Raw genomic sequence first — 288,358 nt, 5'->3', positions numbered from 1 at the left:
ACAAAAAAAAACATAAGTGCCCCCTTTTTGAGGGGCACAACTGATACAGAACTAAACCATAAAACAAAGGAAACTTATTAACCTAAATAATAATATTATCACCCGTGTCCAGTACACACTCCAGTCTCAGTGGTGCCTACAGGTCGGGGAAGGCCTCAAGCGTACCGACAGACACCATGTGCTCCTTCTTCAGGGCCCCCGGGAGCGGACAAGACTTTTTTAAAAATTCGTTCATGGGATGTGGGCGTCGCTGGCGAGGCCAGCATTTATTGCCCACCCCTAATTGCCCTTGAGAAGGTGGTGGTGAGCTGCCTTCTTGAACCGCTGCAGTCCGTGTGGTGACGGTTCTCCCACAGTGTTGTTAGGAAGGGAGTTCCAGGATTTTGACCCAGTGACGATGAAGGAACGGCGATATATTTCCAAGTCTGGACGGTGTGTGACTTGGAGGGGAACGTGCAGGTGGTGGTGTTCCCGTGTGCCTGCTGCCCTTGTCCTTCTAGGTGGTAGAGGTTGCGGGTTTGGGAGGTGCTGCAGTGCATCCTGTGGATGGTACACACTGCAGCTACGGTGCGCTGGTGGTGAAGGGAGTGAATGTTTAGGGTGTTGGATGGGGTGCCAATCAAGCGGGCTGCTTGGCCACCTTGGCCACGCCCAGGAGGAGGTCCTACGATTTGCCCACCCCCCCACCCCTGCACTGGGTATTCATTCAGCTCTTATGTCATATCTGAGCTGTTTCTTGCAACACTATCTTGTCACCAAGGCTTCGCTCTACTATTAAAAAAATGGGCCAGTAGGTCTGCCAGTGTCCTGGCCAACATTTATCTCTTAACCAATACCACCAGAAGAGATTAACTGGCCCTTTATATCATTTGCTATTTGAGGGATCTTGCTGTATGCAAATTGGCTGCTGCATTTTCCAACGTAACAGTGATTACACTTTGAAACTAATTAATTGGCTGTCAAATTCTGGAATTTATACAGTGTGTTCACCTTGCCCATTTAAAATATGCATTGAAGGCCAGTCATGTTCTATCTTGTGGAGAAAGGATTTCTTAAAACAGGTGGATGTAAAAGATCCCATGGCACTATTTTTGAAGGGGAGCAGTGGAGTTTTCCCCAGTGTCCTGGCCAGTATTAATCCATCAACCAACATCACTAAAAAGCAGATTGTCTGATCATTGTCACATTGCTGTTTGTGGGAGTTTGCTGTGAGCAAATTGGCTGCCACGTTTCCTACATTATAACACTGACTACACCTCAAAATTACTTCATTGGCTGTAAAGCGCTTTGGAACATCCTGAGGTGGTGAAAAGCCTCTTTTTAAATGCAAGTTCTTTCCTTCTTCTTTACAAGGAAGGACTCTCTTTTTACTTAAACCTTTTAACTGTTAAACCCAATGTGGATAGACTGAACAGTCCCAGATTCCATAGGGACCTCTGTTCTTAATGTCAACTGTATGATTTTGGCCATGGGACTGCAAAAAAAAAAGTGTATATCTAAATCAAATCATCTAGAGAGAAAGGTGTTCATTTGTAATATGCAAATTGGCTGTAGCAATTGATTCCCCTGCTGCTGCTTTGTCCCTTGATTGAGAGGAATGAACTGTTCTAGACCTGTATTATCCATGGCATATTCACCTGAGCTGCAATAGATCCGAGTAGAACAATGAGACAAATAAACAGTAGAATTGGATAGGGAATTGCTGCTCATCGGGGATTGTGAAGGTATCTGGATTAATGTGTCTTCTATCTGCTGATGTAAGATGCATGTTATATCTCTAACCCCATTTCATATTTGTAAACAATTTTACAACACCAAGTTATAGGCTACCTCCGAAAGCTTGTGAATTTAAAATAAAATTGCTGGACTATAACTTGGTGTTGTAAAATTGTTTACAATTGTCAACCCCAGTCCATCACCGGCATCTCCACCCCATTTCATATGCTAGTGATTCCACAGAGTTCAGTAAATTGGGCTGCTGGATCCTGCTCGAGTAATTTCATCCCCGTTCACCTTGTTGATCAGCGCTCTTAATTTCTCTTTTGTTTACATGAAAATGCAAATAATAGTTGTTAATTAACCCAAAAAAAAACCAAAGGATTTAGATGCATACACAGAAGAATGTGAAGGATTTACAAGCAGAATTTGTAATGAGGCCTCTTGTTTAACCCTGCAGGTTCTTCATTTCTGTTTAACAACACTGTTATGCTCTCTCTCTCTGGCTGGGAGCCGATTTGCACTATTTATGAACTCAGACTAATCTATGCTGTGACCTTTTGAACTCCAGCAGTGACGAGCATTTACATTACCTCTGATGTTCTTGTTTCCAATTGCAGCCTCTGCTCTTCTAATTAAATGCCATTGCAGAGTTTTGGCATCAGTATGGCTCACTACATAATTCTGACTCTGCCTGTGCACTCAAACGGAGTCTACAGCTGTTCATGCTCCTTCGTTTGTTATTTAGTAGATGTCTTATCCCAATAGTGTATGTGACTGAGTTGTACCTTGCTCCTAACCTGTGGCTTACCCAACTTGGAAGCGTCCAGCAACGCCTCGATTTTAAAATTCTCATCCTTGCTTTCAAATCCCTCCGTGGCCTCACCCCTCCCTATCCCTGTAATCTCCTGCAGCCCTGCAGCCCTCCGAGATCTCTGCACTCCTCCAATTCTGTCCTCTTGCGCATTCTCGATTTTAAGATTCCACCATTGGGGGCCGTGCCTTCAGGTGTCTAGGCCCTAAACTCTGGAATTCCCTCCCTAATCCTCTTCGCCTCTCTACCTCTCTCCCTTCTCCTTTAAGACGCTCCTTAAAACCTGCCTCTTTGACCAAGCTTTTGGTCACCTGTTCTAATATCTCCTCATGTGGCTCGGTATCAAATTTTGTTTGATAATCACTCCTTGAAATGCCTTGGGACGTTTTACTACATTAAAGGTGCTATATAAATGCAAGTTGTTGTTGTTTGATGGGGCAGTATAGGGGAGTTGTATTTTGTATCTAACTCATGCCACCTAGGGGTACTTGATAGACTACTGCATAAGAAGCTGTACTTTGCATCTAATGTCATCCCTGACTCAGAAGTGCTCAATAGAACAGTATAGAGGGACTTATATCTAATCTTTGACAAGAAAAGAAAAAAAGGCCTCACTGAGAGTTACACTACTGTAGCACAAACCTTTATTGCAGATTTTTGGCTAAGTTTTTAGAACAAGATATAACTTGCTGTTCCAGGAACCAAGATTGCCTACAAACTCCCAAGTCAGGGACAGTGCTCCTTTACTTATATCGAGCAGCCAGGTTGTATGGCTGAGTTGAAGTATTTTCTTCACATTCCAATGGTCACGGTTATAAGTCACCAGGCTGTGTGGCACTGAAACTCATCAGCCTATTAGGGAAGAAGTTTTGCCAGTTCTTGGCCCCACTGCTAGTCATTGCGTCTTCTGCAGGATGCATTCCTCACATTGAGATAGGAGAAAAGATGAATATCTCAGAATGAATATTGAACATGGGTTATACACTGTGAACTTTCTAATACCCACTACTGACACTTATAGTGAGGGACTTGTTATAACTCAAAGTGGAGGGGGGCAGAGAAAATCCTCTGTGTGGATACAGTAGGGTGGATTTTCCTGGGTTTAACTCCCAAACCGCCTGAAAAACAGGTGCTATGCTCAAGAAAATTGGGCGCGAATCCTTTGCACCTGTTCTGTGCCCGAATAGCACTGCTTTGAATTTCCTGTATCTCTATTCTGATAACTGCATTTGAAGAGGACACGGTAATGTAAATTACATGTAAATGAGCGGCAGATTCATTCATCCACACGTAATTTACATGACTGTGTCCTCTTCATGTGCAGTCACCAATAAAGTAATACAGGAAATTTGGGGCAATGCTATTCCTTGCAAACAACTGCCCCATCTTCAACCTCCCTTTCCTCTTCACAATCCTTGAACGTGTTGTCATCTCCCAAGTTCATGCCCATCTTTCCCGCAACTTCATGTTTGAATCTCTCCAATCAAGTTTCGGCCCCTGCCTCAGTCCATCTGCTGCTGAAACCCTCATCCATGCTTTGTTAACTCCAGACTAGACTATTCCAATACTCTCCGGGCCGGCTTTCCATCTTACACCCTCCATAAACTTCAGCTAACGCAAAACTCTGTTGCCCCTATCCTAACCTGCACCAAGTCAGAATTAACATCTTTCATATCAGCCTCTGGCTGCATTCCAGCGTGGAATTTAATGTGACTTTGGCTGTGAGCTCACAAACTGATTGATCCTTGTCATGTCTCATGCTACTGCCAGGGAGGATTCTGTGGCAAAACAAGTTGATGCTATTGATAATTTTACTGCTAGCGGCAGTGCAGCACTGCTGTTGCTTCTTGGCAGCATGTCTGATTCTCGAAGATGGTACAATTTATTATGAATTCCTTGATGGGGTGTCGCTTCCTCAGGCAATGCCCCTCAGTGAAGACGAGGTATCTTATTGCCTGCTTTAGATACTGCCTGTTGTTCTTTTTATGGCTTTGGACCTCCCTGATCCTCCTTTGCTGCTGTTTCCGCTCCTGCTCTTCTTCCTCCTCCAACATGTCCAGTAAACCAAGACTTGTTGGCGTCCCAAGCTGCTACGTGAAATAAAACAGCTGAGTGGCTCCTTCCAATATCTCCTGGTCTGTTTCATGCTGGACTATTGCTAACTCTCTCTGCTGTCTTAAATGCCCCACTTATATCGAGCATCATTAACACAATGGAGATGAAATTTGACTTTGGCAGGAGCACAAAGCGAGCAGTGGCGAATCGACTGCTCGTTTTACACACTGCCTTATTTTCTTTTCCATTGCAGAGCCAATGCTACGCCATGTTCCACATTTATTTGTGGGTAGTCTTCTGCCCTTTTGAATACTTGATTCCAACTATACCCATTTGTATACTTCCCCGGATTTTCAGTGGGTTGGGGGGGAAATGTGTTTTTCCAGCTTGCGACTATATACTTAAATATATTTTTAAAATTCCGTAGTGCTAGGAAGTGTCAATGGCCCTCCCTTTCCAATTGGAACGTCATCTAAAAGAAAGAAAGGCTCGCATTTATAAAGCGCCTTCAGGACGTCCCAAAGCACTTTACAGCCAATGAAGTACTTTGGGAAGTGTAGTCACTGTTGTAATGTAGGGAAACGTAGCAGTCAATTTGCGCACAGCAAGCTCCCACAAACAGCAATGTGATAATGACCAGATAATCTGTTTTTAGTGATGTTGGTTGAGGGATAAATATTGGTCAGGACACGGGGAGAAGTCTCCAGCTCTTCTTCGAAACAGTGCGGTGGGATCTTTTACGTCCACCTGAGAGGGCAGACAGGGCCTCGATTTAACGTCTCATCTGAAAGGCGGCACCCCCCAACAGTGCAGTGCTCCCTCAGCGCTGCACTGGAGTGTCAGCTTATCCGGAAGATATACACACACACACAAAAAAAAAGAGCAGATGGCAGAAGAAACAAATATTTTTCTTCACACCCTTAATGAAAGTGCGATCAGCAGCAGGGATTTGGAACAGTTCAGGCCTTTGTATTTACAGAACAGTGACTGTGGTATACAAGTTTGTTTTTGAATGTCAGGCATCCTGCAAGCTGTCCGTCAGCCTGTCACTCCCCCCTCTTTGAATGTTGGGAAGCTGCGAGGTAATGAGGCAGTTTCTTCCGTTTGTGTAAAGTTTGGCTAAAATGGCCTGTGTGAAAATGGCCTTTCCAATTGGAAAGGGAGGGCCATTGACACTTCCTAGCACTACGGAATTTAAAAAATATATTTAAATATATAGTCGCAAGCTGGAAAAATACATTCCGCACCCCCCCTCCCAACCCACTGAGAATCTGGGGGAGTATACAAATGGGTATATTAGACTTATTTAAAAAATAATTAAATGATTGATTCTATGGCAATCACTTCGCTGCTGCGAAATACAGATCAGACTGAAGGTCTAAAGATGATGCCATCTGTATATATGGGCCTAGTAGCACTAACATAAATAGATTCTATATTACTGCGGTGCCATTGACTCCTAGGTCAATGTACGGGTCTTGTGCAGTTGATGCTACGCCCCCAGTGAACTCAACCAAGTGTAGCCGCTCAATGGGGGTAATTTTATCTTTGAGTGATAGTGTAAAATGGGTGATATTGAATATTGAAGTCAATGGAAGGAAAACTCGGGCAGGGTGTAAATTGGGTAACCAATTCGATATCGCCCATTTTACACTGTCGCGTAAAGTTAAAATAACCCTCAGTGTCCAGGGGGACGCTTACATGTGAATCATAGCAAGAGGCCATAGTCTGTGCTTGTTACTGCATTCCCATCCCTACAAGGAATTTCTTTATTTTATGACAGGAAAATTGACCTGCGCAAGCATTTGAGCGGGAAAATAAGGAAAGCTGGTGATGTATTGGGGTGGGGAGAGGAAGAGAAGTTGAGAGATACTCTTAGTTTCTTTGTTTAAAAGCTCATTAAATATCATTAGATGGACATATGCGCAGGTCCTTCATTGTCACTGGGTCAATATCCTGGAATTCTCTAATTGGGAACACCATTACCATGAGGACTGCAGCGGCTCACAGAGAAGGCCAACCAGCACCTTCTCAGGGCAAGTAAGAAAGAAAGAACTTACATTTACGTAGCTCCTTTCATGTCTTCAGAACATCCCAAAGTGCTTCACAGCCAATGAAATACTTTTGAAGTGTTGACATTGTTGTAATGTAGGCAAATGTAGCGGCCAATTTGCGCACAGCAAGGTCCCACAAACAGTAACAATGACCAGATCTGTTTTTAGTGATGTTGGTTGATGGATAAACGTTGGCCAGGACACCAGGAGAACTCTCCCCCCCGCTCTTCTTTGAATAGTGTTATGGGAGCTTTTATATCGTTGAAAACATAAAATTACAAAGCGATATTGATAGATTAGGTGAATGGGCAAAACTGTGGCAGATGGAATTCAATGTAGACAAATGTGAGGTCATCCACTTTGGATCAAAAAAGGATAGAACAGGGTACTTTCTAAATGGTAAAAAGTTAAAAACAGTGGATGTCCAAAGGGACTTAGGGGTTCAGGTACATAGATCATTGAAGTGTCATGAACAGGTGCAGAAAATAATCAATAAGGCTAATGGAATGTTGGCCTTTATATCTAGAGGACTAGAGTACAAGGGGGCAGAAGTTATGCTGCAGCTATACAAAACCCTGGTTAGACCGCACCTGGAGTACTGAGAGCAGTTCTGGGCACCGCACCTTCGGAAGGACATATTGGCCTTGGAGGGAGTGCAGCGTAGGTTTACTAGAATGATACCCGGACTTCAAGGATTAAGTTACGAGGAGAGATTGCACAAATTGGGGTTGTATTCTCTAGAGTTTCGAAGGTTAAGGGGTGATCTGATCGAAGTTTATAAGATATTAAGGGGAACGGATAGGGTGGATAGAGAGAAACTATTTCCACTTGTTGGGATTCTAGGAGTAGGGGGCACTGTCTAAAAATTGGAGCCAGACCTTTCAGGAGTGAGACTAGAAAACATTTCTACACACAAAGGGTGGTAGAAGTTTGGAACTCTCTTCCGCAAATGTGAGATGGATAGCTTTTTAGCAACCAAAGGTAATAAGGGATATGGGCCAAAGGCAGGTATATGGAGCTAGATCACAGATCAGCCATGATCTTATCAAATGGTGGAGCAGGCACGAGGGGCTGAATGGCCTACTCCTGTTCCTATGTTCCTATATCCACCTTAGAGGGCAGACAGGACCTCAGGCTAACAGCTCATCCAAATGATGGCACCTCCAACAGTGCAGCACTCCCTCAGTATTGCACCAGGCTAAGTGTCAGCCTAGATTATGCAGTCAAGCCTCTAGAGTGGGGCTTGGACCCTCGACCACTCCTGCTCCTTCTGGCCCAAAAGGAAACAGAAAAAAAAATGTACTCACCTTTCCGGGTGTCTCCTGGCCCCGGCTTCTTTTGCCACCAGGTCGGCCTGGTTGGGAAACCACAACGGCTTCCCCGCGCAGGTCTCGGGGTAAAATTGCAGTTGGGCGCCGATGACACCATCGGAGTCCGATCTGCATATTTAATGAAGGACCCCGCTGCCTTTGGGTGGGTGTTCTCGCCTGCTTAAAAGTGCGGGTTAAAATTCCAATGCATGGGAAGGCAGCAGTGGGGGGGTTGGCGGTGGGGGGGGGGGGACATATTGCTGTGGCCATTTTGACCGCCAACCCGCCCGGTTTGCTGCCGAGTCCTGCCCCTAACTCGTCTGTTTCCTCCACAGATGCTGCCAAACCCGAGGAGTGTTTACAGCATTTTCTGTTGTTGTTTTTGAATTATTCATTCATTTAAATTAAGCGTCTTTGAATTAAGATTAGTAGACTATACATGTCTCCTCCATGGGGCTGTAACCCAGCTACCAATTTTCACTGCATGGGGCCCATCGCAGAATGTTAGTTGCGATATTGGTTAATAAGAAATGTCAGTCTCAGTGATGTGAAATTATTGTGTTTCTTTGTGATTTACGTAGAATGTACAGCTCAGAAACAGGCCATTTGGCCCATCGGGACTTTGCTGGTGTTTATGCTCAACTTGAGACTCCTCTCATCCTACTTCATCCAACCCTTCTATTCCTTTCTCCCCCATGTACTTATCTGGCTTTCCTTTAAATGCATCTATGCTATTCGCCTCAACTACTATATGTTGTAGCGAGTTCCACATTCTAACCACAAGTGGAGATATCTTCTCTACATTTACCTTATCAAACCCCTTCATAATTTTAAAGACCGCCATTAGATCACCCCACCCCTCAGTCTTCTCTTTTCTAGAGAAAAGAGCCCCTGCCTGTTCAGTCTTTCCTGATAGTTATAAATATAACAAGAAATTAGAAAAAAACGTGAATGAATTACCCTACCATGGTGTGGGTGCACTGCAGTGCTGGGTGCTGCCTTCTGGTTTTTTTCCCCATTAAAACACCTTTAATAAGTGAGTCTGTATGGATATCAGGTGAGGTCAGAACTAGGCTCTGCTGTAATACCTCCCGTGGTCAAATAGCCAACCGATACTCAATGTCACGAAGAATGTCCACTTGAGGCAAAGCTTCTGGTGCCTGCGGGATTGTACCTCCAGCATGAGTCACTAGCAGCTGGAGAGGAGAGGGATCAAAGAGGAGGTTCCATTACATCCTTTACATCTTTGTGCCACACCGCAGGTTTCAGTAGACTGCACCCATTTCTAGAAACCAAGCCATTTCATTTGATCCAGCAGCCATTTCACCATTCTTATGCAATTCCTCACATGGCTACAATGCAGCCAATTTACTCATTGCACAACACTATGCTTTGATCAGCGCACTGAGACAGTGACGCCGGCTAAGCCCAAGGCTGAAACCTACGGACGGCTTTGTTACGCTGTGAGTATTCCATGCGGAATTACTAGAGAGAAAATATGTAAACTAAAGCATTGTAGTTGCTTCCAGTGCAGCTTAATTTCTGCTGCACTTAATAGAATTTTATAGCATGGAAGGAGGCCATCATGCCAGTGCCTTTATAACAAACCAACAAAGAATTTAATTATAAAACAAAGACACAGGGATATTATACTTTCCCCAGGTGATTTGGAATGCAACTTGCTGGATACTTGAAAATTTGTAGGGCTATGGGAAAAGAGCGGGGGAGTGGGACTCCAAGATCTCTGCACTCCTCCAGTTCTGGCCTCTTGCACATCCCTTATTTTAATCGCTCCACCGTTGGCGGCCGTGCCTTCAGCTGCCTAGGCCCTAAGTTCTGGAATTCCCTCCCCAAATCTCTCCTCCTCTCTACCTCTCTCTCTTCTTTAAGACTCTCCTTAAGATCTACCTCTTTGACCAAGCTTTTGGTCACCTGTCCTAATATCTCACTATGTGGCTCGCTGTCAAATTTTGTTTGATAATCGCTCCTGTGAAACGCCTCAGGACGTTTTACTACTTTAAAGGAGCTATGGAAATGCAAGTTGTTGTTGTTGGCTAATTGGATAGCTCTTGCAAAGAGCTAGTGCAGGCACGATGGGCCAAATGGCTTCCTTCTGTGCCATATGATGCTATGATTGCTAAGGACTGACATAGAATTGGGAGAGGGGATTCCCCATTCTCATGCACCAGCTACAATATGCTCCCCCACCAATTATCCCATTGCCAAACTGGCTCTGGAGATGTTTGCAGCCATTTGCCACTCAAAGATATCAGATTTATTTACCTGGCGAGGTTGTTGATGAAAACAACATCATTAGCCACAAAGACCATCAACTTTTCCCAGTGACACATCTTAAGGCAACTCTACCAGTGGCTCAAAGTGTTTATCCAGTGACTACCTGAACCATACAGACCAGGAAGGTCCAGATTTTAACCCTGGTCTGTGCTAATCTCAGCCAGGATGGCATTGGGTGTTATAAGCTGGATAGCCCGGTGGTGAAGAATAGAGTACAAGAGCCTAATCTTCAGTTGCTTCCAAGCCTTTATTCACAGGGCTCCACGTTATACACACCACACCCGAGATCAGCTCTCATATATGGATACAAGACAGCCCCAATTGATACCCACCACCTGAATACAATTAACACTAATTGATATAAATCACATGGATACAATTAACATTGGGGATGCTACAAGGACTTCAGCCACCTGAGTTAGAAAAGGGAAAGTCAGCCAGGATTCCTTTACCTGTTTGTTATCAAGCTGGAAATACGCATGTGGACAGGTGTATAATAATGGGAAAGGGACCAAGAAACCTCATGAAAATTTCTTGGGATATTTTTGTACATACACAGCAGGTGATTGAACAGGCAACTGCAGCTAGTTAACCTCCAGTCTCAGCTTCTCATTGGCTGCTCATTTAGCAAATGCATCACAATATCATTAAAGGGCGAGTCAGGAATGGGCTCATCTGTGATGCCCCCAACAGTTGAATACCCTGGCAATACTCACTGTCAAGAATCATGTGTGTGTAGTAGCCACTTGGGTGACGTACAGGAGGGGCTCCCAGGGAAGAACTCAAAGATACCTGGAGACAAAGAGAGTGGTGAAAATGGCCGAGAATGTTTTAATTAAATAGGTGCACATTTTAAAGTCTTAAAGTATCAGGGAACGGATTGTCCTGTGTGTGGCCAATGGTTTCTGGCAGAGAACACAGCTAGCATGCACCTTTATTTACTTTTGATGGCAAGTTAAATTTTCCAATATTGGAGGAAATACTTTTCAACAGACTGACATTATACACACACAAAGAAGTGACATATTTATGATGCAATGGCGGTTTCTGATAAGGAAACTTCATTGCTTTCCACAGCTACAAACATGTTGGGTGAAGCTGTCCATTGTAACTTTGGTCCCTTGTTAAAAATTGAACAAGTCACAAAGAATAATTATCGATGAACAAAGATGTTGGAAAGTGTCGACAATCTGTAAAGGTGATGGAGATTCTATCTAGATTCATTAGTCTGTTTAGGTACACTGCTCCTCTTATTCCAACTGTGTACATCTCCTATATCAGATTGATACCAGTATTGTACACTGTCCCGATTTAGTTACAAAGGTCTTTGTATGCAATAAATCAGAGTCACTGAGTTAAATTCCTGAATAGTTGAAAGAAAGACGTGCATTTATATAGCACCTTTCATGACCTCAGGACATCCCAAAGCACTTTACAACCAATGAAGTACTTTTGAAGTGTAGTCTCCGTTGTAATATAGGAAACGCGGCAGCCAATTTGCGCACAGCAAGCTCCCACCAACAGCAATGTGATAATGATCAGATAATCTGTTTTAGTGATGTTGGTTGAGGGATAAATATTGGTCAGGATACCGTGGAGAACTCTCCTGCTCTTCTTCGAATAATGCCATGGGATCGTTTATGCCCACCTGCTAGGGCGGACGGGGCCTCGGTTTGACGTCTCATCCGAAAGACGGCACCTCCAACATTGCAGCACTCCCTCAGTACTGCACTGAAGTGTCAGCCTGGATTATGTGCTCAAGTGTCTGGAGTGGGACTTAAACCCACAACCTTCTGACTCAGAAGCGAGACTGCTATTCACTGAGCCACGGCTGACACTGTAGTTGGATCCTAACCAGTAACTCAATGTCGACAGTACACATCAACACAGCATTCAGCTGTGGTTTAGCCCCATTCTGTTCTCAACCAGTGTCCACACACACAAACTTCCATTGGGGGTCACCCGATAGTGATCAGGAGTGAGAATCCTGACAGATTTTACTGTTTCTGATCCAGCTCTGATGAGGCCAACCATACTGTCCCTTCCCCTTCCCACTGCGGCCATGACTGAAATCAACTAACTCAAAGAAGGGATTAAATGTGGGGCCCTTTATGGTCTGTATGCCTGAGTTCCACAGCACTCAGTACATTTACTCAGTTAGCCATCAAGAGAGATGTTACTCTCAGCCTTAACAATACAATATAACAGTGATTCAGCACATTACTATTCCAAGGTGTAACCCAGGTTAATTCAGAAAATTGACAGTAGGTAACCCTTAATTACTGAGAAACATGATCCAAGAGGGGCCTCTTGCATACTTGTCTGTCAGGTTTGAGTAATGACACATTTACACAGACATGTGTTTAATGGTAATTAATTAATTAATTTGTGTCACGTTTAACACCCATGTCAGACATGTTCTTGTGAGAGCTTGATATCCCTCTCATCTTTCAATAGCTGCCAATTTTGCCTGTGTTTGTAATGTTGACTAATGACAGGAAGATTTGCATTTATACAGCATCTTTCATGACCTCTGTACATCCCAAAGTGCTTTACAGCCAATGAAGTACTTTTGAAGTGTAGTCACTGTTGTAATGTAGGAAACGCAGCAACCAATTTGTGCACAGCAAGCTCCCACAAACAGCAATGTGATAATGACCAGATAATCTGTTTTAGTGATGGTGGTTGAGGGATAAATATTGGCCCGGACACCGGGGAGAACTCCCCTGCTCTTCTTCGAATGGTGCCATGGGATCTTTTATGTCCACCTGCGAGGGCAGACAGGGCCTCAGTTTAATGTCTCATCCGAAAGATGGCACCTCCGACAGTGCAGCACTCCCTCAGTACTGCACTGGAGTGTATCCTGGATTTTGTGCTCAAGTCTCTGGAGTGGGATTCTCAACCCACAACCTTCTGACTCAGAGGTGAGAGAGCTACCAACTGAGTCACGGCTGACAATGGGCTATTTAAGCACATACAACTATGTGAAAGAGCTAAGGATATTATCTTCACTCAATCAGCAGAGTTCTCTGATCAGACAGCACCTAAGGTCACCAAGACAGAATGGAAACATTGAACACGCAGAAAAGAACCACAGGGCTGATCTCAGAAATCAGAAGAATGAGCTATGGGAGAAGTCTAGATAGAGAAAGGGGACTCTTTAGCTTTTAAAGAAGGTAACTGAGAGATTGCCTTGTGGAAATATTTCAAATATTAAACAATATATAGAAAAGTTTAATCCAGAGCAGTACTTCAAGGTAAGCTATGTCAGTGAGAGAGGGGGACTTGGGTTCAAACTGGTGAAAGGTGAATTTAGAACTGATGCCAAGAAGGATTTTCCCACATAAAGAGTGATCAGCACTTGGAATAGATTTCTGATTCGGGTAGTGGAGGCAAAAACCTTTGAGTCGTCCAGAAGCCAGCTGGATGCTCTAGTGGGAAGACTAGGTTTTTCCATTTGGATAGAATAGCCAAGATGGGCCAAATGGTCTTCCTTGTCTGTATTTTTCATGTGATCTTTTGAGTTGTGTTCAAAAAATACTGAAAGAAGCAACCTTCTTAATGGCAAAACCTACTCTCTCTCTTTCCCTCTCTCTCGCTGTTTCACACGAAAACTAGAACGCTAATCAACCCCAAATCACTTCATTGGAGCAATTACGTTGCTGTATTGAGTATTTTGGTGCAGAGGGATGAATGCAGTCCTCAAAGGGTTAATATGTTTATGTACCTTTGGTGTCACCTTGTACGTCAAAATAAATGCACATCCTGTGATTCACCAGTCACCACATCCCTGTGGAGCATTCTGTAATCACGCCATCAACCACAAGCCTGGAATACCAGAAACGTGACGTATGAAAACCATCCACCCTCTGTTTATAGCTCGAACCCTTGGCAGTTATTCAGCTCAATATGTTGATAGTCTAATTTGGAAAAGCAACGCTATTAATTCAACCTCATCTATTTAAAGCAGCATTCACTCCAAAACATAATCTCGAATCCACAGGCTACTAAGAACTACTATTTATAGGAGGATAGTTCAAGCACTGCAGTGGACAGGGTGGTACCACAGTGGGCTATGCCAATGCTTTGGTTGGGCATTGGTCCACACCTACTACTTGGCAAATTCTGAGCCTCTGCCATCTTACTGCTTGACCTGAGGCTAGGCACCCTCCCAGAGAGAGAGATAAGGGAAAATGTCAGGGCGGGTTATTCTGGGTTGCTCTTTAACATCCTCTAGTGAGGATTTTAAAAATTGCAATCGCTACAGTTCTGAAGCAACTTTATGATGAAGTACCAATACCTGTATAATGTTTTAATCACTGCTTATTATTAGTATGGTGAGGGCATGATTTTGCATGATCTCCTAAAGATAATGCCTAGTTAGCATTAGATTGAAGACACACCTTTGTGTGGGACTGGATCAGGTTACACTAACCCTATCACTCCCATTTTTTTGGATATTGGATTGGATTACTGTATCATTGTCCTGTTAGTCCAGTTTGTGTGGGGATGGTTTGGATTACCATTGCCCTGTCATTCCCAGTTTGCTTGGAGGGTGGAACTATTGGAAAGTCAATATTAAGACAATCAGGGGAGGGTTGGTTACTCTGCTCTGTGTGCAAAGTTAAGTAAAAGTTTAAATTGTTATCTATTAAATTGTAATCAGTAAGGTGCAACGGTGTACCTGAGCAGTCCAGTATCTGTTCCCATGTGGGTTCTTACTAGAGTCTGTCCCAGTGCAGTGATAGCCTGATCTAGTTCATTCCATGTGCATTTGATCATAGGACCATAGGGACAATTTCCCCTCCCTCACCCCTACCCCCCATTACTGTGGGTTCAGATCATTAGCCTAGGCCCAATGTACCCCAGGTGTGGGGTTGCCATGCCAGGCCCTTGCAGCTGGAAATGGGGCCTGCAGCATCCATTAGCTGCAGGGTCACCTGGCTGCTGGAAGGCCTCCCGCTCCAGAAGCCTTCCTGCCCACCCTGGGGAAAAAGGTGACACTTATCTTCCTCAGCCGCCAAGGCCTCGCTGCTCCTCTCAGATCCTCTAGTTTGAGTGCAGCTGGGCACTTCTTCTGGGCACCCACCTAGTGTTGGGGGAGCAAAATGAAGTGAGAGGCAGCGTTACTCCGCACCCTCCTCATTGGAATGCTTGCGTCCCCTCCAGCAGAGGGAAATTGGCCCTTTATAGTTTGCTTTCTGTAGTTCCTCATCCCTGCAACGCTAGCAGTAACCACCAGGAGTCACTGTGAGCTCAGATTGTAGAACCTGCTCAAAAGTCACACACAGTTTCAGCCGGTTTTCAATTTTAAAAGACGGATATAATGCCACTGATACCATCGATAACCGGGACAATCAGCAATAATGGGGAGAGAAAAAAGGGTGATAATTCAGGATAATTCAGCCTTATCTGTACTCTGAAGGGAAATCCCCATGCCTGATACCACTCCACCACATCTAAACCCTGGCAGTGCCATTAACTAGAATGGTTACAGCACAAAAGGAGGCCATTAGGCCCCTCAAGCCCGTGCCGGCTCTTGGTAAGAGCAATCCAGTTAGTCCCATTCCCCCGCCCTTTCTCTGTAGCCCTGCCAATTGTTTCCCCTTCAAGTATTTATCCAATTCCTTTTTGAAAGCCACAATTGAATCTGCTTCCACCACCCTTTCAGGCAGCGCATTCCAGATCATAACCACTCGCTGCGTAAAAAAGTCTTCATTCATGTCGCCTTTGGTTATTTTGCCAATCACCTTAAGTCTGTGTCCTCCGGTTCTCGAACCTTCCGCCAATGGGAACAACAATCACTCATTTTTAAAAAACGTCGACCATTTTTACACCTGTCATTCTGGAAAATAAACAGGGCTGCATGTTTTAAAACAGGATTGCAATCTCTCTCATTCCCACCTAGAGTTGCCAACCCTCCAGGATTGTCCTGGAACCTCCAGGATTGAAAGATCAATCTCCTGGACACAGCTGCGAGCAACAACCGGGAGAAAAATCATAGGGGCGTTTAAAAAAAAACCTGTTTTGTTTTCATTTTCTTTGAACACTTTTGTTTATTAGTTATAAAAATATTGGAGATGGGAGAAAAGGGCTGTTTTGTCGGAGCGAGGCGATTGGGGGCAGGGGACACCTCCAACCAGAGTTGACAACCCTACTCCTGCCAGTCATCAATATTATCCCTGATGGTTCCCCAATGTCACCAGCACACACTGCGGCAGTAGTTGGCTCCATGTAAAAAAAAAAGATAATTCAATGAGGGAATGATCCTTAATCCCGGACGGGAACGTGGCCTCACGAGGGGCGGCTCGCATGGGATGTGGTAGTGAGGAGGCTCGGCCAATCTTAACGTCCGGGCCTGGCTGCAAAGCCGCTTGCCTAACAAAAACGGCCGGGAGGTCGACAGGAAGCGGCTGCCCGGTCATTTAAATCGGGCAGCTCGGAGGCCAGCCGCGGGAGTGGTCCCCGGTAAGAGGATCGAAGGGGTTCGGCAGGGGAATCACGGTCGGGGTGGGGGTGGGGGATAGAGGTGGAAGCCCGGGGGGGCAGGGGAGGCCCAAGGTTTCCTTCTGGGGCCCAGAGGAGCACTCCTCCTGGCCCAGAAGGAAACCTCAAATAATTTTTTTAAAATGACACTACTGGGCCTCTTCTGGCCTCCGTTGCAGCTCCCGGCAGCTTTGGCCTGGGTGGGGGAATTACTACCGCTCCCCCGCTCAGGCCTCAGGTCAAAATAGTAGTCAGGCCCCGATGACGTCATCGGAACCCAATCTGCATATTTAAAGAAGAACCCCCAATGGCTTCTAGTAGGTGTCCTTGCCACCTGCAATTTAAAATTGCAGTCGGCCAAATCGGGGCAGAAATGGAGTGAGTAATGTCCCCCACTGCATCCTACCTATGTCATTGGTTCCAACATGGACCACGACTTCTGGCTGTTCCCTGAAAAATGTTCTTCACCCGTTGAGTGAAGTCCTTTACCCTGGCACCAGGGAGGCAACACACCATGTGAGACTCACATTGCTGGTTGCAGAAATGCCTGTCTATCCCCCTGACTATCGAACCCCCTACGACCACTGCATTCTACACTTGGCTGCGCCTCCCCTGTGGTGCCATGGATGTGCTCTAGACCGTCACCGGCGTTCAGCACTGGAAACCAGTTTGAGAGTTGCCTCTCCATCGGAGGATTCCTGCACTGCTTGCCTCTTCCTACCCTGCTCCCGGATGGCCACCCACTTACTATCCTCCTGAACTCTCTGTAGCTGCGGGGTGACCACCTCCTGGAACGTGCGCTCCAGGAAATTCTCAGCTTCCCGTATGCCCTGCAGTGACTCCAGCCACTCTGCAAGCTCAGAAACCCTGAGTTCGAGCAACTGGATGCACTACCTGCACACATGGTTATCCAGGATACGTGAAGCATCCTGGAGTTCCCACATGACATAGGAATTACAGGCAACGGGTCTCAGCTGCTTAAAAGTCTATCTATTTACATTATATATATATATATGTCCTTTATGTTATATATATGTTTTCAGTTTAGTATCCCTTTATTTCCTCCTCATACACATTTTACACAGCAGAACATCAGTGGAGTTTTGACATTAGATGGAAGGATCAATAAAGTGAGGAAGGTGTCTGTTACTTCATCTGGGCACTGAATTCCTCCAGACAGTCTGCTCCCTTCGAGGAAGACACTTCAGCTCCGCTTAAGATTCTCAGTTTTTCGATTTAGCTAGAGGGGAAGTAAAAAGATTATTCTATCATGAAATGCCCAGACAAATTTATTTTTATATCCGTTATGCAGAGATAATGAGTGAGCCTTTGGCTTTAGTGGTAGCATTCCTGCAACCAATAGGTGAAGTGTTCGTAGCCCCACTCCAGACAGCTCCGGCAAGCAGAGACTAGAATGTGGTCTCTGAATACTGGGTTGACGTCCAGCGGAGGTCCTTGTGTCTGGCGGCTCCCCCATTGTAAAGGGTAGGTGGGCCTCTATTAGCTTTGGTTGCAGCGCATCTAGGAGATGGTAAAAGGTAAAAACCATGAGGAAGGCAACGGGAAATCACTTAAGCTACTTTTCCTTAGTAAGTGACTCAAGTACCTCATGTGTGAGACTTGAGTGAGGACCTTTCCCTTTGGGGCAGAACACAACCGATGGGGAGGTAACCCTCCAGGTGCTGGGAGTGGGAGTGCCGTCTCACTGGGAGTCTGTTAGTTTGCACAGCTCCTGGAACAGTCTCAGCTCCAAAAATAAACTCAACCAGCATTACATTGGCTCAAAGGTAAATCAACGCCTTGTAGAACCAAGGCAGCTTTTCCACTGTTTTTATATAAAATTTAGATAATCTTTTTAGGCATCCTTCCCTTCCAAAGTTGTCCTCTATAATTAAAGGGGAAGTTCTGCCTTCTTTTTTCAGCACCAACCATGCAAGCCGGTTCTCTTAAAAGTAACCATGATGTGGAGATGCCGGTGATGGACTGGGGTGGACAAATGTAAGGAATCTTACAACACCAGGTTATAGTCCAACAGTTTTATTTGAAAATCACAAGCTTTCGGAGATTATCTCCTTCGTCAGGTGAGTGAGTGAAAGGAGATAATCTCCGAAAGCTTGTGATTTTCAAATAAAACTGTTGGACTATAACCTGGTGTTGTAAGATTTCTTACTCTTAAAAGTAAGTTCTCCAACAAGACACAATTGGTGAGGGAACAACGCATCTAACATAAAGCTGTCTTCACACCTACAAATCCTGTGCCTCCTTCAGAATACGCACTGGGACCAGAGACTTATACAATTAAATAATATCCGTTGAAATAAACAGACACTCAAACGTCACACCCCATTTAGTACAAACATTTTAATTTCATTGCCTTGATCTACACATCGCCAATCACAGCTCCTCTGTTTGTATGGTGGGACCTCTCCTTTAATTACAGAGGACAATTTTGGAAAGGAAGGAAGCCTTTAAGAGCAATTCTGACATCAGCAAGCGCATGGGAGTGAGTAGGACTGCACAAAGTATTGAGCCAGTCTGTGTCCTACGGTGGGAAGGTATGCAGCACAACTCAGCAGGGACAGGTTCAAAAATAAGGTACCACGGGGCTGCTGGTGACCATGATGCATTAGCTCAGCCCGTCCTCTCCTGAAGGCACTGATTCTAGCTGAGCTAATAGTCACCCAGCAACTCCCCCCCCCCCCCCCCACTTTGATCCCTCTTCTGCAACAATGAGGTTATTGTACCATAAAGAGTGACACCACCAACCCAGCTACAGCCCTCACCCCCAACATGTGGAGGTCACTAAATAATGATATCAGAGTGCATTTGCCACCCCCTGCTAGTTGAGATCCACAATCTCAGCACAGACTGTGGCCTCCGCTGCATACCCTAGTGCCATTTACGAACCAAGCCATTGGGGCAACTGTTTTTTCTCCCCCCTTTTTCTTTACTCCTCTCCTCAGGGGGAACTCTCTCCCCTCAAAAAGCTGTGGATGCTGGGGGACAATTGGAGCTTTCAGGACTGAGATCGAAAGACTTTTCTTGGGTATGTGTATCAAGGGATACAGCGCTAAGGCGGGTAAATGGAGTTGAGATACTGATCAGCCATGATCTAATTGAACGGCGGAGCAGGCTCGAGGGGCCTGCTTCTGTTCCTAATCCGTCTGGTAATATAAAGATATCCACATCGCATTAGTTGCTGTCCCTGCTTGTCATTCTAAAGAGGCTCCAGCAGTGTTTTCTGATGTACGGGTCAATAAGAGAAGGATTTCTTCCATCTCTTCAGTTGCAGCTGTGAAATAATTGTGTCCTTGGAAACTGTTTTTATCTAAGATTTCTTCAACTGTGCTTTTTAATCCAATAACACATCTGGTTTTTAAAAGCATTGAGTTCTGCACATTTTCCCTCATAATGGCTAGCCAGAAACAGTAATAATAGCCCGTGAAATAGACTTTTCAATGTCAGCTGCATCACCTGAAATCCTGTTTCAAAATTCCATTCATTTCAACAGCAGGAAGAAAATGTTTTTAACACTGTAATTTTCCTCAGCACTTTAAGTAAAGGTATTGATTCAGAGTTCCAGTACTGAATGGATTGTGTGCGCACACCAGCTGCACTGGTATATCGATTGAGAGGCTAATCCTTCACAAACTGCAGCGTTCAGAATGAATCCGAAAACTAAGAGACACTAAAATGTTTCATAACTCTTATCAGTGAAAGAAAGAAAGACTTGCATTTGTATAGCATAAAGCCCCTTTCACAACTTCAGGACATCCCAAAGCACTTTACAGTCAATTAAATACTTTTAAAGTGTAGTCACTGTTGTAATGTAGGAAACGCAGTCACCAATTTGCGCACAGCAAGCTCCCACAAACAGCAATGAGATAAATGACCATATAATCTGTTTCAGGTGCTGATTGAGGGATAAATATTGGTCAGGACACCTGGTGAAACCCCCTGCTCTTCTTCAAATACTGCCCTGAGATTTTTTTTAATCCACCTGAGAGGGCAGACAGGGCCTCAGTTCAACATCTCACCCAAAAGACAGCACCGCTGGCAGAATCGCACTCCCTCAGTACTGCACTGAAGTGTTAACCTGGATTATGTGCTCAAGTCTCTGGAATGAGACTTGAACGTACAACCTTGTGAGTTCAGAGGTGAGAGTTCTACCCACTGAACCAAGACACGCAATGGGTAAAAAGCACTCGGTATAGTACGAAGCCACACAGGAAGTCCCGCGTTCAATTCCTGGTTTGTTCTGAGTTAACTGAGGCCAAATGTACAGCAGATGAAGCTGTACATTTGGCCTTTGCCCCCACCCCCCCGCCCCCGGATTAGAGAGGAAGAAAGTCAGTTAGGATTTCCACTCCTGATCTCTATCCAGCAGTTGCTGCTAGAAAATTTGTCTGTGTGGGCCTCAGGTGAGGGCAGGATTGGGCTTAGCTATGATGCCTTCCACAGTGGAATAACCCACCACCATTTACTGTCTTTCTTCACATATGAAGAATGGCCACTCGGGTGAGGTACAGCATGACGGCCAGTGCCCGTGAAATCAGACCCAATAAGGACAAGAAGGAGGGGAAACGGGAGGAGAGAATGTTTTTAAAATCACACATAAGGCAAACAAACCAATAATGGCTTTGTGGACTGGGACAGTAACACACTGTGCTAAAGAATAAGGTGCAAGTTAACCCAACTGTGGTACACCCTTGGCTGACCAAGACTGCCTACTTCCACCTTCGTAACATCGCCCCTGCCTCAGCTCATCTGCTGCTGAAACCCTCATCCATGCCTTTGTTACTTCTACACTCGACTATTCCAATGCTCTCCTGGCCGGCTTCCCATCTTCCACCCTCCATAAACTTGAGCTCATCCAAAACTCTGCTGCCCCCTGTATCCTAACTCGCACCCAAGTCCCGTTCGCCCATGACCCCTGTGCTCACTGACCTACGTTGGCTCCCGGTCCGGGAACGCCTTGATTTTAAGATTCTCCGCCTTGTTTTCAAATCCCTCCATGGCCTCGCCCCTCCCTATCTCTGTAACCTCCTCCAGCCCTGCAACCCTCCGAGATCTCTGCGCTCCTCCAATTCTTGTCTCCTGCGCATCCCCAATTTTAATTGCTCCACCATTGGTGGCCATGCCATTAACTGCCTAGGTCCCCAGCTCTGGAATTCCCTCCCTAAACCTCTCCACCTCTCTCCTCCTTTAAGACGCTCCTTAAAACCTACCTCTTTGACCAAGCTTTTGGTCACCTATCCTAATATCTCCTTATGTGGCTCGATGTCAAATTTTGTTTGAAAACGCTCCTGTGAAGCGCCTTGGGACGTTTTGCTACATTAAAGGCGTTACAGAAGTGCACGTTGTTGTTGTTGTTGTTGTTGTTGTTGAAGGGCATGGAAAGGGGCAAGAAATGTATTTACAAAAATACGTTCCCTGGTGGAATCTCCTGATGGGAAGCAGGCTCCCATTCATTTAACAGGGAAATATCTTGATGGGAGGTATGCTCCCATTCATTTAACAGGGATATTTGTTTTGGGAAGCATGCTGCTGTTTTATTTGGGAATCTCACAACCCATCGGGATCTGAGATGTTGCAGGGCGAGTTCCCCTTTTCCTTCACAAAGTCAAAGAATTAATTCTCCTTTCAGCAGCAGCCTGCTTTGTCTTCGATGTGATGTCTCTATTCTTGGGCATCCTTTTCAGGGCTTAATGATGGGTCACATGCTGCCTTTTCAAGGGGTACTCAGCACTCCTCCCTCATCCTGCATAATCCTAGTCCCTGCTCTGTAACCTTTAACCCCCGCTTCTGTTACCTGTGGCAATGATGTCCAACCGTTTGGAGCTGGGAGCCGGACCCACTTGTCAGAACAGTCAAGCAGGCTACGTTTGATCACACGATATCTGGTGATCCAGTAACTCGGCACAGACCAGCGGTCAGTTAGCTCTGCACAGACCAGCGGTCAGTTAGCTCTGCTCAGACCAGCGGTCAGTTAGCTCTGCACAGACCAGCGGTCAGTTAGCTCTGCTCAGACCAGCGATCAGTTATCTCTGCACAGACCAGCGGTCAGTTAGCTCTGCTCAGACCAGCGATCAGTTATCTCTGCACAGACCAGCGATCAGTTAGCTCTGCACAGACCAGCGGTCAGTTAGCTCTGCACAGACCAGCGGTCAGTTAGCTCTGCTCAGACCAGCGGTCAGTTAGCTCTGCTCAGACCAGCTATCAGTTAGCTCTGCTCAGACCAGCGGTCAGTTAGCTCTGCACAGACCAGCGGTCAGTTAGCTCTGCACAGACCAGCGGTCAGTTAGCTCTGCACAGACCAGCGGTCAGTTAGCTCTGCTCAGACCAGCGGTCAGTTAGCTCTGCACAGACCAGCGGTCAGTTAGCTCTGCACAGACCAGCGGTCAGTTAGCTCTGCTCAGACCAGCGGTCAATTAGCTCTGCTCAGACCAGCGATCAGTTAGCTCTGCACAGACCAGCGATCAGTTAGCTCTGCACAGACCAGCGATCAGTTAGCTCTGCTCAGACCAGCGATCAGTTAGCTCTGCACAGACCAGCGATCAGTTAGCTCTGCTCAGACCAGTGATTGTACTAGGAGCTTTCCTGGTCTGTAATGCTCTACTCTACACTGATAAATATCATTTGTGTGTTTATAGCTCTCACAGCTCTTTCTAAAGCCCACAGGATGACTCAACCCTTGCAATGCATCAGTGTTATTTGATTGTTAAGTGAGGAAGACAGAGGATTGGGAACTGAATTCAAATCCTATGATTTTTTTAAATTCAAAGTAGATGGCTCTGCTTGGTAAGTGCAAAAAAATTAGACTTAGGAGAGGACCAAAGGTGATTTAGGATGTGAGCCAGCATATCTGGAGATTAAAGAAACATGTCAATAGTGAAGGGATTTGAGATGGATTGGCTTAGAAAGGATATGATCTGCCTTTTAAAACATATAAGGAAGGCTGGTGGTAGTAAGAATAATTGTAAAAGAAAGAAAGACTTGCATTTATATAACTCTTTATTACATCTCTCAGAAACATCCCAAAGCACTTCAAATACAATGAATTACTTTGAAGTGGAGTGAATTTTGTTATGTAAGCAAATGTGACAATAATTTTGTATATAGCAAGATCTGTCTTTGTGGTAAGTGTTGCAGAAAGAATGTTGGCCTGGACACCAGGAGAACTCCCTGCTCTTCTTTGAATAGTGCCACGGGGACTATTCACGATATTTTATTGACTTCAATGAAAAGGAAAATCAGCCAGGGTGTATAATGGGCAACCAATTTGCTGCCGCCAGTTTTCTGCCATTACCAGAAGTGAAAATTGCCTCTTTGAGGCAGAGGTTGTTGGTTCAAAGCCCCTTCTGGGACTTGAGCACCTAATCTTCAGTGCCATTCTGAGGGAGAGCATAGTTCAAGGTGCTGTCTTTGGAATGACATGTGAAAATTAGACCCTGTCTGCCTGTTTCGGGGAATGATGTGGCGATGCTGGTGATGGACTGGGGTGGACAAATGTAAGGGGTCTTACAACACCAGGTTATAGTCCAACAGTTTTATTTGAAAATCACAAGCTTTCGGAGCTTACCTCCTTCGTCAGGTGAGACGAAGGAGGTAAGCTCCGAAAGCTTGTGATTTTCAAATAAAACTGTTGGAGTATAACCTGGTGTTGTAAGATCCCTTACATTTGTTTCGGGGAATGTAAAAGCTCCCATGGACCCAGTTGAAGAATAGTGCCTATTTAGTGTTCTGGTAAACAAAAATTCCCTCAAATACTCCAATGTGCTGGCTATGCATCTTAGATACTGTTTGTGGGGGCCTTATTGTTGCCTACATGACAACAGTGACTGCACTTCAAAAATTGGTTGTGAAGCGCTTTGGGAAATCTTGAAAATACATCAAGGGACTAACATCAATTCTAGTGCTTTTATTAGTCTGAGCTGAACTCACACCCACAGACCAGAGATGAAAGGACAGTGTTCAATGAGGGTGAACATTGCATTTTGAGATGATGTCCTAGTTTTAATTTTTACTGCACTCGGTGCAAATGTCCATCAGAAAGCCTGCACTATCTCCAGTGATGAATACAAATCCGTTTTCAACCTGTCAACAAGTCTAATGCTGAATGTTCAAATTGGCATAAATAAATGTTTGCTTTTGTGAGCCTTCAATGGAGTATTCCTTGGACTCTTTAGAACTGACAGAAGGATTATTTTTTCCCTCAAGGACGAAGAGACACATTTTGGGTTTCAATACAACAATCCCACATATGAGGGATATTTAACAGCATCATTATAATTCATCTGGTGGGCTGCATTTGCTGACAGCTGTTACTATTCCTATACTGCGTAATCAAAATAACAAGCTAACTATTAGAGTGGTGATAAATGTCAGTTTCAGACTCAAGGGCATGTATGAACATGGCTTTACTGTATATGGGGCAGGGGGGTAGAAATGTTGTGATATTATAGACGTCTTCATGACGATCTCCTCCAGTCACCGGGCAGATTTTCCACTTATTGCACTTGGGCATAAAGAGAGATAAAAGAAAGAACGTGCATTTATATAGCAATCTTTCACGACCTCAGGACGTCCCCAAGCATTTTACAGCCAATAAAGTACTTTCGAGGTATAGTCACTGTTGTAATGAAGGAAATACGTAAATCTGCGCACAGCAAGGTCCCACAAAAAATGTGAAAATGACCAGGCCATCTGTTTAGTGATGTTGATTGAATGATAAATATCAGTCAAGATAGCCTGCTCTTCTTCGAATGGGATCCTTTCCGTCCATCTTAGAGGGCAGATGGGGCCTTGTTGTAACGTCTCATCTGAAACTCGGCAGCTCCAACAGTGCAGCACTCCCTCTGATCTGCACTGGAGTGTCAGCCGAGATTTTGTGCTCAAGTCTCTGGAGTGGGACTTAAACCCACAACCTTCTGACTCTGAGGCTAGAGTGTTACCACTGAGACACAGCTGACACTAAAGGCTCGCCTGGATGCAGCACACGGAAGAAAATCAGATGGGCTCCATTACGTGACAAGGCTTTATATAAATCCAAGCGCTTTTATTAGTCCCCAACCAATTTTCCACTATCTGGTAGGCCCAGGTGAGCTTTAATCTAATCGAGACGTTCAGATAGGTGTTAGGCCCCTCATTAACATATGCAAGGGGCCTATCGCCTGTTTTGCCGCCTGAAAAATGGCCCAACCCAATAGGGGATCGGATGTATCTTATGCGTCTTTGGGGCGTGGGACATAGCCCTGTGAAATTGTTACTTTTTGCCTCCGTTTTCCGTCCAACAAGGAACAATCTCTACCCCTCTTGCATATGTAATCTAAGGTTATCCCGTGTCCACCTACATGTGCAAAATAGCTTTAGCACAGAGCCCCCTTCTATTCAGCTCTTCTGTAGTCAAGGCAATAAGATCACAATTGGCTTTAGATCCATTTAAAGCTGACTGAATTTTATCCTCCTCAGAACCATTTGACTTTAATATCAAATGGACATTACCCAGTGGTGATGCGCCTTTTTGCACACAGTTGGAATTTGTAAATTAAACTGCTTTAAATTTAATTCGCTCTCCACTTGAAAATAAGGAAGTCTGAGTTACTTCTGATTGCCTTTTATGCCGGGGCTAAGTGCACATTGCCGTGCTCACTGGCACACAAATTGTTGCACATCACTGCATTGTATTCGTTTCTCGGTCTGCACAATTGCATGTTTTTGTGGCATTGAAAGAATCTCTTTTGCAACGTATTCTATGCCACAGATTTATTGTCCAGTTAAAAGGCATTAATAGAAATTACTGCACCACATTACTAACATGCTTTTCAGTGAGGTATTCAGCAGAGCAGGAGATAAAGAGTAAAGAAAGCAATCACAAAATCTCTCAGATACCTACAGCAATGAAAGAGAATAAGCCTTAGCATGGAGGCAGGTGGTGGGGGATGTGCTGGTGCAGTGGATTTACTTCTGGTACCTGGGTTTGCTCTCAGTCTCTACTGATGTTTTGAAACTTTTTTTGTCTTTCTGCCAGCTGTAATGGCCAGAGTTTTGGGGCGGCAATGGTGAGTGGACGACAACCACGGCAGAAGAATTCCTCCACGTGCCGGGGTGCGGCAACTTCCTCGGAGCAGCTTCGGCGTTAATGAGGTTTGCGTCGCACTCCCGGCGGAATTACAGCGGTGGAGCGAGAGCAACTCCGAGAGAAATCACGGCCATTTTCCCTATCTGGTTGGGGAGACAATCCTGCATATAAAGGGGTGGTTTCACCAATAGAAGGTAATGCCTTCAAATACCGGGAAAGAAAGAAAGATAGATTGACTTATTTTTCATTTTCCACGCATCATCCGCCATGCTGGCTTTCATTGCTGGGACACTGTCAAAGACAAAAGTGCATTACTCCAGCTGTTAGCCACACTCAGCAATGTAAACAGCCTGACCACCACAGACCAAACAGCATCAGAATCCTACATTTTTATGGGTCTTTAGAGTTGCGCTCGGCTCTCTAGTTAAACCTAAAAGCATGGAGCTGGATTCTCACCCTTTTAGAGGTCTGCAATCTTATTTTGGAACAATGGCAAAGAGAAAAGTAAGCGAGAAACAGCGACGCATACTGGGCGCAGGTTCCCATTTGAATATCATTTCCTCTAAGCTACTTTTATATTTTTCTTCTCCCTCCCTTCTCAAGGACTGTTCATATCTGCAAGATGCATATCCAACAATTTCTCTTTAATGTAGTACAAGTAAACTCGACTTTGTTATCATTCAAGTACAAATACATTTGTTTTAATTATAAATGAACAATTAGTTCTGTGTGGTGCTGGAGGATAGGCATTGTATTTTCATATTGTGTAATTGAATACCAGCAGGCCCCCTGATGAGAGCAAGCATATTGTAGCAATTAGACTCCAAGGTCTCCTCTCATATTGAATGCTCCACAGAATCGGAAATAAAGCAGCGATTGCATTACCACACCCATTTGAGTGTTTACCGGACGTTGCACTGGAGTAAATAAACAACAGCAGGTTCAAACAACACATGGCACTCATAATTCGCTATTAGTAAGAAGATCTATATTCAGTGGTTAAGTTAACTATTGAGTTGTGCTAGTTGCACTCATTCTTTAACATGCACTGACACTCTCAGTAAGATTAGTGTTAAAAAAAAAATTCTATTAATAACAATGTATTCACTTGCTGCCTCCCTGGAGGTTGACCAGATGAGAGGGGAGTGTCATGCACTTTAATGTAAGCTGATTCAAAATTAATTTGGCATTGGTGTTTGTAAAGAATTGTATTCACTTACTACTTTATATCAGTGATCAACACATCATTACATGTCCAGATTCATGCTACAGTCCAGACTGAATCATTCCAATGCTTTGAAATAGCGCAGAGTTGACATGGCATTCAAGACTGCACAATGGACCCATCTTGTCTTCAACATGATCAAAGCCACCAGTTTGCATAACTTATTTTCTTTGGTGAATTTTGTTCTGGGGAAGGTGAGGCATGTTAGTGCTGCAACACTCATTATCGCGACAGCCAGCAAATGCCCAGATAGAGCGCAATTAGGTACAGAATAAACTTCTGTCCCAACCTCAGAAGAGTGCCCCCTTACAGCAACACTTTTCAATATTCGACAACAAGCCATCCAGTGGGCTATCTGAATGAGACTTTGGGGTAACTGTGTTGGTCTTAACCGCACGGACGGAGCTGGTCACTGAAATGAAAATCAGACGGGTCCTATGATGGGCGGGGAATCCACTCCACTGGATTACCACCCATGCGATGAAGGCCTGTAAATTTAATGCACTTTGGTGTAGAGTTAGTGGAAGTTTTAGGCCGTGGACTATACTGTGAACTCATGCCCACTAGGAATTAGGTTGAGGTTATCCAAATTCATTTTGCATAGGAACCTTACAGCTAACAAATAAAGGAGGCTTAGCGTACATCCCATTAGTTTAACTCGATTTGAACTCAGGGGAGTAATTTTGACTGTGCGATAGTATAAAATGGGTGACAGCGAATCGGCAACCCTTCTTACATCTCTCTCCATTTTTATTTCCATTGACAAAGTCCATTGACACAAAGTCAAAATTACCCCCAAGGTCTATATTTTTTGTTACGTTGAGACTCGTTCTTCTTTTATTTAATAAAAGTATATTTATCCCTCTGCTCCTTTTTGGCCTGCCTGTATCATGCACCATTTGTACCAGAAAGGGGCAGGCAGACAACATACTCCAAAGTTTGCCACTCTGAAACTAGACACTGGCTGGCACATAAGAGCAGTTGGAGATATTTCCCTCCCTCCCTGTGGAGGAGCACCTGCCCTCTACTGAGCACCTCCACATGGCTAAGATCGGGAACTTAGTGTGTTGGGAAATTGCCGGCTTCACCCAATACCCCACCACTCCTGGGTTGGTGCTCCATGCATTGCACCATCGTTTTCTTGAGAACTAGGATACGTTTTCTTGTCTCAGGCTGATGTATTGTGTATTTCTATACACAAGCTCACATTGTTATTCTGTGGTCAGTTCATGGCCACTCAATTAAAAACTCATTATTAGGTGGCCATTTGTATTTTCAAAATGTTTTGGTTAGTGCCAGTACTGAATTTGTGTCATATCTTTACATTATGCAGGAGAATCCAGAGAGCTGCTGGCAAAGGATGTTAGAACCGAGATGAAAGCTTCACTCACAAAGCTTAGGATTAAGCTTCTGAGTTTCACACTATGCAGCAAAAGGCAAGGAGCACAGATCAAGGCAACAGAGGATCACATTGGCAAACGCAATACATATGACTGCCCTCACAGTTCCACTCTTACCTATTGGATGGTCGCCACAGCATTTGCGGCAATGGCTTGACTTTCCATCCCGCACCATTACCTGTAGAATCCCCCAAAGATCTATCTTTAGAGCCTTCATCTACATGCTGTCCCTTGGTGATATCATCCCAGACTCACCAGCTTTTGAACTAGCTAATTTCGCTCCCTCTCCATAACCGGCAAGCTGCCTATGGGGCCGTGACTCGTGCCACCAGCTTGCTGGTATCTTAATGAGGCCAGCAGATCAATTTGCTGTGGTCCTGTCTCATTAGGCGTACACAGTGTGCACTGCATTGGAATCATGCCTCGATTTGGGCCCGATACAATTTCTAGACTATTATCTGGTCATTTATCTCATGGTTGTTTGTAGGACCTTGCTGTGCCCAATTGACTGCCCCAATATTTGCCTACATTACACAAGTGACTAAACTTCTTAAATTTTTCAGTGCCTGTGAAGAGCTTTGGGTATCCTAAGAACATGAAAGGTACAATATAAATTAATTAATTCTTTCTTTCTTCCTTCTTTCTTTCTTTCTTCATTCCTTTCACTCTTTCTCGTCTAAGTTTGAATCTACGTCCCTTGGAGCTTGTGTTAATGTAATAAAATCATCATTGTGGAATCCAGTTTATCTATTCTCTTGAGGATCTTAAATATCTCAATATGTCCACCTGTAATCCATCCTCTTTCCAATGTAAACATCCTTAGTCTTGCCTCATGCTCAGGAGCCCAATCTCATTTATCAACATAGTTTCTCTTCTTTGTGCTCCCTTCGAGGCAAGATTTCACCGCAAGTACACGTATTGTAGGAGCATATCCCATTTGTGACCTCAATCACAACTACGTGCACAGATTACAACTAGAAATCTTTGACTTCAGCAACATGTAGCAAATGACACTTCGTTCTGTGATTTTCATGAGGGGAATTTTGAGTTGAACAGTGTACCTGGGCTTTACACTGAATCAAACTGATGTCAAGCTAGCATCAATTTCATCCCTGTCTCCAGGTCGAACTGTAGATTAGCTAGTCTCTTTTTGCTGAAATCAGTATTGAGTTCGTGGAATTGTAGAATGATGATTTTTTAAAATCTAAGCACAATTTGAGAAGATTTCTGTACAAAAAAAAATTACTGATTGGTTATATATCATGAAACAGAGCTCTTGAGAACTGATTAAGCAGCACGGGGCCCAGAGCACTGATTATTGCCAGCCAATTCTTTCAAACATATAGCGCTCAGGAACACTATGTCAGTGTGAAACATTGATAGTTGGCATGTATGCTAGCATCCAGATATACTTTGAAAACCCTGGTGTTTTTTTTTAAATCTCTATTGCCTGGCACACCAATGATTTCTGAGGGAAGGAGTTCTCCCCAATATCTTTTTTTGACACTTTTTTGCACTAACTTAGATTTATATCCTCTGTTCCTACTTCCCTAGCTTTTTGTGGAAAAAAAAAACATTTTCGGTTGAATTTACCTTATGTGTTTATCATTTAATAATTTATATATTTTGAATTTTTTTGGATGATTCAGATGTCTAACTTGCGGAAACCCACCATCCCATTTAAGGTTTAGAATAAGCAATATCAATTTTCAGTCAATCGGGGATTAAACCTGGGATCCACGGAGTAAACAATTGAGGGTCGTCAAAGAAAAGAAAGAAACAAACATTTGCATTTATACAAGCGCCTTTCACAACCTCAGGATGACCCAAAGCACTTTACAACCAATGAAGTACTTTTGAAGTGTAGTCATGTTGTAATGTAGGAAATGCGGCAGCCAATTTGTGGTCCTGCCACCAGTCTCATTAGGAGTATGCAGCTTGTGGTGCCCGATTCAGGTGCAATCCAATTTCTAGGCCGTTATCTGGTCATTTATTTAATTGCTGTTTGTGGGACCTTGCTGTGCACAAATTGGCCGCCTCAAAGTTTGCCTACATTACACAAATGACTACACTTCATAAGTACTTCACTGGCTGTGATGTTCTTTGGGACATCCTGAGGAAATGGAGGGCCCTATATAAAGGCTCTTCTATCAAAATGGTGCTATGGGATCTTTTATGTCCACCTCCTCAGTTTAATGTCTCATCCGAAAGACTGCACCTATAACAGTGCAGCACTCCCTCATTACTGCGCTCAAGTCTCTGGAATAAGACTTGAACCCACACCCTTCTGACTTGGAGGCGAGAGTTTTACCAACTGAGCCACATATGACACCTAATTGCTAGCCAGTGATGCCCTACTGGAAAGCATGCATGTATGGATGTGTGCCTGTCAATGACTGAATCACACCTGAAGAATGGCCAAATGGGTGAGGTACAGGAGGGCAGTTATGGAGCCATATTCAGCATAAGTCAGTTTCATTAGAAGGGGGGAAGAAAAGGGGGGCGAGGAAATAAACTTAGGGAAAGTGCCTTACCGGGTAATATTGGGACATATTAATCCTTTTGAAGATAAACACACTCGTCTAGGCTCCTGGGCTTTATAAATAGAGGCACAGAGTACAAGAGCAAAAAAGTTATGTTGAACCTTTATAAAACACTGGTTCGGCCACAACTGGAGTACTGTGTCCAAATCTGGGCACCGCACTTGAGGAAGGATGTGAAGGCCTTAGAGATGGTGCAGAAAAGATTTACTAGAATGGTTCCAGGGATGAGGGACTTCAGTTACGTGGATAGACTGGCGAAGCTGGGGTTGTTCTCCTTAGAGCAGGGAAGGTTGAGAGAAGATTGGATAGAGGTGCTCAAAATCATGAAGGGTTTAGATAAAGTAAATGAAGAGAAACTGATCCCATTGTAGAAAGGGTCGAGAACCAGAGGATACAGATTTAGGATGATTGGCAAAAGAACCAAAGGCGACATGAGGAAAAACTTTTTTACACGGCGAGTAGTTATGATCTGGAATGTGCTGCCTGAAAGGGTGGTGGAAGCAGATTCAATTGTGGCTTTCAAAAAAGAATTGGATAAATACTTGAAGGGAAAAAATTTGCAAGGCTACGGGGAAAGAACGGGGGAGTGGGACTAACTGGATCGCTCTTACAAAGAGCCAGCACGGGCTCGATGGGCCTTCTGTGCTGCAACCATTCTATGACTCTATGACTCTATCTAACTGCCAACTCTGCACATCTCACAGAGTGAATGTGTAGTAATGATTGGGACAGAATAACAGGATCCTGAGGTACATAAAATAATCAATAAGGTTAATGGAATGCTGGCCTTTATATCTAGAGGACTAGAGTACAAGGGGGCAGAGGTTATGCTGATACTGTACAAAACCCTGGTTAGACCGCACCTGGAGTACTGTGAGCAGTTCTGGGCACCGCACCTTCAGAAGGACATATTGGAGGGAGTGCAGCGTAGGTTTAGTAGAATGATACCCGGACTTCAAGGTTCAAGTTACAAGGATAGATTACACAAATTGGGGTTGTATTCTCTACAGTTTCGAAGGTTAAGGGGTGATCTGATCGAAGTTTATAAGATATTAAGGGGAACAGATAGGGTGGATAGAGAGAAACTATTTCCGCTGGTTGGGGATTCTAGGAGTAGGGGGCACAGTCTAAAAATTGGAGCCAGACCTTTCAGGAGTGAGATTAGAAAACATTTCTACACACAAAGGGTGGTAGAAGTTTGGAACTCTCTTCCGCAAACGGCAATTGATACTAGCTCAATTGCTAAATTTAAATCTGAGATAGATAGCTTTTTAGCAACCAAAGGTATTAAGGGATATGGGCCAAAGGCAGGTATATGGAGTTAGATCACAGATCAGCCATGATCTTATCGAGTGGTGGAGCAGGCACGAGGGGCTGAATGGCCTACCCCTGTTCTTATGTTTCTATAACAGATACATGTGTGAGACCAGTGTTTGCATCACTGACTACTTATGTGGTCATGGAACACAATCCAAGCCCATTGTGAAATATGATTGCTTTCTGTGGCAGGAGACCTATTCGACAACACATGCAATTTTACCTTTCATGACCTGGTGAAGTAAGCTGGCCCGAAAATCCACCTGTACTTTATTTTGCTCGCCATGAGTGGGGGTGGCAAATTGCAATAGAAATGAGGAGAGAAAAGCAACCTGATTCTTTTGAAATGTTGCTAAAGCAATGTATAGCTAGATCCTGCAGAATAAGCAATGCCAACCTTCACAGTCAATCAAAGACTGTCCATTAATAGAGGTGCAGCAAAGTATAAATGTAGCTTTGTGAAAGAAAAGGTAACTGAATCAGTGGAAAAGGACACATTTACGTGCAGCCTGGTAAAGGTCATTCTTTCAATAGCAAGATTGTTTTTGCTTGCTTTATTCTGTAGAGTCATTGTATTCAGATGTTTAATTAACTAGGTCATTCATCTGGTTTAATTGATTAACCCTTTATTTCAGAGCACCTAGTTGTGCCCATGAAGAAAGTCTCAATATTGCAGTACATAAGCAATAAGTTTCCATGATGGATTATGGAAACAGTGGGAAATCGCTATTGAAGCTCGTGGCATCACATCAATCAGAAGATGAGGTTGGAGAGTGGTGGCTGGGGACAATGGTCTTGGCATCCTTATCCCAGCTGTGCACATACACTCCAGCTGAGAGTTCAATGGCCAAAGCAAGCAATACTGGGGCTACTGACACTTACTTTTTCTGTCTGTACTGATAGATAATATATACCACTTCAGATACTTGAACACATAATCTAGGCTGACACTTCAGTGTAGCACGGAGGGAGTGCTGCACTATTGGAGGTGTCGCCTTTCGGATGAGACATTAAACCGTCTGTTCTCTAAAGTGAACGTAAAAGATCCCATGGCACCATTACGAAGAAAAGCAGGGGCGTTCTTCCCGGTGTTCTGACCAATATTTATCTCTCAAGCAACATCACTAAAACAGATTACATGGTCACTATCATATTGCTGTTTGTGGGACCATGGGCTGTGCGCAAATTGCTTTCTGTGCCACGTTTCCTACATTACAACAGTGACTACACTTCAAAAAGTACTTCATTGCCTATAAAGCACTTTGGGACATCCTGAGGTCATGAAAGGCGCTATATAAATGAAAGTTCTTCTTTTTTTCTAGGGGCAAGAACTCTGGCTGATTTTTTTTCTCCCTTTCCTAGCCCTGAGTACTGAGGTCTATTGTAGCACCTCTAATACCGTCTTAGAATCATAGAATCTTACAGCACAGAAGGAGTCCATTCAGCCCTTCATGCCTGTGCTGGCTCTTTGAAAGAGCTGTTCAACACTTCGTTTTTTTCCCCATAACCCTGCGAATTAGTTGTCTGCAAGTATAGGTCCAATTGCCTTTTGAAAGTTCCTTTCAGGGAGTGCATTCCAAATCTTGACAACCCTCTGTGTGAAAAAATGTCTCCTCATTTTCCCTCTAGTTCTTTTGCCATTTATTTCAAATCTATGACCTTTGGTTACCGACCCACTTGCCAGAGGAAACATTTTCTCCCTATTTGCTCTATCAAAGTCCCATGTAATTTTGAATACCTCTATTAGGTCTCTCCTTAACCTTCTCTGCTCTAAGGAGAACAATCCCAGCTTCTCCAATCTCTCCACATAACTGAAGTCCCTCTTCCCTAGTATCATCCTGGTAAACCTCCTCTGTTCCCTCTCCAAGGCCTTGGCATCCTTCCTAAACTGTGGAACCCAGAATTGGTCACAATACTCCAGCTGAGGCCTAACCAATGATTTGTAAAGGTTTAGCATGACTGACTTGTTTTTGTATTCAAGCCCCTATTTACAAAGCCAAGTGTCCCATACGCTTTCTTAACCGCCTTATCAAGTTGCCCTGCCATCTTCAAAGATTTGTGAACATGCACCCCCGGTCTCTCTGCTCTCGAACACCCCCTCCCCAAATAGTACCATTTAGATTACACTGCCCCTCCACGTTGTTCCTCCCAAAGTGTATCACTGCACGCTTATCCACATTAAATTGCATTTGCCATGTGTCTGCCTGCTCATTTCACTAGCCTATCTATGTCCTTTGAAGTCTGCTACTATCCTCCTCATTATTTACTACATTACCAAGTTTTCTATCATCGGCAAACTTTGAAATTATACTCCCTATACCCAAGTCCAGGTTATTTATATATAACAAGAAAGGCAATGGTCCTAATACCCCTAGGGGACCCCACTACATATTTTTCTCCAGTCAGAAAAACATCCGTTCACCACTACTCTCTGCCTCCTACCCCTTAACCAATTACGTACCCAAGTTACCACCATCCCCTTAATCCCATGTGCTTCTCTTTTCCAAATAAGTCTGTTATGTGGTACTTTATCAAATGCCTTTTGAAAGTCCATATAAACAACATCTACTGCATTACCTTCTTCAACCTTCTCTGTTACTTCATCAAAGAACTCAGTAAGGTTAGTCAGACAAAATTTTCTTTTAACAAATCGATGCTGACTGTCCCTTATTAACCCATGCTTCTCCAAGTGAGAATTAATCTTGTCTTTGACAATGCTCTCTAGTAGTTTCCCCACCACTGATTGGCCCGTAGTTACCAAGTTTATCCCTCTCCCCTTTTTTTTGATCAGGGATGTAACATTTGCAATCCTCCAGTCCTCTAGCACCACTCCCATATCCAAGGAGGATTGAAAGATTATGGTCAGAGCTTCTGCTATCTCCACCATAGCTTCCCTCAACAACCTGGGGTGTATCCCATCTGGACCGGGTGACTTGTTAACTTTGAGTGATGCTAACCTATTAAGTACCTCCTTTCTATCTATTTATATCCTATCCAATATCCCCACTCCCTCCTCCTCCACTGCAACATTAACTTCATCCTCTTCTTTTGTGAAGACAGATGCAAAGTACTCATTCTTGGTTGAGACCAACTAACTCAGTACAAATTTATTTCAAACCTCCGTTAATTACAGATCTATGGAGCTTAGTCACATGTAACCTTTACCTATCAGGGGAACTCTAAACTTATTTTCTTTTGGCTTTTTTCCCCATTTACCAATAGTTATGGAGTAGACCCCAATTGAGTTATATGATTTTAACCTTTCACCCCTTATATCTTTTAGGTCTCTTCCTCTCACCACTGCAAAACTCTCCCCCTCTGCCCCCCCACCCCCCCTCCCCACCCCAGCACCCCACACCTAACCTCATGGACCATTCCCCAGATTGAGAAATTCTAGGCCTCTCTCAATGCTGCTCCATAAGCAATCATTGGGAGGATTTTAAAACAAACTGGATGGATATCTGAGGCAAAAAGAATAAGCTACAAATGCTAACATTCTGAAAAAAGAGAAACTCAGAGCAGTTCCATCACCACCTGAAAAGAGAACAAAAAAACAAGTTAATATCCTTGTCAGAACTGGTTTGAAAAGTAGAGGGGACTGTACCCAAAGGGTTAAACAATCCTTTCTCTTTTTAGATACTGATGGACCTGATGTCTATTTTTAGCATTTTCTGGATGAATATCTTAACTAAAATTGGGACTTTTTTTATTATTCGTTCATAGGATGTGGGCATCGCTGGCAAGGCCAGCATTTATTGCCCATCCCTAATTGCCCTTGAGAAGGTGGTGGTGAGCCGCCTTCTTGAACCGCTGCAGTCCGTATGGTGACGGTTCTCCCACAGTGCTGTTAGGAAGGGAGTTCCAGGATTTCGACCCAGCGACGATGAAGGAACGGCGATATATTTCCAAGTTGGGATGGTATGTGACTTGGAGGGGAACGTGCAGGTGGTGTTGTTCCCATGTACCTGCTGCTCTTGTCCTTCTAGGTGGTAGAGGTCGCGGGTTTGGGAGGTGCTGTCGAAGAAGCCTTGATGAGTTGCTGCAGTGCATCCTGTGGATGGTACACACTGCAGAAACTGTGCGCTGGTGGTGAAGGGAGTGAATGTTTAGGGTGGTGGATGGGGTGCCAATCAAGCGGGCTGCTTTATCTTGGATGGTGTTGAGCTTCTTGAGTGTTGTTGGAACTGCACTCATCCAAGCAAGTGGAGAGTATTCCATCACACTCCTGACTTGTGCCTTGTAGATGGTGGAAAGGCTTTGGGGAGTCAGGAGGTGAGTCACTCGCCGCAGAATACCCAGCCTCTGACCTGCTCTCATAGCCACAGTATTTATATGGCTGGTCCAGTTAAGTTTCTGGTCAATGGTGACCCCAGGATGTTGATGGTGGGGGTTTCAGCAATGGTAATGCTGTTGAATGTCAAGGGGAGGTGGTTAGATTCTCTTATCTGGCGTGAATGTTACTTGCCACTTATGAGCCCAAGCCTGATAGTTATAATAAAAAGTAGAAAGAAAGAATGAACTTGCATTTATATAGCACCTTTCACATCTTCAGAATGCCTCAAAATGTTTCACAGCCAATGAAGCACTATTGAAGTGTAGTCAGAGTTGTAATGTAGGGAAACATACCAGTGTATTTGCGCACAGCAAGGTCCCACAAATGGCAATTGGATAAATGACCAGATAATCTATTTTAATGGTGTTGGTTGAGGAATAAATGTTGGCCAGGACACCAGGAGAACTCCCCTGCTCTTCTAATATTGCCATAGGATCTTTTACATCAATCTGTGAGGTCAGACGGGGCCTCGATTTAACATCCCATCCGAAAGAGGGCACCTGCGACAATGCAGCACTCCCTCCATACTGCACTGAAGTGTCCGCCTAGATTATGTGCTCAAAAATAACTAAAGATGGAGATCAACAAATGCATGTAAGATATGATAGTCTAGTGATTATGGTGTTGGACTAACAGCTCAGAGGTTATGAGCTCCTAATCCCACTGTTTCAAATTGTGAAAATTAATTCAATTAACCTGGTAGTTTGTGGACTAGCATTAGAAAATATCCACCAAATCTGCTGGATTGTCATAAAAACACAAGTGGTTCACTACTGTCTTTCAGGGAAGGCAACCTGCCACCCCTACCTCTTCTGACCTACAGGTAACTCCAGCCTCAACCTACATGGTTGATTCTCAATGCTGTCAGGACAACTAGGCGTGAACAGTAAATGAGGTGTTGCCCACATCCCAAGAATATTTTTTTTAATGGTTGCGGAGCTATCGGGAGGGGGTGGGAAGTGTTTGGTCATAATGCTCCAGCCATCATGAGTATGGGGCTGGCTTGATGGACCAGCTGGTCATGTTCTGCCAGACATTGTCGTATGTTCGCATCAGGATGGAGACTGTGGTCATCTGCCACTGGACTGACTTCGGTGCCTTCAATCTACCGCCTTGCGCAAATGATGCTAACTATTGCCCCACTCCAAAATGTATTACCCGTAATAGTACATTAGTCCAAAACAAAGTTTATTTACATTGACGAGGTCATGGCGTGGAATTTACTGATCGATCATCAAACGAATATTATTCAAGATCCCGTTTTTGGTATTTGACGCGGTGTTTTTATGTTGTAATATTATATATCTTTAAATATCATTAAACAGGTGTTTGCTTGGGAATCTTCTCTCCTGGCTATTGGTGGAAGTGTGTGGGCTGTTATTTTACAGTTATTCTAATGATCTAATCTTTCAACCCGCTCTTCTATGTTAACAAGACTGTCAGTGAATGCATCGTGACTTCAGACCCTGGCGAAGGGCATTGGAAATCGACAGGCTCTCCGGGACTGACTTACCCCGATCTTTGTTCACGACGAACATCCTTCCCTTCAAACAGACTCTTGTACTCCAGACACATTTTTTTCTTAAAAGACCCACCCTCAGAGCAAAAAAAAAGAATGATTTCTAAAAGCTGCTGCCATTTAACGAAAAAATAATAATCGAAAATCGATTTTCTGTGATCAGGTGAGTTCGTTGGTTTTGATTAATTTCCATAACTTTGTTGCTACAAGAATCTTATTTTTAATTGAGACTGTTTCCCCCACCCCCCCAACCCCCCCGTGCTATTCTTTTCGTTTTTAATTACTTGAGATCGTGTTTTGGGGCAATGCTCATTCTCCTAGTGATGATGTGGAGATGCCAACAAACGTTTTCCAACAAACGTTCACCTGAGGAAAGCTTGTGAATTTAAAATAAAATTGCTGGACTATAACTTGGTGTTGTAAAATTGTTTACAACCATTCTCCTAGTAGTATTGGGATAGGCACCATGGTGGAATACACCTGGATTCGGATAGCTAGAAACGAACAACACTGTCCTGTTGGAATGTTCCTGACAGTGTGGAGGGAGGAGAAGGATGTGCAGGATTAAATCGCCTGAAATTTGCAGAAATGGTTATTGGCAACGTTAGCACAGAGCTATCGGGGCTTCAGAAAGGGACTGTTTTGCACTAGGGTTACAGTTAGTATAAATTATTCGTTAGGATAAACAGTAGTTATTTTAGAAATAGGGTTGGGCTAGGATTAAGGTTAGCAGGAAACAACTGGCTAGCGTCTCTCCAAATAACACTCTTGCTTAATTAATTTAGGAAATAAATTATTTAGGACACAAACATTTCCAAATATGAAACAGTAACTGCTCTGGGTGGAATTTGTTCTAACATTGCTAATTAATAACCGTGGTTAGAATGTGGAACTTGCTACCACAAGGAGTAGCTGAGGCGAATAGCATAGATGCATTTAAGGGGAGGATAGATAGACACATGAGGGAGAAAGGAATAGAAGGATATGTTGATGGGGTTAGATGAAGAGGGGTAGGAGGAGCTTCGTGTGGAGCATAAACGCCCATATGGACCAGTTGGGCCGAATGGCCTGTTTCTGTGCTGTACATTCTGTGTCATTCTGTGTAACTGTTGTTGCTGCCCACATTACATTGACTGTAATGCTGATGAGGATGCGAACATAGAAGTGGGCAGCCGACCCCTTTATTCAGACTGTGGGTAATAATGTTCCAGGTGTAACAGATTCGGAGGTGACACCAATTAGTAATCAATGTCTCACTCATTGATAGTCAAATCAGATATGTAAAGGGGTCAAATATTTAGACAACAAAGATCAAAACAATATTACCTCATTTGATCGCTGGGTAGAGGTTGGTGACGTGGTTGTTTCGAGTTTGCCGACAGTGAGGTAGTCTTCAGACAGCCAGGTGTTCTTCTGACAGCTGGCCGGTCTTCGCTGATTCTTCTGCCCTGATCTCAAAAGACGTTGGGTTTTTATGTCCCCCTTGGCAGGAAACTCCCACCATATATGGAACAATATTCATAAGATCCTTAAAGATTAACAAAGTTGTTTTTCAAAGAATTCCAGATGGGGTCAGCTTGTTTTAACATTACTCATTTAGCCACAAGTCCCTTTTCAAGGTAGCTTTCTCTAGCTATCCAGCTGTGGTCCTGGTCTTATCGCTATCTTTGGATTATTGTTCCACTTTTTTGGGTCATTGTTCATCTTTTATCATGTAGCTGCCTTGTCCATCAAGTAGGGGGCAAGGGTCAGTCACTAGTCAAAGGTTAACAGTTTATAGTTCAGCAAAATAAGCCGCACACTCGGCAAAATACGCAGCACAACCTGCAGAACACGACGGTTAGTAGCATTAAGAAAAAGATGTCAATTTTTCCCTATTTCCAATATTCTTACACCGGGTCCCTCAGAAAGTTTTAATGAGTCCGACCCCACTGGCATTGGATTGGCCCGGCTCCCCTTTCACCGTGTAATGTTTTATTTTGATGAGTGGGTTGATTTTATCTCTGCTTTATTACTCTCAGCCACTTGACCGGTTTTTTCATCTTTTCAGCGCATGTGATGTGAGAAACCCTGCAAGAATTCTCAACCCGCCTCTCACCAGTTCAACTCCTCTACACAAGGAAACAAAAAGGGACTGGACTGATTGAACCTAAATAAAAAAACACAATCAAAATCTAATTATACAGAGATACGATCTAATACAAGGAACGTAATGTCGGCAACATCTAACCAGAGTGACCCAGATGGTTGCAGTAAAAATACAGTAGGAGATACAATCACCATCTCCTTCATGATCCTACTGATTCTCGCTATAATAGTCGGCAATGTTCTGAGTCTGGTTGTGTTCCTGGGCTCCAAGAGTTTCCGAACTCCTCAAGGTTACCTCAAAGCATCCTTGGCCCTGGCCGATCTCAGCGTGGGTGTCCTGGTCGTTCCTTACTCCGTCTACAGCGAGATTACCCTGGCTGTAAGAGGGAGCACCGACGGGACGGGGTCCCGGCCCGGAGACCCCGTGCCCCTTTTGCAGCCCTGTCTGCTGACGGGACCCGTGTTCGCCGGCTGCACCTTCGTCTCCATCAGCACCATCTTCCTGCTGTCCATCGAGAGGAGCATCGCGGTGCTGAAACCCTTGCACAAGAAGATTGTCATCACCAAGAGGAGGACCTGCGCTCTGATCGCCCTCTCTTGGGGTCTCAGCTTCTTCCTGGCCGTGGTGCCCATGATTTCCAGGGACGGCATGACCCTGCAGTACAGCCCCTGTACTAAGATGTGCATCTACACCTTCACTGGCCAGCCCCAGACCTCGGGTTGGAAGATTATGCTCCTCTTCCCCGCCTTCGATTTCTCCCTCTTGGGTGGCACGGTGGTCATCAACATCCTGACCTTCTCGGCCGTCCGCCAGTACTGCAAAGTGAGGCAGAAGCTGGCCCAATCCAAGCCCCCCCCACCGCGCAGCTTCGCCCAGCAACACCTCAGCTGTTCGGACATCACCGCCGCCAAGACCATTGGCATCGTGACCGTCGCCTTCTTCGCCTCGTTCGGCCCCGTCGCCGTGTTGGTGGTGGGCAACGTCCTGGGTTACCAGTGGTGCCACTTCTCCTACTACGCCTTCTGGATCCTGACCTCCAACAGTTGCTGGAATGTCATCATCTTCAGCGTCCGCGACCGCAGGTTCCGCCTCAGGGTCCAGGAGCTGTTCACCGGGAAGGTGCTGAACGCCACCAGCCGTCGAGAGAACTCGGCCAGAGAGTCGACCAGCGTCGGGCAAGGAGGACCATGTGCCTTGGTCCTGAACGAGGTCACCTTTCCTCCTCATACATAGAATGGGCTACATTCCTTAACCAGAAATTACCCTTTTTAAGTAAAATGATACCGGCCTCCTCAGAACACCCCAAACTAATGGATTACCCTTGAAGTGTAGTCACTGTTGTTTTGTAGGCAAACAGGGGGCGATCAATTTTCATACAAGGTCCTACAAACAGCAATGAGACTAATCACCAATGAATCTGTTTTAGTTGGCATTGGCTGAGGGTTGAGTGTTGGCCAGGATACCTACAGATCTTTCTATTCTTACTTGGGAAAAAGTGCCATGAGACCTTTTGCACCCACGTGAATAGGCAGACAGGACCCTAGGTTTAACATCTCATCCAAAATATAGCACCTCCAACAATGCAGCACACCTTTGCAACCTTGCTCCAATATCAGCCTAGATTACGTGCTCAAGTCTTGGACTGGGGCTTGAACCCACAACCTCCTTGCAAGAGCTCTATCACTGAGCCAAGGGGACACTTGACGAGGAATTGACAACAGCCATGGTGAACACCATCTGCCAGAAACTGTGAAGCTTTGTAGCTGGTGAAGAGTCTTGCTAAACACAAGCACAATAGCACAGGATTGGGATTACAATGTAAAATTCTGATCTAGTGAGGCTCAAGGTAGCCACTCAACTTTTGCCCTCATGTGTAATGACATTGCATTGTAACAATGAAGTGATGCTTTTCAACATGAATTATGTGCATTGTTTGTTTACAAAAAGAAAGCATTGCTAACTAAACTTCACAGCTGACCACATCCCTCTAATGTAATTCAATTGGAAGAAAATCAAAGCCTTATTAAAATCTACTCTTTTACTTAACGTACTGGAGTGTAATTCATAACAGAGTTTACCACCATCTGCAATCATCATAAAACGAAACATACAATACAATAGAATTAATGTAATGTAAAATTGTATCTTTTTGTGTAATGATTGAAAGCTCTTTCAAGGTATATTGGTTCCACGATATTTATTCTTTTCATTCTGTTCATTCTGTTAGAACTTAATCTCTGTGCTGATTATTGCTACGCAGAGCAGAATAGTTGCACATGATTGCATATGTCACACACGTTAATTAGTGACATATGCAATCATTTTTTTTCTATGTGGCGAAAAAAATCTAATTTCTAGAAGGGTGACCTCTTATATAAGAAAATGATAAACTTGCATTTCAATTAACTGACATTTAAAAAATCCCATTAATATCTCTGCCAGAATGAAAATTCCTCACCCATTAGGATTTCCTCACCCAGTAGGTCACTCTGGTAATGTCAATTGCAGGGAAGCATTCTATATGTCCTGAAGTGGTTCCATTAATTCCAACAGTGAATCTGAATTCTAACCAACCTGAAAGAAGGCAAGAGCTTGCATTTATGTAGCTCCTTTTCAATTCCTCAGTATGTCCCAAAGTGCTTCACAGCCAGTGCTTCTAGTAAGAAAACCTTGGGGTCGAGTTTCCCGCTTGTTTCCACTGGTTATAACAGCGGAATCAACCAAACCAGCGCAAAAGATCGGAGAATTTTAAACATAAGTGAGTTACGCACAAAACCACTCACCACAATCTTTTACGCTGGTTCAAGATTCAATTTGCACGAATCAGACCCCGCCCACAATTCTGGCCACAACCCCAGGTCGAAATTGCGAGATTCCACCGAGTAGGCACCCAGTAGGCACGTTTTTAAAAATCTTTTCATACCAAAAAAATATCAGGGCGGGATTTTGCTCTGAGCGGCAAACGAACGGCGTCTACTGCTCGTTAAACTTGGACTTACCCGTAGACTTTTCATGGGCTTTGCCTCTTATCGGATCTTCAATCCAGCACGGCGCCCTCTCCTGGGCATCTGGGCCCTGTGTGAACGGGGCAAGCTGCTGTGTATCCCCTTAGCCAATCAGAATGAAGCATGTTAATAAGCCACATTGACACAGAAGCAGGAAGTGTAAGTTTGAATAGTGAATTCAATGTCAAATCATTTACAGATAGCAAAATAAAGAGAGGGTAAGAAAGATTGAATTAAAAGACAGAGATAAAAGAGACAGAAAGAAAAAGTAAAGAAATAAAAATTTAAATTTTTTTAAAAAATGTCCAACAACAATAAAATCTGAAGGAATGAGACTCCACACTTGTAAAAGTAAATTTTCAGTGCCAGAGAGGTTGTTTGGCAGTCATTAAGTCTTCCCACGCTGTTAAAAGTCTGCTTAGACTTAAAAAAACTTGACGTCCCTTTTTCTGGCGAGATTGCTTTGTTTCCATCAGGGCAGTGCAGGAACTTCACGCTGTTGCATTCATTTTAATGGTGAGCCAGCCGGTGAGATGCAGTTCTCATGCAGCTTATGGGGGAGCAAAGCAACTGGTACAACAATTTCCGGATTTCCGCGTTTAACTGCGCTTGTGCGGTCACCGGAAGTTGCTGTACCAGAGCTGAGGGCCGAGGCAGGTGAAAGAACGGCCGCCAATGGTGGAGCGATTAAAATCGGGGATGTGCGAGAGGCCAGAATTGGAGGAGCGCAGAGATCTCGGAGGGTTGTAGGGCTGGAGGAGGTTACAGAGAATGGGAGGGGTGAGGCCATGGAGGGATTTAAAAACAAGGATGAGAATTTTAAAATCGAGGTGTTGCCGGACCGGGAGCCGATGTAGGTCAGCGAATGCAGGGGGTGATGGGTGAACAGGACTTGATGCGAGTTAGGGTACGGGCAGCAGAGTTTTGGATGAGCTCAAGTTTATGGAGGGTGGAAGATGGGAGGCCGGCCAGGTGAGCATTGGAATAATCGAGTCTAGAGGTAACAAAGGTACGGATGAGTGTTTCAGCAGCAGATGAGCTGAGGCAGGAGCAGTGTCAATTTTTGTCTTGTTACGCTCCTGTGAAGCGCCTTGGAACATTTTCCTATGTTAAAGGGGCTATATAAATGCAAGGTGATTGTTGTTGTTGTTGAGTCCATCCTCAATCTATGCACTATGCTCATAGGGTCTCTGACTTCAACGCAAATCACAGAGCCTCACCATAGTGAGTGCTGATGCAGTGCATCATCAGAGATGTACCCAGAAAATAGACTGACCACACTTTATCCATTAAGGACAGTCCATTTTTACTTAAGTGCCTGCAATGCTTGCACAGCGCTGGTGCTGCTGATGCAGCATGCAGGTTGTATCATCGGTCTTACAATAAGAAGTAAGTTCACATCATTAGAGATAGAGCCATTAGCCCAGATTTGGCAAGATAAGGTTTCAAAGAATGTGCTATTTCACCTTTGCATGTTAATCAAACTCATTACCTAGTCTTTACAACAAAAGGCAGTTTCTATAATTAGACCCACATCTCCTATAATTCAAACCTTTATATATACCATGAATGGTACCACAAGATTAGCAATAACCCTTTATCCCAATAATTTAACTGCAAGAATTATAATTACACAGAAGCAAAAGAGTACAGCAAGTAACTAATGATGCTAATAGTTATAAAACCACAGAGATGGAATCAGTACACAAGAGTTTAAAAGGGTCATTTTATGTCTCTGCTTTAAATTTAATGGGCAGGAAATTGTATGCAGCACTTGCCTAGATTGCTAACACACACTCCTGGTAAACTAGGTTCCCTGGGAATGCAATGTCTAAAAGTTACCCCTTAACTACCTTCTTCAAACATATTCACATGCAGTGCTATAATCTGCAAAATTTATGTAGACTTCCTGATGTTTCTGCTGCCCATAAACTAACTCGCACCAAATCCTGTTCACCCATTACCCCTGTGCTCACTGACCTAGTTTGGATGCCGGTCCGGCAATGGCTCGTATTTAAAATTCTCATTCTTATTTCCAAATCCCTCCATGGCCTTGCCCCTCCCTGTCTCTGTAACCTCCTCCAGCCCTACAACCTTTCAAGATCTCTGCGCTCCATGAATTCTGGCCCCTTGCACATCCTTGATTTTCATCGCTCATTGGCGGCCGTGCCTTCAGCTGCCCAGGCCCTAAGCTCTGGAATTCCCTCCCTAAACCTCTCCGACTCTCCACCTCTCCTCCTTTAAGTCACTCCTTAAAATTTGCCTCTTTGACGGAGCTTTTGGTCACCTGTCCTAATATCTCTTTATGTGGCATGGTGTCAAATTTACTCTGACAATGCTCCTGTGAAGTGCCTTGGGACATTTTTACTACGGTGAAGGCGTTATATAAATGCAAGTTTTTGTTATGTTTGGACGTGAATATAGCAAAGATCCTGTCCTTGTTCCTTGGAGTACTGCTACCACCATATAACACCACTGAAAATTGAACTGATCAAACAGAGAAAATCCACAACTTTTATACCATCCCCCTGGGACTCCTAGGCAGAACACAAAACACAGGCTCAAAGGAGTTATCTCCAATTAAGAAAGACCTTTTTGCTATTAATTAATTTCACAATTCTGGCTGAAGAGTGTAAAACAGTGGCCCCTTAGCTGTCTGTTGCTTTTGTTTTACTTTTGAGACAACTTGCATATCAAGTTGCTTGGTTTTGAGAACAAACCTACTGCCATCTGCAAGTTTTACATGTATTTAAACATTTCAAGAACATGGGGGAATTGCATATGTAATTAATTTATAAGTAATGGCAATCACTGTCAGAAATCAACTGGCTGCCTCACCCCAGAGCCGATAGCTATATCAAGACAAGTTTGTACATTGTCTTACTTTCCCACAAAATCCAAAAGAAGTCTATTTAATGCAATTACAATAAACTTTAAAGCAGATTCTTATATTGCTTACACATAGAAATAAATATAATAGGGATCTTTCAATTTGAAGCAAGATAAAGCTTTGTTGTTCATCACACTAATGTACGATATCGGTGATTGTTAGCCACATTTCTCCATCGTTCTGGAGGATGGATTTCTACCATGGAGTAGCTCATCATGATCTGGTCCACTTACATACTTTATACTATGCAGAGTTCAGAAGCAAGTGATGGGCTTTCTCTGCAGTTATCAATTAATACAATGGCACTGGGTAGATTTAGTTTCTGTAGAAGACCGAAGTTGACAACTGTATCAGGTGGGAAAAAAGCTTTCTTGATAATTGTCATTCTTCTATCAATTGTTAGGCGACCCTTCGCTACTCATTTACCACTGTGTAGTTTGGATAAGATTATGAAACCAACGAGATGAGTGTTTGTAACTGAGGTTAGGTTGGTTGCCTTATGAAAGAGAGGTGGATAGTCAATATTATGGTCAAGTTTCCTCAACAGAGTTGCTGACCTTTTTTGGCAGCAACGTTATCACAGTATATAGCGCTAAATTTTCCATCCATTCATAATCAATCTATGGAAAATTTCACCCACATTAAAGGAATTGTGCTCCTAGTGGGAAGCTTTAACCACCAGGAATACATATATATATATATATATATCGGGAATTTGGACTTGTGCTCCCCGTAATTTTCCAATCATTGAAATTAATGGATGGGCAATCGGGGCAGCGTGCTGAATTTGGCATGTGAGCTCTTGATGAGTGAGGCACGAGTTTGTAAAGTTTGCCCTTATATGTCCACCTAATGCCCACTTCTGAAAGCTGCTGTGCAGTTTAGCGCACAGATAAAGTCCTGCGGAGAGCAATGTGATACAGAAATTGTGGAAGAGCAACAAGGTACAAAGACTTTGTGGTGAGAGAAAAAAAGAGAAAGAAAAATAAAGATCAAAATGAATAAAACAAAGTTGCATGGTGGAGTCCTCGAGATTGAGCAATGAGGGGAGAAGCAGGAGACCGCTTAACGGTTGTACAAAAGCCAGATAAAGGAATGGGAGGTATTCAGACACACCTGTGTGCTGTTACTATTTAACAAACTATCAGTGCAGTTATTTTGTTTCCATATTTTCTCTTGCATTTTTTAACAGCTGTATATCATAAAACATGCAGGAAAATGATTTCCAATTTAGAGGAACTTAGGCCTGGGGCTTCTGCCCCCTTATTGTCTATTTCTGGACGCAACTGGGGTGGGTGGGGTTGGATAATTGGATGGGGGAAGATCTGCGTCCCATCCCTGTCCATTCAATTTCCCTCCAGCAACCTTCAATGTGTGTCCACCCATATATAGGCAGGCATATTGAAATGATATTCAAATGGCAGAAATACATCATTCAAGGTATCTTTTACATCATTTGACCCATAGCAACACTGAACATGAAAGGATATCTGTTGGTCCTTAGCATCTAATGTTGCCGTGGCCAGCGCAAGGGCCATTTACAATTTGAAATTTATATTTTTTGAATTAATTCTGGCAGCCTGAGGCGGCCGAAACTGCTACATTGCAACAGGCCCTCCGACGCCGGCCGTAAACATTCTGTGACCCCATTATGGCAGGCCTCTGAGGCCTGGCACAGCCATTCTGTGCCCCCAATCCAGGCGGGACACCCTGATGGAGGCCGGGGGAGCCTACCAAAATTCCTTAAATGATCCCAAAACCGGGAAATCAACTTTCCCAGAGGGTACATCCTTGAGGCGGAAGTCCCACCCCACCAAAGATGCATCTCAATTTTGCAATAAAAGGAATATTTAGCCCACGATCTTGGGCAGGTACTGCTGACACATTTCTATAAACAAAGGGTTCACCTAGAAGAAGCCATAGGATGGGGGTGCTGCCCCTTCACAAGGTGAATTTGAAAGCTTATTTATCCAGACAACCCAAATGAAAACAAGAAAGAACTTGCATTTATTTAGTGCCTTTCAAGACCTCAGGATGTCCCAAAGCACTTTACAGCCAATTAAGTACGTTTGAAGTGCAGTCACTGTCATAATGTAGGAAACGCGGCAGCCAATTTGCACACAGCAAGGCAAGGATAATGATAATCTGTTTTAGTCATATTAGTTGAGGGATAAATATTAGCCAGGACACCGGGGAGAACTCCCCTGCTCTTCTTCGAAATAGTGCCGTGGGATCTTTTACATCCGCCTGAGAGGACAAGTGGGGCCTTGGCTTGACATCTCATTTGAAAGACGGCACCTCCGACATGCCTAGATCAAGGTCTCTTGAAATACCTAATGTAAAGGAAATGTAAGGAATCTTACAACACCAGGTTATAGTCCAACGGTTCTATTTGAAAATCACAAGCTTTCGGAGGCTTTCTCCTTCATCAGGTGAAGTATGAAGTCACCTGACGAAGGAGAAAGCCTCCGAAAGCTTGTGATTTTCAAATAAAACAGTTGGACTATAACCTGGTGTTGTAAGATTCCTTACATTTGTCAACCCCAGTCCATCACCGGCATCTCCACATAAGGTAAAGGAAGCAGAAAATGGGTGATTTAAGGAAAGGGATTGGAAAGCACAGTTAAGTGGGGGGAGGGGTTCTGTCATGCAAATAAAAGTAGCTTCACTAGCAGACAGGAAAGTGGTTGTACCTGAGCAGTAAGGGTGAGAGAACAAAAGCCTCCAATACAGGCGATTTACATTATCGTGACGATGTTGGCCTGGACTTTGCTGCTTCAATTCTCCTGGCACATGTTGGGAATTTCTGTCCCCCACACCGCACCACACTTGCATTTATGTAATTCCTTATAATGTCATTAAGCAATTAATTAATTTTGGACATGCAAAATAGTGACATGCAACGACTGTGGTTACTCAGGCAAACACGGCAGCAATTCTGCATCACCAACATCCCACAAACGGCAGTGAGATAAATGAACAGTTACTTTTTTTTGGTGGTGTTGGTTAATGGAGGAATGTTGGCCAGGTTTCCGGGAAAACCTCATTCAAATGGTATCAATTAGCATCCACTTGAACCACTGGGCCAGGCAGATGGTATGTACCTCAATTTAATGTTTCATGTGAAGGATAGCATCCCCAACAATGCAGCACTCCCCTCAGTCCTGTACTGGAGCCTCAGCCGAGATTATATGCTGCAATCCTGGTGTGGTACTCAAACCCAACACTTTCTGATCCAGAAATGACAGCATTACTAAATTGAATTTCTAGCGTGCCCCTCAGAGGAAGATTACAGACCACTTGCTAGAAGAGGTAGAGGACACCAGGAAGAAGATGAGAAAGATTAAGAGGGCGAAACAAACGCTCAAGTTAAAGAGGGATAGGTTTTTGAAGGAAAGGAGAGAGATAACAGAGCAGCGAGGTTTAGAGGGAGAGTTTCAAAGTGTGGGGATGTAGTGACTGAAAGAATAGCCACCAATGGTGGAATGGAGGGAGGCGGGAATGAGCAGTAAACCACAGTAGCGATTGCAGCATGGACAAGGTCGATCAGCTGAGGTAGGTTGAGACCATGCCGGCATTTGAAAACTAGGAGGAAGACCTTGAGGGTGACACGCTGGGAACAGGAAGCCAGCAGGGGTTGGCAAGGACAGGGCTGATATGAGTGATTGGTTTTATATAAGAGCAGACTCAGCTTGGGTTAACTGGACTCCATGAGCTGGAGTGTGTCACATACAGGGTGACACATGGGCTGGAGTGTGTCACGTACAGGGTGACACGAGGGTTGGAGTGTGTCACACATGGTGACACAAGGGTTGGAGTGTGTCACATTTTGGGTGACACATGAGCTGGAGTGTGTCACACACAGGGTGACACAAGGGTTGGAGTGTGTCACATATAGGGTGACACAAGGGCTGGAGTATGTCACACACAGGGTGACACAAGGGCTGGAGTGTGTCACATATAGGGTGACACATGGGCTGGAGTGTGTCACATATAGGGTGACACAAGGGCTGGAGTATGTCACACACAGGGTGACACAAGGGCTGGAGTGTGTCACATACAGGGTGACACATGGGCTGGAGTATGTCACACACAGGGTGACACAAGGACTGGAGTGTGTCACACGCAGGGTGACACATGAGCTGGAGTGTGTCACACGGAGGGTGACACATGGGCTGGAGTGTGTCACATGCAGGGTGACACATGGGCTGGAGTGTGTCACATGCAGGGTGACACATGAGCTGGAGTGTGTCACACGCAGGGTGACACATGGGCTGGAGTGTGTCACACGCAGGGTGACACAAGGGTTGGAGTGTGTCACATGCAGGGTGACACAAGGGTTGGAGTGTGTCACACGCAGGGTGACACAAGGGTTGGAGTGTGTCACACGCAGGGTGACACATGGGCTGGAGTATGTCACACGCAGGTTGACACAAGGGTTGGAGTGTGTCACACACAGGGTGACACAAGGGTTGGAATGTGTCACACACAGGGTGACACAAGGGTTGGAGTGTGTCACACACAGGGTGACACAAGGGTTGGAGTGTGTCACATGCAGGGTGACACAAGGGCTGGAATGTGTCACACACAGGGTGACACACGCGCTCAAGTGTATCACATACTGGATGGCACAAGGGCTGGAGCCCATCATATACAGGGCAACATCTAAAGGACTGTAAGAGATTACTGTAATGAAGGAGTTATGTAATTGCTATTTTTTACCTTTCTAAAGTGCAGTGTAAATACTGGGAATGTATTGAGAAGAGTGATATCACTGCTGGGGATTAATTCTTTAATTTTCTTCTTTAAAAACAAAGAATTTATTTGGGCATTGCGCCAATAATTATATCAGACAAATTAAGCAAAACCAGAATTTATTCTACCTGATCTAAAAGGCCAATGAGCATGAGTAGAGCAAATCCATTTTGACATCTCTGAAGCTTTTTATTAATCAAAATTATATTACAGTCACTTCTGGTCCTCTTCAGTGCTGAACATTCATGACAGGGGCTATTTGTATAACAGCAAAGACAGAGCAGCAGATAAAACAATCTGCACAGAAACAATTACAATTCCAGATGACTGCAGCCCAATTTTATCTCCAAATCCTTTAAAAACCCACTTTCCTTCAACTGAAAGCAGTGGGGATTCAAGGTAAAAGGTGGAATGTGAATGAAGAGTTGGCTAAAGGAATGAGAAGCAGTTGGGGGAAGTGATTAATGGTGGGCAGGAAAGTACAGAATGGAGTACCCCAAGGATTGGTGTTGGGGACCTTACTAATCCTGCTCTGCGCCAGAAACACTTAAGACATAATTTTGGCCTGAAATGTGCTTTCTTGCACACAATGCGCAGCCAGACAGAAAACTGTAGGCAGAAAAAAAATCGAGTGTAAAAATTGACCTGCTTGCCCAATTTTCCAATCCTGTTGTGCTTGCATACTCGGCACTGCTGATCAGAAAATCTGCCCTAAGGTGAATAAACATACACAGGCTGAAAATCGGTGACCCTGCCCCGCTGCTGTACCAATGGAGGAGTGAGACTTCCGGTAGGCCGCACATTTTCTCCTGACTCCATCGGTATTCCCAAAAGGCAGGCTACTTAATTAACTTGAGAAGACACCCATGCCAGCATTAGCGCAGCTAGGGATATCACTGCTGGGTGGGAGGGGCCAGAGGATGCAGTGTTAGTGTAAGGAATTTGTTTACGGTTCAGTCTTTAATCAAAAAAGTCTAGCAGTATGTCTTGTTCCAAGGCATAAGAGGTTTTATTAAGAAGTTACAATAAGTAGAAAAGATGTTAAAATACAATAGTACAAGTTATGAGTACAATTATAAGATGTTGGGATACAACCTGGCAAAGGTTTACACCGACAAGGTTCCAAGGTGCACTTCTCGAAGGTCCTTGAAATCACTTGTGTCCAGTCTTCACTCCAATAACATTCTAACTAGTATGTTTTACGCTCTTACTTATACACCCACAATCATCAATCTGCTGCACCCCAAGCCAGCCCCAGTGTCCGCATGCCAATCAACCTCTCTGCAAGCCACACTTCACCTGCTGACTTCTGCACATTCCACAAGATAGTAATGCCTCCCATGCCATCATGCTTATAGAGATGAGATAGTAATGGAGACCTGACGCACTATTATTACAAGATTTAAGCAACTTTAGCTGAAGGTTGACAATTACGTGGACACAGTTTTGTTGATGCTCTTAACAATCTTTAACAGAAATCCTGTAAACATGCTGTTTCTTACAGTTAGCCAGATGCTGGAGCAAGTGCCAGCAGAACTGGCAGAAGATCAAAAGGTTAAGGACAAATGGGCCGCTTTCCTGGAAGGTCAGTTCTGGAAGGAACCAGCTGCTGTAAGGAAACCAGGGCATTCCCCACTTTGCTGGACCACATTTCTACAGGCCTGGACCAGTGCACCCCTGTTTCAGGCAGGCATACACCACACTAGGGGTTCCAGAGGCAGGACTGGTGTGAGTGGTGTTGTTCCGCGAGTCATGCTTCTTTTTTCTACATCACCTGGAAAGGAGATAGTTGCAAGAAGCACCTGCCTCCTTGGCCTAAGGAAGCCCCCTGTGCAGGGCAAATGGGGCGGAGACCCAGCGTAATCGGGTCCTGCTTCAATTCCCACCCTCAGCCCACTGTTATTGCACCCCAGGATACCTCAAAGGAAATCACAGGTTTTCAGGACCACAAACTACAAGCAGCTAAAAGTCCGTAAATGTCAGGTTGCAATAAATATAGAACTATATAGAATTTACGGCACAGAAACAGGCCATTCGGCCCAACTGGTCTGTGCTGGTGTTTATGCTCCACGTGAGCCTCCTCTCACCCTGGTTCATCTAACCATATCAGCATACCCTTCTAAACCTTTCTCCCTCATGTACTTATTTGGTTTCCCCTCATGCCCTCTCCGAGCTCATCTTGGCCATGAGACCTACCTCCTGCTCCCTCAACCCTATTCCCACTAAACTGCTGACCACCCAACTTCCCTTCCTGGCCCCTATGTTAGCTGATATTGTTAATGGTTCCCTCTCCTCAGGTACTGTCCCCCACCCCTTCAAATCTTCCGTCATCTCGCCCCTCCTCAAAAAACCCACCCTTGACCACCCCCCCCCCCACCCCGTCCTTGCAAACTACCATCCCATCTCCAACCTCCCTTTCCTCTTCAAAGTCCTTGAATGTGTTCTGGCCTCCCAAATCCGTGCCCATCATTCCAGCAATGTCATGTTTGAATCCCTCCAATCAGGTTTCTGCCCCTGCCACAGTATTGAAACGGCCCTGATCAAAGTCACAAATGACACCCTATGTGACTGCGACCGTGGTAAACTATCCCTCCTTCTCTACCTGCCTGCAGCCTTTGACATGGTTGATCACACCATCCTCCTCCAATGTCTCTCCTCCGTTGTCCAGCTGGGTGGGACTGCGCTCGCCTGGTTTGATCCTTATCTATCCAGTCATAGCCAGAGAATCGCCTGAAATGGCTTCTTTTCCCACTCCCGCAACGTTACCTCTGGAGTCTCTCGGCGACATCATCCGAAAACATGACATCAGATTCCACATGTACGTGGATGACACCCAGCCCTACCTCACAACCACCTCCCTCAACCCTTCCATTGTCTCTCATTTGTCTCATTGCTTGTCCGATGAGCAAAAATTTCCTCCAACTAAATATTGGGAAGACCGAAGCCATTGTCTTTGGTCCCCGCTGCAAACTCCACCCTTCCATCAACCACTGACTCCATCCCTCTCCCTGGCCATTGTTTGAGGCTGAACCAGACTGTTCGCAACCTTGGCATCCTATTTGACCCTGAGATGAGCTTCCAAACACATATCCGATCCATCACCAAGACCACCTACTTCCACCTCCATAACATCGCCCGTCTCCGCTCCTGCCTCAGCTCGTCTGCTGCAGAAACCCTGATCCATGACTTTGTTTCCTTCAGACTGGACTATTCCAATGCTCTCCTGGCTGGCCTCCCATCTTCCACCCTTCATAATCTTGAACTCATCCAAAACTCTGCTGCCCGTATCCTAACTCACACCAAGTCCATTCTCCCATCACCCCTATGCTCGCTGACCTACATTGGCTCCCGGTCCGGGAACGCCTTAATTTTAAAATTCCCTCATCCTTGTTTTCAAACCCCTCCATGGCCTCGCCCCTCCCTATCTCTGCAACCCTTATATTTATGGCCCCTAGTTTTGGTCTCCCCCACAAGTGGAAACATCTTTTCTACGTCTACCTTATCAAACCCCTTCATAATCTTAAAGACTATCTTAAAGATTATCTTCATAATCAGGTCACCCCTCAGCCCTGTTCAGTCTTTCCTGATAGTTATAAAACTCCCAGTTCTGGTATCAGCAATGATTCCACCTGAGGAAACATTTATTGGAAAACGCTTTCTCTAGGAGATAATCTCTCAGGACCCAGTAAGTAATTCCGCCTGCAATTTGACCAAGCAAACAATTTCTATTACAGCACTTCCCATCCTCATAGAAACATAAATACTTGTTGCTGCTGAGTGCTTATTTTCCAGAAATTGAACAAGAGCATTTTGGATGACTCCTGCACTTTGGGAAACGAGGGTAATCATGGGTATAATCTCACCTCCTAATACTCCAGCATATTGTGCCAGCGCTCCAAGTCATACAAGTGGTTCTAAAAAATTTAAGGGGTCGTTGTTGGACTGTCAGATGGGTAGACAGGTGTAGTTGGTGCATGCACTAACTACCCATCCTGGAACACTGCATATTCCAATACACAGCATTTTAACTTACTGATGGCAGTAAGCTAAAACACCCATCAGATGGCAGAAAGATACAAGAAGGTAGGACTGTGATTGCGGTTAAATCAAAATTAAAATGATGTGAAATGCACACATAAAAACACATATTGCTGCTGACTGATTACAAATAGTTTAATAAGTGAGAAACAGTGGCATTACGATCGCCTAATCCCACTCTATCAACATCCTGGGGGTCACCATTGGCCAGAAACTGAATTGGACCAGCCACATAAATGCTGTGGCTACTACAGTAGCTCACCTCCTGACTCCCCAAAGCATCTCCACCACCTACAAGGCACCAGTCAGGAGTGTGATGGAATACTCTCCACTTGCTTGGATGAGTGCAGCTGCAACAACACTCAAGAAGCTCGGCACCATGCAGGACAAAGCAGTCCGCTTGATCGGCACCCATCCACCAGGTTAAACTTCCACATCCTCCACCACCAGTGCACCGTGGCTGCAGCGTGTGCTATCCACAGGATGTACTGCAGCAATCCGCCAAGGCTGATTCAGTAGCACCTCCCAAACCCGCGACCTCCACCACCTAGAAGGACGAGGGCAGCAGGTGCATGGGAACACCATCACCTCCAAGTTCCCCTTCAAGTCACACACCATCCTGACTTGGGCAAATATCGCTGTTCCTTCATCGTCGCTGGGTCAAAATCCTGGAACTCCCTACCTAACAGCACTGTGGGAGAACCTTCACCACAAGGACTGCAGCGGTTCAAGAAGAAGGCCCACCACCACCTTCTCAAGGGCAACAAGGGATGGGCAATAAATACTAGCTTTGCCACGATGCCCATATCCCAAGAATGAATATTAAAAAGTTTCAACAATTGTCCCAAAACGTAGAAGGGTGGAAGCACTGCTCATAATGTCTCCAAGCTGCTTGCTAATTATCAGTTTGCAAAATCATGAAATCGACTGAAGAAAGTGCAATGTCCCTATTTCTCTGCTGTACTTGAACTCAATAAATGGCTCTGTGCCCCTTGAAGCCCTCAGCAACCTTTCCGCATCTCTAGAGCATGTTTAATCAAAAGAACTTAATGGAACAATGTTCTTCTGGTCTTCACATATGAGTCATCTTCATCCTGATCTGTTCGATTGAACCCTAAAGCAATTACTGTCATGGAGGAGGATATTACATCGAGTTACGTCGAAACTACAGCACAGAAACAGGCCATTCGGCCCAACTGGTCTATGCCAGTATTTATGCTCCACGTGAGCCTCCTCCCTCCCTATTTCATCTAACCCTATCAGGATACCCTTCTATTCCATGTTCAAGCCTGTTAGAAAATATTAAAATACCTTTCACAGATAAAAAACCTTTCATCATCATCTTACAATATTGGATTTTCTGAAAATGTTACAAATTTACAGGTTTTACATCAGATAGTCCCTTGGATTCAACGTTACTGGTCACTCCCATAAGTGGAATGTCAATCCCCTACGATAAGGAGTGCACCGTTTCCCAATACATAGTTAAATGATGGTGTGAGCCTGTGATTGTTACATCGAGTTCATAGCACAGAAACAGGCCATTTGGCCCAAGTGGTCTATGCAGGTGTTTATGCTCCGCACGAGGTTCCGCCCACCCCTATCAGGACACCCTCCTATTCCTTTCTCCCTCATGTGCTTATCTAGCTTCCCCTTAAATGTATCTATGCTATTTGCCTCAACTACTCCTCGTGGTAGCACGTTCCACAATCTTACCACTCTTTGGGTAGAGAAGTTTCTCCTGAATTCCCTATTGGATTTATTAGTGACTATCTTATTTTTATGACCTCTAGTTTTTGACTCCCCCACAAATGGAAACATTTTCTTTATGTCTACCCTATCAAACCCTATCATATCTAGAGAACAGAGTCCCAGCCTATTCAACCTCCCCTCAGAAGGATATCTTCTCAGTTCTGGTTTCATCCTTGTGAATCTTTTTTTTGCACCCTCTCCTATGCCTTTATACCCATTTATAATATGGAGAGCAGAATTGTGCACAATACTCCAAGTATGGTCTAACCAAGGTTCCATACAAGTTTAACATAACTTCTTTGCTTTTCAATTCTATCCCTCTAGAAATGAACCCCAGTGCTTGATTTGCCTTTTTTATGGCCTTATCAACCTGCGTCGCTACTTTGAGTGATTTGTGTATCTGTTGTAAAAAGTCAGATAGCCAAGTGGTGAATAATGGAATTCTAGAGCCTCGTCTTCGGTTGCTTCCAAGCCTTTATTCACAGAGATCATCCTTACACATCGTGCACCCCCTAGATAAGCTCCGTCCTATAAATGGATACAAGAGAGTCCCCAATTGATACGCACCACCTGAATACAATCGACATTGATATAAATCACATGGATACAATTAACATCTGTAACCCTAGATCCCTTTGTTCCTCTATCCCTTTTAATCCAAGCAGTATGTGGCCTCCTTAGTCTTCCTACCAAAATGCACCACCTCACACTTATCTATATTGAAATTCATTTGCCAATTACACGCCCATTCTGCAAGTTTATTAATTTCCTCTTGCATTTTGATGCATTCTTCCTTTGGATTAACTACACCCCCCAATTTGGTGTGTTCGTAAATTTTGAAATTGTACTTCCGATTCTCGAATCCAAATCGTTAATGTAAATTGTGAACAATAGTGAAGAAAAAAAATCAACTTTTCTGGAGAGACAGATCTAGCACTCATTACTGGAGACATGCCACCCATGGACCAGATTCCATATTGTACAGCAAAAAGCAGTGGGGTCCTACACATTGTTAAAATTGTTTAGCCATGCGGTGAAGGATAGAATACTAGAGCCTGGTCTTTAGTTGCTTCCAAAATCAAAGCTGGCACTTTAATGCAATACTGAGGGAGTGCTGCATTGTCACAGATACCATCCTTTGGATGATACATTAAGCCAACGTCCTGACTGTATGTTCATGTGGATGTAAAAGATCCTATGAAATCATTCAAAGAAGAGCAGAGAGTTCACTTCTTGTCCTCGCCAACATTCATCACTCAACCATCACCACCAAAAGCAAATTATCTGGTCATTTATCTCATTTACTGTTTGTGGGACCTTGCTGTATGCAAAGCACAGCTGATAAGAGCAGACGGGCTCTCTGACCATTATACTCATTACACTGGTATAAAACAAGCAACCCCCTTCCATGCAACTACAGGATGTTACCATTCAGGTAGCTCTTTGGAGTCCTCTGAAGATCTTCCTACAGGGATTTTGATAAGATCTTCTGCGGCTGAGCTGCTACCGGTTATGGTGGCATAGTGGTTATGTTGGGTACCAATCCATGGGCTTCATCGGGACCAACTGGTCGTCCAGTCAGCAGGTTCCTGCTCCTCCGCTGTCACCTCCATTTGCTTCTCCTCACTTGTATATTGAGGTACACCTGCTGCTGTCTTAAGAATCTCACTACCTGAATCCCACACCGTTCACCTGAGGAAGGAGGAAGCCTCCGAAAGCTTGTGGAATTTAAAATAGATTTGCTGGACTATAACTTGGTGTTGTAAAATTGTTTACAATTGTCAACCCCAGTCCATCACCGGCATCTCCACATCATACCTGAATCCCCTGAGTGACTGACACTGTGCTTATGCTTGTGACATGGTGTATTAATTGACGCTTGGGTACGATGAGATGCTTGGTTGTTCACCATCTGTCGATTTGGTTTTTGGCTCTTTGGGGACATCTGTTGAAACACAAAAGGAACATATGTTACAACAAACCCCTTCTAAGAGAGTTGACTTGTCAATATATTATGTGTCAAGCCGCTGAGGTGCATGAAATGTTTGGGATGACAGACCAACTGAGCTTTTGGGTGAATAGGGGGAGGAAGAATAATTAACAATGATTGTTACTAGCCTGGAGCTTTGCGAAATCCTTCTACAGTACACATTCCAGTTTCTTTTGTGCACTCAGAGCCCACAATCACAAGGGTTAGAATCTTCGTTCAGCTTAAGGTTTTAATATTCAGAAATCCTTCACTTGGTTCTGCATTGCTGCCTTCTGTTATGAGCTGCCTATCCCTGCAAACCAATACAAATTGATGAGCTGTTGGAAAATTGAAGAGCACAGACATTCTCATGCAAGTGATCACTGTACATCTCAGCTTATGTATGGGTTAGTAAGTACGGGTTAGCCGTTGGCAAAAACTACATTAGTGGGGCTGACTAGTGAGCGATTAAGCTGGTTTCCTTGGTAGCGGCAAGGTGTGCCAGGCACCAGTGTGAGCTGGCACGTGAGCCTAAAGAGTTCACAAGTGATGAGCATACATTTGCATTTAAAATGCAGCCAGTTATGCCCATGTGCATTTTTTAAATTCATTCTCAGGATCTGGGCATCATTGGCATTTATTGCACATCTCTAATTGTCATGAGAAGGCGCTGGTGGAACTGAGTAGCTTGCTAGGCCACTTCAGAGGGCAGTTAAGAGGCAATCACATTGATGCGGGACTGGAGTCACATATAAGCCAAACCGGGAAAGGACGGCAGGTCTCCTTCCCTCAAGGGCATTAAAAAGAAAGACTTGTATTTATATAGCTCCTTTCACGACCTTAGGACGTCCCAAAGCTCTTTACAGCCAATGAAGTACTTTTTAAGTGTAGTCACTGTTGTAATATTAGTCAACAAATTGGGGTTTTACAACAATCTGATAACTTCATGGTAAGTTTTACTGATACCAGGTTCTTTTCAGTTCCAATTTTTTTTTTAACTGAATTCAAATTATAAAACTGCCACGGTGGGATTTGAACTCACGTTCTCTAGATTATTAGTCCAGGCCCCTGGATTACCCTTCTTTACTGCACCTCCTCCAGAATACAGGCAAATGCAAGGGGACATTTACCTTGACGAACTTCCTTAAGAAGTTTGATAGCAAACCTCTGGATTGTAAGACAGCATTAACGTCAAATGTAGATTTGACAGCTGACCTTTGACACGGGCGCCGCTCGACCCCAAAAAGGGCAAACCGTCAAATAATGAAGCAGTCCGAGCCTGCATGCAGCAAGACCTGGACGACATCCAGGCTTGGGCTGATAAGTGGCAAGTAACATTCGCGCCAGACAAGTGCCAGGCAATGACCATCTCCAACAAGAGAGAGTCTAACCACCTTCCCTTGACATTCAACAGCATTACCATCGCCGAATCCCCCATCATCAACATCCTGGGGGTCACCATTGACCAGAAACTTAACTGGACCAGCCACATAAATACTGTGGCTACAAGAGCAGGTCAGAGGCTGGATATTCTGCGGCGAGTGACTCACCTCCTGACTCCCAAAAGCCTTTCCATCATCTACAAGGCACAAGTCAGGAGTGTGATTGAATACTCTCCACTTGCTTGGATGAGTGCAGCTCCAACAACACTCAAGAAGCTCGACACCATCCAGGACAAAGCAGCCCGCTTGATTGGCATCCCATCCACCACCCTAAACATTCACTCCCTTCACCACTGGCGCACTGTGGCTGCAGTGTGTACCATCCACAGGATGCACTGCAGCAACTCGCCAAGGCTTCTTCGACAGCACCTCCCAAACCCGCGATCTCTACCACCTAGAAGGACAAGGGCAGCAGGCACATGGGAACAACACCACCTGCACGTTCCCCTCCAAGTCACACACCATCCTGACTTGGAAATATATCACCGTTCCTTCATCGTCGCTGGGTCAAAATCCTGGAACTCCCTTCCTAACAGCACTGTTGGAGAACCTTCACCAGACGGACTGTAGCGGTTCAAGAAGGCGGCTCACCACCACCTTCTCAAGGGCAATTATGGATGGGCAATAAATGCCGGCCTCCCCAGTGACGCCCACATCCCATGAACAAATTTTTAAAAAACCCTCCTTTGCTGCACCTCCTCCAGGGGAACCTGTAAGATATAATCTTTAAAAAAGGGATGGGGAGGGCATCCTATTTCTTTCTCTGGACCTTGCCTCAGCCACTTCAAGAACCCATAATGATTTGGCAGCAAAATATTGTGCTCTGCTAAAATCAAGACAGGTTGCCATTAAATAGCAGCAGAGGCTCTTTAAAAACAACTCCTGAGCTGGATATCCCACCTTCAAAAACGGACTGAAAATCGGACGGGTCCTATAAAGAGCGTTAATCTGCGCCGCCAGATAACCACCCAGGCTGTGAAGGTGAAAATCTATCCCCACTTGTCATGTCATTCTGTGCAGTGCTAAGAGGGGTTCACACTCAGGAATGGACGAAGCTGTTTGGCTGAATGTTCCATTCTGATTTTATCATTTAAATTTGTCATTTGGAAAAACAATTTATCACTTCTTTTTATTCCTTCCTTTTAAATTCTGGTGAAGAAACATGGCTGTGACCCTCAAAGAGTTAAATACTTTCGTTATAGGATCTGAGCGTAACAAGAAAAATAAAGGGCGAATTAGAATAAAAAAAGTTTCATTGGTTCTGACAGCCAGTGTTATTATATCCTTCATCTCACAGCTCTTGTCAATAGGATATGCTTAACATAGGTGCGGAAAAGTACAGGCTTCCCGCTGGGAATGTCAAGTCCGAAAATTTTGCGGTTGAGACCCAAGAAAACAACTGTTTTCAACTCCCACCCGCCCCCAACTCCCACTCGTCACCCCCCATGGAGAGGGGATTAGGAATAGGTAAAGCGAGAGAGAAAAAGGGTAAGGGAGAAACTGGCCAAAAGACAGTCAGAATCAGAGTCGGCGAACAAGAGAAGGGGTAGAGTGATGGGCAAAAACAGAGAGAGGCAGAGAGAGAGAGAGAGAACATAAGAACATAAGAAATAGGAGCAGGAATAGGCCAGATGGCCCCTCGAGCCTACTCTGCCATTTAATAAGATCATGGCTGATCTTCAACCTCAACTCCACTTTCCTGCCCGATTCCCATATCCCTTGATTCCCCTAGAGTCCAAAAGCCTATCGCTCTCAGCCTTGAACATATTCAACGACTCAGCACCCACAGCCCTCTGGAGTAGAGAATTTCAAAGATTCACAGCCCTCTGAGTGAAGAAATTCCTCCTCACCTCAGTCTTAAATGGCCGACCCCTTATCCTGTGACTATGGCCCCTAGTTCTAGACTCTCTAGCCAGGGGAAACATCCTCTCAGCCTCTACCCTGTCAAGCTCCTTCAGAATCTTATATGTTTCAATAAGATCACCTCTCATTCTTCTAAACTCCAGAGAATGTAGGCCCATTCTACTTAACCTCTCCTCATCGGACAACCCTCTCATCCCAGGAATCAATCTAGTGAACCTTTGTTGCACCACCTCTAAGGCAAGAATATCCTTCCTTAGATAAGGAGACCAAAACTGTACGCAGTACTCCAGGTGTGGTCTCACCAAAGCCCTGTACATTTGCAGCAAGACTTCCCTACTCTTGAACTCCAATCCCCTTGCATTATAGGCCAACATGCCATTTGCCTTCCTAATTGCTTGCTGTACTTGCATGCTAACTTTTTGTGTTTCTTGTGCCAGGACACCCAAGTCTCTCTGGACACCAACATTTGATAGTTTCTCACCATTTAAAAAAATATTCTGTTTTTCTATTCTTCCTACCAAAGTGAATAACCTCACATTTTCCCACATTATACTCTATCTGCTACCTTCTTGCCCACTCACCTAACCTGTCTATATCCCTTTGCAGACTCTTTGTGTCCTCCTCATAGCTTGCTTTCTCATCTAGCTTTGTATCATCAGCAAACTTGGATACATTACACTCGGTCCCTTCATCTAAGTCATTGATATAGATTGTGAATAGCTGAGGCCCAAGCACCGAACCTTGCGGCACCCCATTAGTTGCAGCCTGCCAACCGTTTATTCCTACTTTCTGTTTTCTGTCCATTAACCAATCCTCAATCCATGTTACCCCCAACCCTATGAGCCCTTATCTTGTGCAACAACCTTTTATGTTGCACTTTATCGAATGCCTTTTGAAAATCCAAATGTACTACATCCACTGGTTCCCCTTTATCTACCCTGCTAGTTACATCCTCAAAAAACTCTAATAAATTTATCAAGCATGATTTCCCTTTCATAAAACCATGTTGACTCTGTCTAATCATGTTATGATTTTCTAAGTGCCCTGTTACCACTTCCTTAATAATGGATTCCAGCATTTTCCCCACGACTGATGTCAGGCTAACTGGCCTGTAATTCTCTGTTTTCTCTCTCCCTCCTTTCTTGAATAGCAGGGTTACATTTGCTACCTTCCAATCAGCTGGGAACATTCTAGAATCTAGGGAATTTTGGTATCCACTATCTCTGCACCCACCTCTTTTAGAACCCTCGGATGTAGGCCATCAGCTCCAGGGAATTTATCGGCTTTTAGGCCCATTAGTTTCTCAAGTACTTTATCTCTAATAATAATAATTACATTATTCCTCTTAAATGTCCGAAGGTGCTTCAGAGGAGCGTAATCAAACAAAATTTGGCACTGAGCCACATGAGATATTAGGACAGGTTACCAAAAGCTTGGTCAAAGAGGTAGGCTTTAAGGAGTGTCTTACAGAAGGAGGGTGAGGTAGAGAGCAGGAGGGGTTTAGGGAGGGAATTCCAGAGCTTACGGCCTAGGCTGCTGAAGGCACAGCCGCCAATGGTGGAACGATTAAAATCGGATAAGCTCAAGTTTACGAAGGGTGGAAGATGGGAGGCCGGCCAGGAGAGCATTGGAATACTTGAGTCTAGAGGTAACAAAGGTATGTATGAGGGTTTCTGCAGCAGATGAGCTGAGGCAGGGGTGGAGACGGGCGACGTTACGGAGGTGTAAGTAGGCGGTCTTGGTGATGGAGAGGATATGGGATCGGAAGCTCATGTCAAGGTCAAATAGGACGCCAAGGTTGCGAACGATCTGGTTCAGCCTCAGACAATGGCCAGGGAGAGGGATGGAGTTGGTGGCTAGGGAACGGAACTTGTGGCAGGGACCAAAGACAATGGCTTCGGTCTTCCCAATATTTAGTTGGAGGAAATTTTTGCTCATCCAGTACTGGATGTCGGACAAGCAGTGTGACAAATGACAGATAGTGGAGGGGTCATGAGAGGTGGCGGTGAGGTAGAGCTCTGTGTCGTCAGCACACAAGTGGAACCTGACTTTGTGCTTTTGAATGATGTTGCCGAGAGGCAGCATGTAGAAGAGAATTAGGAGGGGGCCAAGGGGGACTTTTAAAGTGTAGTCACTAATGTAGGAAACCTAAGTTTTAATTTTAGAGAATGCAACTATTAACCCCCAGATTATAGCTGGTTTTGATATTGTAATGGGGACTCGAGTTTAACCATTTTCTAAATTGTTCTAGCTGTGCTTTCTGAGCTGACCCAATTTGGCTGCTCAGCAAAGTACACCAAATTAAAATGTTGTAAATAACCAAATCCCGAAATATTGTGGAATTTTTAGAGGTGTAAAGTGTAAGAGATAATCTATTCTCTTAATACTAGGACAACTGTAATTGCGGAAATTAAGATTTGCAAACAAGGTGCGAGAGTGCCTTCAAATACCACACAAAAGTCTGACTGAAACAATTACTCTTGTTGTCAGTCTTCAGAGTGTGGTGCTGAGGCCACCTTCAGTTTGCAGGAAGCATTGCTGGCACTGAAAATACAAGGGCCCAAATTCAGATGGTCCTGCTCTGCTAGTGGAAGGGTGGCAGGGCAGGGTCTAAGTCTGCCAACTCCAAGGGATGCGGACTAGGCCTCATCCCAAATTTTGGGAACAGGGTCATCAGTATGTTCAGGGTGCACGCATTGTGCCTGCAAGGTTTCATCAGTGGTACCAGCTCCGATGGAGCCTTGGGATATCAGAGCAGCACCACGTTGCTTCGGCGCAGCAGAGGAGGCCCGGGAAATTCCCAACAGGAAAAGAGTTGCACAACTGTTCAGCTTCCAAAGGAGCTATTAGACCATCCCAACAAGGTAATTGATTCCCTCTAGGATCAATTGCCTTTTCCTTCAGGCATTCTGGAGTATTAGGAAAGCCCATAATGGAACCCACATCTGCTCTCAGCAGGCATGAGTTCCATTGGACTTAACAGGTGGTGCACTGGGTGGAATTTCCTAGGGAAGCCTGGAGTCTTCAGTTCTCCATTCAAGCCTCTATTCTTTTGCCCCTTTTCCCGTGCTTAGTGACCTCCATATCTGCTTTCTCCTTAATGGAGAGACGTTTTAGTCCATTTGAGGAATGCAGTACAAATGCAAGTTGATAACGGCAATTGATACTAGCTCAATTGCTAAATTTAAATCTGAGATAGATAGCTTTTTGGCAACCAAAGGTATTAAGGGATATGGGCCAGAGGCAGGTATATGGAGTTAGATCACAGATCAGCCATGATCTTATCAAATGGCGGAACAGGCACGAGGGGCTGAATGGCCTACTCCTGTTCCTATGTTCCTAATACAAATGCAAGTTGTTCTGAGACTAGAAGGGATGTAGACATGTCACTGATGTTGCAAAAATGTAATTGTGTCACTAACTCCATACCATGGCATTGCTTGAATGCAACACATGACAAAAATGAGACCAAATGCTTGATAATTCCTTGCCCAAAACGTTTTCCCTTTAAAAATGCCAATTGGCATTTATAAACCAGTATCACAATTATTTTATAATTTAATTCAGCTGGGTTTTATTTATTTTTTTAGTGAAAGAAACAAACTGTCTCTGTTAATAACTCAGGATACAATTGCTATTAAAATATTTCTCCCAAAGGTCTGCACAAAAAAAAAACACATGCAAACTTTGACAGTCCCTTTATGGTCACTGTAGCTGCAGCTGGCGGGCGCCGGGATGCATTATGGTCCTTGTAGTCCCGACGGTGGGAGGAGCGGCCGCGGCGGGCGGCGCGCGACTACAACTCCCGCGGTGCGTCGCGCGCCGACGTCACTTCCGTCGTCCCACCCCCACCACCACCCCACCACCCCCCCCCCCCCTTCCCCTCCCCCTCCCACCGGGCTGGTGGTTGGGACAATGGCCGCCTCCATGGTGTTGGTGGTGATTGTGGCAGTGACCGTCAGGGCTGTGCTGTTCCGCTCTTCGCTGGTGGAGTTCATCTCGGAGCGAGTGGAAGTGGTGTCGCCTCTCAATTCTTGGAAACGAGGTATTTTAATCCGGCCGTAAACTCCCCCCTCCCCCTCCCCCTCCCCTCCCCCCACCCTGTGCAGCTCCTCTTCCTGTCAGTGTGGATGGGAGACAGCCCTGGGCTCAGGGGGGGGGGGGGGTGGGGTTTGATTCTCACTCCTTATTGAGGGGGCAAAAATCCCACTCACTCACTCACTAATGACAAGCAGCACTCAAATCATTTTTATGTATTTAATGTCACATAACATTAAATATATGTAAAATGTATGCATTCCAATGCTGTTGCTAGGATTTCTGTAAAAGTGTAACTGGGAGTGTGAAATTTACTACTAAAAAGACTTGCTCCTCGTCACACCTTTCAGAAACTTACCATAGTCTTACTATATGAAGTGATTGATTGCCTCTGAAATGCAGTGGCAGCTATGCAGACAAATTCTGCAGCTATTTTTTTTTGCATGCAACAAGATCCCACAGCCGACAATGAGATGAATGGCCGGTTAATCTATTTTTGTGGTGTTGGTTGAGGGAGGCGTAGCGGTCAGGACACCACCTTTTAACACCGCTGGAACAGGCAAATCATTTAACGGCTCAACAACCTGCATTTATATAGTGCCTTTAACGTAGTAAATCGTCCCAAGGTGCTTCACAGGAGCGTTTTCAAACAAAATTTGACACCGAGCCACGCAAGGAGATATTAGGACAAGTGACCAAAACTTGGTCACAGAGGTAGGTCTTAAGGAGCGTCTTAAAGGAGGAGAGATGGAGAGATTTAGGGAGGGAATGAAGGATAACTCGTATGAAGGATAACTGTCAACTCAGTGCTTCATGAGTACTATACTAGAATACAAGTCTGGATTATATGCTCAATTTCTGGAATACTCGTGGCTTGAGCCCACAGATTTTACTCCAAGGCAAGAGTGCTGTCGTCCAGCTCAAGCTGACACCGTGTCCACTTTTTGGACACTTGCAAAGCACCCAACAGTAGAATTATGGATCCTGCCCTTCTGGAGAGGGCATTTTAATCTGTGTAACACTTGGATGAAGTACCTATGGTTGTTGGTATTGATGGAAGCAGTTTGAGATGTTGAATTAAGTAATCACTAGGGCTGTCAAGTAATTAAAAAAAATTGTGATTAATCTTGTAATTAAAAATTTTAATCTGTTAATATTGTATCAATTAAATATGTGATAGTAACGTCAGCAAACGGTTTCAAAGTATTTACATGCCAACTTTACATTTGTGGTATCTGGCGGCCATGTCGGTTATATTGGTGTTTTGTTTTGGCTTGTGTACCAATATGTCAGCCTTGACATTACTGTTACCGGGGTGATTTGTCTGCCAAAACAAAGAATGATTATAAACTGGATAAATTAGCAAATTGGTGGTTATACAAGTTAGAATTAGCAGCATAAAGATGCAGAGACAGTCAGAGGTAACGAAAAGCCTCTTACCTGAAAACTAAAGGAAAAGTAATGGAAAGTCACTTTTAAGTCATTCCCAGCCTTTGGTAAAGTTAATAAGTGTATCGTGACCCCACGATCCCTTTCCTGATCTATCTTGGTCGATATTTTCCCATCAAGCTTGTAATCCCTCTGCTTGGTCCTTGTCACTCAGTGCATTACTTTACATTTATCCACATTGAAGTGCATCTGTCAATTGTCTGCACATTTTTCAAAACAATTAGATCCCCTTGTAGCGTTCCTCATCCTCCTTCATTTTGATTACACCTAATTTGGTGTCATCTGTAAATTTTGAGATAAACGCAACAATTTTTTTTAAGGATGTACGGTATTTAGCTATTTACTCTGATATGATGCAATTCTTGCATTGATCACAAGTTTTCTTTAAATGGCCGATTTAGGAAATGGAACTCTTGGATGAATATTGTATCTGATAACAATGAGGAGTAGTGAGGTTGTGCGTGCATTAAGATGTGGGGTCTCCCTTTTCGATATTCAGTATCCAGTGTATTATGTACCATCCACAACAGAAATTACGAATTTTATCTAGGGGAGAAAAAGTAAGAAAATATTAGTAAAGCTGAAGGTTGACTTGTCGATGTAGACCATGTGGTGAGTAGTGATTTAGAAGACTTCAAGAAACTTGTATGTATTGTGGCTGTGATCTCTGACTGGTTTGGTGAGGTCTCTTTTTTTCATTGAAGGTAACTGGTTGCTAAAAGTCTACTTACCAAGCAATAAAGCATGGATGATAGAGAAGTGAACTATTTTCAGTTAAACACTGTGTGTTCAGGGATTTTTGTGTACAAGCAAAAAGTAACTGCAAGGTTACGTATTCATTCTCTTATGAACGTTTGTAAAATACATTACAGCTGCGCTTGACATCCCCACTGATGCACTTCCAGCAGGGGTAGCTGCGCTGTGATCAGAAATGTGGCTGTGGGCCAATTTTCTTTACACTTGCTAACCCAGTGTGATAAAGCCGACTCTGTTCCTGGCAGATATAAACTAGCCCATTACCTTCCTGGCCTGTATGACTCAAAGGCTTGCATTTATATAGCACCTTTAATGTAGTAAAATGTCCCATGGCGATTCACAGGAGCATAATCAAACAAAATTTCACACCAAGCCACATGAGATATTAAGACAGGTGACCAAAAGCTTGGTCAAAGAGGTAGGTAGCTGGAAGGAAATTCAAGGGATGGACACTGACTATTAAAGAGGTGTTCTGTATCACATTTTTTACATTTCACCTTTATCCATCTGAAGCATATACTCTTTTAGTTGCAAATTTCTTTAAAACAAATTTTAGTATCAGCCTTTGTGCTAAAATTGAGCTCAGCTACTGTCGAGTGATGAGGGTTAAAACCAGCCGTGGTTCCAGTTCCAGATTGCTATGCAGGGACTTGCTACAAGCTGCACTTGGATAGAGATTGGGTGAAAACGAAAGAGGGGTTGCTTGTGATGCCGTCTGCAGTTGAATAGTTTGCCAGCTTTTGCAGTGTAGGCTCCCACAACGGAATGGTCACTTGGGCATGGTGCCCGAAGGCTGGCAGTGCCGGGGAACCATCTCTCAGCACAAGTCGAGGCTTTCAGGAGAGGAAGGGAGAAAATTGGAAAAGCAATGCAAAAAAAATAAATCTTAACACACCAGGTAAGTTGGAGTGATGAGCACTGTAGTGAGCTTCAGGCAGGGCTGCTCAGCTATGGTCTGTTCAACCCTTCTGCTTTGAAAATGGTAGCCATGGCAGGAGCACCTCTCTGCCGGAATTTTATTTTTTTAATTCTATGGAAATTAATGGATAGTTCAGATTAATTACATACCAACAGTTTCACTCAGGCAATAATTTATAGAATCATAGAGTCATGCAGCACAGAAGCAGGCCATTTGGCCCACCGTGTCTGTGCCGGCTCTCTGTTAAAGCTACCAATTAGTCCCACTCCCTCAGCTCTTTCCCAATAGCCCTGCAAATTTTTCCTTTTCAAGTATTTCCTTTTTGAAATTCCCTTTTGAAAGTTACTATTGAATCTGCTTCCACCACCCTTTCAGGCAGCGCATTCTAGAGCATAACAGCTTACTGCGTTATGATCTCTTCTCCCCTCTGGTTCTTTTGCCAATTATTTTAAATCTGTGTCCTGGTTCACGGACCCTCCTGCCAGTGGAAACAGTTTCTCCTTATTTACTGTATCAAAACCCCTCATAATTTTGAACACCTATTAAATCTCCCCTTAATCACCTTTTCTCTAAGGAGAACAATCCCAGCTTCTCTAGTCTCTCCACATAACTGAATTCTCTCATCCCTGGTACCATCCTTGAAAATCTCCTCTGCACCATCTCCAAGGCCTTGACATCCTTTCTAACGTTTAATTTTTAAAAAATTAGAAAATGAGCAAAGTTCCCATTCAAGCTGAAATTGTGTGTTTGCATTGAAATTTTTAATGACCTTACCCGGGAGAGTCTCTTCAAGATTACTGAAGACCAAATGTTTCCATGTCCGTTTCTGTATTTTGCGGCTGAGTTAAGTAATGTTTGTTTCCTTCGTTTCAGTTGTGGAAGGACTTTCTTTGCTGGATCTAGGAGTGTCCCCATATTCTGGAAATGTGTTCCATGAAGTAAGTACGATATCGTCAGCTATGTACTGCTGGTCACCCTTGGGTGATGGTGTGACATAGGACTCAACATGAATCTATTGATGGCTAAGCCAGTAACTAGGAGTAGGACAGTGGGAGTGTGGCTCTGCGGTGAGCTAGTGAATGTGTTCTGATGCCCCAGTGTGCACATCATGCTGTGCTTCCTGCTCATAGGGTATTTTCTGTGCAGGCTTCCTACAAATTTGGAAAAAAACTGATGTGTGGACGTAATGTATTGGAAAGTTCATTTTTAGTGTTCAGTGGAGCAATGTATTTTACTATGGACCAAAGATAGAGCTCACATTTATATAATGCCTTTCACGACCTCAGGACGTCCCAAAATGCCTTACAGCCAATGAAGTACTTTTGAAGTGTAGACACTTGGAAAGTAGGAAACCTGGCGGCCAATTTGCACACAAACAGCAATGAAATAAATGACCAGATCATCCGTTACAGGTGTTGGTTTAAGGATAAGTGTTGACCAAGACACTGGGAAAACTCCCCTGCTCCTCTTTGAATAGTGCCATGGGATCTTTCACGTTCACCTGAGAGAGCAGACAGGGCCTAGGTTTCACCCCTCATATGAAAGACGGCATCTCCGACAGTGCAGCACTCCCTCGGTACTGTGCTGGAGTGTCAGCCTAGGTTATGTGCTCAGCTCTCTGGAGTGGGACTTGAACCCACAAGCTTGTGACTCAGAGGTGAGAATGCTACCACTGAGCCACCAATGGCCGTTGTAGCGCTCTTGTGGGTTTATTTTTGAGCACTGATTTTTATGACAAGTGAACCAGACCGTGTATCACATTAATTGTCCTGTTACCCATTGTATGAATATTGTGTTGCACAGGTACTGGGATGGGGTGGTCATTGTACTGAGAGTGCAACGAAATGTTGGTGCTTTCATTTGGACAAAATAACCTTTATGGAGCTCCCCTAGTCGTTCAGTTCACTGATAAGTACACTGGCCAGTGTGGAACTAAGCCATGTAGACACGGAAAGTATCCAGTTCAATGCCAGTTTGTGCTGAGTTATCTGATCTCAGCCAAGGTAGCAATGGAGGTTGCAAATAACTTCCACATCCTTGGGCTGAGGGGAGAGGGACAGTCCTGGTCCTGATTGCTATCCGGTGACCCCTGCTGGAAAGAGTGTGTTTGCAGATATTGGTTGAGGATATAGGATTGATCCCTGTGGTCAAATAACCACTGACACTCGGTGTGGAGGCGCACAAGTTAATAGTGGCCGCTTGGATGAGGTGTCAGAGATAAACGGGCATCTGTGGAGCCACATGTCTTTTTTAAAAAGTTAATCGTGGGAGCTCACTGCTTTGGAGGCAGAACAGTGTCTGACAAAGTTTGGCAATGCATTCAATTGCTAACTAGTTTTACACTGATACTTGTTCAGTTCTGTTCACAGCGCGTGTGCACCAGTACACTACAAAATCCACCTCTCTCATCCTGCTGACTTTTTTCAGGTGTCTATAGTCCTGCCACTGGGATGAGAGAGACAGATTTAACAGTGTAAGCGCGGGGAGCAGGTGCTGGGCTGCTTGTCTCCCATAATCCAAACTAAATAGGTGTCAATGTAAAAGCGCCTTTAGAGTCATGGGCTTTAGAGATGTGGGCCTTTTATGTTGTTTCAACTGTAGTAGGAATTGGTTCGAGAAGGACCTAAAGTGCTGCTTCTTAGCCAAGTCAGATAATTCATTCTGTTACCCTAGTGAAAAGAACGCTAGGAAATTGGGGCCCAATGTTCTGCTGAAATACTCCAATAAATGTCGCTGTCTTTGTTGCTGCCGTCTGTTTATTTGGTGAAAATTTATCTTGTATGTTAACTAGTATTTTTATTATTTGTTTTATTTTGCAGACACCTCTTATTATATACCTCTTTCATTTCCTTATTGATTATGCGGAGTTTGTCTTCATGGTAAGTATAATATTATTGATTGTTGCCCGTTTATGTCCCTTTTAAGTACTTGCGTGTGGATTTTTGACGCCAAGTGAATTTTGTTTCTACAGACAATGGATGTTATAACTGCAGTTGCACTGTATATTGTTGCTGAGGATTTCAACAGAGTTGTGGTAAGAATATTGTATGTAACTGTTGACACTCCAGTATTACTTGTATTGCTTATAGATGGTCTCTTTAGAGACCAAATCCCTTCCCATTCACTGCCGTTGCATAGATTTCCCCACAGAACAAACCCATCACTATTTACATTATAGCATAGATTCCTAATCCAAGCTCAAAGTAGCTCATCATTAACCAGTTTTTAATGCTCAAAAGCTTTGAAAAGACCAGCTATACTTTTTAGAAATCTAAATCACTTTTTGTACCTCTTTTCCCTCTTTTTGGTGCATAGATTATTAAAAGATTATGACACCAAGATGTGCAAATTAGCAGTTTCTAGCTTCAGTTTATAGAAATGCTGATCCAAGCAGGAGCACTTGCTGGCAAGATAGTGATCTGTCATAACAGAGATGCTTGTCCCAGTCAGGGGGTGAGAATGAGTACTAGGTTGCTTGAATTTATTTTGTGAATTGGTAGTACTTAGACAACCAGATTTTTTTTTTTGTCAGAGGGATTTGAAAACAGTTTACATTACTATTTAAGCAAATGTAAAAATCTCCACAGCCACCAATGGTTTACTGGATAAATGCAATATGCAGCATGACACTAAATCATACAGATCAGTAAGGTTCCAAGTTAAACCCCATGGTCTATGCTGGTTTCAACTGGGAGATGGTGCCATGTGCACTATAAGTGTTCTCGGCCATTTTGAGCTCGGGAGGAGAATTCGACCAGTTCCCGATCGCTGTCTAGTGACTGCCGCTGGGAGGTGCATGTGGATGTGTATATTGAACGAGAATAGGATTGGGCTGAGCTGTGATGCCTTATACGGTTAAATCGCTTGGCAATGCACACGACCAAGGCGAACACATGAAGAATAGTCACTTTGGCAAGGTACCAGAGGGCTGTTGACTTCTGCAGCATGAACCAGTACTATCAGGAGAAGAGATGGGGAAGTTGGGGAGGGAGAGAAGTGAAAATCCATCCATTCTTTGGTGTCTTAGAGGTGCAACTGTCATAATATTTGACAGTCCCACAAATCAGAAGGAGAGGAGATTTAAGCCTCACTGCACATTGCTCGGGAGAGAATAGAATTTAAAGACATTCTAAATTAAATGTGTACAATGTGTACATAAATTTGGCATTGCATTTTTTCAATTTAATTTTTATTTCTCAGTTTAGAAAACAGCGGATTGCTTTTGAACTCCAGAGATATGCTCCTGATGTCATCACGCTGGTCAGGACTCCTAAAGAAATGTATCATATTCCTCTTAAGGTAGCACTGTTGTAAGTAAGAAAACACATTGTCATTATCAGTTCTATGATATCTGTGCCCAGGTGTGGTCACTAGGATGGCCATGTGGTACAGTGTGTTTGTACAGCAAGGCACAGGTTGGGGTTGACTCGGGTTCTGACCCAGCTGGCTTTGGCACCCTACTTAGCACCAGATGGTGAGTCAGGACCCTTGGTAACACTGAAACGGAAGGGAAGCACTCAGGGGAGAGAGAGAATGGAAAGTGAGCCTGATTGCTGGTGGAGAATGGAGATTTTTCCATATTGGAAAGACTTAAAACTGTGGTGGTTGTGTGTGTGTGTGTTTGTTTTTAAGTAGAAGTGTGGAACTGAGCCACAAAGACCAGGAAGGCCCCAAAGTCGATCCCTTCTTTCTGCAGAGTTGATCCTCAGCCAGCATGGCAGTAGGGACACTGCAGTTGCTATTGGGTCCTCTCTGTTCTTGCTCCTAATCACCAACCAATAACCCCCTGCAGGAAAGTATATGTGTGAAGCGAGGCCAGGATTTAGCTTGCCAAAGTGGTTGAATGGCTTCACTGTTTCACCTCGCACATGAAGAATGGCCATATGTGTGAAGGATGGCGGGAGCTTGTGGGACCCTATCCTGGCACGTTTCAGTGGCTTCTGGAGAGAAAGGAGAAAATTGTTAGGGGAAAAAGTTCCAACACTCGTTTGTTCATATCACGCTGAATTGATGCAAGCAATTTAAATTGGAACAGGCCTTTCTGTAACCAGTGGGTTAACAGAACTGTGCAAGGCCTGACTGTCTTCCTGTACACAACCCCTCACCCACATACCCAAAAAAAAACCCATCCAAAGAATGCCAGATCGAAAACATTGAGTTAGTCAGATTAATGGGTCTAAGAGATTTTTTTCCCAAACCATCTGGTGTTTTTTTTAAACTCTTGTTGAAAGTAGGTCAAATGGGATAGTGAAATATAAGTCTTTGTTAGATAGAGTGTACAACCATAATAGGAATGAAACATTCTGCTTAGCACAGTGGATAGCTGACTTGTTGGAGTTCATGGTAAATTTAGTGAGCTACAGTATTGCTCCAAAATAGAAATCTTACTATGTGACATTAATTATGAATATGTTATTAGTGCTCTATCAACAAAGGGGTTAAGCCGTTTGACATAACCTGTTACTAATCATGCTCAGTGTGACATCAAGGCACATAGTTTATATGAATAATTCTTTAGTGTGTCCATCAGACATTTGAAGAATGACACACATGCCAAGTGTCTGTCACACTTGCACCTGATTGACTCAAATATCGTATATTCAATTTAAAAAAAGGCAACAAAAAAAATCACAACTGAACAGGAAAGGAGCCTGTTACGTTTTTGTGGTTTCATTTACCTTTTTCTTAACTCTTAATTATTTTTGGCTTCTGGGTTTCAAACTGCTGTTGTAGGGGAACCTTAGCTCCCCAAGTCCCAGAGAATGCCTTCGTGGGGCCTTCAGAAGATGAGCACCTTGACTTGGACTTAAACCGTCAAACAGGTGTATTGAGCAGTAAAAGTACAAGCAAGTAGTAGCAGTGTCAAAACATATTTTTCCTCCTATGGTAAAAATAATAAATAGTTTGCAACCTTAAACTAAGGTAAAAGTATTTTCTTCACATAGCGATTCCTTTCTTTTTCTCGCAATATCCAAGGAATATATGGAGCCTGACTAATTCTCTTCAAAGGTTCCAGATAAACTCACTGATGGGAAAAGGACAGGCTGATAAGTTCCTTCAAAACATTGTCTGGGAACCCAGTGAATTTAAGTAATTGTTAAATTTGAAAAACATATATTTGAACAAATTGTTACAAAATGAGATGTATAAAGAGAGCTTTCTGTTCTGTTCCAGCTATCTGCTGAATCCATTCACTGTGCTCACCTGTGTGGCAAAATCTACTTGTGCCATCAACAATGCAATTATTGCAATTTTTATTTTGGCCACTGTGAAAGGTGAGGCATGCTTATTTGTTTGTTGCCAAGCACGTAATATGTTGTGTCCATTTCATGTGGCAAGTGTCAGCCTGTCCTCAGTGATTGCTCTGCCGCACAACCCTGTTGAATGAGGTTTGTCTGTCACTGTGCACGTGCACACAAGAAAAATCAGAGATTGGGGCCCAACCTGGGATGCCCTCATATATCATTAACATCCCAGTAAGAAAGAAAGATTTGCATTTATATATTGCCTTTCACGACCTCACGATATCCCAAAGTGCTTTACAACCAATGAAGTACTTTTAAAGTGTAGTTACTGTTGTAATGCAGGAAACGCAGCAGTCAATTTACGCACAGCAAGCTCCCACAAACAGCGATGAGATAATGACCAGATAATCTCTTTTAGTGATGTTAGTTGAGGGATAAACATTGACCAGGACACCGGGGATATCTCCACTGCTCTTCAAAATAGTGCCATGGGATCTTTTACATCCACCTGAGAGGCAGGCGGGGCCTCGGTTTAACGTCTCGTGCGGAAGAAGGTAGAGGCTTGGGGTCAGGTCGCTGGTGCACCCTTGGCTGTGGACCGTGCATGTCTCAGTGAGGAGGAACAAGAACAGAGGAGGAAAATAAGAACAAACACTTGCGATAATTTGTTTTAATTTGTGAACGGAAGTTGCACAGATGGAGGAAGAAGTCACATTTGATTGTGTTTTAATTTGCTGCAGAAAAAGACTTGTCTCAGCTTACTCGTGAAATACAGGAAGAGAGCCACTCCTGAGGGGATGGTGGGTAAAGGCGCTACCCGGTGTAGCTACACGATGCAGAGAGTTCCTGGTTCAATTCCTAGTCCCTGCTGAGTTACCTCATCTCTGCTTGTGCAACAATTGCTTCTGTGTTCAGGAAGGGAAAATCAACCAGGGCTCCCGCTCTAGCACATCTGCACGTGGACACCAGATGACGCGGGGCCGAGCTCAACTGTGATGCCCTCCACGGTCAAATAATCTGCCAGCACTTGCTGCTTCGGCTCATACGTGAAGATGGCCAGTTGAGTGAGCTGAAGGGCAAAAATTGGCATGAGATAAATATTTGAAGATAACTGTAATACTTTGATATAAAAAGTCCCATCACTAAGACACTTTTATCAATGAAAAAATAGAAATCTGAAACAAAAACAGAAAATGCTGCAACTGCGTAGCAGATCAGTTAGCAACTTGCGTAGATAATGTTTCAGGTGTCACCTTTTGCTCAGATCCCTTTGAAAGGTTGCATCCAAATCGTTGACTTGTCTTTTCTCTTTGCACGTTATGTCTTGTTCCTTAAGGTGGCTTTGTAAGGATTGTCTGGTGTGTTTAATATTCCTGAGTTAAAAATACATGATTTGAATTGACATGTTCTCTGTTTGCCTGTTTTCAGGAAGTGCCTTTATTAGTGCAATATTCTTGGCCTTGGCTACATACCAATCCTTGTATCCTATCGCACTGTTTGCCCCAGGGTTACTGTACCTTGCACAGGTGATTATTTTTAATTACAGCTATATGTTATTTGATAGGGGAATTCAATTCTGACACCTTACGAATCCTTTACTAAAGGATGATGTTAAACAACCCCTCCTCCTGATGGCATAGTGGGCAATTGCACTGTGCAGTGTGGTTCTACACCATGCAGATCAGGAAGGTCGCAAGTTTAATGTCTCAGTTGTGCCAAGGACAGGATTGGACCTAACTGTGATGTCCACCCATTGGTCAAATAGCCTGCCAGCGCGCACTCTCAAGGCTCAAGCATGAAGACTGGCCACTTGTGCAAGTAGCAGAGAGCTGCCACTGTCTGTGGAGCCATACCACAACCTGCGTCAATGCTTTAGGGAGGGGGCATTGAACCATGGATATTTACCCTAGAAGGTTTTGGTAAATTGATGCCCCCTTATTTTTAAACAAATTATTCTAATGGGTGTCATAAATTGAGCCAGTAATGAGGAGCTTGGCTAAGAATGACCCTATGACAGCAGTCAGTGGAACAGTCTATTGAAAGTGGGGAGAGGAACATACCTTTGATAATAAAACTGAGTGTTAAGTATTGTAGGCTTGAAATCCTAATATGTTATTTTTGGTGCATTATTTATCAGAAATGTATTTCTTTAAAACTGTCGGTGTAAAAAGACTGTGTGGTGTGGTACTGAACTACACAGATCAGGGAGGTCTTGGGTTTGATCTAAGTTAGCTAATCGCAGCCATCATCACTGATAGATGTGGTGCAATTGGCTCCCGTTTCTGGACAAGGATAAAACAGCCAGGATTCCTACTCCAGATTAGGCTCTCTGAGAGACAGATAACACTAGAATAAGAAATAGTACAGTATTAGATGGGATCAGACTAAGAACGAATACAAGAAGGTCTGAGATAGGTTTACAGTGCATGTGTGTAAATGCATGAAGCGTAGTAAACAATGTTGGTGAGCTGCAGGCGCAATTAGCCACATGGGAATATGATGTGGCTCAAAAAAGGGCAGGATTGGGTACTAAATATTCCTGGATACAAGGTGTTCAGGAAAGAAAGAAAGGAGGGGGAGTGGAAGTATTGATTAAGGAGAATATTACACTGCTGGAGAGAGAGGATGCCCTGGAGGGGTCAAGGACAGAATCTATTTGGTTAGAGTTAAGAAACAATAGAAGTCAAATTACACTACTGGGGGTATTCTATAGGCCACCAACTAGTGGAAAGGCTATAGAGGAGCAAATGTGCAGGGAAATTACAGAGATGTGCAAGAACCATAAAGTAGTGATAATGGGGGACATCAACTATCCAAATTTAGACTGGGATAGTAATAGTGTAAGGGGCAAAGAGGGGGAGGAATTTTTGAAGTGTGTTCAAGAGAATTTTCTTGACCAGTACATTTCCGGCCCAACGAGGAAGGAGGCATTGCTGGATCTGATTCTGGGAAATGAGGTGGGCCAAGTGGAGCAAGTGTCAGTGGGGGAACATTTAGGGAACAGCGATCATAGTATCATAAGGTTTAGATTAGCTATAGAAAAGGACAAGGACCACTCTAAAGCAAAAATACTCAATTGGAGGAGGGCCAATTTCAATAGGATGAGAACTGATCTGGCCTGGGTAAATTGGAATCAAAGATTGGCAGGCAAAACTGTAATTAAACAATGGGCAGCCTTTAAAGAGAAGATGGATCAGGTACAGTCTAGATACATTCCCACGAGGGAGAAAGGTAGGGCAACTAAAACCAGAGCTCCCTGGATGACAAAAAAGATAGTAAGATGAAGCAGAAAAAAGGGGTGTATGACAGATGTCAGATTGATAATACAAGTGAGAACCAGGCTGAATATAGAAAGTTCAGAGGGGAAGCGAAAAAGGAAATAAGAGGGACAAAGAGAGAGTATGAGAATAGACTGGCGGCCAACATAAAAAGGAATCCAGAAGTCTTCCATAGGCACGTAAACAGTAAACGGATAGTAAGAGGAGGGGTGGGACCAAAAAGCAGATCTACCCATGAAGGCAGAGGGCATGGCATTACTGGATGGGCCAAAAATTGACAGAGGAGGTACTGGAAAGGCTCGCTGTACTTAAAGTAGATAAGTCACCTGGTCCAGATGGGATGCATCCTAGGTAATTGAGGGAAGTAAGGGTGGAAATTGCAGAGGTACTGGCCATAATCTTCCAATCATCCTTAGATACGGGGTGGTGCCAGAGTACTGGAGAATTGCTATTGTTACACCCTTGTTCAAAAAAGCGTGTAAGGATAAACCCAGCAACTATAGGCCAGTCAGTTTAACCTTGGTATTGGGAAAACTTGTAGAAACAATAATCCAGGACAAAATTAACAATCACTTGGACAAGTGTGGATTGATTACGGAAAGCCAGCACGGATTTGTTAAAGGCAAATCGTGTTTAACCAACTTGATTGAGTTTTTTGATGAGGTAACAGAGAGGGTCGATGAGGGCATTGCGGTTGACACTGTGTATATGGACTTCTAAAAGGTGTTTAATAAATGCCGCATAATAGACTTGTCATCAAAGTTGAAGCCCATGGAGTAAAGGGGGCAGCGGCAGCAGGGATACGAAAATGGCTAAGAAATAGGAAACAGAGAGTAGTGGTGAACGGTTGGGGGAGGTGTACAGTGGTGTTCCCCAGGGGTCGACACTAGGACTACTGCTTTTTTTGATACATATTAATGACTTGGACTTGGGTGTACAGGGCACAATTTCAAAATTTGAAGATGACACAAAACTTGGAATGGTAGTGAACAGTGAGGAGGATAGTGATGGACTTCAAGAGGATATAGACAGGCTGGTGGAATGGGCGGACACATGGCAGATTAAATTCAATGCAGAAAAGTGTGAAGTGATACATTTCGTTAGGAAGAACGAGGAGAGGCAATATAAACTAAAGGGTACAATTTTAAAAGGGGTGCAGGAACCGAGAGATCTGGGGATATATGCGCACAAATCGTTGAAGGTGACAGGGCAGGTTGAGAAAGCGGTTAAGAAAGCATATGGGATCGTGTTCTTTATAAATAGAGGTATAGAGTACAAAAGCAAGGAAGTTATAATGAACCTTTATAAAACACTGGTTCAGCCACAACTGGAGTGTTGTGTCCAGTTCTGGGCACCGCACTTTAGGAAAGATGTGAAGGCCTTAGACGGTGCAGAAGAGATTTACTAGAATGATTCCAGGGATGAGGGATAGACTGGAGAAGCTGGGGTTGAGAGGAGATCTGATCGAGGTATTCAAAATCATGAAGGGGCTAGACAAAGAAAAACTGTTCCTATTGGCGGAAGGGTCAAGAACCAGAGGACGTAGATTTAAGGTAATTGGCAAAAGAACCAAAGGCGACATGAGAAACTTTTTTACACAGCGAATGGTTATGATCTGGAATGCACTGCCTGAGGTTGTGGTGGAGGCTTTCAAGAGGGAATTGGATAAGTACTTGAAAGGAAAAAATTTACAGGGCTGCAGGGATAGGGCTGGGGAGTGGGAATAGCTGGATTGCTCTTGTAGAGAGCCAGTATGGACTTGACAGGCCGAATGGCCTCCTTCCATGTTGTAACCATTCTATGAGATTACTATTCAGTGACTCCTAGGAAGTGTGCATGTCTGGGCATTGGCTGAAGACAGCATCAGACTAGGCTGTGACGTGACATTTTCCCCTCTTTTTTTTTCTCTTTCCCCCCCCCCCCCCCCCCCCCCCACCGCCCATGGTCAAACAACCTGCTGAGATCTGCTGACATTGCCAAAGCTCATACATAAGCAATGACCGATTTGGCAAGCTACCAGTATCTGGGGCTGATAAAGCTGTACTTTGGCATTTTCAGGCGAAGAGAAAAATTGAAACAAAAATCTTCAGTTGTGTGGGCTGGGAATTTATACCTGAAGCATAAATTAACCCTGTAACATGAGGTCTCTCGGGCATTCGTTGAAAAGCGATACACATAAAGAGAGCTTTCTTTTCTGTTCCAGCCACAGTTCCTGAATCTGTTCACTGTGCTCACCTGCTTGATTCACTTGTGACTGGATTCCAGCCTAAGAGCTCGTTCCCCACATGGTCTATTCCCTGAATTTGGTCTCATCTGGACAGTTAAACATTAGCTCTCCTCTTATCTTCCGGGAGGGCACCACATCTTGCTGTAGTTGGGAAGTAAGAACAAGCACTAAATGGTATTGTTAACTTACTGAAGAACAGAAGAAAGTGAATTGTTTTTTTTTAACAGTGACCATAAAGCTAATGCTTGGTACTGGCTGTCAAACTAAAATTCCTCTGAGTAGGCTGAAAGTGGAATATTTGCTTTGGTGTTTGGGAGGGATGGGAACTCAGCCCATCTTGGCTTCATGGCTGAAGCACAACATGGGAACGCAATGAGCTTTAGTGGACAAATTAAAGATTCCATAGGAGACTGAATACAGTTGATGCTAGTCTTTAAGCAAATGTTCCAGTGGGTGATGACACTGAAGCTTCCTATGCATTGAAATGGATGTCTTGACTGCAGAGAATAAGAGACCTTTTAAATGCAGGTTTCTGTGGAAATAACGAGGAGCGAGTGCTTTGCATTGAAAATACTTGCCCCTAAGTAGCACAGTTACACTGCCTTTGTGCTCCATTGTGTTGGACCACTGAGTTTCCAGGATGTAAGGGGAGTGGGGGGGGCGTGGTTTGGGGAAATCACATCTAGTGGTTCCCCACATGGTGTATTCCCCATCTGCCTGCTAAATTGGTAGTCTGGTGGTTGGTGTAACTGTCACACTGGTATACTGTTAGTTGGTGCATTGGGAGTTACTCTCCTGAGGTTGAGGTTAAGCCATGTTTCTGGGCAGATTGAAGGAAGCTTTGCTCTGTATCTAACTGCTACACCTGACCTAGGAGTCCAGCGGGTGCTCACTAGTAGGAAATTGCTTTGTCTAATTGTCCATCACCTTGAAGAGCAACAACGTTCTTTCTTATTAATAGTTTAGAGAAAAAGGGCAAATAAGGAACGGTTTGAAATGCATCAAAGTATATATGTTCATATATTTTTTTTAATCTTACCACAGAAACACTATGTAATGGTGAACCTGCACAGTCCTGCTTTCTTGGCGTATCTGCTCAAGTATGCAGTCATGTTTTTGGGTTGCCTCCTGGTCAGCTTATGCTTGTCGTTTTTCTTGCTGAGTTCGTGGAGTTTCATTCCCTCTACCTATGGCTTCATGTGAGTTTTTAATCAAAGCATACATCTAAAAAAAAAATGTCAGTTGCTGTCCAAACTTGGGGCTTTTTTTTAAAAAAGAGGAGGGTGTCATGCTGTGGGAGCTGCTGTCTAAAGGTGAAAAGGAAACGGAACAGAATGAAATTTTGTTTCAGATTAATGCTTTTAAGAATCAAAATCTCTTTGCACATTTCTATGTCCATGCACTTTTACTGTTGGGTAACCTGTGCAAAGATAATTGGAATAAAGTGGCACTTCTCCAAACCCCCCCCCCACCCAAATTCTCCCTTTGAAATTCTCTCTCTGATAGCCTCACCCAAATGGCTATTTTTCATAGCTGAGCCTGGACAGTACAGTGAATGTCAGCAGGCTATTTAACGAAGGACACCAACGTATCCTCACCTGAGATAGGCAAGGAAATTATACGCACCCACACCCACCCACCCCCCCCCCCCCCCCTTCATTATATATTCCAATGCTTCGGGCAAGGAAAGAACTTGCATTTATATGGCGCTTTTTGCATCCTCAGGATGTCCCAACACACATCACAGCCAATGAATTATTTTTGAAGTGTAGTCACTGTTGTTATATTGGTAAACAAGGCAGCCAATTTGTGCAGGACCAGGTTCCACAAACAGCGTATGAATAAATAACCAAATAATCTGTTTTTGATGGTGTTGGCTGAGGGAGAAATGTTGACCAGGACAAGAAGGGATCTCCCTGCTTCTCCTTGAATAGGGCCATGGGATCTTTCATGTTCCACTTGAACAAGCAGCCGTATCTAATCTCATCTGAACTAAGCACCTCTGTCAATACGGCATTCCCTTAATACTGCACTGAAGTGTTAGTCTAGATTATGAGCTCAAGCTCAATTAAATGTGCAATTGTAGACTTAGCTAAGCAATTTCATTGATAAACTAATACTAAAAACTCAGCCGCATGCTGATTGAAGTGACAGGGTACGTGAGGTCTAGACAATTAGGAAACCCTACACATTGTGAGAAAAAATGATCTAAATGGGTCCTGTATGTGGCATTATGCTAAGGTGAGCTAAACAGGCCAAAGAGCTATTCCTCATTACAGTCTTCCTATAATCTACTCCCGTTAAGCGAAACTCGAAAGACTCCCAAATGTGTACTGCATGGTATAGATTTTGTGAAGAAATTTCAAACCCGATTTTTTTTTTTGCTAAATCCTTTCCTTTGTTCCAGTCTTTCTGTTCCAGATCTTACGCCAAACATAGGTCTTTTCTGGTACTTCTTTGCTGAGATGTTCGAGCACTTCCGCCTGTTTTTTGTGTGCGTGTTTCAAATCAACGTGTTCTTCTACACTCTTCCATTGTCCGTGAAATTAAGGTGAGAATTTTTTTTAGCGCCTTTTACAATGTGTTCTCTATTTTTATGTTTCTTTATTTAATTTTCTCCCCGCTCCATGAGCTGTTGCCGGGGTAATGTTCTGTAGTTGTTAGCATCCCTCTGGTATCTCACCCAAGCTGCCGTTAGCCTAGGACCATGACTGTCGGCAAGCTATTCAGCTGTGGGAGCATTAGAGCTGAGCCCAGTCCTTTCCTTGCCCAATATCCCCACATGCACTTTCCATTAGGTTACTGCATAGCCATTAGGAGCAGACAACCAGTCCTTCTCCCTACCCTGGGACCTGAGGTCAATTGCATGCCACTGCCCCAGCCTCAGCTGAGATCAGCTAACTCACCATTGACCAGGGGTCGAATCTAAGACCTTCCTGGTCATTGTGACTTAGCTACTCGTTGGTAAATCCTGCCGAGTCATTGACGGGGCCTAATTTAAGATTCAGGAGCGTTTAAGCCTTGTGTTTTCTACCTGTTGATTTTACACTAGCATGGATAGCATGTTTACTTAGAATATATTTGCTCCTGAACATTGTAAAGTGCAACATGGAAAATGCAGGCGGAAAAGCTTATTGGTGTGCACTTGTGTTCTGCCATGCCTGGGTGGGTGCAGGCGCACTCCTCCTGCACGTTCCCATATCAATGAGTTCCTGGCCCAATAAAGCTCACTATCCAGTGGAAGCACTTACCCGGTGGACAAATAGGAGGCTGAGGCAACCCTGTCGCACTGGCACATAACTCCTAATGGCACTGATCGATGCTGTGAGTGTATGTGAGTACAGATAGTCTTTTGCATGAGTGGAAGAATACAGAGCAGCATTGGCAGAGGTCCAGGTGCGAGTTGTTTGCCTTCTGTCTGAACTGAGTCGTGGTGAATGTGGTACAGGGAGAACCTAAAAATGATTTACATTAAATATAAAAAGCAAATGGCTCACATCCAGTTCACATCTGTTGTGCATAGTTTTGGGTGAGTAATAATACTGACGAGCAGAATTGTAGAAGTATTTGGAGTATTATTTATCTTGGATCACCAAGCCAGGGGATCTGGCCCAGGGAGAGTACAATATAAAGCGTTTTCTTTTTTAAAAAAAATAGTTTTGGTGTTTAAAATTCTAAAATTATATCTCTTATATTGCATTTACACTGGAACATAGGAGCAGGAGTAGGCCATTCAGCCCTTCGTGCCTGCTCTGCCATTTGATAAGATCATGGCTGATCTGTGATCTAACTCCATATACCTGCCTTTGGCTCATATCCCTTAATACCTTTGGTTGCCAAAAAAGCTGCCTATCTCAGATTTAAATTTAGCAAAACTTACAATGAATGGTTCTGCTGATGGCCTAAATCTCCATGTTCCTCATATTATTTGTTCTGTTGATGAAAGAAATACTTAATATGAAAGGCAGAGAACAGCCTAGTAAAAACCCTTGTTGTAAATTAAGGGTTCTTTATAGTATACAGCATTAAATTTTAATAATGGATCAATTAGCTTCCAGATTTGTGAAGTATGCTATTAGCAATTGAGCAGTTTATATTCAGTATTGACTGTACAGTGTGCGAGTTGTTAGCTTGGTTATTTGTTGGCCTATATGCAGTTTTCCTTCTTAATAACTTGGTTGCGATTGATATGATGCTACTCTTTATTCCTTTTGCAGAGATCATCCCATGTTTTTCATGTTCATTCAGATTGCAATCATTGCAATTTTTAAGTCTTACCCTACCGTAGGGGATGTAGCGCTGTATATGGCATTCCTGCCCATGTGGAATCACCTTTACAGATGTAAGTACAAAATCGATGGAGCATATCTGGCACTAACAACATGATTTTAGATTTTTCTTCAATGTTCTCTTTTCCTCTGCTGAAGGAGCAGACCTCTGCTGGGAAATAGTAGCAGCCCTGCCAATACCTCACCCTTATAACCATTTTTCCTGCACGAGAGTTGATGGTGAATTGAGGGGCTGTTTGACCTTGGGAAGCATCACAGCGGAGTCTGAGCCTCTCCCCACCCCGACGTCCACACACTTGCACCTTCCAGCAGAGATCACTCATAGCAATCAGGAGAAGGAATCCTGGGTCATTTTTGCCATCCCTCACCCATGGGCACTCTGAGCAACTGTTAAATGAATGGGGATACGGGAGTGTAGTAGTTATGTTACTGGACTAGTTGTCCAGAGGTCTGGAATTAATAGTCCAGAGCTGTCCTTACCCGGTCTAGCCTATATGTGACTCCAGTCCCACACCAACATGGTTGACTCTTAACTGAAGTGGCCTAGCAAGCCACTCAGTTGGCCCACTACCGCCTTCTCAGGGCAACTAGGGATGGGCTAAAAATGCCAATCTTGCCAGCAACTTTTAAGTCCCAAGAATGAATCCTTTCTTTAAATCTATGCCCCCTGGTTATTGACCCCCTGGTTATTGACCTCTCTGCTAAGGGAAATAGGTCCTTCCTATCCAATCTATCTAGGCCCCTCATAATTTTAAATCACCCTCAGCCTCCTCCATTCCAAAGAGAACAACCCCAGCCTATCCAATCTTTCCTCATAGCTAAAATTCTCCAGTCCAGGTAACATCCTTGTAAATCTCCTCTGTACCCTCTCTAGTGCAATTACATCCTTCCTGTAATTTGGTGACCAGGACTGTACACCGTACTCAAGCTGTGGCCAAACCAGTATTTTATACAGTTCCGGCATAACCTCCCTGCTCTTATATTCTATGTCTCGGCTAATAAAGGAAAGTATTCCATATGCCATCTTAACCACCTTTTCTACCTGTCCTGCTACCTTCAGGATCTGTGGACATGCAATCCAAGGTCCCTCACTTCCTCTACACCTTTCAGTATCACAGTATCCTCCCATTTATTGTGTGCTCCCTTGCCTTGTTTGCCCTCCCCAAATGCATTACCTCACACTTCTCCGGATTGAATTCCATTTGCCACTTTTCTGCCCATCTGACCAGTCTGTTGATATCTTCCTGCAATCCACAGCTTTCCTCCTCACTATCAACCACACGGCCAATTTTTGTATCATCTGCAAACTTCTTAATCATGTCCCCTACATTTAAGTCCAAATCATTAATATATATCACAAAAAGCAAGGGACCTATTACTGAGCCCTGCAGAACCCCACAGAATCTGCTGTGAAGAGCAATAATAGTTTTGCTATCTTCTCTGCCTGAACCAAACCTCTTGGGTGCTCAGCACTCCTTGAACATAAGAAAAAGTAACAGAAGTAGGCCAAACGGCACCTCGAGCCTGCTCCAGCATTCAATAAGATCATGGCTGATCTTCTACCTCAACTCCACTTTCCCGCCCTATCCCCATATCCTTTGATTGATTCCTTTAGTGTCCAAATATCCATTTTAGGAAGGATGTCAAGGCCTTAGAGAGGGTGTAGAAGAGATTTACTAGAATGGTGCCAGGGATGAGGGACTGCAGTTATCTGGAGAAGCTGGGGTTGTTCTCCTTAGAACTGAGAAGGTTATGGGGAGATTTGATAGAGGTATTCAAAATCATGAATGGTTTTGATGAGAGTAAATAAGGAGGAACTGTTTCCAGTGGCAGAAGGGTCGGTACCAGAGGACACAGATTTAAGGTGATCAGCAAAAGAGCCGGAGGTGACATGAGGAAACATTTTTTTACGCATTGAGTTGTTATGATCTGGAATACACTGCCTGAAAGGGCGGTGGAAGCAGATTCAATAGTAACTTTCAAAAGGGAATTGGATAAATACTTGAAGGAAAAAAATTTGAAGGACTATGGAGAAAGAGCAGGGGAATGGGACTAATTGGATAGCTCTTTCAAAGAGCCGGCACAGGCACGATGGGCCGAATGACCTCGTGCTGTACCGACTATACATTGATCTCAGTCTTGAATATTCTCAACGACTGAGCATCCACAGCCCTCTGGGATAGAGAATTCCAAAGATTCACAACCCTCTGAGTGAAAAATGTTTTCCTCATCTCGGTCCTAAATGGCCAACCCCTTATCTTGAGACTATGGCCCCTAGATCTAGACTTCAGCATGGGGAAAGCGCCTCTCAGCATCTACCCTGTCAAGCCCTCTAAGAATTTTATACCTGGAAACCCTCTAGCGATCTACTGCATCAAGCCAGAGTCTTATCTACTAAGCCACTAGGGGAAAACAGGTGGTTTTCCTGATCAATAAATGTGGCATACTGCTCTCTCAGTGCTCCAACAGGCTTGTGTAACAGAGTTCGGACATCTGATAACGTTCCTGAACTCATCTGAAGTCTGGTGAAAGCATTGAGTAGCGGCCTACCAAATCCTCTTTTACTTCCCACAATGGTTGCAAAAGAAAAATCGAAATGAGGCTATGCCTCTCTTACTGGCAGTTACAGAGCAGCAGAGGCTGGGTGAAGATCGTCCTACCTGACCCCTTGCACCAATGCATGGGCTCAGAATTTACCAAAAATGTGCCGGATTAAGGTGGCCAAATTAATTTGTGTTTGTATTTTTCAGTCCTTCGGAACATCTTTGTGGTGTCCTGCATGTTGATCTCTTCATCGGTGCTGTTCCCCGTTCTGTGGCATCTTTGGATTTATGCTGGGAGTGCAAATTCTAACTTCTACTATGCCATTACCTTGGCTTTCAATGTTGGACAGGTTTGTGTAATTAAACTATCAAGAGTGTCTGGAGATGACACTCCAGCTACGTGGACTACTGTTGGAGCAGAAGACCTGACTGGATGAATGGGGGCAGTAGGTTGTTATGGACAATCGCCCATTAGTGATGCCACTAGATGGAATTTCATAAGGTCAAAGGAGGGGAAGTTGTATACACAATGTCCATTAGTTTGCCTCTAATCAGCAATTCTAAACCATAAAATGGGGCAAGAGGTGACTGTGCAAAGCCACTAAGTGTACATGTACCTTCTTTTAGCATTTGACATTGTGGGGTATTTCAGTAGAATAAATTTCCCCTTTTTAAAAGAATTTACTCCTTAAACCAAGGGTCTGTGCTTGTGTATCTCTGTACAGACGTGGTCACGATTTTAGTCTGCTTAACAGTGGCTAAGCAATCTTTCCCTTCCTCCCCCATCCCTCAGGAGGAAAAATTGGAGGCCTGCAAGTGCACCTAAAATGGTACGCCAGTATATTAGTGGAGTTCCCATGGTATAGGAACATAGGAACAGGAGTAGGCCATTCAGCCTCTCGTGCCTGCTCCGCCATTTGATAAGATCATGGCTGATCTGTGATCTAGCTCCATATACCTGCCTTTGGCCCATATCCCTTAATACCTTCGGTTGCCAAAAAGCTATCTATCTCACATTTAAATTTAGCAATTGAGCTAGCATCAATTGCCGTTTGCGGAAGAGAGTTCCAAACTTCTACCACCCTTTGTGTGTAGAAATGTTTTCTAATCTCACTCCTGAAAGGTCTGGCTCTAATTTTTAGACTGTGCCCCCTACTTCTAAAATCCCCAATCAGCGGAAATAGTTTCTCTCTATCCACCCTATCTGTTCCCCTTAATATCTTATAAACTTCGATCATATCACCCCTTAACCTTCTAAACTCTAGAGAATACAACCCCAATTTGTGTAATCTCTCCTCGTAACTTAACCCTTGAAGTCCGGGTATCATTCTAGTAAACCTACGCTGCACTCCGTCCAAGGCCAATATGTCCTTCCAAAGGTGCGGTGCCCAGAACTGCTCACAGTACTCCAGATGCAGTCTAACCAGGGTTTTGTATAGCTGCAGCATAACTTCTGCCCCCTTGTACTCTAGTCCACTAGATATAAAGGCCAGCATTCCATTAGCCTTATTGATTATTTTCTGCACCTGTTCATGACACTTCAATGATCTATGTACCTGAACCCCTAAGTCCCTTTGGACATCCACTGTTTTTAACTTTTTACCATTTAGAAAGTACCCTGTTCTATCCTTTTTTGATCCAAAGTGGATGACCTCACATTTGTCTACATTGAATTCCATTTGCCAGTTTTGCCCATTCACCTAATCTATCAATATCGCTTTGTAATTTTATGTTTTCATCTACACTGCTTACAATGCCACCAATCTTTGTGTCATCGGCAAACTTAGATATGAGACTTTCTGTGCCTTCATCTAAGTCGTTAGTAAATATTGTGAATAATTGAGGCCCCAAGACACATCCCTGCGGGACTCCACTAGTCACATCCTGCCAATGTGAGTACTTAGCCATTATCCCTACTCTCTGTTGCCTTTCGCTCAGCCAATTTCCTAACCAAGTCCGTACTTTTCCCTCGATTCCATGGGCTTCTATCTTAGCTAACAGTCTCTTAAGTTGCTGACCAAGTCGGATGATTCGTTACTTTATTCGGGCCAAGTTATATAGAATGTAGTATTCTGCTGTTAAGGTGAAGCTGCACCTCTTTAAGGCCACAAAGTATAATAGAAAGAAAGACCATGCATTTCTATAGCACCTTTCACATCTCGGGCTGTCCCAAAACACTTTACCACCAATGAATTACTTTTGAAGTGTAGCCATCATTATAATGCAGGAAACGCAGCAGCCAATTTGTGCACAGCCAGGTCCCACAAACAGCAATGTGATAAATGACCAGATAATCTATTTTAGTGGTGTTGGTTGAGAGATAAATATTGGCCAGGACACCGGGGAGATCTCCTGTATCCTCTAATTGATCTGAGGAGGACACAGCAATTACAACTTTTAAGATACAGCTGCACTTTAGCATATTGTGCATTGCGTGGTATAATGCTCCTGACCTTATAAAACAGTGTATCCCCTTAACCTGACATGTGCAGCACCCCAGGACATATCATCTGTTTTAAAAATCAACAGGTAATGGTCACAGACTTTGAGTAGTAAGGCACGATTTGAATCACTTATATAATCATAAGGGCAATAGATTGTTGCAGGAGTTCTTGACTAGTCCATATGTGCATGCTACATCACCTATTTTCATTTGTTAGCAACATAGTTTGAGTCATCCTTATCTAACATTGGTGTATGTGTTGTGATGACTGGTAATGTCTACTATCCCTCCACAGATCCTGTTGGTTTCTGATTACTTCTATGCCTACATTCGGAGAGAGTACCATCTCGTCGAGGGACTTCATTTGAAATCCCAGGATGGGAGAGAGGCCCACATCGTTCTTAAATAAGGGACCAATTACTGCCGTGTATTAACATTAAAATCCCAACACGATCCTGTTTTATTTTGTAGGAAAAGTACTGTTGCTAAGGACATCTTTAACTGATATGCAGTGTCTCTTATTGTGGTACACCAATGGATTGCAGGATTCAATCACTTAAATGTATTTCTTTTTATGGAGCTCGAAGCACCAGGAGGACAAGAGTTTAAGTTCAAAGTGCTGTCAACTTAAAAAGTTTTAGAACTCAGTAAATTTTTTTTTAAAAAAGTTAGTCCTTAATTTTCTTTTCTGGTTTCTAGCTGGTAAGAGTCATATTGCACTGGAGCTGTACTAGCCTGGGAATTCAGGTGCTCATGGCTCAATGTTCATATTTATATATGCCTCCTGTTTCTCTCTTCCCTCTGCAGCCCTTAGCTGGGTGGTGGGTGACTAAAGACGAGGGCTCCTATGGAATACTGGTTAAGGCCAGATGGGTTTCTCTTCCCCGCTGTATTCTAATACGAGGTATATTATAGTGGCTCCCACTACCATGGGGGCTCAGCAGTACCTGTCTTAACGGCTACGTTACATAAGTGTCGGACTAAAGGCTGTCCTTTCTGATGGGTTCACGTGGTGTGTGTCAGCTATTCATCTTACTCGGGAGACTTGACCTCACTTCTGAGAAGTGGAGTGGTCTTGCTGCCTGAAATCTAAAAATAGGTGGGGGAGTATGTGATAAATGGGCTAAAATATTATTGTCAAGTCTAAATCATTAACTGAATGTACAATACATCCTTTTCCTTATAAACTTCTGTTATAACACTCTCTGCTATACACCCCAAAATGATTGTAAGATTCTGTTTATAAAGCTAATCAAAGCCTTTGGCTTCTGAAATTTTCAGTTTACATTTTATCCTGTGTTATGGAATATTTCCCACTGTATCTGCGCACCTCATTCTAATGAACAAAATGCTTTGGTCATGAGGACGATATAATGAGCGTGGAGGGCATTGCACTCGTTCTCAAAGATTAAGTTCAAAAAGATATGGATTGTATTATACACTTTATTGGGGACTGTTTATAAAGAGTGTAGTGTATGCTTTCTCTCACTTCCCACACCCATGTTATAAGAAAAGTTTTTCTCTTCACCCAAGGCATATGATGAGGAGAGATCAATTATAAGGAATGTAATACGGAGTGGGTGTACACCAAAACCACATATTTGCTTTCCTTGTATAAGTAAATTCCTGACATTGGCACATTCACCAGTAGCTCCTTCCTTCAATTGACTCTTGCATTTGATTTTATGTGTAATGAATAATTGTTTATCATAAACGGGATTGGGTGGTGTAGGGGGGCTTAGGATACTGCTCTTTCACCTCAACACCTGGATTTGAATCAAGGATACTACCCTTTGCATTTGAATCTAGCCCACATTAATAGGATAAAATTAATCTTTCTCTGGGTGTAAGAGCTCCAAGTGAAATGATGATGGGGACATCTCAATTCAGTTCTTCAACAAGAACTTGCATTTATATAGCGCCTTTAACGTAATAAAACGTCCCACGGCACTTACGGGAGTTTAATCAGACAAAAATTGACACCGAGCCAAAGGAGGAAACACTAGGACAGGTGAACAAACGCTTAGTCAAAGAGGTAGGTTTTAAGCAGTGTCAGTAATTCATTCCTTCACTTCCCATTCATTTGAAAGATCTTCTTGAGATAAGTTACAAAATGGAAGGGAGTAAATGTTTTAATTTGCATTATTCAAGATGAAGCAACAGAAGATTGTGTCTGTGGCAACTGCTGATGTGGTAAATCTTAGTCGCCCTTAACCAAGATGAGAGCGGAATAATGTTACTGTTGAAAACGCACAGGTTTGAAGAACAGATTTCCTGGGATGGGTGCCCCAGTGGCCCAGTGAATTAATGCACCACCTGGTGGTGGTGTGAGCTTTACAGTTCAGGAGGATCCCAAGTCCAGTCCTTAGTCTGCGCTGAGTTAACCTATCTCAGCTGGGACTGTGATAGAGATGCTAGTATAGCCCTCAATAACCATGGGCGGGAGAGGAGGAGGAGGAGGGGGGGGGGGGGGTGCGGGGGAAAAATCTGCCAGGGTTCCCACTCCTGACCTCTACCCAGTGATCCCTGCTGGAAGGGGGATGTGGGTGTGTGTCAGGATCAGGCATCTTTGAATAGCCTGCCAACGCTGTTAAATGCAAAGAATGGGCATCTGTACAAGATACCCACAGTCTTATGGTGCCTGAGGATTCTTTCCTTTGCAGGGGTCAATGCCGTCAGGAGAGAAAGGGAGAACAAATTGGGGGAGGGGGCGGGATATATTTTCTGGATAGAAAAAAATTAAAAGCATGCTGCCTGTATCTCAAGTACTAGTGATTTGCAGTTGATGGAAACATAGTGAGGCTTTAAATATGCCGCTGATCATCAAGGCACTTTTATATTGATAGTATGCAATCAGCAGCAGGAGATTTGGTACTCTTTCTGCTGACAGCACATCATAACAAAGGAAATTAACTCTGCTTTCAATGGCGTCTGGGGCAGGGGGCTCTGACTTCTGGGTCTGGAGAGTGGCATTTGGAGGCAGTGCAAAGTGTGGGATATTCTGTTGGTCCTTTAATAGGGGCTAACAGCATGCTGGTACAATTTTTTTTAAAAAGGGGTTGAGAGCGTTCAGAAGGGGCTACTCTTAGTTGTGCTATCATCAATGTAAAAATAGTCATTAGTTGCAGGTAGAGCACCCAGAGGACTGAGCTCCACTTAAAGGAACGGTGAATTTTACTGTTGTATGCTCGTTCTTCAAGGGTAATTTTTTTTAATATACTGGATCCTGTTGCTCCCTCTAGACCCTCTGGAATGACCACGGTGATAGTGAACCACTGTTCTACAAACTTACAACTGTAGTCTGTTTAATAATAAAAACAGAAAACGCTGGAAACGTTCAGCAGGTCAGGCTGCATCTGTGGAGAGAGAAACACAGATGTAGCCTGTTCATTTCTACCCAGATTCAAAACAGCAATACTGCTTGGCTTGAAATTAAAATTTTTGAAGAAAACAATATTTGGTACATTGATCATAGTATTGGTGGTACTGCCACCAACACTAATTAAGGACAGCAGGTCCTATTAAGGTTTAGTCGCAGTAATTTTTACACAAACAATAGAGAAAGCAGTGGGTCGTAAATAATTGTGCTGAATAGATCACCTACTTTGTGTCTGCAGATCATTTTATTTGTCACATTTCAAGTGAAGTTCTTCATATAAATGTTGAAATGGTTTTGTGCCTAACTTTACGAAATTTGTGAATTCCGTCACTGCTGTACATTTACTGCAGTTCTTCATAACTACTGAAAATTAAGCTCAATGACAGCAAAAATTATTTGTTTTTTGTAACACTTTTTTATGACTTTTCATAACATTTTATCTTGGTTCGACGCACTGTATAAATGTAGATGTGCAAAATTTGTTGGGTTGAATTGATGGTTTCAGCTTATGTTGGGGAGGGAGGAAGACACGAGAGAGTTTTCAGTAGTTTTTTCTTTCTGTATGGTCAGTGCCCCCTGTGGCCAAGGAGTCAGAACAGTTATCTCGGAGTGCCAAGAGTCACTTTCAGATTTCAAAATGTTTAACAAACAAAAGAATGGTCATAGAATCTTACAGCACAGGAGGAGGCCATTCGGCCCATCATGCCTGTGCCAGCTCTTTGAAAGAGCTATCCAATTAGTCCTACTCCCCTCTTCCCATAGCCCTGCAATTTTCTTCCCTTCAAGTATTTATCCAATTCCCTTTTGAAAGTTACTATTGAATCTACTTCCACCATCCTTTCAGGCAGCGTGTTCCAGATCATAATAACTTACTGAGTAAAAAAAATTTCTCCTCATCTCACCTCTGGCTCTTTCACCAATTACCTTAAATCTATGTCCTCTGGTTACTGACCCTTCTGCCACTGGGAACAGTTCTCAATAAATATGAGCTTACCTCGACGCCAAAATACACTAAGTCAAAGGATCGGGGTGTAAAAGTGCTGTTTTACTCATTGCTGCATGGGGGAGGAATGTGGGTGACAGACAGATACTTGCTGTTGGCCCATCCTCCAAAAATGGACAGGGATCAAGATTTTTTTTGTTAAACTTATGAATTGCTCCCTTCCCTAAACAATGCATTAGTGACGCAAGCTGTTGGAGTGGCTGCAATATTACGTGGTTGAGATTTAACAGGCATTCATAAAGGGATAAAGCAGTTGAAAAAGTTTGAACGCACTAGAGCAAATTGTTACTTTTTGGTAACACAACTGGAAGTTACACAGGTAATAAATAATCTGTCTGTTGTATAAATAAAGCTGTGTTAATGGAACCTCTTGAGTGTTGCTTACTGGGCTGTTGGATATTGGCTTCTGTTTATGTGCATTTTCAACTCCAACTTAATTTGGACAGTTTTCTGAGTCCACACCACAAAACTGACCTTAATCTAGCCTTAATTGGCTCTAAATTGTCTGCTATAGTCAGGCTTTACGGTTAGTATTTTGATTTTGTCAAGGAAATGCAGTTTTAAGCAAACTTCATTCTAACCTACGCCAGACCTTGTATGTGATACTAATACTGGGTTCACAAAGTGGGCAAATGTTCCATTCATTAGTTTCTATGTTCAAATAAGATAATTGCATTTATGGGGGAGTCACTTGGGAATGCTGACCTTTTGAAGAACTTCTTTCAAACCAGTGACCTCACCCTCCTGCCCCAAGCTTCAGAAAGTTGTATATGTAATATAGCCTCCATCTGGACACAGCTCCCCCACCGCCCTCCCAATGACCAGCAGCAACGACCAATCAGTGCATTGAAAATCTAAGTTCCATTGTAGTTTAACTGTCTTTAAACATGCACTGTACTTCCAAACTCCCAAACAAAGTTAACAAGTTTAGTGTGGATTTGAGATGTATCTCAAATGTCATATATACATTGCAGAGAAATATTACAGGAAGGCTCCTTGTAACTGCTTTCTTGAAAAGGTATCTTGATAGCAAGAATGGACAAGCTCAGTTACTCCGGCTTAAGGACACCAAGTACAATGCCTTCAATGAAGCATTCTTCCAGCTCTGGTTTAGGTGAGGAATTGGTTGGAAACAGGGATTGCTTGCAGAGATACCCCTTCAAAGATACACCAGCTATGCAATGATTTGCACTGACTTGGGGTTTGGGGAAATGGGCTCAATCCACCTTTTTCACCATCTCGGGGTCATATGTAGATCTGGGGGTAGATTGACACTGACGTGTCGGTGACTGACCACACTGAATTTAGGTTATTGCACCTGATGAAGCAGATGTCTCTTGTGCTCACTTTGGCAGCACATATTCATGGAATGATGCAGAGAAAGCAGCTACCTCTGAAGTGGCCTGGATCACAGACTTGATTGTGAGCAGAGGAATTAGGAAAGTACAGCTTCGCGCAGCGATACCCTACTTTGATCAGTGCAGAAGCAGAAGAACGATGTATTAGGAATCTCCTGAAGGAGTCCACTGGGCCAATGGTTTCAGTCAATACTGCCTTCTACTAGTGGATATCTCGCTTTGTCGGGTTTGCCATATTTACAGCTCCTGTATTACAGCTATTTGCTTTGATAATAGAATAATTGTGTGGTGCTTCAAAGGCTGTTGAAGAGGATTGAAAATGCATGGAAGATGATGTTAGATGGGTGCAAGGACAAGAATAACCAGGCAGGCCTGGTGAGGTGATGACCAACTCCCCTACTGGCTGACCCCCTTCTCAGGTTGAACAATAGCTTTGTAAGTCCCAAAATTGTAACAATTGCTGGTAGCACCTGATTGTCGACATGGTGGAAGAAGCTGATTGTGCGACAGCTGAGAAAATTGGCCTGGGTTCACACTTCTATTCACTATCCAGTTCTAAGTGTGTGAGTGGAGACACCGGGGGAGAAGATCAGGCTTGCCTGTTATGCCCCCATCAGTTGAATTGGGTGCCAACACTCACTGTCTTAGCTCAGACATTAAAATGGTTATTTGGATGTAGTACTTCATGGTGTCTAATTCCAGTGCAACCCAACAAGGAATCGTGGCCTTCAGGAGAAAAAAAAGACTGGTTGGAAAAAATTGAAAAGGTGGCTTCGATTCTGAGGGTCTTGTATCACGAATGCATGATCACGATGCTCCTAACTAATGTTTGTAAACAATTTTACAACACCAAGTTATAGTCCAGCAATTTTATTTTAAATTCACAAGCTTTCGGAGGCTTCCTCCTTCGTCAGGTAAATGTTCAGGAGCTCCTTGAAGCCTACGCATTTATACTTCACAGAACAATACATGGTGTTTACAGACTGCCCCTGCAACTGCCCGTTGCCAAGGCAATCACCGTGTTCAGACGGAGAGGTGTCACCTGCAGAATCCCCGAATACACATTCAACAAAAAAACAAACAGGAAAAAAAAAGAGAGAGAGGCAGAAACATCCGGAAGGCAGAGAAAGCCAGCAAATGACCCATTATATTAAAAACAGATAACATTTGTTCGCTGGTGGGGTAACGTGTAGCGTGACATGCACCCAAGATCCCGGTTGAGGCCGTCCTCATGGGTGCGGAACTTGGCTATCAATTTCTGCTCGACGATTTTGCGTTGTCGTGTGTCTCGAAGGCCGCCTTGGAGTACGCTTACCCGAAGGTCGGTGGATGAATGTCCATGACTGCTGAAGTGTTCCCCGACTGGGAGGGAACCCTCCTGTTTGGCGATTGTTGCGCGGTGTCCGTTCATCCGTTGTCGCAGCGTCTGCATGGTCTCGCCAATGTACCATGCTCTGGGGCATCCTTTCCTGCAACGTATGAGGTAGACAACGTTGGCCGAGTCACAGGAGTATGAACCATGCACCTGGTGGGTGGTGTCCTCTCGTGTGATGGTGGTATCTGTGTCGATGATCTGGCATGTCTTGCAGAGGTTTCTGCCTCTCTCTGTTTTTTTTTCCTGTTTGTTTTTTTGTTGAATGTGTATTCGGGGGTTCTGCAGGTGACACCTCTCCGTCTGAACACGGTGATTGCCTTGGCAACGGGCAGTTGCAGGGGCAGTCTGTAAACACCATGCATTGTTCTGTGAAGTATAAATGCGTAGGCTTCAAGGAGCTCCTGAACATTTACCTGACGAAGGAGGAAGCCTCCGAAAGCTTGTGAATTTAAAATAAAATTGCTGGACTATAACTTGGTGTTGTAAAATTGTTTACAATTGTCAACCCCAGTCCATCACCGGCATCTCCACATCCTAACTAATGTAGCATCCATTTCAGTCTTTAGAATACAATCTTAATGTACTATGTTTGAGGTATCTCCACTCAGTCTCAATAAAAGTGTTTTTATCATTACACCTTCATTAAATGCTCTTTAGACTGATTCCTTTTTTTAAAAAAAAGTTTCTAACAATTTTAAGATATTTATCTCTCCACTGAGTGATTTCACTCAAACCCACCCTGTCAAAATCATTTGGCTAACGTCTCCCTTTTATAATTGGAAAAGGAAAGCAGGGGACACTCAATGCAGGTGTAGGTAGTGCAACTCCAAGTGCAATTACATTAAAAGTCTGTGCAGACATTTATCCCCATGATTTTCCACTTGCATTTTGACCTGTTCAAAAAGACCAGTGCTAAATATTCCATCCAGTCATCGTGAGTTGGTGGAAAACCAATGTTCCAGTTTTGATATACCTGTTCTTGTGACCTCAAACAAAATCAGGTCCACCAATGATTCTCTCTCTGCCAATGTATAGCTATGGTTTCTGCTCTCAGTTCTTCTGACATGCAATTTTCTGTGATTCTCCCTCTCTATTTCTGTCCCTCTGACTTGATTCCCCCCTCCCCCCTGTCTCAATGTATATTTCTGGTTCCCTCTCGCTGTCCCTGTGTGTATCTGTCAGGTGTCTGCTTTGGCTCAGTGGTAGTACTCGACTCTAAGTGTTGGTTCAAGCCCACTCCAGAGACTTCAGCATATAATCTAAGATGACACTTCAGTGCAGTACTGAGGGAGTCCTGCACAGTTGGAGGTGGACTCTTTCGGATGAGACGCTATGCCGAGGTCCCATATGCCCTCTCAGTTGGATCCCGTGGCATTATTTGAAGAGCGAGTGAGTGTTGCTGGTGTCCTGGCCAATATTGATTCCTCAACCAATATCACTAAAACTGATTAACTGGTCATTTATCTCATTGCTGTTTGTAGGCTCTTACTGAGAACAAAATTGGCTGCCGCGTAACAATGACTGCATTTCAAAACAACAACTTGCGTTTATATAATGTCCCAAGGCATTTCACGGCAGCATAATCAGACAAAAATTGACATTGAGCCAAAAAAGGAGTCATTAGGACAGGTGACCAAATGCTTTGTCAAAGAGGGAGGTTTTAAGCAGCGTCTTAAAAAAGCAGAGGTGGAGAAGCAAAGACGTGAGGGGAGAGAATTACAGATCTTCGGACCTAGACAGCTGATGGCACGGCCGCTAACGGGTAGGTCAAAGGAAGTGGGGGATGCACAAGAGGCCAGAGTTGGAGGAACGCAGAGTTCTCGGAGGGCTGTAGGGCTGGAGGAGGTTCCAGAGATAGGATTTGAACACGAGGGTGAGAATTTTAAAACCGAGGGACTGGGAGCCAATGTAAGTCAGCAAGCACAGGGGTGATGGGTGAACAGGACTTGATATGAGTTAAAATACGGGCAGCAGAGTTTTGGATGAGCTCAAGTTTATGGAGGTCGGAAGATGGGAGGCCAGCTAAGAGAGCGTTAGAATAGTTGAGCCTGGAGGTGACAAAAGCACGGACGAGAGTTTCAGCAGCAGACAGGCTGAGGCAGGGGCGGAGATGGGCGATATTATGGAGGTGGAAGTAGGCTGCATTCATTGGCTGTAAAGTGCTTTGGGAAGTCCTGAGGTCATGAAAGGTACTATATAAATACAAGTTCTTTCTACCTGTGGTTCTGCCTTGTGTATCTCAGTGGTTCCACGTGTATTACTGATTCTCTGCTCATGTGTATTGATAGTTTCTCTTTTGTCCCTGTGTTTTCTTTATCACTATTCCTGTGTGTGTTTTCTTTCTGTCCCTGTGTTTATATTTTCTCTCTCTATCAGTGTATGTTTTCTTTCTCTGTCCTGTGTATCTCAGGTTTTCTTTCTCTATCAATAGTTCACTCTCTTGTCTATATGTATCTGTGATACTTTCCTTATTTCTGTGTCTGCATTCTCCATCTATCCAATAGATTGTAAGGTTTTTTAAATTGAATCCCCACAAAAGCAAAAAGCTTTGTGTATAGCATCTCTGCACAGCACAACTGACAGGAACAGAATAACGCAAGGTTGACTTAAGCAATTAGTGCCATTGGTACTTTGGAAGGCAAAAAGGTCAGTGTCAGGTCAAGCTGTGCAAGGATTTGCTTGGCTCAGTTGGTAGCACTCTTGCCTCTGAGTGAGAAGGTTGTTGGTTCAAGTCCCATGCCAGACTGACACTACAGTGCAATTTGGAGAGCATGCTCTTTTTCTGACAAGATGTTAAACTGTTTCAGGTGGATGTAAAAGATCCTCTCTGTAAGCACTAGTCAAAGAACAATAAAAAAAAATTCTCCTGCCCAATGTGCCTCCTGAAAGCCATCAACAACTTGCCTTTTATCTCATTACTGTTCATGGGTTCTTGCTGTGTGCAAATTTGACTGCTGTGACTATACTTCAAAAGTGTCTAATTAGATGTGAAGCACTGTGGGACATTTTGATGCAGGTTCTTTCTTTAAAGATGAGGTTCCATACATTGGGGTAGATTACACTGCTGAGCAGTTTGTAATTAACAGACTAGCATAGACGGCTCAATGAGATAAACTTCATCCAATTTAAACCAGGAGCAATACTAATACTATAATCTGATAGACCGAAGTGATTAAACTGTGGATGAGGTTATCTTTGAGAGAGTGCATCAACACTTTGAAAACTCCTTTCTTCATTTACCAGCATTTAAAATGTTCTTGTTATTTCTCATTTGCAAATTGTTGATATCAGACAATATTTTCATCCGCTGACAACCAACCTAAAAGACCTTCCCTTTTGTTCTTTCCTTCCCCCCCTTTTCCCCCATTCCCTTTTTCCCCCCGTGGCTCTGTACTTGTTTATACACTGTTAAATCGCTAACTTTGTCCAGTTCTGAGGAAAGATCATCGACCTGAAACATGAACTTTCTTTCACTCTCCACAGATGCTGACTGACCTGCTGAGTGTTTCCAGCATTTTCTGTTTTAATTTCAGATTTCCAGCATCCGCAGTATTTTGCTTTTGTAACCTATTAAGGTGGCGGCACGAAGGAATGAGCATGCCTTGCATATACCCAGGAGCCGCTGAACCTAACCAAAAATGTTGCAACATGAATCCTCCTCCCACCACCTCCACCCTTAAATTGATCAGCTTGATTTGGCAATCTCAATCCTATCATGTTCCTTGCAAATTACTAGCTAAGTGCAGAGATGGCAGCAGAACCCTAGAAACTTTCAATGGCTCACAGTCAGCACCACTTCTAACCCACTGGCTAGCAGTGGAGCGTCTTTTAAGCTCGGCAATGCCTCTCTGCTCTGCACACAAGGGTAAAACTGCTTCTGTTGCCCATTTATGGAGCTGGGTTTCAACCTAGAGAGGATTCGCAGGTGAGCAACAAAGATAATTCCAGGGATCAGGAATTTAAAATATTTGGAAAAGGTTAAGGAAGTTGGGCTTGTTTTCTTTGGAAGAGAAATTTTAAGGCATCCTATTTGAGGTTTTCAAGAGCATGAAGCAAATTGGCAAATTTTTCACTGTAGTGAAGTTAGAAATTTGGAAGCAAGAAGGGAAGTCTGATGGAATATTTTCACCAAAAACACAAGACACTGGTAATAAATTACCAGGAAAGGCCATTGAAATGGATGCAGTAAATAGACTCAAAAGCCAATTCAGGTCCATTTCTAAATAGAGAAGGGATTGGAGTTGAGAAGAGTGATTCCACAATCCAGCATTTCCAGTGGGGTGAGGTGTACACAGAGCACACAACCTGATTTCCTGAGCTGCACTCCCTGCAAGCAATGAATCACTCCTATAGTGAGAACGCAGGTAGGTGGGGTTGATTACTGTATGTACAAGAGATGCTTTTGCATGAAACGGGCTTTTCTTGTTCCTAAAACTTTTAATCGAAGAAAAATATGTCAATTGTTCTGTTAATTTGCTCCTCATGCTACCTCCTCCTCTCCTGAAGATCCTTACAGTTCTATAGACATCAACTGCCCTCAAGTATCTTGGCTTAAGAGCCATGCTTCATGAGCTAACCTCAATGGTAAACGTTGAGAGGAACTTTGACGACATGGGTCACGCGAGTTGAGCACAATTCACCCTCTCCTGAGCTCTTCCAGCATGAGTCGGTAGATACAAATCAGGAGCAGGAACCCTGGCCGATTTTCCCCTCCTTAACCAACAATAGCCAACCCCCACCAGAGATCATCTAACTGGGCAGCGACTGGAGGTCAAACTTGGGTCCTTACTGGACGGTATGGTTCAGCTACTCACTCTCTTACCCAGCTGAACCATCGGGGGGAAGCCCAGTTCTCAAAGGTTGGCCTGGGTTTTATAGTTCACAAATCTAGAAAAGTTAGTTCAAGACAAACCAAATGTTCAAAATACAAATGGATTAAGGAGACGTGGGCCTGTTTAAATCATAATTTTTTTGTATTGGACTTTTTTTTTTGTAAATTATGTAGTTTTGTTCAAAAAGAAGAAATAAAAATCAACAATTATGAGAATTTCCATGAATGCCATTCCCTTTTATCACACATTAACAGGCGCCGTAACTACACATAACTGACGACTAAAAATAAAATAAAATCCAACGCAATCAGAAAGCAACACACAAATAATATAAAGAATTATAATAGTGTCACAAAACAGAAACTGACCACCTACATTAAAAATCTACTTCTGTATATGCTACAATGTGACAGTACTTGGGTTTCCTAAACACCCGTGATATTTATAAAGTGCATTGAAAGCAAATTCTACATAAAATAGCTGATCATGAAAACTAGGAAAGAGCATTATGCACAGTCCTAAGTCGCATTTTTCTTCCACTTGCTCCTCCCCCCCCTCCACCTATGCCTGTAGCACCGATATTCGATATGCACTTAAGATCAATTTTAAAGTCATTGGTACTTTTTATATATATATATTTTTTTCATATATATATTATAATATATATCTCACCCTCTCCAAACAAGGCCGTCTGCATAATTCAATATCGGCCATCTTAAGGCCCTTAAATTTCCTCATCGCTCTGGCAGGTGGACCATGCATTAATCACATTTTTTTTTTAATTACAAAAAGAAAAAAAAAACACAGGGAAAAAAGACTAATAACTAGCAAATAAACAATTGCCAATCATATAGATACAAGTGAGAGAAGGCTATTGTTCAACGTTTTACATGACCTGGTACACTATGCATTCGTAGTACGTGTGAGTGACAGAATGCAGGATCAAAATCCTGGTGTTTTGGTTTTTTTTTGTTTTGTTTTTTAAAAACACAGTGAAATTCTCTCTTCTCTCCTCCTTGGCCAGTTAATGAAGTGCAGGGATCTTCACTGTCTCGCTGCCGCCTTCAGCACCCAAAGGTTTCTTGAGAGGCGTAAACCATGTAGAGGAAGCCATCCTCGTCCTTCTCCTGCTCGTAGATCTCTGAGATGGAGGTCGAGACGCTGACCATACTCCGTTGGTTGACCAGCAGGAAGAAGGCTTGGTTTGGGTTCAGCTGGAGTCTGCGCCTGTGGAAGGAGAGACAGCTATCAATCTCTGGGACACCTTTTAGAAATTGACTGGTGGTAAACCCGGCAAATTCGGTTTGCTCTGGGAAAAGAAAACTGATGCAATAAATAAGCAGCTTCTTTCACCTCTGGGGCCTGGATTTGAATCCAACCAGGCTGATGGAATTCGAGTTTCCCTTCTCTGCTAGGTATAAAGAGCTTAACTAGGGTTACCACCTGGAGTCTCCAGGAAATAAAGATTAATCTCCAGGACACTGACCCAGGAGAAAAAATCATAGGGGGGGGGGCATTAAAAAAAATTGTGTGTTGTCTTCATTTCTTTGAGCTGGTGTTGTTTCTTAGTTAAAAACGTATTGGAGATTTGGGGGGGGGGGGGGGGGGTAGGGCTGTTTGACTGGGTGAGGCGGTTGAAGGTGTGAAGTCATGTGATGAAACCTCCAGGAATGTGTCCAACTAGAGTTGGCAACCCTAAGCCTACGTGAAATGCATTTGGCCTGCCTCAACCTGTGGGCCCACCGCATAAAAACTGCTCCTGGTTTGACACTAAGTTGTCGATTTGACTCAAAGATCATGAAGATGACTGGTGTGGGAAATGGAAAGTCCATGATGTTGCTGCAGGGGTTCTCGTTTGAGACTGGGGCTAAAGCACATTGTGGAGAAGGCTTTACTCTATGCCTCGCTGTGCTATAATTGATTAGTGAGTGCTGGATGCTGAAATAGAAAAGTGTTCAATTCCTCGGCACTAAAATTAACACTAATATTATTAATTTTAAAGGGAAAATGTTCATGGTTTTTTAATTTACTACTGAAAGTTGAAACAGATATGCATATATATATATATATAAAAAAAGGACTTGCATTTACATAGCACCTTTCATGACCTCAGGACGTCCCAAAGCACCTTACAGCCAATGAAGTGTAGTCAGTGTTGTGATGTAGGAAGCATGGCAGCCAATTTGCACACAGCAAGGTCCCACAATCAGAAATGTGATAATGACCAGATTATCTGTTTTAATGATGTTGGTCGAGGGATAAATATTGACCAGGACACTGGGAAGAATACTCCTGATCTTCATCGAAATAGTGCCATGGGATCTTTTACGTCCGCTTGGGAGGGCAGACAGGGCCTTGGTTTAACGTATCTATAAACATTAGATACGTTCACTGGTAATCACAACAGAAAGAAAAGAAAATGATACTCAGGATCTCTTATTGTTGCTTAAGCCGAAAATAGCAGATGTTGATTGTTGTTAAATTTTTGATCAAGGTTTTCTTTTGTTAGTATGAAAAATAATATTGGGGAAAGCCAATTTGAGAATGATAGAAGGGTGCTCGGGCTCAGTGGATAGCATTGCTGTCTGTTAGCCCTCACTGAAACCTGGGCCTTTCCTGCTCGACACCAGATATCTCTCTGATAATTTAAAAAAAAATTTGTTCATGGGATGTGGGTGTCGCTGGCGAGGCCGGCATTTATTGCCCATCCCTAATTGCCCTCGAGAAGGTGGTGGTGAGCCGCCTTCTTGAACCGCTGCAGTCCGTGTGGTGAAGGTTCTCCCACAGTGCTGTTAGGAAGGGAGTTCCAGGATTTTGACCCAGCGACGATGAAGGAACAGCGATATATTTCCAAGTCGGGATGGTGTGTGACTTGGAGGGGAACGTGCAGGTGGTGTTGTTCCCACGCGCCTGCTGCCCTTGTCCTTCTAGGTGGGAGTTGCTGTCGAAGAAGCCTTGGCGAGTTGCTGCAGTGCATCCTGTGGATGGTACACACCGCAGTCACGGTGCGCCGCTGGTGAAGGGAGTGAATGTTTAGGGTGGTGGATGGGGTGCCAATCAAGCGGGCTGCTTTGTCCTGGATGGTGTCGAGCTTCTTGAGTGTTGTTGGAGCTGCACTCATCCAGGCAAGTGGAGAGTATTCCATCACACTCCTGACTAAGGAATGAAAGGTATGCAGTGGGGAACTAATAAGCGAGAGAGCAAAATTAAAAGATTTACATTTATATAGCACTTCATCACATCTGTCAGAAACGTTTCTAAGTTCATGACTCAACAAATTACTTTGCAAATGAAGTAACTATTATGTTGGCAGACACAGTCTTTTTGTACAAAGCAAGATCCTGCAAAAAGACTACGAGAGGAATAACCAGCTGTTTTTGGCGGAGGTTATTGAGGGAAAAATGTTGGCCAGGACACTGGGGAGAACTCCCCTGCTCTTCTTTGGAATAGTGCCATGGGATCTTTTACATCCACCCGAGAGGGCCTCGGTTTAATGTTTGATGATGGAAGACGGTGAAGAAAACCTTCTTCATTTTATTTCAGCTTACTGGTTTTATTAAATGACCTCATGTTGATCCTCAGACTTCAAAAGGCAGCAGAATAACACCTCACTAGACTCCAATTTAGGCTGTAACTGCCAAACTTATTGGTATAAAGAATACAAGAACATTAGCAACGACACACTATAGATTTTAGGGTAATATAAACAGAAAATGCTGGAAATACTCAGCAGGTCAGGCAGCATCTGTAGAGAAAGAAACAGTTAACGTCTCAGGTCGTTGACCCTTCATCGGAACTGGAAGATGTTGAAGATTAAATAGTTTTTAAGCAAGTACAGAGCCAGGGAAAAATAGGGAGGAAGAAGAGGGGAGGAAAGAACAAAAGGGAAGGTCTGTGATAGGGTGGAGGGCAAAGTGATTAAACGACAAAAGGGATGATGGTGCAAGGCAAGGAGGGTGGGAATGGGACAAGTAAAGAAACAAAAGATGGGTCTAGAGGAGCTGTAAATGGCAACATCAGCACATTACTGGTAATGGTTACCAGTATGGTTAATGGTTACAAACCTGAAACGTTAATTCTGTTTCTTTCTCCACAGGTGCTGCCTGACTTGCTGAGTATTTCCAGCATTTTCTGTTCTTATTTCAGATTTCCAGCCTCCGTAGTATTTTGCTATAGATTTTACAGTCGCTGTCAAGCTGAACCATCTCAAGTAGGTAGAAAATGACAAATAGTTGTGACTGCTGTACTAAGCTATGGTGCGCACAATATTGGAGAGAAGAATTCTGGATGAACGTGTTAAACTCTGATATCTGAGTACCCCACAATCTGATTTCAGGGCCTTGATTTGACACACGATCCCAACAAGGAGGGAGGGCTTACTAACGGAACCGAGCAAAAACAGAGTGAGTGGAAACAGTCCGGAATTCCTTGCAGTTCTACTTCACTGGATACCATACGGTCCCGTCGCATCTCGGTCAACACTGCCACTGGAAGGCAGCAGAGCCTCGATCGAGATCTGCCAGCCAGCAACAGCAGCATTTCCGCAGAGTAGCCAGTCGTGCCGGATTATCTGCAGTTCATTTTAACTGAAGAAGAAGCCGGTGTAGGGGCTTTACGGTTCATCTTCTTTTTGCCCCGCGTCCCGAGGAGCAGCCTGCTCGGGACCTACCGCTTAAACCTCAGATCTCCGCCCCCCCGTCGGCTCAGTTACGATGCTGCGCGCTGCGGCCTCCCGGGTCCAGGTGCGGCCCGGCTGTGGGGTCAACCCCCCGAACCACGCACAAGGGAACTGCGAAAGAGTAACTTAAAAGGGATGGGTTATTTTAAAGCTCGGTATGTATTCGTAGAATCGCGTTCTATTCCTTGGGCTCTTGAGTTGATCATTCTTGAAACCAAGGCTCACCTGAAAGAAACCTCTCCATTTCAGCCTATTCGGTTATTTTGGATGGAACACAAAGGCCGATCTCTGATCTAGTTTTAAAACTGGCTTCCAAATCCAGAGGTTTTTAAGAAGAAAGAAGTTGTATTTATACAAGCCCTTTCACGACCTCAGGACGTCCCAAAGCGCTTTGCAGCCAATGAAGTACTTTCTGAAGTCTAGTCACTGTTGTAATGGAAGAAAGGCGGCAGCCAATTTGTGCACAGCAAGATCCCACAAACAGCAATGTGGAAAAAAACTCCATTGAGCACGGCTCGTTTATCGCACTGACCTGCTGCTCTTCAGAAACAGAATAATTGTTGCATTTTGGTGTTATTCTAGGATTTTGCTTCTGCAGTTTTAATTTGTTGCCCTTGGCTCAACAGATAAGCCACATCATTCCAGAGCACGGGACTTCCTAACACTTTCTTTGGTGCGATTTTCCGGCATTTGAGCAGATTTTTAAAAAATATGTGTCAGTATTTTGTGATGTGTGCAGCAGTTCAAGTCGTTATTTTTAGCCGAAATGTTCAGCTATTAATGATCACAAACATCTTCCTTCATGTCTATCTGACACCATATTCCATTCTCTGATTACAATCATTGGCTTATTTCACAGATGGACTTAACTATTACTGTACAGAACAATTTGGAAAATGGTTACATTTGACTCCCCTTAAGGAAATCAGCTTTAATCTTAAGCGTTCATTAAAATGTTTCTCAGTTAAAGAAAAAGGCTAAATGGAGAAGGGTGACTTGAAGGCAATCTGAAGTGAGATCATGCTACAAGAAGCTATCAAGTACAGAAGGGTATTTTATTTTTGCGCAGCTTTGAATGGAAGCAAATTAAAAATTTTAGTTATAATAACTACTTTAATTTTTTAAAAAGCACATTAGTAATGATCACAATATACTTTGTAGCAACTTATTACAAAAGTTTTTTTTATATGATTTGACAGGATAACATTTTCAACAAAATCATTTTCCCTATACAATTTGTTTTGGGAGAATTAATACAGAATGGTTCTGAAATACCAAAGATCGACATAATTATCTATAATGTGCAATTTAGGTGAATAAATCCCTCATAGTACAGTAACAGTTAAGTTCAGTGAAGTAAACTGGTCATTGCAATGAGAGATTGGAACACAATATTGGATCGACAGGAATGAAGATGCTTGTGATAATTAGTCGTTGGATGATTTGGCTAAAAATATTTGTGCAGAATCACATAGAAATTATAACACGGAAAGAGGCCGTTCAGCCTAACTAGTCTGTGTTGTTTACACTCCACACGAGCAGTAATCCTAATTCCATGTGCCTGCCCTGCTCCCACATCCCTTTATTCCTCCTTTCTTTCAAACACCTATTTTTAGATGTTGACATGGTCTCTGCATTGATCACTAACTCTGGTAGCACATTCCACAGCCTCACAACCCTCTGTGTAAAGAAGTTTCTCCTGCTCTCCGTCATAAATCTTTTAGATTTAATCTTGTATCCATGTCCCCTTGTTCTAGACTTCACCAAACACCATTCCCCCATCCCATTCCTTCATAATTTTAAACTTTTCTATCAAATCACCCTGTAGTCTCTTCTTGTTTTAATAAAACCAGCCCCAATTTTCAATTCCTTTTCTATATTTGTATTTCCTCATACCAGACAGCATCCTCGTGAATCTGCACTGTACACTCTCTATTGCCTCAACTTCCTTCCCATAGTGTGGAGCCCAAAACTACACACAGTACTACAACTGTGGTCTTACTAAGGTTTTATGTCGATTTACCATTGCATCTCGACTTTTATATTCTATAGTTTTATCGTAAAACTCAGTATCCCATTTGCTTTTACAAAAAAGCAGAAAAATGGCCTATATATATCTTAAAAATCTGCTCACAAAAATGCTGGAAAGTGCATCAACATGAGTATCAAAAATCTAAATTTGTTTGCTGGTGCACAGGGGCAGGGGAATGTACCTCCAGACACTCTTAGGAAATAGATTTTAATAGTCTCGCTCGCCTTCAGAAATTTCTAACTTTTTAAAAATTTGTTATGGGGATGTGGGCGTCGCTGGCATCCCTAATTGCCCTTGAGAAGGTGGTGGTGAACCGCCTTCTTGAACTGCTGCAGTCCGTGTGGTGAAGGTTCTCCCACAGTGCTGTTAGAAAGGGAGTTCCAGGATTTTGACCCAGCAACAATGAAGGAACGGCGATATATTTCCAAGTCAGGATGGTGTGTGACTTGCAGGTGGTGTTGTTCCCATGTGCCTGCTGCCCTTGTCCTTCTAGGTGGTAGAAGTTGTGGGTTTGGGAGGTGCTGTCGAAGAAGCCTTGGCGAGTTGCTGCAGTGCATCCTGTGGTAAACTCTGCAGCCACAGTGCACCGGTGGTGAAGGGAGTGAATGTTTAGGGTGGTGGATGGGGTGCCAATCAAGCGGGCTGCTTCGTCCTGGATGGTGTCGAGCTTCTTGAGTGTTGTTGGAGCTGCACTCATCCAGGCAAGTGGAAAGTATTCCATCACACTCCTGACTTGTGCCTTGTAGATGGTGGAAAGGCTTTGGGGAGTCAGGAGGTGAGTCATTCACTGCAGAATACCCAGCCTCTGACCTGCTCTTGTAGCCACAGTATTTATGTGGCTGGTCCAGTTAAGTTTCTGGTCAATGGTGACCCCCAGGATGTTTATGGTGGGGGATTCGGTGATGGTAATGTCGTTGAATGTCATGGGGAGGTGGTTAGACTCTCTCTTGTTGGAGATTGTCATTGCCTGGCACTTGTCTGGCACGAATGTTATTTGCCACTTATCAGCCCAAGCCTGGACATTGTCCAGGTCTTGCTGCATGCGGGCATGAACTGCTTCATTATCTGTGGGGTTGCGAATGGCAACTCCGGCAATGCCAGCGGCCTGGTCTGGTTCTGCTCCATTCACTTGGCAGTTTTCAGTAACCAACAACATCTTGCATTTACATAGCGCCTTTAACATAGTAAAATGTCCCAAGACGTTTCACAGGAGTGATTATCAACCAAAATTTGACATCGAGCCGCATAAGGAGATATTAGGACAGGTGACCAAAGCTTGGTCAAAGATGTGGGTTTTAAGGATCGTCTTAAAAGGAGGCAAGACGGCGTGGTTTAGGGAGGGAATTCCAGAGCTTAGTGCTTAGACAGCTGAAAGCACGGCCACCAATAGTGGAACGATTAAAATCTGGGATGCACAAAAGGCCAGAATTAGAGGAGCGCAGAGATCTCGGAGGGTTGTAGGGCTGGAGGAGGTTACAGAGATAGGGAGGGCGAGGCCATGGAGGGATTTGAAAACATGGATGAGAATTTTTTTTAAAAAGGTTTGCAGGACCGGGAGCCGATGTAGGTCAGCGAGTGGGTGAACGGGAATTGGTGCGAGTTAGGATACGGACAGCAGAGTTTTGGATGAGCTCAAGTTTATGGAGGGTGCAAGTTGGGAGGCCGGCCAGGAGAGCATTGGAATAGTCGAGTCTAGGAGGTAACAAAGGCATGGATAGGTTCCGGCAGCAGATGAGCTGAGGCAGGGGTGGAGACGGGCGGTGCTACGGAGGTGGAAGTAGGCGGTCTTGGTGATGGAGCAGATATAGGGTCGGAAGCTCATCTCAGGGTCAAATGGGATGCCAAGGTGGCAAACGGTCTGGTTCAGCTTCAGGCAGTGGCCAGGGAGAAGGATGGAGTCGGGCTCGGGAACGGAGTTGGTGGTGTGGACCAAAGACAATGGCTTTGAGCTTCCCAATATTTAGTTGGAATCAAATTAAGAGTTGGTCAGATACATCACCTCCCCAAACTGTTGGTCCTGTTATTTTTGTCAGGCTGCTCGATTGCAATTGACAGTCCTGCACTCACCCTTTTACTAACATATTATCGGCACGTTAATCTTACTTCACGAGAAGATCAGTGTACTATATTGATGTACTATATTGATGCAGCAGTGGATCCATTTTTTTGTTGAAGTAAAGCAGTCTGTCCCTCTTCATGGCCGCAAAACAGTTCCGATGAGGGGTTATACCTGAAACGGTAAGTTTTTTTCCCTTTCTCCACAGATGGTGCCTGACCTGCTGAGTGTTTCCAGCATTTTCTGTTTTTGCTTCGGGCCACAAAGTCTAATTGCTGGTAAGTAAAGACTGGGTGGGGGGTGAAGGGGTTGGAGATCAGAGTTTAATTGCTCTTAAGGCTATAGGTCAGGATCCTAGCTTTCTTTCTCTCTTTTTTTAAGTGTGTTTGGTAAGATCAGTCAGGGAGTTACAGACTTCTGGCTCCTGCGTCTAGTTTCATAGTATGATACAGCACAGAAGGCGGCCATTCGGCCCATCGTGCCTGTGCTGGTTCTTTGAATGAGCTAGCCAGTTAGTCCCACTCCTCTTTCACCATAGCCCTGTAAATTTTTTCCATTCAAGTATTTATCCAATTCCCTTTTGAAAGTTACTATTGAATCTGCTTCCACCACCCTTTCAGGCAGCGCATTCCAGATCATAACAACTCGCTGCGTAAAAAAAAAAATCCTTCCTCATGTCACCTCTGGTTCTTTTGCCAATCACCTTAAATCTGTGTCCTCTGGTCACCGACCTTTCTGCCACTGGAAACAGTTTCTCCTTATTTACTCTAAGGTAAATTAAGATTTTTTTTCAATCACTGGGGGGATTTTCCAAAATACTGATTTTTAAAAATGTTTTTGTTATATATTTTTAACCATGGCACAAAAATTTGAAGCATGACACTTGGAAATGTGACAGAGATGTGTGACAGAATATAAATGCCCTGGTTTTAGAATATTACTAACAGATCTCCCGTGGAATTGCTCATGGTGAGTGGGAGGATATGTCCTCTCTTTTTCTTATCTGAATGTCATCTTCATGTCGCTGGAAGTGGGGGTGCACGCATCTGTGTACCCCTTTCCTTGTGGTTCTCTCTCTCTCTCTTATATTTCTCAACCTTGTTAAGTTTTCTGCCCGTGTGCTGGTCTGCTTTTCTGTCTTCATCTCTGCTTATGTTTTTGATTCTCTCTCTTTCTCTCCACTTTTACAGAGAGAATTGAAAGACAAAAATACTGTGTATGTACATAAATGTGACAGGACACTCCTGGAAGTACAAGACGTGTACGCTATGTGCAAGACTTTTAATATAATGTTTTAAAAATTGCGGTATTAGCTTAAAATGTAACTTTTATTTATTTGTTTATGTTTCCCTACTGGTTCCCCAAAACTTTTCCAAGTCTTATTTTCATGGCATTTTCAGCTCAGAAACAGGCCATTCAGCCCAACAGGTCTATCCCGGTGTGAAAATCAAGTTTATTTACATGATATTTTTTTCCTGCACCTATTTCCCACAAAGGGTTTATAGTTCTTGCTGAATCTCCCTGCACCAGGAAGGTTTTTTTCCCATCAACAACAAGTATCTAATGACTCGAACTTCGAACATGTGCTTATTTGGATCAACTCCAGCCACAACATCTGAGCATCAAAACGCCTTATTAATATCTCCCTTCAACCCTGACACAGATATCAGCCCACCTCATCGAACACAAAAGTCCCATCTGCCTTTGGGTGCAGAATTTTTATTTGGCAGTTGAAACTGTGTAAAACACCAAATAAAAACTAGAGAAATATTTTATTTTTGATGATTTAATTTTCTCACTGCTTGCACCTTGTAGTTATTTGTAAATCTTCTGCCTGGTTGTCATGTGGCACGAGCTGTCGTGGTGGATTCTGGGTACTGTAGTTGCACGGGGAAAGAGTGGAAACTACAACTCCCACGATGTCTCACACACAAACACACACTTTGTCAAAAGGAGGTAGAACTCCCCAGCCAATTTAGAGATCCTTTTTCGAGGGCTGGGGGCATGTAATGCATGCTGTTGCAGTGCACTCTAGGTACTGTGGTTTTCACCCATCTCCTATGGAACTATAATTCCCATGAAAGACAGATCGTTACAGACACATACACAGGTCGTTGTCAACAAGAGCTAGAATTCCTCCTTTGTATAGAATTCTTGCATCGAGTCACTCATGTGATCCGCTGCTTCAATAAATTTGCTACATTACATTGACAGGTCACATTCAGGTTGGAGCAGGACTCTGGTAAACAACAGGCACTCACACTCCTGGGCTATCCATGAGCAATGCCATGAGAGAGCTACTAGTATTTTATAAATAACAGCTGGCTTCAATCATGTGCTGTAAGACAGTAATATAACCTTCAGGGTCACATTACTATTGCTCTTGTGGTTTGTGACGTATCGGAATCACCAGATTGTGTTGAAAGTAGCATACGCTGGTGTATCTTTTCTCTGTGATATTCAGTGAATAAGTGTGTGGGTGAAATATTATCAAGGCTGATGTTGGTAATATTAGGAGGCAAATGGGCACTGAAACCATTGAGTTACTGCCCAAGGCTGAGTCGCATATTTTCAATTGTGACTGGCCAGCTTTACTAAATTCGTTATCGCTACCTCCGTAAATGAGAGTGACGTGGGTGTGGGCTGATTTACAGACCCAAAAGGTAGATAGATCAATTCTAAACCCCCACCCACCTCCTTCTCAAGGTGTTGACTCCCTTACTCGGATACAGCTCCTCAGGCTGCAGTCACTTTCTGGTAGCCAAATGGTCGTTATTCCAGTGCAGGCCGCAACACTGGGCCATGGCAGGATATTCAGTGGTAGCAGACGGAGCAGCGAGCCTGATCCTCTCTTCACTCAACGGGCACACGTTTGTGCCTTCCAGCAGGGGTCAGCACACAGCAATCAGGAGCGGCGACCCTGGCTTATTTTCTCTTTCCTAACCCCCTGTGCTCGCTGACCTATAATGGCCTCAAATTTAAAATTCCCATCCTGGTGTTCAAATCCCTCCATGGCCTCGCCCCTCTCTATCTCCGTAACCTCCTCCATCCCTACAACCCTCTGGGACGTTTTACTATGTTAAAGGCGCTATATAAATGCAAGTTGTTGTTGAACTGGTATCAATTGGAATTTAGACCACGGAGCTTAGATTAGAGTCCCAAGCCATTTTTTTGGTTCCAAGCTCAAATGCCTAATGTTTCAAAAAGGGATATCAGAGACACACCAGGACTGAGTCCTTTCATAGGATTCAAAGGATCATATAGCAATTCAATGGATCATACAGCACAGAAGCAGGCCATTCAGCCCATCATGCCTGTACCAGCTCTTCGAAAGAGCTATCCAATTAGTCCCACTCCCCTGCTCTTCCCCCAAAGCCCTGCAATTTTTTTCTTTTCAAGTATTTATCCAATTCCCTTTTGAAAGTTACTATTGAATCTGCTTCCACCACCCTTTCAGGCAATGCATTCCAGATCACAACAATTCGCTGTGTAAAAACATCACATCTCCTCTCTGGTTCTTTTGCCAATTATCTTAAATATGTGACCTCTGGTCACCGACCCTCCTGTCAGTGAAAACAGATTCTCTTCATCTAATCTATCAATACCCCTCATAATTTTGAACACCTCTATTAAATCTCCCTTTAACCTTCTCTGCTTAAGGAGAACAACCCCAACTTCTGGGGAAAGGCCAATTTTGATGGTATTAGACAGGAGCTTTCAGAAGTTGATTGGGAGAGTCTGTTGGCAGGCAAAGGGACGTCTGGTAAGTGGGAGGCTTTCAAAAGTGTGTTAACCAGGGTTCAGGGTAAGCACATTCCTTATAAAGTGAAGGGCAAGGCTGGTAGAAGTAGGGAACCTTGGATGACTCGGGAGATTGAGGCCCTAGTCAAAAAGAAGGAGGCATATGACATGCATAGACAGCTGGGATCAAGTGGATCCCTTGAAGAGTATAGAGATTGCCGGAGTAGAGTTAAGAGAGAAATCAGGAGGGCAAAAAGGGGACATGAGATTGCTTTGGCAGATAAGGCAAAGGAGAATCCAAAGAGCTTCTACAAATACATAAAGGGCAAAAGAGTAACTAGGGAGAGAGTAGGGCCTCTTAAGGATCAACAAGGTCATCTATGTGCAGAACCACAAGAGATGGGTGAGATCCTAAATGAATATTTCACATCGGTATTTACAGTTGAGAAAGGCATGGATGTTAGGGAACTTGGGGAAATAAACAGTGATGTCTTGAGGAGTGTACATATTACAGAGAGGGAGGTGCTGGAAGTCTTAACGCGCATCAAGGTAGATAAATCTCCGGGACCTGATGAAATGTATCCCAGGACGTTATGGGAGGTTAGGGAGGAAATTGCGGGTCCCCTAGCAGAGATATTTGAATCATCGACAGCTACAGGTGAGGTGCCTGAAGATTGGAGGGTAGCAAATGTTGTGCTTTTGTTTAAGAAGGGCGGCAGGGAAAAGCCTGGGAACTACAGACCGGTGAGCCTGACATCTGTAGTGGGTAAGTTGTTTGAGGGTATTCTGAGAGACAGGATCTACAGGCATTTGGAGAGGCAGGGACTAATTAGGAACAGTCAGCATGGTTTTGAGAGAGGAAAATCATGTCTCACGAATTTGATTGAGGTTTTTGAAGGGGTAACCAAGAAGATAGATGAGGGCTGTGCAGTAGACGTGGTCTACATGGACTTTAGCAAAGCCTTTGACAAGGTACCGCTTGGTAGGTTGTTACATAAGGTTAAATCTCACGGGATCCAAGGTGAGGTAGCCAATTGGATACAAAATTGGATTGATGACAGAAGACAGAGGGTGGGTGTAGAGGGTTGTTTTTCAAACTGGAGGCCTGTGACCAGCGGTGTGCCTCAGGGATCGGTGCTGGGTCCGCTGTTATTTGTTATTTATATTAATGATTTGGATGAGAATTTAGGAGGCATGGTTAGTAAGTTTGCAGATGACACCAAGATTGGTGGCATTGTGGACAGTGAAGAAGGTTATCTAGGATTGCAACGGGATCTTGATAAATTGGGCCAGTGGGCCGATGAATGGCAGATGGAGTTTAATTTAGGTAAATGTGAGGTGATGCATTTTGGTAGATCGAATCGGGCCAGGACCTACCCCGTTAATGGTAGGGCGTTGGGGAGAGTTATAGAACAAAGAGATCTAGGAGTACAGGTTCATAGCTCCTTGAAAGTGGAGTCACAGGTGGATAGGGTGGTGAAGAAGGCATTCAGCATGCTTGGTTTCATTGGTCAGAACATTGAATACAGGAGTTGGGATGTCTTGTTGAAGTTGTACAAGACATTGGTAAGGCCACACTTGGAATACTGTGTACAGTTCTGGTCACCCTATTATAGAAAGGATATTATTAAACTAGAAAGAGTGCAGAAAAGATTTACTAGGATGCTACCGGGACTTGATGGTTTGACTTATAGTGAGAGGTTGGATAGACTGAGACTTTTTTCCCTGGAGAGTAGGAGGTTTAGGGGTGATCTTATAGAAGTCTATAAAATAATGAGGGGCATAGATAAGGTAGATAGTCAAAATCTTTTCCCAAAGGTAGGGGAGTCTATAACGAGGGGGCATAGATTTAAGGTGAGAGGGGAGAGATACAAAAGGGTCCAGAGGGTCAATTTTTTCACTCAAAGGGTGGTGAGTATCTGGAACGAGCTGCCAGAGGCAGTAATAGAGGCGGGTACAATTTTGTCTTTTAAAAAGCATTTGGACAGTTACATGGGTAAGATGGGTATAGAGGGATATGGGCCAAGTGCAGGCAATTGGGACTAGCTTAGTGGTATAAACTGGGCGACATGGACATGTTGGGCCGAAGGGCCTGTTTCCATGTTGTAAACTTCTATGATTCTATGATTCTCCAGTCTCTCCACATAATTTAAGTCCCTCATCCCTGGTACCATTCTAGTAAATCTCTGCACCCTCTCCAAAATGTTGGTATACTGTCTATCAGCTGCATTGACTGGTAAATCTAAGCTACAACCAGGGGGCTTCAACTATTCAGAGTTGATTGGTGCCTCGGTGAAGGTCTAAAGTCATCACCATTCTCCATTTATCTTATGGCGAGTTTCTCCCCCCAATTTTCTCCCCGCTTAAAAGACATCGACCCTTGCTGGGGTACGGTTCCACTTTTGCCAGAAGCCTTCCAGTACCTCAGCCAGTTGGCTATTTTCCGCACGAGAAAGCAGTGTGTGTTTTGGCAAGCTATTCAATCATGGAGGGGAATCACAGTTCAGCCAGATCCTGATCCTGCCTGAGCTCCGCACATGGGCTCGCTGGATAACAATCCAGGCTGATTATTTCTCCCCTCTTAACTAGCTCAGAACCACTGTGGTCAGTTGTAAACATCCCAGTTATCCTCCCCCACCCCAGCAAAATCAGGTTAGTTTTAAAGGAATCAAAAAGACAATGGTTGAATTTAAACCTAAAACTCCCCAATTGGAGGGAAGAGTCATTCCCTATCTACTTTGTCAATTCCCTTCATTATTTTAAACACCTCAATCAGATTCCCCTCTCGATTCATCTCTAGGTATTGAAACCCATTTATTCAGTCTCTTATTCTAGCAAAGTCACCCAGTTCTCATCCTGGTGAATTGTCCCTCCACTCCCTCTAAGGACTGTATATCGCTTCGTAAAGTGGGATGCCCAAAACTGATCACAATAATCCACGGCAGTTAAATGGTAAACCACTTTTGGAGGCTATCCTCCTTAAAAAGGGATTATTTTAATGAATTACTGACAATGAGATTGTATATCTTTGTAGAAAACCAATTCCCTATTGATTGTGGCAGTGTGATATTATCATTCAGTTAAAAAAAATCAATTGCTACTATTACCTTAATGGCAAGCTATTTGGGCAGTAACATGCAGGAGGCAAATATTTAGAGGGGGAGGGAGATGGGGATGCCACACTAGTGACTATTTTGGCACAAAATATTTAAGCAATCACTGCTGTGGTCTAAAGGCCCCAACATATTCAAATCTTCAAGCATTTTCACACTGATAGCTAACTCGGCTCATTTGGTAGCACTCATCTCCCAGTCAGAAGGTTGTGATTCAAGCCCCGCTCCAGGACTTGAGGACATAATCTAGTTTGCCCATTTCAGTGCAGCGCTGAGGGAGGGCTACATTGTTGGAGGTTCTGTATATTGGATGAGGCATTAAACTGAGGCCCTCAGGTGGATGCAAAAGACTGCGTCACACTTTCTCAAAGAGCAGGGAGTTCTCACAACCAAACCTGACCAAAATTCATCCCTCAACCAGCATCAAAACAGATTAACTGGTCATTTATCTAATTGCTGTTTGTGGGTCCTTGCTGTGCACAATTTGGCTGCAGTATATGTCTACAAAATAAATGACTACACTTCAAAGCTAATTCATTGGGTGTGAAGTGCTTCAAGGTGTCCTGAGGGTGTGAAAGGCACTATAGAAATGCAAGTTCATCCTCTTTCTTACTCCTGCACTCTGGGACTTAACTTTTAGAACAGAGGCTGAAGATGCCAAGTACAAGCACCTCTTTCTACCAGCCCACCAACTTGGAACAAAGGCACACAGGTGCACTGTACCTGAGCCTGAACCACAATATTTAGATGGTTATGGAAAGGACTATAAAAGACTACAGTTAAGCAGCACGGTATAGCTTTTAAGTGAATTTTGGCCACAACAATAACTTATGCTTAAAGGCATTATAAAAACACAACAAATTGTCCCAAAACATAGGCAACAACAAGCATTCATGGAAAAAGGACAGGGGAGGTGACGAAAGGCGGAGTCAAAGGGGTAGGCTTTTGAGGAAGGACGAGAGGTATCAAGGGTTTATAGGAACAGGTTCCTAAGAGTGCAGGACCAATGCTAGCAAATGGATCCGTGACTAAAAGTGGAATGGAGAGAGGGGGAGGCCAGAGTTGGAATAACGCAGGATACACATTGGCACATATCAATGGAGGAGGTGGAAAGGGCAAGGAGGACGAGAACCTGTAGATGAAGACAAGGATTCTGAATCCGTTGTGTTGGCATCTACGGAGCCAATGGGTGTCAGCAAGGAATGAGTAATAGTGGGGTGGGACTTAGCGTATGGTAGGATCTGGGTTGCGGAGCCTTACACAAGTTACAGCTCACGGAGGGTAGAATTTGGGAAGCTGGCAAGGAAAGCATTGAAATAATCGAGCCTGCAGGTGACAAAGATGTGAATAAGGGTTTCTGCGGCAGTGGGAGTGAGGTATGGGTGGAGGTGGGTGATATTGCAGAGGTAGAAATAGGTGATTTTGGTAGTGGCCAGGATGTGGCGTTTGAGGCTCAGCTCAGGGTCAAACAGCACTCCAGGGATGCGGATTATTGAGTTCAAGAACAGAGGCTGAAGATGCCAAGTACAAGCACCTCTTTCTACCAGCCCACCAACTTGGAACAAAAGAAATCGGGGGGAGTAGGGTGGATGGTTTTCGGCAGGAGCCAAACAGGACAGCTTCAGTCTTGTTAATGGTTAAAATTTAGAAGCTTCTCGCTCGTTCATGGCCTCTTGCGCATCCCCGATTTTAATCGCTCCACCACTGGCGGCCGTGCTGTCAGCTGCCTAGGCCCTAAGCTCTGGAATTCCCTCCCCAAACCTCTCCGTCTCTCTCTCTCTCTCTCTCTCTCTCCCTTCCTTTAAGACGCTCCTTAAAACCCACCTCTTTGACCAAGCTTTTGGTCACTTGTCCTAATATTTCCTTTTGCAGCTCGGTGTCAAATTTTGTTTGATAATTGCTCCTCTGAAGCGCCTTGGGACGTTTTACTATGTTAAAGGTGCTATATAAGTGCAAGGAGGAGTTGTTGTTGTTGTTGTTGAGGTGAGATAACTAGTCAGACGGCACAATGGTGGGCATGGAGGCCAGGGTTGTGGTGGAGAGGTAGAGCTGGGTGTTGTCATCATACACCTGAAAGCTGACCCCACGTCTACTTTGTACTTTCTTCGCTGTCTTTCAGATGAGACGTTAAATTGAGTCCCCGTCTACCCTCTCAGGTGGATGTAAAAGATCCCTTGGTATTATTCGAAGAAGAGCCGGGGAGTTTTATCCCTCAACCAACACCTAAAACAGATGATCTGGTCATTTATTTCATTGCTGTTTGTGGGACCTTGCTGTGTGTAAATTGGCTGCCGCGTTTTCTACATTACAACAGTGACTACACTTCAAAAGTACTTCATTGGCTGTAAAGCGCTTTGGGACATCACGAGGTCGTGAAAGGCGCTATATAAATGCAGATTCGTTCTTTCTTTCTTTCTTTACACCGACCAACTAAGAGAGTCATACTAACAACAACTAGCATTTATATAATGCCTTTAAAGTAGAAAAATATCCTTAGGCGCTTCACAGAGGCGTAATCAGACAAATAACAGGAAGCATCTTTAAACAAAGGACACAATAAATTTGAAATTCAACATTCTGAGCAAATATATCAACGTTTACAACACTACAGCAGCCAGCCTAACACTGCTCAACCTAATCACATATAGCCCATTTTATACCACAACCATATAGTCACTGTTGTAATGTAGGAAACGCAGCAGCCAGTTTGGGCACAGCAAGGTCCCACAAATGGCAATGTGATGGTGACCAGGTCATCTGTTTTAGTGATGTTGATTGAAGGATAACGGCGAGAACTCCCCTACTCTTCTTCGAAATAGTGCCACGGGATCTTTTACGACCCCGAGGGGGCAGACAGGGCCTCGGTTTAAAAGTATTAAGGGATATGGGGCTAAAGTGGGTATATGGAGTTAGGTCACAGATCAACCATGATCTCACTGAATGGTGAAACAGGCTTGAGGGGCTATATGGCCTATGCTTGTTCCTATAGAATCATAGAATGGTTACAGCACAGAAGGAGGCCATTCTGCCCATCGAGCCCATGCTGGCTCTTTGTAAGAGCAATCCAGTTAGTCCCATTCCCTCGCTTTTTCCCCGTAGCCCTGCAAATTTTTTCCTTCAAGTATTTATACAATTCCTTTTTGAAAGCCACGATTGAATCTGTTTCCACCACCCTTTCAGGCAGCGCGTTCCAGATCATAACCACACGCTGCGTAAAAATGTTTTTCCTCACGTCTCCTTTAGTTCTTTTGCCAATCATCTTAAATCTGTGTCCTCTGGTTCTCGACCCTCCTGCCAATGGCGACAGTTTCTCTTTTTTTTTTTTGCTTTACCTAAACCCTTCACGTTCCTAGGTCTCATCCAAAAGACGGCACCTCCGACAGTGCAGCACCCCCCACAGTGCTGCACTGGAGTGTCAGCCTAAATTATGTGCTCAAGTCTCTGGAAGGGGGTCAGGGGTAGAAGGTCATGCTGAATTGAGTTATTTCTTTCTCTAAAGACTTGACTTCAGTTTGTTACAAGGCACAGCCTACAAAATGTGAAACTACAGCTCTCCAAAGTAGATGCTCACTACTGGCACGCACACCACTGGCAACGGTAACACTGATGATTTACAACTGCTATATGTCATTGATACAATCGGTATTAAAAAAAATTTCTTTATATTTTTAACTGGTTAAGTGCTGGGCAACTGTCTGGAAAGGGCTATGGAGTGTGGCTGTGTGATGGGGACTGAGCTAACATCAGTGGAGCTGGTGCACTGGTCCTCTAGGGACAAAGGAACAGGAGTAGGCCATTCAGCCCCTCGAGCCTGTTCCGTCATTCATATGATCATGGCTGATCTGCATCTCAACTCCATTTACCCACCTTGGTTCCATAACCTGTAATACCCTCGCCTAACAAAAAAAAAAATCTATCAATCTCAGTTTTGATATTTTCAATTGACCCCCTCCAGCCTCAACAGCTTTTTGGGGGAAGATTTTTCCAGATTTCCACTCCCCTTTGTGTGAAGAAGTGCTTCCAGACATCACCCTAGCTCCAATTTTAAAGGATTTGCCCCCTTGTTCCGGACAAACACTTTCAACAAATAGACAGAAGAACTGAAATGTTAAACTTTATCATCAGTTCAGCCGTTTTGACCTCAATAACCCCTCCATGTTGTTTCCCAACTAAATTATGAGCAGTTAAAACAAATAGTGCGAAAAAAAAACAAGCTCCCTGCACATATTGCTTTAATTCAAATGAGTAGTGGTGGCATGTTTAAGGGTTAAACTTCAGTACAGCTCTTCTATGAAGTATGGATAATGTCAACACTTCCTGTAACAATAGAGGCCTGAAAACAGGCCTTGGATTAATATTGCATTAGCAGCCAATGCACAGATGGTGATTCATGCTGTGCAGACTCAACTCTTCTAATGAGACATTTCATTATTTTTGTTTAAGACAGAGTTTCCAATTTTACTAATGCAAAGTAAGTAAAGGCACCAGGATACAATTAAAGGGGACTGCATCCTATTCCACAATACTGAATGTTATGAAGGGGAGATACCTGCACACTGTTGTTTTTATCCTTTTAAAATTATTAGTTAAAGGCAGCCTCCGCAGGAAGCTATTTTGTGTCAAACTTCTTCCTATCGGGATTCCTCCGATGGCTCAGTAAATGTGCCCAGTGGAAAAACTGAGCCACAGAGACCACGTCCTATTCCTGATCTGTGCTGATTTAAATCTTAAGTTGGGCATCTGTGAGGGTGCAACAATTGGCCCCAGCATCGCCATTAGGGAGAGGAAAGAAAACAAAACAAAACAAACTCAGGTAGGGATCCTGCTCCTAATCACGGCAATCCTGAATGGAAGTGCGTGTGTAACCGTCGGGTGTGAACAAGGTCGGGCATGTGTGTGATGCCCCTCATGGTAGAATTGCCTGCCAACACCCACCATCAAAACCCGTTCATAAATAATGGGTGGGGGACCAAAAGGGTGAGCAATGCAAGCAGTCAGCATCTTCATAAGAGAAGGAAAGTAAAGAAATGGCAGAGGAAAAATTAGCTTTTTTTTTGATAAAGTGTCTTTTAAGAAAAACTCCCAGACTCTGACAACGTGAAGTGTTGATTAAGTAACACCAGCAACAGGTCAGCGTGATCTTCATTCCTAATCACAACCCCTATAAAATTTGGACTGTTTTTAAAGTCGAAGTGATTCAATTGAAATGGGAAACTCAAGGAAGGTCGGCCTTTTATTGTTTCAGATCTTAATCGAAGCCAAGTTTATGTATCAACAATGAAAAAAAACCCACTTGTGCTCAATGCAAACAAATGATTCTCTACTGAACAACTCTGCCAATATTTGTCTTTATAAAAGAGCAGTCAAAAGTGACTGCGTGACTTCATCTGGAACACTGGCTCTAAGTGTGTACAAAAAAATAAAATCTCCTCTGAACTTGTTTACAATTTGGACAGGGCTCCAATTCAACAAATAAGAGGAAATTCATAGAATCTTTAGGGAACTGCTCCCAAGCTTAAATCCAGATGGAGATCAGGGCTGCCTCCGGACCCTCCCTTCCTTTCTGATTCAACTCTTGTTTGAACAAAGCAAGCTTTAAAGAAAAACTATTCCACCGCTCCACTGAACTGAGAATTATTGTGAACAGACCTGTAAAGGGATTCCACACTGGAGTATGAGAGCAGAAACTTATAGGGCCCTCCCAAAATGAGCCTGGACCACGATCAATTAGGGACAAGGTGGCATCCTAGGAACCGAGTGTTAGTTTACCTGCAGACCTTACGTCCTCTGAATTTGCCCCATTTTTTGCTTTACCTCCCTCTCTATCTCCCAGCCCCTGACTTCTGCACGACATTTCCCCGCAGAAGCGCAGTTGGTAATTCATCATACAGACGACTGCATCCAAACCATTCTATGGTGCAACATTCTGCTCCCAGATTTTTAAATTTAACAAAACACAAGTGATCTGAGGAGTCCACCCTGAGGACCAAATTTTAAAACTGCTTCCAAAGTCAAGGAGGAAGTGTGGGGAAAAAAAACCGCAGAAACATAATCTGGTTGTTATCCCTGAGAGATGAGAGAACAAACAGCAGAAACATGAAACCAAGAACATTCCTTGGTTCTGAAAGGATCTAGAGTTTAAAAACGAGCTATATGCCATAAATCCAACCCACCCAAGCCCTTTTCAAACGAAAGCCTTTCCTTACTGCTCTCCTGAAGTTGATGACTCACTCTGAGTATGATTCCATGGGCAGAGGCCCTCTGGAATAGTCATCTAATGGACTATTTTTTTTAAAATGAGGAACATAGGAGCAAGAGTAGGCCATTCAGCCCCTTGAGACTGTTCCGCCTGGACTATGAATGTTGATGCAGTTGAACAGTGTGCGTTAACCATCAAGATCCACATCGTTCAACAGCAGCGCAAATCCTGGGGACACTAAAGATAACTGTAGTGGCACCAAGGTGGGTGGTGAATGACTTCATGACAGATGTCTCCCTGGCCTATATGGTTCAGCACCACAGCACACAGTACATTTACCCACAGCCATAAGGCAGGCCGGTCCCCCTCGTATTTACCGAATAGCGTTTACTTTTGATTGTGTGCAGTCTGCTGTACGGTCATGTATGAATTTTATTTTTTTTTCCTCCCTTCATTCTGTTAAAGAAAGAGGTTCCTCACATCACTTGCCCTTCTTAAAATGACAAAGACATTCCATTAAAAGTTTTTTTTAAAAATCAGCATGGGGATATTGGCCAAAGGTGAAAAAGTCTCCTCCCCTCTCTGTTTATATAAAAAAAACCTTACATTTCAAACCTACGGTCCCAATTAACACACCCAACAGGTGGTTTTACTTCTCCTCTCAGTTGCTGCTGCTGAGAAGGTGACACTTACCGAATGATCTTAACGAGTTCACTCATGTTGACATGGTCTGGAACTAAGAATTTGGTCTTGTCCAGCACTGGCAGCTGCTTCTCCCCCTTGTATCTTTCAATTATCACCTGTCAACAAAACACACTCAAGGTGAAGAGATCAATATACACAATAGGAGTCTTTTCTTTTTAAAAAAAAGGGCAGGAAAGTTTAACAATGCAGCAAAGTATCCATACACTGGATCGGTCCTTTAGTTATATTTTGTTATATAAAAAAAGTGTGCAGCAGCTACAGTAGAACCCCCACCATCCACCGCAATAGAGGGAACTTCTTCCCCCAGTAGATACTGGAAATTGGAGGATAATTGGCAATACCTTAATTTTGATCTTACACATTCGGGGCACGTTAATACCCTGGGCATGGGAGCGTAAACAAGTACAAAGCAAATGCATTTAATTTAATCTTTTTTAGGCTGTAAGGTTGATTTGTCTCAGACAGGCGGAGATTGGTGATAATGGGCTGGGCAACGAGGCAGCACCTCACAAGGCTTTTTGTTCCATGAAACTTCTAGCAGGTAACCGGGAAGGCAGGTTACTAAAGTGCAGACAATTGGGGGGGGGGGTCCCACCATTTCTGATTGCCAGATGTCCCCGATACAATCGGTAACTGCAGTTTGTAGAGCATCAATGTTCAAACTATGGTCCTTGGGCCACATGGGGCTGCCGGGCCTGGGAAAACGGCCCAAAATTCCCAGAAAACTCTGTCCTATTTGTGTTTATATTTCGCCAGTTTATCCTGTTAAATTATTGTGGGCTTGGCAGTTTGGAAAGGGCTTATCTTATTGGTAGATAAATCCTAAATCTTGGTTAATATCGACAACTTGAGACATAGTCAAATCGAAGGATTTAAACGTTTATATAGATATATATATATATATAGATATATATGTGGCCCTCGAAGCTTCATGAGGATCCAAGTGACAACCCTGGCCTGAAATATTCTCATAGCCACCACTGGGAGTAGGTGGGCACTGCAGGAATTATCAACTAAGAAATGAACGGTCTTAAATTACACCATGTTACGACTTCAATGTCTTCAGTCAACAAAATGTTGACAAAACTTAATTTTTGGTGGTGGGGCAAGCTAAAGAAGGAGAGGGACTAACATTCTGATGTTACAGATGTTTTCAACACCAGCTAAAGGGCAGAAAGTCTGATCCAAGAAGAACTCTGGACTTGGAAACTTTGGTGCGAAACCTGTTTTTCATGGACTGATCTTCCACAAGGAGATGCTGAGATAAAACAGATTGGCCCAAGAAGGCCAGGCAGCTTAGTCAAATTAGGCAAATGCACTCATGATATTCAAATTATAGTCCCAGAGAGACAGACAGTGGCTGCATACATCATCTCATGTTGCTTTGTAGGCATGCAAGCCAAAATTAAGCCAGAGCTTAAAGCAACAGGAATAGAAATAGTACTTTTGACCTAATGTTACAACGACTATGCAAATAAAGACGTTCGAATCCTTCTGGAGGGTTTTGTACGTCTAACCATGGGACAGGAGATAAATTCTCTCCCCCCCCCCACCCGGTGCACACACTGGTATTTTGCTATTGCTGGGAAGGGGGGGGTGGGGGGGTGGAAAGTTATTCATGGACAAGTAACTGTATAATTGTTGCTGCTGGAGACTGGGTAATTCAATGCATTTTTCATACTTGGTCAGTACAAGCGGTGTACATGCTGCAGCTGCGCGAAATGTCACCCTCCCCGCCGTTTGAAAGCTGATGACTTAAAAGATGTGTAATGCATACTGTTCAGGGGGCTGAAATGCAACATGGCTGTACAAAGACCAGCTGGGCACTGTTCTCTCTGCACGGTTAACGTGGATTTCGAGGATCTAGGCGCTATTGTGTGGAGTTACGCAACCCTCTGTTCTCCCCCCTCAACATCAAGACCAGAAGTGCTCAACAGGTAAACACTTAATTGTAGACCACTGTGCTAGGGCTTCCCCATCATTTAAAATAGCACAAAATATTAGTATGAATACTAATATTTACACCAATGTACTGTCAAGAGTACGTAGGACATGAGTTTGAACCTACAAAACCTCAGAGCAACCTCTGATCTTGACCGTGTAATTAGTGGGTACGCCCACTAATGATGCTGACTCATCCAGGAGGTACAGTTCTATCAACGCTAGCGGCTGTCCAGCACATCACACAAGTCGCCATTGTTCACCTGTGACTCTGCAGATTAAATCTTGGTGGGGGTGGGCATGGGTGGAGAGAAAAATCTTGTCCCACCTACGCCCAGGTGAAATGTATCCCAGGCTGCAAAGAGAAGCAAGGGAGGAAATAGCGGAGGCTCTGACCATCATTTTCCAATCCTCCCTGGCTACAGGCATGGTGCCAGAGGATTGGAGGACTGCTAATGTTATACCGTTGTTTAAAAAGGGAGAAAGAGGCAGACCAAGTAATTATAGGCCAGTCAGTCTAACCTCAGTGATGGGCAAAATATTGGAATCGATTCGGAGAGACAGGATAAACTGTCACTTAGAAAAACACCAACTAATCAAGGACAGTCAGCACGGATTTGTTAAGGGGAGTCATGTCTGATTAACTTTATTGAATTTTTCGAGAAGGTGACAAGGAGGATCGATGAGGGTAGTGCAATTGATGTAGTCTACATGGATTTTAGCAAGGCTTTTGACAAGGTCCCACATGGCAGATTGGTCAAAAAAGTAAAGGCCCATGGGATCCAAGGGAATGTGGCAAATTGCGTCCAAAGTTGGTTCAGTGGCAGGAAGCAAAGGGTAATGGTCGATGGGTGTTTTTGCGACTGGAAGGCTGTTTCTAGTGGGGTGCCGCAGGCTTTTTGTGGTATACATTAACGATTTGGACTTAAACGTAGGGGGCATGATTAAGAAATTTGCAGATGACACAAAGATAGGCCGTGTGGCTGTAGACTGCAGGAAGATATCAATGGACTGGTCAGATGGGCAGAAAAGTGGCAAATGGAGTTCAATCCGGAGAAGTATGAAGTAATGCATTTTACGGTGAGCAAACAAGGCAAGGGAATACACAACAAATGGAAGGATACTGAGAGGTGTAGAGGAAGTGAGGGACCTTGGAGTGCATGTCCACAGATCCCTGAAGGTATTAGGACAGGTAGATAAGATGGTTAAGAAGGCATATGGAATGCTTTCCTTTATTAGCCAAGGCATAGAATATAAAAGCAGGGATGTTATGCTGGAACTGTATAAAATACTAGTTAGGCCACAGCTTGAGTACTGCGCAAAGTTCTGGTCACCACATTACAGGAAGGATGTAATTGCACTAGAGAGGGTACGGAGGAGATTTACGAGGGTATTGCCAGGACGAGAATTTTAGCTATAGTGACAGATTGGATAGGCTGGGGTTGTTTTCCTTGGAACAGAGGAGGCTGAGGGGTGATTTGATTGAGGTGTACAAAATTATGAGGGGCCTAGATAGGAAGGACCTATTTCCCTTATTGGAGGGGTCAATAACCAGGGGGCATAGATTTAAAGTGATTGGTAGAAGGATTAGAACGGAAATCAGGAAAAGAAATTTCACCCAGAGGGTGGTGGGGGTCTGGAACTCACTGCCTGACAGGGTGGTAAAGGCAGAAACCCTCAACTCATTAAAAAAATCCTTGGATGTGCACCTGAAGAGCCGTGACCTGCAGGGCTACGGACCAAATGCGGGAAAGTGGGATTAGGCTGGGTGGCTCGCTTCTCAGCCGGTGCGGACACGATGGGCCGAATGGCCTCCTTCTGTGCCATAAATTTTCTATGATTCTATTCTATGACTGGTCAGGTGGGCAGAAAAGTGGCAAATGGAATTCAATCCAGAGAAATGTGTGGTAATGCATTTGGGGAGGGCAAACAAGGCAAGGGAGTACACAATAAATGGGGGATACCGAGAGGTGTAGAGGAACAAAGGGACCTTGGAGTGCATGTCCACAGATCCCTGAAGGTAGCAGGACAGGTAGATAAGGTGGTTAAAAAGGCATACGGGATACTTTCCTTTATTAGCCGAGGCACAGAATACAAGAGCAGGAAGGTAATGCTAGAACTGTATAAAACATTGGTTAAGCCACAGCTTCAGTGCTGCGTACAGTTCTGGTCACCACATTACAGGAAAGATGTGATTGCACTAGAGAGGGTACAGAGGGGATTTACGAGGATGTTGCCAGGGCTGGAGAATTTTAGCTATGAGAAAAGATTGGATAGGCTGGGGTTGTTTTCTTTGGAACAAAGGAGGCTGAGGTGAGATTTAATTGAGGTATATAAAATTATGACAGGACTTGATAGAATGGATAGGGAGGACCTATTTCCCTCAGCAGAGGGGTCAGTGACCAGGGGGCATAGATTTAATGTAATTGGTAGAAGGAATAGAGGGGAGCTGAGGAGAACTTTTTTCACCCAGAGGGTGGTGGGGGTCTGGAACTCGCTGCCTGAAAAGGTGTTAGAAGCAGAAACCCTCAACTCATTTAAAATGTACTTTGATGTGCACTTGAAGTGCCGTGACCTACAGGGCTACGGACCAAGTGCTGGAAAGTGGGATCAAGCCAGATAGCACTTTTTTGGCAGGCAGGGACATGATGGGCCGAATGGCCTCCTTCTGTGCTGCAACGTTCTATGATTCTATATGCATCCAAACTTTCCAGCAAGGATTACAGAAGCTGATTTCTCGACACCAACCATCCCCTCCACAGTCCAGGAACGATAAGGCCAATTATAAACAGAGCCTTTTTTAAAAAAAATTGCTTACATTTCAATTTCTCCGCCCCCCCCCCCAATCACCAATTCTCAAAATGTTATTACATTAATATCTTACCACAAGACCGGCCAAAGTACACCCAAAATCACATTCATTTCAAACTCGATTTAAACTAAACTATTGAAATATCCCTACCCAGTCAGTCCAACAGTGGGTGAGGGGGACGCTGCCCCTTTAAGGCTAGCACCCAACACAAACAATGCATGAAACGATTGCAAAAAGCCTCTGCTTGCCAGCCGATGTGAGGAGCCTTCCTCCCAGCACAGGCTGGGTTGGGACTGAGGGGAGGGGAGGGGGGGGGGGGGGGTCTGGTCGTTCCTGAGTGGTGCAGGAGGGTTATTAGCTCAAGTGTGTGGAGCTGCTGTGACTTTATCTCCTTTCCCAAAACGCAATGCGGTAAAAAGCAATGATGTAATCCCATCCCTGCTTTAACTGACAGTCGGGCTCCAGTCCCACCTGTTAGCAGGAAGTCTGCAGAAACGCAGCTGATCGGCCACGGGCTTATCCGCAATTGATGGGCTCCCGGGGAGGAGGGAACGAGACGACCCGCTGGCTCCGACAGAAAAAATAAACACTTGCACACATCGGTCCAACTGCTCATCTTTCACAGACACACCAAGTGAAATATTTAAAAGACCGACTGAGAAATCCTTCCATTTAAGATTTGCGTGCAACTACCGACAAAAGGAACAATTTAGGAATATTCATCTGGTTTTGCAAAAAAAAAAAATATTCCTCGACTCATTTTAGCCATTCAACACAAGAGGGCTAGACTTGTAATGATTGACGAATGATACAGCGCAGGAGGCCATTCGGCCCATCATGCCTGTACCGGCTCTTTGAAAGAGCTCGTCCCATTCTTTTGCTCTTTCCCCATAGCTGTGCAAATTTTTCCCCTTCAGCAAAGTGCAACCTCATTTTTTTTCTTCACAAAAAAAAAACATGATTTTATTTCTGTTTTGACACCTCGCCCTCCCCCGTCCCAGCCCCAAAAGAGTTTGCAGCTCAGCGCTGATCGTAGCATAGCAATGAACAAGGCGACTTACTGGTATCTTGTTAGGATGCTGGTCCCTGATCTGTTGAACTTCTTTAACTCGATCAGCTGTACCACAAATAAAAAGCAAGACATATTATTTTGACCCAGCTGTCACTGGGATAGCTGATTTCTTTAATTCAATTAGTTGCATCTTACATAGGTCATTACAGGATACAGTATATGGTACTTGCAAGTTACATAGAGTCAGGGCCTTAAGGGAGCTCAGTACAGCTCTTTAGCACTAGGTATTGAGAGTTGACAGTATCAGGGTCTTTTCCTTGATACAGGGGCAGCTTGAGAGACAGATGATGCGGGTCCTCAACCCCAGTTACATGTGCAGCTCCTGCATCACTCACTTGCACCGGCCATGTCCCAGTTGCTTTGCCCAGATTGGGGGGTGGGCGGGGGGGTGATGTGTTGCACCACATCGGTAGGATGCATTTGGGAGCAAGATGGGTGGGGACCGTGGTTAGTAAGGTCCTTCATGGTCCCAGTACCTTCCAGATCTTCATCCAGAAGGGCTGAAGGGGGAAGGGGGACATCAACAGAATGTGGTGAATGATGAGAGTCAAACAACACTTTCAGTCTTGGCAGAAGCTAATTACAGCTCCCATTATGGCCCAGTCCTATTCAAACTTTGGTACAACTTTCCCAATCTTTCAGTATTTGAACACAGGATTTGGTAAAATTTGGTTAACATCTTGCAATTAAACAATCTAGGCAATAAAGGGCAAATGTTTCCTTGTAGTTGAGTTATTGGATCACTGATATAAAACATTACAGACAGAATATCATAGAGCTTTAAGGAGTTTTAGTAGGTGGAGAATGTGTTTCCACTCCTACTGTGGAAGGGAGAGGTAATAAGGTACAGTATTAAAATCACAATGCAGGTCAACTAATCTCAAAATAAAATTAGACATTTTTGTTAAATTGATTTTTGTTTTGCCTAAAACTGGAGATTAGGGGCCAATGTTTGAAATTTGAACTCGTATTTAAAACCAGGGTCCAAATCCCCTAGAGAGAACCCTTCTCAAACTAAGGCCTCATTCAGTGACTGATATAAAATAATTATGGCTTTAACAATCTCCACCGTCTTTGTCTGATACGTTAGTGTGGGAATACACGAACAATTTTCTGTTGAATGCACCATCTCCAAAAGGGTGAAAACATGTTGAAATGTCAGTCTCTCTGAGGCAATCAAGGCCAAACCCCTACATGCTCCTCCATTCCTAACTAATATTAATAACAACAAAAATAAATACACATTAATCTATGATGTATTATGTCATTTGTCTTGCCCTTTAACTTAAATTGGCTTAATAATAGTTTTTGAAAATATTACTACTTTTTAAAAAATGTAATGCATTAAATTGATGGCTCAGCAATTAAATGGATGGTAAGAAAAGCCTACCTGATCACTAACTATTTTGCTTTATAAATTAATGTCAAACATCTAATTGAAGACAAATGGGAAATAATCTCTGGTCAATATTTTCACCAGAGTACAAGATGCATTTAGAATTAGAAGCAAATGCACAAGAATATCATCAAATTGTAAACATTATATACAGGATCTGGATTCCTCCCCACTGTTTATTGCAGTACTCGGTGGCAAATTATAATTTAGTTTTTTAAACATCTATTTTTAACATTGTAATTGAGGCCAGATTACAGAGAGAGAAAGGAAAGTGTGACTGATTTTCCTAAGAAATTTCGCTTTGGTGGTTAAAAGAAAACAAAAGATCTGTAAAGGTGGAGGAGGAGTCACATTCTCTTTGTTAGTAAAACAGTTTTTAAAAAGGACGATTTGCTGTAAAATGGCTTCCAAAGTATGACTACAGCAACAAAAATCCTGATCCTTTAGAAAGCTCCACTCCGAGAGTTGTTATAAGGTTAGTGCGAGCCACAATTCGCTCTTTATTACAGAGATCGAAGATCAGTGATGCACAATAAACCTGGTTTGTTTCAGATTTAGAAAAAGAAAGGCAGAAAAAAATAATTGAGATTCGTTTCAATGGAAAGGGGGAGTATTAAATGTTGGGGCTTGGATTTGTAATATATTGTCCTCAGGCTACCAGCGATCTCAGCCAGAGTGCCGTCCCCTTTGTTAGGCACTTTAGAGAATTTCCTTCCTTGTTGCCTGCAATTGATCACTCACTCACTCTCTCTCTCTCTCTCTCTCTCTTCTATCTCTCTTCTTCCACCCTCCCCCCTTTTCTGGCTCTGATCTAACCTTTTAGCAGCTGTTTAAATGAATCCAAACCGGTATCATCCCCACCACCATCACCTCACCCCAGTCAGCTGAGAGAAGGTCAAAGGCAAATAAGAGATAGAGAGAGAGAGAAAAAAACAGCCCTGCAGAGAAAGGAAGGGAGGACACAAACAACAACACAAGCCAAGACTTCTTCCCTAAATGCTACATTTCTTCCTTCTATTCCTCCTCGATCCTTTTTTTTTTGCTCTCCTTCTCTCCCCCTGCAGCTCGACCACTTACCAAAGCTTCTCCTCTGTTTGAATGACTTGTCAGAAGGCATTTTCTGGGCAGGAGAACCCTAGAATAATCAGCTCAAGCGGACGGTGCTGTTCCTGATGTGTCCAAACACAGGGCGATGTAACAAACCATATCACGTGAACACCTTGACGTCAACGCAAAATGCACTTAAGGGGGAGGGCGCGGGGCGATGTTCGCCGATGTTAATGTTTTTTTTCCCTCTGACACGCACACACAATAAAGGGAAAGTGCCAAATAAAATATTGTTTTAAAGTTCGGCCGTTGAACTGTATTCGAACGATACACAATAATCTGATATCTTTTGAAGTTACTTAGGTCATATTTAATAAACGACATTGTTCTTATCTGTTAAAAAGGGGGTTGTTACATTTGTAATCAATGTATCAATTTCAATCTTTACAGTACTTGTCGACAGAAAGTATAACAGGAACTGTTTGTACCATCGCAATTATAAAAAAGGTCGCTAAATAGCGAACTGTCAGCTTATCCGTAATAAACATATTGAATAATTATTTTGCGCCTCCGCCTTATTTTGGTTTAATCATGTCTTCTTACTGGTGACTCTCAGTATTTGGATTCTGCCTCATGCCATTGTAGAATGATGATCAACAGTGGATTGTGATACAAATAAATGCCCCTGACATTGATAATGTGATGGTCATTTTACTGCCCTACATCCAGCTGCCCACCCCAGCACAGATGGTTCCACCATACTTACGACTCTTGTTTGACCCACCTGAGAATGAGAACTTGCCAGTAGGGAGTTGTTTCCTCCATGCCTTATTTTTGCATACAAGTTTTATTAGTATTTGGTTCTTTACTGTCAAATCTGGATTATAACAAGTGAATATGTAACTCACAAACTGGGTTTTACAGTAGGTTAGTGCGGCATTTTACCATGTTCACAATGGCAAGTTATGCTTAGGTGAATTTGGCATCATCACCCCTTGCAAACTTGGCAATGCCAGCGCCTCCATGACGATTCATCCTTTCCACAGGGACAGGATGTGTGTCCACATCTGTGCAATGTAATTAGTGCCAGGTTTCATTTCAGGTGGAGGAGTCTTTGATTTTTAAAAAATGTTCTTTCAGGCAGTGATGGACTTGAAAGTGTGGAACAAATGGCTAAATGGGTCATGAGGAGGCTCCAAGTGGAAAGAAGTTACTTCACTGGAACCGCAATGGCTAGTTATAGAGCACCACTGGTAATGGAGTGGCTAGTTATTACATAGAATTACACAGAATGTACAGCAATGAAACAGGCCATTCAGCCCAACTGGTCGATCCCAGTGTTTATGCTCCACATAAGCCTCCTCCCACTCTTCTTCATCTAACTCCATCAACATATTCTTCTATTCCTTTCTCCCTCACGTATTTATCTAGCTTCCCTTAAATGCACCAATGCTAGTCACCTCAACTAGTCCTTGTGGTAGCAAGTTCCACATTCTAAACACTCTGTGGGTAAAGAAGTTTCCCCTATTGGATTTATTAGTGTCTATCCTATATTTATGGCCCCTAGTTCTGGTCTCCCCTGCAAGTGGAAATATCTTCTCTTTTCTAGAGAAAAGAGCTGCAGCCTGTTCAGTCTTTCCTGATAGGTATAACCTCTCAGTTCTGTTTTATCTGGTACCATAACTGGTAGTTATAAAGCACCACTGGGAATGGAGTGGCTAGTTATAGAGCATTGGGTACGGAATGGCTAGTTATATAACAGAGCTGCGAATGGTGTGGCTAGTTATAGAGCACCAATGGGAATGGCGTGGCCAGTTATAGAGCATCACTAGGATGACCTGGCATGTTTCCAACCATTCATTTGAGGAAGAAGAAGATGAAAGTTGAGAGAGAGGAAAAAAGCTGCTAATGAAAAACAGAATTGAAAACATTCATGTTGCAATATCCGCTACAGTACAATAATTCTTCTGACTATCAACATACTAATAAAATAATACTTGTATTTATATAGCACTTTATCACATCAAAATGCTTCAAAGTGCTTCACATAATTATTATGTTTGGAGTGCAGTGACTGTTATGTTATGCTAAAAGAGTGAACCCCTCTAATGGCATTTGCTAAAGTACCATATAATAGACTTGTTAGCAAAATTAAAGCCCATGGGATTAAAGGGACAGTGGCAGCATGGATACTAAATTGGCTAGGGGACAGAAAGCAGAGAGTAGTGATGAATGGTTGTTTTTCAGACCAGAGGGAAGTATACAGTGATGTTAGAGTATAGAGGGTATAATTTCAAAGTTTGCAGATGACACTGTTGACTGGAGGTCACTGGTTACGGTTACTGGCTTAGTACACAGAGGAGAAGAGTCAATTCTCTCTTAACTCAGGTTACCACAGGCCCTGGCCGACAACACGAAACTCAGAAATGTAGTAAACAGTGTGGAGGATAGTAACCGACTTCAGGAGGACATAGACAGACTGGTGAAATGGGCAGACACATGGTAGATGAAATTTAATGCAGAGAAGTGTAAAGTGATGCATTTTGGTAGGAAGAATGAGGAGAGGCAATGTAAACTAAATGGTACAATTTTAAAAGGGCTACAGGAACAGAGAGACCTGGGGGTACACATACACAAATCTTTGAAAGTGGCAGGACAAGTTGAAAATCCTGTTTAAAAAAGCATATGGGATCCTGGGCTTTATTAATAGAGGCATAGAGTTCAAAAGCAAGAAAGTTATACTAAACCTTTATAAAATACTGATTAGGCATCAGCTGGACTAGTGTTCATTTCTGGGCACCACACTTTAGGAAGGATGTCAAGGCCTTAGAGAGGGTGCAGAAAAGATTTACTAGAATGGTGCCAGGGATGAGGGACTTCAGTTATGTGGAGAGACAAGCTGGGATTGTTCTCCTTAGAACAGAGAAGGTTAAGGGGAGATTTGATAGAGGTATTCAAAATCATGAATGGTTTTGACAGAGTAAATAAGAAACTGTTTCCAGTGGCAGAAGGATCGGTAACCAGAAGACGCAGATTTAAGGTGATTGGTAAAAGAGCCAGAGGTGACATGAGGAAACATTTTTTACGCAGCGAGTTGTAATGATCTGGAATGCATTGTCTGAAAGGGTGGTGGAAGCAGAATCAGTAGCAACTTTCAATAGGAAATTGGATAAATACTTGAATGTAAAAAAATTACAGGGCTATGGGGAAAGAGCAGGGGAATGGGATTAAATGGATATCTCTTTCAAAGAGCTGGCACAGGCACGATAGGCCTAATGACCTGCTCCTGTGCTGCACCTACTATGATACTATGATGATAACACATGCATTAAATAATGTAGCTGCAGAGTGATTGCCTCCACGTGGGGGCAATCACTCTGCAACTACATTAATTAATGCATGTGTGTGAATACAGTAGCTGGCACAGGGCAGCGCTGAAGCATTTGCACTGTGCCACAAAGTACTGTAATAGGCACTAAATTCGCATTGCATTCCCATTTCACAAAATGAGTTTCAAAGGGGAGGAGAGATCCTTTGCTTACTGGCTTATTCTTGAGGAGGGGTTGATGTGCTGCTCTGATGCACCTCTTCACCATTGGATGAACACCAGGTTGAGGAGCAGGTAGGTCACCCATCCACCCTCTTGGCCAGCCTGTGGCGTGTGCAACATAAGGAGACAATAACAACAACAACTTGCACTTATGTAGTGCCTTTAACACAATGTCCCAAGATGCTTTGTAAATAAGGAAGGGAAAGGCTTGAAGGGATATCTGAAAACTTGGTTGAAGAGATGGGTTTTGAGAAAGTTTTTTAAGCATGGAAACGGTGGTGGAAAGACAGAGATATTTAGGGATGGAGTTCCAGAGGAGTTCTCAGGATAAGGGGTCGGCCATTTAAGACTGAGATGAGGAGGAATTTCTTCACTCAGAGGCTTGTGAACTTTCGGAATTCTCTACCCCAGAGGGCTGTGGATGCTGAGTCATTGAGTATATTCAAGGCTGAGATAGTTTTGAACTCCAGGGGAATCAAGGGATATGGGGATCGGGCGGGAAAGTGGAGTTGAGGCCAAATATAAGCCATGATCTTATTGAATGGCAGAGCAGGCTCAAGGGGCCGTACGGCCTACTCCTGCTCCTATTTCTTAAGTAGAAAATAGGACTGAGGCAACTGAAGGCTCTGCCACCAATGGTGGGGTGATTGTAAGTGGGGATATGAAGAATATTTTGTTAGTGTGAGATGAAGTAAGGTAGGAGGAGGCTCCTGTGGAGTATAAACACCAGCATAGACCCGTTGGGCCAGAATGGCCTATTTCTGTGCTGTAAATACTATGTGATGTAATACTATGTAATATATATATGGTGGGATAAGGCCACAGAGGGATTTTTACATGAGGACATGGATTTTGAATTGAATGTGTTCGGTGATGGGGAGCCAGTGTAGGTCAGCCAGGTGATGGGTGAATGCAGGGGTGGACTAGCCACATGGGAAGTGCCCCCGTGAATTGTTCCATAGTGCTGTATTATTGGCGCCCTCTTTTTCTATGAGAATCACACTGCCTTTCAGGGGAGTCACTTCGCTCCTGGGTGTGTGGGGTATACACCCCATAACCTATATGGCTGGTCCAGTTAACCAGAAACTTAACTGGACCAGCCATATAAATACTGTGGCTACGAGAGCAGGTCAGAGGCTGAGTTTTCTGCGGCGAGTGACTCACCTCCTGACTCCCCAAAGCCTTTCCATCATCTACAAGGCACAAGTCAGGAGTGTGATGGAATACTCTCCACTTGCTTGGATGAGTGCAGCTCCAACAACACTCAAGAAGCTCGACACCATCCAAGATAAAGCAGCCTGCTTGATTGGCACCCCATCCACCACCCTAAACATTCACTCCCTTCACCACCGGTGCACAGTGGCTGCAGTGTGTACCATCCACAGGATGCACTGCAGCAACTCGCCAAGGCTTCTTCGACAGCACCTCCCAAACCCGCGACCTCTACCACCTAGAAGGACAAGAGCAGCAGGCACATGGGAACAACACCACCTGCACGTTCCCCTCCAAGTCACACACCATCCCGACTTGGAAATATATCGCCGTTCCTTCATCGTCGCTGGGTCAAAATCCTGGAACTCCCTTCCTAACAACACAGTGGGAGAACTGTCACTACATGGACTGCAGCGGTTCAAGAAGGCGTCTCACCACCACCTTCTCAAGGGCAATTAGGGATGGGCAATAAATGCCGGCCTCACCAGCGACGCCCACATCCCATGAACGAATAGAACAAAAACCGCTCCGCCTCTCTCTCCTGCTTTGAGACTCTCCTTAAATCACACCTCTTTGACCAAACTTTTAGTTACCTGTCCTAATGTCTCCTTCTTTGGCTGGGTGTCAATTTTTGTCAGACTACGCTCCTGTGAAGCGCCTTGGAGCATTTTACTACTTTAAACGCATTATACAAATGCAAGTTGCTGTTTTTTACTTATGTGTGCGCCAGGACATAGCTGGCAGAGTTTTGAACAAAGACCAAGTAAAAGAGGAGAGAGAAAATAAAAGTTATGTTGAAAGTACCAATTCTTTGAATCGATTCAGTTTTGTTGACATTTTTTAACTTCTGAGGAAAAAAGGAAAAGAATTAATCCAACAAACTACTGATTTATACTTTTCCCGTTGATCTACCATTCGTGTAGATAACGTTTACAGGGCCTCGTTAGCGCAGTAGGCAGCGCGTCAGTCTCATAATCTGAAGGTCGTGAGTTCGAGCCTCACACGGGGCACTTGTTTTATGGGAATCTGAATTTACAGATACAGCTGAGAAAAGATAACAGGAGCTGCAAAACACTGCTGGAGCAATCTCCCTGACTCTTGGTGTCCGCCGGTTTAATCCTCCTGTTCGATGGTCAGTGATCGACGATTGCTTAACATGCAGAATAACGGCAGGGGCAAAGGTTGCTGATCTTTCCGTTCAGTTTTACAATCATGTTCCCCTTTTTTTTATTATTATTTTCACTTTGCCAATCATTGCAACCTTTACCGATGGCAGCAAGCCTCCCGAGCTCGTGTTTCTCCATTCCTTTGCATTTAAAGGTTGAGCTGGGATGGGGAATGTTGCCAATAAGGCGAACGAGTTTAGTGCAGAACCTCATTAAAAAAAGGTAGAGACGGTAGTGCGGTGTATGATTGCCTTGCGATTGCCCCTTGGCTTCTAACTTGCAATTGCCTCCTGCTCCTTGAATCCCTGTCCATTGACCCATCATCATTGCCCCCCCCCCCCCTCGCCTGACGCCCTCTCCATTGCACCTCTCAATAACCCCCCTCTATAATTTCCCCCTGTCCCTGTCCCCATCTCCATTGCCCCCCTCTCCACTGACCCCCCTCCCCACTCTCCCGGTCTGATCCCTACTTTCCTGTATCAGTTAACCGAGGCGGACTCTAGGACCCCGCGGTTCCCCGGACCGTCCTCTTCCCCCCCCCCCCCCCCCCCAAACCCCGGGCTCCGCCGCTGGTAACCAGCTGCATCTCTCCCCGGGGAGTCAGAGCCCCTCCAGCGGCCGTGCACCGAGCTCCATAACCCGGCCACCGAAGTCCAGCACCAGCATTACTCAAACTCTGGTAATGCTGCAACCCAGCACTTAGCAGCCGAGACCCAGACTCTGAATCAGCCCCGCTCCTGTTGTATACAGAGCCTCGTTAGCGCAGTAGGCAGCGCGTCAGTCTCATAATCTGAAGGTCGTGAGTTCGAGCCTCACACGGGGCACTCCTTTTATTTTAAAGATTCGCTCCAATTATTTGCATGAGCAACAATCAGTTTGACTATCTGACCCCAAACTGTATTAATTAGATTAAATCCATTTAATAAGTACTGTAAAATGAGAGCAGCATTTAACCCCCAAAATATTTAGCTGAATTCTTTCAAGAGGCCAGCTGATGTTAAGATTACCTATTTAACAACGTTTCCCATATGTGAATCTGGAGTGAGTGGTACTGGTAGAATCAATGAAAAAATGAGTGACAATTTGGGGAAAAATAAGTGAGAGAGCTCAGCTGCTGGAGGTTTAGGAGGGAAAATGGTGTGCTACAGATATAAGGACTGTGTTCTAATTCATTGAGTCCCTACATATTATTGTTTTATAATTACATGGAAGCAAATATTCTAGCTTTTTTAAAAGCACTGCATTTTTAGATTCACCAGCCGAGTTCATATCTGGTACACAACCTGGGAAGGTCTCCTTGCACCTCTCTCACACTCCTGGATAGGCAACAAGAATGGTGATCATTCTCTCTCTTCTCACTTCCAAACTCTCTCTTATTTTATCAAAACTGCTATGGTCATTGCTGCTGTGAACATTCCAGCCAAGTCCCCCGTAAACTCCAAAAACATACACGGTTCTAACCTCTCTTCCTCCCTGCATCTTTACTGTGTTTAAATCAAGACTCGTCACACTGTCTCCTACTCTAATTATTGTTTCACAGGGCCTCAAATGTTGAACTCCTTAACTTCCTCAGACCTTCCCCCTTCCTATAATCTACAGCATTTTAAATAACAACTTGCATTTATATAGTGCCTTTAACCATCCCACGACACATCATAAATGTAAGGAAAATGGATGTCAAATCAACTTGCATTTATATAGCGCCTTTAACGTAGTAAAACGTCCCAAGATGCTTAAATGAAGAAGGGAGAGAGTAGGAGGGGTGACCAAAAGCTTGGTCAAAGAGATCGATTCTGAGGAGGTTTAGGGAGAGAGGTCCAGGAGTAAAACTGAGGCAGCTGAAGGCTTTTCCACTGATGGTGAGGGAGGGGAGGGAATGCACAAAAGGCTGGATTCAGAGAAACTGAGTGTTGGGGATAGGAATTTAGGGCTGGAAGAGATTTCAGAGATAAGATGGGATGAGTCCAAGGAGTAATTTAATGACAAAGATTTCAAATTTAATGCATTGGGGAGCAGGGAGCCAATCAGCGAGGGCAGGGGTGTTGAGCAAGTGGGATTTTGTGCAGGTCAGGATTCGCTCAGCAGAGTTTTGGACAAGTTTTAGTTTATGGAGTGTGGTGGATGGGAGGCCAGCAAGGACAGTGTTGGAGTAATTGAGTCCAGAGATGATGAAGGCAGGTACAAGGGTCTCTGTGGAGAAGGGGCTGAGGTAGGTGTGGAGGTGGACGATGTTACAGAGGTGGAAGCAAGCGTTATTAGTGGTGGAGAAGATATGGAGTCTGAAACTAAGTTCAGTGTTGAACAGGTTGTTAAGACCGCAAACAGTCTGGCTCATTGTGAGACACTGCCTGGGGAGTGGGTGGAGTCCGTGGTAAGGAAGTGTAATTGGTAGCAGAGGTCAAAGACTTATGGCTTCGGTCTTCCTAATATTGAGCTGGAGGAAATTATGACAACGTCTGACAAGCAGTCTGGCAACATATAGGACGTCGAGGGGTCGAAAGATAGAGTGGAATATCATCAACATACATTTGGGACGCGGGTTGCCAACCCTCCAGGATTGTCCCAAAGCCTCCTGGAACTAAAGATTAATCTCCTGGACACTGCTGCGAGCAACATCCGGGAGATAAATCATAGCGGCATTTTTAAAAATTGTGTGTCTTTTTTCATTTTCTTTGAACACTTTTGTTTATTAGTTATAAAAATATTGGAGATGGGAAAAAAGGGCTGTTTGACTGGGTAGGGCAGTTGGAGACAGGAGGTCATGTGATGAAACCTCTATGAATACATCCAACCAGAGTTGGCAAGCTTACGTGGAACCCCATTGTTTACGAATGATGTCGCTGAGGGGAAGCATGTAGATGAGGAAGATGGGAGGCATTAGTTCTTGATTAACCTCATTTTCTTTGGGTTCCTCAAAAAAAAATGATTAGATTCATTCTGGACATTTTATATGTTCTATGTCATGTGATGGAAAGTGAGGGTAATTTACAAGATTGGTAGTTAGTTTGTTTATGGTTTAATACAACACCAGGTTATAGTCCAACTGTTTTATTTGAAAATCACAAGCTTTCGGAGGCTTTCTCCTTCAGATGTAAGGAATCTTACAACACCAGGTTATAGTCCAACTGTTTTATTTGAAAATCACAAGCTTTCGGAGGCTTACTCCTTCGACGAGGGAGAAAGCCTCCGAAAGCTTGTGATTTTCAAATAAAACAGTTGGACTATAACCTGGTGTTGTAAGATTCCTTACATTTGTCCACTCCAGTCCATCACCGACCGGCATCTCCACATTATGGTTTAATAGAAAGAGGAGATTTTATAGAGACAGTGTGCTGCTTTTCCAGAAAATAACACTCACTTTTACAGCGCACTGAGATATGCAATGATTTCAAAGCAGTAATCTAATCACTGGGAGCAGATAACATCATAAATCACTTGTATTTTTCTCCTAGGATGTCACTTTGATTAAATTGTAGTGTGAGTCACTTCCTGCCAATTTTATGTATTCAACATGAAGCCGTCAATTTATCAGCTACTAATACCCTCTATTGAAACATAATATCATTACTTAAATTAAGAAACCCTTTGTGTTTCTGTGATCTTTTTACTCTACCCATCCCTTCTGTGATAGTTCTGATGCTGCTTCAAAATCCCCCAGTGATACAGGAATTAGACATGAAAACCAGTATCTGTAAGGAGAAAATACAGGTTATTTACATTTCAAGTGCACAACCCATCAGAACTGAACAGAAAGACGAAAAGGCATTTTAATAATGTTGGAAAAAGAAATTAGAGAAAAAGGGGAAATAATTCTCGCAGAGCTCATGACATGGCTGGCTTCCCCAAATACGTTCCCCTGTTCGCTTAAACTGCATTGCTAAATACATCTTGAGATTTCCAGATACACTTGAGGTACAGATATGCACGGAGAAAGAAAAAAGTATGGATTAATGGTCTTCTTGACTAGTTGAGGATTCAGTGACTAATTTACACAGCAGAACTCAGTACTGAGGGAGAGTTATATTGTTAGAGGTGTTATATCTTAGTGTGCTATTTGGGTAGATGCAAAAGATACGATGACACTATTCAAAGAGCAGGGAGTTCTCCAGTGTACTGGCCAACATTCCTCACTCCTCCCCCACCACCAAAAATAGGTTAACTGGTCATTCATATCATTTGCCGTTTGTGGGACCTTACTGTACACAAAATTGGCCGCTGCGATTGGCTCATAAATAATAATAATAATGTCTTCACGTCAAAAGTAATTCATTGGTTGCAAGGCGCTTTGGGACGTCCTGAGGACGTGAAAGGCACCATATAAATGCACGTTCCTTCTTTCTTTCTTGACATTCTTTTTATTAAAGAGGTAAGAAACTAAATCACCTCGCCAATTGTTTCGAGCCACTGCATCAGCGGGTTGTATATTCAAGCCCCACTCCAGGGACTTGAGTACAAAATCTAGGCTGACACTCCAGTGCAGTACTGAGGGAGTGCTGTGCTGTCGGAGGTGTCGACTTTTGGATGAGACGTCAAACTGAATCCCCGTCTGCCCTGTCAGGTGGACGTAAAAGATCCCACGGCACTATTCGAAGAAGAGCAGGGGAGCCCTCCACGTTGTCCTGGCCAATATTTATCCCTCAACTAACATCACTAAAACAGATAATCTGTTCGCTATCACATTGCTGTTCGCTATCACATTGCTGTTTGTGGGACCTTGCTGTGCTCAAAATTGGCTGCTGCATTTCCTACATTACAACAGTGACTACACTTCGAAAAGTACTTCATTGGTTGTAAAGCGCTTTGGGAAGTCCTGTGGCCGTAAAAGGCACTATATAAATGCAAGTCTTTCTGTTTTGTTGTAGAGATGATGCTGGGGTATTGGTGTAACATTCTCCGCTCTGCCCACCCTCCGAAAAACAAAAGAAAACCCTTAGAAAAATCAATTACAAATAGCCAAACTTTATTCCACTTAATTTCATAAATAAAGACCCTTTAGATCATAAGGTCGTTGTGTACACTAGGAATAATCTGTAAACACTTGACCTAATACAGCGAGTTTTGAGCTAAAATGCTGACTGGGGCAGCTTAGTATTGGAATTCCTTTTTTATTTGTCCTCTTATTTGTTTTTTTCCCATCTTGATCTGTCCGCATGTTCTTGCTGTATTGATGGTAACGCTCCGAATCACTAGCCGCGTACAGTCCCATCCTCGCGTACTGCGAGGTACGGAAGCCTTGCATCAGTCCCTCGACCTCCCACCGTTCCTCCTTGTGATGGCTGCAGCAGTGCAAGGCAGCGGGGTCGATGGGGTGCGCCTCGGTGTTGAACAGGTAGCCGCCGGCACCCAGCACGCATTCGCCGTAAGGTGTGGTGACCGTGTGGAAGGTGGACCCGTCGTTATGGAGAAAGTTGTCGGGGTCAAAGAGCAGGTAAAGATATTTCACCGTTTCCGCCAGGAAGAAAGACTCCATGCGATTGTCCAGTTCGTGGTCCCGAAGGTCCCGGACCTTAAATGCAAGAAAAGATCATTTGAGTCTATAATAGGCACACGCGCTCAAATGTTGGATGACAATTAAAAGAATTCAAAAACATTGCGAACTGACAGTCCCACCACAATGATCGATGGGGAAATATACAGGGTAATGAGAGACACTGAGCCGTATAGAGCAGAAATAGCCATGCAGTGCACGTATGCAGTGGTGGCCCGTGGGACTATGGGCACATTGCAGCCAAGCCTGATCTTGCGCTTACCCGACGTACAGACGTACATGCGCTTTCCAGCAGGAGCGACTGGGTAGAAATCAGGAGCAGGAACCGTGGCTGATTACAACGATACGCAAGGCATTACGTAACACGTTTCCTACATTACAACAGTGACTCCACTTCAAAAGTACGTCATTGGTTGTAAAGCGCTTTGGGACGCCCTGAGGTGGTGAAAGGCGCTATATAAATTCAAGTTCTTTCAAATGTGTTTTTTTTTTGTGACTTGTTAACTTAATTGTGTGAAATATTCAAAAATATTCTCTTCTGGCCATTGTTGGATTCAGATCAGCACTCCATTCAGAATCCAATGTCCCATTTCCAGAGCCCTATATTGGATTAAAGGACTCAGTAAACATTGGTGCATTAATGATGAGCTTCCCCCAGATGTCTTTGACTCCCTTTGACTATGTTGTCAAAATCAGACACTTGACAAGACATTTAAGCAGCTAGACCCCAACACTTGGGTTTTAGAAAAAAAAAATGGCTTCCTCCCCCACCCCCATAAATCACACTACGATCCTCCCCACTCCTGAAAACCTGCCACGATTTTCAGTGATTGTTAAGTCTAGAGAGATTGGACATTGTTACTGTCCATGCAGTGCCAACCTTTGGCCTTTCCTCCCAAATGCACAACTAGGAACTGTGTAAAATGGCCAGTTCCTTTGTTAAAAAAAAACATGTGCTGGGGTCAGTTGCATCCATAATAAACTGTCTAAATTTGGTATCACACCAGTGGCAGTGAGATATATAGCGGGGGTGAAATTATAGCGCAAATGGGCGATAACGAATTGGCAGCCCGTTCTACACGATGAAGTGTCTGTATACTAAATTGTTTCTTTCTGCGCAGCCTCCTCCCCCCCCCCAGCAGTACACACACACCTCGTCAATTTCTCGAGAGCCGGCCAACTCATAGGCCTCTCCCTGGACTGTCTACATCATTCCTTCATGCAGAAGGGATTCCTGTAAGGAACCACCCAAGATGGACAGTTAAGTTTTCCTCTCCTCTCCTCTCCAAATAATCTTGATCCAGAATTGGTGCAGAACAGTGGAGTACATTAGAACAAACTCAGTGATGAGGAAGCGCGACTGACAGGAAACGCTGCTGAGCTTTAAACAGGTTCAGTACTTACTGTAGCAAAGCCACAATCCACGCGGCTGACCTTCTCAATGGCCTCAATGACGTCCCTGCCCAGCTCCAGAAGAGTTGGGTCTCCAGTTGCTCGATACAGATACATAGCACTCTCTACAAGCTCTGTAACAACAAACCACTCCTTTAACAATGTCAGCTCAGGCTGGTATAATCCAGTCTCTTTGGACATTGCATAAATTGCACTGGAACAAAGAGTGGTGGAAGTGAGAAGACCCCATAAGCTATCAGTTGGCTGTATGTTTACATGGAGCACATTTTCAACACTGCCCTTGAATCTCTGTAAAGTCTGTGGGGTGGGGGGGTTCCCTGTTGGCTTTTATAGACTGTGGAACACCTTTGTCGGGGGGGGGGGGGGGGGGGGAAAGAGAGAAACCCCAGCTGTTAGTGAGACAAGAGTTTGAAATGGCCCCATCACAGACCAGTGAGAGTGTGCTGGGGTCAGTTGAGTCCATAATAAACAGTCTAAATTTGCACAGGTACGTTGGGCCGAATGGCCTCCTTCTGTGCTGTAACATAATATGATTTGTTAATGCCCTACTGCCAAAGAACAGTCTCACCTTCCCCACTGCCCCCCCCCCCCCCCCCATCATGGGTGTATAGAATGAAACCGATGGGAATCCCAGCACTTCTATAAGGGCCTGATTCTGCCTTGTCAAGCATCAGAACAAGTTCATGCTGGATTATGGTATACTTTTGTTTTTTTAAAAAAATCTTAGCACTGTAATTACTTCTAGAAAGGCAAAATTTCCCCCCTCCCCTCCAGCAACTATTTTCAAGGATGGCACTGATGCATGGCACACTACATTCAAAATGATATTCTAAAATGTTCCAATGGACTGCCCAGCAATACATTATGTCGGTGTATCTGCACATCGGGGGATAAGATGGAACGATGGATTTGAAGCTGTTACTTTCCCACAGGCGCTCCTGATTTTGGCTGTGTGGTCCAGGGTGGGGCGGATCGTCACTGTTGTAGTCCGACACCCCCGGTAATAGGCTGGAAAGCTACACTGACAGAGGCCTGGGGACAGGTCACTTGCCCAACACAGTCACAAGGAGAAGGGACCAGGAAACCTTAAAACAGGAAATTACGAGATGTGTGTTGAGATGCTCGTCCCCAGTGTTTAGAGATGGAAGTTAGTTTTACATTTTTCGAAATTTATTTAAAAATCTCTAAACCTTACAAAAATTTAAATGGCGAACTCCCCCATAGCCTGCGTTAGCTGATTTCAGGATGGGCAGAGGTGGAGGTGCTATAATGGGCCTCAGATACCAGAGGACAGGGAGTGGAGAAATTGCTCCTGATCTAGTGAATGTCCTTTGCTGGAAAGTGCGTGCCTGTTCACATTGGAGAGGGCACAAATCAGGCTTGGCTGAGCTACCCCCACAGTCAAATAGCCTGAGAACACTTGCTGTCTGGCCAAAATATATTTCATTAGCTGTGCACTGAACTGGAAAGAAGTGGGGTTCATTCAGAGCGTTAAAGCCTCTGCAACAGCTCCCCTTGATGGCCCGATGAGTTTAGCCAGTGAATAACTGTGTCATGCAGGCCAGAAAGATCTCTCAGACTCTGTGCTGAAATAGTTGGGACAGCCATTGGCCTGCTATAATTGGCCTCAGTATCCCTCAATTTCAGAGGGGATGTCAGCCAGAGTTCTTGATTGCTATCTAGAGACTTGTGATAGAAGTACATAGGTGGACGGGCTAGGGTTCAGCTGGGGTGTCCCCTGTAGTAAAATAGCTTGACAACACTCAACTGTCAAGGCTCACACACAATTAATGGGCCACTCGGACAAGGTATCAGAAGATGACCCACATCTTCAGGAGTAGTGGGGAAAAATGGGATAAAAAGTTGTGTTTTTTTTAAATGCCCCATCCGCAATAAATTTACGGAAAGGGAACCTCAGCAAGGGCTGTCCTGGGACTGATGTACCTGATATTTAACAGATTAACTGGTTGTTTATCTCATTTGCCGTCGGTGGGACCTTGCTGTGCTCAAAATGGCTGCTGCATTTGCCTACATAAGAACAGCGGTTACACTCGGCTGTGAATTGCTCTCAGACGTCCTGAGGACGCGAAACGGTGCTAGTTAAACAAAAGTTCTTCCTTTCTTCACCTGGTCGAAGCGGATAGCCTTCCTGCTTGTCCACGGTTGAACCCTGAGGGATGCTGTAGAACTCGGGCAGGCCCCCATACTGCTTCCAAACCTGGTAGTAGTTGTGGAATGTTTTCATCGCGTTATTAATGTCGCCAATCAGGCTCTACGGCAGGAGAAACAAAAACGCATCAGCCCCGGCTTCAAATGCAGCAAAAGTCTGCTGAAGATTCAGGAGTTTTAAAAAGTTTTAATTTCTTCATAGCGAAAACGTACATCATAAAGAAGAAGGGTTTTACGAAAAAGGAATAGGCCACTAGGCCCAACAATCCGGATCAACCCCACCTGACCTCCCTCCAACCATATCCCTCAATTCTTTCTCCCTCCAGAAGCACATCTGGGATTGTTCTCCTTAGAGCAGAGACGATTTAATAGAGGTGTTCAAAATTATGAAGGGGTTTTGATAGAGTAAATAAGGAGAAATTGTTTCCAGTGGCAGGAGGGTCGATAACCTGAGGACACAGATTTTAGATATTTGGCAAAAGAATTAGGGATGGGGAGATGAACCGGCTGGGGGGTGGGGGTAACATTTCTTTACGGAGCAAGTTGTTATGATCTGGAATTCACTGCCTGAAAGGATGGAGGAAACAGGTTCAGTAGTAACTTTTAAAAGGGAATTGGATATATACTGTACTTGAAAAGGAAATATTTTCAGCGCCATGGCAAAAGAGCAGGGGAGTGGGACTAATTGGATAGCTCTTTCAAAGAGCCAGCACAGCCACGATGGGCTGAACGGCCTTCCTTTTATGCTGCAAGATCAGTTTTTTGCCATAGCGCTGCAAATATTTCCTTTCCAAGTACAGTATATATCCAATTCCCTTTTAAAAGTTACTATTGAACCTGTTTCCTCCATCCTTTCAGGCAGTGAATTCCAGATCATAATAGATCATATGATCTAATTGAGCTCCTTGCCTCGTGAACCTGCTTACATTGTCGCTCCGTTAACTTAGTCAAACCCCTGCCTTGACCAAGACTGTACCACAATAAACTACCCATGCAATTTTCCAGTAGTGTAACGCCCCTTTTGAAACTGTTTGTACCATTACAAAATGAAATATCAAACTGTGCCGAGAACACACAAGAACAAGCAGCAAATTTTAGAAACGAGATGTTCGTTTCTTGTTTGTTTAGCATATTACAGTGTCCTGTCCATAATATATTGCCATCTGTATACCTACAACAAACCCCTTCGAAAAACTAATAGGAACATAGGAAATGCTGGACAGAAAAAGACCACGGTCCATCTAGTTCGCCTTCTACTGTCCTGGCAGTCGTTTGATACAATGATAATGGAGTTGTTGACTAATCATGAGCTTAATTTATAAAAAAAGTAAAAAAAGTGTGTGTTTTTACAGCACAATGTGTTATAAACCCAACAATCAGAGCCACAGGTTCTATCCCACTGTGCACAGAGTTACTGATCTCAGCTGCATTGTTATGAGGAAGTACCAAGCAGGGAGAAGACAACACCGCAAAAGGTGGGGTGGTGGGGGGTGCTGTGGAAGGAGAGGGGGTGGGGGGTAGGGTGGGACTGTCTTTGTTTCCCCAGACTGATGCATGCTCACAATAGCAACGGCAGAGACCTGGGAAGAAAATAGAGGAAAGTGATAATCTCACAAAAGTAGCGAATACCAGCAGGCTAATCAGCTATGGGGGGGCATCAGAGCTGAACCCAAACCCTGCCTCCGCACACGTACAATTGCACACATGCACATTTTCCATCAGGAGTCTCTAGGCGATGATCAGGTGGTGATCCTTAATCTACTCTAACAAAACCCCTCATAATTTTGAACACCTCTATTAAATCTCCCCTTAACCTTCTCTGCTCGAAGGAGAACAATCCCAGCTTCTCCAGTCCCTCCACATAATCTTGTTCTCTCAAGACTGCAGATTGACAAGTTGGACCAGGAGAATGGGAGCAATCTATCATCAAGTTTCTCCTCAAAGGGACACTGCACTATCAACACGACCATTTTCCGAATCAAGCATCTGCAACCCGAGCCTTAACAACCGGGTGGAGTGCAATTTGGAGTGAGATTTTTGCCAACTCAAATTTATTAAAAGGAAACAGCACAAAGAAAGAAAGGAACAAAAAACAAACAGAGGTCTGAGATCAGCACAATGGTCCAACAATTCTGACCTGGAGTCCTGGCCAGTAAGCTTCCAGAGACTGGAAGACAGGCATGGAGACGGTGCCTTTGTACATCTGAACCCAGACGTACCAGTCATCAAACTTTGTGTAATTCTTAATAACTTTTTCATAGTCTACGAAAAAAAAACATTACAGAAAGGAACTAAGTTGAGATTAATCTTAAACAGGAATAAATTCTTACAAAATGGAATAATTTTCCAGCAATATCTGTGACAGCTGGTATCTGCTACGATGAATAACGGTCATTCTCGGTCAGTGTTTGTGCTGGTGATTTAGAATCTAGTCCAGAATGTTCTGTGTTCCACCAGTGTGGGGGCAATTGCTGTCTAAATGTTCTGATTATTAACACTAAGCAGATTTCCAAAGGACATTTTGTACGAGGTTCTCCATGGGATTTAATTTCTTCTGGTAGCACTCCGGTTCACACAGACATGAGTTTTTTTTCCCCACTCAGGTTTTTAAACTTGTTTATTTTCACATGTTAACCAGAGGATAATATCAAAGGGTATTAAACTTCCATGTAGCATTACTCATAGGGAAATAATTCACACACTTAACAGGTGAATATCGGAATTTCCTGGAAAGTTACAGCATAACTACGGCGCAAGAGCGGCCAGGAAATTTGCGTGTAATTGATCAACGCTGAAACATCGCCATGCACGAATTTCCTTGATCGTTTATGCCGCTTGAGATTAGTCCACCGAAACCCTCTGCCGCTTGTTTACATAGCTCTGCCCCAAGACCAGCTCATGCAAATTTCCTGGAATTCCCGTGGAGAACGTGCTGGCGTAGATCTATACCCGCAAATTTAGACACAGTACGGCCCAAAGTCACCTGACAGAAGAGAGACTTTTGGAGTTTGATAGCAATTTTCTTCATACATATTTTGTTTGAATTTTTCTTACTGGGACTGACCGCACTATTCTTAACCAACGTGCTGTCAGTCTCAGTGTAGCCAAAAGTTTTTGGAACGACCCCCCCCCCCACCCCCCCGCCCAGTTCAGAAGGACTATGCAGCTGGAATGGCCTTCACAATGGATATACCGCTGTTCTGCAAAACAATGGAAGAGGAAGAGGAACAGCAGAGGCAGGAGGCTCTGAGAGTGAGGCGTCATGGCAGAAAACAGCACCCCACTATTAACTCCTATTGGTGGTACCACATTTGCACTGGCTTTATGCTGGTTTTTACATTCCGGCATAGGTAAATGAGATCCACAGGGAATTTCGGCCCAAGTTTCTCACTGGCAAGATCGGCAGGGAAACCAGCGTAAATTTCTGCGTAAGTGCAATCCAGGAAATTCCAGACCATTGTTTCCATCCACAGAATTAAATACTTGAAATCATATTCCATCTTCTTTACAAAACTAATTCAAGCTGTTGTCATTATGATCTGAGACTCCCCACTCCTCCCTGCTTTTGGTAAAGGATCCAGTGTGACTCAATAATTTGAGTGACCAAATCAGATAGTCCTGAATTTCCTGGACTGCATTTACGCAGAAATCAAATTCCAGATAACTTTGGGCCGTACTGCGCCTAAATTTGTGGGCATAGATCTACGCCAGCGCATTCTTCGCGGGAATTCCAGGAAATTTGCGAGAGCTGATCTCGGGGCGGAGCTATGTAAATGAGCGGCAGAGGGTTACGGCGGACCAATCTCGGAAGCAGCGTAAACGATCGAGGAAATTCACGCGTAGCGATGTTTCAACGTAAAGCACTACCTTCTGTCTGATCAAGCACTGCCAGGTCAGGTATAAGTATATGTTAGATAGAGAGTAAAGCGCCCTCATACTCTGCCTCACCAGGACAAGTATAATATGAGCTGTATGGGGGGCACTCGCGCCAAATATTTCATCCCATATGTCAAAAGTTGCAGAGGAAATCTCAACACAGAAGCAGATTTAATAAAAGCACAATTCTTACCAAGGAAAGAAGACATCAGCCCCTCGTCTTGCAATAGGATGGCTCCTTTCACCAGATACTCAAAATAGGAGTCGACCCCCGCCCCTATTCCAGCATCCTGTGCCACCCACTTTGACGTTATCACATCGATATGGTTTCCAACCTATGGGAAAGAGGTGGGGGGGGGGGGCAGAAAAAGGGAGAAAAGATCCAGTTAAAACAGACCCTGATTTCATAATCACAGAAGCAAATGGAGTGGTTCAGTAATATAGATCATTACCCCCTCCGAGAAAATAATAATTTTATTTGTTTTGAAAGGGAATTGTGTCTTTCTTTTTGGACTTCTGTAAAGAGGCATTCCATTGGAACTGCTCATGCCATTGAGGCTACTGCAACTGTTTTTCTTGCAGGGTTATAAAGTTTTCTGAGCTAATTCCTCTACAGATCCACATTCCTGATACACCAGCCGACCAAAACAAAAAAAAAGAAAAATTCCCTTTACAGATAATTCCAGATCTGGTTCCTACAGGCCCATAGGAATGCCAGCTTGTGGAAAGCAACAACAACTTGCATTTATACAGTGCCTTTAACATGCCATAAAACATCCCAAAGCACTTCACAGGAGAGTTAACACACAAAATTTGACACTAAGCCACATAAGGAGATATTAGGACATGTGACCAAAAACTTAGTCAAAGAGGTAGGTTTTAAGGAACATCTTAAAGAGGTGGAGAGGTTCAGGGAGGGAATTCCAAAGCTTTAGAGCTGAATCAGTGTCTTCATAAGTGACAATGACTGCAGGGGTAAGGTGTGAAGTGACAGTAAAGGCAGGACAGAAATGGATCACAATATCAAAAATTAACTCTTTCCTAGGTAGCACCAATTACAAGCAGCCAAATCTCATTAATCATAAGTCTGTCTTTGCAGTTGATAACTGAGCTGTCTCTAGACCGAAGTTTAACAACTCCTGGCAATTTCTGTGGCAACTGGGAATCATCAACCTGGCTGCAATTAGAATAAGGTTAGATACTGTTCATTACTGAAAATCTACATAGTTAAATATTTAAAATTAGCAGCGCGCAGTGGAACAGGAACAAAATAGTTGTGTGTGACGCATGCAATGCTTATGTGGGTGAATGTGCATGTACTGTATTAGGAGATGAATGACTGCTGTCTCTCGGCTGCCCTCTTGTGCATTCAACTAGCTATCTCTCTTAGCTCAACATCGGCCAACCATGGTGCCATGGAATCAACCTTCATTTTGGAGTCAGCACCTCGAGAGGAAAAGGATGAAGATCTATTCATTCAGACTAGCCGCTTGAGCTGGTTTCGGTGCCTGCACCCAACGTGAAGTATCAGGTCTCCACTGAGGTGCGGCACTGAAGTCGAGCAAAAGCACCTGCCCCAATGAGAGAAAAGACAGCGCCACATAACCGCAAGTTGATCATCAGAGGCAGGGTGAAGCACAAAAGGGGAGGGAAACCTGATAATGAGAAATACTCACAAGCCCGATATCCGACCGGGTGTTCCATAGTGCATCCAGTGCTTTCCTCGCCACCTGCTCAAACACAGGGTCGCCTGTCAGGCGGCTAAGAGTGGCAAATTCCAGAATGAAGGTGCCGATACCAGCGGTGCACGTGACTGGGGTCTCACTGGGATTAACTCCATTCATCAGGTTCACTGTCCCATAAGGCATTCCTGTTGGAGTCTGGAAAGCTTTAAATAAAATATATATTTTTTTAAAAACAAAAACATTCACCCCAACGTGAGCATTGGCACTCAGTGTATCTGTATTATTAATAAAACAAAACTAAACACCTAACTATAATTGAACGGAAGAGCTCACAACTGGGCTACAGCCGTTGGGATCGGAGTTGTGAGTCATCGCTCCACCATGGACGGCTGTGCCGCCTTCAGCTGCCTAGGCTTTAAACTCTGGAATTCCCTCCCTATCTCTCTCTCCTCCTTTCAGGCCTCCTTAAAACCTACCTCTTTGACCAAGCTATAGCTCACCTGGCCTAATATCTCCTTATGTGGCTCAGTTTCAAATTTTGTTTGATTTCGCTCCTGTGAAGTACCTTGTGATCGACCCACTAAGAGCACGTGCAGCGTCCTGTGGCACTGGAGGCTGGTGCTCCAGCACACTGCGCCATGCCATCGTTTGGCCAAAGTAGCTCTTGAGCCAATCGTTGGGAGCTGTGGTGAACGTTGAACAGACCGACTCGCCTGCTAGTTTTTGTTTTCCTGCCCTCCTTCCTTAACGGTATAAATGCCTCACCTCCTATAAACGTAGGAAAAGAAGCCAAAAGGAAAAGTCATCATAAGGTAATTACGGGTGAGACCATTCTGCCCATTTTAATTCATCCAGCCAGAAAGACCCTACATTCCTCCTGTTGCAGCATCTATCTGTTTCTTGGTTTTCAACACTACTGAATATGTTTTACTACTCTAAAAGGCACGATATAAATGCAAGTTGTTGTTCTTGGAGAAACCTGGGCTTTTCAGCCTGAACAGGAGGCATCCAAGAGGACATCTTATAAAGGGAATGGAAAAGGTAAATCCAGAATATCACTTTGTTAAATTCCAAGAGTAGGACAAGGGGACAGAAGTTCATACAAGTAAAAGGGAAATTTAAGACTGATATCAGGAAGCTCTTCTTCACACAAAGAGTGATCAACACATTGAACAAGCTCCATGATACAGTAGTGATGAAAACCAAGAAACAGATAGATGCTGCAACAGGAGGAATGTAGGGTCTTCCTGGCTGGATGAATTAAAATGGGCCGAATGGTCTCACCCGTAATTACCTTATGATGACTTTTCCTTTTGGCTTCTTTTCCTACATTTATAGGTTCCCAAACATCCTCTGGACCTTCTGGGGAGGTGAAGCATTTATACCGTTAAGGAAGGAGGGCGGGAAAACAAAAACTAGCAGGCGAGTCGGTCTGTACAACTTTCCCCACTTGGCTCAAGAGCTACTTTGGCCAAATGATGGCATGGCGCAGTGTGCTGGAGCACCAGCCTCCAGTGCCACAGGATACTGCACGTGCTTTTAGTGGGTCGATCACAGCGGGGCACGGCCAAACAGAAAGCAGCACTTTCCCCAAGAGAAAAGAAGATTGGAGGTGGCTCAGACAGATGTAAGCAGAGCTCTGGGGATAGGTAGCCTGCACATCTGCAAAGCTGGCAAATGATCCACAGTACGGGTGGGAGTTAAGAGGTGGGACAAACAATCTGGAAGATATTTTTAAAAATTAATTCTCGGGATGTGGGTGTCGCTGGCGAAGCCAGCATTTATTGCCCATCTATAGTTGCCCTTGAGAAGCTGGTGACAGGCCTTCTACTTGAACCACTGCAGTCCTTGTGGTGAAGGTGCTCCCAACAATTCTGCTAGGTAGGGAGTTCCAAGATTTTGACCCAGTGATGATGAAGGAACAGCGATATATGTCCAAGCCAGGATGGTGGAAGGGAACTTGGAGGTGATAGTGTTCCCATGTGCCTGCTGCCCTCGTCCTTCTAGGTGGTGGAGGTCGCGGATTTAGGAGGTGCTGCCGAAGAAGCCTTGGCGCGTTGCTGCAGTGCAACAACAGTGGAACAGATTGCCAAATATCTCCTCTCCGCAAAAACAGGATAACTCTAATCCCACCATCTTATCAGCCTCCTCCTAAATCATCAACTTGGACTGACAAGTGGCAGGTAACATTCGGATCAGTTAAGTGCCAGGTAATGACCATCTTGAACAACAGAAAGCCCAGCCATCTCCCCTTGACGTTCAACAGAATCGCTAATCCTATGTCCTCCACCATCAACATTTTGGAGGTCACCACAGACCAGAAGCTTAACTGGACCAGCCGCATCTACACCATGACTACAAGGGAAAACCAGAGGCTAGGCACTCTGCAAATAATGACTCACCTCCTGATCCCTCAAAGCCTCTCCACCATCTACAAGGCTCAAGTCAGGAGTGTGATGAAATATGCACTACTTGTCTGGATGGGTGCAGCTGCAACAACACTCAAGAACCTTCCAGGATGGGGTACTTTGCCTGATTGGCACTCCTCCCACTAGGCTCAATAGCCACTCGCTCCACCACGGGCACACTGTGGCTGCAGTATGTACGATCTATAGAATGCACAGCAGTGACTCACCAAGGTTATTTTGACAGCATCTACGTCTCCTGCAACTGCCAGCATAGAGAAAGACAAGAGCAGCAATGTCGTGAGAACACCAAGTTCCCCTCCAAGTCACACAACGTTCCTTCACTGCTGCCAGGCCAGGATCCTGGAATTCCCTACCCAACATCACTGTGGGAGCATCATCACCACGCGGATGGCAACTGTCCAAGAAGGCTGGGCAACAAATACAACCTCGCCAGCAACACCCACATCCCGAGAACAAATAAAACAAACAGGAGGGGGATTTTTCTTCAATCATCTTTAATGATTTAATTTTTGGGGGGTTTGGAGGTTGGGTTGGAAAAGTGATGGACTTACAAGCTTTGAATGTTTAACACACCAGAGCTTGTGTACCTCAGCTTAAAGTGAAATACCTTGTTAGCCACAAGGTGGCTCAAACAGCCCTCCAGCTTGTACTTCCCCTTTTATTATTGCTTAGCCTGTTGATGCTACCGTGAGCACGTGGAAAATGGAGAGCTGTTGTACATCTGTTTGGTACTTTAGAAGCGACTAACATGTTCCATGTATTTTTTTAACATTTGCACCTGATTGCTGTGCTACTGAATGTGATATTTGAGCCGACAAATTGCAACTCGACAGAATTTAAGAAGATTTCCTGCTTCTGGCTTCGGGAAGAGCTTCAATTAAATTTGCGAGCAGGTGGTCGGTGACAGGATAGAGCTCGGGTTTGGTTTATTCCCCACCCTCTCCAGGGAAAAAATTCCCGCCAACACTCAGTATCTAGACTCACATTGGGTAAGGTACAAGAGGGCTGCCAGTGCTTGGGGGGATTTGTACCTAACAAAATTCAACACTTTCAAGAACAGAAGTAAAATCAAAAGCTTAATTTAAAAATCTCTAATTTCAGACTCATTCCGAGTTATGGTGTTCCGGATTTGACTCCATCAGTTATACAATTTTCATTCTTCTTTTGGAAATTGATGACGGGAGGAAGGCCCTAATGGCTCGAGTGATGTGAAAAGGTTGAAGCGTAGCAGGTATTTGGAACAGTGAGCAATATTTTGCCAATGCAATTATGTTTTACACTGATGGTAACAATCACAGGGAGAAAAGAAACACACTGGATATCCGGTGGGTCCATGGAGGTGTAGCATGTAGGCTCCGAGGAGCCTATATAAAAGAGTAGCACGTGGACTCTGAGGAGCCCACTGAGGTGTAGCACGTAGGCTCGGAGGTGTAGCACGTCGGCTCGGAGGCGCCCATACAGGTGTAGCATGTAGGGTCCTCACCTGGCAGTAGTCTACGAGCAGCTTCTTCTGCCAATCTCAGCAATGGTCCAGAGCAGGGCCATCCCGGCTCCACTTCGATTCCACCTTCTTTAGAGAGCAGGTGAGCTGACAGTAATCCTCCCACCACTGCAGAAAGGAACAGCACACACGAAAGAAGCATTAAAAGTTGCAGATTAAACATACCAGAGTAGGCACTAAATGTTAATTCTATCCATATGATTTATATCAATTAGTGTTAACTTTATTCAGGTGGTGCGAATCAATAGATAGATTCCTGATTAACAAGGGAGTCAAAGGTTATAGTAGGTAGACGGGAAAGTAGGGTTGAGGTCACAATCAGATCAGCCATGATCTTATCAAATGGCAGAGCAGGCTCGAGGGGCCGAATGGCCTACTCCTGCTTTGAATTTGTATGTTCGTATGTAATTGGGGACTCTCTTGTATCCATTTATATAAGAGCTTATCTAGGGGGTGCACAGTGGGTAATGTTGATCTCTGTGAATAAAGGTTTGGAAGCAACTGAAGACTGGGCTCTAGTATTCCATCCATCACCACCTGGCCATCCAGTTTATAACACCTGCGAGAAATCAGTAAACTGAGGATTTTATTTAAGTCCCTTTCAAACAGTTAAGCTGCATAAATGAACAAACATTTTTAGATCCAAAGTAAAGCAGCAGTGCCCTGGTCTGTAAGGTTCAGTTCCATACTGTCTTTTTTTAATCTTTTAAGCCACTGGAGGAGTTTTGGTGTAGGCTCGGTTGCCATTACAGCCAGGAAGGGCAAGTTCCACTGCCAGCAGGGACTTGCCTTTATCACTATGCAGTGCAATACTGTCACATAGTCTGGTGGAACACAAGTCCACTTCTCTATGCCTGCTAGTCACTATATGGTGAATTCCCAACATTGCACGTGCTTTCAGGAGAAAGTCCCGAGTCCACGAGCTTTCCCGAAGAGGAACAAAATCAGATGGTGTCACTCAATGCCACACACTTGCACCCACTGGCAGACAGTCAGAGTGTAGAACAGCCAAGAGGCACGGAACCAGGCTGTCTACTTGCCATCTTACCGGGAGTGTAGTGGATGGAGTGGAAGAAGCAAGAAAATGATTAAAAAAAAGTTTAGAAAGACTTTAAATAAATGGACATAGCACGACAGCTGTAAAGATGGAGCAGCTACTTGTGCTCACATGTGCTAATAATTTTGCCAAATAGTGACTCTTTCGCTACTGTTGTTATAATTGATAACACCTTGACAGTGTAGTCTTATGGCTCCTAAGAGACACCGGGCTATGATATTAGGAGGAGGGGGCAACACAATACAAAAACTTTACTTTCACAAACACTGGGGCAATGTGACAAGAATCTACAGGTTCAGGCTTGTGAAAGGCAAATTTAAGAAAGGTATCAGGAAGCTTTTCTTTAGAAAGAGGGTGATAAACAGCTGGAAAGGGTTGCCATTTTGGACAATTGACACCAGTGCATTGGACTCATTTAAATACATCGCGTTACATAGAAATTACAGCACAGAAACAGGCCATTCGGCCCAACTGGTCTATGCCGGCGTTTATGCTCCACAAGAGCTTCCTCCCTCCCTATATCATCTCACCCTATCAGTATATCCTTCTATTCCTTTTCCCCTCATGTGCTTATCTAGTTTCCCCTTAAATGCATCTATGCTGTTTGCCTCAACTATCCCTTGTGGTAGCGAGTTCCACATTCCATCCACTCCCTGGGTATGGGGTTTCTCCTGAATTCCCTATTGAATTTATTAATGACTATTTTATATTTATGACCTCTAGTTTTGGACTCCCCCACAAGTGAGAATATTTTCTCTCCATCTACCCTATCATCATCCTAAAGACCTCAATCAGTCACTCCTCAGCCTTCTCTTTTCTAGACAGAAGAGCCCCAGCCTGTTCAGCCCTTCCTGATAAATTCTGGTATCATCCTTGTGAATCTTTTTTGCACCCTCTCCAATGCCTCTATACCCTTTCCATAATATGGAGTCCAGAATTGTGCACAATACTCCAAGTGTGGTCTATCCAAGGTTCTATACAAGTTTAACATAATTTCTCTGCTTTTCAATACGGCTAGATGTTGAAAAGATGGTAGGATGGATGAGATAAAAATGGGCCAAAGGGCCACCACCATCTGAACCTGAAACATTTAAATGAAGACAGAACAGAGATAGAATTGGGAAAATACGGGCTTTAGGAGCAGATGCTTGGAAGGAAAAGAAGAGAAAGAGCCACAAGCTTCAGCACTCTCGCCTTGGAGTCAGAAGGTTGTGGGTTCAAGCCCCACTCCCGTTCAACATAAACCCCAATCCACCAACTGCGCACTTGCACTACTCCAGAAAGACAATCCTGCCCAAGAGGGAAATGTTGGCAAACACATAATCCAGAGCAGTACTGAGGAAGTGGTTGCACTGTTGGAGGTGCTAAACCAAGGCCCCTCACAGGTACTGCCCTCATGGCACTACTTAAAGAAGAGCAGGCAAGACCAGGCCAACATTTATCCCTCAAACAACACCTAAAAAAAAAATTATCTGGTCATTTATCTGATTGCTGTTTGTGGGATCTTGCTGTGCACAAATTGGCTGCTACGATTCCCTACATTACAAGAGTAACTACGCTTCAAAAGTACTTAATTGGTTGTAAAGCACTTTGGGATGTCCTGAGGTCATGAAAGGTACTGTATAAATGTAAATTCTTTAGTTTGTTAGAGGTCGTGTTGCAGTCTTACCTCGAATGTTGGTCTCGAATACAGACGCGTTGACATCGATGTCGAAGTCCACTCCATCCTGAAGAATGTGAACAACTCTCTGAAACTCGGTCACGTTACCCAGCACCTGAACCCAGAGAGATTGGAACAGTACATAAGAACCTGCACATTCATACCCCCCCCCTACAGCAAGCCTGTGGACAAGTCACATAGAATCATGGAAAGATTACAGCAAGGAAGGAGGCCATTCTGCCCATCGAGTCCATGCCAGCTCTGTGCAAGAGCAATCCAGCTAGTCCCACTCCCCCACTCTATCCCCGTAGCCCTGCAAATTCTTTTCCTTTCAAGTACTTATCCAGTTCCCTTTTGAAGGCCACGATTGAATCTGCCTCCACCACCCCCTCCGCAGTGCATTCCAGATCCTAACCACTCGCTACGTAAAAAAGCCTTTCCTAATGTCACCTTTGGTTCTTTTGCCAATCACCATAAATCTATGTCTTCTGGTTCTTGACCCTTCCGCCAATGGGAACAGTTTTTCTCTATCTACTCTGTCTCAACCCTTCGTGATTTTGAATACCTCTATCAAATCTCCTCTCAACCTTCTCTGTTCCAGGGAGAACAACCACAGCTTCTCCAGTCTATCCACATAACTGAAGTCCCTCGTCCCTGGAATCATTCTAGTAAATCTCTTCTGCACCCTCTCTAAGGCCTTCACATCTTTCCTAAAGTGTGGTGCCCAGAACTGGACACAATACTCCAATTGCGGCCGAAATGGTATTTTATAAAGGTTCAACATAACTTCCTTGCTTTTGTACTCTATGCCTCTATTTATAAAGCCACCTGCATTAATACTGGTCAGTGGGTACTAGCGACTAGCACTATGGAGCCGTACAGAGTCAACCACTTCAGGAGAGGGGGAGAAAATTGATGGGGGGGTTTAAAAAAAAGCAAACCTGCTTGTTCAATCTGCGTGGGTTTATTCTGGAGGCCCAGAAATTGCTGCCACTCTTTCACATAACATATTAATTCCCTGCACCATTTCCATTCCCTGAAGTCAATTAGAACTGGGTTACGGATGGCCGGAAGACTCATTTCGTGCAGGCCCCTTTCAGCTAGCAGAGAGAGGCGACATTCACTTCATCATTTTGGCCTGGATTGCAACCCAGGCCCCAAAGACGGAAAGGTGAGTATTGCCAGCCAGTCCCTCACTAGTGGTCTATTTTCTTTCTTGCAAGCCAGGAGTTGACAAGGACAAAGTATCTATTTTTCTTCTCTTCAGAAAGTTGGATTTTCACAAGGAAATAAATCTCTCATAAATGCCACCAAGAAGAAACATTCCCAGCAAAACAGTGGTGGCAATAAACAGATCATGACCATCAACCGTGAAGCAGCCTGTTGCCCATTTGGACGACGTAGGGACAATCTTTAATTTTTTGGGGACATGGAATTCTGACCTCAGCCAACAATTTACCTCATATCCAAGCATCCTCATTGAAATGGGCTGGACTATATTTCTGTGATAGGTACGGATAATTATGAGAAACTGAGCTTATTTAACTTAGGACCCGTAAGGTCTGGCCGGTTTTGGTTCCAGATCTTGGAAGAGAGGGGATAGGGAGCTAACTCCACAGTACCACTCACTCCATCTAGTTTTACCACATTTTTGTCAGATATTTACCTCCAATATCACTCTTGATAAAAATGGTATCACTTGGCCATATGGGGATATATTCATTTTTAAACGTATTTCTTGGCTTGAGGTGACCCAGGACGACGGCCTCCCACTCCTTTCCCAAATCATCGTATTGGAGTCCAACCACTGAAAAATCAGCTACTAGACAGGGGTGCAGCAGTACCCAGGGGTGCAGCTGTGATTTTTCCCGTACTTGGACAAGCTGCCAGATGGCAAACGGGGTCCATGCAGCCACATTTCTATAAACAGTCAACACCTTCAGGAGAAGAGAAGAACTGGCAGAAAAAAAATTGGTGAAAAAAAAAAGATAATTTGAAAAGAAAGGGAGGGCGGAAAGCAGAAAAAATTATTCTGTCCGAGGCCAGATAGTCCAATCAATCCAAACATGGGTACACACTTACCAAGAGAGTGTCTAATGCATCGATCAGGGTCAGAGAAAAGCTGTGAAATACAGAAAATAAAATTAACTTTTTGCACAATAAGAATGCTTGATACAGCAACCTGATTCAATTAGTGACTGTAATAAACGTTTATTTGCAATGAATGCCCTGAGAATTTTTACTCACCTCCTCTCCCGAAGGCATCGAATCATGACAGAATTCTGTTGCTTGGGTTCCCATCAGCCCTCTGGTACCTTGATTAAGTGGCTATACATCACCTCGGAGCTTACAAGCTCCAGCTGAGATCAGCTAATCCAGCACAGGTGCAAAGTTGAACTTAGGACCTTTGTAGGCTGAATGGCTTAGTGCTACAAAATACATGCCACGGTCGGCATTTGATGCAAACAGCCAGCATTTTGAGGGCCTGGTTCCAGTTTGCAAATTAAAATCAGGCCCCTGCCTCCTCAGCTCTGCTCCTGGGTTCTCCCCTCTCTCCCACCCACACCCCATTATCGTTGCTGTTGTTAGCCAAAGCAATTGATCCCGGCTGCGTACAGTGGGTAGGAATTCCCATCTACAATATGTAGATGCATTCAATCCCTTTGGCACACAGCAGCAGGATTTGGGCAGGAGTTCCAGAGTGACACTGAGATAACCCGGGAGGGGAGGGGAGCCCAGGAAGGGAGGGACGGAGGAGAGGGACAGCATGGACTGGGAAAGCGGGAGAAAGAGTTCCAACAAGGATTGGGAATGGGTGGCGGAAAAGGGAAGAGTTCCAACATGGACCGGAGAGAAGAAAGGAGGACTGGGTAAGTTGGAAGGGGTAAATGGTCTCTGTGAACTGGGGGTAGGGTGCCATTGTGTTCTGAGCAGGTTGAAAGGGGAGACCGACTCTCGAAGTAACAGCTGATGGTCTGGTTGGTGTGTTGAAAATCCAAATATCACTTTGTTTTCTTTATTGAAATCAGTGAAATGTAAAAATGTTTAAAAAGTTAACCACACTGCTCCAGTTTAATGTTAAAAGAAATTCAAATTTTCCAGGAAATGTACCGACAGCTGTTGGGGGGGGAGGGGTGGGGGGTGGAGCGGGAAAGAGAGAGGAAGAGAACAACATTTGGAAAGACCATGCAAAGTTCTAAATCTGCAGCTGACAGTTCTCCCTGGATTGATTTAAAAAGTCTGCATCCCCCCATTTGCTGTTATGCAGTTTTTAAAAATCTCCCAATAATTGGTTCTCAGGTACTACTGAGAGAAAAAAGCTTTAAAATGAAAGGAAAATAACTAATTTTCAAATGGCAAATAGAAAGTAGCTTTCAATAAAACTCTAGATATCCCCATTTAAGATTAAAAAGTGTTCATTGAATGCTCCAAAATACTAGAAAATGCAAAGTAGTAAAAATAAAAATATTCTGAAGAAGGCATCTTGCAGCCCCTATAAAATAATTTTTTTTTAAATTCGTTGATGGGATGTGGGCGTCGCTGGCAAGGCCAGCATTTATTGCCCATCCCTAATTGCCCTTGAGAAGGTGGTGGTGAGCCGCCTTCTTGAACCGCTGCAGTCCGTGAGGTGAAGGTTCTCCCACAGTGCTGTTAGGAAGGGAGTTCCAGGATTTTGACCCAGCGACGATGAAGGAACGGCGATATATTTCCAAGTCGGGATGGTGTGTGACTTGGAGGGGAACGTGCAGGTGGTGTTGTTCCCATGTGCCCGCTGCCCTTGTCCTTCTAGGTGGTAGAGGTCGCGGGTTTGGGAGGTGCTGTCGAAAAAGCCTTGGCGAGTTGCTGCAGTGCATCCTGTGGATGGTACACACTGCAGCCACCGTGCGCCGGTGGTGAAGGGAGTTAATGTTTAGGATGGTGGATGGGGTGCCAATCAAGCGGGCTGCTTTGTCCTGGATTTGTCCTGAATTTAAATTCAATTAATTAAATAAAAATCTGGAATTAAAATACTAGTATCAGTAATGATGGCCATGAAACTACCGGATTGTCGTAAAAACCCATCTGGTTCACTAATGTCCTTTAGGGAAGGAAGCCTGCCGCCCTTACCCGGTCTGGCCTACATGTGACTCCAGACCCACAGCAATGTGGTTGATTCTTAATTGCCCTCTGAAATGGCCTAGCAAGCCACTCAGTTGTAAAATCTCGCTACGAAAAGTCATAATAAGAATAAAACCGGACGGACCACCCGGCATCGGACCACTAGGCACCGGACACGACAACGGCAAAACACCAAGCCCAGTTGACCCTGCAAGGTCCTCCTTACTAACATCTGGGGACTTGTGCCAAAATTGGGAGAGCTGTCCCACAGACTAGTCAAGCAACAGCCTGACATAGCCATACTCACAGAATCATATCTTTCAGCCAACGTCCCAGACTCTTCCATCACCATCCCTGGGTATGTCCTGTCCCACCGACAGGACAGACCCACCAGAGGTGGCGGTACAGTGATATACAGTCAGGAGGGAGTGGCCCTGGGAGTCCTCAACATTGACTCTGGACCCCATGAAATCTCATGGCATCAGGTCAAACATGGGCAAGGAAACCTCCTGCTGATTACCACCTACCGTCCTCCCTCAGCTGATGAATCAGTCCTCCTCCATGTTGAACACCACTTGGAGGAAGCACTGAGGGTAGCAAGGGCACAAAATGTACTCTGGGTGGGGGACTTCAATGTCCATCACCAAGAGTGGCTCGGTAGCACCACTACTGACCGAGCTGGCAGAGTCCTGAAGGACATAGCTGCTAGACTGGGCCTGCGGCAGGTGGTGAGCGAACCAACACGAGGGAAAAACTTACTTGACCTCGTCCTCACCAATCTACCTGTCGCAAATGCATCTGTCCATGACAGTATTGGTAGGAGTGACCACCGCACAGTGCTCGTGGAGATGAAGTCCCGTCTTCGCACTGAGGACACCATCCAACGTGTTGTGTGGCACTACCACCGTGCTAAATGGGATAGATTCAGAACAGATCTAGCAGCTCAAAACTGGGCATCCATGAGGCGCTGTGGGCCATCAGCAGCAGCAGAATTGTATTCCACCACAATCTGTAACCTCATGGCCCGGCATATTCCTCACTCTACCATTACCAACAAGCCAGGGGATCAACCCTGGTTCAATGAGGAGTGTAGAAGAGCATGCCAGAAGCAGCACCAGGCGTACCTAAAAATGAGGTGCCAACCTGGTGAAGCTACAACTCAGGACTACATGCATGCTAAACAGCGGAAGCAACATGCTATAGACAGAGCTAAGCGATTCCACAACCAACGGATCAGATCAAAGCTCTGCAGTCCTGCCACATCCAGTCGTGAATGGTGGTGGACAATTAAACAACTAACGGGAGGAGGAGGCTCTGCAAACATCCCCATTCTCAATGATGGCGGAGTCCAGCACGTGAGTGCAAAAGACAAGGCTGAAGCATTTGCAACCATCTTCAGCCAGAAGTGCCGAGTGGATAATCCATCTCAGCCTCCTCCCGATATCCCCACCATCACGGAAGCCAGTCTTTGGCCAATTCGATTCACTCCACGTGATATCAAGAAACGGCTGAGTGCACTGGATACAGCAAAGGCTATGGGCCCCGACAACATCCCAGCTGTAGTGCTGAAGACTTGTGCTCCAGAACTAGCTGCGCCTCTAGCCAAGCTGTTCCAGCACAGCTACAACACTGGCATCCACCCGACAATGTGGAAAATTGCCCAGGTATGTCCTGTCCACAAAAAGCAGGACAAATCCAATCCGGCCAATTACCGCCCCATCAGTCTACTCTCAATCATCAGCAAAGTGCTGGAAGATGTCGTCGACAGTGCTATCAAGTGGCACTTACTCACCAATAACCTGCTCACCGATGCTCAGTTTGGGTTCCGCCAGGACCACTCGGCTCCAGACCTCATTACAGCCTTGGTCCAAACATGGACAAAAGAGCTGAATTCCAGAGGTGAGGTGAGAGTGACTGCCCTTGACATCAAGGCAGCATTTGACCGAGTGTGGCACCAAGGAGCCCTAGTAAAATTGAAGTCAATGGGAATCAGGGGGAAAACTCTCCAGTGGCTGGAGTCATACCTAGCACAAAGGAAGATGGTAGTGGTTGTTGGAGGCCAAGCATCTCAGCCCCAGGGCATTGCTGCAAGAGTTCCTCAGGGCAGTGTCCTAGGCCCAACCATCTTCAGCTGCTTCATCAATGACCTTCCCTCCATCATAAGGTCAGAAATGGGGATGTTCGCAGATGACTGCACAGTGTTCAGTTCCATTCGCAACCCCTCAGATAATGAAGCAGTCCGAGCCCGCATGCAGCAAGACCTGGACAACATCCAGGCTTGGGCTGATAAGTGGCAAGTAACATTCGCGCCAGATAAGTGCCAGGCAATGACCATCTCCAACAAGAGAGAGTCTAACCACCTCCCCTTGACATTCAACGGCATTACCATCGCCGAATCCCGCACCATCAACATCCTGGGGGTCACCATTGACCAGAAACTTAACTGGACCAGCCATATAAATACTGTGTCTACAAGAGCAGGTCAGAGGCTGGGTATTCTGCGGCGAGTGACTCACCTCCTGACTCCCCAAAGCCTTTCCACCATCTACAAGGCACAAGTCAGGAGTGTGATGGAATACTCTCCACTTGCCTGGATGAGTGCAGCTCCAACAACACTCAAGAAGCTCGACACCATCCAAGATAAAGCAGCCCGCTTGATTGGCACCCCATCCACCACCCTAAACATTCACTCCCTTCACCACCGGCGCACTGTGGCTGCAGTGTGCACCATCCACAGGATGCACTGCAGCAACTCGCCAAGGCTTCTTCGACAGCACCTCCCAAACCCGCGACCTCTACCACCTAGAAGGACAAGGGCAGCAGGCACATGGGAACAACACCACCTGCACGTTCCCCTCCAAGTCACACACCATCCCGACTTGGAAATATATCGCCGTTCCTTCATTGTCGCTGGGTCAAAATCCTGGAACTCCCTTCCTAACAGCACTGTGGGAGAACCGTCACCACACGGACTGCAGCGGTTCAAGAAGGCGGCTCACCACCACCTTCTCAAGGGCAATTAGGGATGGGCAATAAATGCCGGCCTTGCCAGCGACGCCCACATCCCGTGAACGAATAAAAAAAAAAGGATGTTGTCGAGCTTCTCGAGTGTTGTTGTACCTTCAATATTTGTATCCCTTTTCAGGTTATCATGTACTTACTTTTTTACCCCCTCCAATACAAGTGAAGTAATGTTGAATACATCTACAGCTTAAGTTACAAACCTGTGTCCCACTGCACTTTCAGTGTAATTACTTATTTTTGTGTGTCAGCTTTGTTTTGAAGCTGCTGGCATGTATGGCTACTTCACAGAATACACTGGCCCGACGAGGGAAAGGGGTCGGTTTTTAACCCATGTATCCACTCTATTCTCCAGTGTCTGTGTTTCAGCTGACTTGTCCCTTTAAGGCCAGAAAGTCTAATTGCTATAAGTAAACATAGCCTGATGTCAGGCAAGAGTTTAATTGCTATTGGTCAGGAAACTTTACAAATTGGAATGTGCTCGTCAGTTTCAGGCTGTAGCTCAGAAGAAGCCAGCATTTTAAGATCGTTTTGCCTCTGTACAAAGTGAGACGTCTGAAGTGTGATATTTGCGGACACTGACACACTGGTTTTAATATAATAATCTAGAAAACGCAGATAGCAATCAGACGTGGAAACCCTGGCTAATTCCACCCCCCCCCCCATCCTACTCCAAAGGTCCTGAGGCCAACTGTGGCACCCTTACTGAGCCCTCAGCTGAGATCAACTAACTCCACAGACCAGAGATGAAACCTGAGACCTTCTGATCTGAACGGCTCAGCTACATAATTCCGTAAGCCAACCGAGTCATCTGGGAGCCTTGCCACAACGATTCATTACTTAATTTTTATTTCCCATAAACGTTCATATTTACAAAGATCTAATGGAATTAATCCGAAGCTTAGTTATGCATGACTGAATAGCCGTTCTTAAAGTTATTATCCAGCTTGGGTTGGGTTCTATCCCATCAAAAACCTTTTTTTTAAATTAAAAAAAAATCCCCTTTTGCTGGAAAATGAATGCAGCTCAAAAGTCAGCTACAACCTACCTCCCCCATGTATCCTGACCATCACAGGTCAAAGGTCGTAGTTCATCATAAGGGAAAGCGTTCTCCAAGTAGTTGTTGTAGGCATGATAAAACATGCCTTTAACTCGCTCCCTGTGAGGGGAAAAACAACATATCCATTTATAGGAGATTTTTTTTGTTTTATTTTTCTGTCCGCATTAATTCTTCAGTCAAACCCAAAACAACGATGAAACCCAAAGGGACCGTGAAAATATACAAGTTCTTATGGCGGAGGGAAGTCACATTACCACGGTCTGAGTTCCTCATCCAATTTTAATTAGTCAAGCGTCACATACTGTATGGACAGAATTTGTTCTAATTAACATTTATCATATTGACCCTACTGAATAAACAGAAATTCCAAACAGTAACACGGTTGAATATACTCAATGACTGTGGATGCTCAGTCATTGAGTATATTCAAGACTGAGATCGATAGATTTTTGGACACTAAGGGAATCGAAGGATATGGGGAAAATGCAGTTGAGGTAGAAGATCAGCCATGATCTTATTGAACAGTGGAGCAGCCTACTCCTGTACCTATGTTATGTAATCATTGTCCACTAAGATTTGCCTTAAGATCATATGTTCCCCAATATACATTTTTATAAGTCAGCTTGGTGCCTGACATGCATGGAAAATCATCACCATGTTTCAAACCTAGCTACTGAGAAATCTATATAGGTAGAGTTTCTATTTGTCCAATATGAAGGGCAAATTCTCTCCCTATTGGGAAACACTACACTCAGCCATGTCCCAAGAGCTTAAGCACAGGGTGGCAAGAGCCAACACTTAATGGTGCCAAAGTGCACACAGAGGTACTGCTCGAGTTTAACCAGGTAAAACCACACAGAGCACCAGTAAGCTTCCCACTGCTCGTCTAGTCAGGATCACCTTAATTATTAGGGCAATGGCGAGCACAGCTACCTGGAGCTGATTGGGAAGAATCCTCGCTCTCGCTATCAGGTCCACCCTCCAAGCACCACTAATGAGCCACGTTAGCTAGTCGCTCACCAACACTGCTTTGGAGTACAATGGACCTGCACAGCTCGGGTATTAGGTTATTGAATCTACCACAGAAGGTTGACTTTGCGTCTTAGACCCACTTTAACCCCAGAAAGACCATGTTTACCTCCCTCCCAAGGAGGATCGTCATATGATCTTATGGCAAACCTGATCACAAGACAACTCATGAGCACAGGTTTGAGCCCTTACGAGGCAGACAGCAGGTGCCAAGAGCTCCTCATGAACAGCATAGGGAACAGCACAACTCAGCATAAAATGTGAGTGCTTTGTAACATAACATGAACACACTTTGTAACCCATTGGATGGTGGTGTTTGAGGTGCACAGTTTCAGCAATAACATACTGTTGCCCAATATAAGAATCTAGAAATAAACTGGCAAAGAGAAGCATCAGAGTTGCATGGTGAGTAATTCCTGCCATACTGAATAAAGAGAAACCCCAGAAAGTTATAGTGAGTAATGTCTACCGAACGACCTCCAACTTGTTCAAAACTCCACCACTTGCATCCTATCCTGCACTGCATCTGGCTGTTTATCACCACTGTCCTCACCATTGGCTTCTCATCCCCCAGCACACTGAATTCAAAATCCTCATCCTCACATATAAATTCCTCCATATCCTCACCCCTTCCATGCTGGTATATAAAGAACCACAACACAGCAAGAATCCCTACTCTCAACACCAGGAAACCAACCTCATCCTCTTCCTGCAACTTTTGTTCGGGATAAAATCGCTTTTTACACCAATCATTTTAACTGTGAAACTACTGCACACTCCTCTGTGTGTATTTACCAGCAGAAAGGTAATCAGTTATAACACAAGAGTGATTTGCTTACCCAAGCAGACCAACTTAACTGCATTGTTAATTTTTTTTCAGTTTCAGCCCAAAGGTCAGGGATGTTCTCCTCAACCTAACAAGGTTTTCATGATATAGAGATGCCGGTGATGGACTGGGGTGGACAAATGTATAAGAACATAAGAAATAGGAGCAGGAGTAGGCCAATCGGCCCCTCGAGCCTGCTCCGCCATTCAATAAGATCATTGTAAACAATTTTACAACACCAAGTTATAGTCCAGCAATTTTATTTGAAATTCACAAGCTTTCGGAGGCTTCCTCAGGTGAATGTTGTGGAAATGAAATCCTCGAACCCTTCGCATTTATAAATCACAGAACAATACTTGATGATTACAGACAGTCTATTCAACCGCCCGTTACCAAGGCAATCAGTGTGCAGACAGACAGGTGTTACCTACAAGGTCTCCGAATATACAAACCACCAAAAAAAACACAGATAGAGAGGCAGAAACATAGAAAAGACAGCAAATGACCCGTTATATTGAAAACAGATAACATTTGTTCGCTGGTGGGGTAACGTGTAGCGTGACATGAACCCAAGATCCCGGTTGAGGCCGTCCTCATGGGTGCGGAACTTGGCTATCAATTTCTGCTCGACGATTTTGCGTTGTCGTGTGTCTGGAAGGCCGCCTTGGAGTACGCTTACCCGAAGGTCGGTGGCTGAATGTCCTTGACTGCTGAAGTGTTCCCCGACTGGGAGGGAACCCTCCTGTCTGGCGATTGTTGCGCGGTGTCCGTTCATCCGTTGTCGCAGCGTCTGCATGGTCTCGCCAATGTACCATGCTCTGGGGCATCCTTTCCTGCAACGTATGAGGTAGACAACGTTGGCCGAGTCACAGGAGTATGAACCATGCACCTGGTGGGTGGTGTCCTCTCGTGTGATGGTGGTATCTGTGTCGATGATCTGGCATGTCTTGCAGAGGTTACCGTGGCAGGGTTGTGTGGTGTCGTGGACGCTGTTCTCCTGAAAGCTAGGTAATTTGCTGCGAACGATGGTCTGTTTGAGGTTGGGTGGCTGTTTAAAGGCGAGTAGTGGAGGTGTGGGGATGGCCATAGGTGAGGTGTTCGTCGTCATTGATGACATGTTGAAGGCTGCGGAGAACATGGCGTAGTTTCTCCGCTCCGGGGAAGTACTGGACGACAAAGGGTACTCTGTTGGTTGCGTCCCGTGTTAGTCTCCTGAGGAGGTCTATGCGATTTTTCGCTGTGGCCCGTCGGAACTGTCGATCGATGAGTCGAGCGTCATATCCCGTTCTTACTAGGGCGTCTTTCAGCGTCTGTAGGTGTCCATCGCGTTCCTCCTTGTCTGAGCAGACCCTGTGTATTCGCAGGGCCTGTCCATAGGGGATGGCCTCTTTGACGTGGTTAGGGTGGAAGCTGGAAAAGTGGAGCATCGTGAGGTTGTCTGTGGGCTTGCAGTAGAGTGAGGTGCTGAGGTGCCCGTCTTTGATGGAGATTCGTGTGTCCAAGAAAGAAACTGATTCTGAGGAGTAGTCCATGGTGAGCTTGATGGTGGGATGGAACTTGTTGATGTTGTCGTGTAGCCTCTTTAGTGATTCCTCGCCGTGGGTCCATAGAAAGAAAATGTCGTCGATGTATCTGGTGTATAGTGTTGGTTGGAGGTCCTGTGCAGTGAAGAAGTCCTGCTCGAACTTGTGCATGAAAATGTTGGCGTATTGGGGTGCGAATTTGGTCCCCATGGCTGTTCCGTGTGTTTGGGTAAAGAACTGGTGATCGAAGGTGAAGACATTGTGATCCAGGATGAAGCGGATGAGTTGTAGGATGGCGTCTGGAGATTGGCTGTTGTTGGTGTTGAGTATTGATGCTGTCGCAGCGATGCCGTCATCTTGGGGGATACTGGTGTAGAGTGCCGAGACGTCCATCGTGGTGAGAAGTGTTCCTGGTTCAACTGGTCCGTGGGTACTGAGTTTTTGTAGGAAGTCTGTAGTGTCGCGACAGAAGCTGGGGGTTCCCTGTACGATGGGTTTCAGGATGCCCTCGATGTATCCAGAGAGGTTCTCACACAGGGTTCCGTTGCCTGATACGATAGGACGTCCGGGTGTGTTGGCTTTGTGTATCTTTGGGAGGCAGTAGAAGTCTCCCACGCGGGGAGTACGTGGGATGAGAGTGCGTAGGATGCTTTCAAGGTCTGGATCGAAGGTCTTGATCAGTTTGTTGAGCTGGTGGGTGTGTTCTTTGGTCGGATCTGCGGGTAACCGTCTGTAGTGTTCCTGGTTGTCCAGTTGTCGGTATGCTTCTTTGCAATAGTCCGTTCTGTTCTGTATGACTATGGCTCCTCCTTTGTCCGCTGGTTTGATGACGATGTTGCGGTTGGTCTTGAGAGCGTTGATGACGTTGCGTTGTGCTCGGGTGACATTCTGGACTGTCTTCTGAGTGCGGCTGATGAATCTGGCATTGACGCATTTCCTGACAGCTTGAGCATACATGTCCAGCTGAGGGCAGCGACCCTCCGGAGGAGTCCAGTGTGACTCTTTCCTCTTCGGTTGCTGTACCGCGGATCCCTCTGTCTGCTGTTCCGATCCGGAACAGCAATCAACGATCCGGAACAGCAGACAGAGGGATCCGCGGTACAGCAACCGAAGAGGAAAGAGTCACACTGGACTCCTCCGGAGGGTCGCTGCCCTCAGCTGGACATGTATGCTCAAGCTGTCAGGAAATGCGTCAATGCCAGATTCATCAGCCGCACTCAGAAGACAGTCCAGAATGTCACCCGAGCACAACGCAACGCCATCAACGCTCTCAAGACCAACCGCAACATCGTCATCAAACCAGCGGACAAAGGAGGAGCCATCGTCATACAGAACAGAACGGACTATTGCAAAGAAGCATACCGACAACTGGACAACCAGGAACACTACAGACGGTTACCCGCAGATCCGACCAAAGAACACACCCACCAGCTCAACAAACTGATCAAGACCTTCGATCCAGACCTTGAAAGCATCCTACGCACTCTCATCCCACGTACTCCCCGCGTGGGAGACTTCTACTGCCTCCCAAAGATACACAAAGCCAACACACCCGGACGTCCTATCGTATCAGGCAACGGAACCCTGTGTGAGAACCTCTCTGGATACATCGAGGGCATCCTGAAACCCATCGTACAGGGAACCCCCAGCTTCTGTCGCGACACTACAGACTTCCTACAAAAACTCAGTACCCACGGACCAGTTGAACCAGGAACACTTCTCACCACGATGGACGTCTCGGCACTCTACACCAGTATCCCCCAAGATGACGGCATCGCTGCGACAGCATCAATACTCAACACCAACAACAGCCAATCTCCAGACGCCATCCTACAACTCATCCGCTTCATCCTGGATCACAATGTCTTCACCTTCGATCACCAGTTCTTTACCCAAACACACGGAACAGCCATGGGGACCAAATTCGCACCCCAATACGCCAACATTTTCATGCACAAGTTCGAGCAGGACTTCTTCACTGCACAGGACCTCCAACCAACACTATACACCAGATACATCGACGACATTTTCTTTCTATGGACCCACGGCGAGGAATCACTAAAGAGGCTACACGGCAACATCAACAAGTTCCATCCCACCATCAAGCTCACCATGGACTACTCCTCAGAATCAGTTTCTTTCTTGGACACACGAATCTCCATCAAAGACGGGCACCTCAGCACCTCACTCTACCGCAAGCCCACGGACAACCTCACGATGCTCCACTTTTCCAGCTTCCACCCTAACCACGTCAAAGAGGCCATCCCCTATGGACAGGCCCTGCGAATACACAGGGTCTGCTCAGACAAGGAGGAACGCGATGGACACCTACAGACGCTGAAAGACGCCCTAGTAAGAACGGGATATGACGCTCGACTCATCGATCGACAGTTCCGACGGGCCACAGCGAAAAATCGCATAGACCTCCTCAGGAGACTAACACGGGACGCAACCAACAGAGTACCCTTTGTCGTCCAGTACTTCCCCGGAGCGGAGAAACTACGCCATGTTCTCCGCAGCCTTCAACATGTCATCAATGACGACGAACACCTCACTATGGCCATCCCCACACTTCCACTACTCGCCTTTAAACAGCCACCCAACCTCAAACAGACCATCGTTCGCAGCAAATTACCTAGCTTTCAGGAGAACAGCGTCCACGACACCACACAACCCTGCCACGGTAACCTCTGCAAGATATGCCAGATCATCGACACAGAAACCACCATCACACGAGAGGACACCACCCACCAGGTGCATGGTTCATACTCCTGTGACTCGGCCAACGTTGTCTACCTCATACGTTGCAGGAAAGGATGCCCCAGAGCATGGTACATTGGCGAGACCATGCAGACGCTGCGACAACGGATGAACGGACACCGCGCAACAATCGCCAGACAGGAGGGTTCCCTCCCAGTCGGGGAACACTTCAGCAGTCAAGGACATTCAGCCACCGACCTTCGGGTAAGCGTACTCCAAGGCGGCCTTCCAGACACACGACAACGCAAAATCGTCGAGCAGAAATTGATAGCCAAGTTCCGCACCCATGAGGACGGCCTCAACCGGGATCTTGGGTGCATGTCACGCTACACGTTACCCCACCAGCGAACAAATGTTATCTGTTTTCAATATAACGGGTCATTTGCTGTCTTTTCTATGTTTCTGCCTCAATATCTCTGTGTTTTTTTTTTGGTGGTTTGTATATTCGGAGACCTTGTAGGTAACACCTGTCTGTCTGCACACTGATTGCCTTGGCAACGGGCGGTTGAATAGACTGTCTGTAATCACCAAGTATTGTTCTGTGATTTATAAATGCGAAGGGTTCGAGGATTTCATTTCCACATTCACCTGAGGAAGGAGGAAGCCTCCGAAAGCTTGTGAATTTCAAATAAAATTGCTGGACTATAACTTGGTGTTGTAAAATTGTTTACAATTGTCAACCCCAGTCCATCACCGGTATCTCCACAATAAGATCATGGCTGATCTGATCCTAACCTCAAATCTAAATTCATGTCCAATTTCCTGCCCGCTCCCCGTAACCCCTAATTCCCTTTACTTCTAGGAAACTGTCTATTTCTGTTTTAAATTTATTCAATGATGTAGCTTCCACAGCTTCCTGGGGCAGCAAATTCCACAGACCTACTACCCTCTGAGTGAAGAAGTTTCTCCTCATCTCAGTTTTGAAGGAGCAGCCCCTTATTCTAAGATGATGCCCGCTAGTTCTAGTTTCACCCATCCTTGGGAACATCCTTACCGCATCCGCCCGATCAAGCCCCTGGTGTTGTAGGACTCTGTACATTTAACAAGGTTTTGTGTTAAGTGTCTTTTGATTATATACGTGTGGTGTAGTACAGTCACAGTGCACGTTAGCTCCCTAAGTCGTCAGGAAACTTGGGGCAAGATGCATCAAAGCTGCAGAAGCATTTATTGCCGCCGACAAGGATTTTGTTTTTTTTTTGCCCAAATCGGTGCATTACTTTCAGATGGGAACAATCTGTAAAGAGGAGGAAGGTGAGAGCCGAACTCCCTTTTTAAAGCACCCTCAATGGCCAACCACTGGCACTGACCTGTACTGAGCCATCTCCTGCGCCTGCATCTCTTTGCCCTTTGCATTGTGGCCGCCCGCTCCGGTGACTATGAAGAAGCAGGCGGCGTGAAAGACGCCGAGCATGTACGCGTGTCGCCGTCGGCGGCCCCGCTCTCCCGGGGACTGGTTGATTGACATGTGTTCCCGGGTCCACTTTCCCCCTCGCGCTCTCCCGGGGACTGGTTGATTGACATGTGTTCCCGGGTCCGCTCCCCCCCCCCCCTGTCTGCAAAACCCGGAAGCGAACGCCTATGTGCGCCTGCGCCCTGTGCCTGCTCCACATGATTATCTGAAGCGCTGAGTCAGTCTATGAGCTGCTGTTTCTCAATGGCTGTGCTTTTTTTTTAAATATATATTTGTTTTTTTTTTATGTTATTGCATGGTGCATCACATATTAGAAAAATCACTGATATGCACGAAAGAGTTTGGCACCAATCATAAACTTGTGGATCACAGTTTGCACGGATATTTTCCAAGTTAACAACTCTAACTTGCATTTATATAGCGCCTTTAACGTCCCACGGTGTTTCACAGGAGCGTAATCAGACAACATTTGACACCAAGTTACAAAAGGAGGTCTTGGAACAGGCCAATAGCTTGATCAAGGAGGTAGTTTTTAAGAAGCAGAGAGGTTTAGGGAAGGAATTCCAGAGCTTAGGGCCTAGACAGCTGAAGGCACGGCTGCCAATGGTGGAGCGATGAATATTGGGGCTCATGGTGTTTCACAGGAGCGTAATCAGACAACATTTGACACCAAGTTACAAAAGGAGGTCTTGGAACAGGCCAAAAGCTTGGTCAAGGAGGTAGTTTTTAAGGAGTCGAGAGGTTTAGGGAAGGAATTCCAGAGCTTAGGGTCTAGACAGCTGAAGGCACGGCCGCCAATGGTGGAGCGATGAATATCGGGGCTCAAGAGGCCAGAATTGGAGGAGCGCTGAGATCTCGGAAGGCTCTCAATATTAGTACAATGCACTTTGAAGTACAGTGACTTGTGTAGACAGAAATTATAACCAATTTTCACACAGCAAGATCCCACAAACAAAAATAAGAAGAATGACCAGTTAATCTGTTTTTGGTAGCAATGGTAAAGGAGGGAATTGCTCATGTGGAGGATAAACACCAACATGGACTGGACAGGCCGAATGGACTGTTCCCATGTTGTAATTTCTGTTTATTTCTATGTAATGCACAGAGCATCAGTGAACAGCAACAGGTAGTGCTGGGACTTGCTGCTGGAGGGCGAGCTGCTGTCCCACCTCAGCTGATAAGGACAGGGATTCAGACTTGTTTTTAAAAGAATGATGCTTTCCATACATGAAAGATTGCTGTAGTCATTGAAGACCACGCCAAATGACAGCTAGTGTGGACCAGTCCACTACCTGCAAGTTTGATGATATGATGCACTGCATAGAGCATGTGGCAACTCCAGGGACAGCTGCAGCATAGCGCCCCCCCGTGCAAAGTCATTGCATCGCTCATGAACACTCATACTGTCGCCATAGAGGCCTTGGGCTACACTTACTCCTTTATGGACAGACGTGTGGATCAATTGACAGAGGCTTCACTGATCTCATCAAGCCTGCTCTCACGTAGGTCTGAGGGTATGGCGAGGAATGCTCAGAAGCAAGGCATGCATGAGGCGCTAATGGAAGATGCTGCTGTCTCTCAGAATGACAGAATCCTTGCAGCTAGTTGTGGTCTTCAGGGAACTAAGGGATTAACCAAGTAACTATGGACCAGTCAGCCTAACATCGGTAGTGGATAAGCCATAACATGGTATAAAATAAATACTCATCAAGAAAGACATGGGTTAATTATGGACAGCCAGCATGAATTTGTAAAAAGCAAGTGATGTCTGACAAATGTAATAGTTGTTTGAGGAAATGATGGATTGTATTATTAAAGGAAATCTAGTGGATGTGTATATTGATTTTGAAAAGATGCTGCTTTGGGGGTTTATTGACAAAATTAGGACACATGGCATCAAAGGGAGTGTGGCAGAATGGCTAGGAAGGTGGATAAAGAAGAGAAGACAGAATAGTGGTTAATGGATGTTTTTTGTACTGGGCGAATGTAAATAGTCTTTTCTATATAGATAAATGATCTGGTCTTTGAAGATGACAGAAAAATGGGAAGTGCGGTTAATTGTGAAGAAGGCTGCAAGTGACTTCAGAAGGACATAAGTTAGATTGGGCAGATGGATGTCGGATGAAATTTAGTGCGGAAAAATGCACGGTGATATATTTTGGGAGGAAGAGTAAGGAGAGGACATACACACTAAATGGTAAGACTTTGAAAGGAGTAATTGAGCAGAGAAACTTAGGGTTCAGATAATAAATCTTTAATCGTAGGAGGACAAGTTAAAGCTGTAAAAAAGTACATGAGATCCTAAGTTTTATAAATATGAGTATAGAGTACAAAAGCTAAGAGGTAACCCATATAAATCATTGTATATATTATATTACATAAATTATTGGTTAGGCCACAGTTAGAACAATGTGTCCAGTCTTGGATACCTTTTTAAGGAAGGATGTTAAGGTTATGGAAATGGTGCAGAAAAAAAATCACTTAAGATGATACCAGGGATGAGAGGCTTTAGGTATGAGGAAAGACTAGAAAAATTGTGTCTCTTTTCATTAGATAAAGTTTCATTTGATAAGGTAAATAGAATCATAGAAAGGTTACAGCATGGGAGGAGGCCATTCGGCCCATTGAGTTCATGCCGGCTCTATGCAAGAGCAATCCAGCTAGTCCCACTCCCCACCCCCCCCACTTTCCCCGGAGCCCTGCAAATTCTTTCCTTTCAAGTACTTATCCAGTTCCCTTTTGAAGGCCATGATTGAATCTGCCTCCACCACTCCCACCGCCCCCCACCCTACCCCGGCAGTGCATTCCAGATCCTAACCACTCGCTGCAAAAGTTTTTCCTCATGTCACCTTTGATTCTTTTGTCAATCACCTTAAATCTATGTCCTCTGGTTCTTGACCCTTCCACCAACGAGAACAGTTTCTCTCTATCTATTCTTGATTTAAATACCTGTATCAAATCTCTCAGCCTTCTCCGTTCCAAGAAGAACAACCCCATCTTCTCCAGTCTATCCATGTAACTAAAGTCCCTCATCCCTGGAATCATTCTAGTAAATCTTTTCTGCACCCTCTCTAAGGCCTTCACATCTTTCCTGAAGTGCGGTGCCCAGAACTGGACACAATACTCCAGTTGTGGCTGAACCAGTGTTTTATAAAGGTTCATCATGACTTCCTTGCTTTTGTACTCTATGCCTCTATTTATAAAGCCCAGGATCCCGTATGCTTTTTTTAATTGCTTTCTCAACCTGCCCTGCCACCTTCAACAATTTGTGCACATATACCCCTAGATCTCTCTGTTCCTGCATCCCTTTTAGAATTGTGCCCTCTAGTTTATATTGCCAATGAGGAAAAACTATTTCCATTAGTTGGCGAATCAGTAACTAGAGGGCGAAAGTTTATGATCATCACTAAAAGAACAAAGAGGAGAGGTTAGCAGAAATTTTATTTACACGGAGGGTTGTTAGGTTACAGAATGCCCAATCAGAAACATTGGTAGAATCAGAATCCATAATAGCTTTTGAACGAAAAATTGAAAAGGGAAAGGGCAGGGTGATGGGACTAAGTGGATAGCTGTTTCAGAAAGAATTTAAATGGGTGAAATGAAGAATCACTGACTTCTGGTGTAAAGATCGAGAAACAGCACAAACCTCCAATGATGTCACTTCCACCACAATATGATATTGAAATTCTGGTGACAGCTTCTGCGGTCAGCCGTACACCCACCTGGAAATGTGCACCCCGTACACTAGGTGCGGATTCAGCGTACGCTTTGGATAAGATGTTAAACTAAAGCGTCTTGCTTTTCGGGTGGAGGGCGAGAACAGACTCCAGACTTTGAGGGAGGGTCCGCAGCCCACTTCCACGCCAATGTTTTGTTGACATTTGGGAGGGAGGGAGAATATTTTGCTGCTGTAATGGGAAGGTGAGCCTGGGGCAAAAGCCATATAGAGAGAGAAATACTGGGAAGGAGGCATGGGAAAAATGAAACAGTGATGGAAAACAGAGAGAGCAACCAGACCTGTCAAATCTCGCTTATTTAATTCAAAAAATGTTGCATCATTTGATACAACTCACACTGAAAAAGGAGTTCCAATCCATTTCACTCTTTTTATCATAAATCTCTCACTCCTAATATTTCTCCAGTCTTTACAGTTGCATAAATGCCCCATGAAACCAAGGACGTGGGAATGGGGGAAGCCAGTCTGAAAGAGGGAGAGAAGGGATGGCGATGAAGAGAGGATAACGAAGGGATGGAAAGAAAGGGAAAAGAGGAGGAATAAGGATGGAGGGAAGGAGTGGGGAGCAGAGAGGAACTTAAGGGTAGGGATGGAAAGAGAGGAAAAGACTAAAGCCCTCAGGGGAAGGACAGGGAGCGAGGGGGAGAGTGAATTGAGAGTAAGCTGTCAGATTGTTTCCCATTAAAGAAGAAAGTTCAGGTGGCCATAATTCCTACTGACACCCTGTTTCAACCATTTTAGTTTTATTATGGGGCTATTCAAACTTAAAGTTGATCTCAGCTTTTCGTGACCCATCAATCTTAATAACTTTCTTGATTAACCAAATTAAATATTTGAAGAATAAAAGACCTAATGTAAATTGGGTGAAGGCTATGTGTTGAGAGACTAGTTTAAAACAGCTGATCTGTTGCGCCAAGGAATCTTGCAAAAAATCTTCCAAAATGCTTCACAGCCAATGGAGTACTTGTCTGAAGTGTAGTCACTGTTATAATGTAGGGAAACACAGAAGCCAATTTGCGCACAGCAAGGTTCCACAAAGAGCTATGTGATAATGACCAGATAACCTGTTTTGTAGTGAGGTTGGTTGAGGGATAAATATTGGCCAGGATACCAGGAGAACCCCCTGCTCTTCTTCGAAATAGTGCCATGGAATCTTTTACATCCATGTGGGAGGACAGACGGAGTCTCGTTTTAACATCTCATCCGAAAGCCGTCACCCCCGACAGTGCAGCACTCCCTATTACACTGGAATGTCAGCCTGGATTATGGGCTCAAGTCTCTGGAGTGGGACTTGAACCCACAATCTTCTGACTCAGAAATGACATTGCTCCCACTGAGCCATGGCTAACATCTAAAATAAATGTCACAGTTAAAATGAATGTTTTTAGGCACAAGCAGTGGTTATATGAATGTGTTTCCAGCAAGTTAAATAGTTGATATATGAAACTTAAACAGTCACATTTGCCTTTAAATTAATTGTGTCTATGGTGTGTCCTTTTTCATTATGACCCTGAATGTCTGATTCAAAGTACTGTGGAGGCCAACCTCATATAAAAGTGTTTTTGAAATTAAAAATCTGATGAAGTAAAACAAAACTGCTAAGTTTTTTAATGTTCTAAAATGGACCAGAATACATTATTTTTAATTTAAAATTCTGGTACCACCCTAGAATTTTACTCACTAGGGCACAAAGGGGCCAGCATTTGAAAGGAATGTGTTTGATTTTAAATTTGCTGCTTACACCCCTGCATTAAAGTGAGATTGTGTCTTCCTGTTCAGTGTGTTTAGCTCAGTGAGTCCTTGGTGTGGGAGGCGAGGGGTGTATGCGTGCGTGATTATTTTAAATGAGCTCCATTTAAATGAGTTTGCAATTTATTGCTGTTTTTATTGTCCTAATCTCACTGTTGCCAATGATCTGTCCTTGGAGTTTTTAATATCATCAGGCTGGGCTGCACTAAAGCTGACTTTTGTGATAGTGCAATAATTTCTGTTTGACAAAGTTCATGTGCGATATAACAGTAAATGAAATGTTTGTTATGTTGATCAGGTGCCTAAGAACTTAGAGACAAGCAGCTCCAATCTTCCTCTCGGTTGATCGTTTGAAACATTCAAAGACAAAATGGATAGAGGCTCCAATGTACAGCAACACAAAGTATTAGGGCAGAGTTTGTTCCTCAGTTCCCAACACGGAATTACCGATCTCAGTGGTGTTGCCAAGGAAGGTGCTATGTGGAGGCCTCACTTTTTTTTTAAAGCACCGGACAGACTTACAATTGCTGTGTACAAACAGCAATCACGAGATTATCGATACTGGCTAACAACCGCACTCAGCTAGTGTACCCTCATTGTACCTCACTCATTCCCACTTCCTTTCTAATTGACTTGAAGTCATCTTTATGTCTTAACAAATATTTCCAGAGACTGGGAGGAAAAAAATGACTACCCACAATTGATCTCTAAAAAGATAGGTCCCATTGGGGTTGTTCTCCTTAGAGCAGAGAAGGTTAAGGGGAGATTTAATAGAGGTGTTCAAAATCATGAGGGGTTTTGATAGAGTAAATAAGGAGAAACTGTTTCCAGTGGCAGAAGGGTCAGTAACCAGAGGACACAGATTTTCGGTAATTGGCAAAAGAACCAGAGGGGAGATGAGGAAAATAAAATTTACGCTGCATAGAAAAATAGAAACATAGAAAATAGGAGCAAGAGTAGGCCATTCGGCCCTTTGGGCCTGCTCCGCCATTCAAAATGATCATGGCTGATCGTCTATCTCAGTACCTTGTTCCCGCTTTTTCCCCATATCCCTTGATCCCTTTAGCATTAAGAAATATATCTATCTCCTTCTTGAATACATCTAATGACTTGGCCTCCACTGCCTTCTGTGGTAGAGAATTCCACAGGTTCACCACCCTCTGAGTGAAGAAATTTCTCCTCATCTCGGTTCTAAATGGCATACTCCACATCCTGAGACTGTGATCCCTGGTTCTGGACTCCCAGCCATCGGGAACATCCTCCCTGCATCTAGTCTGTCCAGTCCTGTTAAAATTTTATATGTTTTGATGAGATCACCTCTCATTCTTCTAAACTCTAGTTAATAGAGGCCTAGTCGACCCAATCTCTCCTCATACGTCAGTCCTGCCATCCCAGGAATCAGTCTGGTAAACCTTCATTGCACTCCCTCCATGGCAAGGCCATCCTTCCTCAGATAAGGAGACCAAAACTGCACACAATACTCCAGATGTAGTCTCACCAAGGCCCTGTATAACTGCAGCAAGACATCCCTGCTCCTGTACTCAAATCCTCTTGCAATGAAGGCCAACATACCATTCGCCTTCCTAACTGCTTGCTGCACCTAAATGCTCGCTTTCAGCGACTGGTGTACAAGGACATCCAGGTCTCGTTGCACCTCCCCTTTTCCCAATCTATCACCATTCAGATAATAATCCGTCTTTCTGTTTTTACAACCAAAGTGGGTAACCTCACATTTATCCATGTTATACTGCATCTGCCATGTTCTTGCCCTCTCACCCAACTTGTCTAAATCACATTGGAGCCTCTTTGAATCCTCCTCACTGCTCACATTCCACCCCAGCTCCACCCCAGCTGCAAGTTGTTATGATCTGGAATGCACTGCCTGAACGGGTGGTGGAAGCAGATTCAAAGGGAATTGGACAAATACTTGAAGGGAAAAATTTTGCAGGGTTTTGGGGAAAGAGCAGGGGAGTGGGACTAATTGGATAGCTCTTTCAAAGAGCCGGCATAGGCATGATGGGCCAAATAGCCCTCTTCTGTGCTGTTTCTTTCTGTGATTCTCTGTTTAGATAAAATAATGGATTTTTTTTCTAGAGTAAGCTTAAGGATCACTTGTACGATAAACACCTAGTAAACTGCAGCCAACACACCATCAGAAGGTCGCGTCTGGCCTTTATGGACGAAGTGACATCCCAAGTAAATTGTGGAAAGCCTTAGAATGTGGTTTACTTAGGTTCCAAACAAAACTCTGACAAAATTCCACTTGAAAGGCCACTACTGAAACAGATAAGAATTCAAAACAAAAACCTGGAACTGGATAAAAAAGACTGAGATGAATTGTGCCCTTATCAGAGTGCACTGTTGTTAAATGATTACATCAGAGCGAAAGCTAATCCTACTCTTTCACAAGTCAATAATTCATGAGCTCCCCAGCCTCCTGTAGCACTGAGTGCACAGAATAGCTTTATACATTTACTATTCTGAACAAACCGTTTCTTGTTTAGACTGGACATGCTCTGTGCAATTCCAAGTAGCGTCCTGCCACTGCCTGTATGGAAGCAGTTGTCTGCATGTGAGTTTTAGACAGGTTTCAGAGCTTTTAAAAAGTGAAATTGGAAAATTTAGGCTAGTTCCAACATAACGTACACTGTTTATGAATGCTTCACTAATAGAGAACTCACATTATTACCCTCACTATAACACACTCTTCTTTAAAACATCTTATTTATGCTTTGTTATGCTTTCTCATCTAGTCCCTTGAGTGTGTTACTTCATACAAGATCAGATGGAAAACTTTAATATCGCATGCCGAAGAGCAAAAAGTAACATCAAACACGTTGAGATAAGAGAACTTCTTTTCACTGACTATGCAGGGTTCGTCTCACACAGTGCAGTGGAACTTAAACAACTCTGCAATAGTTTTTCGCTAGTTTTTGATGAATTTGGACTGACCATCGGTCTACGGAAGTCAGTGATCATGGCACAGGATGTGTTGACTGCAGCAGAAGTTTCAATAGCTAGCACCATGCTAGAGGTTGTGGACAAGTCTGCTACCTAGGATCAACGGTTCGGATAATTTGTCTCTAGATGACAAGCTAAACTCTCATATTCGGAAAGGCAGCAACCACATTCGGCCAATTGGCTAAGCGTGTGTGGAATAATAGGAAATTAACGTTGAACACCAAGATACATGTGTTCTGAGCACACTGCTGTATGACCACCTACAGCAGGTATGAGAGAAGACCAAACTCTTTCCACACCCTCTATCTCTGCCATATTCTAGATATCAAGTGGGAAGACAACGTTCCTGACACCAAAGTACTTGAGGAAGCTAAGTTGCCATGTCTAATAACTTTTCTCAAAAACAGATGCCTCCAGGGGGCTTGGTCATCTACATGGGATGGAAGATGGGCATATTCTGAGGGATCTTCTGTATGGAGAACTTGCAGATGCTGGGCGGACCTAGGCTCAGGTCTAAAGACATTTGCGAGTGGGACTTGAAAAGTTTTAACATCGATACTGCAAGCTGGGAAGACGTGGCTAACGACAGGTCACATTGGGAGGGCTGCACTGCATCGGGGAGCCAAAGAGGATGAAGAGAGAGTGGCTGAGAGAGAAGAAAACAAAGAGAGCAAAAAGGAAAGTTCATCAGGCTTCAAGAACTAATACTGTGCAGGCTTCATCATCTGGAACTGAGATTTGCACCTGCATCATTTGTGACAAGGACTGTCTCTCGAGAATTGGACTCTTCAGCTATTCGATGTTACAACATGGCAAAGTAACGGAACTGCTTTGGTGCTTAAACCAACATCTTTCAAGACGGACGGTTGCTTATCTATTTTTCCTACTAATAGAGAAACTGTATAAAACATACTCTTTAACTTGATACACAATTTTTTTCCATGAAAAATCTCTTTGAAAATGAAATAAAGTGCCCTTCCCTACAAACAAACCCTACATAAATTTATATACATACATAAATATATATATATATCACACACACATCTACGTGCATACATATATATACACACATATTATTAGTTGGAGTAGGTTTCAAGCATTAACATATCTTAATGTTACCTGAACCCCAGCCTGTCTGTTATTCTGTGTGTGACACACCCCACCCAGCCCTTGTTCTCCTGTGTGTGACATACCCCAGCCTGTATATTACTTTGTATTTCTCCCCCATTGGGGTTACCCCTTCTGATATCCTCACTCCTCTAGTCCTCAGAACACACTTAGTGATTTAAGCTCAGCTCTGTGCTGCTTACTGCCAACATCGAGTTAGTGAATTAGTGATAAAGCTCTGAAATGATGAAATGTTGAAATGTTGCAGAAATCAAAGAAAATCCAGTCTCTGGGACAGCAGACGTTCATCAACCATCAGATTATGGAATGGGAGAGCCTGTAGAGTTCTGTACTTTCTAATCCCTGCCTTTCATTACTTTCTGATGATTCTGAGCTGACAGTGTTCTCATTTAGGACTGACCTTATGTTCAGTTTATAATCAGCAGTTACTAAGACACTCATGTGATGGATAAAGGACCAATAATTCCATAATCCTCCCCCCATCATCTCCTAAAGGATGGGTTATTCTCAAAGAAACCATAAACATATATCAGTGCTAGTTTTACATATAAATTGAATGCATTTTTATTATTCAGCTCAATTTCCCTTTTCTAATCCTCCTACAACCATAATAATCTATCACGGAAAGACCGTCAAGTACAGTGATATTGAAACATTATCTGCTACACCTCAGTCAAACTACAAAAGGGTATCTGCACTCTTCTGCTTTGATAGCTCAGTGGGTAAATGTGTCATGTTAGCCATGGCTCAGTGATAGCATTCTTGCCTCTGAGTCAGTAGGTTGTGGGTTCAAAGTCCCACTCCTGTAACTTGAGTACAAAATCCAGGCTTCCAGTGCAGTACTGAGGGAGTACTGCACTGTTGGAAGTGTTTTGGATGAGATGATAAACCGAGGCCCTGTCTGCCCTCTCAGGTGGATGTAAAAGAAGAAGAGCAGAGGAGTTCTCCCCAGTGCCCTGGCTAATATTTATCCCTCAACATCACTAAAACAGATTATCTGGTCATTATCACATTGCTGTTTGTGGGATCTTGCTGTGTGCAAAATTGGCTGCCACGTTTCCTGCATTACAATAGTGACTACACTTCAAAAGTACTTCATTGGCCGTAAAGCACTTTGGGACGTTGTGAGTTTGTGAATGGCGTTATATAAACGCAAGTCTTTCTTTTTATGTGAATTGACACTGGGAGTAAATTTCAACTTCAGCGGGGGCAGAAAACTGGCCCTATTGGATTAGTCTCCCATTACACATCCTGTCCGATTTTCCTCTCCACTGGCCGATCCGCTGCTGCCAATTTTCTGCCCCAGCCAAAGTTGAAAGTTCTCCCCACTGTGTTAGACAATTGAGGAAGGGCTGACTATCAATCCTTGGTGTATGCTGAGTTAGCCAATTTCAGCTGTGACCATAGCCGGGAGTACTAAAGTGAGGGCTCGGAGTCCCAGTGAGAGGGGAAATTGGCCAGGACTCGTGCTCTTGGTCATAATCTGCTATGGAAATGCAGTTGTAAGGACAGGATCGGGCTCAGCTGTGATTACCCCCCAGCTTAATATCCCACCGATCATTCATCGTGCAGGCTCACACATGAAGAAGGTCTGTTTCAGCGAGGAAAGTGGAAGCAGTTGCCATCCCCAGTAAACCCATACCACAGCATGAATTCCTGCATTTAGATGAGGTGACGAGGGAGAAAAATCAGAGGCAAAATCATAGAAGAAAAAGTACATATTTCAAAAAACATATGAAAGGGGTATGTTTGAGTGTCAGAAGAAGAGGAACTTTCTTCCTTCAGCTTTGTTTCCCTCCCACCCTCAGGAAATCCAACCAAAATTGGCAAGTGGATATTAAGCTGTTACAATTCCACCAAGTTCCTGTTCATGACATTCAGTGCTGTTGATATTTCTGTTCCTCTACACAATGTATTTTAAAAAAAATATTGACTGCTGCTCAATAAAATTGAATGATCAAATGCTTTTTTTTTTAATTTGACTTTAAAAATTACTATTGCAACAATTGTGTTGCTCAGTTCTTTTCATAAACAATCCACGTTGTGAGCTGAACAAGTGTGAAGAGTGAGGCTGGGTTGAAACTTCCTGTTTCCAGTAAAAATGGTTCGATTGGTTGAATCGGGAATGTAGAATAAATCACTTATAAGTCTACGACATAAGAGAGACACAGCACATCTGTGCACAACATAGTGTATCGGAGCAGGGCGATGTAAATTTGATTCTCACACTTCTGAGTTTCAAATCCCTGCCACATGTCTGTGGAAGGTCTTGGGCAGAAGATAAACACTTCCTCACAAAGGCTGGAAAATCTGATGGACAGTAAGCCATCAAGCTTGGAGAGGGTGCAGAGGAGATTTACTAGAATGGTACCAGGGATGAGGAACTTCAGATATGTGGAGAGGCTAGAGAAGCTGGGATTGTTCTCCTTGGAGCAGAGAAGGTTAAGGGGAGATTTGATAGAGGTGTTCAAAATTATACAGGTTTTGATAGAGTGAATAAGGAGAAATTGTTTCCACTGGTAGGAGAGTCGACAACCAGAGGATACGGATTTAAGATAATTGGCAAAAGAAGCAGAGGAGAGATGAGGAGAATTTTTTTTACGCAGCGAGTTGTAATGATCTGGAATGCGCTGCCTGAATGGGTGGTGGAAGCAGTTTCAATAGTAACTTTCAAAAGGGAATTGGATATATACTTGAAAAGGAACAATTTGCAGGGTTGTGGGGGAGAAAGAGCAGGGGAGTGGGGCTATTTGAATTTCTCTTTCAAAGAGCCAGCACAGGCATGATGGGCCGAATGGCCTCCTTCCGTGCTGTAAGATTCTATGATTGTCTCTTGCACTTTGTAGCAGCTGGTTGAAAGCAGCACCGGCAGAGACATGGGGCATGATTTTTACCTGGAGTGGGGAAGAGTGTGGGGGAGGGGGAAGATTGCGGCAGGTAAGCTTGTTGGGCCTGGAGGAAACGCTGGCCTACAAGCAGTGCGATAAAGGCACTTACCCCATGAACCAGTCCTTCTCGCCTCCTATTACCTGGTGAGATTCATGAGCCCCGGGAAAGTGTTAAATTTAAAGCTTAATTACATTCACTTAAAAAAAACACTATTCAATGTCTTTTAACAACGCTAAATACCCGCCTGCCGGCACTAATTGCGACCTTTGTGATTCGGCTTCGTGCACGCACCAAAACACTCCCACATTAAACCCGGAAGTTGGAGCCAGGTTGTGGTTGCTACTATTTTCACCGCCCACCTGACCCTACCCGTTCTTGGGGGTTACAATTCCCCCCCCCTGGAAACAGTTTGCATGGACCAGGCAGTGAAAGCGGAGAAACGTAGGGGATGTCTTAAACACAAAACAAATTTTAAAAAAATAATTATAGGTTCAATTTGCAGCCTTTGCTGAATTAGCTGATCCCAGCTGGGGTATCAGTTGAAGCAGTACAATTGGTGTCAGTGACCCTGAGCTGGAGAGGGGAAAAGAATCAGCTCAGTTTCCTGTATCTGATCGCTATTCAGTGAACCTTGCTGGAATATGTGGGCGTGTGCAGACATGGCGAAGACAGAATCCAGCTCGTCTGTGATTCCCTTCGCAGTCCAACAGCCTAAAATCTCCCAAGCCTAGATTTTCTGTATTTGCTGATTCTGGGATTCACCTCTGGCAGGCCAGGATATCCATCTGTCATGGCAAGATGCCCCGACCCCAGCCGATCTTCTCGCCTTGGGGTTATTTACATTGGGGGTGGGCACGCTCTAGGCTTCTGCTGGGGAATCACGCCAGATGGAGGGTGGCGTCTTCCGACAGCAGGCCTCGGAGGCCTGTCCACATTATGAGAGGCAGGCAGCCTCCGTGCTACCCACAAAAGTTGAAAGAATTCTTTTAAAAAAAGTTGTGGCCTCCTCCACAAAAGACTTCTCGGCCTCAGGTCACTGGACTCTTGGGCCTAACAGGTGTCTAACAATCAAACAATGCAAATAGAAGAAAATATGTTGGAGGACTTATTTCCCTCATCTTAGGTGTCTGCTGTGGCTCAGTTGTTAGCACTCTCGCCTCTGAGTCAGAGGTTGTGGGTTCATAGTCCCACTTTTGAGGCACAAAATCCAGGCTGATCAGGTGCTGTCTTTCAGATGAGACATTAAAACTGGGCCCTATCTGCCCTCTCAGGTAGACATAAAAGATCCAATGGCACTCTAACGAAGAAGGGCAGGGGAGTTCTCCTAATATTTATCCCTCAGCCAACATTACTAAAAGAGATTGTCACATTGCTGTTTGTGGGACCTAGCTATGTGCCCACATATGTTTCCTACATTACAGCAGTGACTACACTTCAGAAGTACTTAATTAGCTGTAAGGCACTTAGGGATGTTTCAAGGTCGTGAAATTTAAATGCAAGTCTTTCTTTTCTTTATTAAACCCTTCCTGGAGTAAGACTGTGCACTGTCTTTAAACCACTTGCGTTCCCTGTTTACGTACTGAACTCACCCTCTTTAATGAACCCAACTACACCTGAGCTTCTCTAACCTAATTGCCTATCGATCAGTCCCCATTTTCTCAGCAAGGTCATGGCTTCTCAGGGAATTACTTTACTGAATGTTCCGTTCGGTCTGTTTTCTTTATTCAAACGAGCAAAACATTTCATTATAATCATCCAGTTTTAAACACTGTGATTAAATGCTGCACAAGGCTGTAAGGGCTGGCAAATGTCCCAGTATTGGTGTGGCTAAAACATTGCTCGGGTCAAAAGTTCCACTTCAGGCTCATTTGTCTGCCTGAATGGACGGACAAACTAATTTTTTTAATACTCGTGTTAAATACGACTACTGCTCGCAGTATTAGACAAGACATCCAGATCAAGGACATGTACATATCTTTTTAGTGGATTTCTGTCTCCTTCACTCACAAGGCAGTGACTCAGCATGTTGGAACACCAGTGTGCTGCACAACAAAATCCTGCATGTGGTAAGGTGCTGATCTCAGCTTCAGTGTTGTTATGTGGAGGTGGCAAATGGAAGCCGTGCATTGCTCCATTAAGTGCGGAGTAAAAATTGGAAGGCCAATCACTCAGAGGTGCTGTTGTGTATCCCTGCCAATTTCTGCTGCTAGGAGGCTTGAGCATAGCAGTAAATTTTACAGCCCATCCCTATAGCCAGAAAATATATTGGCCCAGAATTTGCGGGAGCGGAGCATCTCATGGCGTGCCCCGTGAGTTGGATTGTTTTCCTCGTCCTTTGGGTGGAAAATTTTTTGTGCCACAAATTGCTGGGTTTTTCACACACGAATAATGGCGCGTCCATTTAACTATTTTCCCAGCAAATTCAGGATCATTAACATTGGCACAAAAAAGTGACAAAATATATATATTTTTTTCATTTTCTCACATTACCCCTCTGCCCCTGAAGGTGGTGCCTTATGCGGGAGTACAGTTCCATTGGTGCCAATAGCCCTCCAATACCTCATCCAAGTGACCATCCTTCAAATGTAAGCCTAGACGTGAGTGTTGTTGCACTATTTGAGGGCTGGGGGAAGATATTACAGTGAGCCCGATCCTATACTGACCTGATATTCACACATACATACTTTCCATCCAGGTTCATTGGATAGTGATCAGGAGCAGGAACCTGCAATGATTTTTCTCCTCCCTGGCAAGGGGCACTGAGGCCAATCATGGTGTACCCATTGCTGTCCTAACAGAAATTGGCTACCTCAGCACAGATCAGGCAGGGACCGGTAAAAGGACCTTATTGGTCTGTATGTAAGCTCTGGAATTCTCTCCCTAAACCTCTCCGCCCTTCTATCTTTCCTCCTTTACGACGCTCCTTAAAACCTACCTCTTTGACCAAGCCTGTCCTTATATGGCTCGGTGTCAAATTTTGTTTGATAACATTCCCGTGAAGCGTCTTGGGACATTTTACTACGTTAAAGGCGCTATATAAATGCACATTGTTGTTGTATGGCTCAGTACCACCCCCTGGTGTACAATTTTTTCTTGAAGAGTATGTTGTCACAGCGTTTTGCTTTGTCACTGGGTGGGTGCACTACTACTACAGCAGATATTTTAAACTCACAAATGTTTTCAAAAGCGTTGCTTAAGCTCAACTGTTAGCACTTTTCCCCCGAGAAACCTCAATATGAGCACATAATCTAGGCTGACAGTGCAGTATGGTGGGAATGCTGCAGCCCCACAACCATCACCCCATCCCCCCCAGCCCCCAAACTCTCTGTTCCTTCGATTCTGGCCTTTTGTGCACCCCTCCACCCTTTACCCCACCATTGGCAGCCGCGCCTTCAGCCGCCTAAGGCCCGCGCTGGAATTTCCTGTCTACGCCCCTCTGCCTCTCCACCTCCTTTAAGACCCTCCTTAAAGCCCATCTCTTTGGTCACCCCTTCGAATATCTCCTTCTTTAGCTCAGCGTCCACTTATTTCTGATTACACCTCTATGAAACACCTTGCAACATTTTTCTACATTAAAGGCCCTATATAAATGCAGGTTGCTGTTGGAGGTGCTGTCCTTTAGATGAGAAATTACACATGGAAACAGGCCATTCGGCCCCACCAGTCCATGTTGGTGTTTATCCTCCACAGGAGCAACAGTCCTAATCCCATGTGCCCGCTCTATTCCCATATCTCTTCATTCCCCTTTCCTCCAACCACCTATCTAACCTATTCTTAAAAGTTGACTTGGTCTCTGCTTCAATCACTAACTCTGGTAGTTCATTTCACCGCCTCGCGACCTCTGTAAAAATAAGTTTCTCCTGCTCTCTGTCCTAAATCTCTTACGTTTAATCTTATCTCTATGTCCCCTTAATCTAGGCCCCTCAAACACTGGAAACAGTCTGTTTCTATCTATCATTTCCCATCCTTTATAGGAACAGGAATAGGCCATTCAGCCCCTTGTGCCTGTTCCGCCATTCAATTAGATCATGATTGATCTGTATTTTAACTCCATCTACCTGCCTTGGCTCCATATCCCTTAATACCCTTACTTAACAAAGATCTATCAATCTCAGTTTTGAAATTTTCAATTGACCCCCAGCCTCAACAGCTTTTTGGGGGAGAGAGTTCCAGATTTCCACTACCCTTTGTGTGAAGAAATGCTTCCTGACATCACCCCTGAACGGCCTAGCTCTAATTTTAAGGTTATGCCTCCTTGTTCTGGACTCCCCCACCAGAAGAAATAGTTTCTATCTACCCTATCAGCTCATTTGATCATTTAAACAACTCTATCAAACCACCCCATAATCTCTTCTGTTTTAATGAAAACAGCCCGAATTTGTCAAGTTTTGTCTGTTTTAGGGGTTCAGGAGGGTGTTAAAGATCACATCACACTTTCCCCAAAACAGGAAATTCTCCTAGTGTCCTGGCCAACATTCTTCCCTAACCCACAAGCAAATTAGTTCATCATTCATCCGATTGTTATTGTTTCACCTTGTGTATAATTAACTGGCCAATTCACTGCATTTGAGCTGTGCCTGAAAGATGTTACCTTCTTTGAAAAAATGTTTTGACCTGGTGTAAAGCATAAAACGCTGTAAATAAACAATGGCTTTCCAACACTGACATTGTTTTTAAATTTTAATTAACCTCGGCGTTGTCTCCTACCTAATGCACCCAATAAGGCATATCCTCTTCCCCTCTCCGAGAATCTTCTTACACCATCTAGAATTTGTTTTAATTTCCCCCTTTTTTTTTGCAGTGTTTATGGACTGGAGAAACGAGTGGAAGTTTTCTGTTGTGGTGCGAGGGCAGTGTTTGGAGGTGGAGCAACGCCAGTCACTCAACCTCTTCGCACTGGATGCGATTTCCCGGGGCGGAGACGAGAGAGCGCGATGGGCGGAGTAGATCTCCCTCCCTCCCTCCTCCATCCCCATGTTACCACAGTGACGCACGCTTTCTCTCATTGCAGCTTGTCCCTCTCTGGCTGGTGTTCCCCTCCCCATTTTCCTCCTAGTGGAGCCGTGACGCAGCTCCCAGCGTCGCTGTTCAATCGGAGTGAGATCATTCAGTTCGTATCAGAGGGGAAGAAGCGACCAAGACAACAACAACGTGGAGTGAGACCGACACAGAGAGAGAGAGAGAGTGAGTGAGAAGAGAAACCAAGATCCCAGGGAGCTTCCATTTCTGTGCAGTCGGTGAGTTTCTGATACATTTTTTTTGTATCAATTTAGACAGCGGGCATGAATGGAACGCGGAGAAATGGATACATTGACTCGGATTTTACACATGCTCCACTCGCTCCAAGTGAGTGTTTGTATCTCCCTCAACACCCGCTCCTTTCGACTTCCGCAGTTAGATTCTCCAAAGTGAGTTGGCTGGAAATAGTTCGACTTTGTCATTCAGACAGAAACAATGCACATTGGGGCCAGAATGCTAAAGCGTTTTTAGCGGTGCCCCACATAGCCGAACAACTTATATAGGGGGGGGGGGTGAGGGAGACGAAGCAAAGACAGTAATCGCAGACTTTAAGATGCCGTGAAAATCAATGCAAAGAGTTCTTTTCCCCCCCCCCCTCTCTCCTCCCCTCCCCCCAATCTATTTGGTAACAGTTTGTGTTCCCGGTGAGCGGCGGGGGGGGGGCTTTGTTGGAAGGTGGTGGTTGGGGAAATGTTGAGGCTGTCGGACTCCGAACGCCCCTCTCCTTCAATTGCACTCGTCCGATTTTCTTTGGGAAAATTGACTAGAGACAGAAGGAAATCGATGCGCCAGCCGCTCGTCTAATGAAAGGTGCACGGATCCAGACTTGGAGACTTTACTGCAATGTTGTGCATACATCTTCAATCGGATGCTTTTTTTTTTAAGCACAGGCACGGCGCAATTCTATTCTTTCTCTCTCTCTTTCCACCTTCTCCATGGCATTCGCCGAAGAGATGATCAAGGACGGTGACACCTAGTGTGCACAGTTGCATTTTCCTGTAGTCGGGTCTGTCTCTTTGATCACGTAGCTTACAAAACTCAAAACGAGATTGCAGGCGTCGTAATTTCTAGTGAGCTGCTCCGCACTCCGCAGAAGTATTCTACAGTTCTGTGTTAGAGTCTCCATCAGCATCTTTTCACCTTGATAGGTTTGACCTTGGGGGGGGGGGGGGGGGAAGGGGACGGTGGTGATGAAATATATTTCTGTCCCCGAGGTGCTGTGTCTAAAGTTGTTAAATCCTTTTCTTCCCTTCGGCTACTTTTCTCATTCTCATTAGGAGCTGGCTGTTGTCCTTCAGAAAGGGGGGGGGGGAGGAATTCTGAAAAATACTGCAGAAAATTGAGACTAATAATTGGAGTTGTGGTCGAGGTAGCCACATATGTAACAAGAATGAGGCAAGAGGTCACCGAGTGCCCTGGAACACCTAAGCTGTTCTTGTAACTTGATGGTCATAGACTGTACGGTACTGGTGATCCAAAGTTTATGATGACAGTGGAGTGTGTGCGAGCACACGCGTCGCCCATTTCCTTCGCCCCACCATTGGCGGCCGTGCCTTCAGCTTCTAGGCCCTAAGCTCTGGAACTCTCTCCCTAAACCCCTTCGCCCCTCTCCTCCCTTTAAGAATCTACCTCGTTTTAGTCACCTGTCCTAATATCTCCTTAAATGGAAACACTCAGCAGGTCAAGCAGAGTGTCTCCTCATGATGGCTCAGTGTCAAATTTTCTCTGATTACGCTCCTACGAAGTGCCTTGGGACGTTTTACTGGGTTAAAGGTGCTATATAAATGCAATTTTTTTTAGGATTAGATGGAAGGCAATCACTTTTTCTCCTCCAATTTTCTCTCGCCAAGTCCCTGAATGACACTGGAGTACAGCTCCATAGTGCCTAAGTGGTCACTTTTCATGTGTCAACCTGAATGGTGATTGTTGGTAGGCTGTTTTATCACAGAGTGCAGTGTCCCTGAACCTGATCTTGTTTTCAACTGATGTCCATGCCCGTGTGATTTCCAGCAAGGATCACCGGGTAATGATCATCGAGTTACATGGAAACTACAGCACAGAAACAGGCCACTCGGCCCAACTGGTCTATGCCAGCGTTTATGCTCCACACAAACCTCCTCCCTCCCTACTTCATCTAACCCTATCAGCATATCCTTCTATTCCTTTCTCCCTCGTGTTTATCTAGATTCCTCTTAAATGCATCTGTGCTATTTGCCTCAACTACTCCTTGTGGTAGCGAGATCAACATTCTTACCACTCTTTGGGTAAAGAAGTTTCTCCTGAATTCCCTATTGGATTTATTAGCGACTATTTTATATTTATGACCTCTAGTTTTGGACTCCCCCACAAGTGAAGCATTTTCTCTGCATCTACCCTATCAAAATCTTAAAGACCTCTATCAGGTCACCCCTCAGCCTTCCCTTTTCTAGAGAAAAGAGCCTCAGTCTGTTCAGCCTTTCCTGATAAGGATATCCTCTCAGTTCTGGTATCATCCTTGAGAATCTTTTTTGCACCTTCTCCAATGCCTCTACATCCTTTCCATAATATGGAGACCAGACCTGTGCACAATACTCCAAATGTGGTCTAACCAAGGTTCTGTACAGCTTTAACATAACTTCTCTGCTTTTCAATTCTATCCCTCTGGAAATGAATCCCAGTGCTTGATTTGCCTTTTTTTTGTGGCCTCGTTAACCTGCGTCGCTACTTTTGTGATTTGTGTATCTGTACCCCGAGATCCCTTTGTTCCTCTATCCCATTTAGACTCTTTTTAGATCAGGAGTGAGAACTCTGCCTGATTTCCCCCTCTCTAACCCATGGGCACCGTGACCAATTGTGCTGCTTTGAGATCTGCTAATTTAGCACAGACTGGGGCTTGAACCTTTTTGGTTTGTATGAGGCAAATAGGTTCTTAACCCACCCTTCTTGGCTACAGTTGTGTAATTGAAGTTTCCTTGTGCATTCTACCCCATTTCAGAATATTGAATAGAGGAAGACATGTCTGTAGGAATTTCAAGAGTAGAAAGAAAAGGCTGCTTTATTATTGTCATGGGGCACGAATTGTCCAACGGGAGTGTATACTTCTCTTCCTAAGATGTGACTTGTGCTGGGATTTAGTTTCGTTGGCCAGTTGCCGAAGGCCAGCACCTTTCTTCACGTGGGCCTCGAACGTAGCCAGGCTATCTGATTTATGACGGGAGGGCTATATAACTGCCTTCCAAATATAGTGATGACCATCCAGTCCTCACATGACAAGATGGGTGGGGTGAACAGTAATTACAAGTTCCAGTTTATTGTATCATGTGATGCGAAGGGCTGATGAAAGAGGAATTTTATTTTGTTATTGATAAAGGTATAATTATATAGAGTCTAGGCATCCCACATTTAAATATGAATCCTCTGTCATTCCTTACCTTGTTGCTGCTATTAACCTTTTGAAGGGAGATTTTCAGCAGGAATTGCTGCCTTGCAAGGCAGAAATTTCTGTTCCGTTGGCAGTTCAAAAAATGGCACCGTATGTCCAATAACACAGTCCCTGTCAATTTTGCTTTCTCTGTTTGTTAGACAAAATGCAATCTCGAGACCAGGCTCAACACTTCAGTGAGTCTGATGTGTTATAAATTCAATATTGATTTATTATCGTGCTTCGTACATTTTTAAAGCGTTTATGTCAAGATCAAAACTCCTGCTTTTACCTTCATCAATGCCAGTTTAAAGAAACCTTTTAAAGGATCTGAGCAGTATGTAACTGATCCTACAAGGGGGCAGGCAACCTTGGACCTGGTCCTGTGTAATGAGTCAGGATTAATTAATAATGTCCTAGTTAAGGATCCCCTTGGAACGAGCGACCACAACATGGTTGAATTCCATATCCAATTAGAGGGTGAGAAGGTTGATTCTCAAACAAGCGTACTGAGCTTGAATAAAGGAGACTATGATGGTATGAGAGCGGAATTGATTAAAGTGGACTGGGAAAATAGATTAAAGGGTAAGACGGTACATGAGCAGTGGTGTTCATTTAGGGAGTTATTTTACAACTTTCAAAATAAATATATTCCACTGAGGAAAAAAGGGTGTAAAAGAAATGACAGCCACCAAGGACATATAAGGTAGCCAAACTTAGTGGGAGGATAGAAGATTGGGAATTCTTCAAAAGACAGCAAAAAGTAACTAAAGGATTGATTAAGAAAGGGAAGTTAGATTATGAAAAGAAATTAGCAAAAAATATAAAAACAGATAGCAAGAGTTTCTATAGTTATATAAAAAGAAAAAGGGTGGCTAAGGCAAACATAGGTCCCTTAGAGGATGAGACCGGGAAATTAATGGTGGGAAACATGGAGATGGCAAAAATGCTGAACAAATATTTTGTTTCAGTCTTTACAGTAGAGGACACTAAGAATATCCCAACACTGGACAAACAGGGGACTCTCGGGGGGGAGGAGCTAAATACGATTAAAATCACTCAAGAGATGGTACTCAGTAAAATAATGGGACTCAAGGCGGATAAATCCCCTGGACCTGATGGCTTCCATCCTAGGGTCTTGAGGGAAGTGGCAGTAGGGATTGTGGATGCTTTGGTGATAGTTTTCCAAAATTCCCTGGACTCAGGAGAGGTCCCGGCAGATTGGAAAACTGCTAATGTAACACCGTTATTTAAAAAGGGTAGTAGGCAGAAGGCTGGAAATTATAGGCCAGTTAGCTTAACATCTGTGGTGGGTAAAATTTTGGAGTATTATTAAGGAGACAGTAACGGAACATTTAGATAAGCATAATTTAATAGGACAAAGTCAGCATGGCTTTATGAAGGGGAAGTCATGTCTGACAAATTTGCTTGAGTTCTTCGAGGATATAACGTATAGGGTGGATAAAGGGGAACCAGTGGACGTAGTGTATTTAGACTTCCAGAAGGCATTCGACAAGGTGCCACATAAAAGATTATTACTTAAGATAAAAAATCACGGGATTGGGGGTAATATTCTGGCATGGGTGGAGGATTGGTTATCAAACAGGAAGCAGAGAGTTGGGATAAATGGTTCATTTTCGGACTGACAACCAGTAACCAGTGGTGTTCCACAGGGGTCGGTGCTGGGTCCCCAACTCTTTACAATCTATATTAACGATTTGGAGGAGGGGACCGAGTGCAACATATCAAAATTTGCAGATGATACAAAGATGGGAGGGAAAGTAGAGAGTGAGGAGGACATAAAAAACCTGCAAGGGGATATAGACAGGCTGGGTGAGTGGGCGGAGATTTGGCAGATGCAATATAATATTGGAAAATGTGAGGTTATGCACTTTGGCAGGAAAAATCAGAGAGCAAGTTATTTTCTTAATGGCGAGAGACTGGAAAGTACTGCAGTACAAAGGGATCTGGGGGTCCTAGTGCAAGAAAATCAAAAAGTTGGTATGCAGGTGCAGCAGGTGATCAAGAAAGCCAACGGAATGTTGGCTTTTATTGCTAGGGGGATAGAATATAAAAACAAGGAGGTATTGCTGCAGTTATATAAGGTATTGGTGAGACCGCACCTGGAATACTGCATACAGTTTTGGTCTCCATACTTAAGAAAAGACATACTTGCTCTCGAGGCAGTACAAAGAAGGTTCACTCGGTTAATCCCGGGGATGAGGGGGCGGACATATGAGGAGAGGTTGAGTAGATTGGGACTCTACTCATTGGAGTTCAGAAGAATGAGAGGCGATCTTATTGAAACATATAAGATTGTGAAGGGTCTTGATCGGGTGGATGCAGTAAGGATGTTCCCAAAGATGGGTGAAACTAGAACTAGGGGGCATAATCTTAGAATAAGGGGCTGCTCTTTCAAAACTGAGATGAGGAGAAACTTCTTCACTCAGAGGGTGGTAGGTCTGTGGAATTTGCTGCCCCAGGAAGCTGTGGAAGCTACATCATTAGATAAATTTAAAACAGAAATAGACAGTTTCCTAGAAGTAAAGGGAATTAGGGGTTATGGGGAGCGGGCAGGAAATTGGACATGAAGCTGAGTTCGGATCGGTCAATGCCCTGTGGGTGGCGGAGAGGGCCCAGGGGCTATGTGGCCGGGTCCTGCTCCGACTTCTTGTGTTCTTTAGATTTGTGGTTGGGATCAGATCAGCCATGATCTTATTGAATGGCGGAGCAGGCTCGAGGGGCCGATTGGCCTACTCCTGCTCCAATTTCTTATGTTCTTATGTATGTGGACTCGGGAGTGGCCGTGACAATAACCTTATCACATTTGTCAGTGTATCATCCAACCTGGAAACTAGGTCAATTTTAAGTGAAGGTGTCCATCATATAGTTACAGTTTGCTCAGCACTGCTCACCCACCATGCAGAGATAGCTGGAGAATGATTCTGTTTGTAACTTAAATTTTATACTTTTTAAAAAAAAAATGGAAGATTGCCTGTGCTGGTTTGGCAGATTATAGGTGGTAGAGGCATCGCGCTAAAGCGGTTTGATACCCTGCTGTTTTGAGTTCATCTAGTCAGATGGTTGGAAACTCAAATTCAGTCTAATCTGACCTGTTCAAATCTGAAGCCAGATTCTCCAATCTCGCAGCAGGGTATAGATAAAGTTTCATCTGTTTACTGTCTTTATTGCTCCGACACCTGTGGGTTAATCCATCACAGTCTGATGCAATGAGTGTCACCTGTAGGTGGCCTTGGTGAAACAAGCTTCAGACCTTCTCAACCCATTTCCTACTCTGTGTAAGTCTACAGTACATAATGGCCCATAGTAACACACTAATTTGTCAAACTGACTCAGGCACAAGAATGATAGATGTCTTGTTGATTTATTCTTCACTGCGCTTATATATTTCAGAAATGTTCTAAATGGCGATCCTATCTTAAAGATAAGAATTTTACAACATGGACGGAAACCATGTGGCCCATCGCGCCTGTGCCACTTAGTCCCGTACCCTTTTAAAAAAAAAATTATTTTTCAAATATTTATCCGATATCCTTTTAAAAGCTATTTGATTTCTGCTTCTACCACAGTTTCTGCCAGCACACCCCATGTCCTAACAACCCTCTACATAATTAAAAAGGTTCCTAACCCCTCTCTGTTCTTTTGGTGATGACCTGAAGTTTACCTCCGCTAATTGCTGACTCACTGACCAGCAGAAATAGTTACTTCCCTATTTGCCTTATTAGAACCCCATATAATTTTGAACTCTTCTATCAGATGTCTTCTTAACCTTCATTGTTTTAATGTAAAGACCCTCGGGTTCATTAATGTCTCCTCATAACTAAAGCCTTTTGTTCCTGGTATCATCTCTCCTGCAGCCTCCCCATGGCCTTAACCTCTTATGGCACCCAAACCTAGATATAATATCCTAACTGTGGCCCAACCAATGATCTGTATAGGTTTAGCATTGCTTCTTTGCCTTTGTACTAGATGCTGCAATTTATAGAAGTTAGGATCCCATGTTTTTCTAAAGCTTTATCAATTTGTTTTCTACTGTCAAAGATTTGTGTATCTGCAACACCATGCCTCTTATAGAGTCATAGAATCTTACAGCATACAAGGAGGCCATTCATCCCATCGTGCCTGTGCTGGCTCTTTTAGAAAGAGCTATCTAATTAGTTCCACTCCCCTGCTCTTTCCCCATAGCCCTGCAATTTTTTTCCTTTTCAAGTATATATCCAGTTCCCTTTTTGAAATCTACTATTGAATCTGCTTCCACCTCCCTTTCAGGCAGTGCATTCTCGATCATAACAACTCGCTGCTTAAAAAGATTTCTCCTCCTCTCCCCTCTGATTCTTTTGCCAATTATCTTAAATTTGTGTCCTCTGTTTAGAGGCCTTCCTGCCAGTGGAAACATTTTCTCTTTGTATTTGCCCTATCAAAACCCCTCATAATTTTGAACACTTCTATTAAATCTCCCCTTTACCTTCTCTGCTCTAGGAAAATGATCACAGCTTCTCCCATCTCTCTCTACATAACTGAAGTCCCTCATCCCTTTTTTACAATTCTGGTAAATCTCCTCTGCACTCGTTCCAAGGCCTTGACATCCTTCCCTTTAAAGCTTTACCTTTTATTTCTTAAACTGAACACTGAAATTATCTTTGAACTTTTTTTTTTGCTACCCCAGTCGGCTTGGTGAGATCATCCAGTGAGCAGCTGAGCTGTACGGGTCTGAAGATTTGATGATCTCAGCCAGCGGTAGGCATCTTACAAATGGCCTCAGCCCCCTTAGGCAAGGGAGGGAAAAGTCAGCTAGGGTTCCCATATCTGATCCATATCCGGTGACCCCTGCTTGGTGCTGCTTGCGTGAATGTTGGGCAATGACAGGATTGTGCTTGGCTGTGAGCCCCTGCAGTGGAATAGCCTGCCAAGGCTCACTCACAAGCCACAGTGGCAGAGTAGTAGAGCATACTAGAATCCTACCGTAGGAAGAAGTCAACACCTCGAGGAGAGGAGCAGAGAAAATCAGCTACAAAGGAAACATTTACTTTCCTGATCCTGATTTCAGTCGCAATGACATGGTGAAAAGAAGGGTCAAAGAGCAGAGGTCAACGCTACGTGCAGTAACTGAACGTGCAAGTGCTATTGACCCCCTCATGGAGGAAAAAAAAATTGAAAATGGATCAAGTTCGCAATTGATGTTTTAAATCGGTGGGTCTGAACTCCTGACTCCGCTTGATAGAGAAGTATCATTCTGAGACAAGCTGCTAAAACACCAGGGCTCAAATTTAGAAGTATATTGTTTTTATAAGCTGGTGGCTACAGCTGTTATGATCAGAATTGAAGCAGTGCACCATGGCAACCATCCAATTGATTACTAGAGTGATGGGTAATGGGGTTTTAAACCTCAGCGTGTGTGAAAACTGCAGTTCTCCATTCTTTAGCTTACAGTGGTCCTGTTATCACAAGCTACCTATGTCACAAACCTGTAGTCCGTGAGGAATTTACTTCACCTTTCTTTCTACATACACCTTTCTTTCGACATACATACATACATATACTCAACTCTCTTTGGAATAAATTAACACAGAAGACCATCGATGCCGTCAGTATAAATGAGTTCAAGAGACAATTGAATGGTTGTAAATTTTTGTGTCATGTTTGTTTTTAAAGTATAAAATCAATAACGCCAATCGTCACCTGCTGCTTTCTTTTAGCTTTGAGGAGAGGTGGAGATTTACGAGCGGTTACCAATCTACAGCTTCCCAGCAAAAGAACTATTCTCCAATTGACCCCCAGATATACCTGAGAGCAATTAGTCTTTAATTGACCAGGATGCGTCAATACAGCAATTATATCAAAAACAACAACTTGCATTTATATAACGCCTTTAATGTAGTAAAGTGTCCCAAGGCGCTTCACAGGAGCAATTATCAAACAAAGTCTGACACCGAGCCACATAAGGAGGTATTAGGACAGGTGACCAAAAGCTTGGTCAAAGAGGTAGGTTTTAAGGAGAGTCTTAAAGGAGGAGAGAGAGGTGGAGAGGGCAGAGAGGTTTAGGGAGGGAATTCTAGAGCTTGGGACCTAGGCAGCTGAAGGTACGGCCGCCAATGGTGCAGCGATGAATATCTGGGATGCTCGAGGCCAGAATTGGAGGAGCGCAGAGATCTCGGAGGGTTGTAAGGCTGGAGGAGGTTACAAAGATAGGGAGGGGCGAGACCGTGGAGGGATTTGAAAACCATGATGAGAATTTTAAAATGGAGGCGTTGCTGGACTGGGGGCCAATGTAGGTCAGCGAAGGGGTGATGGGTGAATGGGGCTTGGTGCGAGTTAGGGTATGACGGTAGAGATTTTGGATCAGCTCAACTTTACGGAGGGTGCAAGGTGGGAGGCCAGCAAGAAGTGCTTGTGGCCTTAAATGGATACATCAGTTACACAAGATCCACCGTAGGAACAGAATCATACATTGTGCGTTACAGGCTACAGTGGCCCTTTGCTCATGAAGCAGCATATCCTCTGACTTATCACGAGGAACACCACAAGAGACCCAGTATTATGTTTTTAAAAAAAAAACATGGTCTGTCCACTATCTGGCCTATTTTTGTATCTGGCTCTTTTTGGACAGCTGACTGGCCTATGGAAACCAAGTGGCATTAATGGTGCAATCTGATGATGCAACCTGATGGGAAAATGGCCATGTTTGATGTGTTATTGTTCCTAGGTTCAGGTTTGGCCTTTGCCGCCTCGGAAGGAAACCAACAGGCTACCTCCACCTCTCTCTCCTCCTTTAAAACATAGAATTTTACAGCACAGTAACAGGCCATTCGGCCCAACGGGTCTATGCCAGTGTTTATGCTCCACATGAGCCTCCCGCCTTACTTAATCTAACCCTTTCAACATATCCTCCTATTCCTTTCTCCCTCACGTACTCTCTGGCTTTCCCCTTAAATGCATCCACGTTAATCACCTCACCCGCTCCCATGCGGTAGCGAGTTCCACATTCTCACCACTCTCTGGGTAAGGAAGTTTCTCCTGAATTCCCTATTGGATTTATTAGTGACTATCTAATATTCATTGCCCCTAGTTTTGGACTCCCCCACGAGTGGAAACATCTTCTCTATGTCTACCCTAACAAACCCCTTCATAATTTTTAGGATCTCCTTTAAAACCTACCTCTTGTACCAAGATTTTGATCCCGTCCGAATGTCTAATGTCTCCTTCCGCTCGTTCTTTGTCGGATAACGCTCCTGTGAAGCACCTTGGGACATTTTGCTACTATAAATAGTTATATTTACTCACACGAATAAAGTAGTCTTGGTCCACCTGCACCCTGGGCTTGCCTCTTCCCTAGCCATTTACCATGGTCTTCTTTGCCTGGACTCACTTCTCACTGTCTGTGAGCTGCATTCTTGGATTCTGCAGGCTTCAGCCACCCTTCACCTAGCTGTGGTATTGCTAGTCTCAACATTGCGCAGGAGTTGTTAAAAGTACAGGCAGAGCCTGGAATAAGAGAGAGAGAGAGAGAGAGACTTGCAGGTTTAAATTTAATCGGAGGGACCCCGAGTTTTATTTCTTCTCCAGGAACCAACAACTATCCCGAGGAGAGACCATTATTTTTTGGGAATTTGATGTTTTTCTGAGAGGAGGAAAAAAAAAACTAATCAGCCACAAGCACTTTTGAAATGTTAACACATTCATTATGCGATAATATGAGGTGAGAATTTGTATTTTAATGGTTGTTCTCAGATGAAAGAGGGGCAGCTTGTTCACAGAACATCACAGAGAAAGGCATAAAAAGGAGAAAATAACTATCCCTGACAATGAGTTACATCAATGTCAGTTGTAATGGCCTGCAATGGCTCTCTTCTGTATTAACATCAGTCGGTATGTATTTTGTGGATGATAATCAGCTGGTTGGCATCTCATTTTTAAATACATGGACCGAATTATCAGCTAAGGTTGCTCTAGAAGAACATTCATTAATTTTGTCTCTGTCAATACTGTGCTCTCCACCTTCCCCAGAACAGCTGAAAGTGAGATAGTTAGACGGGCTAAGTCTGTCTGTTTTCACAATATGCCCCAAACAAATTCTGTCTTTGCTTTGAACATAAATCTTGGAGAATAAATATTCTAATATAAGCAGAGTGAAAAACAGCAGATGTTGAGTGTGAAAGAGAGAGATGGGGGAATGAATGAGGTATAGAAATTTGGGACATTGTCAAGGAAGAGGGACAAGTGGAAAGCTGGAGAGGTAGAAACCTTCAGAGGGAAAGATGGAAACAGAGATTGAGGATATGAGAGGGATTGGGAAAGAAAGAACTTGCATTTATATAGTGCCTTCCACAACCTCAGGATGTCCCAAAGCGCTTTTTAGCCAATGATATTTTTGAAGTGTAGTTACTGTTGTAAGGTAGGAAACGCGGCAGCCAATTTGCGCACAGCAAGGTCCCACAAACAGTAATGTGATAATGACCGGATAATCCTTTTTTTAGTGATGGTTTGAGGGATAAATATTGGCCAGGACACCGAGGAGAACTCCCCTGCTCTTCTTCGAAATAGCGCCATGGGATCTTTTACATCCACCTGAGGGAAGACGGAGTCTCGGTTTAACGTCTCATTCAAAAGACGGCACCTCCGACAGTGCAGCACCCTCTCAGTACTGCATTGGAGTGTTAGTCTAGATTTTGTGCTCTCTGGAGATGGACTTGAACCCACAACCTTCTGAATCAGCAGCGAGAGTGCTACCACTGAGCTACCGCCAACACTATGGGAAGGTGGAGAAATAAGAGAGAGAACGGGGAGGAGAAAGATGGGGTCAGTGGTGGAGATAGAGAAAACTGTAGAGGTGGGTCAGAAACAGTCGATTGACGAGGTGGAGACTTTTATTTAGAAATGTTTCTGTGAGGAAGGCAACGGGGGACCAACTGGTACCGTTGAAAACCTTTCCCATCATTATTTCCTATATTGATATTCTAATAATGGAAATACCCTGTGCAGACATAGCTCTTTGGTTGCTGTCAGGGAATAGTTTCTTTTGAGGTGATTATCAGTCGATAGCACCAATCCTTTGCCCATGGAAATGGATTCTTAATAGTGAAGCATCATCTGACCTTGTATAAATTCATTGCATGAAGGACTGATGTGTGGGCTTATTCCTGAACTCCTGCTGCACGGAAGTACTGGGATAAAAATAAATGAAAGGTATGGATGTGATTGTTGGCAGTTTCGGCCTGTGAGGAAAAATTAAAGGGAAGGATTGAATAAATTGCCCTAAAATGTTTCCAAAAGCAATTTGGCCTACAGTAGACCCTCTGTACGGCTGCATTTGAGTCTCATAGAGTAAACTTTAAGGGTGTGTTACCACAGATGATATTTGTATATTAAGTTTTGTAATAGAGAGGGAGCCAAAAATTTCAAGTGTAAAACTGACCATAATTATATACAGATTGGTGTTAAATTTTCAGCCTTATTTGAAGCCAGCAGGACGGCTGGGCAAGAAATGGAAATAGGAACATAGGAGCGGGAGTAGGCCATTTAGCCCTTCGTGCTTTTTCTGCCATTCAATGAGATCATGGCTGATTTGTGACCTAACTTCACATACCTGCCTTAGCCCCATATCCCTTAGTACGTTTGGTTAACAAAAATCTATCAATCTCAGATTTAAAATTAACAATTGAGCTAGCATCCACTGTCCTTTGTGGAAGAGAGTTCCAAACTTCTACCACCCTTTGCGTGTAGAAGCGTTTCCTAACTTCACTCCTGAAAGTCCTGGCTCTAATCTTTAGGCTATGTCCCCTAGTCCTAGACTCCCCAACCAGTGGAAATAGTTTCTCTCTATCTATCCTATCAATTCCCCTTAACATCTTGAAAACTTGGATCAAATCACCCTCTAATCTTCTAAATTCCAAGGAATACAACCTTAGTTTGTGTAATCTCGCCTCGTAATTTAACCCTTGGAGTCCAGGTTTCATTCTAGCAAATCTATGCTGCACTCCCTCCAAGGCCAATGTGTCCTTCCTAAGGTGCGGTGCCCAGAACTGAACACAATTCAGTCACATCACAAGAAATTGTCACGCCATGAGAAAATTATGGATGAGGAAGGCCATTTGGCCCATTTTAGTTCATCCGTCCAGAATGACCCTAAAGTTCCCCCATTGTGGCATCCAATTGTTTCTGTGGGAGGGGGCAAGAGCAAAAAATGGTGGGTGATCGTTTAAATAAGGACAATAGATTCCCTGATGGTTCATCGAGTAGTTGTTTTACCCCACTCCGAGCAGGAAGGTTGCAAGTTCAATCTCTGATGTCCTGGGCCAAAGTTTATCCCTCAACCAACACCTAAGAACACAAGATTTGGTTATTATCACATTGCTGTTTGTGTGACCTTGCAGTGTGCAAATTGGCTGCCGCGTTTCCTACATTACAACAATACATAGTACTTCATGGGCTGTAAAACACTTTGGGACGCCCTGAGGTCATGAAAGGTGCTATATAAACGTTCTTTCTTTACCAAAGTGCCCTGATTCTCTATCCACCTCTTTCACGACATAGCACCTCTCGTTTGTGCCTGCGAGCAAACGGAAATGTATTCCAGTTGCTGTCGCATAAACACGCACCTGATCCAAGCACAAACCAAACTGACAAGATTCCTCCAGAGACATCAGAGCCTACGAGACCTTCACTAGCTGTGTCACTATATTTTTCCCTCCAAGTGAAGTATTGAGTGAGGCAATAAAACAAGTTGTGGATGAGAATTCCTAATTGGTTATTTTTATCTGCAAGTGACAGAATCCCCGATCCCAGCAGAATGTCACTTAGCAAAGTCATGGTGTTTTTAATGAGAATATATAAACTGCAATTCTTTGATAAAATACTGTCCCCAGGCCTTCCCCCCCCACCCCCCCTCAGTTTTATCTTCTCATCTGCTGAAGGCACTGACTTCGTTCTGGGTTATGGTTTTTTGGCACCCTTCCAGTACATGCCAATTAGCCATTCTTCATGCACAAGTGCAAATAGGCTATATGACTAGGAAGGGTCATTACAACTGAGCCTGATCCTGCCCTTGCTTGCCAGCCAAGCATGCACAGTTCCCAGGAGGGTCTTTGAATGGCGATCTGGAGCAGGAACTGGCTACTCTTTCCCTTTCCTAACCCAACAGTAGAGGACTAGAATACATGGGGGTAGAAGTTAAGCTACAGCTACACAAAGCCCTGGTTAGACTACACCTGGAGTACTGTTCAGTTCTGGGCACCGCACCTTAGGAAGGATATATTGGCCTTGGAGGGAGTGCAGTGTAACGTAGATTTACTAGAATGATACCTGAACTCCAAGGGTTAATTTACGAGGAGAGATTACACAAAGAAGGGTTGTGTTCCCTGGAATTTAGAAGATTAAGGGATGATGTGATCCAAGTTTTCAAGATATTAAGGGGAACTGATAGGGTAGATAGAGAGAAACTATTTCCGCTGGTTGGAGAACCTAGGACTATTGGATACAGCCTAAAAATTAGAGCCAGGACTTTCAGGAGTGAAGTTAGAAAACACTTCTACACGCAAATGGTGGTAGAAGTTTGGAATTCTCTTTCGCAAATGGCTGTTGATGCCAGCTCAATTGTTAATTTTAAATCTGAAATTGATAGATTTTTGTTAACCAAACGTAGTAAGGGATTTGGGGCATTGAATGGTGGAACAGGCTCGAGGGACTAAATGACCTATCCCTGTTTCTATGTTTCTATGTTCCAAGGGAGTCAATTGTAGCATCCCTATCATTGCTCTTACGGAAATCAGTCACTGTTGTAATGTAGGAGACGCGGCTGCCAGTTTGTGCACAGCAAGGTCCCACAAACAGCAATGTGATAATGACCAGATAATCTGTTTTAGTGATCTTGGTAAAGACTCAATTCATCTCGCGTCCTGATGCTTTTAGTCCTTAAAACAACAGATTTGTGACCACGACGCTCTGAAATCATCACTACCCTCTTGGTCTGGAGATTCAGAAGACAGTGCGGAAAAAAACTTCTCAGAGCAATTTCACATATTGAGAGTAGATGGTTATAGGTGCGCCCCTGAGGTCATGAGCTATCCATGTTATCCTTTTTGTTTAGAAAAAGTTGTAGTTTTTAAACGGTACTGAATCTTGTGGGCTTTAAAAGTGATGTCGATCATAGATCTCCAGGGGAGCTGGTATACCACTCACTGTTACTATCTAATTCATAATTAATGAACGACTTGCTTTACATAGTGCCTTTAATGCAGTAAAATGTCCCATGGCACCTCACAGGAGCGTTATCAAACAAACTTAGATACCAAGCCACATGAGATATTATGACAGGTGACCAAAAGCTTGGTTTTAAGGAGAGTCTTAAAGGAGGAACAGGAGGTGGAGAGGTTTAGGGAGGGAATTCCAGAGCTTAGGGCCTAGGAAACAGAAGGCACGGTTGCCAGTGCTGGAGTATGAAAATCGGAGGTGCACAGAGTGCACAGGGATCTCGGAGGATTGCGGGGCTGGAGGAGGTTACAGAGATAGGCGAGGTCATGGAGGGATTTGAAAACAAGGCTGAGAGTTTTAAAATTAATTAATTGTTGTCAGGGCCCACTAAGCTAGAGAGAGAGAGAGTGTATGTGTCTGAGATTCGCAAGCATTTAATTTCATAATACAACAGTGTTGCATTGACATCTACTGCCAAATTTATTAAAGGAGGATTTTGATGAGGGAAAGAAGCCATGAGTTTTACCTGCTGCATTGACTCTCAAAAGCAACGCAGTGATAATTCTGGTTGAAAGCAAGTTGTTGTGTTTACAAAACAACGGGAATAGTTTTTTTTTTCCATACTTCTGTTCGAGGAGGGCTCAGCGATGCCTTTCAGCACAGCTCAAGTCTTCAAACCAGTAAGAGAAGATTATTTTCAACCACAATTCATGATGAGTGAGACCAGAGGGGAAATCTGTGTGACATTGGTTATGCTCATGGAGGAACTATTGGGTGCTGGAAAAGTTCTGCAGGATTGGAAGCAATCTAATGTAGTGACTTTATTCCGATCTGACCGAGGCAACGACCAGTCCATTAACCATACATCAATAACAGGAAAAATGAACAAACTTGTCATGTTGTGGACTGGTGGAAGAATGTAATAAGAAACAGTATTGATTTACAAAAGGGAAGTTCTCGTATGACAAACCTTTTTATTTATGTGAATGTGTTACACAGTGGAGCCCTCTATGATTTTTAATTGAACTTGGCACACACAAAACGTTGCTAATTAAACTGAAAGCCACATGAATCCAAGTAGAATCTGGTCACTAAATTGGAGGTGGAGGGAATTCATGGGAGCAGGAATGCCAGAATGGGTGTAGATGTTGAGTGAATCCTATAGGGACCTGTTATTTTTAATCTATAACACTACCCTGGATATTAAAACAAAATGTAAGCTTGTTTAATTTGCTGATGACAACAGGGAGAGCAATGAGGACAGAGGTAGCAGCAAACGGTTTACAGAATAACTTGTCCCCACTGTGCGATTGGACAGACAAACTGCAGATTCATCATTGAATGTAAAGCATTTCATCGTGGTTGGAAAAAACAGCATCTTAAATATATAATAAATGGGATTGGATTGACAGTAAGGAACTGGGACTGATGGCTGACTCATCATTTCCAATGTCTGGGCAATGTGGCAAAGCAATATTTAAAAAAAAAACAGAACGCTAGCATGTACAAGAGTAAAGTCTCTGAAAAGCTTTACAGTGGTCGATTTTTGCTTTGGAGTATTGTGTTCAAAATTAATCCTGAGTGTAAAGGGGTTGTGTTATGAGAGAAGATTAGAAACATTTAAGCTGTACAGTCTAGAAAGGAGGTACCTTATTGATGTATATAGAATATTAAATGATGTAGATAAGGTAAACCGGAATATTATTTGCAATGCGCTAGGGAAACTGGAGTAGAGGAGATAGTTTTAAGGAAGAACTTCACTCCTATGAGTGATAAATGTTTGGAATAATCTGCCAGGTGGGATAGCAAAGCCAGAAAAATTGGGAATAGTCAAAAAGAGGTTGTTTACTATAATGGGAGACACGGGCTATTGTAGAGCCGATCTCAATGGGCCAAACAACCATTTCTCAGCCTTAATTTTTCTTGTATTCTTATGTTTCCTCACTTGAGCCAGTAAATGAAAAGCATGAAATCAGGTTGATCAAATGTTTTGTGGCTGAAACCTGTGGTGGTGGGGGTGGGGAGAAAGAGGGGAAGAAAAGTACTGGGGTGGAAAAAACTGGAGGGTCAGATTTGAACCCATATTAAAAAAATCTCTTGTGGCCCCCCCTCATAAGTTAGAAGATGCATTGTTTTATAAGGACAGGAAGACTACACAATGCAAAACATAATGTCGTATTCTGCAGCTAAAGAGTAGATGTGTGCTTTTGCACGTTGCATTTACTCTGCATTTTTTGAGTGCTTGTGTTCATTACAGGTCAGAGTGCAGAACAGAAAATCCCAGCTTTGTTTGTGGGGTAATCAATCAAGAGGCTGTAAACATTCCGGCTCTGGTATTAGTGTGATGCTGAAATTCGCATTAGACAGTGTGTGACATCTGGAGTGTAACTCTAGTTTAATCTGGTATACAGCCTACTGATAATCCAGTCAATTTTTCCATTAAAAAAATTTGAATTATCCAATAATTTTAAATTAAGCAATGCTAATAACACAGCAACGTGCTAAAAATTGAATTAGCAGATACTTTGAATTAAGAGTAGACTGTTGGTGCCCCTCTAATCTGCCATATATACACTTTACTAATCTCTGCAAAATACTGCAGATTCAGGAAACCTGAAATAAAAACAGAAAATGCTGGAAATGCTCGGCAGGTCAGGCAGCATCTGTGGAGAAAGAAATCGCGTTAATATTTCAGGAAATGATGAAAGGTCATCGACCTGAAACGTTAACTCTGTTTCTCTCTCCACAGATGCTGCCTGACCTGCCGAGTGTTTCCAGTATTTTCAGTTTTTATCTCTAACCTCTGCTCTGTTTCAAACACAGAATTTATTTAAATTAATTTTTATACCCTGCCGAGCTTTTGCCCCATAACAGAAAATTATTTTCGGTAAGTGATTCATTTTTTAGATGTTGAACTAATTTTTTGTTTCTGAGACAACCACGTGGTATGATTTTTGTTTTGAGAAATGATCGACTCAGTCGATCATTTCTCAAAACAAATATCATATCATGTGGTTGTCTCAGACTGAGATGCATTTCATTTAGTTTACGGGTCACCTGGTCAATTGGAGCTTACCCTCCTGTGGAGGCTGGGTTCAGCGGGATAAGGTAACGGTTGGATCGTTTACACTGTCAACACTGAGCTATGTAAGGAAGCTGTGTACTAAATCAAGTTAGTTTACAGTGTAAACACTGTGTAGTGTAGGGGCTGGGTACTAAATCAAAATAGATTACAGTACAAGCTCAGTGTGGCTGTCCAGATGGTTCAGTGCATGAATATCCTCTGTGGTGAGGTACTGAGCCACGCAGACTGGAAGACCCAGGTTTAATCCCATCCCTTTGCTGATTTCAGCCAGGAAAAGGGTGGGAACATTATGGTTGGATTCAGTGCCCTTAGGCAAGGGAGGGGAGAACCCAACCACTGTTCCTGCTCGAGTTAACTATAACGAGAAAGAAATACTTGCATTTATATAGCGCCTTTCACGGCCTCGGGACGTCCAAAGCGCTTTACAGCCAATTAAGTACTTTTTGAAGAGTAGCCACTGTTGTAATGTAGGAAACGTGGCAGCCAATTTGCACACAGTAAGGTCCCACAAACAGCAATGTGATAATGCCCAGATAATCTGTTTTAGGAGTTGGTTGAGGGATAAATATTGGCCAGGACGCCAGGGTGAACACCCCCGCCCTTCTGCGAATAGTGCCAAGGGATCTTTTACATCCACCAGAGAGGGCAGACAGGGCCTCGGTTTAACGTCTCATCCGGATGACGGCACCTACGGCAGTGCAGCACTCCCTCAGTACTGCACTGGGAATGTCAGCCTTGGGTCACGGGCTCAAGTCTCTGGAGTGGGTCTCGAACCCACAAGCAGGAGTCTCTGGACTCTTGTCTCTGAGTCAGAGACTCCTGCTGGAAAAGTCCATGTGGATGTCACATGAGGACATAATGTGACGCTGATACATTTGACTAACCTGCTCGCACTCGCTGTCCAAGCTCACACAACATGGAGAGGCTGCTCGGGTGAGGTAGAGAAGGATCTTAGCTGCGATGGGGCAATAACTTGACGTAACTGCATTCAGAGGGGGAGGGGAAATTGCAGTGTAATTAGTGCAACATTGTGGCATACAGTCATAAACAAGCTAATTAAATTAACATCCATCGGTTTTGGGGGGAAAAAAGTGAACAAAGAAAATAATGAATGAATGAAATAAAATTAAGAAAATGCTGGAAATCCACAACAGGTTAGTCGACAACTGAAAGGAGAAAAGATGATGTCTTGGGTGCATACCCTTCATCAGACTAAAGGCTAAAAGATAAACTGGCATTTTAGTGAGGTTTGCCCACCTGAAATTTTATAATTTGTCTTTGCTCCTTAGAGTTGTGATGATCTGGAATGCGCTGCCTGCAAGGGTGGTGGGAGAAGATTCAACAGTAGCATTCAAAAGGGAATTGGATGTATACTTGAAAAGGATAAAATCTGCAGGGCTATGGGGAAAGAGCAGGGAAGTGGGACTAATTGGATTGCTCGTTCAAAGAGCAGGCACGATGGGCCGAATGGCTTCCTTCTGTGCTGTAAGATTGGATGATTCTAAGATGCTGACGGACCTAGCATTTTCTATTGTTTTGTTAATGGGTGAAAGCTTATGTGGATGAAAAGAATTGGAACATTCATAATTTAAATTAATGCCTTCAATTGACAATTATGGAATATGCTGGAAAAGCAGGAAAGGGCAATGCTGAGGCCATGGTGTTTTACATTTTCAGTTTGAACCTTTCCAGGCAGCTGTTGTTGCAGGCAGGTGACCCACTTTGTCACTCGAGGTAAACGTGATGGCGTGTTGGTATTATAACTCTTCTACAGCTCCCAGCAGTAGGCTTCCAAGCAACATTGATATAAATCGGGCCTTGGGGCAGGCTACCCGTCGGGCCTTGGGGCAGGCTACCCATCGAACGTGTCATCTGGGGAAGACATACAGCACAGGGGAAACTCAAGCAAGAAAGAAAGAAGGCACAAAATAGCTTCATTTAAAAAAAAATCTATCTCCTTTTGACCGCCTGCTCGAAAGTGCACATATGTCTGCCTCAAATGAGGACGGTTTTACTAGGTTTTGATGTCCTTCACGGATGAACAGCCTTCAGATGTTCACTATCCAGCTGCACACATGAAGACTGATCTTTGGCATCCGTGGGATTGGACCGCAATGTGAACCAGGGCCTTCGAGAGGCCAGAATGGGAGAAAATCGGTAGTGGGGGGGGGGGGGGGAGGGAGGGAGGAGTTTAACAAAAAGAACAGGAGGCCTGTCCTGATTTATTCAAGGAAAGCTCTTGAGACATTTATCTGAGTTCTCTGTCTAATCACGTTATAAGGTCTATCTCCCAAACCGATTATATCGCGTTCTGTGCACGATGTGATTTAGACGAAGGATAATCAGTGAATGGATTAAAATGATTTTGTAAAGAGCAGATGGTTTAGGATGAAATGTGTTATAGAAAATGTGTTTTTAGGAAGGTGAGACTTTGCTTATGCTTCAGTAATCCCTCTTCTCGGTCTTTAATCTGGTTTTTAATTAATTCCGCCCCCCTGGCCTCTCGCTCTTAACCTTCCTGTTGAATGTAGAAACTGTTACTGTGACCTGCCCAAAGATAGGTTTCCCCCCCAAACCCCCCAGCCCCTTCTTGTTTCTTGATATGTGTGCCTTACATAAACACTGGTTAGGCCTCAGCTAGAATATTGTCTTTTAGGAAGACTGTCAAGGCCTTCGGGAGGGTGCAGAAGAGATTTACTAGAACGTTGCCAGGGATGAGGGACTTCAGTTACGTGGAGAGACTGCAGAAGCTGGGGTTGCTCTCCTTTAGAGCAGAGCAGAGAAGGTTAAGGGGAGATTTAATAGAGGTGTTCAAAATCATGAAGGGTTTTGATGAGAGTAAATAAGGAGAAACTGTTTCCAGTGGCAGAAGGGTCGCTGACCAGAGGACACAGATTTAATGCAATCGGCAAAAGTGCCAGAGGCAGCGAGGTAATGACCTGGAACGCGCTGCCTGAAAGCGTGGGGTGGAAGTAGATTTAATAGTAACTTTCAAAAGAGAATTGGATAAATACTTGAAGGGGAAAAATTTACAGGATTGTGGGGAAAAAACAGTGGACTAATTGGACAGCTCTTTCAAAGAGCTGGCACAGGCACGATGGGCCAAATGGCCGCCTCCTGTGCTGTAACTTCTATGATACTATGATGATAATGGAGATACGTGTGTGTGTGAGGTGACACTATTGGACTCCACTCTGTTTTGTCCTCCACAGTCAGACAATGTCTGGAAAATCTGGGCCGAGTGCCAGACTCAATCGACATTATTTTAATGGCTGTGTTAACCCTTTAAAAAGAAATGATTTACCACCAGTGTTGTAATGACGCCAGTCGGAAGACCTAGGTTTTGTTGTCCAGGACCGCGCATCAGCCGTGGCCGTTTGGGCCAAGTACTCTTCAGCTGTAAACCAGCGAGTGAGCGCACACCATGAGGAGAGGAGGGGAAAAAAAGAACCTGCATTTATATAGCATCATTCACTACCTCGGGACGTCCCAAAGCACTTCACAACCAGTGAAGTACTTTTGAAGCGTAGTCGCTGTTCTAATGTAGGAAATGGGTCAGCCAGTTTGCGCACAACAAGGTCCCACAGACAGCAATGAGATCAACAACCAGATGCACTTTTTTTTTTAAGTGACGTTGGTTGAGGGATAAATGTTGGACAGGAAACAAAGAGAATGCTCTACTCTTTGAATGGTGGGATCTTTTATGTTCACCCAAAAGAGCAGACAGGGGCCTCTGTTTAATATCTCATCCGAAGGACGGCACTTCCGACAGTGCAGCACTCCCTCAGCACAGTACTGAAGTGTCAGCCATGGTTGTGTGCCCGAGTCTCTCTGGAGTGGGACTTGAACCCACAACCTTCTGACTCAAAGGTGAGAATACTACTAATGAGCAAGGCTGATGCCTATAAGTATTCATTTTATCAAATGTTCCCTCTTATTCTTCTTCTTGCCCTGTTTCTCATCTATATGGGTGAGCAGGTGGAAACAGTGCTCCTTTAGAACTGCCATAGATTTTTTCGTTCCCCTCAAAACTTTAAGTATCACAGTGCCTCATCACATCCTTCAGACATCTCAAAGTACTTCACAGCCAATTTACTTTTAAAGTGTAGTCACCTATTTTGTAAGCAAAGTGTAGCAGCCAATTTGTACACAGCTAGGATCTACAAACAAAATGATTGACCAGTTAATCAGTTTTTGGTGGTGTTAGTTAAGGGGAGGAATGTTGGCCAGGTCACCGGGAGAACTCCCTGCTCATCCTTCAGTAGTGGAATGGGATCTTTTACATTCATCTGAGCAGGCAGGCAGGGCCTCGGTATAACATCACATCCAAAAAATAATGCCTGTGAAAATGCCCTTCTGAATGCCAGTTTATGCCAAATTGAGGGTAGGGTTGTGCTCTGGGTCATGCCCATTAGGAACTGGGTTTAAGCTCCCCGAATGGACTTCATTTAGGATACTGACAATCATCAGAAATAGAGGGAGAGGAAACTTTCATCCCACTGGTCTAGGCTGAATTTGGCCCCAGGTCTCCGAGCAGGTTAACCCACTGTCTCACCCAGTGCCCATACAGGTTTTAGACCTGACTTGAGCATGGTGTTCAATTTGCTTTTGCATGCAACTTGAGTTTCTCCTTAATCCTGCTTACATATTTAAAAAGAATACAAATCCCAGCTCTAGATCCTTAGAATTCTCCATCTGTTCCCAGTGATTATCTGATCCTCCAACATGTCCATCTGTTTAAATCCCTGGACCACTCCAGATTTTGGAATGCGTGCTCATTATTTTCAAATGAAACCAATTATGCTAACTATATTTCAGTTCCCTTAATGTGAGCTTGACCCATCGTCAATCAAATGGACACCATCCTCAGTTCCTGATTGTCAATTGTCATCTCTGAATGCTGACTCGACGTGTGCTGTTTTTTTGAAGACAAAATTCTGTCTGCTTTCCTCATCAAATGGGGTAGTTCCCTCCCTAAACCTCCCCACTTTCCTCTCCTCCTTTTTAAGATGCTTCTTAAAACCTACTTCTATGACCAAGCTTTTGGCCACCTGTCTTAATATCTCCACATGTGGCTCGGTGTCAAATTTTGTTTGATTACGCTCCTGTGAAGCGCCTTGGGACATTTTACTACATTGGAGTCGCTATATAAACGCAAGTTGTTGTAGTTAGTTTTCTTCACTATTTCAAAGACGCATTCAAGTAGCAATAACATTATTTATGTCTGATGATCGATTTTCTGCAAACTCTACCCGTTATTGCTCAAGTAAGAGAATTATTTCAATTCTAATACTTGCTGTGAATTACCATGCCTGTGCAAGCGTCGATTCAAAATTACTCGGCAGAGTAGAGTCGACTTCTGTTAATTCAAGGTCGTTTTTTTTTAATGCTTAAAATGTTCGATCCAGTATTTCAAATTAAGCAATTGCAATAAAATAGCACTGGAGGCTTTTGTTTTTAAAGAGAGATTCAAATTATTCATTAATTCAAATTAAGTAGTGTGTGCTCTGTGAACTAAAGATTGCTTTGTTGATCGTATTTTCTGTTTGCTGTGTAAAACCTACTTGTTACACTAATCAGTACCTGGACACGGTACTTGACTTGTGCTGTTTTTGTACTTCTGCAGATTTTGGTTGGGATGGAGGAGCTCCAGGACGTTCAGTTGACTGAGATTAAACCACTTCTGACAGATGGGGTAAGGATCTGGTCCATTTGAGTCTACTTTATGTTGCTGGACTAGTAATCTAGAGGCCTGGACTAAAAATCCAGAGAACATGAGTGCAAATCCCACTGCGGCAGTTTGAGAAATTGAATTCAGTTTTTAAAAAAAAAAAATCTGGAAAATAATGTGACCATGAAGCTGTCAAATTGTCATAAAACCTCAGCTGGTTCACTAATGTCTTTTAGGGAAGGAAACTTGCCGTCCTTACCCAGTCTGGGACTATATGCGACTCTCAACTGCCCTCTGGCTTAGCAAGCCACTCTGTCGTATCAAACCTGGGCAACTAGGGATGGGCAATAAATGCCAGCCTTGCCAGTGACACCCACATTCCGAGAATGAAAGTTATCAATAAAAAATTCAGCATTAAATATATGTTTAGTGTATTTGACATTGTCCTCTGTGGATTAATGCTTTCAGGACAGTTAAGTAACAGTTGCACAACAGTTAATAAGCTTATATGCGCCATGTCAAATTATTTAAGAATCATGCCAGTGTATGCAACATGTGAGGTGGAGCTGAGTCTTACAGACAAGGAAGGTCCCCGGTTTAAATCCTAATCAGTACTGAGTTGATCTCGCTCAAAGCAACTACAGGAGGACTATATTTGGCCTCGTGCCCCTGGGCCAGAAAAGCTTCCCAACCTTGCTCACTACGCAGTGAACGTTGCCAGAAAATGGGCATAGAGTGTGGAAGCATTGGGCTTGCCCACGATGCCCTCAGCGGTTGGACAGTGCTGGCAGTCACCGTCTGGCCTTGCATATCAAGAAGGCGCCAGCGGGCTGCCAGTGTATGAGCCAGAATGAGTCATCACCTTTATAAGAGGTGGGAAGGATTCCCTCAGAACCCTGGGGTTGATGTGTATTGAGAAAATAAGTGGAAAAAAATTACTACTTATCACTATTCGGGAAGCAAAATACATACACGTTCGATTTTATAAGGATTACACACAATATTTTCCTTTCTCTTTACATGGGTAAAATGATTGACAAATGCATAGGTGAGACTGGGTAGAGACGTGACTTTGATACTTTGACTTCCTCAAACCGAGGATCGATTCCAGGTCCATCAACTGGGGCCGTTAAAGAGTTTACAAAGTGAAGTGAGATTAAGCTCGGTCATTTCACCCCCTGGAGGGAGAACCTGATGGATATCTAACCCACAGTCCACTCGACACACTTCATCATATGTTGATTCAAGAGTAGTCTTGCGGGGGGGGCTCAGAGTAGGTTCCTTGCCTGCCAGCCTCAGAAGTCAGTTTGTGGCACATTGCTTTGGCATGCTTACATTCCCGACACTAAACCGGCAATGCCAGTGAAGCCTCAAAGATGAACGGTATAGGGAGTGGAAAAGGAAAAAAAAAGTTATCACTATCCTTTGAATGTTCTGCTCTCCCAATCTACAAAGCTGGACATTCTACCTCTTAACCTCTCCATTCAGACTGCCTATGTTTTTGTGACCAGGACTGATCCCTGAGTTATGCTGCTGGCCACAGCTGCCCAAATAAAGACCCTCCCATTAATTGAACCCTGAATCCTATTATTTAGCCAATTGGTTATCCAGTTTCCAAGATCATCCTGAAAGCCAAAACTTTTGGAATAATGTGTAGGTCCCTTGTAAGGCATCGTATCAGATAGCGTTTGAAAGTCAGGCGCCTGGAATTTCCGCAGTGGATCTCCCGTTTTAGTGCCGTAAGATTGGCAGAACCCCTGGAGAAATGGGGTAAACAGCTAAAAAAAAAAAAAATGGTTTTCCGTCAAAGTTACGGTGGGAAGACCCCGACACAAATTCTCTCCCCAAAAGTCCAATATTCACTATATTGTCCTCTGCCAATAAGTCTGTTCTGTCCTGAAATGATCTTAGTAAGCATGTTATGCTTTTTTATGTACTTTTTGGCTTGGAATTACTGTCTTCACTCTCTCTCTAACTAATTTTGATTTGCTCCCTTTATGATGTATACTACAATGGTTTTCCTACTACGGATAGCAAGCTAACAGGTCTATGGTTCTCGGGGTTATGCTTCTGACCTTTCTAAAAAGAACATCTAATTACTTACCAGGCATCTGGTTTCACCCTTTTGTATTAGCGAACTATGAAAAATTTCAGCTACGGTTTCCCCATTTCCTTAAGTGTTCTTGAGCACTTTTATGTGATAAAACTGAATCTGATGACAAACGAGCAACTCCCTGCTATCAGGGAATAAAAGAGCACTGACCGAGAATGTTTCCGTGGCAACGAAGACCCGCATTTTCGTGCGGGTTGTGAACTGCTGTTGGAATCTCTGCCTCTGCTTCCTGTATACAGCGCTGGAAAAGTAAAGGGAGGAGCAGGGAAGTGAGAAGACCAGTGTGGCACGGGTTTACTTGACCTGGCACAGCAACCTCTGAGAGCCTCTTGAATGTGTTCCATTCGGCCTGGTGTTTGACGAATATTCCAGCAGTCCAGTTTTCAGTGTCTTGCCTTGTAAGTATGGGGACACATCTACTTTCCATAAAGCTTCCCAGAAGAGGCTTAACATCACTTTGTTCAGTGAAAACTGGATTTACAAAAATTTACAAATATCCACTTTTTTTTTCCCCTCCCATTGTCGCTTCTCTTTTGGGACTGCACTTGTCAGTTTTGAAATTGATCTTCCACTTCTGTATGGAAAATATATTCATATTATTACTGTCTTCAAATTATTTTGTGTTTTTTTTTAACTCTGTTGTTATATTTTCCCTCACTTATCATCCCCATTTTAACTTCTTGGCTTTTATAATCAGCTTTTTTGAAAACCACTGCATTCATCAAAGCACAGTAACATTTTCAGGCAGGAGGTGACCATCTAACCTACACATCCAACTTCCCTCAAGATGACCTTGACGGATTACTGATTCTAATAACTCTGAATTCCATTTGCTGACTGGAACTTGTCTAGTCCTTCCCTGAGCCCTTACCACCTTGTTTCTCTGCCTTAGCTTGTAGTCTGTTCCATGTTTTTATCACTCTTTTTTACTGAACAGAACGCCTACCCTTCCCATTTTCCTTTGTCCTTAATTTGAAACTTTCGCCCCTTGCTCTTAAATTTTGTACGTGGCAGAAAAAAATACCCAAGTGCAATTTCTCCAAACTTCTCATAATCTTAAATACTTCTGTCGAATCACTCCTCAATCTTCTCTTTTCAAGAGGGCATATCACAGGGAGCAGAGCTGACCCTCTTCTGATCGCGCTGTCCACTTGGTTCTGGAACTTAGCAGCTCTCTTCTGCGTTCCCTCCGACAACTTAATATTCTTTTCAAAATAGGGAGATCAAAGCTACACAGAGTGCTCCTGATATCTAGAGTATCACACCCAGGCCTGATAACGTTTTAGAATTGAGGGGTTTTGATAGAGTAAATATGGAGAAACTGTTTCCACTGGCAGGAGGGTCGGTAACCAGAGGACAAAGATGTAAGATAATTGGCAAAAGATCCAGAGGGGCGATGAGGAGAATTATTTTTTTTTTACGCAGCGAGTTGTTGTGATCTGGAATGCGCTGCCTGAAAGGGCGGTGGAAGCAGATTCAATAATAACTTTCAAATGGGAATTGGATAAATAATTGAAAAGGAAAAATTTGCAGGGCTATGGGGAAAGAGTAGAGGAGTGGGACTAATTGGATGGCTCTTTTTATAAAAAAAAAGCCAGCACGGGTACAACGGGCCAAATGGCCTCCTGTGCTATGATTCTAATTGGCACTATCAATTTATAACTTACTCCCCAAGCTGTACATCCCAATGTTCTGTTCACTTTCCTAACTGCTTGTGAACACTGCTAGCGGCCCAAACCCCATGATCTTGTTCCTGGTGGAAGCACATTTTCATTTAGTACAAAATGCACAATATCCTTTCCTTTGCTAAATCGCATAATTTTCCACATCTCTACCCACAGATGCAGCTACTCTAGGTCCTTTTGGATTTGTGCAACTTGATAATCGTCATTAGCCACTGATTCCGATTTGTCATCTGTAAATTTACGACCTCTGGACATATTTCCATTTACAAAGATTATAAACAATAATGGTCCCAACACTGCCTCCCTCTGGAACATCACTCATGACCAGCTACCATCCAGATAACTGCCCCAACCTCAATTAGTCTATTAACTATTGGTTCAACCTGTACAACAGTATTAACAACAGCAACTTGCATTTATATAGCGCTTTTAAGATAGTAAAACAACTCAAGGTGCTTCACAGGAGCGTAATCAGACAAAAATTAACCCCATGCCAAAGGAGGAGACATTAGGAAGGGTGACTAAAAGCTTGGTCAAAGAGTAGGTGTTAAGCAGCATCCTAAAGGAGGGGGAGAGAGGTTTGGGGAGGGAATGCCAGAGCTTAGGGCCTGGACAGCTGAAGGCACGGCCGCCAGTGGTGGGGCAAAGGAGGTGAGGGAAGCACAAGAGGTCAGAGTTGGAGGAACACAGAGTTCTTGGAGGGACGTAGGGCTGGAGGAGGTAGCTGAGACCTTCAATTCACTGCCGTTTGAGTGTGCCAATGTCTCAATTATCCACCATCTTGGGCTCACTACTAAATTATGTCTGACCTCTTTCCTTGTTGTAAACTGTTTATTGTTTTCCTCTACTAAACTGAGGAGGAAAATAGTCGACCATAATTATAGTGCTTTCATCAACTAAACTAAAAATAGAACCAGACTTTTTGTATGAAGGTCAGAAACTAAAAAATATTAAAATTTGTGATGAGACTAAGATTAAAATTAAAAACACTGATCAGTCCACAACTTTTGGAACAAAACTGACTAATAAAGTCTCAATTGTCATTTAAGTCTCAGTTTATTTCTCAACACTTCTTGTGAGGTGCGAAAAAATGGTTGATATTGTTTTGAAACATAATCTGTTAAAATTCTTAAGGCTAGAATGAAAATAAGGAATGAAAAATGTGATTTTTGACTAAAACATTTCTCCCCCCCCCCCCCAGACTAAAACTAAAATATGACTTAAAAATTGGGAACATAAGACTAGACTCCACCTTCTTGTAAGTATAGTGATCCTGAAACTCAAGGTCCAGCAATGAGACCAAACCTAAGATTTACATTACTTCTGAACGAAAACAATTCTGGTAAACAAACAGGGGTCTTAGATCCTCCTATATCCTGTTTTTGGTGTCTATGCGTGACTTTGAGTTAAATTCCAGTCTATGCTCTTTTAATGTAGCTGTTAGCCTGTTTGTTGAAGTTACCACACAGAGGGGATTAAACCCTACTGTGTCAGGAGCAGGCCTTGACATTAGTTCCGTGAACTTGCCTGTTCCATTCCATCATGCAAATTAACATGATTAAATGCCCTGCTATTATCAACCTCCCTTCCTCTAATGTACTTTCTATTCAAATAATTTCACATTAATTCCTCCTCCTAACTGTAATCGGTCATAATTCTGATTATTAGGTGCCTTTCTTTCCTCAGTCACAAATGGACTCAGCTCTTCGAATCTGAAGTTAAATCTACTCCCTCGTCAACTTTCAGATCCTCCTTTACCAGCAGTGCTGCTCCTGCCCCTCCCCCCATTTCATCTCCTATCTCTTTTAAATATTTTAAGCCGAGCTGTTTGAAATGTGTTCTTATCCTCCAATTTACCTAAGGCCAGTTATATCTCTTAACACCCATGATCCTCCAGTGCCTTGCTCCTTATACTGGCTGGGTATTCTATGGCGAATCGCCCACCTCCTGACTCCCCAAAGCCTCTCCATCACCTACAAGGCACAAGTCAGGAGTGTGATGGAATACCCGCCACTTGCCTGGCTGGGAGCAGCTCCAGCAACACTCAAGAAGTTCGACACTATCTAGGGAAAAGCAGTCCACTTGATCGGCAGCCCATCCACTGGCTTAAACATTCACTCCCTCCACCACCGGCGCACCGTGGCTGCAGTGTGTACTATCTACAGGATGTATTGCAGCAACTTGCAAAGGGTGCTTAAACAGCGCCTCCCAAACCTGTGACCTCCACCATCTAGAAGGACATGGGCAGCAGGTACACCATCACCTCCAAGTTACATACTATCCCGACTTGGACATATATCGGGAGTTCCTTCATCGTTGCTGGGTCAAAATTCTGGAACTCCCTGCCTAGCAGCATTATGGGAGCACCTTCACCATATGTACTGTAGCGGATCATAACCACCTTCTCGAGGGGCATCCAGGGATGGGCAATAAATGCCGGCCTTACGAGCGACGCCCACACCCCGAGAATGAATTTTTAAAAAAAACTTGCAATAGTAGCTGCATTTCCCCATTAATTACTTGATGTTTTGCTATCTCCTCTGATCACAATTCAGCTCCAGTGGGGACTGCTCTCCTATGGCGCCAGCTCTACGTGTAACCTGTGCGGTGTTTGACATAACAGTGCTGTTGCCAACAGTGGCTAGAAAAACATTCCATTCCTTAGCATTCACTTCTATTACCTTGGAGACCTGAGGGAAGGGAACTGCTGAGAGCAACAAGAAGGCTTGGCCATTTGGCCTGTCCAACGTGGTCCTTTCAGAAGCCATGTGCAGAATATTCTACCCCAAACATAATCTCCAACGGGAAAGTTCAAAACAAATACTCCCTGGTTCCAAAAGATAATGGAGCAAAAACTCCATGATTTTCTTGCATCCTCGCATCTCTTTTCCTCAGCTTTGGCCTGCTGGCTTCCCTAGATATGTCTCCACTCCTACCACCACCAATTGCCCCTTTGCTGCCGTATGCGGAGTACTGGTTACGTCCTTTGTGGGTTTGAAATGAGATAGAGAGAGAGAGAGAGATGGTGTGAATCAAGCGGGACTTGATTGGAAATCTAAGCTGCTGCGAAAGCTTTACTGGCCTCGCTGTCATCGCGTATTGCTGTCATCTCTTGGGCAGCTTGAATTAATCCTCAGTGACGTTTCCGCATCCCTCATCCCTGCACCGAGAAATGACCATGTAACGGGAATGATTAATCCCCCCCGTAGAGGAATCTTCATGTTAGGATCAAAACCTCGACCGGATAAAGACACGATGAACCCATCTGCAGCCTCCTTCATCTCTGCTGAGCTGGCCAAGAGAAAGCCAAGAAACCTCGGAGAGGGGTCTGGCAACATTTAATAGGCATCAGTGCAGCACTGTGGGCGATGCAGGTTGATTGATGGATTGTGTTTACTGTCAGCGATGTGAACAGTCCAAAGTTATATTTTATTTTTTCATCTCTCAAATCAGTATTATCGCTGCTCTTTGTGTTTAAGTGTCAGCCGCGGCTCAGTTGGCAGCGCTCTTTGCTCTGAGTCAGAAGGTTGTGGGTTCAAGTCCCACTCCAGAGATCTGAGCACGTAATCTAGGCTGACTGACACTTTAGTGCAGTACCGAGGGAGTGTTGCACTGTTGGAGGTGTTGTCTTTCGGATGAGGTGTCTGTCCTTTCAGGTGGACGTAAAAGATCTCGTGGCACTCTTCAAAGAAGAGCAGGGGACTTCTCCCGGTGTCCTGGCCAACATTTATCTCTCAACCAACATCACTAAAAATAGATTGTGTGGTCATTTATCTCATTGCTGTTTGTGGGATCTCGCTGTGTGCAACTTGGCTGCTGCGTTTCCCACATTATAACAGAAACTACATTTCGAAAGTACTTTTGCTGTAAAGTGCTTTGGAACATCCTGAGGCTGTGAAAGGCAGCAGAGAAATGCAAGTTCTTTTCCTTCCTTCTATATTTCTGTCCCCCTTTATTTCCGTTCTTCTTTATTTCCATCCTTCCCTCTTTCTACAGTACAGTATTTCCTTGTGATGTTCTGAAAAATGTTTTTTTTATCTCCTCCCTCTGGGTGGGGAGGTGCCTGGTCTTACCTCAACAGAGTAGTTGATATTAGGAACTCACTGAGTGAGGAGCCACATACATGAAGCACTCTGTGTTGCAGGTCTAGTGCTCTGCACCTAAACTTTTAATCCCCATTTTCTCCTATCCTGCCCTGAAGGTGTTGACTTTTGCTGGGATATAGTTCCTCACCCAAGTGGCCATTCTTCACGTGAGAGTCCAGACAGTGAGTGTCCATGTGCTATTTTGATCATGAAGCATATCACAGTCAAACCTGATTCAGTCCTCATCTGATATCTGCACATTTTCCAGTAGGAGTCACTGGGTAGCAATAGGAGAACTGGAACCTGGGCTGAGTTGGTTTTTTTTTCTCCCTTTCTAGAGGAGCCCTGACTGCTGGAAAAATCACGTTCACACGAACACCCTCGCTGTAAGCAGTGGGGATTGTACTGGGATTTAGCTCTCCCAGTGGCTCAGTGGATTAGACCCTACGCAGAGCTGAGCCATATAGACCTGGAAGGGGCCAGCTTTGATCCCCAGTCTGTGCTGAATTAGCTGATCTCGTGGGGGCTACAGTTTGCTCCAGTGCAGCTGGATCAAAAAGGGAAAAATCGAGTGGTGGATCCTGCCTCTAATCACCATCCGGTGACCCCCATTGAAAGTGTGGAATGAGGTGAGGACAGCATTAGGTTGGCCCATGATGCACCCCCTATCAATTACAGGTACGGTAGCATGGTGGTTATGCTACTGGACTAGTGATCTAGAGGCCTGGACTAATCAGCAAGAGAATGTGAGTTCAAATCCCACCATGGCAATTTGAGAGTTCAGCTTAAAAAAGAAAGCTGGATATAAAAGGGTTGGTATCAGTAAAAGTGGCCGTGAAGCTGTTGGCTTGTCGCAAAATCCCAACCGGTTCACTAATATCCTTCAGGGAAGGAAACCTGCAGTCCTTACCCAGTCCGGCCTATATGTGACTCCAGTCACACACCAACGTGGTTGACTCTTAACTACCCTCTGAAGTGGCCGGTTGTATCGAAGCTGGGCAATTAGGGATGGGCAATAAATGCCGGCCTTGCCAGCGACGCCCACATCCCGAGAATAAATTTTGAAAAAAGTATTTTCACATCGGCTGATGTCCCTCGCTGCTAAGGCTTACGTTTGACCATGAGCCACTGGGTGAGGTACCAGAGAACAAGTGGTGCCCCATCTAGCCTGGAGGGGAAGTGGAGAAAATTGACAGAAAAAATAGCGAGAAGGAAAACATAAATAATTTTAACAGCAAATAAGAATTTAGTTCATTTAATTCTTTCTGCTTGAAGTCCGTGTCATTTTCACTTGAGGTTCGACATGTTCTTCCTCTTTCAACACTTGATTTAATTAAAAATAGTGACAAAAAATTGACCTTTTCCTGCATCACGTTTGAGGTGTTGTAGAAGCTTTTATAACACGGAGAGGCCTGCTTCACTGGCAGGGTGCCACTGCTGACGGACGTTGTTAGGTTAACATCTCCTGCAGTCCCAATGACTTCAAACACTGATGAGCAGCGAGAACTGTTAACAGGTTGGTAATTAATCGAGTTATTGATAGCTGCCCTTTTCCTTTCTCTCTCTTCACAGAACTCTGCAAGAAACTTCCAGGATTTCGACTGTCAGGTGAGTCGTGTCCATGTCCTCCTGAAGTTTTTGGGAAGACTCTTGTGGAATTCAGTGGGGGGGTGGGGGAGTTGCTGCTCCGTTGTGTGACATTTTATTCCGTTGTTGGAAGGACAATGTACAGAGGACTCGAGTTCAACCTATTGGTTGCTGGGGTGGAGAGAATGGGAGGCAGGAAGAGGTGTGCAGAATTCAGAAGAAATGGTTGAGAAGATCTCCCAATCGGTGAAAGCATTGCTCAGTGTGAATCTGAACCTTGCAGGCCAGGAATATTGCAGGCTTAACCCCCCGGGTCTGTGTTAAGTTAGCGGATCTCTGGGCAGCGGTACGGATGCTGCGGTTGGTTTTCGCAAATCTGGACATCGAAGGGGAAATGTTGGCTCCTGGTCGACGTCCAGTGACCCTTGCAGAAAAACACACGCACTGTCTACTCCCGATGATTCAAAGTCGTTTTTTTGAGCTAAAAATAATTTGAATTATCCAATAATTTGAATAAGGCAACGTAAATAACATGACTTGGCGCTTAAAAATAATTTGAACTGTCAGCTAATTTGAATTAAGCGACTTTGAATTAAGAGTAGACTGTACGTGGACAGGATCTGGCTTGTTTGTGATGCCACCCATGGAAAAATAGCCTGCAGACATACGCTGTCTAGACTGAGGTGAAGAATAACGATTGGTCTGTGTTTTGAATCTCTCTATTTGGGTTTGTGCCTCTCGGTTTGCATTTTTAATCTTGGCTGTGACATCAGGGTGGGTTATATGATCTATCTCTCCCTCTCCCCACTGGGGGAAATGGGTTAGCCCAGGTCACTTTGGTGTACCTGGTTGTAGAACAGCACAGGGCTCTGGTCATCTGCACATTTTCCCTTCACCCTGCCAGAAATGGCGTTTGATCCAGAGCATGGAGAAGTGGAAAGAAATCTAAAGCGGAGAAGCTCTAAAGCGTTAAAATATCAGTTAGTGTGCTGTACATTTTCCGTTGTGTTTACCTTGCAACTTACTGTATCCGGTGTGGCTCAGTGAGTTGCACTGTCTACTCTGAGTCAGAAGGTTGTGGATTCAAGTCCCACTCCAGAGCCTTTTTTTTTTATTCGTTCATGGGATGTGGGCGCCGCTGGCGAGGCCGGCATTTATTGCCCATCCCTAATTGCCCTTGAGAAGGTGGTGGTGAGCCGCCTCCTTGAACCGCTGCAGTCCGTGTGGTGAAGGTTCTCCCACAGTGCTGTTAGGAAGGGAGTTCCAGGATTTTGACCCAACGACGATGAAGGAACGGCGATATATATTTCCAAGTCAGGATGGTGTGTGACTTGGAGGGGAACGTGCAGGTGGTGTTGTTCCCATATGCTTGCTGCCCTTGTCCTTCTAGGTGGAAGAGGTCGCGGGTTTGGGAGGTGCTGTCGAAGAAGCCTTGGCGAGTAGCTGCAGTGCATCCTGTGGATGGTACACACTGCAGCCACGGTGCGCGGCGGTGAAGGGAGTGAATGTTTAGGGTGGTGGATGGGGTGCCAATCAAGCAGGCTGCTTTGTCCTGGATGGTGTTGAGCATCTTGAGTGTTGTTGGAGCTGCACTCATCCAAGCAAGTGGAGAGTATTCCATCACACTCCTGACTTGTGCCTTGTAGGTGGTGGAAAGGCTTGGGGAGTCAGGAGGTGAGTCACCCACCGCAGAATACCCAGTATTTACGTGGCTGGTCCAGTTAAGTTTCTGGTCAATGGTGACCCTCAGGTAATGCCGTTGATTGTCAAGGGGGGGTGGTTAGATTCATAAGTGCATAATCTAGGCTGACACTCCCAGTGCAGCACTGCGGGAACTCTGCACTGTCGGAGGTGCCATCTTTCAGATGAGACGTTAAACCGAGGCCCCATCTGCCCCCTCAGGTGGACATAAAAGATCCCATGGCACTGTTCGAAGAAGAGCAGGAGTGTTCTCCCGGTGTCCTGGCCAATATTTATCCCTCAACCAACATCACTAATTAAAAAACAGATGATCTGGTCATTTATTTAATTGCTGTTTGTGGGACCTTGCTGTGATCAAATCGGCTGCCATGTTTCCTACAGTACAACACTGACAACACTTCAAAAGCACTTCATTGGTTGTAATGTGTTTTGGGACATCCTAAAAAGGTGCTGTATAAATGCAAGTTCTTGTTTCTTTTCACTATAATAGTAACACAGGATCAATTCTGTAAATGGAAATATATGAGGGAAGAGAGACTGCCTGGGTCAGCCGGGTGCAATGTTTGTGTTCTAGACCGACAGCCACTAATCCCAAAGCTGGCGGCCTAATGCATAGTGACAGGAATGGCCTGCTTACATGCTGACACCCAGGTGCTGTCATCATATTATTCTGCGGATTGACTGGTAATTCTGGAGCAAGTGGCTTTAACACAACAGCGAGCAGCTGGCATTACGGTTCCTCAAAGAGCAGATTCTGAGATGCAGCCCATGCTAGTTAATGAGATTTTTTAAAAAATCAAATCAGTAGAAGTACCATATTTGAAAGATTTTTTCAAATTGTGCAATAGCTGGAATAAAAGTTGATAGCAAGGTCTGACTTTGCTTCCATCTGATCTCCTTAAAAATAGAAACATAGAAAATAGGAGCAAGAGTAGGCCATTCGGCCCTTCGGGCCTGCTCCGCCATTCAAATTGATCATGGCTGATCGTCTAATTCAGTACCCTGTGCCCGCTTTTTCCCCCATATCCCTTGATCCCTTTAGCATTAAGAAATGTATCTATCTCCTTCTTGAATACATCTAATGACTTGGCCTCCACTGCCTTCTGTGGTAGAGAATTCCACAGGTTCACCACCCTCTGAGTGAAGAAATTTCTCCTCATCTCGGTTCTAAATGGCATACCCCGTATCCTGAGACTCTGACCCCTGGTTCTGGACTCCCCAGCCATCGGAAACATCCTCCCTGCATCTAGTCTGTCTAGTCCTGTTAGAATTTTATATGTTTCGATGAGATCACCTCTCATTCTTCTAAACTCTAGTGAATGTAGGCCTAGCCGACCCAATCTCTCCTCGTACGTCAGTCCTGCCATCCCAGGGATCAGTCTGGTAGTCCTTCCCAGCGACCTGCAAAAAAAAAAGCTACGAGAAAACCTACCACAACGTCACGTTCAGCACGGTGTTACTGGACCGATAGAGAATCGTCCCGCAGCATTTGAATTTTTGTTCTTCATTTTTCTCCCATTGTCTCCTGAAGGTGGTGACTCCTGATTGGGTTCTGTTGCGCACGTGCCAGAATCCCTCCAGTACTTCATCCGAGTGGACGTTCTTAACCATTAAACCGCGATAGTAAGTGTTACCAGCTATTCAACCATGGTTGGGTAGATGGGCATTATGGCCAAGCCTGATCCTGTCCACACAGGATGACTGCGCACACTTACTTTCCAGCAGGGTCATTTGGATTAGGAACTCAAGTCCTGATTTACTTCTTTTGCTCCTTTTTCCCCCCCCCCCCCCCCCCCCAAATTGGCTCCCACTCGTCCCCCGTCTCCTCCACCCTCCCCACTCCATGCCTCAAATTCAAAATTCCCATTCTTGTATTTAAATTCCTGTATAGCCTTGCCTCTCCCACATTTGCAACCTCCTCCTGCCCTACAACTCCCCCACCCAAACTCTCCATTCCTCTGACTCCAGCCTCACTTCACCTCACCATGGGGCCCATGCCTTCAACTGGCTAAATGACATCACTTCTCCAACAACTTGCATTTTTATAGCACCTTTAACGTAGTAAAACATCCCAAGGCGCTTCACAGGAGCGATTATCAAACAAAATTTGACACCGAGCCACATAAGATATTAGGACAGGTAATCAAAAGCTTGGTCAAAGAGGTAGGTTTTAAGGAGCGTCTTAAAGGAGGAGAGAGAGGTGGAGAGGTTTAGGGAGGGAATTCCAGAGCTTAGGGCCCAGGCAGCTGAAGGCACGGCCGCCAGTGGTGGAGCGATGAAAATTGGGGATGCGCAAGAGGCCAGAATTGGAGGAGCGCAGAGATCTCGGAGGGTTGTAAGGCTGGAGGAGGTTAGAGATAGGGAGGGTTGAGGCCATGGACGGATTTGAAAACTAGAATGAGATTTTTAAGATAGAGACGAAGCCAGACCGGGGGCCAATGTAGGTCAACGAGCGCAGGGGTGATGGGTGAACGGGACTTGTGGCGAGTTCGGATATGGGCAGCAGAAGGCAATCGCTTCAGCGTCTGGTCAAACATTTTTACACTTCCAAAAATTATTATTTTGTGCTCATCTGTTACGTTGTATTAAGGATCTTCTGCATGACTGTAAGATTAGAGTTGGGGCCTGTGGTGAGACTGCAGCAACAGGGACAGTAGTGGCAGAATGGAATCGGTACCTCCGTGTAGGGCAAGTGATTAATTACTGCCCCGAAACCAGCACTTTGCGATCCGCAGGACTTTTTGTAAAATTGAGTAGCAAATCACAGAAGCATAGCAGCGTGGAAATTGGGTGCTGCCATGGGATTTTGCGCCATGACTAATCACTAGCCTTATCTCTGTGCAAAGCCAACGGTTTATTTGAGAAGCAATAGATTGAAAATAGAAGGACTCGTAGCCTGAAATAAGAGCACATTGCGTGAGCAGGTATTATTTGGGGTCACGGTTTGGCGGGGGGGGGGTTTGTTATTTATTTGAACTCTTGGTGTTTTTTTTTGAGGATGGTGTAAATGGCTTCTCGTCTGCTCTAAATTCATGTATTTGTGGTTGAGATTGGAATCATGAGAGCAGTGCTTTTCACAGGACAGTTCAGAGAGTAAAGACTGAATGTGGGGGTGGGAGAGGAGAATCGGACTTTGCACTATCATCAGCTCCTGAGTTTCCTTCTCGGTTAATCTTTAAGCTGGTTGCCTAAGCTCTGGAATTCTCTCCCTAAACCTCTCCATCTCTCTCCTTTTTAAGACGCTCCTTAAAACCTACCTCTTTGACCAAGCTTTTGGGCACCTGTCCTGATATCTCCTTACGTGGCTTGGTGTCAATTTTTGTCTGATTTACGCTCCTGTAAAGCACCTTGGAACGTTTTACTACGTTAAAGGTGCTATATAAATGCAAGTTGTCGTTGCTGATTCTATCAATTCAGGTTCAGTAAACCAGTCACACCCACCACTATCCTGACTGGACTCGTTTTCTTCCTTTTTAAAAAAAAATGATAACGGATTATCATTAAAATAATAAGTAATACTTTTATATAGCACCTTATGACATCGAAACATTGGCCCAGTGGACTGTTTTGAATGGAACCCCATTTAAATTGACCGCTAAACTTAATTTTAACTTTTCATCAGCTTTGTATCTGTGTGTAGTCAAAACCTGATAAAGCTGGCTGGGTCTGTTATTTCATCTTGCTGTTGTCGCTCTTGTAACTGTCAGTGATCACTTGGGGTTACCCAGGGGCAGCACAGTTCTGATCCATATGCTGCGGAGAGTGGTTTTTTTTAATTAAGGGAGGTGGCAAATATGTTTTCTCCTCGTTCTGGAGAGTATCATTTCGTTGCGGTGTCAATGTCTTGGGCTGGATAACTGGGTCTGTTCAAAAGCTTCCGTTGAAATTTTGGCTTGTTCTCCCGATGGCTTAGCAGGTAGATGCCCTGGGTGCTCTTCGCGCTGAGCCGTTCGGATGAAAAAGATCCCAGATTCAATCCGTGGTCTTTGTTGAGTGAGCTGATCTAAGCCAGGGTCCTGCAATTGCCCTCCGTGTCCTTACAGACTGCCAGGTCCAATTTTCAAGAGCCCAATGTTGGATTCCAAGGGGGAAAAGTTAGTGTAGCAATGGTGATATCTCTCAACCTCTTGGCTCTGCAGTGTGGTACACAGAACCTAAAAATGTAGGACCGAAACCCCTAAAATATGAGACTGTGTGGGGTCCAGAACCCCAAAATGTAGGATAGTGTGAGACACAAAATGTAATGCACACCACATATTCGGTATGCTTTACTGACATTTATTAGAATTCACTGACAAGCGTACACTTTTTTTACAATTGAATTTCTGATTCTCTCATTATTTAAGCAGACCCTAACATTAATCTGTATCTCTCTGTTCTCAGCACCTCAGCTGCATTGCAGTGCAGAAACTCAGTGCTACTGCTGTTAGGGGCAGAGAGAATAAAAAACAATGTTCTTTGCAGTGCTGCAACAATTTTTTAGTTCCTCGCATCATTTCAGTAAGTGTTTAGTTGCACTGCAAATGGAACAGAATGGAGCCCTTAATCTGATTTCTTTAGTAATTCACCATAAATGGAGGGCATTTTGGGATTTTAATACAGAAACTGTTTCAACTATAATGCACAATTAGTACTGCGCTGTGTTTTGCATTGTTTCCCTACGTGCTTTATTTTAACTGATTTTTGTCGTCTTGTCAGTGTGGCTCAGTTGGTAGCACTCTCGTCTGTGTGTGAAACCCCATTCCAGGATGCAAACAGGCTGACACTTCAGTGCATTACCGAGTGATGTGCTGCCTTTCAGATGAGCCGTTAAAATGAGGCCCTTCTGCCCTTTCAGGTGGATGTAAACGATGCCATGGCACTCTTCGAAGAAGAGCGGTGATATTCTCCCAATGTCCTGGCCGACATTCCTCCCTCAGTCAACACCACCAGGAACAGATTAACTGGTCACTTATCTTGTTTGCTGTTTGCTGTTTGTGCACAAAATGGCTGCCATGTTTGCCTACAAAACAACAGTGATTAAACTTCAAAAGTAATTGTGTGCTTTCTCTGGCAGTCCACATCATGCCTAAAATAGACAACTTCAATCTATTTTACACATCTTTCCTTTACCATAATGAAATTTTAGTTATTTATGAAACAAATGAACTGTTGGAAAATGCCGTCCTGTATATAAATGCTTGAATAAGGTGATCTGTTGAAGTGACCTATCTATCGCCATCCAAGGATATTTTGATACAAACTGAGCTAACAAAGGTTGTTCACATCATTGATTCACACTTTGATCGGTAACTCTTCATGGCCTACTTTTCCCCTCCATTCTCCTCCATTCTTTACTTTGGCCATTTGATTAATTAATGGGAGTTACAGTTGTCCACCAGCCTTGTAAAACCCCTCCCGTTGCAAATTCTATCTCCAGCATGTGATTCTTCTGGGCCTCAGGTGGGTTTGTTGCTTTTTAAATGTGTGATAAACACTGGAGGTATATGGTAATGGGGTTAGGTTTAAAATGTAATGATTCAATGCACCAGAGCACCCAACATGTAACAGCAAAGCAGGCGTGAATACCTCCTTGCCCTCACTCCACTGAGTTCTGAATTATAGCCGTGCTGCTGTGAAACATTGCCACATGGAAACCATGCACCTCAACAACAACAACTTGCATTTATATAGCACCTTTTAATGTAGTAAAACATCCCAAGGAGCTTCACAGGAGCGATTATCAAACAAAATTTGACACTGAGCCACATAAGGAGATATTAGGACAAGTGACCAAAAGCTTGGTCATAAAAAAGGTAGGTTTTAAGGAGCTTCTTTAGGAGGAGGCAGCGGTAGACAGGCGGAGAGGTTTATGGAGGGAATTCCAGAGCTTAAGGCCTAGGCAGCTGAAGCCACAGCCGCCAGTGGTGGAGCGATGAAAATCAGGGGTGCGCAAGAGGCCAGAATTGGAGCGCAGATATCTCGGAGGGTTGTATGGCTGGAGAAGGGTACTGAAAAAGGAGGGCGAGGCCATGGAGGGATTCGAAAACAAGGATGAGACCGTTGCAAGACCGGGAACCAATGTAGCAAGCACAGGGGTGATGGGTGAACGGGACGAGCAGAGAGTTAGAATACGGGCAGCAGCGTTTTGGATGAGCTTAAGTTTACGGAGGGTGCAAGGTGGGAGGCCAGGCAGGAGAGCATTGGAATAGTCGAATCTAGAGGTAGCTACCTCCTCGGATAGGGAAGAGAAGATCCAAGAGAGAATCGTCCTAGGCTGCTCTTGTGAACCGCCCAAGAAGCTGACTCAGTGGAGGTCTGACAGGAGGACGGAGAGCCAGTTTGTGAGTCAGGGCCACCAAAAAAGAAGGGCCGCTCCCCCGGGATATAAAAAATGCACCCTTTGCTATTGAGTACCATCCATCGGCACTGTGGAGGCTTGTTTCTGTGAATTCTCAACTCCTAGTTGAATGGAGGATGACGCACTGAGGGAGATCCGTTGCCTGATGTCAGCCAGCGTACTCCAAAAAAAAAAAAAGAAATTTACTTTTCTTGTGGCGGGGTCTAGGATTGAACTCTCCAATGACGCTGTCACATTCCAGTAGCCTCCTAGTACTCGCTGATCATGCGGGTGAGCTACCAGAGGGCAGCCAATGCCCCATAAATCTTATCCGGGCACACCCGACGCCTCTGGGCTCACACCTCTGCTGAGGGAGTACTTGACTAGACCTTTGGGACCCTTCTCGACGGTGAGTGATACTGACTGATTTCACTGTGCCAAAATGAAGTTTAAAAGTTCCAATTTATTATGGAAAGGGTTTGATAGGGTAGACGGGGAGAAGATGTTTCCACTTGCGGAGGAGACCAGGACTAGGGGCCATTCGTATAATATAGTCACCAACAAATCCAATAAGGAATTCAGGATTCTTTACCCAATGAGTGGTTAGACTATGGAACTCACTATCACAAGAGGTAGAGAAGGCAAATAGCGTAGATGCATTTAAGGGGGAAGCTCGATAAACGCACGAGGCAGAAAGGAATAGAAGGACATGCTGATGGGGTTAGATGAAGTAGGTTGGGAGGAGGCGCATGTGGAGCCTGAACACCGACCGGCATGGACCTGATAGGCCAGATGGCCTGTTTCTGTGCTGTGCGATCGTTGTAATTGAACAGTTCTGTTAATCTTGGGTGTGAATCAGTTTGTCATGGAAATTCTGACAAATTGAGGGTGGAGGGGAAGAAATGCAACCAACAACAATTTAAAGTGCAGGTGCCGCAGTGTGTCCAGTTCGAGGCAGCTTCCTTTGCTTTTGCTGTGATCACCTGTGTAGTGTTTCTCCACCCAGGTGTCCCTTCTGACCTTCACTAATCCACTTAACTTAACCAAATCGAGGTTTAGCTGTGGCAGAGAGCTCCAAAAAGCTGATCAGCCTGCAGTCGGTGTTGACCAAGGGTCTACTGCGCAGATTAAATTTGTCACTTCAATAAAATAGTTTGACTTTTCTAATTGTGCATAAATTTTTGGCCTCTTTTTAAATTTCTACTCCTTTTTTTAATTTCTGGATTGAGTGTGCAGTCGGAGTGGTGAGTGAGTGTTGTGACCAGATGAGTGCACCAGTTGTTACCCGGGAGATTCTTGAGGAAATATGGTTCTGTATTCATCAATTAAAACAGATCGCTCTTTAGCTACAGCTCATGCTGTCACTGGGATTTTACCAGAACGTAATGTTGGGTGTGTGAAATCTTTGTACTGTTGCCACTTACAGATTCTGTCCTGAAAATGAGTTGCTGCTGGAAAGCATTTTAAGCTGTGTAACACTACGGCTAAGTACTGACGGTTACAGGTTTTTCACTGGATAGGAGTCATTTCAAAGTTGGGGACAAGAAGCCTATTGCACTGGATTAAGGTCCCCAAATCAGGTGTCAGCCTTGGCTCAGTGGTAGCACTCTCGCCTCTGGGTTCATGGGTTCAAGCCACACTCCAGGACTTGAGCACGTAATCTGGGCCGACACTTCAGTGCAGTACCGAGGGAGTACTGCACTGTCGGAGGTGCCGTCTTTTGGATGAGACGTAAAAGAATCCCATGGCACTATTCGAAGAAGAGCAGGGGAGTTCTCCCCGGTGTCCTGGCCAATATTTATCCCTCGACCAACATCACTTAAACAGATTACCTAGTCATATATCTCATTGCTGTTTGTGGGATCTTGCTGTGTGTAAATTGGCTGCCGCGCTTCTCTACATTACAACAGTAACTACACTTCACAAGTGCTTTATTGGCTGTAAAGTGCTTTGCGATGTCCTGAAGTCATTAAAGGCTCTGTATAAATGCAAGTTCTTTCTCATGTAACGACACTTTAGGACAGGTGACCAAAAGTTTGGTCAAAGAGGTAGGTTTTAAGGTGGGGTGTTAAAGGAGGAGAGGGAGGTTTAGGGAGGGAATTCCAGAGCACAGACCTCGATGACTGAGGGCACAGCTACCAATGGTGTGGTTTTGATTTTATTCCTCCTGTACTAGTTATAGGAAATAGTAGGAAAGGTGTAAACAAAACAAAAAGATACTTGTTGGGTGATGACACCATGGCCTAGAAATTCAGGAACGCCCATTTTTGTTACAATCCTTCCTGCTCTCCTCCCGCCCCCCCCTCCACATTCGGATAAATATATTTTAAAAGCTTACCTTGTTCGGCAAGGACTGCCTGTTGGGGAGGGTGTAGACCAGCTTTTCCTGAGTGCCAGCTGTCTCAGGGCAAACCTATCTTGCAATGAGGGCCTCAAACGGGTGTTAGACCCTTTTCACGTGCAAGTAAGAGGCCTAACACCTGCACGCTGATTTTTTTGGCCTTTACCAATATGGCGGGCAGCGCGCATCCGGCTCGTAATAAGCGTGCGCTTCCTGCCCACCATTTTGGAGGCCTAGGAGGCCATTTAGAGTCATAGAGTTATACAGCACGGATAGAGGCCCTTCGGCCCATCGTGTCCGCGCCGGCCATCAGCCCTGTCTACTCTAATCCCATATTCCAGCATTTGGTCCGTAGCCTTGTATGCTATGGCATTTCAAGTGCTCATCCAAATGCTTCTTGAATGTTGTGAGGGTTCCTGCCTCCACAACCCTTTCAGGCAGTGAGTTCCAGACTCCAACCACCCTCTGGGTGAAAAAGTTCTTTCTCAAATCCCCTCTAAACCTCCCGCCTTTTACCTTGAATCTATGTCCCCTTGTTATAGTACCCTCAACGAAGGGAAAAAGCTCCTTAGTATCCATCCTATCTGTGCCCCTCATAATTTTGTACACCTCAATCATGTCCCCCCTCAGCCTCCTCTGCTCCAAGGAAAACAAACCCAATCTTCCCAGTCTCTCTTCATAGCTGAAGCGCTCCAGCCCTGGTAACATCCTGGTGAATCTCCTCTGCACCCTCTCCAAAGCGATCACATCCTTCCTGTAGTGTGGCGACCAGAACTGCACACAGTACTCCAGCTGTGGCCTAACCAGTGTTTTATACAGCTCCATCATAACCTCCTTGCTCTTATATTCTATGCCTCGGCTAATAAAGGCAAGTATCCCATATGCCTTCTTTACCACCTTATCTACCTGTTCCGCCGCCTTCAGGGATCTGTGAACTTGCACACCAAGATCCCTCTGACCCTCTGTCTTGCCTAGGGTCCTCCCATTCATTGTGTATTCCCTTGCCTTGTTAGTCCCTCCAAAGTGCATCACCTCGCACTTTTCCGGGTTAAATTCCATTTGCCACTGTTCCGCCCATCTGACCAACCCATCTATATCGTCCTGCAGACTGAGGCTATCCTCCTCGCTATTTACCACCCTACCAATTTTTGTATCATCAGCGAACTTACTGATCATACCTTTTACATTCATATCCAAGTCATTAATGTAGACCACAAACAGCAAGGGACCCAGCACCGATCCCTGTGGTACCCCACTGGCCACAGGCTTCCAGTCACAAAAACAACCTTCGACCATCACCCTCTGCCTTCTGCCACTAAGCCAGTTTTGTATCCAAAGTGCCAAGGCACCCTGGATTCCATGGGCTCGTACCTTCTTGACCAGTCTCCTGTGCGGGACTTTATCGAAGGCCTTACTGAAATCCATGTATACCACATCCACTGCGTTACCCTCATCCACACGCCTAGTCACCCCCTCAAAAAATTCAATCAAATTCGTCAGACATGATCTTCCCTTGACAAAGCCATGTTGACTATCCCTGATTAATCCTTGCTTCTCCAAGTGGAGACTAATTTTGTCCTTCAGAATTTTTTCCAATAATTTTCCTACCACTGATGTTAGGCTCACTGGCCTGTAGTTCCCCGGTTTTTCCCTACTCCCCTTCTTGAATAATGGTATTACATTAGCGGTTCTCCAGTCCTCTGGCACATCCCCTGTGGCCAGAGAGGTTCTGAATATATGTGTCAGAGCCCCCGCAATCTCCTCCTTTGCCTCACACAGTAGCCTGGGATACATTTCGTCCGGGCCTGGGGATTTATCCATTTTTAGGCCTGCTAAAACCGCCAATACCTCCTCCCGCTCGATGTTAATATGTTCGAGTATATCACAGTCCCCCTGCCGTATTTCTATGTCTACGTCGTCCTTCTCCATAGTGAAAACAGATGCAAAAAATTCATTTAGAACCCCTCCTACATCTGCCGGCTCCACACAGATTGCCATTTTTGTCCCTAATGGGCCCTATTTTTTCCCTAGTCACCCTCTTACCCTTAATATACTTATAAAACATCTTAGGATTTTCCTTTATTTTGCTCGCCAGTGTTATTTCATGGCCCCTCCTTGATCTCCTAATTTCTTTTTTAAGTATCCCCCTGCACTTTTTGTACTCCTCTAGGGCTTCCTCCGTCTTTAGCCTTTTGTATCTGCCAAAAGCCCTCCTTTTTTTCCTAATCCATTCTCGTATATCCCCTGACATCCAAGGTTCCCTGGAGTTCTTGGAACCACCCTTGACCTTTACGGGAACATGTTGCCATTGTATGGTCTCAATCTCCCTTCTGAAAGACTCCCATTGCTCCGATGCGGATTTTCCTACAAGCAGCTGATCCCAGTCCATTTTGGCCAGATCCTGCCTTATCCTATTAAAATCGGCCTTCCCCCAATTTAGAACCTTTATTTCCGGCCCCTCCCTGTCCTTTTCCATGACCACCTTAAATCTCACCGAATTATGGTCACTGTCACCAAAGTGCTCACCTACTAGCACTTCTTCCACTTGGCCGGCCACATTCCCTAGAATTAGGTCCAGTACCGCCCCCTCTCTTGTAGGACTTTCTACATGCTGGCTCAAAAAGCTCTCCTGGATGCACGTTAAGAATTTTGTACCCTCTAAGCCTTTTACACTCTGAGTATCCCAGTTAATATTGGGGAAGTTGAAATCCCCCACGATTATTACCCTATTATTTGCACAATTTTCTGAGATTTGCCTACATATCTGTTCCTCTATCTCCCCCTGACTGATGGGAGTGTACTATAGGCCCCCAAACAAAGTGCTTGCCCCCTTTTTGTTTTTAAGCTCCACCCATATGGCCTCATTAGAGGAACCTGCTAATATATCATCCCTCCTTATGGCAGTAATTGATTCTTTAATATTGCGACCCCCCCTCCTCTTATACCTCCCCCTCTGTCTCGCCTGAAGATTCTGTACCCCGGAATATTGAGCTGCCAGTCTTGCCCCTCCCTCAACCATGTCTCTGTGACAGCAACAATATCATACTCCCATGTGTTTATCAACACCTTCAGTTCATCCACCTTATTCGCAAGACTCCTTGCATTAAAATAGATGCCATCCAGCCTTGCCCTTACATATTTGCCCTGTCTTCCAAGCTGACTTGTTTTTTTCTCTATATTTGGCTGCACATCACCCCCTATTGTAGCTCCACTCTGTATCCCATCCCCCTGCCAAGTTAGTTTAAACCCCCCCCAACAGTGCTAGCAAACCTCCCCGCAAGGATATTTGTCCCGCTCTGGTTCAGATGCAACCCGTCCGACTTGTACAAGTCCCACCTTCCCCAGAAGCAGGCCCAGTGATCCAGGAAACTGAAACCCTCCCTCCTGCACCAACTCTTTAGCCACGCATTCATCTGTTCTATCCTCCTATTTCTATACTCACTAGCCCGTGGCACTGGGAGTAATCCAGAGATTACAACCTTTTGAGGTCCTGCTCTTTAATCTGCTACCTAGCACCTGAAATTCTAGGCCCATGCCTCCAAACTTAGCCTCGCCAATGCCTTCAATTTTTTTCTCTCGGGGACAGAGGGGAGAGTTGTCGTCTTGTGTACGGTGAGTTCCTTCAGGGTTGCAGGGCCCCCCGACCCCTCCGCAGCCTGTCGTCGTCTTCTCCTGGTGGTTATATGCAGCTGTAGCCTGCGAGCAGAACACTGTGAAGAGTATTTGAGGAACTCACACTCCGTGACCACAGCACGTTCCTCCTGGGACCAGCACTTTGCAGAGGAGACCGCCCGGACTTTTTGGTGGTAGTTCTGAGTCGGAGCAGAATTTTCAAGTGATAAGTGAAAGTTAGGGTGCCCCAATGCAGAGGTACTCTGCATCTTGTATCGCATGTGAGAGTGCTGAGTGCTGAAGAAAGGGAGACATGTGCTCATCCTGTATCCCTGAGGAAGCTAAGGCAGCACCGAAACCTTCTGTGGAGAAAGAGACTCCTCTCTCCTTTTTTAAGGTGCTCCTTAAGACCTATCCCTCTGACCACGTCACCTGTCCTAATATCTCCTCCGTTGGTTCGGTGTCAATTTATGTCTGATTGCGCTCCTGTGAAGCGCAGTAGAATGTTTTACTCCGTTAAAGGTGCTATATAAATGCAGTTTGTGGTTGTTCACGCAGCAAGCGTGCAAAAGGAGAGTCCACTGACCGTGGCTCTTCTGCGAAGGCCTGAAAAACCACCTCCGAATTTGCTCCCAGGTCCGGTGTTGACCTTCTCTGCCACCACCTCCCACCTGACTTGAGCTGCTGCCGTTTATAGGTGGTTGGTCCAGTTCCCCTTGGCTACCTTTGTGTACCTTCTAGCAATCTGACACAGTGCCATCGACAAAGACATCAGGTCACCGCACCTTTTTAGGAAGGATGTGAAGGCCTTGGAGAGGGTGCAGAGGAGATTTACTAGAATGGTGCCAGAGATGCCGGACTTCAGTTATGTGGAGAGACTGGAGAAGCTGGGGTTTTCCTCCTTAGAGCAAAGAAGGTTAAGGGGAGATTTAATAGAAGTGTTCAAAATCATGAGTGATAAAGTAAATAAGGAGAAACTATTTCCAGTGGCAGAAGGGTCAGTAACCAGAGGACACAGATTTAAAGTGATTGTCAAAGGAACCAGAGGGGAGATGTGGAGAAATTTTTTTACGTGGCGAGTTGTTATGATCTGGAATGCACTGCCTGAAACGGTGGTGGAAGCAGATTCAGTAATAACTTTCAAAAGTGAATTGAATAAATACTTGTAGGGGAATAATTTGCAGGGCCATGGGGAAAGGACAGGGGAGTGGAAGTAATTGGATGGCTCTTTCAAAGAGCCAGCACAGGCACGATGGACCGAATGGCCCCCTTCTGTGCTGTATGATTCTATTTGCTTCCTCTCAGCAGAGAATGCTCTGTGGTACAGGGACCTTGAAAAGGGAAGGCAAAGAATAAATGTAAATGTGTGTTCTTTTCCGTCTACAGGAACATGATATCGAAACTGCTCATGGTCTGCTGCATGTAACCATGAGAGGCACCCCAAAGGGGAACAGACCCGTCATCCTGACCTACCACGACATAGGCCTCAACCGTAAGTTCCTTGCACGTTTAATGTCTCCCCTTCTCGATCTGTGCGTTCCATTATCTAGTTGGTCCAAGGTGGGGATGAGCAGGAAGGCAAACTGCCTGTTCCCAGACCCTCTACCTTTTGTTGCTTAGTAACAGCAAGAGCAACCCATGGGCTGAAACTCCCTTGCACTTTACTTCTTTGCCCATAAGGAAGCAGCAGCTGACCTTTTTTTCCCCCCCCCCCCTTTACAACACAGCTGAGGTCAGGAATTCGCCCCGGGGATATTGCAGGCGAGCGGCAGATTGTTGTACCATTTAATGGCACGGCAACGTTTCCCCCTCCCCCCCCCACCCATCTCGTAACGTAGCATTTATTAATTTGAAGGAAAAGCGGGCAGTTTTAGCCAAGGTGCTCAGGGGCGACGCACTGACTCCGTGATGACCCTGTACAGTGAGCTTTTGAGGTACAGAAGTGATGAGTTCCAGCATCATCTCTGTTGGGGAGAGCGGGAGCATGTCTGGCTGCTGGCCAGTTTAAGGGAGACACTGGAAAAGATCGGGAATGTGATCGGCCACCTACCCCGCTTAGTGGGAAATGATAAGAGGGGAACAAAATGGGGTGGGGGGCGGTGTAAGATCCTGTTGGGCTTTTGGCCCACATTTGGTGGGGGCCTTGGCGAATAGACTAGGATAATCCAACGGGGTTACACATCCTGTTTACTCCGCAAATCCATGGGAATGGGGGGTCACAGAACAGCCCAATGCGGCCAGGGAAATAAGATCCAAAGCTAAATCGATGGGATTGTGCAACTGGCATCTATAAAGAGCCGACAGAAGCAGAATTTACTCACGAGGTTGAGGATAAACACATGAGGGAGGAAGGAATAGAAGGTTATGTTGATATGGTCAGATGAAGAGGGGTGGGAGGAGGCTCGTGTGGAGCTTAAACGCCAGCATGGAACATTTGGGCCGAATGGCCTATTTCTGTGCTGTACGTTCTATGTAAGAGAGAGGAAGAAAGGAAGGAAGGTCGTGTGTGAGGAAGTGCTGGTCGCTGTGTTTCTCTTCTGCATCCCCCCCCTCCCCCCATTAACGCTTTTGTCATTTGCCCACAGATAAATCTTGCTTCAACACGTTGTTTAACTATGAGGACATGCAGGAAATTACGCACCACTTCGCTGTGTGCCATGTGGATGCCCCTGGGCACCAAGAAGCAGCTCCACCTTTCCCAACAGGGTGAGGGATTTTTGCACCTTGTATTTTTTTTTGATGATGTTGTTGTAAACTTTTTACCTTTCAGAAGTATTTGGATAAGTTTCTTAGGAACATAGGAACAGGAGTAGGCCGTTCAGCCCTTTGAACCTGCTCTGCCATTCAATTAGATCATGGCTAATCTGTATCTTAACTCCATCTACCCGCCTTGGTTCCGTATCTCTCAATAACTTTGTCTAACAAATACCTCTTCCTTTTTAGTGTAATATTTTTATCCCCTTTGCCTGACAGCCTGCCTTTAGGCCACTGCCATTTCCCCTTGTAACTGGCTGTCAGGAAATGCCAGAGATCAAACTCGTACGATATCCTCTCCGAATTTCTCTCTTGCCCCCCCTCCCTCTCACTATCCCGTCCGGGAGGCACTGCAGCCTGCACGTGGCCTGGCACCCCCTCCCCACTCGAGAAAGCTCAGCTGCCCTTGTCTTTACATAAAGCAATCAGTCATGGCATTACTGCCTAGGCGACTCAATCAATGAGAAGTCTAGAAACCCAAAGCAAAGGAGTGACAGCAAAACTGGGCGGCTAAGATGGTGGCACTTTTTTTTCCTGTTCCAGGAAAATTCCTGCAAAAATGCGTTTTTAAGAGTCATAAATAGAATTTGAATTGTCAGGGTAGCAATGGAATAATAGGAAATATTAGGGAATGTCCCAGTACTCCCTTGAGAGGGGGTGGGTCAGAGGTAGACATTGTAGCCTTAATTCTCCAGTCCAGGAGCACAGGATCACAAAAATATCCCCAATATTTTACTTTTGTTCATACGCAGCTGCGCAGAGGATAAAACTCACATCACAATACTTTTGCAATGGATGTCAAACTTGAAAAGTGTGATGAATGTGTCGTGTTTCCCAACAAAGTCTAAAGACTCATGTGCCACACACAAACCAATACGGGCACGCTGTAAGATTCGTGGTGTGTGGGCGCATGCATGATTTTTATTGTGCAAATAATTTTAATCCAGATTTTTACACACACACTGAATACCTGCAATCACCTAGCTGTAATGAGCCTCAGATGGGAGGGAGTTTACTAATGTGGCTTGAAGAAAGAGAGACAAGAAAACAAAAGTATGAAAACGGTGGGTGAGAAAAGGCCAACTTGTCAAAAGCCTGTCCCGTACTGTCTTGGTGCAACTAACACGGTGACCCCATCACATCTCTCTCCCGCCCCATGGATAGGGCAAGTGATTTCAGTATTGGCAGGAATCTGCCCAGAAACTGCCATGTTTGCTTCCTTTGGGATTATTATGCAAAACTGTAGTACTCGGGCAGCGTTTATGCAGAAATTAGCTGGATGTTGTGCTGGAATTCTCTCCCTAAAACCTCTCTACCTCTCCCTCCTCCTTAAAACCTACCTCTTTGACCAAGCTTTTGGTCACCTGTCCTAATATCTCCTCGCGTGGCTCGGTGTCGGTTTTTGTTTGATAATCGCTCCTGTGACGCGCCTTGGGACGTTTTACTACGTTAAAGGCGCTATATAAATGCGAGTAGTTGTTGTTGTGCTGTCACAAATTGCTACACACTGGGGCTTGTGATGGAACATTCCTGACTTGTGTTGTCTCATTTTGGTTTTTGCAGGTACCAGTACCCGACCATGGATGAGCTGGCTGAGATGCTGCCTTCGGTTTTAACCCATTTAAAGTGAGTTGAATGCACAAGCGGGCTCGGATTGAACCCCAGCTCCCCCCAACTACGTGACCTTTGCCCCGTTGAGTGACTGTGTGAATTCTGATTGTTGTCTGATTGCTTTGCAGCATACAGAATGTGATTGGAATCGGAGTTGGGGCTGGTGCCTACCTCCTTACCAGATTTGCGGTGAGTATCCGAATCAAATTAATCATAAATCTTGGGTGGCCACGCCCTTCCTGTCCAGCTCCTGGTTTTCACCATTTTTGGTCACACTTTTATGTCAACATTTAACATTGAAACTGCCTATGTAAACATTTGGAATGAGAATCCTGTATGTGAACCATTGGCTGTAACCATGTAATGTTAGGCTCTGGCAAGTAGGTGATACTTTGCAATGAGTTTCTGAAGTCTCTTAAGTCCGTCACTATCTTGTACATTAAGAAAAGCTTTTAGTCATCAATTGACTGCCCACGGTGTTGCTCAATGTTAGCTAGTCTTTTAATTTTCCTTTCAACTACTAGTTTTTGTATCTCCCTTTATCGCCTGCAATCAGTTTGGTCCAAATGAGAGATTGGCCTTAAAATTCTCCCCTGGTGATTCAGTGGCTAAATGTACTACTTGGTAGGGTAAAGAGCCATACAGCTAGGAAGGTTCCATCACTGGGTGAGCTCACTGACCTTCGAATAATGCCACAAGATCATTTCACACTCGTACCTTCAGCTGTCTAGGCCCCAAGCTCCGGAATTCCCTCCCTAAACCCCTCTGCTTCTCCACCTCTCCTCCTTTTAAGAAAACCAACCTCTTTGACCAAGTGTTTTGTCTGGTTACACTGCTGTGAAGATCCTTGGGATGTTTTACTACGTTAAAGGTGCTGTATAAATGAGAGTTGTTGAATGGCCACGTGAGGCCATTTATTCTCTCCCCTCTGCTCACACGTACATGGGTGAATTCAGTAATTCTGTGCTCGCAGCTTGGAGCCTCAATAGGACAATCCGAGATAGGGCTAAAACACAGCAAGGTCCCACAAACAGCAAATGTGATGATGACCAGATAATCTGGTTTAGTGATGTTGGTTGAGGGATTAATATTGGCCAGGACACCGGTGAGAACTCCCCTGCTCCTCTTTGAAATAGTGCCATGGGATCTCTTACGTCCACTTGAGAGGGCAGACGGGGCCTCGGTTTAGCGACTCATCTGAAAGACGGCACCTCCGACAATGCAGCACCCCCTCAGTATTGCACTGGAGTGTCAGCATAGATCTTGTGTTCAAGTCGCTGGAGTGGGACTTGAACCCATAACCTTCTGACTCAGAGGCGAGAGTGCTACCCACTGAGCCATGGCTGAAACCTCAGATACAGTGCAGCGCATCAGATTGTACCTTGAGTTGATGCTGGTCGCTAACTTTTGCCTGTTTTGTTTTGTGCAGCTGAACCACCAAAATCTCGTTGAGGGACTTGTCCTCATCAACATTGACCCATGTGCTAAAGGCTGGATGGACTGGGCTGCATCAAAAGTATGTATGACTGTACATTCAAATGATTTGTTCTAGAAAGAAATGACTTGCCAATTCCTCTCCTCCTTACATGAAGAGATTTGCAATCGAACTCCTTGCTGGGGTAAGATTCCCCTGAAGCTAATTGCCTCCCAGTAACTTGCACTAATGATTGTTATTCATTTATGAGCCCAGGCATGTTGTTTAACCAGAAGGGCACCACAGATGGGCCTGATGCTGTAATCGCATGATGTCCACAACTGTGTAATTCCAGCAAAGGGTCACTGGAGAGCGAATGGGGAAAAGAACCCTAGCCCATTTACTCCTCCCTCACCTCCACGTAGGGCACAGAGGCCCAGCTAGCTCAGATGAGGGTTGAACTTAGGACTTCCCTGATCTGTATGGCTGAGTTACTGGATAAATGTAAGGAATCTTACAACACCAGGTTATAGTCCAACAGTTTTATTTGAAAATCACAAGCTTTCGGAGCTTACCTCCTTCGTCAGGTGAGTGAGTGAAGGGTTCTAAAATCGCATAGCATATATTATGCTGGGAGACGATCACATCAATCAAAGGTGCCGTTGGTGTTCAGACAGGTTAGCCACGGAAAACATTACATCCCAGTATACTAAATACACAATGGGTCAGATTACACAGAGAGAGAGAGGAAGAGACCCAAAAGGCAGAGAGAGAGAGAGAGAGAGAGAGAGAATGTCCAGTTGTATTAAAAACAGATAACTTTTTTTTCCCGCTGGTGGGGTTACGTGTAGTGTGACATGAACCCAAGATCCCGGTTGAGGCCGTCCTCATGGGTGCGGAACTTGGCTATCAATTTCTGCTCGACGATTTTGCGTTGTCGGATGTCTCGAAGGCCGCCTTGGAGAACGCTTACCCGAAGATCGGTGGCTGAATGTCCTTGACTGCTAAAGTGTTCCCCGACTGGGTAAACCCACTGAGCAACTGAGGGAACTGCAACTCGTGTGTTAGTTCAACAATTTACAGATCTTTTACAGATTACTGTATGTAGTTTAGAAATTTAAACATTCCTAGTTTAAAGAATTCAGTTTTCTCTCCATTTGCAAGCTTTACTCTCTCACTTTCCCCCTCCAACCCCCCACTGCGTGCTATCACCATTTACCGCAGCTAATCCAGCCTCTCCATTCTCTGCTGATGCTGATCTGTAATCAATTGCAAGTAGGTGCCTGACAATCCATGAGTTCACCCCACGCCCCCTTGGATTTCCAAGCTTTTGATTGCCTCCAGTCACTCACCATCTGGTGGCCTGGCTCAGATGCATGAAGAATGCCTGTTTAAAAAGCTGCCCAATCAATCTGTAGTGCAGCCTCGTTATTTGTAATTAATTATGGTGTTTTAGGTTTAAACCAATAAGGGGCTGCTTGTGACTGGAACGTACTGTTCTCCTGAAACAGGCACATCAACGTAGGGTAAATTGATGTAAGAAATCAAAGAATAATGGATATCTGTGACAGGGTGTAATGCAGTCAAGGAGTGGACAAACTGCTTCATAGCTTTCATCTGACTCCAAGGTTCGATAAGCCTCAATTGTCCTTAGTCCCTCGATGGCCTAGAAGATAAAGACACTGTCTGTTATAGTATCAAGCCATACAGACCAGAAGGTCTCAGCGCCCCTGGACTGGGGGGAAAATTAGACAGAACCCCCCCACCCCCATCATTATCATTGTTGACCATTGAGTTTTGCTGGAAAGTGTGGATCTAGACCCACCCTTCGAGTATGGACGCTTGGATCAAGGTACTGGATGATTGTTGATGCCCATGGAACCATACCCCAACAAGACAAGAACACCTTCAGCTGAAAGAAAATCTTAATCACATTGGCATCTCTTGTTAATATGCTGCCGGTGGTGGTTATTCTGTTTTGGGTCTTTGTTTGTCTGCTAACAACTCATCTCTGGGCTGATGCTGTTGGTGCTCTGTGCGTCCCTCACCAGGTAACCTGGGATGATGGTGATGGGAGTATTGCAAGTTTAGCACAAGGTCGTTTGTTGGTTATTACTGGTTTCATCCAGTTTGGCTACTTATTTTGTCCAGTTTGCTTGTCTCACTCCTGATTGCTTTCTTCTTGGCGATATCGGGGTTAGTTTGGTTTGGTTGTGATGCAAATTTTGGATGAATATCCTGCCGTCAGTCACTGTGCATACCTCACTCGAGCTCTTCTTTATATGTGAGTATCAGAGGCTAACTGGAATATTACTCAACATGAGTCAGCGATATCAAGAAGGGGAGAAAATTGGAACAAAAAAACTCCAAGGGTTAAATTTACGAGGAGAGATTACACAAACTAGTGTTGTATTCCCTGGGATTTAGAAGATTAAGGGGTGATTTGATTGAAGTTTTCAAGATATTAAGGGGAACTGATAGGGTAGATAGAGAGAAATTATTTCCACTGGTTAGGGAGTCTAGGACTGGATGACATAGCCTAAAAATTAGAGCCAGGACTTTCAGGAGCAAAGTTAAGGAACATTTCTACACACAAAGGGTGGTAGAAGTTTGGAACTCTCTTCCACACATGGCAGTTGATACTAGTTCAATTGTTAATTTTAAATCTGAGATTGATAAATTTTTGTTAACCAAAGGTATTAAGGGATATGGGTCTAAGGCGGGGTATATGGAGTTAGGTCACAGATCAGCCATGATCTCATTGAATGGCAGGAACCAGGAGTAGGCCATTTAGCCCCTCGAACCTGTTCTATGTTCCTGAAACATTGGGAACGTTTGACGTAATTGTTGAGTCTGTTGGCGGCGGCGCCTCCCGGCCGTTGGTGGCGGCGTGTTTTTTTTTTCACGAAGGAATAACTGCCTCTCATTCTCTTTCAGCTTTCTGGATGGACAACCAACCTGGACGATATTGTGCTGGCTCATCATTTCAGTAGTGTGAGTTGGAGCTACTTACTCCACTGTACCAGTTGGGATTACTGCTTCAATCCGATTTGGGCTCTCCTCTTATCCTCTCTGATTACTCATTGTGGAATCGTGGACACTGGATGCAGCTTTTTTCAGCATGTTGCAGATATAAATAGCTCAGATTTTTCAACGGGGCTTTTGGAGCTACTGCCGACGATGAGGCATTTGTAGATAGGAATAGTAATAGTGCCAGGTGCAATATCTTAATCCCCACACCCTCACCTCTAGCAGCAGCGGTGAAATACTGTTGAGATTTGGGGAATGAGGTGAGCTGGCTCGGAGAGGGGAGCTGGATCAGTAGTATAAGGAAGGCAAAATCTAGTTTTATTTTGTTTTCTCCTCTAAAATGAAATATTCTCAGCTGTGAAAATTGTGACTGAAGTAGGATTGCCACCCATCTGGCTTTTGAGAGGGTTGTCCAGAAATTTCTCAAATGAAGACACGTCAAAAACACTTTCAAAAGAGCCAGCACAGGCACGCTGGGCCGAATGGCCTCCTTCGCTGCTATAAGATTCTATGAAAGCACAAGGCAGCTTTTTTTCCATTTACATCTGTGCCTTATGATGTGGCGATATTAATTATTGAGGCTATTAAGGTTTTTCGATGCAAAATGGCATTTATCATATGCCCAGTGCAGTTAAATTTTATAGTCCCTACCTTGAATTATTTCACAGTAATGAAAATAAGCAGTTTAACTCGCTGGGCTGGGTGGTGTGATGGGTTAGAATGCTCTCTCTTCCCATCAGGGACCGAGATTGACATTGAGACTGGAGTGCTGAAAGTTTCCTTTTACTCAGCCTACTGTACGAGCTCTAAGTTCATAGAATCTTACAGCACAGTAGGGGGCCATTCGGCCCATCATGCCTGTGCTGGCTCTTTGAAAGAGCAATCAAATTAGTCCCACTCCCCCGCTCTTTCCCCGTCGCCCTGCAAAAAAAATTTTCCTTTTCAAGTATTTATCCAATTCCACATTGAAATTTAATATTGAATCTGCTTCCACCGCACTTTCAGGCAGTGCATTCCAGATCATAACAATTCACTGTGTTTTTAAAAAAAAAAAAATTCTCCTCATCTCCACCCTAGTTCTTTTGTCAATTATCTTAAATCTGTGTCCTCTGGTTACCGACCCACCCACTAGTGGAATCAGTTTCTCCTTATTTACTCCATCAGAACCCCTCACAAGTTTGAACACCTCTATCAAATCTCCCCTTAACCTTTTCCGCTGTAGGGAGAACAACCCCAGCTTCTTTAGTCTGCACTTAACTGAAGTCATCCCTTTTGCTATCCTACTGGTGAATCTCTGCACCCTTTCCAAGGCCTTGGCATCCTTCCCAAAGTGCGGTGCCCACAATTGGACACAATACTGCAGCTGAGGCCTAACCAATGATTTATAAAGGTTTAGCATCACTTCCTTGCTTTAGTAAGGTAAATGATTTAAAATTAGTTTCGACCCTGTTCCCAGTGGGCGTGAATCACACTGCGAATCTGCCCCCAATTCAGCATAAAGTGGGGTGTTCTCTTGTACTGTTTAGTGGCAGTGACAACAGAGACGGACACTTGCATTGGTAGAAAACCATTCTGTGCCCCCCCCCCCCCCGCTGCTTTCTCCTCAAGAATAGAATGAAATTTGTAACAATTTTTTTTTCTGTTTCTTAATAAGCTTTCAGACAAAGTTGTGACAGTTTTCTGCTGGGGGCAATTCAGATTGCTTGGATGGAAATTTGCTGAGCTGGAGTTATTTTAATGATGAGTGGCTAAACCCTTTGGCACAATATCTGTTTGGTACGGATTTTGCTGCGATTGTTACATCAATCGGTTCAGGGTCATGTTGGTTGAGGAGTGCACAGGAGCACAAGCTCCAGTGGGGATTAAACATCCACCCCCGCCAACTACCACCGGGGCATTTAAACAGATAACCTCACTGCTAAGCAACACTCCACCCACAGGCACTTTAAGCAATGAATAGTAAACATGTTTAAAATCTCCAATGACACAAGCAGATGTGCCCAAGTTTTAAAACTCAAATTGTAGTTCAATCTTTGTTTCTGATTTCAAAACTGATTGCACGCATAAGAAGTGATACTTTGGTCCTAATGCCTCGGGATCTATAAACCAGTCTTTCAAAATCTGGAATTGGCTTTACAAATTCGCTGCTCTGTTTAATCTCCTGTAGTTTTCTGCTCTTCAGTGCTCTCCTTAATCATTTATTTCACTGGTTAAGTGACTGTTAGGAGAGTCAAATTGAGCATTATCTCAGATGACAAAAGCAAAATACTGCAGATGCTGGAAATCTGAAATAAAGCCAGAAAATTTTTGGAAAACACTCAGCAGGCCGGGCAGCATATGTGGAGAGAGAAACAGAATTAACAATTTGGATCGATGACTTCTCTCAGATGAGTTGTGATAGACCAGGTTTCTGATGAGAAGACAGACAAAGGCCTATTGAATGGACTCGCCCCATGGAGAGCTGAAATGATTAGCGTTTCTATCTACTGGCATTAATCTTCCTGTTTTTTTATTTTAACAACCTGGTTTGTAAAAGCTGTAAGCAACCCATTGAATGAATAGCCTTGCTTAGTATAACATGCGGATGGCTGGTGTGGGAAATAGTAACACTACAGGCATGATGTTGGGGATCAGAGATGTACAGGCAGCATGTCGTTTGTGAGGACTGGGTGACTTACCTTAAAATGTCCATGTTATAATTAATGAACTGCAGTAACCACATCCATCAATTAACTTCATTTTACAGTGTCAGCCGTGGCTCGGTTGGTAGCACCCTCACCTCTGAGCCAGAAGGTTGTGGGTTCAAGTCCTACTCCAGAGACTTGAGCACATAATCTAGGCTGACGCTTGAGTGCAGTACTGTCAGAGGTGCCGTCTTTCGGATGAGACATTAAACCAAGGCCCTCTCAGGTGGATGTAAAAGATCCCATGGCACTATTTCGAAGAAGAGCAGGGGAGTTCTCTGGCCAATGTTTATCCCTCAACCAACACCTAAAAACAGATTATCTGGTCGTTATCACATTGCTGTTTGTGACACCTGGCTGTGTGAAAATTGGCTGCCACATTTTCTACATTACATCAGTGACTACAGTTCAAAAATTACTTCATATAAAGCGCTTTTGGAAATCCTGAGGTCGTGAAAGGTGCTATATAAATGCAAGTTCTTTTTATTTCTTTCTTTCATGCCCCACCACCTCACTGCATCTTTTGTTGCTCTGCCTGGGTTTCATATCCCTTGTTCCTTTCTCTGTTTCTGTGTCTATTGCTTTGATTTCAATATGAATATTAGAAAGACTTGCATTTATGTAGCGCCTTTCACAACCTCGGGACGTCCCATAGCGCTTTGCAGCCAGTGAAGTATTTTTGAAGTGTAATCACTGTTGTAATGTAGGAAATGCGGCAGCCAATTTGCACACAGCAAGGACCCTCAAACAACAATGACCAGCTCATCTGTTTGTGATGTTGGTTGAGGGATAAATATAGACCAGGACACCCATATATCAATAAACAAGCAGTTTGTGCAGAAATGCGGGCTGCTCCCAGTACCATCTTGGTGATCGTTGATTGACGGCGTTTCATCATCAATTCCTGATCCTTTATGATGGCTATCTCTATATTTTCTCTCCCTCCCTAAACTGCTGCCCCCTATAGGAGGAGCTGGAAACAAATTTGGAGCTGATCCAGACCTATCGACTCCACATCTCCCAGGACATCAACCAGGATAACCTTCATCTCTTTGTCAACTCCTACAACAGGTACAGACGGCTTTATAAAGGAACTGTTGAATCAAGTCTTAGAAAAGATGTAGTCCTGGAGCGAGTGCGTGAAACTATCGATCCTTTGCTCACTCACAAAATAGATCAAAGTCGTCGATATTAACCCTCGCCATGCTGAATAACAAGTTCCATGCAGAAAAGACAATATGCTTTAAGGGTTGCATTCTGATTGCCTTGGTGTCTCAATAAGCTTATCCAGAGAGTAGCTAAACCAGATAGACCAGGCAGATCCCAGGCTCAATCTTTAGTCTGCTGAGTTACAGATCTCAGCCAGGGTAGCACCCTTAAGTTACCCAGGAGCAAATTGACACGGTTTCTGCTGCTGATCGCGATCCAGCAATCCCTGCAGGAAGACTGTACTATTGGATGTTCGGATGAGCACACGTTTTAGCATCAGCTGTGATGTCCCACGTGCTCCGATAGCCCACCGATGCTCATTATCACGTCTCATGTGTGAATAATGGCCACCCGAGAATGGTACAGGATGCCTGTGACTCCATACCCTAGCAGGGAGTCCTCACCTTCAAGACAGGAGGGGAAAAGATTGGCAGGTCAAACGAAGCATTGTATTTCCCGCAAGCAATCTCTTGCTCGTGCCGATGTTGCAAAAGTTCTGTTTTGACATCGATAAGCAAAGCTTGGTATTAGTGGGAGAGATGAATTCTCACATGAAAGGGACAGGGAGCTCGATGCCTACACAGATCAGTCCCCGTGTGATGCATTGTTACTTTGCCAAGAAATATTGTGCTGGGGTCAGGATTTCTACAAGCAGCAGTTGGAAGAAAAACAGGCAGTTTGTAACCGTTGAATCATTCATTCAGTGTTGTAAAGAAACAGAATCGGAGAACACTGAATAAAAATATAGTTTATATTCGAATTGAGTCTGCATTTCAAGTGTAGTCTTGACTGCGTTTCGTACTCGACTAAAGCCAGAATAGATAATTAAGTATAGACTGCGGTTTTATATCTGTAGGGCTGATTCCATGATCTCGCACTCCCATTAAGATAGCCGTGTTTAGAGGGACTGGGGAATCAGAGATTGAACATTGTATCCCCGATTCTCCGAACTGAGAGTGTGGCTCCCACTGGGACGATGGAATTAGGCCTTGTTTGTTGCCCTTTGATCAGTAATTCAATGCAACGGGAAATATTTCTTGTCTTAAGTTCGGTGCGTGTTCACCAGGAGTCAGCTGATTGGGATGTACGGTTTGCACGGAATGCATTTTTCTTGCTAAAATCCTTGAAGACTTGCAAAGTCAAAAGGACCCTGATATATTTCATAGGAGTGTTTTACATGGATTGTAGAAGACTTCTATCAAATATATCAGCCCTCCCAGCAACCTGGAGCTTCAAGGACTCGGTGGGAAAATTGCATTCTCTGCAAATCACGCAGCCTGAGTATTGATGACTTTCTCATTTGTTCTACTAAATGGCCCATGGCATTGCCCTCAGTCAGTTGTTTTTATTTACAATGTGATGACGGGCTTGGGTGCGAGACTTCAGAAACTTACTCCACAGAACCACCTAGTGGCGAGAGCCTGCAACTATATTGTGACACTTGATGTAGCAAAACTGAATGGGGAAATGTTGACATAGCAATTTACAATGGTAAAGTTCGACTCAAAAATCGTGACAACCGGAAGTAAGGTTTGTGAGCAGAAAGTGCATGCCTAATACAAGATTGTCACGAGTATTTAGATAGATGTGTTTATTTGGAGTCAGCCGTGTAATGATAACTTCTGTGTATCTTTTATTTCCTTTTATAGTCGCAGAGACTTGGAGATTGAACGACCCATTCTTGGCGTCAATGAAGCGACTGTTAAAACTCTGCAGTGAGTAATTTTCATTACCAGAAAGGTTCATTAAGTTATTCCAGTCAATTAAATGCTGGAATCCTATCTCAGAAGTAGTACTGAAAGCCTGGCCATTAGCTTGAAAGGTTTTTTTTTTAATGATTGATCTCTCTCTCTGCCTCTGTCATGGAATTATTCTGCAATGAAATTATATCTTGAAACCCTTTTTCCATTGTGCTGTGAGATGCCAACCTCCACTCTGAAATAGCAGCTTCAGCACTGTCTCTGGGAGTCCACTTGGAGGAACTTCCATACTCTGCTTTCCTCTTCTCGGGTGTATGATTCCGTGCCAACAGCCTTCTGGTGCGTCAGCCAAATGGCCATTCATCACGTGAGCCCGGACACTTGAGTGCCAGTAGTCCAGTTAATCAGGAAGGGAACAGGCATCACAGCCGAGCAAGATCCTGTCTTTACATTCCAGCAAAGAGCATTGGGTTAACGAGCCAGGAGCAGAAACCTCGGCTAATTGTTTTTCTCTTTAACCACCTACCTAACCTTTTATCACTGTCCCAGATGAAATCCGTTAACACTACACGGACCAAATGTTGAATTTGCAATGTCCCGGCCTTAACACCACGCTACTGACCCATTGGGAGACCCAGAGAAATGACCAACTCCACTGACAGGCCAGTCTGCCCAGTAGGGCAGTGGATGTATTCCAAGAACCAGTGTGATATTGTTCTGTGCTTTAGCTTTAATGAATTAATAAATGAGTTGCTGTAAACTAACGTACAGAGGAATACATGAGCCCTGTGTTAGTCTTTGAAATTATGGTGTTTAGTTTGTCTGTGGATATTGTATCCCAGATCAGTTACAGGAAACCGATGTTCACCTGATATGCTGCATGATCCTAAACATTATAAATTTAGAATTGCTGAGCTGACCTCCATAACTCCACATCCTATTCATCACCGAGGCCACCCATTTCCACCTCTGCAGCATCGCCCACCTCTGCCCTTATCTCACCCTCACCAACCACTGAAACCCCCGACCACACCTTCCTCACCTCCAGGCCTGATCTTTCCAATGCCTGACCTTTGCCGGCCTCCGGAGTTCTGTTATACATAAACTCCCATTTATCCAAAGCTCTGTGGACTGCATCCTATCCCGTACTGAGTCCCACTCCTCTCGGACCCCTGTCCTCACTGGCCTCCATTTGCTCCCCATTCCTTGTCCTCGCTCTCTCAGATATCTTGCCCCTTCCTACCGCTGCCACCTCCTCCCGCCCCAATAACCAGCGTGCACCCGCCACTCTTCGAATTCTGGCCTCCTCTGCATCTCCCCAACTTCTGCTGCACCTTAGGTGGCTGAGCTGTCGGCCATATTGGCTCCACGAACCGGAATCCTCCTCCCGAACGCATCACTACTTAGTATCCATCTTCCGTCTCCATGAAGTGTCTTGGGACGTTTCACTATGCTAAAGGCATTATAGGAGTGCAAGTTATTATTGTTGTGGGAGGGAGGGAGAGAGAGAGGGAGATCTGCACCATTACTGGCATCTCGCAATCCCTCCCTTATGGAGTATCTATAATAATACAAGTCATTATGAAACAATGGTGACCGTGACACACAGGCCCCACAAACAGCAGTGTTTGCGGAAAGGGCTCCATAGACCACTCTACGGTGCACGTCACCAGCTGTATGTCCATTGTTTTCCATTTGCCAACTGTTGGTGATTGACTTTTTGCGACGACACTTTGGCGGCATCAAAGTCTTTGGCATCAGGACAGATTTCTAACCCGCATGATCTTGGGCTAAATTTTGCCAGGTTTCCGCATGATTGTCACATCTCTAAAAGCTTTGCTTTAAATTACCTTTTGCAATATTCCCGCTGACTCTCCAGTGTCACTTTGGAGAATTCCTGTACCTTTTACTGGTGTCTCAGTGATTCCTTGTTCTCCCTGTGTTTTATGCTAACCTCCTCACCTTTAACTAATTTTAGAAATTCTCTTGGTTTGAACGTCCAGTGTTGGCTTCTGTGTTGAGACCCATTAGGATGAAGTCGGCAGAGTGAGACTGAACCTTTCCTTGTCTCTTTTCTCAGGTGCCCTGCTCTGCTGGTTGTTGGTGACACCTCTCCTGCAGTGGAAGCAGTGGTATGTGACTCAGTGACTCATTTAGTTGTTGCCTGTTCTATTTGTAACCTATCATTCCGGAGACGTTTTCTGTTTACTTCTTGCCATCCCCTCCCTTTTTGGGGAAACTTCTTATCCTGAATCATAAGAACATAAGAAATAGGAGCAGGAGTGGGCCATACGGCCCCTCGAGCCTGCTCCACCATTCAATAAGATCATGGCTGATCTTCGACCTCAACTCCACTTTCCCGCCCGATCCCCATATCCCTTGATTCCCTTAGTGTCCAAATATCAATCGATCCCAGTCGTGAATGCAGTCAACGACTGAGCATCCACAGCCCTCTGGGGCACTGAATTCCAAAGATTCACAACCCTCTGAGTGAAGAAATATTTCCTCATCTCGGTCCGAAGTGGCCGACCCCTTGTCTTGAGACGACAACCTTTTTAGTTCTAGACTCCATATGGCAAACTAATGTGCACAGCATTCCCATGGCCGAGAAGATGGGCAGGCAACTTTTAGCACTGTTAGCGTTCAGAGTTTGGGGCAGAGGTCACGCCCTGTTTCTATTCCCAACCCCCACCCCACATGCTCTTGACATAGCTTGAATCGGGAACTTGGTGAGTTGTGAAGGTTGAACACACATGGTGTGTTGAGACCAAACTGCAGCCGGGCCTCATTGTCATCTTCAGACTGTAAGTAACTGTCTGTACAGAACACAGAGCAGTGCTAATACAAAAGTAAATACTGCCGATGCTGGAAATCTGAAATAAAAACAGAAAATACCGGAAACACTCGGCAGGTAAGGCAGCACCTGTGGAGAGAGAAACCGAGTTAATGTTTCAGGTCGATGACCTTTCCTCAGAAGTTTGAGATTTTTGAAGCAAGTGCAGAGCCAGAGAAAATGGTGGGGGGGGGCGGGCGGGGTGAGGGGAAGGTCTGTGATCGGGTGGAGGGCAGGAGTGATTAAATGACAAAAGGGATGATGGTGCAAGGCAAGGAGGGTGGGAATGGGACAAGTAAAGAAACCAAAGGTGGGTCTGGAGGAGGTGTAAATGGCAACATCAGAACCATTATCAGCACTCACTATCTGAGAAAATGGGAGAAGTGGTTATGATCTGAAGTTCTTGAAACCAGTGTTGAGACCGGAAGGCTGTAAAGTGCCTAATCGAAAGATTAGGTGCTGCTCCTGGTATTGTGTACAACTCAATGCAACCTCCTGAACGTTGACTTTAAACTGGGTGAGCTGCATATTCACTATAGCAAAGGACCTAATACTGCGAGCAGGACAAGCTGTGTTGGTGATGGAGGAGCCAGTATTCCAGTCACCAACAGGTAACGCAGCCTTATAGACGGTGTTCATCTCTCAGATAAACTGCGCATATCTCTCCTATGAAGGCTGCATAACGTCCCTATGATATGTATTTGTGACGTCTTAGTGCAACTACAGTTAGTTTGTTGATAATGTTCTCCTGCTGTTTCCATTTGGCTGTAGGTGGAGTGCAATTCTAGGCTAAATCCAACCAACACAACACTACTGAAGGTGAGATTTCCCTCCGAAGCCCAGCAGTGCTTTCTTGTCTCTGTGTTCGTTGTCATAAAGCAATACTCCGCATGGAAGAATCAGCATAACTAAATGGGGCATTCCTGTAATGGTAACACATCCACCAAACACCCATTAGTTTAGTTTTTAGAGTACATTGTTGGTTGGTAGAACTCATTGCAGATGGAATCATTGTCCGATTTGGCCAAAGTGACACCAATGCTCCTTAACATTTGGTTCCCTGACTTTTGAATGAGAAAGAAATGTTTGCAAAGCCCTGTTTTAAAACAGTACATGTTAGTGTCTTGTACTGTACAAAGGATACTTTCTTTTTAAGGAAACAAAACATGGGGAATTTGGTGGACTTGTTACTCTTACCAACAATTTCAGTTTAAACTGGAATCCTCAGGTTGGAGTATTCCTTTAAATATGTAAGTATCAGATAAAACTAACCTTGTTTTTTTCCCTTGGTTCTAAGCACAGCTGGATGGTAATAAAGACCAATTTTCTAACACGTTGTGCTTAGACCAGGTTATTCTAACCCTTTCGCTTGTTTGGAGCACTGCAATTTTGAACACCTTACTTTGAAAAGGGCATCGATACAGTGGGGCGGACACACACAGAGGAGCAGCAAGCTAGTCTAACGCCAGTTGTGAGCAAACTCTTGGAATCCATATTTCGAGATAAATTTAGTGAGGATTTAGAATCGCATGGATTAATCAAGGGTGAAACCAGGGGTGGGAAACTATAGTTAATGAGGAGAGACTTCAGACAACAGATCCCATGGCACTTTTAGAAGAAGAGCAAGAGGGGTTCTCCTGATTTAACATCTTTTGAAGTACTTTTGAAGTGTAGTTACTGTTGTAATGTAGGAAAATGTGGCAGCCAATTTGTGCACAGCAAGGTCCCACAAACAGTGATGAAATAAATGACCAGACGGTCTGATTTTGGTGGCTTTGGTTGAGGAATAAATGTTGGTTCAGGACACTGGGAAAAATTCCCTAGCTCTTAATCGAAAATTGCCACGGGATCTTTTACGTCCGCCTGTGAGGGCAGACGGGGCCTCGGTTTAACGTCTTATCCTTAACACAGCGCCTGTTTATGGGACATTGCTGTGTGCACGCGGGCTGCCATGTTTCCCTGCATTACAACAGTTACGATACTGGCTGTGGAAGGTGCTACATAAATGCAAGTTCTTCTTTCTTTCATAAGTGGTGTTGTGGCTGCACCCATCCAGGTGAGAGGTGAGTATTCCATCACGCTCCTGACTTGAGCTTAGTAGGTGGTGGAGACGCTTTGAGGGGTCAGCAAGAGAGCCATTTGTCTCTGAGTACCCAGTCACTGCCCTGTTTTTGTAGACACGATGTTGATATGGGTCGGGTCAGTGGTGACCCCAGAATGTTGGTGCTGTTGATCTTGGGGATGGTGGTGTTGTTGAAAGTCTGAGAGAGATAGCTGGGCTTTCTCTTATTCAAGAAGGTCATTATCAAGCACTCATGGGGTGCAAATGCTACCTTCTACTCGTCAGTCCAAGGCTGGATGTTGTCCAGATCCTGCTATTGGGTGGCATGGACTGTTTCATTATCGGAGAAGCTGTGACTGGAGCTAAACACTGTGGAATTGTCAGCGAACAGCCCCACTCCTGGCCTGGTGACGGAGGAAAAGTCATTGAGGAAGCAGCTGAAGATGGTCGGGCCAAGGTTGCTTCCCTGAGGAACTCCTGCAGTGATGTCCTGGGGCTGCAATGAATGTCTTTCAACAACCACAACCAGCTTCCTTTGCGTCAAATAAGATTCCGGGCATTGGAAGGTTTTCCCATTGACCCACATTGACCTCAGTTTTTCTAGCGCTCCTTGTTGTCGTAGTCGGTTGAATGCTTGTCTTATCCAGGTTATTATGCGCAATAGATCAGTTTACCTGTTTGCTTTAAGTTCTATGGTAAGATTGCCCCGTGCTGAATTTCCAAGTAAGTGAAATGTCTGTAACCATTAAGGAATGGGACGGTACTAAACAGCAGCCAATGCAGACTGTTCAGTAACATATCTCCTCTTCACTTTATTGGCAGATGGCAGATTGTGGAGGGCTTCCACAGGTCGTTCAGGTGAGTAGGGTCGGTACTGGCTCTTCCAGAGAGAGCGTCAGTCAACCCTTTGTTGAAATCAGCTTCTAGTTGCCTGGAACGAACGTTCCTCATTGCTGCCCCTTTTGCCTGGACATCTGTTCTTAGCTGCAGTTTGTTTTTATCTCCCAGTATTTTTGTAGTACATCACCTGTACACGTGCTACTTCTAGGCATTTACAGCTCAATGTTTGAGAGGAGGACACTTAGAGGTGTTGAATTAAAGTTAGTGCAGTTTAATATGTACCAGCCTGCAATGAAACCAATATTTCACCTCTTCAAAGTCTGTTTGTTATTTTAAAAAAAATTTTCTTCCCATTTATCTTTCCTGAGGTGTTGACTTATAGGGTATAGTTGTATCTCACCCGTGTGACTGATGGGGTAGAGTTATACCTCCCCCAAAAGATTGAGGAAGCAATCTAGTTACATCTCGCCCACGTAACTGACGATGGGCTCGAGTTACATCTCGCCCACGTGACTGACGATGGGCTCGAGTTACATCTCGCCCACGTGACTGACGATGGGCTCGAGTTACATCTCGCCCACGTGACTGACGATGGGCTCGAGTTACATCTCGCCCACGTGACTGACGATGGGCTCGAGTTACATCTCGCCCACGTGACTGACGATGGGCTCGAGTTACATCTCGCCCACGTGACTGACGATGGGCTCGAGTTACATCTCGCCCACGTGACTGACGATGGGCTCGAGTTACATCTCGCCCACGTGACTGACGATGGGCTCGAGTTACATCTCGCCCACGTGACTGACGATGGGCTCGAGTTACATCTCGCCCACGTGACTGACGATGGGCTCGAGTTACATCTCGCCCACGTGACTGACGATGGGCTCGAGTTACATCTCGCCCACGTGACTGACGATGGGCTCGAGTTACATCTCGCCCACGTGACTGACGATGGGCTCGAGTTACATCTCGCCCACGTGACTGACGATGGGCTCGAGTTCCACTGAGAGGGATGGAGCAATATCATCAGATGAGTTCTCCCCTCTTGTTTACACATCCTAGTGGTTGGTCACAGAGTGTCAGTGGTGGAAGCCAAAGAGCCCATTGAGAAATGATGTGTGAAAGAGGATGATCCGAAAGAGGGGGGGGACAAAATCAACGCAGAACAGGAATATCTGATGATAAAAGGAAAACAGGACTGAAATAAGCCAACAAACCAGAGAATGCGAACCCCTCACTACCTGTACCACACACAATTCTCTTTATAGAAAACCCTTTCAAAAGGAGAATGTTGGTCAGTTATTTGTTCATGCTTTATTTGGAATGGGGTGCGGAAAGAGTCTTGTCCACACCACTCGATATTCCCACAGTAAAGAGGCAACCTGTATTTTTAGACCTTGGCCTGGGGTGCTCCTCTGCGAGGGTTGTGAGCGAGAGGGCTGAAAACAGTCGGCCTTCTGAGCTTTCCCCCCTTCCCTGTGAGAAAGCGCTGGCTCTCCACAGATCATTTCCTCACGGTCACATAACTGGGATGTGAATTCACAAACACAAACCCAGTTCTTCCTCCTTTTTTCCCGCACCCCCTATCAAAGCAATAGTCTCTCGTTTTCCCTGCTGTTTTTCTAGAGAATGCTTCTTGCCTCTACTTGGACTGTCTCCTTCCCACACACAATGTCTGGCTAAGATAGGGGGAACCTACGCTCTACTCGTGGCCCCACACTTTGGTGCAATGATAGTGACTGGTTCATAATTTACCTCTTATTTCGAATGTGTTGGCAAAAATAAGTATGTTGGTTAATGAGAGCTCTGTGTTTACATCCTAGCCTGGCAAGCTGACAGAAGCCTTCAAGTACTTTGTGCAGGGGATGGGCTACAGTAAGTACAACCTCTTAAACCTCAGTTATTTAATGGCGTGATATTCAAGGGCTTGTTTTCAAACCTGTATTTAGCCACTGGATTGTTTAATAATTGAGAGAGCTTTTTATTCTTATTACTCTGGACCAATGTCTGACTTAATGTAAGAATACCAGAGTAGATGGGCACCATGGACATGGGGAGCGGGCTCCGTTTTACAGTGGAGAGTTGGAATGTGCAGACTTGTTTAGTTTGACCAACGCAGAAAACAGTTCTCTCTGAATTTCTTGGTGTTACGCAGTGGGCTACACAGAGCACAGTGGAAACCCGAGTCTCTATCCTGAGGATGCCCTCATGCAGGATCCACTTTCAGTCTCCTGTGCTGTTTCCATAGTAACCCGTCCACATGTAACTTTTTTTAGGTATATTCAAGAGGACAAAGCATGGCTCACTCGCCATGGTGTTTATATTGGAGCTATTTTTCACACTGTTAGTATAACTTGATTTATTAAATGATTTAATGGAAACCTTGCTGCTAAGAAGTGATAGAACATTGAGATTCCCCTTTTAATTTGTGTATAAAAGTTTCGCTGTTGAAACACTTCAAAAGTAATTGCATGGAATTACATGTAATTTTACAGCACAGAAACGGGCCGTTCGGCCTAACTGTTCTATGCAGGCGTTTATGCTCCACACGAGCCTCCTTCCTCCCTACTTCATCTAACCCTGTCAGCATATCCTTCTACTCCTTTCTCCCTCGTGTGCTTATCTAGCTTCCCCTAAATGCATCTATGCTATTTGCCTCAACCACTCCATGTGGTAGCAAGTTTCATGTTCTCCCCACTCTGAGTAAAGAAGTTTTTCCTGCATTCCTTATTAGATTTGGTGGTGACTATCTTATATTTATGACCCCTAGTTTTGGTCTACCCTATCAAACCACTTCATAATTAGGTCAGCCCTCAGCCTTCTCTTTTCTAGAGAAAAGAGCCTCAGCCTGCTCAGTTTTCCTGATAGTTATAACCTTTCAGTTATAGTATCATCCTTGTAAATCTTTTTTGCGCTTTCTCCAGTGCTTCTCTATCCGTTGTGTTTAATGGACATCCCATGATTTTCCAAGACGCACTTTTTTGGACCTCAAGCGGGGTTGTGGAATCACTCCTGCGGTACCCCTCAACCGTCCAGCACCGAAAGCCCTCCCCCTGCCCAATTTATGTCTTACTTTTTTTCCTGGTTATCGCTCCTTCTGTCTTTTCACTTGGATTTTCTATTTAGAATGAAAATGCGATTAGTCCTGAACGGTAAACTTTTATCACAATAGTGCAGGGATATTGCTGAGAGGGACCAGTGTTGTGTACACACATACTTTTGTTTCTCCCTCTCTAGCCCAGGAGTGCTGAAGCCAAATGCTTGCTATTGTTTTAATGCAACATTTTTGCTTTGAGGGGGAAAAGAGGGGATCTTCTGAATACAAACGCCAGTTGGAAGTTCGCACTTATGGTTAAGACACGAGGGGGAGAAAGCAGCCCCTGTAGTGTAAGTACTATATTAAAGTGCAGGTCACTCTTGTCTTTCAACTGTACAGGGTTGCAACTCAACAAGGCGAAAGGTGAGGTGGTGAATTAACTGACCCATTACTGTCTTGTTTGCAGTGTTTCGCAGTCATTGTAAGTATTTGAAGTAATGGGTTGGAATGACTGCATGCTTTGGTAATTGGGGCCTCTGATTCAGTGCTGCTGTCTTAATGGGGAAACAGCCTTGGGGTTTCATTTGGGGAAAGCTCTTTTGAGAGAAAACAATATCCTTTTGGAAGAAAATTCCAGTATCAAATAAATAGAAAATCTCGGATTTGTGTTTGAAGTAATGTCCCAGCTGCTGAGAGAGCCCTTTGATGCGGACGTGTCATCTCATCTTCGAGCTCACTTTTTAAAGATAACGTTAGTTATCTAACCCCGACTTAAATCCGATTGATAACTGCTTCCCGTCCGACTCGCAGTGCACGCAGCGTGACATTCCCAATGGCTGAATTCATTTTGTTTCCTGGCGTCATGCCTTGAATAGCACATTCCCTTTTAGCCTGTCCACTTTGCAGAATCTTACCTATGGTATTCGCAGAGAACCCGTTTAAAATGTTATCTTTTCAGTTTTTTTTTTAATCTCATAGAATCACACAGCACAGAAGGAGGCCATTTGGCCCATTGTGCCGGTGCTGACCCTCTGAAAGAGCTACCAGTTAGCCCCACCTCTCTGCTCTTCCCCCATAGCCCTGTAAATTTTTCCTCATTATGTATATATCCAATTCCCTTTTTCATCTTTGGGAAATGAATTTTTAAAAAATGATCTTGAATCCCCTGTAAATTTGGGATCCTCTTTGCTTTCAGTTTAACTGCAAGTTCCCATCCTTTGAGTTTGCATTTTATTTGCACGTGGCTCATTTTGAGGTTAGATTTTAACACTTCTGTTGAAGTGACAGCTTTTCCTGTTTTAGTTCATAATCAGCTACATCTGGGGATTTTTTAAACACACACAATTCTTGTGATTTTCCCCCTCTTTCCCCCCCCCCCCCCCCCCCGCACCACCCCCCCTCTCTCTCTCTCTGTGGAAATGCCGTACCGCTACATTGAAGGTGGGATGGGAAACTCATCATGCAGTGAGCTGCAGGCATGAACCTCATCCTAGCTGTGTACTGGGACATCCACCTGCACCTGCTGGGAGTTTCACAGGTTGCCCCGAGCTAGGAAAGGACACGTTGACCAGCTTATGGTTGCTGTCTAGTGAACCCTGCCGGAAATGTGACGCACGGGGAGAGGCCAGGATCAGGCGTGGCTGTGATGCCCCCCATAGTGGAATAGTTTCCCAGAACTTTACTGTCTGGGATCATAGGTGAGGTACCGGAAGGCAGCTGGTATCAGTGGACCATATAGCCCCAGCAAGGAGTCAGCAAATTCAATGAGGGGGGGAGGGGGAGGGGGAGGGGGGGGGGGAAGATAAAAATATAAATAAAGACAATTCTGACTATTGGGATAGGATTACCCACTCTTTGTCCCTCATCTCTCTAACAATCCTGATCAAATTCTGAATATGAATAATTTAAGCCCTCATCCTGAGATATTAGAAATCAGTTCATTTGATAGTTTCTCTTTCTAATAATAATTAAATTCAGACCAGCCCGTATCTAATCCAGAGAAGCAGTTTATAATGCCGGAGCCTTTTGATGCTGGTGAAACTCCCCAATGAAACCCATGGCTTTTTCTCCCTTTATTGATATTGTATGTTCCTAGCATTGCCTTTTGCAGTAGAATAGAACCAGCACCTGGAGGCAGAACACAGTGAGATGTTGATGGCCTGGCCTCGTTATTGAGTGTTATGTAACCCGCAGTTTGCAGCACGCAGCCGGTTTGAGAGTGTGCGCGTGGGACGCCTTTTTAATTTCTCCTGATATCCCCGGGCCTGGATGCTCTCTGATTGACAAAGCATCAGTGAACCTTAAGTAAACTGCAGCACTGGCTGGGGGGTCGTTCTGATGCAAGTTCCCCAGCCACTTCCACTCATTATTTCTGTCTACGTGTAACTTCCCTCGAAATGAATAAATTTTTTCCCTCTCCTTCCATTTTACACCCCTCCCCTATGTACAAGTGCAGGGGATGGGGGGAGGAGCAGTCTACATTCACCAGGGCCTCTGTATAAGAACATGACACAAAGTGGGACTGAGAATGTAATCCTTTGAGCCTTTCTCCCGCCCCCATATATTCCCCCTACTTTATAACTCATATTTTGTTCACTGCGTTCCTTTTGAACTTTCCCCAGATGTAGAGCAGATTCTCTGCTGATTTGTGTCCAATTTCCAGCGGTACTCTGTCAGGTGGGAGTGGAGAAGAAAGCAGAGATTCCCCCAACCCCCAGTACCAATCTCCTGATGCCACTTCTGTTGTAAATATGGGTGGCTGTCTTCAAATAAGGTGGTAAAGGGGCCACAAGGGTTAAATTATGAGGACAGGTTACATAGTCTAGACTTGTTGTCCCTCGAGTATAGAAGATTAAGGAGTGATCTAACTGAGGTGCTTAAGATGATTAAAAGATTTTATAGGGCAGAGAGAAACTATTTCCTCTGGTGGGGGAGTGCAGAACAAGAGGGCATAACCTTAAAATTAGAGCTGGGTTTTCAGGGGTGATGTCAGGAAGCACTTCTTCACACAAAGGGGAGTGGAAATCTGGAACTCTCTCCCCCCAAAAAGCTGTAGAGGCTGGGGGTCAATTGAAAATTTCAAAACTGAGATTGATAGATTTTTGTTAGGCGAGGGTATTAAGGGATATGGAACCAACGCGGGTAAATGGAGTTAGGATACAGATCGGCCATGATCTAATTGAATGGCTGAACAGGCTCAAGGAGCTGAATGGCCTCCTCCTGTTCCCAAAGGAGGAGTAACGTCCTGCATCTGGTTTTCTGGCATTACTGCCGTAGACCTTAATCACGCCTGCATTTCACCAGTATCCCGGGTTACCGGGGCCTGAATAGATCAATGCACTGTCCGATTTTTGCCAGGAAACGAAAGAGGCTCCCACGTCTCTGCCTACTGCGTTGCAGGTGGCCGCCTTTAAGCTGGTGCAGGTACTAGGGTCCTGCAGCCGTGGTGATCTTCCTGCCCCATTGGGGGTCTTCAGCGTGATTAGAAACATTGCCGGGAGGCCCACCAAAAGAATTTGCATCAGGCTCACTCGGTGAAATTCACCGGGAGGGGTGGGGGCGGCGGCAGGGCAAACGGAACTGAATGACAGATGGAACTCCTGCTCCGCCAAGCCCCCAGAGATGTTTGGGAGGGAGGGTTTTATGAAAGTTGTACTTGGGACTCATATTGTGTAATTACATGTGTATCCAGCAGTGGAGCCTAGGAAGGTAATGCTATCATTCATTTGGTAAGGTCCTCGTTGAGATGTAAAGGATCGACTAGTTTTTTAAAAAAAAATAAATAAATTGTGCCACTGAAGCAATAATTGGACCAGGAATCAAGACAGCGACCTTTGTTAAAGGAGCGATTTCTCTTCCATTTTGTCCGAATCAAGTTCTGTGCGCTCCATTCGGAGGCGATTAAACACGTGACGAGAGTTACACGCAGACAGAAATAACTAATTGGAGTTCCACACTTCAGCAGGGAGCGGATTGTCCTACTTTATCTGGACTGGGTGGTGCCTGTCACCTGGCCAGAGCCTTTCCCTGTGCCTGTCGGAGATCGTTTCACTTGATCGCACTGTGATTTAGGAGATGCTGAGTGGGCAGCAGCTTTGCCCCGTGATGGGCGGAGGGTGCTGTGTTTGTTTTCTTTGACTTGTTTGGCTCCGTTCACTTGCTCCTTTACCGACCCTCGCCTGTATTTCAGTTTGTGCCAGTCTTGCTTATTGGGCTTTTCACAGAACAGATGTGCACGTATTCCTTCCCCCCCACCCACCCTGTTAATCAAAGTTATAGTAGGTTACGTTCAAGAAACATCAGTGTATAAGGTTGGGGTGGAGTGGATAACTCCCAAGTACTTGGATATTTTCTGCTACTGCTTTGATTACACTGAGCTGGCTCTCGATAAGTGAGTACGATTGATATGTGAATGCAATTTTGTTGAGAAACCGGTCACTTGCCAAATCAGGACTGACTGCGCTTCAAAAGATGGAAATATCTTTGTTGGGTTTAATGTACTGCTCCAGTTTGCCACAGCCGCCCTCCCGGACCCCAGACTCCCCACCCCCTCCCCTTCCCAGATGCTGGTCTCCCCCCCTCTCCTCTCTCTCCCGGACCCCCAGTCTCCCACACTCCCCCCTCGCCTGGATCGAGCATCAGACTTTCATCTCTGGTACCTGGGTTTGAATCCATGGCAGATTGAAAGTGTCTTCTGTCTGAGCTATAAGGGTCCGAACCAACACAAGACTGGCAGTCTCATCCAACCCACAGTGTAGTGGGGATGACCTACTACACCAAGGAAACCCCAAGGGATAAGGGGATAGGGCAGGAAGGTGGAGTTGAGTAGAAGGTCAGCCATGATCATTAGTATGGCCTATTCCTGCTCCTATTTCTTATGTTCTTAACACATAAATTCCCAAACGTTGGTGCAAATTGACGCGATGTTGGCAATTTCACTCCGTCTCATAATACAGTAAATGGCTTAGTTTGTAAGGGGCTTGTTCAGTGTGGCTCGTGATTTCAACCATTGGTGCGATCACTGCTCTGACCAGTGTATCTGTATAAACCTCTATCAGTGGAAATTAAAAGCATAAAGGATTCTCCTCTTCAATTAACCTTGGAAGGAGTATGTATGTGGGGGAGGGAGGGGGTGGGGGTGAAGGCACGAGATCCATGGTAATTTTCTGCAGCGGTGAGTTTGTGATCATTACCAATGCTGTCACTGAGGGCCCTCGATTTGTACACAGATCACTACTTCTTTTCAGTTCCATTTATTGATCTGTTCCTGCCATTGGAGATTTGTCAGTCCAGAAAGCCCTTGCAAATCATAGAATCATACTGCACAGAAGGAGGCCAATCGGCCCATCGTGCCTGTGCCGGCTCTTTGAAAGAGCTATCCAATTAGTCCCAATCCCCTGCTCTTTCCCCAAAGCCCTGCAATTTTTTCCCCATCAAGTATTTATCCAATTCCCTTTTGAAAGTTACTATTGAATCTGCTTCCACCACCCTTTCAGGCAGCGCATTCCAGACCATAACTCGCTGCATAAAGAAATTTCTCCTCATCTCCTCCCTGAATTTGTTGCCATAACCTTAAATAAGAGTCTGGTTTTGCCAGAGCCAGCATCAGCATCCAGAACATTAGTATCTGACTGTGGTTTCTGTCACCTAAATCTCTTGGACTCATTTCTCGTTCCAACTGATCGTTTGGCGGAACAGAATCTGCTTTTTTTTTGATGCCCCTTGGAGCTTGCGTATGCCAGGCACATTGGGTACAGACAAAGGGAGCAACATTGGGTAGCTGCAGCCATCTAAAGGCCTTTCATTAGGTCGTGGGTTCAAGTCCCCCTCCAGAGACTTGAGCACAAAATCTAGGCTGACTCTCCGGTGCAGTGCTGAGGGAGCGCTGCACTGTCGGAGGTGCCGTCTTTCGGATGAGACGTTAAACCGAGTCCCCCATCTGCCCTCTCAGATAGACATAAAAGATTCCATGGCACTATTTTCAAAGAAGAGCAGGGAAGTCCATCTTTATCCCTCACCCAACATCACTAAAATAGATTATCTGGTCATTATCACATGGCTGTTTGTGGGAGCTTGCTGTGTGCAAATTGGCTGCCACGTTTCCCTATATTACAACAGTACTTGAAAAGTACTTCATTGGCTTTAGTGTTTGGGAGGTCATGAAAGGCACTGTATCAATGCAAGTTTATTTTATTTATTTATTTTTTCTTTCTTTTTCATCCTCTTAAAATCAAAATCTCGAATATACTTTAGGAATTGCTTTCTGAATTGATGGAAATAACTGAGGCGAATTTCCTCGGGAGAATTTCTGCCACCACGAGGTTATGGAGGCGGAGCGGGAGAATCCCTGAGGAAATACGGGGCAATTTTTTTTTTGTGGCTTGGTTTTTATTTTGGGAGAAGTGATTGCTTCCTGATGGCACAGTTGGCACAGGAACTGCCCAGTGTGGCATAGAGCCATAGAAACTAGAAGGTTCCAAGTTCAGTTCCCAGTTTTCACTGAGTTAGTTGATCTCAGCTGGGCAGAAATGGATTCTGTACAATAGTCCTCTGCCCCTAGGTTAGAGAGGGAAAATACAGATAGTGGTCCTACTCCTGATCGCTATCCAGCAACCCGTGCTGAAAGGTGCACGTGTGGACATCAGGCGAGAACAGGATTAGGTCAGTTGTGATGCCTGCTATGGCTGAATAGCCTGCTGGCACTCATCTACTTGTGAAGAAAGCCCCTCTTGCTAAATTAGCCTCTCAGTGCCCTTTGAACTGTAGCTACGAGTCAGTGCCTTCAAAAGAGAAAAGTGAGGAAATTGGGGGGGAGGGGGAAGAAGAGGGACAATAGCTTACTAAAGGGATAATCTATATTCTATTATTGTGTGTGTACCTGTTCTCTATATAAATATACTAGTGCTTTATTCTCATGTGTATCATCACTGATTAGTGACGGGAAGTGCCGTGGCATTTGGCATCAATGTTGCTGGCAGCTCAAAAATTAATTATAATACCGCTGTGTAAAATTAACTTGTGTGTTTATATATTAAAAAAATATACGTATATACATCTTGGAACTGGTAACACTAACGGTATAGGCAACGCCTGATATTCTTACTTCCCCCACAAGATGGCGTAACCTCTTAAATACCAATATTGCGAGAATTTGTGTTATTCTTACTTCCTCCAGAGGTGGCGGTGCAACCTCTCTCTGCCTGTTACAACAAACACAGCCAAAAAGACCTACCATTTTGTTGTGTCTAACTCCATGCAATGTTGCAGGACATTCATTGATGTGTATATATTCAGTCTAATCTCGGTGTTCAGATGATGGTTACAAGCCAGTCGAGCTTTCCTTGTGATTTATTGTATGTGATGTAATTTGAACCACATATTGCGCTCTCTGGTTACCTCATTCTCTGTATAACGACATAGGTGGCCATGAAGCCAAGAGGATTATAATCTGGTTTTAACTTTCAGTAAAACCCTCTCTCCTTGTTGTGTGAGGAGCCTTGCGTTTTGTTTTCAAGCCAAGCTCTCCTCACCAGTCTTGCAAAGCCCCTCTCTCTTTGCGTTGCAGTATATGAAGCTTTGACAGCAAAAGTTGACGCAATGATGTATGGCATATCAGTTGAACTGGTGACCTTAGCAAACGATGCAAAGTCAGAATGGGAATGGGGAGGAGTGGGAAACTGTCTACATTAGTGGGAGTGTGTTCTGGGGCATAGTGCACTCTCAGGGGTCGGAGAGCATGCGTGCATCGCACTTGAATTTTTTTTCTGACCCCCCCCCTCAGCGTGTAACAGCCTTTGCAACATACTCCCAGCTGTCTGCTGTTAAGTACTGTGTGTAACGTGCATTGTATTATTAATAATAATCTGGTTCTTTTCCTGTGTGTCCCCTCACCCGCTTACAGTCCCGTACGTCCAGCTCAGCCACCTGCACAGTGAAACAGGTAGCTCTATGTGCGTTCAGTGTTTCCCATCATGCTTTAGTGTTTCCCACAATCCTTCACCCTTTTTTCCTTTTTGTATTAATGTTATATATGGTTCTAATCTTGTGGTCATTTGAACTAAATTAGTGGTGAGTTAACCCGGATCACAAATAAAGCAATTCAGTATGTTTATACAGTCCACACCTCTTAAGTCAATGTGACTTGATTCATTTTATCTGATAATTCAATGTTATTTCAGCACTAAATTCCCATTTTTAGTTTGCTGGATCCAAACTATTGGATAATTTTTTTAAATTTTTGTGCAACCAATGACTTTGAATCTTTAGGAGTAGGCTGTACTTCATGAAACAAAGTGGCTGTGAGTGCTCTTGTATCTGTTTGTTTATTTGCAAGCCATTTAATCAAAGTTTCTGCTCAATTGATGGTGAATATTCATGGCTGGTATTTATTACTGTGATTCTCCGATGCATTTTGCGACACTTGAAAGCACTATTTAGGTTAGCCCAAAGATTCGGGAAAACCCATCCAGCGCGGAACTGATGTTCCCAGGGTCGGGATAAACCTCATTCAGGTTACCATTCAGAACGCCAAGTCAGCCAGTTCGTACGATCGAGGTACATTAAAGAGCCTTTAATGTATATAAAAGGAAACCCCAAGTCATTTCACGGAAGTTGTGAGGAAGGAAAACGGACACTGAGACAAAGAAGCAGAGATTAGGAGAGGTGACCAAAAGTTTGGCCAAAGAGGTGGGTTTTATGGAGAGTCAGAGAGGGAGTTCCAGAGCCTGGGCCATGGATGGCCTCGGGCTTCTGTACAACAGGTAGAACAGCAGGTGAACGGCTGCCTCCTGATTGAGGAACAAAAAACCTTTGGTAGGTATAAAAACCACTTTGGCGACTCGGGGCGACCAAACTCTGCTGCATTTTTTTTTTCCTCTTGTCTCAGAAAACTCAATTTTTTTGGTAAGTAGGTAACCTTTAAATGAAAGCTCTGCAAGAATGTCCTAGTGGGACCTGACGAGAACTGGCTGAAGAAAGGAGAGCAATAAAGGGAGCGTGAAAATCGAAGGAAAAAGATTGAACAAGTGGCAAATCTACCCTTGAAGTCTAAAATTGTTATACATTCAAATTCTAAGCCAGTCTCACTGATGTGACTTCTGTTCCATTGCCGTGTTTAGTTGGCATGTTTGGGCGTGGCTCTTCTCTCCTTGCATGGCACTTTCCTGTTTATGCTGCGATAACATTGTGAGTGAGCCGCTTCCTGATTTTGTGCGTGTGAACGCGCGTTTGTACCGAATACCTCTCAGCCCTCCGCTCTTTCTCCCACCTCAATCCAAGATGCATCCTGCACATGAATGAGTTGGGGCTTGTGTGTCAAGCAGACCATATTTTTCAGGCATTTCTTTGGTCACCTCCACTGCCGTGTTGCGGTGTGCAGGGCTGTGGGGATGAGGTAACCATGATGGGCCTTGAGGTAAAATGTTTTTGTTTATCCGGAATGAGAGAATAAGTGTCAGCCTTAGCTCGTTGGTAGCACTCTCGGCTCGGAGTCGGTAGGTTGTGGGTTCTAGGATATTCCGGTATTTAAGCGCATAATCTAGGCTGACACTTTAGTACAGTACTGAGGGAGTGCAGCACTGTTGGAGGTGCTGCTTCTCTGAGACGTTGAACCGAGGCCCTATCAGCCCCTCGGGTGGATGTAAAAGATTCCATAGCACCATTGGAAGAAGAGCAGGGAATTCTCCCAGTGTCCTGGTAACTATCCCTCAACCAACATCGCTAAAACAGATTATCTAGTCATGTATCTCATTGTGGGACCTTGCTGTGTATAAATTGGCGGCTGTGTTTGCCTACACAACAGTGGCCACGCTTCAAAAGTAATTAATTGGCTGTAAAGTGCTGTGGAACATTCCTGAAGATGTGAAAGGTGCTATATAAATGCAAGTTTTCTATGTATCAGAGCCATACATACTCACTCCTATACTTAAGCTGATTTCACCCCCATGTGCCAACCATCCCTCTATTTCCCCCCCCCCCCCCACCCCGCCCCAAATGGGAGAGGCTAAAAACCAGACACCTGTAGCCAACTGAGGAGTCCTCTATTGGAAATTCCTCTCTGAGCCCTCATGGGCAACCAAGCAAGTCCCAGGAATTGTGCCTTAATTATACCAGAGAGCCCACTGATGCTTGTTAGAATCATAGAAGTTTACAACATGGAAACAGGCCCTTCGGCCCAACATATCCATGTCGCCCAGTTTATACCACTAAGCTAGTCCCAATTGCCTGCACTTGGCCCATATCCCTCTATACCCATCTTACCCATGTAACTGTCCAAATGCTTTTTAAAAGACAAAATTGTACCCGCCTCTACTACTGCCTCTGGCAACTCGTTCCAGACACTCACCACCCTTTGAGTGAAAAAATTGCCCCTCTGGACCCTTTTGTATCTCTCCCCTCTCGCCTTAAATCTATGTCCCCTCGTTATAGACTCCCCTACCTTTGGGAAAAGATTTTGACTATCTACCTTATCTATGCCCCTCATTATTTTATAGACTTCTATAAGATCACCCCTAAACCTCCTACACTCCAGGGAAAAAAGTCTCAGTCTATCCAACCTCTCCCTATAAGTCAAACCATCAAGTCCCGGTAGCATCCTAGTAAATCTTTTCTGCACTCTTTCTAGTTTAATAATATCCTTTCTATAATAGGGTGACCAGACATCATCTCCAGACTTTTTGAAAGTGTGTATTCTAAAAGCCCAGCTATGTTCTTCCAGCTGCCACACCCCCCCCCCCCCTTTTTTTTAAATTACTATATTTTGCCCTAAGCCACGCGACAACCCTTTGTGCAAGGGACGGGCACGGTACTCATCAGGCTTGTGCCATTGTCTCCCTGAAGCCAGCTGCTAGGGGGTACAAGACGGCAGCCTGTGGATGACTTTCCCCCTCCCAATCTCCATTTGCTGCTGTGAAAAGTTGCCTGTGCCATGACCCTTCATAGGGCATCATGTTGAGGCTCCGATGAGTTATGCTGATGCAGCAACAACTTGCATTTATACAGCGCCTTTAATGTAGTAAAAAGTCCCAAGGCGCTTCACAGGAGCATTATCCAACAAAATTTGGCACGGCGCCACATGAGATATTAGGACAGGTGACCAAAAGCTTGGTCAAAGAGGTAGGTTTTAAGCAGCGTCTTAAAGGAGGAACGAGAGAGTTAGAGAGGTGGAGAGATTTAGGGAGGGAATTCCAGAGCTTGGGGCCTAGGCAGCTGAAGGCGCAGCCGCCAATGGTGGGACGATGAAAATCAGGGATGTGTAAGAGGCCAGAATTGGAGGAGTGCAGAGATCTTGGAAGGTTGTAGGGCTGGAGGAGGTTACAGAGATAGGGAGCCTGATATAAACATTTTTTAATTACTAAGTAGCCGTGAGGTTTTTATTTTCCTCCCCATAGCCTCCAAGAAGGCTGCGATGGTGGTGATGAAATTACAGGCCGTAGGTTCTGTTCCCATTCCCGCGACTAGTGAGTTTCTGGGAAATGGTGGGTGCACATCCACCAGAGTGAGGGAGCAGTCTGCAACTCCACATTGCTGACGTGTACCTCCTCCAGGGCTTGTTCAAGAGCAGCATTTGAGAGGCCTAGTAATGAGTGGTGAAAGGGACAGCGTGAGGGGAATAGAGGCAAACCGAAAAGGGGAGGAAAGTGATTCAAAATGTGAGGGAGGATAAATGGAAAACAAACATAAAGCAGGTTTTGACTTTCACCTCTGTGAAATTTTCTGTCTCTTCATTGTGATGCAAAGCCTAGAGCTGAAATGGGGTCCATCACCCATCCTGGTGCTAAAATGCAGCACCATCTCTTGTTTGCCCCCAATATAGAGAATAAACTAATAAAATACACAGGGACATTTCATTTTTGTGCCCTACTTTATCAAGTTTGTGCGACGCCCAAGGCAAAATATGGTCTGTTGCCCAAACCTGACTCTTTCATTCCAAGATGACATGCTTTGTTGATGCAGTGCATCAGGGGAACGTGCAGTCTGCACAGCAACAGCAGGAGATTTGCAGGCAGAGTCCGATGGTGCACTGGGGGCTTTCCGTGTGCAATGGGATTGAGTCTGTTTTACTGAATTCTGTGCAGACCTTGCAAGTTTACTAGTGGACGTTTCCTGGAGAAACAGCGTTCAAAGTGAGATGCAGGAAAATTATACGTATGCAATTTTTGTTTTAACGAAAACAAAAAGTACAGTCGCCGAGCCATAGCGACCAGGAGGTTCAATCCACAAGTCTGTTTTTTGAGTTAGCTGATCTGAGCAGGAGGAGTGCTACACTGCGCTGGCTGCAGTTCCCCTGGATAATGGAAGGGAAAATCCGTCCTAGTTCCTGCTCCCAATCACCATGTAACGCCCCTCGCTGGAAGTCCACCTGTCCGGCACTGGGTGAGGGTAGGATTGGGCTCAGCCGTGAGATCCTCCACAGTCTGATGTTCTGCTGATATTCTCGCTGCTGAGACTGGTGCATGAATAATAGCTACTTGGTCAAAGTACTAGGGGAACATAAGAAATAGGAGCAGGAGTAGGCCATACGGCCCATCGAGTGCTCCGCCATTCAATAAGATCATGGCTGATCTTCGACCTCAACTCCACTTTCCTGCCCTATCCCCATATCTCATGATTCCCTTAGTGTCCAAAAATCTATCGATCTCAGTTTTGAATATACTCAATGAATGAGCATCCTCTGCCCTTTGGGGTAGAGAATTCCAACGATCCACAACCCTCTGAGTGAAGACATTTTTCCTCATCTTGGTCTTAAATGGCCAACCCCTTATCCTGAGACTATGACTCCTAGTTCTAGACTCTCTAGCCAGGGGAAACAGCCTCTCAGCATCTACCCTGTCAAGCCCTCTAAGAATTTTATGTTTCAATGAGATCCCCTCTCATTTTTATAAACTCCAGAGAATATAGGCCCATTCCACTCAATCTCTCCTCACAGGACAACCCTCTCATCCCAGGAATCAATCTAGTGAACCATAAGTATATCCTTCCTTATGTTAGGAGACCAAAACTGTGCACAGTACTCCAGGTGTGGTCTCACCAAAGCCCTATATAATTGCAGCAAGACTTCCTTACTCTTGTACTCCAACCCCCTTACAATAAAAGCTAACATTCCATTTGCTTTCCTAATTGCTTGCTGTACCTGCGGTTGAAAAGACTGCCAACACTGAAAATAAAAAGATTGTCGCCAAACGCTACGAAATCTGCTGCCTCGGTCAAAATGGAGTAAGAGAGGGGGGGCATTTGAAGAATGTACTTGCTTTTTTGCCATGTTTAACACCCAGATTCAACATTCCCCCGCCCCCCCCTTTCAGTTTGCGTGTTTTCCATTGTGTCAGACCTATAGAGGAAAGCTAGGCTGGTGTGAGATGGGGAATGATGGTGGGGAGAGGGAGGGTGCTTTTGATTTAAGGAGCAATGTAGCTTCAGCACAGAGATGCAATATGACAAAACCATGTCTCGGCCATTTGGTAGGAGTTTCAATCCCAGCAAATGGTCCAATTTTCTGAAGTTCTCCCAGGAAACAAAAATCTAGCAGACTTGTAAGCAGAACTGATTAGAAGCAAAACATACATTAGTTATTTAATGATTTTTTTTTTGTGTGTGTGTGTGTGTGTTTTGTATTTTCTCCCCTCCCTCCCTTTCTCTTTCCCTCCCTTCTCCCCATCCCAGTGCCGGCAGTCAGCATGACCAGGCTAACCCGGGCTCGCACCACCTCCACTTCAAGCGTGGGAGCAGGAGACACCACCCGGAATCAGTCTCATGCCAACAACCAGGCAGATGCCATCGGGGACAGCAACACAGACCAGGGCAGGCCTCAAACCATGGAGGTTTCCTGTTAAAACAGCAACTTCAGTCGTTTATTTATTTGTTTTTTTTTTGTTTTTCCAATTCAAGGGATCGTAAACTTGGCTAAGTCGCAGCACTAAAAAAAAAATGAAGAAATCCAACAACGGAGAGCAATTTTCCTTGTTTAATTGTGTCTCATTAGTGCATGCCTGACGCACTGGTTGATGCTCTTACACTGTAATTGATGCTCCTTGTTCTCATTTCTTTGGAATATTCTTGTTTTATCGAATGACCTAGTGGTACAGAATGTGCGCGGTTATATTCCCTAATGTGTGTTTAACAAGAGTTGAGTTTTTTCCCTGGATTTAAAGGGGCAGCACCAGCGATTCTCCGCACCCCCCCCTCCCCCCAAAACCCGGTCTCTGTGCCTGTATTCAGTGGACAGAAGACAAGCTATTTTTTTTTTTGTTTTCTACAATAAGGCTATTTTTATGTTTCGGAGGGTTTTTTATTTAACATTGTGCCCCGTCGCCTCTGGGTCAGAAGGTTTTGGGTTTGGACCCCGAGCCTGGTTTAAAATCGTAATCTAGGTTGACATTGCAGGTGAGCGCAGCACTGTCGAGAGGCACGGTGCCCTCTGGATGAGACTTTAAACCCAAGGTCCAGTCTGTTCCTGTGGACGTTAAGGATCCCGTGGTACTGCTCAAACAGACGAACCGGGAGTTCTCCCGGTGTTCCTGGCCCACCCTGCCTCGGGCAACACCAACAAAAATACAGATTAACTGGCTATCTGTCTCATTGCTGTTTGTGGGACGTTTCTGATGCCGAATGGCAGCCAGAACAGTCACTGTGATGCACTTCGAGAAGCTTTGAAGATTCAAGGTACTATTTTGAATTCCAAGTACAAACATAGAGGTTTCGGTGAAAACTGTTCTATGATTTATTCAGCATTAACAATAGATTGGGCAGTTATTAGGAATGAGACAGATTGCAAACCCATCTCAACATTTGGAGCTGTTTTTATCTGTTAGGATACATCAAAGTAAATCACTTTTTCTTTTCCCCATGTGTTTGTTCGGTACAACTCTCAGTCTAAATGAACGAATCCTGTGATAGCGGCCTGGCCACGGTTTGGTGTCATGATAGGATACCGTTATCAGGAACGGTTTTGGACTGTTCTGAGGTTTTCTCATAGCCCCTTTGTATTCCCCCCACTCCCAGGATGAGGATGCCCCTTTAAATACTAAATTCTAATTGATTTACTCCTTACTTCACCCCCCCACCTCGCTTTCTGTGTTAAAGATTTTGAGCTTGAGTTTTTCTTTGTTTGTTCTCGTCGTTTTGCCGTACAATGAGCCAAACCCGCGCTCCCCATGTGATCAGTGTCCGCCTCCATCCGGTGTGTGGCTTTTTCTTGTGTTTGTTTTCCACGTGGCTGGAGCACTAGCTTGAAAATAAAATTTAAAAAAAATTACTACAGGCACAAAAGCTTGTTGTGTAAGCTTGTAGAGTCTGTGTGCAGGTTCGTTGTGATAAACTACAGGCATTTGACACTATTGCTGTCCTTTAAAAGATCTAGAGGTGAACAAAATGGCTGACTTTGAAATAAAGACAAGCCCTGGCTTGCAATTCTAGAAGTGACTGCTGTGTCCAGACGTTTGTATTTTGTGCAGTGAGAATTAATTTAAGGCATCATTAAAATAGAAATTTCCTGCGTGCAAATTGGCTGCCATGTTTGCCTGCAAAACAACAATGACCGAGCTTCAAAGAGTCATTCGTTGGCTGTGAAACACTTTGTGATAGCCTGAGGATGTGAAAGGCACTATATAAATGCAAGTTCTTTCCATTCAACATATGACTAAGTCTTAGAATTCAAGTCTACTTTTTGACTCTTCTCTCCAGAAGGTGCGAGATTTGAGGTATAGTGCCTGATATAGGGTACGGTAGCATAGTGGTTATGTTACTGGACTAATAATCCAGAGGCCCGGCCTAATAATCCGGAGTCATGAGTTCAAATCCTGCCATGGCAGCTGGGGAATTTAAATTCAATTAATTAAATTAAATCTGGAATTAAAATACCAGTATCAGTAATGGTGGCTATGAAACTACCAGATTGTCATAAAAACCCATCTGGTTCACTAATGATATAGGGAAGGAAACCTGCCGTCCTTACCCGGTCTGGCCTACATGTGACTCCAGACCCACAGCAATGTGGTTGATTCTTAATTGCCCTCTGAAATGGCCTAGCAAGCCACTCAGTTGTAATATCTTGCTAAAAGAAGTCATAAGAATAAAACTGGACGGACCACTAGGCACTGGACACGACAAAGGCAAACCAAGCCCAGTTGACCCTGCAAAGTCCTCCTCACTAACATCTGGGGACTTGTGCCAAAATTGGGAGAGCTGTCCTACAGGCTAGTCAAGCAACAGCCTGACATAGCCATACTCACAGAATCATACCTTTCAGCCAACGTCCCAGACTCTTCCATTACCATCCCTGGGTATGTTCTGTCCCACGGACAGACCGACCAGACGTGGCGATACAGTGATATACAGTCAGGAGGGAGTGGTCCTGGGAGTCCTCAACATTTACTCTGGACCCCATGAAATCTTGTGGCATCAGGTCAAACGTGGGCAAGGAAACCTCCTGCTGATTACCACCTACCGTCCTTCCTCAGCTGATGAATCAGTCCTCCTCCATGTTGAACACCACTTGGAGGAAGCACTGAGGGTAGCAAGGGCACATGAATGTACTCTGGGTGGGGGACTTCAATGTCCATCACCAAGTGTGGCTCGGTAGCACCACTACTGGCTGAGTCCTGAAGGACATAGCTGCCAGACTGGGCCTGCGGCAGGTGGTGAGCGAACCAACACGAGGGAAAAACTTACTTGACCTTATTCTCACCAATCTACCCGTCGCAAATGCATCTGTCCACGACAGTATTGGTAGGAGTGACCACCGCACACTCCTTGTGGAGATGAAGTCCTGTCTTCGCACTAAGGATACCATGTAACGTGTTGTGTGGCACTACCACTATGCTAAATGGGATACATTCAGAGCAGATCTAGCAGCTCAAAACCGGGCATCCATGAGGTACTGTGGGCCATCAGCAGCAGCAGAATTGTATTCCAGCACAATCTGTAACCTCATGGCCCAGCATGTTCCTCACTCTACCATTACCAACAAGCCAGGGGATCAACCCTGGTTCAATGAGGAGCGTAGAAGAGCGTGCCAGGAACCGCACCAGACGTACCTAAAAATGAGGTGCCAACCTGGTGAAGCTACAACTCAGGACTACATGCGTGCTAAACAGCGGAAGCAACATGCTATAGACAGAGCTAAGCAATTCCACAACCAACAGATCAAAGCTCTGCAGTCCTGCCACATCCAGTCATGAATGGTGGTGGACAATAAAACAAATAACGGGAGGAGGAGGCTCTGTAAACATCCCCATCCTCAACGATGCCGGAATCCAGCACGTGAGTGCAAAAGACAAGGCTGAAGCATTTGCAACCATCTTTGGTCCCCTCCCAATATCCCCACCATCACAGAAGCCAGTCTTCAGCCAATTCAATTCACTCCACGTGATGTCAAGAAATGGCTGAATGCACTGGATACAGCAAAGGCTATGGGCCCCGACAACATCCTGGCTGTAGTACTGAAGACTTGTGCTCCAGAACTAGCTGCGCCTCGAGCCAAGCTGTTCCAGTACAGCTACACCACTGGCATCTACCCGACAATGTGGAAAATTGGCCAGGTATGTCCTTTCCACAAAAAGTAGGACAAATCCAATCCGGCCAATTACCGCCCCATCAGTCTACTCTCAATCATCAGCAAAGTGATGGAAGGTGTTGTCGACAGTGCTATCAAGCGGCACTTACTCACCAATAACCTGCTCACCGATGCTCAGTTTGGGTTCCGCCAGGACCACTGGGCTCCAGACCTCATTACAGCCTTGGTCCAAACATGGAAAAAAAAGAGCTGAATTCTAGAGGTGAGGTGAGAGTGACTGTCCTTGACATCAAGGCAACATTTGACTGAGTGTGGCACCAAGGAGCCCTGGGAATCAGGGGGAAAACTCTCCAGTGGCTGGAGTCATACCTAGCACAAAGGAAGATGGTAGTGGTTGTTGGAGGCCAATCATCTCAGCCCCAGGGCATTGCTGCAGGAGTTCCTCAGAGCAGTGTCCTAGGCCCAACCATCTTCAGCTGCTTCATCAATGTCCTTCCCTCCATCATAAGGTCAGAAATGGGGATGTTTGCTGATGATTGCACAGTGTTCAGTTCCATTCGCAACGCCTCAGGTAATGAAGCAGTCTGAGCCCGCATGCAGCAAGACCTGAACAACATCCAGGCTTGGGCTGATAAGTGGCAAGTAACATTCGTGCTAGACAAGTGCCAGGCAATGAACATCTCCAACAAGAGAGAGTCTAACCACCTCCCCTTGACATTCAACGGCATTACCATCGCCAAATCCCCCACCATCAACATCCTGGGGGTCACCATTGACCAGAAACTTAACTGGACCAGCCATATAAATATTGTGGCTACAAGAGCAGGTCAGAGGCTGGGTATTCTGCGGTGAGTGACTCACCTCCTGACTCCCCAAAGCCTTTCCACCATCTACAAGGCACAAGTCAGGAATGTGATGGAATACTCTCCACTTGCCTGGATGAGTGCAGCTCCAACAACACTCAAGAAGCTCGACAACATCCAGGACAAAGCAGCCCGCTTGATTGGCACCCCATCCACCACCCTAAACATTCACTCCCTGACCTGCACATTCCCCTCCAAGTCACACACCATCCCGACTTGGAAATATATCGCCGGGTCAAAATCCTGGAACTCCCTTCCTAACAGCGCTGTGGGAGAACCTTCACCAGACGGACTGCAGCGGTTCAAGAAGGCGGCTCACCACCACCTTCTCAAGGGCAATTAGGGATGGGCAATAAATGCCGGCCTCGCCAGCCACGCCCACATCCCATGAATGAATATTAAAAAAATGCCAGCAGCCTTCCAGTAGCTCACCAAATAGAAGCCTGGGCAATGAGTGTTGGCAGACTATTTAACTGTGGAGGGCATCGCAGCAAGCTCAGATCTGCCCTTATCCGAAGTCCACATTTTTTTTTACTATATAACCAACACTCTTCCACCTGTCCCAGTGAGATTGCGGAATCAGCTTGGAGTATAATTTTGTGCAAAACGCACAGTATCGTCAGAACGTGCAAGTGTGCTTCCAGGTTCCTGTAGGCAGTCCAAGACACGACCCTTGTAAACTATTTAGCGCATTTTAAAAACTCACCAACTATTAACAAAAGCCAGTATAACCTGAGTGTCACCTGTAAGTTCACTGAGAATTGGACAGTGCAAGACATCTGTAATCTCAACAAGAACGTCAAAGGACAAGTACTACAGCTATCATTTTATTCCTTTCCCCACTCCTGCTTCCCTTCCCATGCCCTTGACTCAATGTCATTCTCCAACTGGTTGCCTGTGACCTCCAAGGGCTCTGATAAAGTGATTGGAGGAAATGCCCAATTCCTCCAAGTTTCCTTTCCCTCTTTCTCTCCCTCTTAGAGAAGCCCCTCATAGGAGCAGGTGGAGGCCATTCAGCCCCTCGAGCCTGCTGCGCCATTCAATTAGATCATGGTGGATTTGTACTTCAACTCCATTTATCCCTCAGTTTATCCTTCCTGAGGTGCAGGAACACAGTACTCCAGATGGGGACTGACAAAGGCTGTTATACAACTAAAGCATAACTTCATCCCCTTTGTAATCCAACCCCCTTGAGATAAAGGCCAACATTCCATTCGCCTCTTGGATTGCTTTTTCTACCTGTCTGCTAATTTTAAATGATTTGCATACTTGGACTCAAATCCCTTTGCTCCTCTCCAGTTTCTAGTTTGTCACTATTTTTCTTCGATCCAAAGTGGATGACCTCACACTTGCCCACATTAAATTCCATCTGCCGTAGTTTTGCCCACTCACTTAGTCAGCTCTGGGGGACTGCCTAGTTCCAAACGTTCTCCTTCCTCAGATGCTTGGGCGTGCTCTATGTTAAAGCATTAGTTGGTAACACCAATAGATGGTGCTGTCGTGTGGATGGAGATGTTTTACTGCCGTACTGATCGGAGGATGAAGAAGGTCACTTCATAACATACAGAGCTTTCAGAGGGCTGTACCCAGATCTCCTTGTGCATCTTTCTCTCTTGACATTGGTTGGGCCTTTGCTAAACAAACTGTGGCCTTTGGGGTAGTGGGAGTGCGGCGCAAAAGCCTGGGAAATAGATTAGGACCTGGATACGCCAAATCACGTCCTTCGCTGGGAGTTTCCAGGTGGGACCTTGTCTCGAACGTGGTGCATCGCATCAGGGAGGATGGGGCCAAGAGCAGGGACACCCTACGCCAGGAGTTCCTGCTTCCCTGACCCTAGTGGGAAATGGCCAGAACCTCCCCCCACGCCCCACAAAGTTGAGGTAATTTTTAAAAAACATGATTGTAAGGAAGCCTGAATTTTCTTTGTTGGGGTGGAGAGGCCAGGCGATCTCCCCCCTCCGCACTCCCCCCCTCCTCACCCCGGCCAGCAGCAATCAGCGGAGTTTGCAGCCTCTGTATCTGCTGGGTGCCCCAGAAACAGCTGAAGTGCTGTGGTCACTGCCCGTATCCTAACTCGCACCAAGTCCCGTTCACCCATCACCCCTGTGCTCGCTGACCCACATTGACTCCCATTCCCGGAACGCCTTGATTTTAAAATTCTCATCCTTGTTTTCAAATCCCTCCAATGCCTCGCCCCCCCCCTCCCTATCTTTGTAACCTCCTCCAGCCCTACAACCTTCTGAGATCTCGGTGCTCCTCCAATTCCAGCCTCTCGCACATCCTCAATTTTCATCGCTCCACCGTTGGCGGTCGTGCCTTCAGCTGCCTAGGCCCTAAGCTCTGGGATTGCCTCCTAAACCTCATTGCCTCTCTACCTCTCCTCCTTTAAGACATTAAAACCTACCACTTTGATCAAGCTTTTGGTCACCTGTCCTAATATCTCTTTATGTGGCTCGGTGTTTGCTAACACTCCCGTGTGGAGCCTTGGGACTTTTTACTACGTTAAAGGCGCTATATAAATGCAAGTTGTTGTTGTTGTCACCTACTGGGCCCTTGTAGATTAGGTGCCCTTCCACTGGCTTCACGTACAGTGGTGGGGGTCAGCACTAGATGGCACTGGTGGGCATAATTCTGGCGTGACTGCATCGTGTTTATATATAAAGGTTCATTTATGTGGCCCCAGCTGTGTGCTACTATAGCTTCATGGGCAATGCTCACACTTACTCAGAAATAGGCTGACCTCAGCCGACGCTGTAAGATCTGTCCTTTGGCATCGTGTACTGGTGCATTTCTCATGCTGCGCCAGATGTGCCAGGGCTGCATTATCAAGTGCTGGTAGCCAGCGAAGGGGCACAGCCTGCCCGTTGTGCTCTGGGCACTTTCTAAGTTTCCAAAAAAATGGTGGATGATCAAAAGTTATATACAAGGCCCATCTTCACAAAGCAAGTGGGATGTTTGAATGCTGTAAATCTGACTGACTGCACTTCACCCTGTACCAATTATAGTGTTTACAGCAGGTCCATTACAAGAAGGATCACGTTAGTGTGCTAGTGCTAGTTTGTGAATTTGCATCGAGTAACAAATAAAATTATTGGTTAAAATGTGTCACTTCGCACCCCCCACCGGCTCCTTGATTGTTCATTGCTAGCAGAAGTGAGAAAAAAAAATTCCCCTTCACCACAGATACTTGAGGGTAGCAGATCTGATCTGCTTGATATGTATGTATGATGTGGAGATGCCGGTGATGGACTGGGGTTGACAATTGTAAACAATTTTACAACACCAAGTTATAGTCCAACGATTTTATTTGAAATTTACAAGCTTTCGGAGGCTTCCTCCTTCCTCAGGTAAATGTCAGGAACTCCTCGAAGCCTACGCATTTATAAATCACAGAACAATACATGGTGATTACAGACAGTCTTTGCAACTGCCCGTTGCCAAGGCAATCACCGTGTTCAGACAGAGAGGTGTTACCTACAGAACCCCCGAATATACATTCAACAAAAAAAAACAAACAGGAAAAAAACAGAGAGAGAGAGGCAGAAACATCCGGAAGGCAGAGAAAGCCAGCAAATGACCCGTTATATTAAAAACAGATAGCTTTTGTTCGCTGGTGGGCTTACGTGTAGCGTGACATGAACCCAAGATCCCGGTTGAGGCCGTCCTCATGGGTGCGGAACTTGGCTATCAATTTCTGCTCGACGATTTTGTGTTGTCGTGTGTCTCGAAGGCCGCCTTGGAGTACGCTTACCCGAAGGTCGGTGGCTGAATGTCCTTGACTGCTGAAGTGTTCCCTGACTGGGAGGGAACCCTCCTGTCTGGCGATTGTTGCGCGGTGTCCGTTCATCCGTTGTCGCAGCGTCTGCATGGTCTCGCCAATGTACCGTGCGCTGGGGCATCCTTTCCTGCAACGTATGAGGTAGACAACGTTCTTATGTCGGCAGCATTCAAGATCACTGCAGTGGTTCAAGAAGGCGGCCCACCACCGCCTTCTCAGGATGACTAGGGTTGGGCAAGAAATGCTGACCTTGCCAGCGACACCCACGTCCCAAGAATTAATTTTTAAGAAAAATTTTAAAAAGCAAACTCAACAGCCATTTTGCACACACAAGATGAATTAATGGTGAAAGGAGGAAGGTTGACCAGATAGGAGAACACTGCTCTAATTCAAATGGTACCATGGGAACAGCAGGGGCTTGGTTTAACATCTGAAGGAGAGGGCCAAAGGCGACAATTCCTTAGCAATACAACAACAACAACTTGCATTTATATAGCACCTTTAACATAGCCCCATCGCGCTTCACAGGAGCGATTATCAGACAAAATTTGACACCGAGGCACATGAGATATTAGGACAGCTTGGCCTAAGAGGTCGGTTTTAAGGAACGTCTTAAAGGAGGTGAGAGAGGCAGAGAGGTTTATGGAGGGAATTCCAGCGCTTAGGGCCCATGCAGCTGAAGGCACGGCCGCCAATGGTGGATCGAATAAATGAAGCGCAAGAGGCAAGAATTGGAGGAGTGCAGAAATCTCGGAGGGTTGTAAGGCTGGAAAAGGTTACAGAGATAGGCAGGGGTGAGGCCATGGAGGGATTTGAAAACAAGGATGAGAATTTTAAAATCGAGGTGTTCCCGGCCCGGGAGCCAATGTAGGTCAGCGAGCACAGGGGTGGTGGGTGAACGGGACTTGATGCGAGTTAGGATACGGGCAGCTGAG

General features: G+C 44.4%; 5 protein-coding genes and 2 non-coding genes across 12 annotated transcripts; 5 read left to right on the top strand and 2 right to left on the bottom strand.

Moving 5' to 3' along the window:
• Positions 1-41,360: 41,360 nt before the first annotated feature.
• LOC137335518 (adenosine receptor A3-like) lies at positions 41,361-42,470 on the top strand. The gene has a single exon (XM_068000857.1). It carries the CDS (start codon positions 41,361-41,363, stop codon positions 42,468-42,470), a length of 1,110 nt encoding a protein of 369 aa, XP_067856958.1.
• A 24,363-nt stretch (positions 42,471-66,833) lies between these two features.
• On the top strand, positions 66,834-95,886 carry pigu (phosphatidylinositol glycan anchor biosynthesis, class U). The gene is made up of 12 exons (XM_068000286.1): positions 66,834-66,996; positions 70,987-71,051; positions 72,933-72,992; positions 73,085-73,147; positions 74,314-74,423; positions 76,288-76,388; positions 77,787-77,884; positions 82,908-83,062; positions 84,271-84,414; positions 86,081-86,205; positions 88,903-89,045; positions 91,434-95,886. The coding sequence occupies exons 1-12, from the start codon at positions 66,867-66,869 to the stop codon at positions 91,545-91,547; spliced, it is 1,308 nt and encodes a 435-aa protein (XP_067856387.1). The 5' UTR covers positions 66,834-66,866; the 3' UTR covers positions 91,548-95,886.
• A 7,414-nt stretch (positions 95,887-103,300) lies between these two features.
• On the bottom strand, positions 103,301-134,034 carry LOC137335147 (microtubule-associated proteins 1A/1B light chain 3A). Its single transcript, XM_068000285.1, has 4 exons — positions 133,908-134,034; positions 131,424-131,479; positions 125,598-125,704; positions 103,301-104,312 (listed from the first exon to the last, which is right to left on the bottom strand). Exons 1-4 carry the CDS (start codon positions 133,945-133,947, stop codon positions 104,150-104,152), a joined length of 366 nt encoding a protein of 121 aa, XP_067856386.1. The 5' UTR covers positions 133,948-134,034; the 3' UTR covers positions 103,301-104,149.
• A 5,542-nt stretch (positions 134,035-139,576) lies between these two features.
• Positions 139,577-139,649, top strand: trnam-cau (transfer RNA methionine (anticodon CAU)). Its single transcript has one exon. It is a non-coding gene; the product is annotated as a tRNA-Met (tRNA).
• Positions 139,650-140,556: 907 nt separating this feature from the next.
• On the top strand, positions 140,557-140,629 carry trnam-cau (transfer RNA methionine (anticodon CAU)). Its single transcript has one exon. It is a non-coding gene; the product is annotated as a tRNA-Met (tRNA).
• A 4,119-nt stretch (positions 140,630-144,748) lies between these two features.
• On the bottom strand, positions 144,749-194,265 carry edem2 (ER degradation enhancer, mannosidase alpha-like 2). Of its 3 annotated transcripts, none has more exons than XM_068000277.1 (11): positions 193,982-194,265; positions 169,251-169,361; positions 163,166-163,205; positions 161,093-161,198; positions 158,349-158,474; positions 154,428-154,639; positions 152,945-153,086; positions 151,013-151,137; positions 148,834-148,978; positions 146,698-146,819; positions 144,749-145,311 (listed from the first exon to the last, which is right to left on the bottom strand). In XM_068000277.1, the coding sequence occupies exons 1-11, from the start codon at positions 194,248-194,250 to the stop codon at positions 144,823-144,825; spliced, it is 1,887 nt and encodes a 628-aa protein (XP_067856378.1). In that variant the 5' UTR covers positions 194,251-194,265; the 3' UTR covers positions 144,749-144,822. The 3 variants fall into 3 exon arrangements, with proteins under 3 accessions (XP_067856378.1, XP_067856380.1, XP_067856379.1); XM_068000279.1 differs by lacking the exon at positions 193,982-194,265 and adding an exon at positions 189,383-189,477; XM_068000278.1 differs by lacking the exon at positions 193,982-194,265 and adding an exon at positions 176,708-176,932.
• On the top strand, positions 194,256-280,690 carry LOC137335146 (protein NDRG3-like). Of its 4 annotated transcripts, none has more exons than XM_068000283.1 (17): positions 194,256-194,511; positions 218,612-218,680; positions 228,112-228,147; positions 243,486-243,591; positions 244,685-244,805; positions 246,417-246,479; positions 246,593-246,653; positions 247,894-247,980; positions 250,816-250,872; positions 254,560-254,663; positions 256,451-256,516; positions 258,582-258,633; positions 260,106-260,153; positions 262,219-262,254; positions 264,060-264,111; positions 265,673-265,754; positions 278,933-279,017. In XM_068000283.1, exons 2-16 carry the CDS (start codon positions 218,624-218,626, stop codon positions 265,711-265,713), a joined length of 987 nt encoding a protein of 328 aa, XP_067856384.1. In that variant the 5' UTR covers positions 194,256-194,511; positions 218,612-218,623; the 3' UTR covers positions 265,714-265,754; positions 278,933-279,017. The 4 variants fall into 4 exon arrangements, with proteins under 4 accessions (XP_067856384.1, XP_067856382.1, XP_067856381.1 ...); XM_068000281.1 differs by having other exon boundaries at positions 194,258-194,511; positions 265,740-265,754; positions 278,933-280,690; XM_068000280.1 differs by having other exon boundaries at positions 194,260-194,511; positions 265,673-265,696; positions 278,933-280,690.
• Positions 280,691-288,358: the final 7,668 nt, after the last annotated feature.

This window comes from Heptranchias perlo, chromosome 19 (assembly GCF_035084215.1).
Source record: "Heptranchias perlo isolate sHepPer1 chromosome 19, sHepPer1.hap1, whole genome shotgun sequence".
Classification (NCBI taxonomy): Eukaryota; Metazoa; Chordata; class Chondrichthyes; order Hexanchiformes; family Hexanchidae; genus Heptranchias; species Heptranchias perlo.
This window is presented reverse-complemented; position numbering and strand designations above follow the sequence as displayed.

Coding starts and splice junctions, on each gene's coding strand:
- LOC137335518 (XM_068000857.1), top strand. CDS start 41,361: ATGTCGGCAACATCTAACCAGAGTGACCCAGATGGTTGCAGTAAAAAT.
- pigu (XM_068000286.1), top strand. CDS start 66,867: ATGGCCGCCTCCATGGTGTTGGTGGTGATTGTGGCAGTGACCGTCAGG. Junction 74,424..76,287: donor CCTCTTAAGGTAGCACTGTT/GTAAGTAAGAAA, acceptor GTTCTGTTCCAG/CTATCTGCTGAATCCATTCA. Junction 84,415..86,080: donor CCATTGTCCGTGAAATTAAG/GTGAGAATTTTT, acceptor TTCCTTTTGCAG/AGATCATCCCATGTTTTTCA.
- LOC137335147 (XM_068000285.1), bottom strand. CDS start 133,947: ATGCCTTCTGACAAGTCATTCAAACAGAGGAGAAGCTTTG. Junction 131,480..133,907: donor CAAACAGAGGAGAAGCTTTG/GTAAGTGGTCGA, acceptor TTTGTGGTACAG/CTGATCGAGTTAAAGAAGTT. Junction 125,705..131,423: donor AGCATCCTAACAAGATACCA/GTAAGTCGCCTT, acceptor TTTTGTTGACAG/GTGATAATTGAAAGATACAA.
- edem2 (XM_068000277.1), bottom strand. CDS start 194,250: ATGGGGATGGAGGAGGGAGGGAGGGAGATCTACTCCGCCCATCGCGCT. Junction 163,206..169,250: donor GGTCAGGATACATGGGGGAG/GTAGGTTGTAGC, acceptor TGTATTTCACAG/CTTTTCTCTGACCCTGATCG. Junction 161,199..163,165: donor ATGCATTAGACACTCTCTTG/GTAAGTGTGTAC, acceptor CTCTGGGTTCAG/GTGCTGGGTAACGTGACCGA.
- LOC137335146 (XM_068000280.1), top strand. CDS start 218,624: ATGGAGGAGCTCCAGGACGTTCAGTTGACTGAGATTAAACCACTTCTG. Junction 243,592..244,684: donor CCACGACATAGGCCTCAACC/GTAAGTTCCTTG, acceptor ATTTGCCCACAG/ATAAATCTTGCTTCAACACG. Junction 265,697..278,932: donor GCAACTCAACAAGGCGAAAG/GTGAGGTGGTGA, acceptor TCCCCATCCCAG/TGCCGGCAGTCAGCATGACC.